The sequence below is a fragment of the Odontesthes bonariensis genome, chromosome 17 (assembly GCF_027942865.1).
Source record: "Odontesthes bonariensis isolate fOdoBon6 chromosome 17, fOdoBon6.hap1, whole genome shotgun sequence".
NCBI classification, from domain to species: domain Eukaryota; kingdom Metazoa; phylum Chordata; class Actinopteri; order Atheriniformes; family Atherinopsidae; genus Odontesthes; species Odontesthes bonariensis.
Window position 1 is genome coordinate 9,376,713 of NC_134522.1, and position 286,040 is coordinate 9,662,752.

The window sequence follows — 286,040 nt, forward strand, 5'->3', positions numbered from 1 at the left end:
GCTGGGCCCCCAGCTACTATTGCCTTCTTGTGATTTTATGTAGCTGTAAAGCACTTTGAATTACCTTGTGTACGAATTATGTTCTACAAATAAAATTGCCTTGCCTATTAATGACTTGGTTTTATATAGCGCCTTTCAAGTAACCCAAGGTCGCTTTCCAAAAAGGAGATGGGGCTAGGGAATAGAGGAAAGAAGAGGGGAGGGGGTATAAATGGGGATGGGGCCAAGGTGATTAAGGATCATTGGCCTCAGTGAATAAGTGGGATTTGATGTGCTTTTTGAACATTTCCAGTGTGGGAGCTTGGCGGATATGGAGAGGTAGACTGTTCCAATGGGTGGGGGCAGCAACACTGAAGGCTCGGTCTCCAAAGGTCCGTAGTCTGCAGCGGGGAGTGACGAGCTGGTCCTTGCCAGAGGACCTCAGGGACCTTGGTTGGGAGTGTTGCTGGATGAGATCAGAGAGGTACTTATTGCTTCTTCTAATCCAAATCCACTGACTGGACTTACTGCCTCATCTGGCACTGCCTTCACTATTTTCCTCACGCTCAGTCCACTTACACCCAGCTCCCTCAACAATGAGACAGCAGACTTTGCAACAAATCCTCTACATCCTACTTCCGCTGGACATATCCTAAATTTCCATCCTCGCTGCTCTGCTTCTGCCCCCAACTCCACACACCTAAGCTTTTTCCTTTCATATGCTTCTGCTACTAATTCCTCCCACGGAACAGTCGGCTCTATGAAATAGACTCTCATTCTACTCCTAGACCACAAGACTATATCAGGCCTTAAATTTTTAGGCTATTTCCTGGGGAACAACAAGCTTATGTCCTAAATCTACCTGCATCTCCAGAATACAAGCATCCTCTCAGCTGCCGTGCCTCCTTATTGTCTTATTAACTTTCTCCCCCTCTTGGACAAACTGAATTGCCACTCTCTTCACCTTAGACCTTCCTAAATATACCTGCCTTCGTTTTTCTTCAATACCTGCAGCTAAACTTCTTAATACTTGGTCATGTCGCCATGTATACCGGCCTTGTGACAGACTAACCTTACAACCTGACAAAATATGCTTTAGAGTTGCAGTACCTGAACATAACGAACATAACGGGTCTCCATTTACCCAGAGTTTTAGGTTCTGGGGAGTTGGCAATACATCATATGTAGCCCCTTTCAAAAATCTAATAATCCTTTCCTCCATACTCCACAGCTCTTTCCAACTAAGTTTTTTCATCTCTACACCTTCCCAATTCAACCACCGTCCCTGTTTAGAAGTAGTCTAACAGCAACATGCTATATTTATCCACTGGATGTCTTCAGTAAATTTTTGGTGAACTACTCTTTTACCACTCTGTGTTTCCCATCATCAGGAAGACACACTCTCCAGTTGGCAGCAGCTTAAAATGTGCTGTCCACATGAAATGAATCTTAATTCATGCACATTTCTGCTGTCTCTACTTTAAGTTTGAGTTTTTCAACTGGAAAAATATTTTTCATTTCTTACCTCTGTATTTTCATGTGGTCACACATACTGATAATGTTTACATTTTGACATACTTCCTTATCTTCTGCATTTAGCTCTTTGTTTTCTCACCACACTTGAATCAGCTGTCACAAGATGTAGAACTTCAAACATTAATTTTTTTATGTATTTCAATTTTTAGATGCATGTGAACACCAGATATGAACTGCAAATCTTCTCAGTCTGAATACATCCGGAAACCAAAACAAATCTGTTCATAATGACTTATTTGACGGTGTTAATTTGCATGTTTTGGTCAATTCTATTCAACTGGAAACAAAACCAAACTGTTAAGCAGACACCTGTGCTGCCTTCCCTTCCTCCTCTGAGTTTCTCTTTGTTCAAATGATTATCTGCACTGCATCGCTTCACTTCCTGAGCCTCAGACACAAACTTGACAACAGCACCACTCCAGTCATTTCTCACTTTGTAAATCCTTGATTCCTCTCCTTGCCTCCTCACATATTTGTCCTTTCCCCTCTATATTAGCAGTGGAGGAGGTGAGGAGGAGACATGTGGAGAGAGATATTTCCTTATTTTATTTTGCAGGCCTAATTGTTCAGCTGAAATCAACAAAATATGACAATTTACTGATCTTTTAGTTGCAGCTTTCTGCTGTATTGATTGATCTTTAGCAAATTGTTATTAAAGTATTAATTATTAAGCGTTCATGGCATTGTATGCACGTGTTCAACTTTAAGTGAAACATTGTGTATGATGCATTTTAGTGATGTTTCATCACACTAAGTTGTGCTTCCACATAGCCTTCCTCATCCTATGACCCCCTAATACTTTATGCAGAAGCCTATTAAGTATCATGAAGATGATTCTGGTGACTCCACATTTATTTTTTTAACAGCTTTTGCTTAAAAAGGAGCAAAGAATTTTCCACTTTTGGCTTCTCTATCCTTGCATCGCTTCACCAAGACTCTCTTTAAAGCATTTAGTTCTGTCAAGCACTTCGATTTCACTCATCGTGAGTTTTCTGGGTAACATGCAGAAAAAATAAGCTAAAATCTCCTTTTTTCTCTGGAATATTAATTATTGGTCACCTGCTCTGTTACTGCAGTTCTTGTTTCCACCTGACCAAGTCACCTGCTCTCCTTACTGCTCCTCATCAACAATTAGTAACCACTGCCGTTATCACGAGACTGTAGCTAAAGTTATTGCCAAGTTATTCTTCCCTGTCCATGATCAGCCAACCGGCCTGCCTGTTCTGAATTTCAGTCTCACAGCAATTTAACAGCGTATATGTGTGTTGACATGACACCTTTCCACAGTATGGTTGTAATAAAAAATATTGCATATAACAGGAAGAAAAAAGCTTTTCCATGAGACTGTTTGACTTGTTCAAACAGTAAAGGTGTGTTATTTTTTCCAGTGTATTTTTAGCACTGATGTATTGGCATGTTTTGGCATGTCCACTGTGAGGCAATCACTTGTATTAGCCTCCATTTGTAAAAAAAAAAACAACTATCAACTGTGCATTGCATTGTGGGTAATGTAGATCAATAATTTTGATAAGAGATCAGTTTTTAGTCCAACTAATGCAGTGTTTAATAAGTGGAATAATACTTTGCACAATGAATAAACTCCACACTTTGGGGCCTGCAAGATGAAAGTTGAAGCTGCACTGATGATATTTTGTCCACTTGGGGGCAGTAATATATGTTAAAAACACAACTGTATTAGACATTGTATCATTTCTTATTATGCAGTGTGCCATTGGTGAACATCAGCATTCATTTGGAGTTGTTTCTGACAAACAGGGCAATCAAATTCCAACTTTTCCTGTTAGTTTTGCTAAGCTTTGTTGTCTACAGAGATAATTATCTGTTCAGCTGCTACATGCCTCACAGTGGTCACTGGCTTTATTCTGTCGGTTGAGCTGTTTAGTGCTGTGCAGGTTGTGCAGAGTGGATCTATTAGCTGCTTGCTACAGCTGGGAGATGTGTGCGAGTGAGCACAGAAAGACTGAAGCAAAAGGCTGAGGGCAATAAACCCACTGCAGACATGGATTATTTCAGCTTTAAAGGGATGTGAGAATACGCCGATTTGAACCAGTCACCTCTGGTCAGGAATGTTGGCATCAGGTGATATATGAGCATCCATTTTTTTCTTTGGAAAAACTTTTAAAAGCTTTTTTTTCACTGATGATTTAAAGACTGCCTTTAGCCTCAGGCTCATTCCACATTTCTTTTTTCAGTTTTACACCTTATATACATTCTACGATAAGGCAGGCCTGGGTGCCGTCTTTGGCGCCTTGGTGATTGAGGAGGGTTAAATGAACTCAAAGCAGATCCTTGGCGCCTTTCCATAGGGGCAATTTTTTTTACACCCCTCAATACGTTCATCCAAACATCTGGTACTTGATAATGATGTCACCCCTTTGGTCTCTCACTCCAAAATTATTTGTGAGTCATTCTCCCAAGAGTTTTACTGTAACAGCATGGGGTCTTGTAATACAGTCACTGGGATTCACCTCTCTCTGAGCTTTCAATGTGGTACTGTATGCAAGATGGGGATTTCTCCTGATTTAATGCACTTGCATTCTCCATGTGGTAAAAACAATAGGAGATTGAATCATCAGAAGAGGGGAAAATAAGCCCAGCTTCAGTGGTGGTCAACACATTTCAAAAGGGTTTTGGCACCGTGAAAAATGTAAATTAAAAACAAAATCTTCAAACATGCACTTCAAACTTTTGTTTATTTAAAAATAGAACCAAAACAGCAAAGCTATACGTCAGAACAGTTTGCTCTGACAGTCTGGATAAAAGTGTCAGTTTAAGAAGTGATGAAAAAAGATCGATCTTTATTCATCCCACAAGGGGAAATTCCAAAATGCTATAGCAGCAAAATGTGTGCGAGACAGAGATTTTCAAATTTTCTTTTGATGTCAGGTTTTGTCTCAATGTAAAAACCACTGAAACCTAGCTTCTGTTGACATGAAAGCTCCAGTGGGCAGCTGGAACTTTACAAAACCATGTCAGCAAACCAAAATTCAGTAAATATGATCTTGAATAACACAAACGATATAGGTGTGAGCCTCAGTTTGGGCCTTTCTATGTGGAGTTTGCATATTCTGATGATTTAAGATTGGCTTTAGACTAAAACATCAGACTGACCTATTATTCCTTTAAGAAGGATTTTATATCTGAAAAATTCATCTTCACAAAAAGGCTGCAATAGGGACAATAAAACAATAGAGACAATGTTCTCATCCAGCAAGAAGGTCACAAAACGTTTTTTTTTGTAGGGAAGGTTTCTAGTGAAATGACCCAGAAATATCCAAGTCGAAGTCATGATAAGAGCTGGTCAAATTTTCTAAATACTAAGGAAATGAGCTTCAATGCTTCCATATTTATCTTCTACAGCATAACAGCAATAATGATGTACCATAGTTCTTTGTGGCCACAACACTTGAGCCGTCATACCAACTACCAGGGATCCATGTAAATAACAGGACAGTAGGTGGGCGGCCTGTGAGATTACAATGAGGATAATGACTCAATATATCATATTTTGATGTATAATGTTGATCATGACATAACAGTATTAACTGAGGCACCTAATGTGCTTTTTATAGAAATTTCTTTGAACTGTAAAAAAAAGTGCTTTGTTGTCTTCTAAATCCTTATGAGTTCACACAACCATATTTCCTTAGATAAAGAAAGAAAGACAGGAGACCTTTTTCTTTTTCCTATTCAACACTATTGACTACTTTAAAAAAAAAATTAAAAAAAGGGGGGAAAAGATCTGCTAATATTACTATGGCTGCTACTTTGACATTTCAGGAACTTTTCTAAGCAAAACAATTTTTTCGACATGAACCCTTTGCCACTCTCATTGCCAGCTGATGTATCCTCTTCTTCTTTTGCCTTCAGGGCAGACTACACACTCATCCTATCTAGTGGTGCAAAGTAGTATTACGATAAAATGCAGCCCGTCTGAAAGAGGCATGAGTTGAACGACTCATCTGGCTGCATTGTCAGCTGTTTTGCTTGTTTGTTTTTTTAAATCATGATTATATCATGAGAAATTTATCCAACTCTGTTAGCTTTAATTGATTTTGTTGTGTTTATAAACATTCTTCTACATAAAGTACCTTTTAAAATGATTTTAAAAAAGGAGAACAATGGTTTTTTTTCCAAAGTACCTGTGTCTCTCTGCGGTTTAAGAACACTTTTCTCAGACTTTTTCAGGATAAGATTTATTAATATTTTAGTGGGAAAGCCAAGTTCATTTATCTTGAACCGTGGCTTGATGATTTAAAAAGAGGTTACGGTTTAGTAGGGTCACTGTGGTGTTTATGTGCTCATACCTGGAACATGCATTCCTTCAGTGAATGATCTTGGCTCTCCCCATTTGTTTGCCCGTTTTAGATCTAGAGTAGAGCTGATAGGGGTCCAGGCAGCAATGGGATTATTGAGCTGGGTCAGACTGTTCCCTGCTGGTGTCCACCAAGGAATGCAGCTAAATTAACCAGCAAGCATATCAGCCAGCCAGTCAGTCGGTCATGCACTGAGTCATCCCATCTGCCAGTCAGTCACCTCCCAGTGAGACCCTCAGCCTGTCCTCAAGAAGAATAGTTACACTCATGATGTAATTATTAAAATATCTGTGCGTTCTTCTCAAGAGACTTTGCACACAGACACACTCACATGTTATATTATTGTAGGCCTACGTGCTGGATTCCACTGAAGATAACTGACCCCATCTTATCTGTTAAACTGGTTTGTTGATATTTCACCAACGGGATATGTTCTGCTCCGGCAATCAGAGTTAATGGACATGGGAAAGAAGTTTGCTACTTTCGAATGGAAAGAGAAACTCCCCTCAGTGAGAGAGCAGTCAAACGTTGCACTCTATTTGGTGCCGAGTTACAGCCGTAAATCGAATTAGAATAACGGATTCGTTGGAAGTTGGAAACCAAAAAAAATCGGAGAATTACATCAGGGACTCTGGAGGAAATATTAAGTCAAAGACAGCAAACTACACTTTCACGCAGACTCATGCACACAGTCACACACTTGGCTCAGTTGTGAGTCCCACCTCTGCCTTATTCCTCAGTTTACATCCTGGCAGGTACGCGGAGATGTTCCTTTTCTTTGGGGATTGCTTCTGAGTGGTGGTCATCTATCCCTTCAGCTAGAGCAGGGCTAGAGGACCACTGCTCCTTAATCCCTGAAAGAAGTATTATTTCTTTAAAATGGAAACAATACAGCTGTTTTTTCCAGATTTTTGGGCATTTTTTTGGATGTGGTGCAACTAAATATAAAACCAGTACCGACCATTTCAGACTTTACATTTCTAAGTCTTGTACATCAACATGTTGTCCTCTTTATGTATCCCATAAACACAAAGAAACGTGCTCAGTGTCTGTATTTGTTTGTCTTCACCTGAACCAGTCTGTGAATCAGTCCTTACTCCAGATTTTTTAAATTCATCATCTTGTCTGTCAGCTTCTAGCCAGGTGGCTCACATCATGACCCGGGACCCGCACGTTTTTCTCAGGGTCGGTTTTATGATTCATACTGCATTTCAACCACCAGTCACCACTTGTTGCGTTTCTATTCACGCCAAAGTAGATCTCAGTGTTTTTAACAAGGTTTGGTTTTGTGGCCGGGAGCATCAGAAAAACTGACAACATCTAACTGCATCTTTGCTCATATCATGTAAAATGATTGCTATCACCACTCAAAACCTCTTAGAACCTCCTTGTGACTGTACGATTATATAATATGATACGACATGATAAACGCAGGCCTGCAGCTGGACGTCATTGCTTTCTTAATCCCTGGATGTACTGTTAATCACAACAAAGACCCTGAAGCACGTGGTGCGCTTCGTTAACTTTTATGTGCACAGTCTGGATTTTAAATGTTTAAAGGCTTACTTGAAAGCATGACTTTTTACGCAGAGAATGCTTTGCTGCTTGTACGAGTCCTCAAACCCCCCCCCCCCCCCCCCACCATCATCACAGATTCCAGATTTTGGTGGGTCAAATAGTCACTTCCAGTTCTTGGTCCAAGCGGTTCTCTTCTTGGTTTGGTCTCCACTGGCTTCTAAATCTTCAACATGTTTACTGGCCCTGATCTCCCTCTATAGTGGTGTCTTTTGGCATTATGACAATGTGGACATTTTTTAGACTGACTGCCCATTGTTTTAAAGTAGTGCTGGTTTAATGGAGTTATTTGCTGTGAGCCAACACAACTTCAAGAAACCCATGAAGAGAAAGAACTTTTTACTGTCATAAAAATCAGCATTTAAAATGGACTGATGTGATTTTAATCTACTCTACTCTCCTAAAGAGGAAATCCATTAAATATATGCTTTGTCAGTGAATGAATATACATTATAGCATTGCCGCATGCAGGCTACTTGGTAATTTTGCATTCAACACCCATGTATTTTCAATGAAGTGGAAATATAAGGAGGAAATGGACAACAATTCGGGGCAGCAACGCAATCAGGAATAATCTAAATCTTAGTGACTTTGGTACCACTACAGAGAGACAGCCTGCAGGGGTATTTACTGCAAATGAGGCCAATAAGTTCTCTGCCAGGTTTGATGAGCATGATTTTTCCACTGAGCATGCAAACATTTTCATATCTCATCTCAACAAAACTACATATGTTACTTATCATCAGTCAATTTTGCCATCAGTTAAGGCAGCTTAAAAATAAATGACGTATTGAAAATACCAGTGAACCATGACGTGGTGACAAACACACACTGTATCAAACTGTAAAAAGTTTATATGTGACTGAAGAACTTCAGCACAGCTACGTCATTCCATCATTAAAGCTCACAGCTCTGTTCCCATCGCTACAATCCTCATTTTCAAAAAATTAGTCAGACCGCACTGACTAACATTCAATGCACTCAAAAAGAAAAAAGATGACAGAATACATGTAACAGCGCTCTTAAGATTCTACTTTAAGCAGATTAAATGGTGAATTAGAGAATTTAGGGTGTCAGGACTGGGTATGAAAGGATCATCCATCAAAGATACAGTCTTTCCAAGCAAGGATGGGTCAGGTCCATCAGGGAATCATCAATAAATTCCAAAAAAAAACGTCTCTTTGTGCAAGATTTAAGTCTTTTCTCAAAGGTGATTTGATCAATTATTTTAATAAAAGGTGAAATTACTCTTTTTTTTTGCTTTTGGGGAAAAAAGAAATAAGTCATATACATTTTCTGACATTATTGTGCTTTTGTCTTCACTGTTTCATTTCTAACATTTCATGTCATGCATTTTCATCATCTATGCTTTTATCATTTCATTTTTTCCCATCAAAACCTTCATTTAAAAAAAAAAAATGAAATCACTACTCTTCATTCAGCTGATTTATCTTGCAAAAGAAAAAAAATAATCTCAGACAGGACATACAATGATTTCCATTAAACAGTGAAACACTGGCTTTTTAAAACATACCTCAAAAATTTGATACAATTACCGTAATTTTCTGCTTTTTGCCTTTTTCAGGTAAGAGTTATGTAATCAACTTTTAGTTTGCATTTCTAAAACAATTTCTGGTGGTTCCAGTCAGCTGTGTACAAGCAAAATAGGAAAGATGCTGTCAGAAAGTTGGAACCTGATTAAATATTGTTTTTCATGAGTGAAGAGGTGAAGTACAAGCTGTCAGAAAAATCAGAAGAGCTGCAACAAAGTTGTAACTGTCATTTGCTTTGTCCATGCTTAGATGTTCTCCTTCTTCTTAAAAAAGGCCAAAAATGACAGAGACTTCACATTCATGTGCGTTCTGTGAAGCCAGATTTCTTTAGCTTTTGAATGAACTGTGTCACAGCTATGATTTATTTTTTACAAGATAAAACAACTGTCCATCCTTCAAGGGTGGTGATTCGGTCATTTTCAGTTTCATAGAATAAAAGGACTGTAATTCAAAATAAGTGCCACGTTATACTGCATTTGGTGATCTCCAGCAGGTAGAAAAGTCATCCTTTCAAATTGTTTCATGCAGTTTTACTACTGTTTGTGCAAAGACCTGCACAGTAGAGTCAGTGTCTTTGTGTGTAGGAGCCAAAAACCCTAGCAGGAAACCATCTCATGACATTTCTCACCTGCTGAGGTTCACAAGACATCGCTGCAATCCTTTGAATCCTGGGATGCAAAACCCATTTCCCCTCAGCAGGACTCTACTTTTCTCTCTTTCATCCAGCTCGCTTTGGAAATGAGAATGACGTTCCATTAGTGAGGGGGAAAGAATCCCCACCTCGGGAAGTGAGAGGTGCAATACCAAGAGCCAAATGCCTAAATGAAATTCCAGTATGGGATGAGTGGGAAAAGAGAGGCTTGCATGTAACCAGGGTCGTGAAAAACACAATCCTCGGCTATTTTTCCCATCTGCCCTAAGAGCTGAAACACTTAGAGAGAAATTCAGATGGCTGTTTTCAGATTTTGCCACGTTATTGATGTTCTTGTATTTGTTTTCACGTCTACAGCACTTCCTCTCCAACATCCCTTTTCTGTCTCTGTCTGAATCAAACGCACGTTATTCAAACATCAGTCTGGATCTCTGGCTGTTGTTGATAGAGGAAAGAGGAACTCTGCTCCCTTATCTGCAGCTGAGGAAGTGCATGTGTTCATGTTTTGATCTCTTTTACTCCAAGGTAGGTCCCTTGTTGTCAGGGTAATAATGTCTTTTCCTGCTAACCTAGGAGATGAAGGCCCTTTTTATCTGCGCAGTTGCTGGAAACCTCATTTCCTGGTCTAGTTTTCCTTCCAATGGCTGTGTCCAGTCATGCCCCGCAGCCAACTATGGAGAGAAGCTCAGGCCAAAGGAGAGAAGTGGATAGATGACAGAAAGTAGGAGGGTGTGGATGGGGAAGAGTGGAAGCAGACATAAAGGTGAGGGGGTTTGTCTGGTGTCAAGGTTTCAAGTAATGATCGATACTAAAAGAACTAAATCTGAACAACAAGAGGAGGGAGATGATTTGCTCTGAAACCAGTGTGACATCAATGTTTATGTCCCTAGGCTTCCCTGATGACTAATTCCCACCTTGAAAACATCCCTTCCCACAGCTGTTTTTTACGTTTGTCCATGTTTGATTTAAACCTGGTGGTAAACCATGTAGAGGACATGAAGAAGAGGCAGCACCGACTGTGAGGCGTTACTGAGACTTTCTGCACCTTAGATTAGAATTGTATTTGATAATCAGATCCATCCAATAGTAATATACTCCTACGTGTATAACAGAACATCTTGACCTGATTATAGCTCAATGGAAAAACAAGGGAAATTCAAAGTGAGATGCAGTTATCCTCTGGGGACTGAAAATGAACTTTCATGGCATGTACCCAGAAGTTACTGAAATGTTGTAATCTGGACCAAAGGGTTGGAATGAACATATGGCAAGCCCACTAACATAGCTAAAAGTAGGGAAAGCAGGACCTGGAGATGTGTTCAAGTCTATGAATCAAACATAAAATGTTAAAGCAGCTTAAAAAAAACTGTGAAAAGTAAACCATTCAATGCAATGTACTAGACTGGCTCCTCACAGTGACATGAACAAAGTGTGAATTACAACATTCGTTGCCATGAAGAGTTATTATAAGTCAAGTTTAACTGATGTCCAAAAGGCAAAAGTGAAAGATGGCACTTTGTTTCATTTTAATCTACTCTAGAAAAGTATATTTTAGATGTATATTTTTGTAAGATTGCAGTATAATGGGACAGTAGAAGTATACCTGAAATATTCTTGAGTCTGGTTCTCTATTTGCAGCAGTTCTGCTTGGGAACCACAGAACTAATAGACCCATTTTGATCGAAACAACAGTTTCCCATTACAGTCCTCTCTGTGGCAGTAATACACATGCACGCAAGTTGTAATGTCTTCTCCATATGGCTTGTTTGTTGCCAGTGGCTTTGACAAAAGCACACCTGGATATTGTCAGAAACACCTTTGGGTCCTGACGGGCATTCTGTAACACTCTTTATGGGAGGAATTTTGGTTGCAAACGAAGTTTTAATTTTGTTAAAATGCATGGAATATCAGTTGTTAAAAAACTGAATGACTCTTTGATAGAACTGCTTGTAGGATTTACAATAACCGTAGAATTCGGCACTAAAAGTTAGTAAATGTAAATCTTAAGAAGCGTGATGAATACAAGCTATTTGGAGTGATGAAGTTGCCACATCAGCTTAGCTGATTGTTTTTTTCCCCTTTAAAATCTGCAAACAAAACGAAAAAAAACGCCTCTCTTGTTGTTAGGCACAGAGGTGTCTCATCGTGCTTTGGGCTTGTGTTGCTGTTGGCGGGGTATTAAACATTCACTGGTTTAAAGAACTAAGCCAAGGGTTTTTTGGGCCTCTCAGACCACCAACTTAAAAATGTAAAATCTCTGGTTATATCTCAAAAGACCAGTGTATCCAAAACAGCTGTTATAAGAATGAGAGAGAGTGCTTACTCTGGGGGTTGGTGGAGCGAGTGGAGTGTGTGTGTATGTCTCTGTGAATAGTGGATCAAGCAGCAAATGTCTGGTGTAAACTGAAAGTGAGGCAATAAAGGCCACAGTTCCCGAAGTCACCAGCTGAATTTCGGTCGTCTGCTTCCCCACTGCTGTGTACAGTGCAGGGGGTTAACCCTGAGGCTCGCTGTGGCTTTGGCCCAGGAAAAATCCTCTCTCCTGTGTCTCCCGACCACGGCCAGAACAGATTGTAATTGGCTTGAATTGGTATTTTGAGAAGACATTTTAAAGTGATTTGGCGCTATATAGTGAAAACTGAATTAAACTTAATTGAATTGAATGTATGCGTTTTTGTGTGTACGCATGTGTATAGTGAGGCGTGAGTAAATTACAGGCTCCATGTCTACTTGTTTGCCATTCTTTGTAAATTTGTGCAGCTGCCAGAAGACTGCTTTAATCATTATTGAGCATGCATTTCAGATTGGAACCATTATTGCAGAACTTGGCATCCTATGTGCGTCATTTATGACTGAGACCCCGTGCTTTGGTCCTGGAAATTTGTCCCTCACTTATCTAACTAAACCATTCCGTGATCTACAAATAACGGAATGGTTTAGGTCCAGAATACATGAATGACATGCTAGCAGAGTATAAACCCAGCAGAGCTCTGAGATCTGCTGACTCAGGTCAGATAGTGGAGCCCAGAGCTCAAACTAGACACTGTGAAGCAGCACACAACTGGAACAAACTACCAGCAGAACTGAAATCAGCCCCAACTGTAAGCACTTTTAAATCCAGGTTAAAAACATTTCTCTTTCGCTGTGCTTATGGTTGAGTTTATATTTTTCCCCTCTTCTTTTATTGCTTTTAACTGTGTTTCAATTTTTATTCTATTTTTTTTCTCTTTAAATTGCTTGTTTTTATGCTGCTTTATGCTGTTCTTTTAAATGCCTTGTCTTTATGTAAAGCCCATTGAGTTGCCTGTGGTATGAAATGCACTATATAAATAAAGATGCCTTGCCTTGCCTTCGCTTGTGATATAAACCAAAAGTAGGTTGCCATCCAGCGGACCAAATTTCTGCAATGGACCTCTTTTTTGTCCCTTTTGTCTTGAAACTCTAAAAGATGGAAATAAAAAGTAAATTTATTTGAAATACTATTACATGCTTGGCTATTCAAAGAAAGATTGAAATAAATGTTTGATAGCCAGCATATAACAGACAAAACTGCACAGATTTCAGACAGATTTGACCTGCAATGCAAGAACTGCATCTAGTGATAAAAATGAGGATTGATGAGCTGATGATAGGTCTTATCTTCAAAGACATGATCATCTGTTTAGTTTTGAGCCACCACAAAGCACAGCGTCTGACAAAGAACAGGCACCAACATGAATGACTGTAATTCGGATGTGGCTTATTTATTATCACTGTTGAGAGGCATACATTACAGTGCAAACCAGTCTTTGGCAAAAGTACAATACAACTGTCATGATAGGCACTAGTATATCCACATTGACCACTGGGACAGTGTTGATAAAGCATGTTCAGTCTTGTAGAGCAGTGCATTCCACTGGCACTTGGCACTTTTTCAAGGGGAAATGAAAAGAGACAGAGCCATGATGGAAAAAAAAAAAAAAAATAGAGCTAATACAACAGATATATAATACTAGTGACGAAGACAGCTCACACTGTTTTGGCAGGCAAAAGCCTAGGAAAATGCATTTGCAGAAAAATACCCAACTGTAAACACACAAAACGGTCTAAAATGTTTGAACACATATGATACCAGTGTGACTGCAGTTTACTAATCCGTCTGTAATCCTCAACTGACAATGTCGCAGACTATTACTCACAGACAGATGCTTGATCAGGATGTTGCTACAAAAATGAAACAATGGACAGGAACACAAGCTGCATCTACACAATCAGGGCGAGGCAAAACAGGAAAACAAATGTTACACAAAGCGAGCCAGTGCATGAAGTACAATGAGTGGTATTTGTTTATGTACAGTACATATAGAAGATCTCGCAACTGCAATACGGTGAGACTTGTTCTACTTCTATCCCAATCAACTGCACCCTCCCCTAACGTCACCCTCGCTCCCCCTCTCATATGGCTTCCATTACAGAGGAATGAGGGTCAGAGGGCTGCTCTGCTCAATGACGTCAGTCCAGACTCAAAAATCTTCAATATGGCAAAGAAACAAGAGCAGGGCAAGCATTCCTGACATACATCAACACTAAAGACCGTCCTCATAGGGGGATATCGGAACAAAAACTGTGAAAAAGTGGGAAAAGGAAGAGTCAAAAGTGGAAAACGAGGGAATCCATGCAAGCGCGTCCTTATGTTAAGTGAAGCCTGAGAGCAGAGAAGCAGTTACAGTGGCAGCCCTTCGGTTGGGAGTAAAAAAAGAAACAGAGAGCAGGTCAGAAGGAGAATACTGCTGTGGTAAAGATAGCAGTACCACAGGCTGAATCCGGACCATTACAACATTCATATATAGTTTCATAGATAAACGTGCTATTTTTTTGCCATTTTAGAAGTTGCTAAATCATATTTTTTGGCTTTAAAAGCTGAGTTCACAACATTACAGTGGTGCAAATTAATATTCTGTCACTGCTTTCTGCAAGCAAAATGAAACTTTAAGTGGAGCACGATGGTGCAAGTTGAGTGTCCTGCAACGGAGAGAACCAAATGGCTCCGCCTCACTCAAGCCCAGAAGAGGCCAACAGACAGTAAGCCAGTTATCCATGGAGAGAGGAGCAGTAATCAGTAGACATGTTTCTTTTGCATTACATTTTTCTAGGGCTTCACATTATCTTCATATGTAAGCATTTTCATACAAAAAGGGTAAAAAGCACATTATAACAAGATATAAAGCACCAGGATTAAAAGATGCGGTAACTCTACACATGACAAGTCTTTCAGTTCGAATAGAACGATCCTCTCAGTTGTGATGCATCATTAAAGACATACTGAGTGTATATAGGTTGCTTTGCATACAAAGAATAATACTTTGAAGGTTTGTATTTAGTGAATAAATCATAATAAAATGGGGAAATAGCACCAGTTTTCGGCATCTCTAACCTGAGATCATTTTGCGAGACAACAAAGCGGCTGCCGCCTTTCCATCAACTTCCCTTTCCTGCTTGTCGACAGCGACTAGTCCTGCGTTTTCTCATCAAGTGCAGGAGAGCAAATGACGGCTGTTTTTTTTTTTTTTTTTTTACACTTCAGAAGCCTCAGTGACCGAGGAGGAGAGGTTTGTCCATCTTGTTTAGAATCCATTCATCGCTACAGACGTGAATCTGTTGAGTTCTTGTTGACTTGGAGCTGAAAGGTTTCAAACCAACCTTGGGCTGCCGGCTCAGGGAGGCTGCAACAAACTGAAATTTGCAACAAACAAAAGCGACCCCTCCCTGGAATGGAAATAAAAATTTAAAAACCAAAGATGTCTATTGAGGAAATATCGAGGTTAACTGTGGCTGCGGATCGGCACAGCTTCACGAGTCCCGTCTCCTCTCGATAGGACTGATTATGAGTGACTTTCAGACACTAGTTTGTCGGGGGGATTGTTGGGCGATCCTGAGGGTTACTCGTGGTGGGTGGCTGCGTTTTGACTCTTGTTAACATCTGCCTGCTGGAGGCACACCGGACAGCAGGCGCCTTTTAGCTTGATGGGCTGTTTGCACTCAGTTTTGGGACATGACTCCACAAAGCAGGTCACCTGGGCGTCCTGAGGGGGGAACAGAGGGAACAAAAGATCAGATCTTTTTGACAGTCGATGTGGACGGACAGCTCAGCCTGAGTGAGGAGCACCAGAACGTTATCAGTGCACGTGTTTCTGCGGTGTGGCTTATTAACTGCATTCTGGTTTGAACATACTCTGCATTCACACGTGGAGCAGGAGTCCTTTTTCCACCGCTCTCCGTCTGTCCGCTCGCGGCCCTCATTATCAGTGCAGTCAGTCTTGCTCAGACGGGCTTCAAGTCTTTTAATCTGCAGGATAAAAACAGGCGTGCAACAAATGCCAATGTTTCACTCCGAAAAAGCACACCGGATACAGCATTAAACTGTTGTTCTTTCAATAACGAGCTCTTTGAGCTTTAAGCTGTTTGAATGTGGCAAAGGTTTAGCATTATAGGGTTGGAGAGCAGTTATCTGCTACAAACATCCAAAAAAAAGTTATACTTTTATGTCTAGCATGTGGGCTAATTGTTACAGCTCACATACACAATTCACACGTTAGTTTAACTGATTTTGTCTTCCATTTAATATGTCAATCCTGTGTCATGCAGTACATTTTGTTAAGATGTGAAATGTAGTTTGGTAGTAAAGTGTTGGGCCATCGTGTGCAGCCCCAATAACTTCAGTGTACCTTAGCATTGATTCTACAACTGCATCAAACCGTCTCTCGGTGCCAACAGCTGGACAGATCGAAGCTCGTTTTTTAAGACATTACTAAATGCACAGATGCAAAACGCCATCTGTGTGTGCACACACACACACACCTGCTTCCGTAAGCTTGTGATGGTCTTCTGCATGTCGGAGACAAAATCCTGGAACTCGTTGATCGAGGGTTCAGTGCTTTTTTTGGAGGTTACAGTAACATTGGCAAGACTTTCTCTGGCTTCTTCCACTGAGCTGCAAATACAAATGGATCGATCGTCTAAATAGTGTACGCATGATATGTTTTATATGCATCATAAACCTCTATGAAACTCCTAAATCCTGCTCAATGACGGGGTTAGGGTAGGGTTATTTAAACACTTAAATAGCTGAATTGGAGTCCTACAAACAACAGCTGAAGTTTCTGCTCAGTACAGGGTAAGCTCTACATTTCTCACCACTTGATCAGAGGAAGCTTTTGATTGACTTTTTTCAAACACATTGTTTGCTTTGCTGTGTTACCTTTTCTCCTGGAGGCTGTTGGCAGGTTTCTCATCTTGGTGGCTGTGCTCAGCTGATCTGCGTCCCCGGAAGTGGTATGACAGGGCGTTGAACTGACCCTTGGTTCTGCAGTCTGATGGGCCAAACACAACACAACATGCTGCTGTTCACTAACACAGGAAAAACAAGTGCAAGAAGTGTTCGAGGTTTAAATTATCCGACAATCGGCCGCAACATTAAAACCCCCTGCCTTATATTGCACAAGTCACCAAGGCCAAAATGGTGCAAGGTGAAGCCTCTATGAACCTGATTTACAGCACATCCTCCAGATGATTAATCAAGGCAACACCATTACTCTTGAAAAACTTATTTTTTTTCTTCCATTAAGCAATTTTTGTTTGGTTCATAACTCAAGAACTGAGACGGCCAAATAAAACAGATTTAATTTTCTCCACTTTATTGAGTTTCTCGGTTTCACATTTGGTAAAACTGTGCTTTTTTATTCTTACTTTCACTGTTGTGTCTATTTTACGGAAGCCTAGAGCGGACGTGGTACGTATAAACTTTTTTCTGATGGTTTTCTCGAGATAACGAGTTAATTTACAGATGGTTTTCGAGGCCACTTTTTCTCCCCAGTCCGCCCCTGTTTATATGTGTTTATATGTATTTCTGGCAAAGGTGTACCCATTTTTACCCCCCTTTCATTGAAAACTGAATAAAGTAGCCTATGAATTAAACATGGAATGTGGAGCGTTTGTGTAACAATTCTGCTGTGAAAATGCACAAAGCAAATCCCGCTGGTACGGAAGCCGAAGCTGGTGTGACAAGAATTTGAAGAATGGAGTCAGGTTTAACACACACCAAACACCAAGTTTTCTCGAGATAATGAGTTATAAATCTCGTTATCTCGTGATAACGACATAATTAGATTTGAGATTTGTGCATGTATCTATAGTTTTATAAAAGAGCCCAATGAATACTTTACACATTTGGGGTCTTTACGTGTACACATAGTTTTAGGCATCAGGCCCCTGCTATTATGGGGAAACTCTTCCCAAGTCATCACAGAGGTGCTCGCTTCCCATTTTTCCGCCGAGAACACATCAACTTGAAAAACTGACCTCTCCTTTGCAGAGTAATATATCCCACGCTTTTGAGAGGTGCCACTGTGCTGTGACAACGTTATTACCTTTACCTGCCTGCAGTTTTAATGTTGTGGCTGGTGGCTGTATGTTTTCATTTACCACTAAAGGACAACATGCCCTAAATCTCTTGCCTTTACGCTTGAATAGGCACTAATGATGTACATGCACATCTCCAGGACATCATGAGGACACATACACTGCTGCACTGCCTGCTAACACACACACACACACACACACACACGCTCACACACACAGTAAATCTGTCTGAAAGTTATGTAAAAAAATCATTTGCATCTGTAAAATACATTAAAAATACAAAAGTGAAGGAACACACTTTTCCCAGTAATTGCAGCAGTTTGTCTGTCCATGTAACATGGGCTTGTTTATTAGAAAATAAAAACACTCCCATAGATCAACATGCAGAGTAATGTGCTGCTACATTTGCGAGTCACGCCAAAGGTTACGTGTATGTGTGGATTTTTACTGACACTGGTGGCACGGCTGCCTGTATAAACTGTGCATGAAATCATAAATATTTATGGAAAGAATGTGGAGTCGCCATCTGTTCGCTACTTTTCCTTCAAAAGCTTCTTGTGTTACTTCATCAAAGAATTCATGGAAAAAAGGTGGAGAGACTCTGGCTGCATGTTTTATTGGAAAACCAAGACGATGATGATGATATATACTGGAGCTGGTTTGAAAACAAAAAAAGATACAACTGGAGTTTAAAGGCACACTTGGCAGAATATAACTAAAGAAAACGCTCATAGAAAAGTAATTCCTCTAAATCACATCTTATTATTTTAGCAGCGGTTGATGTATTTTTCTGCAGAGACTCGCTTCTCTGTTAGCTTTTCCTTAAATTTCTTCTTTTTTTTCCTGTATTTGGGACATTTTTGGGCTATAACGTTTGCACAGTTGGTGTGAGGACTGTAAAGCTGTCAGAAGAAATTGCCGTTTCCTCCCTCTGCCATCCACTCATCTCTACTTAACATTTAAAGGCTCCGTCTGTGAAATAAAATCCAATAATACAACCCCTCCAACAGGGTATTTTGTGGGTGTGTGCAGGTGGGGCCATGCTCCATTTGTGCTTTAGAAAGATGACACACTCTGTATATAACATTATATTTCTCTGACATGCAGCAGTGTTCTGTGACTGACTAAAGTCTGCTTTCTTTTTCCTGAACACTACTGTTAGAGGAGAAGGGGCAAAGTATAAATGCTGCATTTGGATCAAATGGTCACTGAAAAGAGAAGTTTAATCAGTCAAATTCAGGATGAGCTAATAATTTTCATGAAATCGTACAATGATCTACATTTGAGATGTTTTCCATAGTTTTTCTACTGGATCGGGGTTGTATATCAGGGGGTTGCGTGTGGTGACGGCCGCTCGCCTTACCCTCACAGCAGTCCTGCCACATGCGCAGGTCAATCTTAGGGATCTCGTCGCAGCTGCCGTAGCCGTGGGGCAACTCGGCCACCCTGAACACATCGTGCTGGATGCGTGTGAGGTTGTCCCCGTTGTCGCACAGCACTCGAGTCAGAGACGCCTGCTTCAGCTGGGTCAGCTGGGCAGGAGCGAACACGCCCGGGTTTTCATACCAGAACCTGATGAGAAAATGAAATTGAACTCTCTGTGCAGCTCTCTTGCTTTCACACGATGGTGTGCAATTCAATACGGTTCCTGAAAGTAAGATCATTTTCATTTCTGCTCGGGGACAATCACATGAAAAACATTGAAAAAAAAAGCGCTGGCTTTAGATGTTAGATGTCCCAATTTGGGTGAAGTGGAGGCCTTCCTTCATGTCAGACAACATGTTTGAACTGTGAGATGAGACGTGTGGGATCCTCCTGTACCTGTCACCGTCCCGCAAGCGTTTGAATTGCATGGCGAGCACACACATGAGGGTGGGCCCCAATCTACTGCCAGGGACCAGGTCTTCAGCCATCAAGGCCGGGAACAGGTCAACGTTGAGAGGGGAGCCATAGAGCCTGTCATGCACAGAAATGTTTAATTAAACTAAAATACTCATTTTAGTTTTGTTCACGAAGTGTGCAGAGTATTGTGTAGCATCCACACAGATGGGTCTACATCCTTCCACTGATTCGTCTTGTCATGATATCCATTACAACACTTTGGATTTTCTGACACTGATGACTGAGACTGATCATCTTAAGTCAAGCACAACACATTTAGAAGTCGATCAAATATTAGCATTCTAAACACATATCTTCACCACAATGCAATGTAGATTTTTCAACATTTGGACCATTAAATATTTGATCCACTGTGGAAAGTTTGAAAGTTGCTTGACAGGAAATGGGGGCAGAGAGACGGGATAACATACAGCAAAAGGCCTAAGCCGGGACTTGAACTTGGGCTGGCTGCATCGAGGAACTTTGGCCTCAGTACAAAGGGCAGTTGAGCTATCCGGCGCTCCATGGATTTGAACTTTAACTAAAAATGATCCCTTTGGACGAGAACTCTGTGTTGAATTAAGAACTTGCGATGTAGATTCACAGCTGAGAGAACAGTTAAATATCTTTACAGTTACAGTAAACTAAAATGTAGGTTTTATCAGGAGAACCATGCTTTCACTTGGTGATGCAAAATGGATCAAGTATGTTTTTATAGCAACTGCGGATGTCTTATCAGTCTAGGCCAATATTTCAGAATATTCAAATTTACATTCTGAAAATGTCATCTTGAAATAAAAATTACCTCTGTAGTTTCTCTCTAACAACTGGGTTCTTAATCTCGTTCTTCAAGTCATCGAAGGTCTGAGCCGAGGTCAGGTTACAGAAGGTCCTGAAGTCGTTGTACGGCGGTATGCCGTGATCCCTTCCTCTCTGAATATTCATGGCAGCCAGGTCCAGAGCCACAGCATGGGCCATGGAGAACAACCTCTCCGTCAGCTCCGTGTTCAGAAGCTGTGTGGGAACGCGCATTTTACCGGCGACACCAAAGAGCCCACGAAGGAGTGGGTCAATGCCTCCCTCATTTACAATGCGGAACGGAGAGAAGAAGGCCCGGTGCAGAGAGATGTGTCCCTGGGGGATAGGCTGGAAGTTCTCATTCAACCTGTAGAGTATTGGGTTGATGAGGGTGTGTCCAAAGCGGAAAGCAGCTGTGGCAAACGCATTGAAGATACCGGAGTTGATGTTGGGGTCATAACCGGCGTATGGCCCCATCATCTTCATACCTGCCTCACCTAGAATCTGGGAGGAAAGAAAGCTGTTTAACAAAATCACATCAGAAATTCGAAAGGAGTGCACAGACTTAAGCTCGGAGGTGTTACCTTTGGCAACCAGTGACTGTAGGTGATATGTTGCATCTGGGCTCCCACTATCTTCCTGGCTTCGTGGTAGATGGTGTCCCCGTCCCAGTGGGGGTTGAGTCTCAGCAGCTCGGTCGCTATGCGGTTGTGCTCCCTGAACCAGACGGTGTGCATGGCAGTCAAGCCAAGCTGCTCGTTGGCCCGGTGGTCTCCGGCTAAGAAACACGGGATGGGACTCTCATTCTCATCCCTCATACACTCAGTGGGAGGTCCGGTGGCGAATGGCAGAAGTGGCTTTCCTGTTCGTTGTATAATGCCTTGACGCAGCAGCCCCCTTTGGCTGGCCAAATCCCGGATTTCCTCCGATTCATGTCGTGAGTTGCCGTAGACATTCGAGGCATCAATGTAAGAGGTGAGTTGATTGATTTGCTCTCTAGGATACACGCTATTCATGAGCAGGGACGTCATGCCGCTGCCGCACACAGGGCTGGATCGCACAAAGAACATGCAGCGGGCGCCACTTCGCAGCTGCCGCTGGTCGTTGGGAGGGAACTGGATGGGAAAGCACGGTGGGTCGTTTGTGCAGACCTGAGCACACAGCTGGCCATCCGAAAACCGTGACTGGCTTAGGGCAGCCACCGTTGAATCCAAGTCATGGTCCAGGAACTGACCCCACTGCATCAACATGTGAGTGTAGCGGTCATCGGGGGTGATGGTCTCTGATCCAATCATTGTAGTCGACACCAGTCTTGGCAGTGGTAACTTGTATCTGTTATGGGTCCGGTCTGTGGCGCCTCTCGGGAGGTTGAAGCCATTATCGTAGACCGATTTCAGGAGGCGTTCAAAAGCAGTGAGTGAGGCGCCCCACATAGGGTGCTGCAGGTTGTTGCAGGTACCATCGTGGCTACGGTACTTTTGGTGGAAGCAAATGTCGGAGCAGTTGTTGATGCGGCGGTGGGCCGTGCAGCCGGATAGATTGGCAATAACATCCAAAAAGTGGGGGGACACCAGGTCATTATAGCGAAATGCTGTGGAAAAGACAAAATAAATGTAACATCTTAGGAATGTCAATGTAGAATAAACAGATGAAGGTTTCATTAATATAAAAAATTAAAAATTGGGACCACTGTTCTTGTCCCAGTATACACACAAGGGAATTTTTAAGCTAAGTATATCTGACAGGGTAATGCTATAGACTGTGAGCAAACATTCAAGAGATTCAGCTTTCTTTGTGGGAGACGTTGTACATGTAAGTACAGCTGAATTCACTGCACAGTCATCGTCTTAAAGTTACTATAATGGCGATTTTGTCAGCTGATGCAGTGGTTCTAAAATTAGGATTTTATTAGAGCAGAGCGACAGTTTGAATACTAAGTGACGGCGAGTTGACACATAGTGGCTGACTTGTTTATCCGCCTCACTAAAGAGACGGACAAATATGTGAATGAGAGCAGCTTTATTGGGAATTCATCTGTGTTAATATACACTCTAATATTCACTGACTATGTTCAGTTATAAATCTGCAGCATGCTTTGCATGATTTCATCTGATATGAACTTATTTTAAAAATATTTCAGCAAACATACTACTGAGGACTCACAGGTTAAGATCCACAGCAGCAGACTATACAATAATTTATTGTCTGTTGGTATGATAAACACATGTTTAAAGTGTTATTATATATTTTAAAAAAAAGTACAGGTTCATATTTTAATTATAAAATAGTTTTGTGTGCCACAAGCCTTTTTTTTAATCCCCCACACTCCCAATGACTCAGTCTGTCTTACTGGTCAGTTTGATGGTCAAAATGTTTGAGGCATTCTGAACATTCTCTGTTGGAGGGAATAGCAAGCAAGCCACAGGGCAGACATTATGTAATGTGTTTCACAGTGATGTCATAAATTCCAGTAGGAACTATCCACAGGGCGTTTCAAGCAGATGAGCAGCAGTGCTTTATAATGGAGAACAGCGCCTTTCTGGAGTGGGTTTTGTAGCTTTGCACTTTTTACATGCACAAAAAGCTGAGACACAGTGAGACAAAACCCACAGAGAATAATGTGCCATCACTACATATTTTTTTTTGGTTAATAGTTGATGCAGTTGTTCACTGCTTCTGGGAGTTGAAAGAACCTCCTGTTTTGAGGGTGCAGGTCCCACACAGAGTAACAAAAGTGCACTGATATGTGAGTCCCCCTGTGTAAAAGCTGGGCAGCATATCAGTGTGTGTGTGTGTGTGTGTGTGTGTGTGTTTGTCTATGTGTGACAGCTCTGTGGTGTTGTGGTTGTGCTTGAGAACAAGTGTTAAGTGCGAGCGGCCTACCTCAGTGAGAATGAGGTGAGACTTCCTGTGGAAACTCTTTGACCAGCCCCCACCCACCTCACTGGTGTCGTGTGTATAAATGCCAGCGTTGTGACTTTTATGAAGAATGGGGAAACTGTGGTGTTGCCATCACAGATGAAGTGCAGATGAAAAAAAAAACCAACCCAGCACATTTGTTTCTGCTGACAGGCAGAAATCTCTCTGATGGTTTGGTTTGAGGCCAATGCAACAATGAACAATTAGTTGTTGGTATAAGTAATGAAAACACTGTCTCTACCTCTCCTACCAACACCACTACCACTACCTCCAACTTGAACTTGATTTTTCTCCATCACAAAGCAACAAATGAGACAGATTGTGTATACTGACTGATGCTGTATATAGGCAGCCTTTGACCTTTGCACTCTTAAAGTTAACCCTCCATTAGTGGAGTACTTTCATACTCCATAAAGTCCAAATAGACAGTACTCCAGTTTCCCTCCAGGACATTTTTCATACACATGTGAAAGCACACAGCACTGTGCATACATACATCCAGTTTAATTCATGCTCCTCACTCTACCCACACACATAATTGATAAAATGTGCACAACATCTTAAAATTTGTCCAGTGCTCTGGAGTGATTGGACGTCAAGTGTTGAGCAGTGTGACACGGGACTAATAAAAGTGTTTACAAGCTCCTCGTCAACTGCTCCGTGTTTACGTCTCTGTCCCCAAGGTCGTGCTGGGGAGAAAATGGCAGACAGATGGAGGGACGCAGCCATCTGTGGCTCACAGGAACAGTAATTCATACAGAGAATTGGATTATGGGCTTCACATGACTTTGCTTAAGAAACTAAATGGAAGCTTCTGGGACATTAGTGGGACAACTTTGTGTATTTTCGGATGTTTTGGAGAATTTCTGAAAATCTCAACGAGAAGCGCTCCGAGCAACCGCACTCGTCTCCATTAAGAAGAATCAAAAGGATGCCGTTCCTTTGATGGTCTTTGAAAAACTTCAGCATGAATCCATAATCATGACATCTCGATCGCGGCTGCTGAAATACATGCTAATATTCCACATGGATATTTCACCGAGGCGTAAAGCTCAGTACACACTGCCATTTTCAGTTGTCCCATGTGGGAGATGACCAACGTCAAACAATCGTGGAGATATCTCTGATTGTGGTTAAAAACGGCACCGGGCAGAGAAAAAGCTTCAAAGACCACGAGTTTGATGATCTCAAAACCAAGTCAGGTGGTCAGACAAATTATTGACAGATAGCATGGAGCACTGAAACTTCTAGAATTTAAAATAAATACATAAATCTATAAATTACCCTAAAAATAAATTAGAACATCAACAAATGTTGCTAAAATAAAGTAAAAACATCAACGTATAGAATGTGAAATAAACTGATATTTCTGTTTTAATTTCCAACTGTATTAATTCAACTAAGTGTTAACAGCCCTATAAATTTACTTTAATTATTCATAAACTGTCTTTTTTTGCATCTTCCCTCAATTTATTTCCCTAAACGTATCTATGTATGTATATTATTGTCATTTCATTTTGTATTTTATATATCAAATCACTGCACTTCTTACATCCACTGATGTAAATATCTACAATTTACCTTTTGTGTTGTCTTCTATTCATTTCCCCAAGCCTGCTTATTTCCATATTCACTTATATTTCTGTACGGATTCCTACTTTATTATGCAAATGAGCGGGGCTGCCTTTCAGAGTGGTGAAACTGATCAAACAGTAGGTGAGGAGCTGAGCCCATGAAACCAATAAAAACATGTGACCCTAGCAGAGTCATCTGAAGCAGAACTGAAAGTCGATTGAACATTTTCCGATTTTTTTGGACCAGTGTAAAAAGCGTATACTGTGCCTGACAGATCCTACAGCAACACGAACATCCACACATCTTCGCTGGGACACATAATAAAAACTGAGCCTCACCTGTACCGTTGGTGTCGACCATGAGACCCTGGTTGACGTGGTTCTGGATCAGCAGAAGAGTCTGCTCGAAGATCTCGCCAGCACGCGCCTGCCCCACCGTGTAGGGATCGCGAGGATATCGGAAAAGAGCGAGCAACTCTCCTGGGGTACGAGGCTGACTGGAGGGATGATGGGCAGGGAGGAGTGTAAGGGAGGAGAGGAGTGACGAAAGAGAGGAGAAAATAAATATGGTGCTATGAAACGAAGAGTCAAGACAACGAATGAGAGTGCAACAGAGATAAAAACAAAAACAAAAAAAAACATTTTTTTTGATTATTTTTTAGGGCAGGAAAAGCAGACAGATCTTCCTCTGACACTTTCCAGAATATTTTTCTACTGCAGTTTAACAAGTAGAAGCCAAAACCTTCCAAAACATGCGAGTCATTTCACTGAATTTGTTCCTGTGAATGACTCTCTGCCGTTCCTGCTTCAGCTCCCTCTCAAAGACCAATGGAGAGCTTTGCCTTCTCCTCAACTTGCTATTATAGGACTTACACCCAGCTAAAACTTCAAAACTCAACTGCAGGGGAACTCATGGGTGTGGTAAACCTTAGCAAACTTTTCCACGTGAGGTACAAATACAGAATCCATTGGAGCCACCACTGAAACATGTAACACTTTTATATGTCAATGGGCTTAAAATGGACGGTTGAACCTGCTTAAGTTTGGTACAAACCAACTGTTTTATGTGAACTCACGGTTAAACATACTTTCCTCCTCCAACCGACAACTACAAGAACTGGTTTTAAGCTAAAGAAGCTGCTGCCGAGACTTAATTCAAGGTGCATTTACAGAACTGTTTTCCTTTTTTTTTGAGGAAGAACATTACATTTAGCTTTGGTAATGTAAAAAACCTGTCTGCACAGATGCAGTCTGTTCCAGTCATACCCAGCTGCTACCATCAGCCACCGAACTCCACAGTCTGACAATTAGCAGCAACACAATGAATGGGAATCCCACTAACAAGTAATACCAGCTCTTCCTCTGATAAACTGCTGATCTCTGCAGGAATTCTTCATGGTTTCTGAGCGATCCGGCTGCGTCTCGTTCCGTGATGGCCATTAAATAGAACTGGAAATCCCCTTGTCTTAACTGAGACCACTATTCCGTGTGCGAGTGTGTTCGTGTATGCGTGGGTGGGCAGAGTGCGTGTGAGCACATGCCAAGAAAAGCACAACTGCTAACCACATCATTCACGAGGATGGAAACTTCTAAGAGCTTTACTGAAATCACCTCCATCTCTCACAGTGACAGACATAGCCTTAAGGTGTCTTTTATATCAGCATTCATTTCACAATTAAAGATCGAAATACAAGCAACTGTGGCCCCATCCACACGTAGCCGGGTATCTGCTAAAACGAATATATTTTTCCAAGTTTGGACCTGTCATCCACATGAAAACGCATAAAAACGCATCATAAACTAATATTTTTAAAAACTCCGGGCAAAGTGAAGATTTTTGAAAACCCCGTTTATGCAGCTGCGTGTAGACAGAGATAACCGGAGTTTTGCGTTTTCGAACGTCACAATATGCGCCAAAACAACAACAAATCTGCTTTAAAGTCTAAAGTGCGACCTTTGTTTACTGAAGAAGCATGGATGTCTTGAGAACTGTGGTGGTTATTATTGTGCAGGCGCTGTTTACTGCCTTGATTTTAGACGCCCAAGTCGTACTCCCAGAGGAATGGCGTGACAATTTCCGCATGTCCCGGTGTCCTCACTCCTGTTGCTGTCGGAATTATTACGTCCTCATATCGAGGGGCAGTCGGCTGTCATGTGATCACCTGTCAGTGTGCTCAAAAAAGTTGCGTGCACACTTTATTATTTAGCTGACGAGGGCAGATTGCGCAAAACAGCAAATGCATTTGGGTTGTCAAGACAGGTGAAAACGCAGATGTTCGGTTATGTGTGGAAGGTGTTTTTTTCGAAAACGAGGTAATGTGGATACAAATTATTTTATAAACGGAGGGGGGGAAACATTCGGTTTTAAAAATACCCGGCTACGTGTGTACATAGCCTGAGAAACAAAACAAAAGGTATAATAAGGCACACATAAATGTGCTAAAAGTACACAAGAGATGAAATAAGAACCCCAGTTTAAACAAATGGAAACAAAAGGCTAATTAAAAGTTGCCACTGAGGAGTCAAAGTATTTACTGACTAATTGCTCTTGTGGGCTAAAACACAAAATTATTGGTCATGATCTCTGAAGCATGCAGCAACATTTGCTGCCCCTCTCACTGAGTGGGCGCACGTTATGCGCCAAATAATGGGACAAACCCTCTTCTGTCTTGTGCCACATGACCATGTTGGCCCGCACAGAGTCTGTGCAGGACTGCATAAATTTAGCAGGAGAAGAAACTAAATGTTTTTGTTCTCACTTAATAATAATAATCTTCCAACAACGCACTGAATCTTTGCACGTCCGTACTGCAATGACACTCAAATAAATCAATATGTCGTGAACAAAGGAACTGTTCACAATTGGTATGAACGAGCACGGTGGGTGTCCTGACTGCAATAAATACAGGTGCAAACACACTGAGGCCGGATGGAGGATGCATTCAGGACGCTGGGTGTGTTCAGACATCCACCTGGATGTTTTCTTGTTCTCCTGATTTCCAGAAAAAATGCATTTTGTAAAGTTTAAACGTAAAAATTACATCAAACTTAGGCACAGGTGCTGGCTCATTTGAAATATTACAACAATCTGCAGGAATATAATTAACACTTGCTTAAGGGCCAAACGGTTAAACTTAACTGGCTCATCAGAGCCTTTGTCAATGGAAAAAAAAAGTTTTATTAAGGGAAATATTGATCAGTGGAAACCAGGAGGATTCAGAGATGAGTTTTAAATGATTAGCAACAATAAAATCACAAAGCAATATGTTGCATTTGTATCCACTTTGACAGCAAACCTGTGCAAAAAACAGCTGACGTTGATATCTAATGGGGTTAAAATCTTCAGCGTCTTTACAAGCACAGGTGCTGACTCTGAACTCTTCAAATCATTAGTTTTATGCTCCGTCACTTCTCTCAACCATGTCCGTTCCATAAGTGAGCTGTTTGTACAGCAGGGAGTGAACTCCTGTTACCCTCCCAAACTGCTGAGGTAATTAGTTTGTCATTCTTTACTATCCAAAACAGTAACCTCTTGGTTTACTGTGGAGCACATCCTTTCAGTCCTTCTTTCTCCGTCTTTGATGAGCGGCCCACACACACTTGCTCTACACTGGTCCTTCCCCTCCATATCGCAGACACACAGGCAGAGAGAAGGAAGAGCCTGCGCTGTGGTGGCTGCGCTCTGACGTGGATATGAAGAAATATGGATCCAATTTTACCAACTAAAACAGACTTAACCGTGGTCTCCAGAGTGAGTGCAGCAGCCTGGCAGCTGATAAGAACATTAATGCAGGACAGGGATGAAGCATTCTGTTTCTCATCTAACTGCACATACATACAAATACAGCTAAAATAGAATGTCATTAAATAATAATCAAATGTTATATTACAATCAAGATCAAATAATAAAGAAAAATAAAATTGCAATAATAATTTTTAATTTAAAGCCGTCCACCTGTGGACGGATTGTTAATGCCAAATGCAAACATGGCTTTAAATGGAGGTCTGCTTCATGCATGGGTCGTTCACTTCCCAGCCGATTCTCTGCCAGGCCCACTCCCACTGACTGACAGCTGTTCTAACACAATTCTAAGTGGCTGCATCTGTAAATGGACTGTTTTTGCCTTCTGATTCAATCATATGATGAGCCTGAAAGAGAACACCTGAGAGTCACCATGTGTGAAGGCATGGACGTTTTCACACATCTGCTGCAGCCACAGATATTGTAGAGGGGCTGCATGTGAGAACAAAACTGTCTGCGACATTTGCTCCTGGCTGCCAAGCCACAAGGCCTGGAAGACCAGTCAGTCTGTGGGAATATCTATTGAACAGTGAGTTCTTTGCTGTGAAATGCTTGAGCGAAAAGAGGAACAGGGGAGGATGTCTGGACTGAACTGTTATGTGTGAAAACAGTTTCTTTGTGTGTTTGTTGTGGGACTTTTTCATATCCTACCCATCAAAGAGACGTCTCCTCGTGGACTCGATAGCACTGTCCACGTTACGGATGGCCTGCTCTATGGATGTGCTCACGAAAGTGTCGCCCTCTCTGCTGACTGCGGGTACTGACAGAGACAGACAGAGAGAAGCCAGGGTTAAAAAAGACAAACTAAAGAGCTCAAAACATCACAACAGAGCATTTCTTTACCACTTTGAGGTGCTTTTTTCCCCTTAAGAACATCGATTGACCGTTAAATCGTAGGGTTTGCAAATAAAGCCGAGTTTAATTAGTTTTCTTGACTTTAGAACTTTAGCACTTCAGCTTCCCTTCTGACGCTGGAGTGAAGACATTTCTGGCATGCTCCTTCAGGTCAGTGTGCCATTGAAAACAGTGAGATTTGGATGTGGTGACTGAGAGAGTCCAACAAAAACTGAGCACATTGATCCAGTTTATAGTCCGCCAGCAGAGTGCTGCAGTCTGACTGCAGAAGTCTCAGCAGGAAACACCAACACACACACAGAAGAGTTGACAGGAATCTGAGAGCTCTGCAGCAGAGTGTGACTGAATTACTGAACATCAACAGAAGCCTTCTCACACTCAGTCTACAAGATATCACATCACAGCCCTGATTCTGGGGATATGACGCTCAAGCTTTTAAAGTTTCTTTTTCACCTTCTCTTCTGCCTGGGCTGTTTAAAGCTGATTGAATGGCAGCTATTTAATGACCCCTATGTTTTGCACATGGAGTAAAAATTCTTATTTTCATCACTCCCACTAAAACAATGTGGTTGACTCCTTTTTCGGGTAATGGGAACTTTTAAGTTCCAAATCAAGGAAATTACAAAAAGGTTTGAGGCTCCAAAGTGTTTCCTCCGTGAGGCGGCTGGCTCAGACTCCAGAGCTGTCGACGATGTGACACACTGCTGAGTGTTAACGTTTTTAGAACGGTGATGATGACCGCACGTTGCACACTCAAGCTGTACCCAAGCCCCAAAATGGATTTTTACAAATAGACTTCGGAGGATATATCCCTCTGTTACAACACCTGTCTCCTTTTGAGGACAAAAAGGTTGAGATCTGGCAGCTGTTTCTCACCTGTGACTGTCAGCACCATGCTAGCAACCTGGTAGCCGATGGGATTGCGGGCGATGCACTCATAGCGTCCAGCGTCAACAGTGCCCGCATCCTTCACCTCCAGGAAACCCTCTTGGCTGATGTGAAACTTGCCACTTTCTGTCACCTGTACACCATCCTGAGAGAAACAGAAAGAAAGGATCATGGACCCGGAGCAACAACGAGACGGCGACCAACTTAAATCAACTTAACATTTGAATCGTTCAGCGACTTCATTTTCATTCAGTGCATTCGTGTATTCATCCCGCTAGCACTCATCTAAACCCCGTGACTTCTGTGGGGATGCAGTAAACAGACACCTGCCGAACGGACCGGAGCTTTTGGCTCTAACCTTGTTCCAGGTGATGACGGGCGGCGGCTGGCCCTGAGCACTGCAGAGGATCCGCACATCCTGGCCAGACTCCACAGTCAGGTCCCTTGGAGCATTTGTGAAAACAGGCGTTACTGAATGAGTTAAAACATACACACACGTTAATGATTACGCACCAGAGCTCAGTGTACTACACATGAACAGTGCATTATGCAGTCAATCACAGCATATATGAAACTGTCAGGCTTAGTATTTTACTGTGAGTACTAGCACACACACACACACACGCACGCACACACACACACACGCACAACCACAAGGTGTGTTACACTTTAGCAGATGTTTTTCCCTCCTCTGTTGCTGGGTGCTGTGCAAAGCATTGATCACCCAGATGTTAGTGTGAAGCTCTAAAAGGAGAGGAAGGCTTTCAAGATTCATACATTCATGCAGTGGGGGGAAAGAAGGGTTTAAGTCTCAAGACATGTATCAAAAATCATCTGGTTCTTACTGGCTCAGATGAACAACAACAGCATATTACATTGTGTCATTATTTCACCCCCAAAAAAAAGACAAAATGCTGAAAGCGTGTAAAAAAACGCTCTTTCACATCATTGCGGACAACGTTGCTTCAGTTCATAGAGGTTCGCAGCATTGGTTTATGCACAGGTTGAGGTCTGGACTTTGACTAGAGAGAAGAGGCTTTCTCCTAAAATCCCTCCCAAAAAGCTGTACTTGTTCTGTCTTTTTCTAATTTTACTGTCATGAACTTTAACACTTAACTTGCTAATTAAGCCCCGTAGAGTCTGAGATGTAGCTCTTGGGTTTTTTGCAGTTTCTCTGAGTATTGCACGGTCCGACCTTGGGGTGACAACTGTCTTGACTGTTTTCCACTTGTAAATAATCTTTCTCTTTGTAGAATGATGGACTCCAAACAGTTTGGAAATATCCTTATAACCCTTTACCAGATTGATGGGAATCCTTGCTGATGTCTTTTCTCCTCGGCACGAATGGTTTTGATCAGTACACGTCTGTTGTTATGGAGGTGCTCACACTTGCTGATGATCATTTAATAAAATGCATTTGATTAGCAGCACCTGGCTGCTTTTTACCCTCTTCATTCCAATGGTAGTAGTAAGGGGGGATTTTTTTTTTTTGTTGAATAAATAAATCTCTTCTGATTTATAAGCAGGCAGGTAGGAATACCTTTTTTTAACACAGCAGATATATTTGTAATGACTGAACTCCAATTAACTGTCCTTAAATTAAAAGTTTATTAACTTTATAAACATACGATTCACTACAGTGGATAGTACACAGCATCTATTCAGCAAAAAAGAGTGTTGATTCAAAGAGCACAGCTGCATGTAAACTGTTAATATTACTGGGATATTAACATTTCTGTGGAACAGAGGCATGCTAGACATCCACACAGGAAAACCTCAATGTTGTGTCCCATTAATCCCTGTTTCACTTTCTCTTAGCTCTGTGCTCTTATATATATATAACAGTTGTTATACGCTGCCACCGTGGTTGTGGGCTTGCACAGTATTTTAACTGTGAGGAGCCATTCTACAACATGTACTTTAAGCCATGTTAACAGCCATTACAACATGGAAAAACATGGTGTCATTTTAGGATTACAGGCTGCCAAGCTTTCCTGTATGACACCAAGCCTGTAATTTTAGCTGCACACACACAATAAAATTATGTGCACGCAGAACAAAAAGGTACTGTTACACCTTAACTTTTCTGCTTTCTCCTAAAGAAAATGCATCTAAACACAAGATGCATTACACACAATATTATCTGGGACGTGATCAATGACTTTAGAGAACTTCAAATTAATTTCATGGAGATTAACCCCAACTTTAACCAGAAACAAGCTAAAATTATCCCTAATTTTAACCAAAGATCACCTTACCACCACCGTAAAACCTGCCTTAAGCTTAAAATGTCATGAATTGCTTTATGGTTGTTTGCGTTTCGTCTTTACGAGGAGAAAAAGTCCTCATAATGTGAAGGTGTGAACAGATTCATGACCCAGTGACATGTGGAATACCTGGACCACACACACGCTCGCACACAGATCTGCAATGTACGTCTTTCAGTGCATACTGTACATGCACAGTAAGAGTTTAACAGCATGCTGGTGAACAACAAATTAGCTGCAAATGAAGGGTCCCCTTCCTTGCACCACTCCCACCCTCCTCACATTTACCACATACTCCAGCTCTCCTCCCCCACAAACACACAGCAGACTCGGTAACTATGACAGCGGTGCTTTTAGCTTAAGAAGCTACTCTTTAATCTGTGTCAATACAGCCTGTCATAGAGCCACCAAATAAGATGGAGTGTATTAAGGCTGTTCTGTCATATCATAAATTACAACATATTTCAAACATAGATTTCAACTACAGCCTCACCTCTCTGCTCGATGCTGAGCTGCATGGCAGTACGCACTGTCCCCACAGGGCTGATAGCCTGGCACTCATACTGGCCCTCATCGTGCGCTGCCACCCGAGTGATGCGAAGCGTACCAGAGGACAGAATCACGTGTCGACGGCCCAAAGGCAGAGGACTTCCCCCTTTGGTCCAGGCGATCACCGGTTGAGGATAGCCACTGGCCTCGCAGGGGAAATCCACCGTGTGACCCTCGAGGACTGACTGGTCTTGTGGCGTGACAGTGAACTGGGGGATCGCTGCATGTGGAAGGGGAGGGAAAACAGAAAATGCATAAATTTGTTGGTGAATTTGCTATAAAGGAGCCTTCACTGTGTCAGGGTGAAGACTTAGGTGGATAAATCTGACACCACCGCTACTGGGAGCGACAGAAAACTGGTTTTGTTAAGTCTTCATGTAAAACCATGACCATGCTGCAGGAACAAATGATGCAACATTAAAAAGTCAAAAAGTTGCTCCGGTTACCTTGTACAATGATGTAAGCTGTAGCATGTATGGTATCCACATTATTGGAGGCAAAACAGGTATACTGTCCTCCATCTTCCTGGACCACGTTCTGGATATAAAGGCCTCCAGAGGGAGTGATGTTGATACGGGCATCGCTGGGCAGGGGTGTGCGGTCGCCTTTCGTCCAGGACACTCTTGGCTGCGGCTGGCCTGTGGCGCTGCACTCCAGGGTCACACTCTCTCCCACCAGGACCTCAGTGTTCTGGGGTTGGATCACAAAACTTGGCCGTGCTGGAAGAGCAGGGGGACAAGGAGGGAAAAATGTGGGAACGACGTGAGATTAATTAGATGACAGTATTTTTCCATCAGGTTTTATGGTTTGAAAAACTTCACTATATGAGGAAACAAGTATGAATGTTGGCACCTTTAAGAAGAAAAGTTTTTAAAAACACGATGGCATTTTATAAACTTCAGTTTATGCACAAAGAAATAATACACCTTTGGTTAATCCCTAGTCGTTTCCCATCTGTTTATCAAAAATGCTGCTGAGTCCTGTCCTTATTTGGTCAGTGATTACTGTGGAATCAGGAAATATGTACACAGTGAGGGATCTGTGGTTTACAGTCACACAGAGACAGGAAATGCACAACATCTGCTCTGTTGACCCTGGTGTCATCCAGAATCAACTGTGTGCATCTCCCCCAGCTTCAGACGTTTCTACTGTGATGGACGGATGAAGAAGACACAGAGGACGATACGATGGACAAAACACACTTGTATGTGAAAAAAACAACAAAAAAAAAAGTTCACATGAAAGCCAGCAGGCTTTGCTCACAGCTCAGTGGGACATCCCAGTTATTTGCCCTGCTGAACTCCGGAGCTAGACCCACAGTGCTGACACCTCGCTTACATCTTCCCTCATCACCTCAAACTGCTGTTCAAACTGTAGACCCAAACTATATGACCCAAAATAAGTCTCATGAGGACTTCTGTATGCAAAATGCAGCTTCAGCTGATTGCTGTTTGACTGTAATGAACAAAGACGGGGATTATAAGCAGCCACTTACAGGGGGCTCCAAAGTATCGCAGTGTGACCTGTGAGGTCTTGACCTCTCCGGCCACGTTTTTGGCCATGCACTGGTACACTCCCTGGTCTGTCTCCCTAGTGTCTTGAATCATCAGTGTCCCGTCTTCCAGCAGGTTCAGACGACTGTCATCACGCATATTCAAGGCATTGCTGCAAGAAAAGAAGAAATTACACTGTTAATAAAAAAAAAAAAAAAAGTCTCATCGGTGATGGCAGCATAATTATAATCATAATCTATATATACTTAATATAGGAATGAGCTGTTGCACTGGGCTTATTGGCAAGAGACATGGTGTAAACAAGAGAGTTGTCAGTGCAAACAATGGAAAGAAAAGGAAACTGAATGCAAAGATTGGAAACTCCTTCAGTGATTCATGAGGTGAATCCATATTGCACCTAATTTTTCCTAATGCTGCACAATGCTGCAGCACCTCATTATCCTCTGCCTGAAACACCCCATTTAAGCTCTGGTCATTAAGGCATTATGTGAACACATTTCATGGTGATGTAGAGAAGTTAAGGTAACTGGCCTATAAATGCACTGTTCAAGACAGATGAGGAATAGTATCTTTAGTTGGAAGAAACAACTAGTTTTGACGTGGACTGAAGAGGGGAAGATTTTTAAAGAATCATTCGCCCTCTTTAAAAATGAAACAGTTGTAATAAAAGTGTAGTTGTTTTTTTTCTACAGAAGGCAAAAACCACATCCAGTGAGTGTAAAATCTTTCTTCTATTTTTTTAAAAATTTCTATTTCTACTATAACTATTCAAAATGCATGTAAAAAAAAAACTAACACACAGCTCATGGAGTGCGAGGCCTTAAGTTATTCAACATAAAATGAGTCTCAATTTCCCTTTCATGAATTAAGCTTTGTCCTTGACTGAAAACTTATTTCAGTGGAGTGTTTCTTTAAGCCCTACAGGTAAATCCATGTCTGGGAACCTGGCTGTGGGTGCCTTACTTGTTCCTGAGCCAGATAATCTGCGGTTTGGGGTTGCCTTCGGCCCTACATGTGAAGTAGACGGTGTTTCCTGAAGTTACATCAACATCCTGGGGCTCTGAGGTGATCCTCGGTACCTCTGGAAGGAGAAGATTGGATAGCGGGAATGAAAGATAATTATGCGACTATCAACTTGCATGTATGCTGCACAAATCTGTCTGTTATCTGTTAATTCTAGTCTCTAGTGAACCTGTCTCGTATCTTCAAGCATGCTGGTGAGATAAAGAAGCTGCACATGTATTCAGAGACAATTTTCTCTGAAAGTATTTCCTAAAACTGCTAGACTAATGGTAACTATTTATTTCTGTCAACAAGCAACCATTTCCCAAAGGGTTATAAGACAAGCTCCCACACTCGCTGACCAACATGTGGCATTTTCTGTAGCTGCTGCCAAAGACACATTTCAAAAGCAGTCCTTGAAACAACTCGCTCCAAGCTGCACACACACTATCAACCCACAGGATGATTAATGTGCGTCTGCCAGCAGCTAAAGGAAGGCCCATCATCTCTTCTCATACCAATGAACTACTCTACATTTACACCGGGGGTTGAAAATCCCGGCTCAATGAGAATACCAGCTTTCATGAGACGTGTAGTTGCACAGGGATGACACTTCAGCTCCAGGAGGGTGACTGTTTTGACAGCCGCTCAAAAGAGCCATGCATTGATCCGCCAACACGCACCGAAGTTGAACGGGGGGGGGGGGGGTAAAGGTGTAGAAAGGCTTTCAACATATTTTCCAGCAGACATTCCTCCCCTGGTGTAGCTGCTGTGCAGAGATGGAGTGGAGGGGGTTACATTAGGCAGGAACAGGCATGTTGGGCCATCAAATTAGCTGCTGAGATTAAACTGTGGTTGAGTTACAGTCAGCTGCCTGGCTCAGACTGCAGGATTCAGTGAGAGCTGGAGGAAACACAGAATTAAGACAGCTGGATTTACTGCTATGAAAACTAACTGCCTGTTAGGAAATCTAACCGAAATCAGACACAGAGTTACAGCGAAATTTGGACTTTCTTTTCCATCCGCACTGTTAAAAGTATGAGCACTCTTAATTCTGTGCGAAGGTATGCTTGTTGTCTGGCTTGCAAAGCTCACAAATGACGTCCCGTTGAAAAGTTTTATGAACGAAGAAAAAGATCCACCAGAATGTTCGGAGACAAAGAAAGTTTCAACACCAATCCAAACAGATTATCGACAGTAACGACAAAGGTCGTGGACCTCTCCATCACACTCATTAAAGCTTGCATAAACACAAAGTGGTGCACATTAATTTCCTAGCAACTCACTAACTACTACTTTCCTAACATTTCCTAACAAGCTATTTCTTTTTTGGTCTAAAAGATTAAAAGGATGAACATGTTTGCGATCAGTCAGATACTGAATATGAATGCTATTAACAGGTAACTAAAAACAGCTGTTATCTAAAGTAAAAGTGCTTGTTTATGCAACTGACCGGCTCAGAATCCACGGGAACATTGTTTGTTGAATATGAAACAGGAGTGTGAGATGATAGATAGATGATGTAAAAGCACTAACGGTTAGGCCACACTTGAGTACGAAAACTTAAACAGTTTCCAAGAAAAGTGTTGAATTTTAGTGGATTCAAATCTTGTAATATACAGAAAATACACAAAACAGTTTTCCTCAACTGAGCACACCTTCTGTGCAACAATCTTAACCGAGTCCCTCTGGTAAAACCCATTTGTTCTCCCAATTTTAAAAGCATAGTGGGGGGTTTCTTTCTCGATTTGAAGAGAATACAGTCAATCATGAAAACTTCATTTGCTAGTTATCAAAGTTTTACTTTTTAAATGATGTAACTACGATGGATAAGACCACATCTCACTGATGAACTTCACATGGTTGATAATCACCTTAGCGTACCTCGTGGATCTATGTTGGACCCTGTGCTTTTCAGTTTGCAATATCAATGGCATTCCTGAAGTTTATCCACTAACTGGAAATTGTCAGCGCTCTAATACACCAAAGCGACAGAAGGAGCTGACAAAGAAAGGGAAAAACAGGTGTGTACATCTGTGTGTGGGAGTGTATTCATGAGACAAGATGATTAAACATGTGCGCAGGAAGGGGGGGCTGGATGTTTTATCTGTGTATATCAATGCTGAGCATCAGTTTAACTTTGATGGATTAAAGTAGTTCAGTGGAAAAGTTGTAACATGGAAAACGCATAAAAGTGGCTATGGATGACTCTATGAATGTTAAACCAGTTAAGGTTTTCATGAGATTCCCTCTGGTACCAAAATCAAATTCCTTTCTTAATTATGCCTTTGAGATGAAACTGTTAATGTTGCAGCAAGCTCCACAGATAATGTGATGGACTCGTTTTCACAACAGTTGGGCTCGGTGGTGAAAAGAAGTGCGAAGACAACAAAAACTGGAAACACCTTTTCAAACCCACATGCATGACAGTTCAAAGTAAAACATTATTTTAAGGAAAAAAGCAGATAATTCATGTGCCTGAACCTTCTACATATGTAAAAATCCACATTCCATTATAATGCAGAAATGTAATGCTGATTGTTTTGCTGTCAGTACCACAGTTGAGCTCCTCGGCAGTGAGTGTGGCCACTGATCGGCCCTGCAGGCGGCTGGGATAGTCGCAGGTGGCAGCAGCCTGGGCGTTGCCTGACTCGGCGTACTGCTTCAGGAGGTCAGCCAGCCACAGCAGCTCACAGTCACAGTTTAATGCATTGGAATCCAGTCGCCTGCACACACAGAGTGTCAGTTTCAGAGTCACATTATCAGCTGTATTTTGACATGTTTTTAAAGAGACAGTAATGTGCGAAAGACCTGAGCCCTTATTTCTTTAAACATGACCAGGAAAGCAGAAAATTGTGAATGTTTGTTTATTCTTCAACACAGCCTGAACCCTCTTAGATAAGCTTTCTGTCATTTCTTTAAGGAGTCTTCAGGAATAGTTCTCCAGGCTTCTTGAAGGACATCCCAAAGCTCTTCTTTGGATGTCGGCTGCCTTTTGTTCCGTTCTCTGACAGAATAAAGTTCCCAATTTGCCAAAACCACCTCCTAATGTAGCCTGAACCTGAAGCGCTCCACCTGTGATCAGACTCACTGTGTTGTGCGTGCAGCAGTGTTGTGTTGTGCAATCCCTCACTGGCAGTTTATGAAATACAATGTGTCTGGCAGTGCCAAACCCAGCTCAGCTCGGTCCAAACACTGGGACCAATCTGGAACAAGGTCTGTTCCCACTGTGGGAAACTGTCTTTCTGCTTGGCCTTGTCTTCCGGTAACTGCTCCAGCTTTCAGTTCTACTACAATGTGTCCATTGTGCAAAACTTTTCAGAAGATGGGTTAAACGGTGTGTAAAGCTCCTCTTTGGTAAACTAGTTGAAAACACACATTTTGTTGCAAACACAACAGATTTTAAGTTAGACTCTCCTTTTAAAAGCCATAATCAGAGTGAAGCCAGTGTTCATTAACTGGAGTTGCTATTAGAATCTTTTCTAAAGCACCCTGGCCTGGGATTTAACAAATACTAGAGGTTCATTTATGACTGAGAAAGTGGGGGGAAATGGGATTGGAAGAGACCAAATGGCTGATAGTTCTTCAATATGGCTGTTGGCTGGAGGAGAATGGAGTTCAATGCTGTATTAAACATAGCCGGCTGTGTGATGTATGAACACATTCTCATATTTCAGGGAAAATCAAGCATCTTTTGTGAAAAGATGTACAACAGAAATTCATATGTCCTTGCTCTTCCCATCACATTCCTGCCTGCAGAGTCCGTTCCAACCTCCACTGCATCGGACTTTAAGGCAGAGGCAGAACTATGGGAAGAACAGGGCGGTGAGGCTTGCAGCCAAAGCGTGAGAACAGTGCGGCCCGTTTGACTGATAAGCAGGCCCCAGTAGAGACTTGTGGGTTAGCTGCAGATATTGAAACACGTACATTCCCTCACACATTTTCACAGATTGTTGTGTTCTTTTCTACTTACAGTCGCTTCATGGCCTGAAGATGAGAGAAGGTTCCAGGAACCAGCTGGGAAATTCTATTGTTGTGCAAAAACCTGAGTGAAAGAAGAAAAGATTCATTTTTATATTTTTCAAAAAACATAACAAATCTTAGAAATGACATTCTTTTTTCAATTTGCTAACTTAATACAGTGGGCATTTTCGAACCGATAATGTGGATGTCCTTTTTTGCTAACGTCATTCTTATTTTCCAAATGGGACAAGTAATGTGATCATCTTCCCAGACATACCATCATGGATGACTCTGGAGACTCTGGAGACATCAAAACATTTTCCTGTTTATGTAAGTCTGCTCAAAAAGATTTCTCTATAACTAACTTTGAATTAGTTAAATATCTGATATGTGTCATCCTCTATCACTCTTTCCAGAAGGGGATCTACAGATACGCTCTTTCCATGCTTTGACTGTGTCCATGGAGATATTCCCTAACAACAACAACATAGTGTGCACCTGGGAATTCCTTCCCTCCCCTTTTCCTCTTTTTTCCCCCCACAGGTGTCCTATTTCCTCACATACTCACAAGCCTGCAAGTATAGATATAAAAAGGCAGCCCCTGGCTCATAAGGGTTTAACTCATCTGGAGCTTCTGGCATGTTGACCATGAAGCAAATATCAACCACTATGTTGAAGAAAACTGCAGCCTGAAGTTGTTTAATGTAAATAGCATAAAAATCCATAAATATGTCTACATACAGAATATATACTATATGTTGCATGCTCTTGGCTAAATCCTTCCATAACTCGCCATTTCTGTTTTTTGGCCAATCTTTGGTGGATTTGTAAGCATCATCCAGTTGAAATATCCAGTTTCAATTAAACTTTCAGACATATGGGCTCATATTCTCATCAAACACTCAATTCACAGTTGTATCTATGATTACAAGCAGTCCAGTCCCTGAGACGGCGAAGCAACCCCAAACTATGACAGTTCCACTACCGTGCTTCACAATTGGTAAGAATATAATCTCCTAAAATGATGTCTTTGTTCTGCAACAAAAACGTCAGCTAAAAAAAAAACTCTTATTCTCTTATACTCTTATTTTTCGACAGCATAGCGTTTCCTGATACGTCTGTCAGGAAGGTCACATTTGAACCTTCTCTGTGATTGTAGCAGCAGCACTTTAAAGGTGGGGTATGAGATCTTGGAAAAACGGTTTCTGCAAGCTATATTTTTTAAAATACACAACCTTGCCTCTCCCTTCAGCCCACCCCTCGAAACCACGCCTTCAAAACACATGAATGAGTCACAAGTCTGTGAACGGGCAGGGGGGAGGGGCAAAGGGGGCTGACGGTTGATTGGCATGTCATAATCCAATAGAAGTAACTCATCATTACTTCTATTGGTCAGACATTTCCTCTTGCCATACCCTCTACAATGGACTAAAATATTATTATTTTTTCCCAAACATTCTATTTTAGTGGGTGCAATGGGGTCGGGACGAGGTTTTCAGACAATATGATAAAAAATGCTCCAGAAAACATCTCATACCCCACCTTTAACACCACAAACTGCAGGATTAACCGCAGATTTCCGGGGTTGTAAAAGATGTCTTCTCATAGCAACGGCTCTCCTTTTGAATGCTTTGTATACAGGAGCAGTATATAGGACAAACTGTCACTCATTTAAAATCAAAACTGTGGAAAAAATCTAAAATTGTGGAAGTGAAATGATTTCTTTAAAACAATTAGAAGGTCTTTTTTTTTTTTTTTTAAGAGAAAGCGCTTCAGATCTTAGTACAACAACGCCACACTCCTCAATAGCATAGAGAACAGGAGGTCTTTCAGGTCAGGGGTTTAAATAAGATGGAGTCACTTTCATCAACCGTACACAAAAGGATGGATGAAGTCATCCACCTTTGTTGAGTCAACAAGTGTAAAAACACTGATTATCACTGGCCGCTGGCTCCAATAAACTCAAATAAACAGGAAACATCAAGTCTTATTAAAAAAAAAAAATGTCATGTTTTCTCAGATATTAAATCCTTAAAGATATTTTTGTCCAGTCAGCCTTTAATGTTACTTTCCAGCTCCACCCCCCCTTTGTCTAAACATGGTCACAAAAGCCAAACTTGAGGCTCTGAAACAGCTGTTAACAAAACAATGGCTGCCGTCCATCATTTATTCAATCTACTTCCAAATCTTGTAATCGCCACATAGCCACTGGCACCACATCTGGACTCGCTGATTCAAACTTTATGAATTAAAGTCAAGATAAATCTAGAAACCTCGTTTTTTTTAAGTAGCTGATCCGCATCTTCTTTATTATTGAAAGATCTCAAAGAAATGGCAAAAGAAAAATAAATAATTTGATGTAATTTGTGTGATTTTTTTGTCCTTTATTGCCCTTTTACCTTTTAAAGGCACACTTTGAAATGAACTTTTAAAAAACAATTCTTGTGACAACAGTTAGCCTCATAATTTGGGGGTAAAATGTCAGACAGATTGTGCACTTACAATCGCTCCAGCTTTGGCAGATGGGTGAATGATTCTGGTTCCAAAGACTCGATGTTGTTGAAGTGCAGGTACCTGGAGAAGAGCAAAAAGTAGACAAAGCAGAGTAAAACCTGATTACAAAACTTTTATAGTCCTCGTGAAACCTAAGAGGAGAGTCTGTAAAACCCCTCAGTCATGCTCTGTCATCCTCGTTCACAACTGGTACCATGACTAAAATAACTAATGCAGACAACATCTCACTCTGTGTGAATGAAGAGAGGCTGGAGGAACTTTCACACCAGGAATTCATTATATATATGGTTTGAAAATTTATGACCGAGGGCTTTTTAAAAGGTAATTGAGCACAGGTGAAGATTAAGTTTAACGATTATCTCTTGGAGTGCAAACATATGGTACAGTGCCCAAAATGAAAGTTTTCATTGAATGTTTCATGTTAATTTTAAAATCATTTCAATGTTCTTTTGCAATCGTTTATACTTCATTCTCCACAATGACAAAGCAAAAACAGGTATTTTGGAATGTTTGCAAATGTATTGAAAAGGCTGAAACATGTCTTTTAGACTTGTGTTCAGATGCTTCACTTGGCTCTTTATTATCCTGGGACTTTCCTTCATCATTACTCTGTTAACTCTGACGTGCCTCTCAGCCCCCGGTGCAGAAAAACATTCCCACAGAATGATGCTGCCACCACCGTGTCTGACGGCAGGGATGATGTTAATGAGGTTATGTCTGGTTTTCTCCACTTATGTCAGAATTAAAATGTACTCAAATTGTTGAAACTTTGTTTATTAGATAAGGAGACTTTTCATTTGATGGTCTGGAAGTTATTCAGGTGCCTTTTGACAAACCTCCAGCAGACAATCATCTGACCTGTCTGTCCACTCTACCATAAAGTCCTGACTGCTGGAGTGCTGCACTAATGGTTCTCCTTCTCAGAAGCACCACCATCTCCCAAATAAAACGCCGGATATCATTCACGGTGACCATTGGCTTTCTGGTTATAAGTCTAACCTTTGCCCTTTATGCATGATTACCCAGTTTGGCAGTTTCAAATTTCTTTAATTTCAGAATGATGGAGTCTGATGGGCTTTTGGTCATTTAAACGCTGTAGAAACCTTCCTGTATTCTTGCCAACATCTGTTCCATGACCAAATTCTGCTTCACAGGTGTAACAATTCTCTCAACAACAGGCAGAGTGCGGTCAGGCTGTCGAAGCATGTCTGCTCACTGGGACAGTGTACACAAGAGCTCAGTTAAACATCTCATAACAAAGGGTCTGGTTACTCCTGTAAATGGCACATTTTAGATCATTATCTTTCTAAAAACTGACAAAATGCACAGAAAACATGCTTCTGATTTGGTTTTGTGGAGACTTGTGACAGAAAAAAAAAAGAACTGAATCAATAAGATCAACATGAAATGACAAAATAAGGAAATCATAAAGAGAAACTTTCCCTTTGTAACAATTTCCTCTCAAATCCCTCTTAACATGAGAAATCATCATTTCTACCATATGCTGACAAATAAATGGCTCTGGAAGATAAATTAAAAGATGTCTGCGTGGGTAGCATAACTAAGGATTCAGATGGGTACCATAAACACAAATATTAAAAGGCACTACTGAAAATGACGGACTTCCAACATCTTAATTTTCGTGGCTGCACTGAGTCTATGCATCATTCCAACTGCTTGGAAAGCAACAGTAAATTCATTTTAGAGCCACTTAATCACCACTTTGATGGATGAAGATCCCACATTGGTTAGGCTTCAAAACTATTCATCAAGTATGGCTGTTACAACTGTAGATTACAGCCGTCTCCCTAACTCCGTTGCACTGAAAGGAATAAAGGAAACTCTTTGTATTCACGTTTCTGAAAGTCATCTACCCATGAAGCTTGCTTTCTGATGAATCCCAGGCGTAGCGATGACTCATCAACAGATAAGAAGTGTTGGGGTGTTCTCTTTATTCCCCCAACAGACGCACGAGACTCTAGGCTTTGGTATCTGTTAAAGTGTATTTACTGTCACTGAAAACTTGTTACTCAAACATAAAATGATTCATTATTGTAGAAAAATCCCAAACAAATGCTCAGCCTAGAATCTGACATCATGTTGCATATTGCCTATGTAGCTGCATTGGTTGGTCTGAGTAATTCAATGGCATATCGACATTCAATAAACATGTTTTCTGCAATCATCATTTATCACTTCAATCAACACTTACAGACACGTTTTTCTTGCAAAGCATGCATGTGTAGTAGACACCACAGACAGAGTGCTTCTTAGTGTCATGACTTACAGGAAGCAGCTGAGTTGTACTGCGCAGACTAAACACACATTATGCAGGACTGTCACAAATAAACAACAAATTACTGCAGATCAGAAGTGGGATGTCTGTAGCAGCAGGACAGATGCAGGTCAAGCTTTGCTCTATGGAAAGCAACCCCGACTCCTGCACAACAAGCTTCACAAAGGGGAGGCGCACATCTGTCGTCCCGACCATGCGACTCATGCAGAAGGGTCAAAGGGGGTCAGCACAGCACACAAGGGTGAGTGCACACATGGCATGCATGACAGCGGCAGAGAAGGGGAGAGAAGAGTGAACGCTGTGTGTTGCATCGGGGGGGCAGTTATCTATGTAAGGTCAATGAAGTCATGTCACAAGAACATGCTTTGCACTGGTGCATCTTATTGTATGAAGACCTTGCAAGGCTTCATGACTTGTAGCGGGGGGGGGGGGGTTACAAATGCAGAGAAGTAGGTGGGAGGAGGAGGAAGAATATTGCAAGAACAAGGAAAAGATGTATGAGGAAGTAGGTCACTTACAGTTGTTCAAGAGAGACAAGCCCCTTAAATGCTTGTCTGTCAATTGATTGGATTTCATTCTTGTACAAATAGCTGAAAGGAGAGATAATCAGTAAAAGATTAGTAACACACTCACAGTGGATCATCTGAATTCTCCCTGGTTATATTCAAAGAAAGAGTGGTTTAATGTTGTGGCTGATCAATGTTGAACAAAAATGCAATACAGTTCTATGTGAAAGTCCCGATCCACCCATTATTTCTTTACATTTCCCTCCAAGCAGCCAGACTTTCTTGTAATCTCTTAAAGTGGTCTTGAGCAATAGTTCTCCAGGCTTTCTGAAGGTCTTTCAAAGTTTTTCTTTGGACATTGGCTGCTTTTGCACTTATTTTCACTCCAGTTCTTGTGATCATTTTCAGAGGATTGTATTTTTTGTTTGTTTCTTAAGCCTCTTATATATCATTCAAGCAAAAACTGTACCAAACTCAAGGAATGAACCAGTGTTGTGTCTATATACAATAACAACAACAACAAATATCTTTAGGAACTTGGTAACTGGCAGTCTGTCACAAAGACACATCGTTTGTTTCCATTTCTTTACTTGCATCCATGAAAAATCCAAAAGATAACAAGTGGAAGACAAAAGAAGAAGTTACACCACAGCACTATCTACAGCAGATAAACAGTGTCTGAAAAAGACTTCCTTAAAAAAAAACCCTGAGACCTGAGACCTGAGAGATGCATCTCAACCTTCAGTTGATTCATGTTGGCCCAAGCCTCATCAGAAATGGGCTCCATCTGTCAAGAAGCCGTTCTTAAGGAAGGGAAACAGGCTGAGCTGTGCCAAATGACACAAGAAGTGGGCTGAAAATCAGTGGCAGAAGGTCTGATGGAGGGATGAATCCTCCCCAGAGCCCGGAGCTCAACATTACTGAAGCAGTGTGGGATCATGTTGGCAGAGAACGGAACAAAAGGCAGCCAACATCCAAAGAAGAGCTTTGGGATGTCCTTCAAGAAGCCTGGAGAACTATTCCTGAAGACTCCTTAAAGGAATGACAGAAAGCTCGTCTGAGAGGGTTCAGGCTGTGATGGAGAATAAAGGTGCTCAGACCAAATATTTTATTTTTTTTTGCTTTGTTGCAATTAAAGGCAAAAATTGCGGGACGGGACATTGGACTGAAGACAAGTTTCGGTGCAATGTGTTGGTTTCCTCAGCTAGGATTTTTTTTTTGAATTGGCTTTATATGAATGAATTGGATTATTTTGAAAATAATTATGACTACAATGAACTGAATTCCAATTGGCTTGAATTGGACTATACTATTTAAGAGCCTTAAGATGACATTTGTTGTAATTTGGCGCTGTCTAAATAAAATTGAATTGAATTAGAATGGTACAAACTCTTGTTTTTTTGTCTATTATTTTCATATGTTTCAATAAAGCATTGCACCTATTCCCTGTTTCACTGGAAATATACAAAGAAAGGAGAGCTAGATCAAGACTTTTACACAGTCCTGTACATTACAGGCAGTTAATAAAGAGTCCTTTAAACATATGGACTACAGTCACATTGAATAGTCAAAAATAATCAGGATGGCGGGATCATCAAATAAAGATCAGTCATCAGACACAGAAAAATATGATGTCACAAATCTTGCGTGCCAAATATTTCTCCATGTGTCTTCACTTTTCAACTCAACTTCCCACTGCAACGTCAAAGAGACTGAAGTAATCAGAGGCTCATACAGATCACACACTCACAGACAGACAGCCTTGTTGTTAGCATGTTTTCTTTCCATAACACATGTCAAAGAAACATGATACTAAAAAAGCAATGGCTTCCAGCTGTCTGCTCTTTCATCTCCCACCTCATATTTCACCCTCAACCACGGCACACATAGAGAACCATGATGAGCGATTCAGATCTCCACACAACACAAGTGCCTAAATGTATGGAAAATTAGACACCTTTTCTCAGTGTGTTTCCTTCTCAATTGGGTAACTTGTCTGAGTCAAGCTATCAGACATTTTATCAAAGAAAAAAAAGGTTCTCATTCCCCAGACCATTGTCATTTATGGGGACGCTAAATGGCTTTCACACATGTTCCATACGACTTTCTGCCAGTAAACAATGAAAATAAAAGAATATCACTATTATCACAGCGTCGTAATATTTAACTTGATAAAGAGTGAGATAACTCATTTCAGTGCCCTGATATCAACTGGTATCACTAACAATGGCTAATCTGGTCAGGAATCAAATGGAATGGAGGCGGCTCGGGTGGAATGTCGGTCCCACCTCTGACATCCACCATCGGAGGTAAACTCACCAAATATCCAAGGAATGCATTAATCATTAACTACTCCGAAAGCCTAGGAGTTCATCCAAATGTTTTTTTGTTCATTATACATGCAAGTTAACGGGGAGAAAAGATGTTGTAATAATTTACACACAGTACCTTTAGATGGTAAACTAAACAACAAAGTCATTCTAAAAAAGTTTATGGACTTTGTACAAGGTGGGATCAAAGAGTTGTGAATGATGCCTGAAATCATAAAAAGCAAAAGCCCAATTAAATATCCACGAGTGCTTCTTTCACAATTACAATTGTTTTCTGGAAGTCCTGCTGTGACCTCACAGAGGTGTACATTTGAGATTCACCACAGACTTCTGTGGATATTGATGGGTTCACAACACCTGGGTGTTCGTGCCAACAGGAATCAGCACAGATCACCTTTGCCTTTACTGAAACACACGTTTATTGACCGCGATGTGTCTAATGGAGGCTCTCAAATTGATGGGAACAACTCGTGGACAAAAAGAGTTAAGATTCATGGATATTACCTGACTGTGAGACAGCTGGCAAGCTGACTAAGTCCTGTTTTGTTGTGCTTGAAGCGGTCCAGTCAAAATGAAGAAACTCGTCATGATTACCAGAAACTGTGGTCCAACACAGCCTGTAGGATGCAGTGCAATGCCATCCCTTCATGTTGTCGTATTTACTGGCTTGTCCCCCGAGAGGCACCGATGTACTCTACCAGGGGAAACACCGTACTACTGTCATCGGGAAGGGATTTAATTGGCTAGTTTTAATGGGTGTGCCCTCACTCGTTGTTTCCGAAGTTTTTAACCAGAAATACGTCCCAGAGGGTCAGACTGTCCATTTAAGAGTTTTACTGTAACCTTTCAGACTTTGCTGGTCAGTCCACTCTAAATGAGGTAATGCTGCTCTTTGCACATCTGAATTATGCGTCATGTCCCACTAGAGCGTGTTGGGAAAGTGCAGACGCAAGCCAATTAAATTGCATGACAGATTGCAATGACAGTTCCAAATGCCAGCGATTCGGCGTTAACACATCACGTCTATGTGAACCGTGCCAAACATGTGCCAACTGAAAGCGCATTGAAAAAACGAGCACCAATTCAACTGTCATTCATTACCAAAGTGCCAAATATGGCACCCTCCAACTGAAAGTTAAGTAGAAGGCATGTCTTGTTCTGACACAGTGGATGATGCTGTTTACTTATTTTGATAAACGAAGACCTTTCCCTTCGTTTGTGCCTTTCGTTTATACACAAACGGAGTTTTTTCCTCCGAAAACGAAGATAAAAAAAAAAGCTCCGGCAAAAGTGGAGATTTTTTAAAAACTCTGTTTAGCGTTTGTGTGTAAACTGGTTGAAAGAGACAAAAACGAAGTTTTGGGAATGGAATGAGGAGTTGTCGTCATAGTACAGAGCCCCGCCCCTATGCGTGAAAACGCCATTCTCTCCGTCCATTGTTTATCTGGCAAGCATGGAGGTGCTAGCAGCATTTCTGTTGTTGAGAGCTATACTCGCTTGTGTGATTTTGAAAATTACAGTCATACAATGTATTGAACAACAAAGAGATTTTTCACGGCTTTAGCAGTTTTATAGTCCAGCGCAACGTGTAAAAGTAGCTCAGTCTCGCTATCAGTCCACACACGTGAGCCTGGCGCCATATTTTCTTCTTGAAAAGGATCCGGAAGTTCTTCCTGTCAGCGGTTCTCTTTTAGGCTTCTGATTGGCTTGTGTGGAATTCTCATTGTTCTAACACTGCCACCGTCAGGCTTGGCGTAATTTAACAGCTCTTGATAGCGTATTTATGCGGATCAATGTAGACATGTTTTTTTTTAAAACGGGGCTGTGTGGACCTAGTTTTTTTTTGCAAACGAAGGTTAGAAAATGTGCGTTTATTAAAATACCCGGGTATGTGTAAACAGTGTGGTTTGCAGATCGACTTCCAGAGATTGTGAACAAGGGGGCCACTTTGATAGGATGGCAGCCAACTTTGCTTTTTCAAACCCAGCTTCAAGGCTATTCAATCTGTGGTTTGTGTTTTTTAGGAAAATAAAGTTCAAGCTTATCCAAAAAGGAAGATATTTTCCCTCAACAGATTTTGGACTGCAGAGGCCTACAAAATGAGGAAACTTCAGTATAGGCCATGGAGTTTCTGTTTTCAGAGATTCTGTTTTAACCCTTTAGAACTTTTAACCTTAAAAGTTATTAGTATCAATACTCACAAAGATTATAGCTATAAATACTCACAATAGGATGCACTCAGGGTAATATGCATTTATGCTCTCATAAGTAAGAAAAAAAAACAAATAAACAGTGAAGGATTCCTACAGTGAGGCGTACTTATCTCTGTTCAACTTGTTTATGGAGCTAGTTGTAGGAGGGATGGAGGCACCAGGCACCCAGCCGTTAGGTTTTAAGTACATTAAAGAGGGCAAGAAATGGACTTTACAGAGGTCCAAAGGAAGTGAGGAGGTGAGATGGGGGATACAATCTAACCCCCACCTGTAACACACTGAGTCAGCAGGAAGGGGGGAGGGTGGAGGAACACCTTCACATAATCACAAAGGCTGGGGAAATGGTACAGCCTTTAGATCAGCTGTGCTTTTAAGTGAGAAGGGCTCTGTAATTAAAATAGTTACTAAACAGCTACAGGATTTAATTACAAATGGGGGGATATGCCAGGAATGTCCATGTTAGCGCTTGTATGCGAGTTCACTGAGAAAAAAAAAACAAAAAAAGCCTGTATATCACCAATCTCCACCTTTTCTTCCTTCTCTTGTGAGCTGGTCACTACAGTAAGACACTGGAGGTGATTTCCATGAAAATAACCACATAGAAAATGAGCGTTTTTAATAATTTAAGCTTAAAAAATATCAATGGATATAACATTCCTCAAGAAAAAGCAAGTCCATCCTCTTACCCAGAAGATATTCTTCTGCCCTTTAGCAGAAACGACTCATTTTTACATCATCTTGATTACATTTGATTGTATCTGAAGAAATTAACAAAACTTAATCAAAATTAAGATTTAGACCTCGACTTTAGGATTCCACAACTCCATTTTTCTTTCCCTTTTAAGCTCTTCCAATGTAGTTTTGATAGTGTACTGAGGACCATCAACCCGTCAGGTCAACGTCTGGTTTAACCGTAAGTTTCAGACTGGTAATTCCTCTCATCTTCATGCACTCTTTGACTTTATTCAGAATTCACAGGTAAATCTGTTAAGTGCCATCTGCCCTGCAGTAGTGAAACCACCCCAAACCTGAAACCAATTCTGACAGCAAACACATGAATTTGACCATGAACGATTTACTAACTATCTCTTATTAAATCACAGTAATGTCAGAGATTTCTTTTTTCATCAAACTATCTGCTCTTGGTCTGATTTTTACAAGGTTTCCAGTCCTGGAAGAACTGGCAGCTGATTAAATCTTCTTTAAATCTTGATAAAATTCTTTTCTTTAACAATCTCGGAGCAATTCATTTTAAATTAATTAGAGATCCTTTTTTAAAGCCCTTGTCAGACGCATAGGAACACTTTAGATCTTGGTATGATGAGGCTACACACCTCAATAGCAAAGGGAAATGCAGATCTGAGATGCACAAGGTTTAAATTAAGATGTTTTAAGACTCATTTTCAGTGTTTTGGAAGGCATTGTGGATGTGCTGCTGTAGAGAAAATGGAACAAAGTAATCAAATTTCTGATGTCGAAGTGATACAGTGTGAAAATCCACAAAATAGCTCTTGCTCGAATCACAATGAATCACTTCTGAGGTCTGAATTTTAGATATGCACTTTTGATGGCCATCAACTTTTGGCTTTAGCCTTCCCCTTAGGAAACCTTTTGCTTCTCCAAACTCAGGACATTCCAACTGCTTTCTGCTGCAGGTAAGATGCAGACTAATCCACTTAAAAACCACAAAATCAACCTACAACGGTAACCTAAAGCCGCCTTGTTGGATTCATCTGCTTTTATCCACCACACCAGTTTTCATTTTCCAAAATTATATAAACAGCACAACTCTTTATATTTTGATATGAGTAAAAAAAGAAAGGCTTAGAAAATGTAATCTCATGAATAAAGGGGATACAGTGTAATACATTTTTTGCGGATTTTGACCAAATACCTCTATCCAGGATTTTGGAACACTTTGGATTTCCAGTGACAGAGAGAAAATGTAGTCAGGTACAGTTTTGAAAATGTGAAAGTTATTCATGCTCTGCAATTTTTACAGCTGAAAGTTCAATTTAAAAATGACAGTTCTTAGAAAGAAAATCACAGTCGGATGTTATGGCCTTTAAAAAAAAACACATTCGATGCATCTCTCCTTATAACAGCAGGGAGTTCCCGAGGAGTTAGAAAGTTCGGAGAGCAATCTAATTTCATTCCTTATATGTCTCCTTTGTTACTTTTCACTGAAAAGCTTAAGACTTATTCAACCTGTTTTTCCTTAGCTACCTCATCTGGATCTTCTACAACAAATTGAATAGATTTGAAACGTGAAAAATGTAAAGCTGTTGTTACTTTTTCCATGTGAAGTATAGAGCCTCTGTGTGTAAGTAGTTCTTCAAAATGGATCAAATGTTTGCTTGTTCAAAGATGTTAAAATACATCATCTCGCATTGAGTGTGCAGTGTTTGTCCAAGATGTTAGCTGGTTGCATCCCAGACACAAAGACCTTTAAATAGTAACAATTGTACAGCCCACGTGTTGTACATCTTCCTTCATCAGCAATCAGAAAATGTTGCTATGCTGATGACCTTTTTTTTTGTACCTCTAATTAAACTCTCTAAAATTCTCTAAAAATCTCTCAAAACGAATATAAAATAAACCCCTGAAAATAAAATGTAAATTCATCTGAAGCTTTGTGCCAGTGTCAGAGTACTGTATGTGGGTCCTAACAGGGAATAAGTTAGCACAGACTCTATTTTCACCACAGCTGAGGTCAGCAGAACGATAAGGTAAGTGACTAACACAGTGAGCCTTCCCCGAGGCTAATCATGCCTTAAAACCACCCCTGTTCTCAATTCTGCCTTCGGGATTTGAGTTCCAGACGAATAAGAGCGGAGGATCAGACAAAGGAGGCATTTCACCGACACCATTTCCATAAACTGCACTGATTAACATTTCACAGACAGATTACAACAACAACAGCTGATAAGCAGTCAGAAAGGCATGTTTCAGCAAGTCTCCTCCTTGACTGATTGAACAAAAACACTCATGTTCCAGCGGCCTGTCTGCCTGATAAAATGCATGCCTTAAACTGCAGAGTAAACAATCCAACTTGAGGCAACTTACAGATATTTGAGGTTCTCCAGGTCTTCAAACGCTCCTCTGGGGATCCTTCGTACATGATTGTTGTTAAGGAGGCTGTAAGATAAAAAGAAGGACAAAAGAAACACAGAAAGATTGTTGCTGTCAAAAATCAAGACATAACTCTCTGCACTAAAGTAATACCGGACATAGACTGAGATTTTAGGACTTTAGGATATGTTATTGTTCAGCTGCAGCCTGAAACCAATAGGAGCTGTTCAGGAACCACAGCAAATCTGATAACAGACCTGTGGATGGCTGCATGATTGGGGAAAATAAAAAACATGCCTTTCTCCTGCCTTAAATGATTTTTCTGCACTTTAAAACTACATCTAAAGCCCCATGCCTTGCTCATATTCTTGGTCTTACAGGAAGTTTTCTGATCCTTTCAAGTATTTAGTATTTTCTATGTAACAGATTAGTCATAAAATGTATTCAAGCATTTCTTTTTTATTCTCTTCATTCCACAAAAATTAGTGCATAAAACCTTGAGAGGAAAGTAGCCTACATATCAGGTGTGAAGTCTTGTTTTTAATACTTTTATTTCTGAATTTGCACTCTGTCAAACAATTAATGCTACTTTTATTTTTATTTGAAAGGTGCTATACAAATAAAGTCTGACTGATTCACTGAAGCAAATAAATCAGAAAATAAAATACTAAGTTCACAGTTAAAGATGCTCAACTGGCTCATGCTGCGCTACTTTAGCATATAAGAAACGGGCCCGAGGATGGAAGTGAGAAAGTAAATACCTCTACGATTATGAGCTGACCCACATGTGTGAAACCAAAGGCGAACAGAGTGAGAATAATCAGGTGCGACCATCATTACTGTGTCTGAGCAGCGAGACTTACAGTGTGTTGAGGTTGTTTAATCGCCTGAAGGACCCCGGCTGCAAATCCTTGATTTTGTTGAATCTCAGGTCTCTGTAAAACAAAAGAGACTGTGTTCACATTTAGAAAAGAATATTGAACTCAGTCATTAGAATGTTTTTTATTCGTGCACAGCAGGTGACACACGCTTGCATGAGCCGTCACATAATAATCCTGGAGGATAATTGGACTGGGTACTCATCTCACAAGAATGCCTTTGTTGAGCTTCAACCACGAGGGCAGATTTAAATAACATTTGCCCCAAAGATAACAAGCACAGGGCTGCTTGAAGCAGTCAGCCGGTTTCAGAATCTGTCTCCCGTTTCTTTCTAATTTAATGAGGCTTCATAATAACAATAGAGCTCAACGTGATACTGATGACGGCTGGCTTTACAACAAATTATTCAAGATGGCATTAACCCGGCAAGCTCAGACTCTGACAATGCAAACAGCCTTGTGGGAGTGAAATCATTCTTGACCCCATGTGACATTACAGCCTGCATTATAACATGTTACACGAAATCTGAACATCCTGTTTGAACAGTGATGTTGTGTTTTAGGAAAGTAGGCTTCCAGTAATATGATCTTCAACTAAGCCATCTGTGTTTTTACAAGATACATTCCACTAGTGAAACCTGCTGTTCCTATATACATAACAGAAATCGACTGTTCCCAACATCCTCATTACACTTAATCATTTCTGATCTTTTATCGTTGCTGCTTCTTTGACGCAGCCTCGTGTCCTACCAGAGCTGGAGATGCAGGAAGAAAGAAAACATTTCCAGAAATGCTGAGCAGTTTTCTAAAATGCAACAATGATCAATACAGCCACGTGGGCTCAGGAGGAGCTTGGAAAACCATTTTCACTCAACACAGTCCACCTCTGCATCCAGAAATGTAATCTGAAACTGTATTACACAAGGAGGAAGCCACATATCAGCTCTGTGCAGAAACACGGCCGAGTTCTCTGAACTCGAGCTCATCTCAGATGGAGAGAAAGACAGTGGACGCGTGTTCTGTGGTCAGATGAGTCCACGTTTCAGCTGCTTTTTGGAAAAGCTGACATCTGGCTCTACGTGCCAAAGGTGAGAAAGACCATCCAGGCTGTTATCAGAGAAAAGTGTAAAAGCCAGCGTCTGTGATGGTCTGGGGCTCCATAGCATGGATGACTTCACATGTGTGGAGGTACCATTGATGCATATGCTATCATCAACCTGGGAGGTCCGTGGTTATGTCAGCAACACAATGCCAGACCTCGTTCTTTATGACTTCCAACAGTGTGGCTTCATAGACACAGAGTGTGTGTGCTTGACTGGCCTGCCTGCAGTCCACAGCTGTCTCCTACTGAAAACGCCCGCAGCATCATGAAGAGGAGAATCAAACAAAAACCAGAGACTGCTGAGCAGCTGAAATCTTCTATTCAAACAGAATGGACCCAGATTCCTCTGAAAAACTGCAACAATTGTATCCTCAGTTCCAAAACCAGTAACAAGTCATTAAAAGGAAGATGGTAAGCGTTAAACTTGTATGTGGTAACACAATGGTAACATATGAGCCTGTCCAGTTAAACTTCTATGTGTCTGTTGCTGGTTCAAACGGTGGGGTTCGTACAAATCATCTGACGAGAATTACATCCACCGCTCCTCCAAAAAGCTCAACTAGCTCAGCAGGAACTCAGGCTGCCTCCTTGCATTCTTGTTAGCCAATGACCTTAAAAGTAAATAATTTCAGGCTGGGTCACACAGACATAACATACTTTAACTATTATGCAAAAACTGTCAAGACATCAGGGTGATGGAGGCCTGGAGAAGTCTTTTTTTTTTCTTTAGAGAAAAGAAATGGCTACGGTTTGCTCTTTTTCCTTAAATAAGGTCCAACATATCTTTTCCCAGTATCTAATCCATCCCCAGTGTACAGATTCATCTCAATTCTGTATTTTCCCACGACCTTAGCATACATATTTATACAATGTTTCATGAATACCAGGGAAAACACAAAAGAATTACATTATTATGATAAGAAAAGAACAGAAATAAACTTTTTCAGAAGCAAATCCAAAAGCCTTTGGCTTGACTGTGTTATTAAGGAATGTATGTTCTACTAGATAAAACCTGTTTTAAGACTGCCAGCTTGTTCTCAACCCATAAGTTGAAGGAACTGGCTCCATGGGTTGCATGCATACGGTGCACTGGATGTCTGGGATTAATCCCTAAAAGACTGTTTTTGGTACATTGCAGTTCCAAGGTGGAAAAGTGAAGTCATGAAGCTGTCAGCTCACTTTGCTCATGGTATGTATTCTAGCATATACCAGCAGGCAGAGGTGTTGAGAAGGTTAAAGACTTGAGGGTCATTGCTGTCATGATAAAAGAGATAACATCTGAAAGTCTCAATAGATCCGGATTTAAGCTACTTAAGTCAATTCGACGTGCTTCCTCCAATTGTTCTAAAAGCTCTCTGACACAGATCAACTGGTGACGTGGGTTGAACACAACTTGTTCAAAATCCCATAAACAGCTTTTCGGCACCTAAGGTAACATATAAAAGCACGTACCATCCCACATAAAGTGCCGTCTTTAACTTGTTGGCCTACTTAAAATAACTGGAGCATTGCTGATCACATTAACACAACCAGTGACTAGATTTTCCCAAATCATGACACCTCCCCATCAGAAAGTGAAAATAGGACTGCTTGGGTATTCAAAGATAATAAATGACAACATTTAGAATGAACGTAGGCAAGCAGGGTCTTCCATGGAAGCACAAAACCCTTCGGAAAACCTCTCCCTGCAGGCTCGGGACGCAGAGCACACTGTCCAGACATGCTGAGGCAGGGACTGACTTCTAAACTGTTGCTAGCTCTGAGGGATGAGGAGGAGGGGTGTGCGTGTGCAGAGCTGCATGCTGGTTCAGGCAGCACCCATCTGGTGCTGTGTGAAATGCATGTATGTGGGCAAAGGTTCTGATTTCTACTGCACAGCGCTTACAATGAAAAATAGTGCCAGGAAGTTACAAAAAAAAAACACATCGTCACACATATACAGTTGTTAAGTGAACTGGTCTTAATTTCTCAAGGTTGGTATTTTAGCCCATTTACATGGCTGTGACTTTGTTGAGAAGGCTAAATAAGGTCAGGCAGAGAGTTGTCTGGTGCGTTTGAAGCATCAGCTCAGCTGTCGACTGAAGGGAAGGAAAAGCTCAGCTGACTAGAATGTCCTGGAAGTATCAGAGTTAATGACATCAGCGCCTCTGCTTCCCACAAGACCTCAGAGTGAGACTGAAAACTGGCCCCAGATCATGGAATGGCAGCACTGGCACTTTTGACTCCCGCTTGAGGGCTTGTTTTGTCTTGGGGTCTGCTAATAAAAACCTTGAGTGTGTGCCAAAACCTGAAACCACCCATCCATCATTAAAGCAAAAAAAAAAAATTTAATCCTCAACTAAGAGTAATACGATTGTTTTATGACACTAAGATAAGATATGTGCTGATGTAGATTCTATTTTTTTAAGGATGGAAGCACAAATCCTGTGTAAACACAATTAAACAGCAAGTAATGACTACACTTTGTCAAAAAAGAGCATTGCGGCCTCTAATCCCAACCTTTGTGGTTGTGTAGGAGCACAGAGAAAACTAGGTGGGGGAGGAAAAAGTCAACCCACAGAGGGTGAAACCCAGGATAAACTATGGAGGGCATTCAGTAAACGAAACACTTTAAAACCATCCAGCAAATAGTTAAACAAGTGGCCAGAGGGAGCTGCAATGTTGTTACAAAAAGTTTCCGAATATTACGCGACATGTTTTCTGGGACTTATTAAGTCTGTTAACTGCTTTTAATGTGTTTTAATGGCAGCGAGCCAGAGTGAGCTATAAAACGGCAATGCTAACAGCCCTGCAGAGGGGCTGACAGACTCCTCTTGGTTTTGCCTAAACAAAAGGCCTGGAAATGAACAGCCTCTCCACCTCAATTACCCACACAGGAAGGTAGACCCATAATTCAACATGCCAAGCTGATAAGAACACAGCCCAGAGATGCCCTCCCGCAGACCCTTTTGTACTCGACTTTCTAAGAAATTCCATGTAAGATATTCTTATAAAGTTACATTATTTACAGCATTTTGACACAATAAGCAGCAAGAACATAAAACTATTTAGACTGAGTCTGCTCGTAGTGTTTTGGGTACAGTGAGTCTGGAAACTCTGAATCCCTATAACAAACCTACATTTGTTATTGGTCAGTATAAGCATCTGAAATACCAGCAACAAGTTGAATAATCAATTCACTAAATAATTTATTCGACCAGAATAACTCAAAATGCGAGGGAACCTTTAAGCATATCTACATGACACTAGAAAGAACCCTATATAGTGTGGGATCTCTTTGAGTAGAGGGGCTTTTTTTTACACAGAATGATAATGAATGGCACAGACAACTGTGAAGTCTTCTATCATTGCGTCTCTCTCAGAGATTGGACCTGCAGATATCCAGAACCAAACATCCAGATATCCAGAACGGCTTCCGTAAAAAAGTACACCAGGAGAACAACGACGGCCAGTAGAATGTTGGGAGTTGGACTCCTTGTTTTCTAACATTCTAGCAACAGTTCAGTCAAAGAAAAAGAAAAAACCTGCAGAACTCAGTGAACCTGTAGCCAGCAGCACCACCGTAATCAGATAGCCGTGCTGCAGCAAAGTGAACTGGTGAAGTGGAAGGCCTACTTTCAACAACAAAGAGTCCATCAAATCCAGCACATAATGGTGTGATTGAGTCCAACATGGCCGAAAGGGGCAATAAAGGTGCCAGATTCAATGTGAGAACAGATTTCTGATTGACAGATGAGGACAGAAATCTGTGGAGAGTGTAGCTCTGGGTCAAAGAGCGGTGTCTGATTGTAAGGCAATTTTCATAACTGCTCAAAAATGTGTATACTTAGTCAGACTCAGAGCACCAACCACATAAAAAATAAATAAATCCAAACACAGCCACCAGTGTGCGTATTTGCAAAAGTTGGAATGGATGCTTTACTGTGCAAACAGGTTCTATAACTGTGGCAACATTTCAAAAGAGGTTTCTGTAATTTAGTTTCCAAGCGTGGTTGCTGCTCAATTCCTCCGCTACCTGAGTGCCATGCGTGCACATCGGCTCTTGTTCTCTTTTTTTTCTGGTCAGGGCACTCATTTAGCTTTGTGACACATGCCCAAATCAGCTTGCCAACTTTTCTCAGACCTACATGAGTCACTCTTAGCTAAACAAGAGCATTGCTGGCATCTCGCTAGGATGGTGGAACAATGAATCAGGACGTTTAAAAATGGCCGTGTGGTTCTCTGAGAAACATTCTGCACAGCGTGAAGGATTTCAACCGGCAATAGAGCCGATACATAAATATGAAAATGAGTGTAATCATTTAACTCAGAGACAATGGTGAGAGCAGCTGTATGTCAGTCTGAGAGTGGAAAAAAGTAAGTTAGAGAGAGGAACCAGAAGAGACCAAACGGTCACTTCAAACACTGATCTGCTGAGAAACCGTTTATCGGGCAGAAACTGGGGGCAAATGTCACGACAGGTTTAAGCTGGTTCTAACAACAGACATTCGTTGACATGTCGTTGTTTTCTATAGCAGTGCACTCCATAACAACTCAGATCTTCCATGTAGTTAGCGAGTTACTGTACATTTATGTGCAAAAATCCTGTCAGCAATGTTAGCACCAGCACTATCTTGAGTTAGTCCAACACTGCCACGTTAGCAAAGGGAAGACCAGCACATATTCTAACATTCAATTGAGGAGATACTGTAGCAGCATACGATCTGACGGTACAAAGCAAAATCTTCACCCTGGAAGATACAATAAGTTTGGTTTCAGTGCCCATAATCCTATGTGGACAATGGGCACAAACACAGAAAAATCTGTGGTTCTCAAAATACCTGTATTAGCATGTAAGCGTTCCTCCAAACTTACCAGCTGTTCAGTATCAGAGGGCACCTGAGGGGGGCTGTACAGATCCCTTCAACAACTATCTTGGGTTCAATCTCCCTCTGCAAATGAGCAAAGCTTTGGGGATTTCTGGCTTTGCATTCCATGAAGCTGCAGAGACTGAGAGCCTCACAAAAAAAAAACTGACTGCAGCAAATTCCAACAGGACAGACTCCACTTACTCTCCCTGACTCACTCCCACTGTCACTCAGGCAGAACAGGCGGCTGTTTGGGGCTCAGAGACAGAATGAAGGCTGATAAGAGCGGGATGATGGAACATTCAGAGTCACATTAAACTGTGGCACGAATCCCCACTGAAATGACTCGACAAACATTCGATTCTACTCATGATCTGGACTACAACTGCACTGAACACAATTCAATTAAGACTTGTGCACTAAGCTAAGTTGATACAAGCAAAGCAACCAGGTTATATGTATTGTTGCTAAACAGAGATTATAGAAGAACAACCATTTGTACAACTGCAGCCGATCTGCAGGAAGACATGCAGCAGTGTCACTTCAGCGTTACAGAGAGGGAATGTGATTCACTGGCTTGCCTCAAACAGACAGTCCTCAGAGACAACAGCTGAAACAAAAATGTAGGTCAGAAAGAATGGAGGAAAAGGGGGGAAACTCCATGTTTCTTGATGTCATATAGAAAAGCTGCCTGCATAAAAAAATATACCTGATTTCTACTCAGAAGAAAACGCAAAGAGGAAACGCACATCTGAATTTTGTGTCCGATTGGATTGAATCTGGAATTTGAACACGATCAACATGTAGAAATCAGCCGCCCTACTCTCTAAGGCCTCTTTCAGACAAACTTCCCTTTCCATTGATCAGAGAACAAGTGAACATGTTGGCTTTGTCTGACTGAGCAGCGTCATATTGTAATCAGAGTTGTGACGGCAACCCCACACGGCTGTTACAGTTTCCACAAGCAGATGACCGTCTACTATCAGTGGTCCTACATGTGGAAACTAGAATGTGTAAAATGTGAATTAAAAACAGAATGCAATGATATGATTACTGACCCACTGCCAATTAACCTAATTAGTTGCAAGATGTTTCTTATTAGAACCACTTACTTTTCCAGCCTTTTGTTTTCCCCAAGCTAAACTTTGTTTGAAGAAATGTTGCTGCCATCAAATCCAAAATGAGCTAATATTTTCATGAAATAGTAAAGTGTCTCAATTTCAACATTTGATAGGTTTTCCTGTTTTGTATTTTGTTTAAAATATTGGTTTGAGATTTGAAAACAGTTATATTCTTATTTATTTATGCAGCATCTCAACTTTTTGTGAACTTGGGTTGTTTAACGGGAACAAGGATGCTTCTTGTTGTTCGTTATAGTGTCCATAACTAAGTATAATCCAGCCTGTTACCAAGTTGGTATTTGCAACATTTACATTCAACAAGTCCAAACGGCATGCAGTCACACTAAGAAATAACCACACACAGTAGGAGTGGGTTAAAACGGCATCTGCTTTGAAGAAGAAGAACCCGACGGATCGCATATCAGAAATAAGTTTCCCAAAACTTTTAAGAACCATGTTTCTCCAGAACACTATAAGGTGTAGCACCAGTGTGATATTTCACAGTGAGCCAATTTAATAAGAACAAAAATGAACAAAAAAGAGCTCAGCTAAATGTTCACAATAGCATTTTGGGTCAAGAGCTGCAGACAGCAAAGAGGTGGCAGTGGGGGCATAAATCCCACGTGAAGTCAAATAACTTTTTCAAGAGATGGCATAAACTATACTTGTTACTGCAAGCGCAATAAAATGCTTACGAGTAAGAAAGCAGTCTGAGTCTTTAGAAAATACGACATATGAGACCAGGAAAAGTCAGAGTGACGCCATTCTATGAAGGCTGAGGTTAGAAATTGCAAAGTGCTCAGCCCTTAAAGGTCCTTTGTCTTAAAAGGCTTTAACAATGAGCCTCAGCTTTTGAAATATTACATTTTTATGGCTATAAATGTGACAATATAGGCTACTTAACTCATTAATGCCCTTATAAATGATCTTATTGGTGTTAAACTGAACTAAAGAAGTCCAAATTCACAGGCTGTATCATCACCAATTGTTAGATGGATGAGGAAAAAACCCTGTGCATAATGCTACAGGAGTTTCAGTGCGTCTAAGAGGGATATACAACTAAACGTGACAATAAACCGTTACAAACAAATTATGTTTGTTTGTGGTGGAATAAGTCAACCGTCTAATTCGTCCTGATTCATGTGACCCATGCCATCATTTATTCAGCAGAAAAACGAAGACAAAATGTAAGTCAGCCCAATGATTCAACCGCTTGTAGAACCACCTTTAGCAGCAATTAGAATAATACTTAGAGTAATGGTTTTCTATGTGATGTTATCAGTCTCTCACATATTTGTGGAGAAATTTTGGCCCACTCTTTTTTACAACATTGCTTCAATTCATTGAGGTTTGCAGCATCTGTTTCTGCACAGCTCTCTGAAGGTCCCACCACAGCATCTCAGTCAGGCTGAGGTCTGGACTTTGACTGGACCATTGCAACACCTTGATTCTTTTCTTTTTCATTCATTCTTTACTACTGCTGTGTTTGGGATCATTGTCCTGTTGATGAGCCAGTTTTTGATTAAATGACTGCAAGGTGCCCAGGTCCTGTGGCTGCTGAACAAGCCCAGATCATCAGCCCTCCACCACCGTGCTTGACAGTTGGTATGAGGTGTTTGTGCTGATATGCTGTGTTTGGTTTCCTCCAAACGTGCTGCTGTGCATTATGAGCAAACATCTCCACTTTGGTCTGCTCTGTCCAAAGGACATTGTTCCAGAAGTCTTGTGGTTTGTTCAGATGCAGCTTTGCAAACCTAAGCTGTGCTGCCATGTTCTCTTTAGAGAGAAGAGGCTTTCTCCTGCAGCCCTTCCAAACAAGCCATACTTGTTCAGTCTTTTTCTAACTGTGCTGTCATGAACTTTAACCTTTAACATGCTAACTGAGGCCTGTAGAGTCTGAGATGTAGCTCTTGTTTTTTTTTGGCAGTTTCTCTGAGCATTGCATGGTCTGACCTTGGGGTGAACTTGCTGGGACGTCCACTCCTGGGAAAAATTGACAGCTGTCTTACTGATTTCCTCTTGTGAAATATGTTTCCTCGCTGTAAAATGATGGGCACCAAATAGTTTGGAATTTACCTTATAAACCTTCCCAGATTGATGGGCAGCAACAGTTGGCTCTCTAAGGTCATTGCTGATGGCTTTCCTCCTTGGCATTGTGTTAACACACACCTGAAATCTCCAGACTAGCAAAGTGTCAAAGCTTCTGCTTTTATAGGAGGTGCTCACATGAACTGATGATCAATTAATCATGTGAACTTGATCATCAGCACCTGGCTGCTACTTAGGCTCTTAATCCCTGTGGAAGCAGTGAGGATGGACTTTTTCACACACTGCTTCTGCATTGTGTCTTAGTATTTGTTAAATAAATATAGCACAGTGAAATATATCATGTATTGTTGCTCATTTAAAGTTAAGGACCTTACAACTTTTTGCTATGTCCCGATAAATCAAGTTTCAATACAACACGAAACTCCTACTCACTCTGAAAAGCTCTCAGTATCTTGGCAAATACCTTTAAGCTTCAGGTTCCCTGTTGCTACATTATCGCTTCATAGCTGGCCAAACACTTAAAGAGGTCAAAACTATCAAAATTAGTTTCTCAAAACATAAATTTTGCAGCTTTCAAAAAGGCTGCCGACAGAAAAAACAAACAAAAAACTGTGTAGAGTTTGGGGGGAGACGTTCTCCTGCTGCAGATGGCTTGTTCTGTGTTGAACATTTAAAAACAGCAGACTGAAGGAAGCCGGGATAGGAAGTCACATCCTGAAATGACAGCCAAGAGATGAAAGCTCCTGGGAAACCACAGCGTGCTGTCCTGCTCTGATCAGCCCTCTAACACAGATGCCTTAAAAACAGTCCTTTCATTGCTGGGCTACAAGGTGGACTTTCATCTTTCATTTTTAGGGTATCCGAGCAGGCTCCCTCCACGGCTGTGGGCTGACCACAGCTGGGAGAGGACAGGACTGATTCTGAGCCTGCTGCTGCTGCATTGGCTGGCTGAGTTGCCCCTTTGTCCCCCTAAATGAAGCTATTTATAGGTGCATGCGGTATGGAGTGAAATGAACAAGATTTCAGTGTCTTGATTAAAGACAAAGCGTGCCACATATCTGGGAACGCTGGACTGATGTGGAGCTTTGTGCTCTGATAGCCTGTGGTCAACAGCGTCAAAAAGGAAACCGTTTTCCGGACACATTTACAAGTGCTGGTCAAGAGAGAAGAATTTCCTTCTTTTCATCTCAGAAGGAAGAAAAAGATTAAAACTCATCCAAGCTTCTTCAAACCTTTCAGAAAGTGATATTCCAGTCATTATTACTTATGTTATATATGGTCTAGTCTTGAAGTTAGAGCTTCCTTGTTAATTAGCCATGAAAAAACACTTAACAAATGAGCAGGATGAGTCTGTGGTTTGGACCAAATCTCGAGTTTCATCATCTGTAAAGAGGTTAACAGTGGCTGCTGTTGTCTCTCTCTCTCTCCTGCAGGAACTCTTTTGGGGAGCCTCCACGTTGCTCGTGGCTGACTTCACCAGCTGTGTGACCCTAAAATCCTCTTCATTAACCTCTACAGTCCACAGCTGAACCCACTGGCAGGTGGCAGAACTTTTGGAGAAAGTTTTAAAAAAAACCTCTGCTCCAACAGCAGGGATATTTCCACAGGCCTTTGTTTCAACTGGAAATCCCAACCTCAAAAAAAAAAAAAGAAAGAAAGAAAGAAAGTTTCTTTTAGGGTGATCAGCTGATTGATGCTGGCGATATCAACCACTTTGCACGACTCGGACAAACGCACAGACGTCCCTGTACGCGCGCTGCCTGCATTCCGGTGTAGCGAGCCTGTTGGTTCCCGTTAGACTGGAGGAAAAAAAGCTACTTACAGAATGGTGGTCTGAGGAGACACAGCCGGCACGGTCTCAAGGTTTAGATGCATACATCTCACGGTGGTTCGGAAACACAAGCAGCGACTCGGACAACAAAGTGCAAACTGCGGTCCGTTAGTTGAGAGCAACAAAGCCGCAGCGAGGAGACACCGAGAAAAGAGCTGGCCAGCCCGCAGCGCCATTGCTAGCAGTGAGCCGAGCAAAGCAGAGACCGCCAGCTGCCCCACACATCTCACACACACACACACACACACACACACTGTGGGTGAGGCAAACTCTCTCTCTCACACACACACACACACACACACACACACACACACACACACACACACACACACACACACACACACACACACACACCCTGATAAAGTCCAACTGTAAGCTGAGTGCAAAAACTTCAGGATTCCTGTTTAATGCACACCATTCATCAAGTTAACACTGTCCTGACCTTAGAAAGTTTTACTTTGGACTTCTGATTGAGTCATTATGGACTCGCTATAGCGCCCCCCCCCCCCATCTTAAATTGATGAATGAACAGATGCAGTAGTAATTCAGCCACTATTTAGATACCTGATGATAGAAAAGAGATGAGCACCAAATGTTAAACACTTTCTGTGGCTGATCAGATGCTGACTGAATTTCCCAGCCACTGAAAATGCTTCATTGTAGGCTACTTTTTTCTTTTTTTTTTTATTGCTCTTAAAAAACGAAATAACAGGAGTGACTACAATAATTGTGGGCTCATAGGAGTGCCAAATAAAAAAAAAGAAAAATGAGGGGAAAAGAGCAGTAAAACCTAGTTTTGTGATTATCAAGATTCTCACTGAAGTTCCCTGGCAGCAATATTTTATTTCTCTGTAAAGTCCACCTCCTCTCTTTTCCTGTGTCCATGTCTGCCCTCCTGCCACACATCTGAACCACATTTTATGTACCAAAGCTAAGCAGACACCTGCAGTGTCAGGAGCATATAAAAGGGGAGCCCTCCTCACAAGATGGAGCTTCCATCCCAACGTGTAACCCAGGATGAAGTGACTTTACCTTCTCTGAGAAAGGTAGAGGCACTGTGGAAAATAAAAATAAGGAATCTATAGCATGCAAAAGACAGTAAACAGCATGCTTATATGAACCAATTCACTAATATCTGTGGGTAAACTGTTTTAAATCAGGCCACGCTCATCTAAAATACATCCCACCTGTTCAATGTTTGATGACAAGAAAAAGAAAATGTAATTCACCTGCTTCCCTGCAACAGTAAGTAAACCATGAGTTCATAGAAGTGGTGTGTTGTCCAACCTCTGCATCTTTCTGGAGGGAAGGCTGCAACGTTCCTGTTAAACACAGAACTCCTGTAATAAGTGTGAGTTTGCTGACATCTGCTGGGAAACCTGTGAATAACAGGACATCAAAAAACTCCAAAAAACAGAGGAAACTTACAGGCGTGAAACAGTTTGGAGTTTACATTTTTGCATCAGTGTAACTGTGACAGTAGCAGCAATTAAAACAGCTCTGGCACCCATTCTGGGTCTCTGTGCAGCTCACTGTGCGCACACAGACTGATCCGTCTCAAACATGAACTCGGTGTTATCCCATATCCTGATTGCTGTATTATGTGGGTCAGCGGTAGTCGTGTGTGCTGTTGTTGGCAAGCCGCTCTGTCATTGTTGGCTTTTCCATCACAAACAATGCTATCCCGTTTGCTATTGTTAGCACTTCCATAACCTGGCAGACTGCAGGCGCCGATCCACGAGGGCTTTGTGTTCGCAGGTGATGGCTTCAAAATAAACCAAGATACACACGAGTCTCTGCTAAGGAACACATAAAGTGAGCCAACTGGTGTGCTACAAATCTTCTCTTCTCCTGTCTGAGTTGTTGGACATAACATTTAACCTGTAGCTGAATGGAAGCTGGTCTGAATGTAGGGCAGGAACTACAGACACTGTGCAAGTCTTTATCCACCCCTCAGGAAACAGGTGTAATGATTTATTGAAACGTGCAAACGGAAATGTAAACACAAGACACTGTTTCAGTAATGTTGAGGTCCGGGCTCTGGGGAGGATCCATCCCTTTCCAGTCCAGTTTTAGTGCCTTTTGGCACAGCTCAGCCTTTTCTCCCCGTTTCCCTTCCTTAAGAACGGCTTCTTCCACGGAGACCATTTCAGATGAGACTCTGGCCAGCAGTTTGGATCCACCGAAGGTCCTGTGAAAGGTCGCTGTTGGATTTTCCCTTTTTCATAAGGACATCTTTTTCAGATACTGTTAAACTCCTGTAGATATTTCTTTTAGGCCCTTCTCTTGTCCTCCACTTGTCCAGCTTACTCTTAAATGTTTTTAAGGACCGTTTTCAGTTAATAGCGCCATGTTGCACATCCTCCATGTTGGTGCTTCGTGCAGGTGCAAGGCCTTCAGAAAGCCTGGAGAACTATTTCTCAAGACCACTTTAAATTGTAACAAGATAGTCTGGCTGCTTGGAAACAAATATAAAGAAATGAGAAGGGGAATAAAACATTTGCCCAGTAATGTAGCTGCCATCCGAAACACTGCTGGAAAATGCACTTTCTGAATATGAGAAATAAAACTAAATATGAGAGCTGTGGCCACAGACGTGACGGAACTGAAAATCTGAAGGCCAATAAAAGACAAAAAACAAAGGTCTTGACATCTATATTTAGGCTATATGCTGTTCGGTTTGTCTAAACTGAAAGTTTAAACAAATAGGAATCTTTAGAGCACTTTTGAGACACAGTATAAGAGAACCACAGTCATGAGAAAACCACACACATAAACAAAATAACAGGAAAATACAGGAGCCGACAGGTTCACATACACACTATCACGCTCACAGATATTAACTGTGGGCTTCATTTGGAGTTTAGTTTTGAATGTAGATCCAGTTGTGATGGACCTCAGATCAGCAGGTTGGTTACAGATCTGGACCACAGTAACAGAGCTAATCCTGGGAACAACTAACTGAGCAAATAAGAGATGCACAGGGGGCAAACAGCTAAGTGCTTTATGGACTATAGTAAGAGGCTTTTAAAGGCGATTCTGTATTAAACTGATAGCCAGTGGAGGGACTTTATTACTGGAGTGATAAATTTCCATGTTTGTGTAAGAACCCTGGCTGCTGCATTCTGAATGAGTTGAAAATAAACTTTGATAATCTTCTTTTATTCTTTTTCTAGAACAGCATACCTGCAATGTTTTGTTCCAAGTGCAGATTTTTGTTGTTGGACACTGCACTTCCTGAACTAAGTGCCTTAATATTAATCATGGAGTACCATGAACAACGCTTTGAGCTGAGGCCACTGCAGAGTTAGTCTACTGACATCTGCTGGTTCATTGGGAAAAAACCCAACAATATTGTGACTGCTTCTTTAGAATTATTTACCGTATATAATAAAAACATGAACAAGATCATTTTACAGGCCTCTGGCAACACATTTTTCTTTATTCTGAGTAAGATGTGTCAACATCCAGCATGACAAAAATTGTACAAAGTTCACAATTTATAAATGAAATATCACAGCAACTTGTGATCTCACACATTTATAGCAAAATTAAAATGTCAACAAATCCATGCTGTGTAGTACAAAAATAAATCAAACTCCAGTTCCACAGAGAGCACAATAGTTTATACAAAATCCTGTCTTTGTTAATGGTCACTGAAATCAACCTCGAAATGAACTGGCTCAAACAAAATAATAAACTCTGATGAATTCACAATAATTTCTATGAAAATTCAGCATTCTAAATATGTGACAACCCTTTTGTGTTCCCTATAGATAGTCACAGATAACTCTTTTCAGATTTGTTATTAATGCACCAACATCAGATGAGCAGCGGGTTGTGCTTTAAAATCCCTTTTTCCGTTTTTCACCGATAATGAGAATTAATTCAAAAACTGGTACTAGCTATTACTCTACTGAAGCATTACTATATTGGCAAAAAGCTGCAGACACGATGCTGTGGAAAAAGGCAAATGCAGTCATGGATGATGGGTAGTCGAGTCCTGAAAGAGGACAGTAAAGTACAATAGATGAGATTCAGTCAGGTGAACCACAAGCACCTTTTGCATTAGCTCTCAAAAAGGCAAATTCTGAACATGATCTTTAACAACTAGAGTAACAGGATGGAGGGGTGCGTACTCTCAGGCATACAGATGTGACGCTGGATTGTATCACCCCGCAAAGGTCTCCAAGCCTTTTCCTCCTCTGCTTTTTTTTCTTTTTATCTTTTAAAACCTTGAATTGATTGACTATTTAATCCTTTGTACAGTGATTAGATATAAAGTGCTGCTGGGGGATAACTTCATCTTCCTAAAACATAGCAAAAATGAAAGAACTTTGTTAATGTTTTTACACTTGATAACAGCCTACAGTATAACTGCTATGGTTATAATCATCCTTTTGTCTGATTTCAAAGTCCCTGTTCTTTCTTTCTCTCTCTCAGTGGTCGTAAATCCACACCTGCAGAGGCTGCAAGCAGTTGGTTGCTTCAATCGTGTGCCAAAGAGGTCACCTGGGAAATTGCACGCCGCCATATGTAAGGATAATATCTTCAAGGACAAGTGCAAATAGTCTACTGGCACATAAGTGGGGACAGTGACCCTGTAAGTCCCGCCGTCATACTCTATAAATACTCTTTACAAAACCCTCGGAAACCCTCTCGTCAGGCTCTCGGGTACTGCTTGTAGTTTCTGTAAGAACATCAAAACATGGAAACGAAGGTGTCCCTGTGCAAAATCGTACAGAAAAAAAGTGGAACTAATATACTTTTGCTTCGAAAACTCAATTTCCAGGTTCCCTCCTCTTTTTTAAAAAGACTTTTTGTATTAAAAGATTTGTATAAAAATCAATATTTTACATAGGCTATATTAAAAAGATTCATGTTACCCCGCTATGCTTATAAACAAGAAATTGCATATACCCAACCTTTTTTTTTCCTTTACAGATTGCATCGCACATACCTCCTATAGACAAATGATTTTGTTACTATATTGCTGAGACATTTCGTGATCCTAGCAACACAAAATTGAGCTGATTTGATACTAGAAAGGCTAGAATGTGGCCTCTGTAGGTCATCGTCTTTACACATCTCTACCTCAGACTAATTAAGAATGAGCATGTGAACATGCATGATGTGTTCCTCTAGGAATGAATTGACTCTTCTAGATACAGGAATGGGATTTCCACCATCGGGTTTCCGTGTAATGATGTTTACAATATAACTGTTCATTCATACATTCATACATATATCAGGTCAGTTTTCCTCCCCGGATTCATTTACAGCGCCGATTAAAAATGCCCCCACCTACAGCAACACATCTTTACTCCTCATCGAAACAAAGCACAAACGTTTCTCAAGCATTTTCAGAAAATAAAACAATTTGCAAACCAGTTCTTGCTCTTGAACAATCTACACGCAATAAGAAGAAGAAGAAGAAGAAGAAGACGAAGAAAGAAAAAAAAAACATCTAAAATCGTCAAGTTCAAAATCATCCACCGAGGAGAAAGAGAAGTAGCTTCCTCCTTGCTTGTAGTGTTTTTCATTTTCATTTCGCTGTCCACTTTTTTTCGTCTAAAATGCTTCGTTGTCGAGCAATAAAAAGAACCTCCATGTTCATAAGCTTACTGTTCAGAAATATACACTAAAAATGTGCATACATGAGCAGCTAGAAACATTACATGACACGATGTCAGCTCATATGAAAACGTACAAAATGTGAATGTCCTCAAAAACTATTTTGCAGTTTACTCCTTTATGTTCTTCCTCAAAGCAAGACCCAAACAGAAAAGAGACAGAAATGATCTCGAGGTCTTCCTAAGCATAATACCTCCTTTTTTTTTTTGTGAAAGAACAGAATTTCAAATATATAACACTATATTAGTTACTGCACAGAACAGCGGAGATCAAACCGTCACTGCCCGCGTCCGTTTCTGCAGGGGGGGAGAGGGGGAGGACAAAAGCCTCCCTTTGCTGGATGGTTACACTTGGATCCCTTGAACTGCTTGCTTGATGTTTTCCAGCAGGGCCTTGTTTTCTGCAGTCTGGTACTGGTCTTGGTTTGAGTACATATCCGTTAGAGTAGTGACGTAGGCGTCAAAGTTCTGCTCGCTTAAAGACTCCTGGAGGACCAAACAACATGTAGGTTAGTACTGGAAAGAGTACTCCCTCCAGATGTGATTTGCTGTTACAATAACACTGGAAACGACACAGAGACGGTAAGTATTACAGCACAATCCGGGCTCATGGATGCTGTTTGATGTTTGTCACAAAAGGGCAAGGTAAATGAGAATGTATGGAAGCAGATACAGGCAAAAGAGATCACATCTTAAAAGCAACATCGTATCTAGGTTGAACCAAACACTCAAAGCTTAGCATTTGCATTGGAATACAAACTCCATTTCCAGAAGAGCTGAGAAGTGCAACACAATGCAACAAAACTTGTTACAGGTGTGATTTGTAAATTTGTCATTTGAACCTTTACTCAACAGGCACAAGTACAACCCCAATTCTAAAAAAAAAAAAAGAGAAGATGCCAGTGTTTGGATCATGTTCACATGTGGCTTCTTCTTTGCATGATCCTGCATTTGTGGATGGCAGAGTGAACTTTGCTCAGACAGTGATTTCTGGAAGTGTTCCTGAGCCCATGCACTGATTTCCATGACAGAATCATGTCCAAAGATCAGAAAAACAGAAATGTTTATAGACTACACAAGTTATTGAGGATTCGACAATCAGCAGATTAATGAGTGACAGGTGAGGGTGTCAGGATTGGTTATAAAAGGAGCATCCGCCAAAGGGTTAAGCCTGGTTTATAGTCGGTAACGCAAGACGCAAGACGCAAGACGCAAGACGCAACGCAAGCCCTTGCGCGGTTGCAAGCCCCCCCCTTGCGTGCTTGCGTGTGTCACCTCAATTTTCTAAACTTCACGCAAGACGCAAGCACAAGCCACTGGCTGTGGTCGAAAACACAGTGCACTTCACTCCTGCCCGAGCCGAAATCAGCCGGCCTGAAAAGCTGATTTCCCTTAAGCTATAGGCTAAACTCTGTAAATATATAACTTTAGCAACATTTGAAACATTTTCAGGCGAGAAAGTAGTCGTTTAGACCCCCCAAGGTGTTGAAAATCTGACAAAATACCGGCTATTTACAAGAAGAAGAAGAAGAATGAATCTATGGAAGAGAGACTTGCCAAAGAGCTCCTGGCGGTGAATTTCCTTTCATCGTAGTAGGCTTGTCATTGAAAAAACCTGCTACTCCACCTACTGTCCTGGCGGTGAATCGCCATGCAGCACACGCAACCGCCGACAAGCAAAATGAAGTATAAATGTCTCGAGCCAATAACATACGCGCAAGACGCAAGCGCAAGGGCAGTTAAAAGAAGTATAACTCAGCCTTTAGTCTTTCCAAGCAAGGGTGGCTCATGGCTCACCACTTTGTGCCAAAGTACATCAGAGATTTATTATTAAGTTCCAAAAGAATATTTCTCAATGCCAGATTGCAAAGAACTTTGGTCTCAACATCCACAGAGCAGAATATTGTGAATAGATTCAGTGTGTAGAGACCAGAAAGCCCTCAGGTACCACTGTATGATACACCATTATGTCACCATGATCAATACAGCCACATGGGCTCAGGAGTACCTCGGAAAACCATTTTCACTCAACACAATTTCCTGCATCCAGAAGTGCAACCTAAAACTGTGTTTACACAAGGAGGAAACCACATGTCAACTCTGTGCAGACACACGGCTGAAATCTACGGACACAGCCTAATCTCAGATGGACAGAAAGACTTTTGACAGAAGAATTTTGAGACGTATGCCAGGTGGTTACTTCAGCAGGACAATGGCAGACCTCCCTCTGCGTGACTTCCAGCAGTGTGGCTTCATAGACACAGAGAGTGTGTGCTTGACTGGCCTGCCTGTAGTCCACATCTGTCTGCTATTGAATCAGAGAACAACTACGGACTGTTGAGCAGCTGAAATCTTGTAATCAGCAAGAATGGACACAGACTCGTCGGAAAAACTGCAACAATCGGTGTCCTCACTTTCCAAACCATTAAAAAGTGAAAGCTGACAGAAAGAACACAAAGGTTGCTGTATCAAAATGGGAATTTCTTTATATTTTCTAAATACAATAAAAGACACTGAGAATTTATTTGTGTGTGTTTCAAGGTTCATATGAGTTAACAAATGACAGATTTTGTTTTTGTTGCATTTTAGAAAGCTTCCCAACTTCTCTGAGAATGAGGTTTGTATTTAAATCCTTTATGGCAGTTTTTCTGCTTTGGTTCTCAAAAAGATTCGTATTTGTCGCTGCAGAATGGTGCATGATCGCTTGAATGCAAACTCCCCACAGAGCTCATATTTCTAAAGCTTCTGAGTTTGCTTCAGCACTGTGTGATGGCCCCATCAGACACAATGCAGCAACAGCCCTGCTGTACTTAGAAATCCATTATTTCCAAAGGCTGGCTGCTTGCTGTGCAGTCTGAGCACGAGCATTAAGCCACAGTGACGCACGCTGTGACAAATATTCTCAGACCTCACTCATGCAGGTTTTAGGATGTTTTGTGTTTTCTTTCAGAAGTCAGTTACCAGAACTATAATCTCAGGGGAAAAGAATCTAAACATTGTGAACACTTAAACTGATACTAATAGATCAATGAAATAATACTATGACTGAAGTTTTTAAAGCACTGACTTGACGTCATTCACCAACTCTCTCCTTAACCTCTCAGAACACAGGAGTTGTTCATCAGTTCATTTAAAGTCTCAGTGTGACTGGTCAAAGGAAATAATGTGGTTTAAAAGAGATTTCACAGAGTTTAGAATTTGTTTTATCAGATTTGTCTTGGAATTTAGTATGATATGCAGGTATATGTGTATATGTGATATGCAGTGTTCAGTGTAAATACTTCTTCTAATGGATGGAAACATCACTGCAGCGATGTGATAAATGATGATTTTATCAGCTTTTTCCCCCACCCAGATTGATTGAGTGTGCTCATGGAGAACTACCGTCACAAACTCAGGTGTGTCAAACGTACAAGAGAAATAAGAGATTAGTTTGTACCTGAAAATATAGTCAGGTAGTGATGAGTCTGAGTGTTTTTTGTCAAGACTTCTTGATATTTTCCCCAGTACTTCCCAACACACAGCATAGAATACCAAATCCACTGCAAAAGGTTTTTAACTGCATGAGGCCAATTTAGGAGCATAAAGAAACAAAACGGGGAGTTTTGCACATCTGTTTAAGATTACAGACATTCACACAGAAATGAATGGGATGGTGGATGACTCGCATATGGAAACGGATGTATGTTGAAACAAAGAATAAGAGAATTAAATGTTCAAAATACTCCTTGAGAAATGATAGTCCAGCAATGAAATGGTTAAATACAGTCAAATGAACTGAAACATCAAGAAATGAAAAATCCAGAAACTGTAAGTAAAGTACGAACAATGCAGTGGTTAGCACTGTGGCCTCATGGTTGAAATCCTGGCCGGGGCCTTTCTGTGTTGAGTTGGACGATGCTATTCCCTAATACTGCGTAATCATTACTCATTGATACTCAAACATTTATATTTGAGGGTTTAGTTGCTTTTAAGATTCAAATTCAGATTTTGCTTCCTTTGTAGAACTTTTCGGGAACAAATGAAATAAAATGCAGCAATGCAGAAGATGAACAGAGTAGTTTAAGTGATATGAGCGAGTGGCTTACTTGCTGGTGCAGCTGTAAGCAGCTGTTACTCCTCAGAGGAGGCTCTTTGTGTGCCAGTGGTTTCTGGAGAGGGAAAGAAGGGACAGATTTCTGTAAAGTCCATCTGAGAGCGGGAGCTGTTAATTCTTACAATCAAAGACTAGATGGCAGTATCTCACATACAGCCACAAACTGTAGAAAACAAAGTAAAATATAGAAGCTAGACATCGATGAATACAGGCAGGAGAAAATGACGACTGCCGGTGGTGATGTAAGGAGGTATCACCAGTAAGAATTCATTTTGTTCCAGTGTCACTTTTTTTCCCTAATTTGAGCAACTGCAGAAATTTAAAAGCAGGTTATTATTATATATATTTTTTTTAAATGGCTTTCACACAGGAAAGGATGCTTCACTGCTGTTTGATTCATCCCTTTGTCAGTGAAAAGTCCATCATGGAAGAGGGTATAATTAAAGAATGGAAATGAAAACAGACAGAACTGTATGTGATTATGATGAAATCTTCCGCAACAAAATGAGCCAAAAGAAAGACGGAATGAAGGAGGAGCATTAAATATGTGAAGCATAAAAAAAAAGTCAGTAATTCCTTCCTTAGAAATGTCCAGAGTCTGAATTAAAATAATGATAAAAATCAAATACAACACACAAAAACTCCTTGAAGCATAGTTCCTCTCCACAGCATAGACAAAACCTCAACATATTGTTGTTTTTTTGTTTTCTTTAGTGCGGCCTCATTTCACAACTCCCCCTCATGCACAAAGAGCTGTGGTTAAATACACAAATGTTACTTTTATTTAACTATATTCTGCGACTTGCTGGCTTTCCGTTCCTGGTAGCCCTTACCATATGAGGGAGCTGGACATTAGCTAAACTGTTAATCAGTGACTGGCTGAGGTTGGCCAGCTCATGCAGGAGAGATTCATTTTGCTGTTCAATCACCTTGTTTTCCTCCTCAATGGACTTCAAGCTGGACTCCATGGTTGTGATCTGCAGAGAGGAAGGGTGTACGGCAGCGTGTTACAGTGGAGTCGTGTGTCTGTCGGCAGCTACACGAAATGCAGTGAAGGAGACAGGAGGTGACTCACCTGTGTTCGGAGTTTGATCATGTCTGCCTCCACTTGTGAATTAGATTCACTTAAATCTTTGATTTCTTCATCCAGCTGCTTGATCTCCTCCTCGTGGTCCAGCCCTGCGGACGACGAGCAGCATTAAAACCGACGCTTCAATGCAACGCCTCAGTCATGAATCAGATTAGCAGCCTTATTGCGATGACTTCAGTTATTGAAAACAAAAGAAAAACTAAATTTGAGCAAAACCCTGCAGGACATTGGGTGTGATGGTCTTCAGTGCAACAAAACAGAAGCAGGTCTTATTAGATCTTAATGAAAGTGCTGAAATTTGTGGTTAAATGTCACATTTTTCATGTCTGCTTGCTGCCAGCTGAACCCAGCCTGTTCGTCCAGATTGGAGACACTTTATCGTCTCATTATCGTCCCTGAATGGCAGATTATCTGTGATGCTGATGCACACACACACACACGTACACACACACTGTCCTAATTGGTTTATCATCTGAAGCTGGAACTCTCCTTGATGAATCATCTCACATCCATGTCCCTGATTGGCTGCATTGTGTGGGTGAGTGGTGGTTGTAGTTACCGTTGCTGGCATGTTGCTGCTTTATTGTTAGCATTTCCACTCCCGAGAGTCTGGCTTTCCTCATGGCGGAGGTGGCACGTGGACAACCTGATAGACTGCAGGCAGGAACAGAAAGCATTGTTTCAGTACATTGGGGTTTTCCACGTGAATATACAATGAGCCAGTGCGATTACAGAATTATACATTTTATTTATAAGGACATTTAAGAGAGATATTCCCTGAAAAAGGGGAGAAACAGCTTGTTATCTTGAATAAAGACTGGAAACAGCTGAACAGCTGGTAAAGTTTTGTCCTAAGGTAACAGCATCAGCCAACCAGTACCAAGTTTTACAAAGTTTAATACCAGACAGCTTGTCAAAGCAGACGTTACCTGTAAGTCTTTACAATGCTACAGATTTTATTACCACTGGATAGAGACGGACTAGCTGTTTTCCAGTTTTTGTGCAGCCAGCTCCAGGGGTATATTCAGATATACAGACATTAAGCTGCTAAATCTTTGCATCTATCTGTCAGTCCAACTCAAAATAAGTAGATTCCCCAACATGTGTAACTGTTCATGTAAAACTGAAATAGTTTAACCTTGTTTACAAGTTTTTTTCAGGTTAATGCTGTGGTTCCCAAACTTTTTTCCTTGAAGCCACTTATATGAAAAGAAAACAGATTAAAAAAATGAATGATGTTTTCCAAAAACAAGCAGTCATTCTTTTCCAAAAAAATTGATAAAATAAAACCGTTTACCACCTTGAGCTTGATTACCTTTGGCCAAGATGTCTAGATTATTGGCTTTTGTTTCTATTGCTACAAGGTTCTGAAGGCTGTTTCAGACAAGTATGTGGAGCTGAATGGGAGAATAATAGGAGACTATGTGTTTGTTGAGTTCAGTTTGAAACACTGTGTCCTTAGACAACCCAAAACGTTTTGTATGTGTTGTCCTGAAAATATTTCTTTGACCCTGAGCCAGCTTGAAGATAAACATGCTCATCATCCTCGAGGCAGGGAATGTTGAGGTCCAACTTTTATATTTCCCTTGATAAATACACCAACATCATCAGTAAAACAACACTTAACTTCTGCTTGAAGCATTTTCAGATGCCAGATAAATTCTGCATAAAGATTAACTTCAAGTGTCATGAGACCGTTAAATCTGTTGAGTCATTTTTGTGTCATTTTTCTAACTCTTGTAATACAGTTTACAAAGGAAAGAGGCTCTAATCATAAACTTACAGATCCCAGAATATTAAATAAGGAAAACAGTTTGAGTTATATGTACGCCGTTTAGGGGCAAGAAGAGATTACTTTATTGGAAAAAGTCAAAATATGAAATACCAACACGCAGTTTTTCAGAGTTGAACAATTTCCTGAGGAAATCCTTTAAATCATGTAGAAGGATGTTAAAGTGAAGCTGGTGACAGCAGACACTCTCATTAACAGTCGTTCTCTCCATCTTTATATTTAATACTCCAGCCACGTTCCCACCTTCGATGTGTCAGGAAGCTGCCGCTGACGTGCCCCGAGCCGTCGCAGCCCGGTGTCGGGCAGGACATGCCCTCTGTCTTTCCAGACTTCCATGTGAACTGAATGCCGTTTAGGTAGCCGTCCTTTTGTCTCTTGGCTGCTATGGGGCATCCTGATGCACTTCTGTGGGAGGCATACTTCCCCGTCACATGTCCCTGACCATCACAACCTGGGACTGGACACCTGTGGGAGAACAGAGTGAAACAAACTCAGCTCCTTTATCATCTTTCCAGCATTTTTTGCTATGAGGAATGACCTGTTAGTGTTAGCTGCTGCCTCTGAGTAAAACGCCAAATACTACACGGGTAAACTTTCTTTTTCTGTTTTCCTCAGTTCATTTTGGTTTGATATAAAGAAGATATGATCAATGTCATTTTAAAGCTGTCCCAGTGGCTGCCTTATCACAGTTTTAGAACGCTGGCAGTGCATCAATACCAGTGTTAGATGCAATGAGGCAGAAAATTATTCCGAATGGCACAGCTCACAAAATGGATTATGGTAAAAAGCTAGATCAGTGCTGGAAACCCCAGTTTTGTTTGCAAAAACAGGTTTTCATTCACCTCGACGAAAATGTTTAAGGTCTGTCTAAAGTCAAAGGAATTTCATCAATTAATTATTTTGTTTGTCTCGATTTACCATATTTACCATAAAAATCTCCAAGCTCACAGTTTTAATCTTTAAGTTTTTCTAAACCTTTCCGAGATGTTGCATCACTCTGTGACTGGTAACATCATGACCTTATATTTCAGTCAGTATCAAAATACCTCCATCGTACAGCATACATTGCGTTTGCTTTAATCAAAGCAGTCTTTTTTTTTTAAACACAATATTAGAAGAAAGATGTGTAATGAATTTTGCTGCCTGACTTTTAGTGAACAGTGTCCATCAAGATCCATGTAGTGCTTTCCAGTGCGCTGTCCATCATGCATCAGACTGTTAAAACACTATCGAAGGAAAACGCTGTGCTCACAGACCACACCGATCAAATTTTAACAATATTGTGATTACTTTTTTTTTCCTTAATACTAAAACTAATGGATCTTCTTTCACTTCAACACAAAGAGCACTGAGTCATGAATACAGGCGCTTGTGCCTTCGTACAGTTTGACATCACTGAGACATACGATCGATCGATTAGTGGATCTTCTCAAAACTGTTATTTAGACTAAACTAGACTTCTTATGGTATTTATGGAAATAATCAAGGGAGTTATTTTCCTTGTCTTTTATGGACAATGAATCAATAATTTGAAAATAATCAGTTTTAACAAGCTATCTCACCAAAATATGGGGAAAAACAATAGGCACTTCAGAACCTTCCCCCGTCCCCAGATAAGTGTTTGTGGCCAAATGAACAGAAACGAGATGTGGAAAGAGGAGAAGTACACCTACTGTACATGGCTATTTCACATAATGCAATGTGGTTGGGTTCTCTTTTTACAGTTGCAACTATTTTATTCACAAAGTCTTAGAAGAAAAGGGAATTAAAGAGGGAATATGGGAACAGCATCTTTAAACACAAAAGTTACATTACTTTATTACTTTAGGCCTCCCTCCTTTCCTGCAGCCCCTCATTGTTGAGGCTCTGAGCAGACATTACATTTCCAGTGACAGAAGTAAAAGTTTCAGGCTCATCGGGTCCTGAAGAGGACAGACTACTGAAGGAGGGTGCAGTGAAAGATGGAGCTGATTGTCATCCCTTTACACTCAGTCCTGCAGAACTGAAACACTCTTCTAGAAAAAAATGTTTGTTTTCATGTGCTGCATCACTTTTGATCTTATTAGATTTACAGAGCGTTATCTTAATATGAAGAGAGGATCCTGACAGGGTTTGCTGTGACAAACTGTCTTCAGAATCCAACGGAATGACAATCTTGCGAATGGACAAAGTGTGTTGTTTGTGCTCTGCACCACCAGAGAAATCAATGCAGCTGCAGGGCTGAGGCCACAGAAGCCCATTGTGGGATTTAGGTAGTCAATCAATCTCTCTCTGCCTCTATCTCTCCCTATCTGTCTTTTCCTACTTGTGTAGGACTCTGCAGGAGTTCACCAGAGACTGCAGAGCCTCCCCCCTCTAAACTGCTACAGCCTTGCACTTCTGAAGTTTCTCCCACACCTTTAGAAACTTTACACTCATGGGACATCTGTCTTGTCAGAGCTAATAGTAAATTACTCCTGCTTACAGGAATATATATAAAACATTAGGACATACACTGACTGCACAAGACATGGCGGGACTGATTAGAAATCAGTTTCATTCAGAATCATTTCAAAACAGGAAATGCAAAGTCACATGTCATTTGTCATCTGGTAAGCAGTGAGCTGCGTTGGTCGCAGGGAGGCAGTTTCAGCCTCAGGGTTTTGAAGCAGGACAGATGACTGATGATCAGTGTCTGTACTGTACCTGATAGGCTCCTGGTCCTCCTTATTTTCTTTACTGTGGATGATTTTTATCCCACTTTTCCTGGCTCGCGGACAACCTGAAAGACTGCAGATAAACGACAGAGTAACATTATCTTTATACAGATCTTTACTACAGAGAATAAGAGAAGGATGGTTAATATGTATCAGGTGATTTAAGTCGAACCTTCTGTGTGAGGCGTAGTTGCCGGTGATATGTCCCGAACCATCGCACCCTGGTGTCGGGCACCTGGGGCAGAAAACACAAAAAGGGCTCAGGGTCTAAAGAAAAGTGCAGTGTCTTGTGGATAATATACCACAGAAACTGATATTTATGGTAGTGTTTGTCTACTGTCTGCCCTTCCTAAACACTAACTTTCTTCAGAGTGTGACCCAGATACAGTATGGCACAGTCTGAGAGCTATTGATCCTTTTTTTTTTTGCTTTAGTGATATAAGGGCAGTTCAAATAAGCAGGGCAAGCAAGTAAAACATCAGATTCCTGCTAACTTTTTTTTCTTTTTTTTGTCTAACGACTTAAATGATCTTTTCAGCATTAATAAATACTATTTAAAGAGTTCACTGTATTAACAGTTACAAGTTCATAAATCATTTTGGAGGTGTACTAGAAATGAATCAAGGTGCTTTATTGTTGTAAAGAATACATTCTTTTTTTTGTAATACTGTTCATTTCTGAAGCACCTCTTCTTTTCTGAAATGCTTTGCTGTCTTTTTAAGGTCCAGATGACTTATCAGAAACATCAGTGTCAGACAGCTGCTCATTCTCAACTGTCAAACTAACCTCCAGTAAAAGAAATAAAGTCAGAACTACAAATAAGGCAGTTAAGGGCTTTTATACATCAGTCGGCCTTTGGTGAACACCCCTCTTTTTGTTTTTTCGGGATGTAACATAACAGTGTAGTTAAATTAAGATGTTAATGTAGAGTTAAATTAACTCTTTACTCAACTGATTCGGTAAATTAAATCCCCATTGTTGTCTGCTGTCATAGAAACCATAAATAACACCACTCTAGCATTAAAGTTCTCACTAACCATATCTTTCAACTACACAGAGATTTCAATAGTAAGGGAATAACAGTGGGATAATGTCTCAAACGCTGCTTTGTTTCAGTTTTTATCTTATTGTAAACAGACTATTGCCCTTTTCTGGGGTTGAGAATTCTGTCATTTTGTGCAGACTTAAATGGTACGATGTAGCTAGCAGTTGGACGTGGTCTTTGCGGTGTGTTTGACTACTATTTTGTTTGTTTAGATTCTGATGACGTGAGGAGCCTCAGCATGGGGCCTTTCCATTGCTGCTGATTCTTGATGTTGGTTTGGTTTGTAAGCGTCCTGGGTTGTCCAGACAAAGTATTTCCCATTCGGGTAAAAATAACTCCCATTTGTTCCTGGGATTCTGTGATACCTTTTAAAAGCACAAAAAGCTGTACAACACACAGAGTGAAAATGATATGCAAAATAACAATATGACCTCTCTAATTATGATCAAGACTTGCCCCCTACCAAAGACATTTAATTCTGAGTCATTCAAACATTAGTGCTGTTGATAGAATGCTTAAAGATAAGGTCATAAAACTCCTTCAAAAGACCAAAATAAAAGATGCACAGGTTGGCCTCACTACAAGTTCTCAGAGGAAAACAGAAAGGGTCGTAAAGAGGTTAAATAATCTGCAACAGATGACCTTTAGACTATTATTGGACTTTTAATCAATATATCTCGGAAGAAAGGAAACAAACCATTTACTGGAAACTATTTTCTGCTGAAGATTTTTAAACATTTTGTGCTTCAGTGAGTATTTGGGGCAGCAGGTCAGTGAAGGAGGGACAAAATAAACTACAGTGCATGCCCTCATAGAATTCACGAACCAAGTAATGCAGTGTTTTTTTTTATCAGTTTTAAGGCTACAAGTATATAAGCAGTGAGATAACAATAAATGTTGACATGATACAGTCATTGTTGGTTGATTTGCTGATGATAGAAGAAATGTAGAAGAAACTCATCTCTGTGGCCACACAAGCTTGACATGAGTCATCTTCATGTACACTAACACAAATAAAGTTGACATTAGAAGAATGAGCAAGACACACAAATCACACGTATCAGTGACTCATCTCACGCCTTACTTGAGCTCTTGTGCGTTGTTGGCCAGCATACTTCGAATGCTTTTATCTGCTAAAGGACAACCTGAGAGACTGAAAAATACATCAGCGGAATATTAGTAATGCCAAAATAATCATTAAAAAGACACTTTAACCACTCTAATACAAACAGTCAGCCTGCACTCCAAACACATGCACAAATCAAATACCAACCAGGAAATGTAAGAAAGCCATGATGCAAGTGCAGGGCGTTGATTAAAAAAATGTTAACCCTCTGAGTATCCGTAAGTATCCTAAGTACGAAAGACTGCATCTGCTCCAGATTCAAACTGGACTGATTTAAGAATTAACACGTTTTCTCTGATAACTTTGTTGGAATTGTAAAATTGTTCACGGAAAATCTGAAGTAGCCGCGTCTGACATCATTTGATCCTTGCAGACTCATCTCACACTGCAACACTCAGCAAATCTGCTTGCTCTGAATTGCAAATGCACAGTCTGCACTGCACTGAGGGAAGGGCCTGGAGGACTGAATAACATCAGCTTAAAAGGCTTTACACACGGCCCATTGAGAAATAACTTTATCCCAGGGTTTAGCTTAAAAATGAGCTTGTACCCAATATTCAATTAATTTATTCTCATTCCATGATACCTCTGCTTCTGCATGCCAATAGTCAAAGGGCTAACAGATAAAAGAGACATCCTGCCTACAGATGTTTGACAGCATAGTTGAGGTAAGCTGAAAACAATAAAGAGAAACAGACTTAGAATCCACCAGGAGAAAAGGAAGTCACACCTTCGATGTGAGGCGAAATCGCTCGTCAAGTGACCACTTCCATCACACCCCGGTGTGGGACATCTGCCACCGGAAAAATAGACAGATTTATAAGGCCAAAGAGAAGGAAAAGAAAAACGTGAAATTGCAGAAATAAAAGGCGTTGTTTCAGGGTTTTTTTCCCGTCATTGTTGGTTTTCATTGTTTCCAGTTTAGCTTCACTGTCTGTGAATGATATTTTGGTTCCTGCCATCAGCTACGCTTGACGTGGAATGATACTAACAGCTTGAAATGTCTTTGTTTAAATATGAAATATCAAAAGAGGGGAAACTCTAATGAAGGCAGGTGGAGGCTCACAGGTCTAAGATCAGAGTGGGCACATGGATAAATCATATAGCAAGCCACTGCCAGCAGCACGGGGTTGAGTGAGAGAGGTAAAGAAATGTGGTTCACTGAGGTTTATGGAGGAGATGGATGAAGATAGAAATGAGACCAAGGGGAAAAAGCAGAGCATGAGTGGGCCAAGGCAGGTGGGAGTTCTTACGTTATCAGGTCCTTCTTACTCTCCTTGCAGTGGACATACTTGGGCTTGGGGCTTGGCATGTTAACATCCGTGGTGTAGGAGCGGTCATCAAGCAGGTCGTGGAAGGGATCCAAGTCATCCGGCTTAAGTCAGGAAGAGAGGAAGAGGAAGTGAAGGAAGAAAGGGAGAAACAAAAAGGTTTTTAATTACGTTTATCCAGACATACTGCTTATGTGTTTGCATGCACTCCACAATCTGCTTTTCTTGTCCGTTCGTCTATATTTTCCACATCAAGATACAAAACTAAGCAAAAGTGTTGATCCAGCCCTCATTTCTTTATATTTTACTTCCAAGTAGCCAGACTTTCCTGTAATATTTTAAAGTGGTCTCGAGCAATAGTTCTCCAGGCTCTCCGAAGGTCTTTCAAAGTTATTTATTGGACATTGGCTGCTTTTTCACTCATTTTCAGTCCAGTCCTTGTTCCTGACCATTTATGTCAGGAACAAGGAACGAGGTACGAGGAATGTGTTTTTCTTTCTTTGTTAAGCCACTTAAAACTGATCTATGAGTCTCTCAAATATAAAATTGCACCTAACCCAGTGTTCTGTCTACACATGACAGACCATTTTGGAAAAAAAAATAATCGTATCTTTAGGCCCTTTGTTCCCAGCTGCCTGTCCCAATGACACATAGGTTGTTCCCATTCCTTTAGTGCCATGAAAAATACCAAAGATAATCCAGACATGAAATTATATTTCTGCAACAACAAGGTGATTCCCAAAGAGCTGTTCGCTTAAAACTTGGCATTTCTCAGCATGGTGTGGAGTGAGTCCTTAAAACATCTGAGGAAACTTGACAAGTGGAGGACAAAAGAAGGAGATGAACAGGATCTGAAAGTGATGTCCTGAAAAAAAAGGAAAAAAAATCCAGCAAAGACCTGACACAGGAGCTGAGAGATGCATCTGGACCTTCAGCTGATCCATCTACTGTTGGCCCAAGCCTCATCAGAAATGGGCTCCATGGAAGGGTGGCTGTCAGGAAGCCGTTCTTAAGGAAGGGAAACAGGGAGAAAAGGCTGAGCTGTGCCAAATGACACAAGAAGTGGACTGAAAATCAGTGGCAACAGGTCTGATGGAGGGATGAATCCTCCCCAGAGGCCGGACCTCAACATTACTGAAGCTGAACAAAAGGCAGCCCACATCCAAAGAAGAGCTTTGGGATGTCCTTCAAGAAGCCTGGAGAACTATTCCTGAAGACTACGTAAATAAATGACAAGAAAGCTTATCTAAGAGGGTTCAGGCTGTGGTGGAGAATAAAGGTGCTCAGACCAAATATTGACTTTCAAGCTCGATAGAATTACAAAAACTCTTTTTTTGCCTTCATATACTATTTATGTTTACACATGTTTCAGAAAATGTCTGCACTTAATTCCTGCCTTTCTGCAATATTTAAAGAAATGAGGGGCAGCTCAACACTTTTGCACAGTGCTGTACAGGACAAGCACATTCTTGTCAAATTTAATGCAAATGGGCAAGCCAGTGTGACTATTGAGCCAGTCAGTCTTTCAATCTAGCAGAGCTACAAAATGGAATACCCGAGAGCAAATAATTAGTCAGTGCTGAACGAATGATGTGTACGGCTCACTGACGGTTACATCCGCGTTCACAGTGTTTGCGTGCGCAAATATGATTTATTCAGGGAGTTGCCACTTGTAATGAGGTAGCCAACCACTAGATGGCACTGTGGTGTGGTGTCAGAGCGCTGCTGGCTGTGGGGCTGTGCTTTGTCTGCAGTGCATGCAGCCAGGGCACGACAGCAGTTGATGCAAATCCTCTTTTCTTTCTTCCACGCTTTACAGTGTATGTACAGTAATGCCCATAAATAGAGAGGTCCAGAAACAGCCCAAATTATCCAGCACTCAAAGCTGTCTCAGAGTGTGTGATGCTGCTAGAGAGCCTCTTCAATTAAGCAGCAGACAGTAAGGCGATCTACATACAGAGATGCAGAGCGAAAAGTAGGCTAGGGATTGGACTTGCATATACATGCAGACACCCTTCCAAAGAGATTTAGGCATAGACACACACTCTTATGAATATTCACACAGCAAAAGAGGCACATGTACTGCACATGCACACGCCTGTGCACGCCGACAGGCGCACCCAGCAGTGCTGCATTGATTTCCAGCGGTTCTTTGATGAGATGAGCTATTCCGATTCCCTCCCAAGGTGCTACTTTGCATAATTCATTTTGGAGAAAAGCAAAATATAAAAACAGAAAGCCAGCATGCAGAGAGCGCAGTACAAACAGAGCAGATAGCTCTGTGCATGGCAGTGCCGACATCAATTAACATGCAGATTCATTAAGTTTCCCTCAAAAATCCCTACTATGACTTTCTAATGATTCCTAATGTAACAGCAAGGCAGACAGAGAGGTAGGAAACATGGACGACAATGCAAATGTTTGACTTGGAGATACTGTGTTGAATTAATGGCTGGAGGGGGATAATCTGGGCAGAAACACAGACAGTATAACTGTATAGTCTATCAGCCACCAAGGCTGCAACTACTGCTGTATAATTATCATCAACACCATGATTGTTTGTCATTTGTAACTTCTTTTATTCTTCTATTCATCGCTTGTTACCATTGTTGCGCTTTCACAAACATTCGAAGGGAGGGTGAATTTGCGGAGGAGCATCATGAGGCAAAGAGGAGAGAGGCTTTACTGGTTCATGAACCCAAATTTGGATGAGTGGTTGAGTGAATTTTCAAAACTGTCCTTGTTATTCCCCCTTTACCTCTTTCTCGTCCTCGTCTATGTGTTTGATCTTGGTGTAGTCTACAGGCAGGTCCCAGCAGTCTGCGGCGTCCCCCATGCCATAGCAGCGGGAGCCCAGCAGGGCGGCTTGCCTCTGGGGGGACATGGGCTCTAGAGGTGTGAGCACCGAGTCCCCTGCACCGCTGCACAGACGCTTGCTCATACTCAGGTCCAACGTACCGTTCTCATCAACATCTAGACCAGGGCTCTGGAAGGTGTATGTGGATATGTTTTTTTGTGTGTGTGTGTGTATGAGGATAAAGTGGAGGAGATAGGTGTGTGAGTGGATAAGTTGCGATAAGTCAGATGATTATGAGGAAGGATAGGGGGATATGCAAAACATAAGGAGGCAGGGATGGAGAGAAGGGGATAAAAGACAGAGAGAGTTTCTGATTACATAGCAGTCAAACATAGTCATCTTGTTGGATCAGCACCGGGGAAAACAGTAACTGAGTAGATGGTGCATATTAAAGAAGTACAGGAAAAGTGCTTGAAATGTCTAATTCTTAAGTTTTTAGGTATTTTGAAAGACGGATCAAGAACACCTGCAGTTCAAATATCTGAAACAATATTCCATTCCGTTATTATTTTTTGCCCAAATTCGTCACAGAAGAAACATCAGATATGTGCAGTGTAAAGTAACAATGTACACTCATAAGAGGGTCAAAAGAAGAGGAGGTCATCAGTCCTCAAGGACGAGTGCATTCCTCTGTGAAGCCCTCCTTTCCGTCTCTCTCTGTCTTTCTCTTTCCTTCCATGCCTCTGTGGTTTGTATATTGCAGCCAAGAGTGTGTGTGTGTGTGTGTGTGTGTGTGTGTGTGTGTGTGTGTGTGTGTGAGACGAAGTGTTGGCTGTGTGTGAACCTAATGTGAACAGACATCACAGGGGGGGCAGGGGCTGAAGGTTAGGGGTGGGGTTGGGAGCAGTGATGAGCAGCAGTGGCTCGAACTAGACTGCTGCAAACCCAAAAATAGAGGCAGAACTGTAGAGTGTTCTGGAACAAAGTGGGACACTTCGACAGAACAGGCTCTTTGAGAAAGTATTCACTTCACCCTCCGAGTACATCTTTCTACCTCTTATTTATAGAGGGCTTTGCTTTCTCTGATCTATCTTTTGTCACAGAGGGCCACGGCATTAAGGTTTGTGTTCTGGTTTTCATGTACATGTTTTCATTTCCCTTTTTTGAGTAGGAAAGCCCACTTTAATGCTGATTCCAGCTGACAGTGTCCCTTGGGGTGGATTCTCCTGGTGTCTGAAGCCAAAACCTCTGAGGAACACTGGCTCCAACACACAGGGAGATAGATTTTGAGACTGCACATGACTGAATGTTTCTGAACCCAAGCCTCAACAATAATTGCAGGAAAAAAAAGGGAAAAAATACAAGAAAAACACCACTATTAGATCCTCCTTATCAATAATAAAAAAGGATTTAGAAAGTTCGAAGTCATACGAAACAAACTGATACAACTAAAAACAAAATAAGCTTCTATCTACAAAGCCAGTCAGCTGGTGTCACTTCATGATGTTTTCGGCTCGGAAAAGAGGGCGAAGGACGCAAAGGACAAGCAGAAAATGAGTAAAAAAGCAACAGTCTGTGTTGAATAAAGGTCAGGCTGCTGCAGAACAGATCCGGCGGCTCCTGCTTCATTGTGCGCGGTCATGACTCGTGGCGTTCTTGTAAATATGCTCCGCAGACCGCCCTCTCCTTGTCAGCTGTTTTACTGTGTCACTGTCCAATTAATGTGGGCCACCCCTTCACATCAAATTAAGAAATGTCATTACAGATCCCTCCTTCCTGATCTAGCCCTTCAGTAACCCTTGACCTCTGTTGTCACGGTAACGCCTACTGTAAAGAGGGCAGCCTGTTAGATGTCATTTGCTAATTCTCACTACAATACTTAACCGCAAATCAACTTCATGTCATTTTTTCCTCTGTGGCCCTTTACTCTCTTTGTTTCCCAGCCTTCACTCTCGACTCTGCTCCTCATTTCCTCCAATCTCTGTTTGCTCATCGACTTAATCATGAATAACTGCCTCTTGAAGCAGTTTGACAATACTCTGTAACTAAGACTGTCATATTTTAGCATATCGTTCCTTAGGCAAATTAAAGTTTTCGCGGTGATAAGTTTTCAACTTCTGAAGAGATGTTTGGCTCACAGGGCATACATGTACTTGAATAAGGAAAAGAATATGGAACTGAACGTTATGTGCAGCAGCAGTTTGAGATCAATACACGTACTAGTACACTCTTAAACTATTTAAATCTCAGTCAACTTTTATAGTGTGAAATCCAGATTGGTTCTGACTGGAAGGTAGAACAAACACATTTAAATTTGCATTATGGTACATAACGTGTCGAAAAATAGACTGCAACAGCAGTCTGTTCTCTGATTGGCCCATGGGCTCTTCTAATTAGCCAATGGCAGTTCACCTTCCAGTTCAACATAAACCTTCACAAAATAGTCATGAAGTTTTGCTGTTTTTCCCATTTATACAAAGCACTTCTTTCTGCACTTTGCTCCGATCACACAAAGATACGAGGGGCCATTTGTATAGGTTTTGTATACTGCTGGTAATTCAGGCTTTAGTAGTAGTGAATATGTCATGTGCCACACTGTTATTGCAAAAAAAAATGTTTTGTAGTTCATGATAACAGATATTGCTTATATTTGTAGTTTATCTAGTATTTCTTATATTGTTTTATTGAACTAAAACTGTAAATTGAGCTAGACTTATTCTGATTTTTAGACAGACACGTTTTGCAAGTGCAAGTTATGGGTATTTAGTGCCCTCTATTGGACTACAGACACACTTGCATCTGACTAATCTGGGCGTGATATTCTTGGACATCACATCTGACTTGAGTTTATAATTTCTTTCAAACCAAACTCATCCACAGTTTAAACTGATATTAAAGGTTGAAAGGGACTTCTTTTTCGTTCTTTTTATGTACGCACTGTGGCTGTAAATACATGAGAAATGTGGATGTGAAGATTCCTCTTCGACTTTACAACAGAATATACTGAAAATACAGTTTAACTTGATTAATATTTGTTTGTTTTTTGGTCTCTCAATTCCTGTTTTATGTTGACAATGTCCTTGTGCACACTTGTTATGTTTGCTTTGAACTCTGTTGTCTTCCACACCCACCTAAGTTCAATTGCAATTTCAATTTGTATTTCCAAGTGTTTTCTCTTTAGGACTGAAACTGTTGTGTTGGGTTTACAATAAACAAGAAAATTGTCAACACTTTGCAAAAGAAACACATCTACAGTATCTGTTTGTCATTGTAAATGAATGATTCTTCCTTCTGGAGTGCAATAATTGACTAAATTTAGTTGTATGAGAAGACTGGATTGTTTACTGTAGCTTCAGTCTGTCACAGTTTCCAAGTTTTATTCCCTTAATTCCGATGTATGCACAACTATTCAAAGCTCCTCTGTCAAAAATGTCGAGATTTCCACTGGTCCTTTGTCAACTTTGAGCCCAACATCCAACATGTCTCATGAATGTTTGGGAATTAAAAATGTCACGAAACACACGAGACACAAATTATTATCCACTTTCTTCTCTGACATGTTGATACCATAATTATGTTCTACTGTGATATACACTCTTAACTTCAATCTTATTGTAAATATAATCTGTTTGTGTCACATTTGGGCCTGTGTGTGTTAGTTTTTTACACTCAAAAGTCTGTGTGATGTTTTGTTTTCTCACTTATATAGTGTGAAGCGTCTCTTTGGGTTATAGGTACATAGAGTGAAGATAAAGTTGAGTCTAATTACGAGGTATCACAAATATGACAAAACGGAGCATAGTCCTTTAAGGTCTGTTTTTTGCACATTTGAGGTACACTGTGACTCCATAGTTCAGCAGTTCTCAAGCTGAAGGGTCACAACTATAGAACATGTTACAAAATAAAAACATAATAAGAACAAAACAGTGCTTACAGATGCAAAAAAAAAAATCTTCTCAACTACACATTTTTCAATTGTTGAGCATTTAATACAATAACAAATTTAACCGGAAAGGCCCAAATAAAGATTTTCAGGTTTATTTGGCCTGACCCCCTTGACCTGCAGAAACGTTGGAGGACTTGATGCAATGCATTTCAGTTTGTAATCAGCAACTAATAAATTCAACAAGCTGATTAAGGAGGTCAGAATAAATGTGTGCGTGTGAAGTTTGATTCAGACACAGAAAAAGGAACAGCGTGAGACACGAGGTAAGGTGTTGAGATGAAAGAAGAGGAAGAAGAAAAAAATCCTCTGAAGTCTCTCATCTTCCTGTTCTGTCCTGAGAGCTTCCTGCGCGTATGGTCCCGGAGCAGGAGGACAGACAATGAAATGAGGTGGAACCAGAGGAAGTCCTGACTGCCTCAGGAGCGTGTCCTGCAGTTTATTCTGTCCCACTTTTCCTTTGGAAATAAGTAGCTTTTGGCTGTTTTTCTTCCTGCTGCTCCTCCTTTTTTATTTTCATAAGTACATTTCTCCTTTTCTTTCCTGTACTGTGGCATTTGAAAAGTGCCAACCAAAACTCATCCCTTTTCTTTCCTCATTCTCAACTCTATCACCCTTGTTCTGATTTGCTTGCAGCCTCTGCTGTCAACAGCAGTATTAAACCGACATTTCCCCCTCTGCTGTGCACTCGTTCCCTGGCCTCCATTTTCCAGCTTAGCACCTGGGTGCAGATAATACAGGAGCACCGTCACCTTATCTCCTTAGAAATGACACACTGGACTCATGGCGTGTCAAACAGCGCTTCGTCCTGTTCCTATCTGATTCCCAGATGGAAAATAAAGAAACTGCCCCGCTGAGCCTTGAGTGTATGACACAGCCAAGATCTTTCACGGAATGTGTATGTATGTGTGGTATCCGCGGCTGAAATCTCCTTATCTCTGTAAGGTTTCACTGCCAGCATTAGTATAATGAAGGAAACGCAGAGATAATATGTGAGTGGATTTTTCAGTGACTACAGAAGAAGACCAAAGTCTTTAGAAGATGACATATGGCTCTGAGACTATAAGACTTTGAGTCATGTGAGGCTACGGTGTTAAATAAGGGGATGCTTCTGCCTGCACAAAAACAAACATCTGTTATACCTGCTGATCCAATTTATATTTTGGCTACTAAAGTGACAACAGAAATCTGACAATATTGTCCTCCGTGTTCTCCTACCTGTGAGCACAGGTCTTGGGGCTTCCCCGCCATGCCATGCGGCATCTCCCGGCAGCGCGTGGACAGGTTGAGAATGGCGGTTGCCGCCATATGGGCGGCCTCCATGTCGTGACTATAGTCGAAGCTGCTTTTGCTGCAGGTGCTGCTCGCGCTGCTGCCCCCTCCGCCGGCACCCCCTCCGCCAACCCCACAGCTCAGGCTGCTGTTGCTGCTGCTGGGAGCGTAGGTGCTGGTGGTGCTACTGGCTGAACTGGAGTTCTTGCAATAACGTTTGGCTGCAAGAGGCAAACAAAGTCATTAGAAAAGTAATTATCACAAGCATTGCCTGCAAGTTTTCGTGATGCATTTATGATTACATTTAGTAATTCAGCTAAAATTTCTATGCAAAAGGACTTCAGGCTAGAATACAGCATTACCCACTCCTGTTCATTTCTATTACAACCCCCCTATCGGCGACAGCTGGCAGCGCAACAATGCTATGACGTACTGCCCTGCTCTTTTTTCAAGCATTGCCAGTCCTGAAAACCCCCCATTTAAAAAAAAAAAAACAAGTACATCCAAGCTTCAATCTCTAGAAATAAAGATCTTTAAAACAGTACCATCATATCCTTTGGGGGAGGTGTCCCTTTGCCCGTGAACTTTGGGTGCAATGGCCCGCTTCCCATACACCTGGTGGTTGTTGCTGCCGTCAAACGCGCTGTAGTCGAAACTGGTCTTGGAGTACTTCTCCAGTTCCTTGGCCAGGTTTGAGCGGGGCGTGCTGGTGGAAACATTGTTCTTGTAACCATACTGTGGATAGTCCAGTTGTTTGACAAAGCACATAGGCCTGGAAAATAAATGACGAGGGGGTGGAAGTTGGACCGAGGCACTGAACATTGCCCAGGGGGAGGAGAACAAACTTGGGGTTTGGTTAAAAAAAAATGGTTGGAGGAAAAAGGGAAGGTGCAGACATGATGCTGGAAGATGGAGAGATGACAGGAGGTGCAGGGCTTCCCTTTTTCATGCCACAGCATGGGTCGTTCTCCGGCTCTTCTTTTCAAAACATCACCCAGCTTCAACTGTTTTTCAGGCGTATGCAATAAAAAACAGGCCAAATTGAATTTATGCATTTCTTTTATTACTACTGCATACTTCTGATATGTTGTTATTATTTGATATGCATTTACAGCCTCGATTTAAGACCAGCAAGAAAGTGCTGCTGATGCTCTGTTTGATATGAATATGAAATTCACAATTACTGATGACTTCTCATCACAGCCTTTCCACGAATATCAAAGAAACTCATTCACAACACGCTGGCTTTGCAATGATAAATGGGGTTCTTGTGGTTTAAATCTTATAAAACGATTTGCCTTCAATGTTGAGCAGAGAGATGAACATGCAGCCTCTTGGATAAATTCTCGGGGGACGATGAAACATAAACGTAACACAAAATGGGGAGATGCCAAGTCTCAATTAGATCATGTACGAGGAAAAAAAAAGAACAAAAATTCCAATATGACATGAGTATCTTACTGCATTTATATCAGTGTATCTTGTCGTAACACATTCCACATTTATTTAAATAAGTGTGTAGAGTACCTTAAAACTCGATCAGAGGCCTGGTTGGACTTTGGGCCGTCACAGCTCTGGTGCTTCTCCTGGGCTTTGGCCAGCTTCTCGGCTGCAGCAATGGGACATCCTGACAGACTGAAATGAGAAAAGCGACTTAAATAGTGCTGTGGAACACACATTTTGATAGGTGAAAGAGTTACACTGAGTGCTGTAAAATGTTTGGCTTGTTAGAGTGCTTGTCAGCCGATGTGCCAGGCTGAAAACAACAGCTGCACATCTGCCTGTCAGCCAGTGGAACCAGTCTGAAAGCACCTCTCTACAGTTCAGAAAGTCTGCTTAAAATGCAAATTCATTAATTTTCATCACTTTCAACACTTTGGATAACATGCAGTTTGCAACAGCTTGCATGTTTCTGGCTGAACAGCTTAAAATAATTCTCAGAATAGGTATTCCCATATGGACAAATGTGCATTTTTTTATGCGCATTCTGCAGCTCGTTTCCTTTCAAACAACGGCTGAAACATATTCCCATGTACTTGGGAGCTACATCTAATGTACATTCTTGAGCTTCCCTCTATTTCTTAAAATCTTACTTCAAAGCAGCCCTCACTTTTTCAGAATCTTTGAAAGTGGTCTTGAGCAATAGTTCTTCAGGCTCTCTGAATGTCTTTCGAAGTTTTTCTATGGACATTGGCTGCTTTTTCTCTCATTTTCAGTCCAGTGCTTGTTCCTGATTATTTTCAGAACAATGTGTTTTGTGTTCGTTAAGCCACCTAACATTGACCTATCAATCATTCAGGCATAAAAAAAAGACACACAACTCAAGTGATGAACCAGTCTTGTGTCTACGGATAACAGACAACTCAGCAAAGAACCAAGTTTAAATTGTATCTTTAGGAACTTACTGTCCTGCCATCCTGTCACAAGGACACATCGTTTCCATTTATTTTGTTGCATTTATTAAAAATGCCAAAATAACACAGTTACACAGACTTAAGAAGGTATTTTTGTTCCAACAATGTGATTCCCAAAAAGAAATTAGCTGAAAACTTATCTCATTATGGTGTTTGTATTTTACATTTTTTAGGAAATGGAACAAAAAAAGAAATGTCAGGCCTAATAAACTATCCACAGCAGGTGAATAATATCTGAAAGTGATGTCCTTAAGAAATAGGAAAAACTCAGCATTATTGAAGCAGTGTGGGATCATGTTGGCAGAGAACGGAACAAAAGGCAGCCCACATCCAAAGAAGAGCTTTGGGATGCCCTTCAAGAAGCCTGGAGAACTATTCCTGAAGACTCCTTAAAGAAAGGACAGAAAGCTGTCTGAGAGGGTTCAGGCTGTGTTGGAGGATAAAGGAGCTCAGACCATATATTTACTTCCAAGCTCATTGGAATTGTACAAACTCTGTTTTTGTATTACATATTGTATTTTCATTTATGTTTGTACATGTTTTAATCCACAAGTGCACTTATTTCTGTTTTTTCTTGTAATACATAAAGAAATGTGGGGTGGCTCAACAATGTTACACTGTATTGTATGTTTCAATAGAATTGAGGTTCCTAATGACAAATAACTGACCAAATACATCAGAAGTTCATGTTGCTGTCCTTAATTCTTATTATTCTGAATCCAGTCTCCCAACTGTAGGATGTTGGGCAGTGGTAAAAAAAAAAGTCTTTGACAATGGTTAAGAGGAAGTGGTGCTCCTGAACACTTGCCATCGCGAGCACGTGCATGGTTAGGAATGTGGAAAAGTGTGAAGTCGAACAAGGATGTTTATATCAGCTCTTTCCCGTAGAAGTGAAAGTTTACTGTGCGTGCCTGTTTGGCGCTGCAGCCGTGTCACTGAGCACAGCATGGAGCCGTTATGGTCCTCCAGGTCCGCACCTCTCCTGTCACCCTGGCTGAGTGGCAGCAAAGTGCTAATGGCTGCCGCTATGCCCGACTCCCTGAGCATCTGCTGCGGGTGACACTCCTTTTTCACTGTCACCTCGCCCCGTCTCACAGCAGCGGCAAGCAGCTATTTTAGTCCCTACCTCCAAACCTGCACCTGATAGATGCCATTTTTCGCCATGAACTGATGAATGATTTATGCTGTGGAAGGTATGAATTGCAGCATTCTAATCAGCCTCAGTTAAATTATGATTGTGAACCAGCTGAAGTGCTTTGATTATTTCCTGCAAGCCAAAATCCACACAAAAAATAATGTGTTGGCAAAGGGAAGGGGTTTAATCAGAATTAAACTGAAAAAATAACAAGAAACAAAAATAATTGAAGATGGAAAAATAAACCTTCCAAAAAAAAGGATGATCCAAAATAATCCCACATTCAAAAAATAAAGAAAACACAAGGGGTCAATATGTTTCACAAGGGCCGAGCGCTTACCTTCTGTGGGAGTTTCTGTTGCTATTGACATGGCCACGTCCTGTGCAGCCAGGCGTAGGACACTTAAGAACATTCTCATACATTGCCACAACTTCATACAGACAGGAGATAGGAGTGAAAGACAGGGAAGGTTAGGAACCCCTTACAATCACGCATGAACACTATTAGTGTGTGAGGAGCCTGGCATTATAAACATCATTAAGAAAAGAACCCAAATGACCTCTTCTTCATTTTAATGAACACTAGTTTGAAAGGGCAGGCAGGGTTTACCACCATATTGCTTCCACTTATCCAGCTCTTTCAAATTAGTATTCATGGAACAGGGACATTCATGAATAAAAAGATGTCATTTAAGTTTGACAGGGATTGAAGGAAATTTTAGGCATGCAAACAACACGCAATCATGCAAAAAACCAAGCCGTAAAATCAATGGCAGAGGCAGAGACATGGGAAGCAGCTTGATAGAGTGTGCTTTGTTATCATCCGCACTTTGTTAGGGCAGAGTGCGCAGTCCTCAATACCGTTTACCATTAAAACAGTCCATAACCGTCTCAGATCCCCTCGGCAACCAGCCAATTAGATTAATGATCTATGGATGTCCTATCTATGTCTATGGCGAGGGCGTAGGGGGAGGGTCGTCTCGATACTGGTGGCGTGCGGGGCCAAACCCCATCGGCATCAGCTTCATCATTATCACCCCCTTAAACTTTAACCCCTCATCATCCTCCTTCCCTTACATACTAATTGGTGTTTGGTGCAGGTAATTGGACAAAGCCCTCCACCTCAACATGCCACAAGCCAATACATTATGCGTATCCCAGTTTTGCTCTGCCCTCTGCTTAGGGACAGAAAGAGCAGCTCTGCTCAGGGGGCACAGGCAAGAACAGATATGAGGAAAAGCCGAATGGATGAGCAGAGGGCCTACACACCTTTCATCACAAAATCCTCCTCGGGTGATTTTCAAAACCACATTTGACATCTCAGCAGGGCATCTGCATCTGAGACATCTGTGCAATATATCATTGGGGATCGATATCCCGATGTGAGCATGCACATAGTCACATTTCAAAGAATGCAATATCATGTAGAACAAGTCAAGTCATATTTTATGATTTTTACTCTTTGATACAGACTTTAACGCAACCTGTTCTCCTTTCCCCACAATTGAGTTACAAGAGAAATATGTCTTATGAAGCATTATTTACTCAGTTCAGCATTCTTCGATACGTGGGCATTTTTAAAAATATATTCACAAAACACAGAGTTTGCTGCTGGTGAGTGACATGCGGCATCTCCATGCACACCGTAATGAGCATGGAATGCTGTAAAGGCATGATTGGTTGCAAAAAGTAACACAGCGGACTTCAGAGATGAGTCGATTGAATCAAACAAACCTCCCGACTACGACCCATAAAATGAACACGCAGCTGAATATATTCAAAGGTGCTATAGCTGGTTGACGGGTTGGATTTTGCAGGAAACATACACTCACCGGCCAATTTATTAAGTACACCTATTCAGTTGCTTGTTAACACAAATAGCTAATCAGCCAATCGCATGGCCACAACCCAATGCATAGAGGTGGTCAAGACAACTTGCTGAAGTTCAAACCGAGCATCAGAATGGGGAAGAAAGGGGATTTAAGTGACTTTGAATGTGAGCTACCACTGCAGGATGCAACCCAGCAGGACGTGCCTTCACATTTTCAGTTGCATGTGTCAGTAATGCTGTAGAGAGCTGTGTTGTGGGGACCTCATTAGCGATTACAGGAGCTATAATAACAGTCCTAAGATGCACAGAGGAGCCTTATCATCAGAGCTTGTTGTGTAAAAACTAACTATCGTAGAGTTAGAGTAAAATATATTTATGTATCATGTTTATTTTATTCAAAGTTGTACTTCGCTTCAAAATCACCCAGAGTCCCTCCAAAATAATTAATTATTTCAAGTTAATCATGTGATGAACTATTGATGTTTGATCATGTTAATAATACACACGATATATTTTGCCACAGCTGACAAAATATGGGTATTTTAGTATAACTTAGAACAGTTATGGTTAAGAAAGTTGAGTGCAACTCATTCAATGTTCAGATTCAGACTCACATAGTTTATAGTATTGTTTTATAAAATTGCTGGAGTTCTGTGTAAAAACAAAACTATTTTCTACAGAAAAGGGCATCATTGGGAAAACAGGAAGTGGAATAAATTAATTGAAATCTAATTTAATCTTAATTTTTCACATGGATGAGTTGGGCTACAGTGTTTGATTTCCTAATTACATGAAGTCATTACATTAATAATACATTGTCCATTCAGTAGAGCAAATGTGCTAATAAAGGGTGTGTGTGTGGGGGGGGGGGGGTTGAGTCATATGTGTGGTAAATATTCTTATTTACCTCTGCAGAAAAGACAGTTATGATGTCACTTTTTGTGATTCAAGTATCTTGTCCAGAATTAGTAGCATCACTTCCCCTAAAAGTCAGCCTGACACAAGTGAGGAACAGCAAGGGGAACACAGACATCATATTCCAAAATCTCCAGTGACAATCAATTCAACACCATCCCAAGTTCCATTTTAGGGCTCCTGATCCCCGACAAGGTCATCTGTTCTGAGTCGTTTTCACATTCCTGGGAGACGAGTACATCTCAGGTTATGGACCTTTTTTTGTGGGCGGCACTCCACAGAAGAAGAGTAATCTGTGGCACTGATGGTCTTTACAAGCCCACCTTTAATGGTTACTAATTTCCTTGCCATTGTTAAATACAGCTTTTATTTTGACTGCAGTTTGGGTCATGGCAGATCATAACTTGATTTTCACGCTGCAGTTAATGAAAAATGTAAACAAGCTTTTATTGAGAAGTTGGCAGAGGTGCATGAGACTAAATAGCTGGGTTAAATACTCTGAAGGGAAAATTCCCTTTTCATTCAAGGCTAATGTTCATTGCCACCTCACTTGATCTGTGAGACTGCCTTTTTATTCAATAGAATTTAATTGAGCAAGGAATACAAATAAATGAACAGGGTATATGGCGTGGATGACTGAAGCACACTCAGTGTTATCAAAGTCTGTGAGCATTTCCACCAGTTTCTTAAAAAATGAAATATTAGGACTCATTTAACATTAAAAAAGCTGTGTAAATTAAAGAACAAGAACGTATTCAATCTTTTCATTCAGTCATACATGCACTGACATACTGAGCAGAGGCATGCAACCCATACAGCATGACCCCGGCAATGACAAAACCATGAATGGGATTATCATTTTCTCCCAGTCACTTGCAGACGGTCAAGCAGTGTCATGCAGTCGAGTAAATCTATAATTAACAGCTCTGGACTATCCACCCATTGCTATATTACCCAGGCCTCATTTCCCACCTCATCACCACGGCACAATAAGCAAGCAATCAAAAAGCAAATCCATGGACTCGTGCAAAAGGTCACAAGAGCAGTGCAGCTGCAACCCATCTGACCCTTCGTTGCAGCCTCACAGCAGCGAGTACACAGCACACACATCACAGATAACATGCCAAGTCCTGAACATCAAAGAACATCAAGGACACAGTTTGGGTAAACACCAGTGTTCAGCCCGGTGTGTGACTGATGTACTCACTTTCTGGTGGCACCCTGTCTTTGTGTGGACAGCCGGACAGGCTGCGATGGTGGGGGTACAGGCCCGTCACATGACCCGTGCCATCACAGCCCGGTGTCGGACACCTGCTTTCCTTCTTGTCGGCACGTGAAGCATCTGTGAGCAGATACATACAGGTATATGAGGGCGCTGATACTTCATGATATGCTTGATCGTTGAGCTGGCGCCTCGTGTTGAGACGCTGGCATGTTGGGGCTACGCACAAAGATCGAGCTGCATTTAAGAAACACTTCAAGTAAGTAACAAGGGAATGTAAAAAAAACTCCACATCCACCATTTTAAATGCCTTTATTTTTATGACCTAGTCACACTGACTTGTAAAACACCGACATGTTTCAGCTTCCAAGCGTTCTTTGGGAAGTAAAACAGACTTAATGGAGTCCACTGTCTTTTTCTAGCAGATTTCCATCAACAGGAATCCTCCACCTGTGATGGAATTTTTCCATTTGTAGTTCTCCTGCCATAAAAAACTTTAACACTAGATGCATTAAAGAATAAAACACTTTTTTAAAAATTTGCAAAGAGAGAAAAAAAAGTGACGCACAGATATTCGAAAAGATCTCGCTGCTCTTTAGTGAAGAGAAAAGCTAATAACTGTAATGCTGTTTTTTCCCCAACACATAGATATTCTTGGATAAATATAATAACGTTATCCAAACATTTAGTATCTCTTTTTAAGCTTTGGCAGAATTTAAACAAGATTTCAATGAACAAGTAGCATGAAGTGAATCATATTCTGAATGATGTCGCTGCTCTTTAGTGGAGAGGAACATTAATTGCTGTAATACTAATGCTAAATACCCCTGAATAAATACTACAGCGTTACCCAAACATTTAGAATGTCCTCTTAAGCTAAGCCAGACTTTCAGAAAAAAAGTAATGTTTAGTGAATCATGTTCTGAAAGATGTTGCTGCTCGGTATTTAAGAGAAAAGTTAATTGCCATTATTTTAATGGTAGGTGAACGGCACCAACAGGGCAGCCCAGTTTGGAGATGCTAATTTAGACTTGGTTTTGAACAAGACAGACATGGCCACTGAGCCTTTTCCACTTACTTTGCCAAGGCTGAGAACAACTTGTGACCATGGAAACCATTCACAAGACTGGCCCTCACAGCAATAAAGTGCTTAGAATAATAAAAAATGTAAAAAAAGTGGAAAAAAAATTATCTCATTATGTTTAATCTAGTACACGTATTTATCCAAAATGACTTACAAGTGAGGACCACATTGGGGGCAATATGGGTTTTAGTATCCAGCCCATGGATATTGTCATGTAGACTGGGGAAGCTGGTAGTTGAAAGGCTATCATCTTAGCTTTTGAAATATAGCCGCAAAAAGAGAAAACTTTATCAAAAAAATTAAAATACATTAAAAAAAAACCCACTAAAAACAAAAATCAGCACCAATTGCCAAAATGTACTGTAACATAGAATTTTTTCTTTGTTTTAGGTCTAAGTTTGGGCCAAAGTATGAAATTACAGAATTGTAATAGTAATAATCACTTGGGCTGTTTCTGAATCAGCACACTTAAAACCAAATCAACTTCCTTGACTTTTAAAACAAAACACATGGGGAGATAAGTGTGCTTTTTTACAAGTACAGGCCTGTATTTATCTGAACAAACAAGTTGAAAACTGACAAGGACAAAGATGCAATAATTGCTTTAGTGACAGGCCTTTTGTTAACGGATTTGAACTTTTTGGAGGTCATTTCAACAAGCTAATGCGACTCAATTTAAAAAAAAAAAATTTGCGTAAGTGGCCTTCAACAAAAAGCAACTTATCTTCCAGTTTAGGTTTAGTTTAAATTGTATAATTTTTTGCATTTGTACCACTTCAAGCTTCACACGAAAAATTTGTTGAGCTGACAGTGAGGCTGTGAGCACACACACACCGATGTGTGTGTGTGTGCTCACAGAGATTGTCTTTCCTTCCTAAAAACATAGGTCTCCTATTTCTTCCAAACCCAGCTCAGATATGGTTACCACCAAAAAGTACCGATGCCAAACTCTGCCAACAGGCACTGTTTCTGGAAATGCAACCACACACCTTTGAAATACTTTGACCCTCATACAATGTCAAGTATTCTTACTGCTGTAAATATGAAATTACTATTGTTATCAGTTATAGCAGATAATGAGGTAGGGTGCAGAGTGTTTCAGGTAGTAGAATTAATCTGGAGCCATGTGAGTGAAGGGGCTTTTATCTCACACCACAGAAAGACAGACCACTGATTAAAGTTTCAAAGGCCTGTGAAACTCAGTAGCTCCAACTAAGGCGAACCAAATAAACCCGTCCGTTGTGTAGTAGGTGCAACGAGAAAAATAATCAAGTGAAGTGGGTGGGAAGGTTCAGAAAATACTAAATGGAGAGGTGGCACAGGGCACACCTAATCATACATTTACAAATGAGTCACCAAACGAAATTCCATGTCTCATTCATCAGAAAAAAGCACCTCATTATCCTCTGTGGCTGTCATCCATCTATGTCACATTAGGGCCTTGTGGGTTTGGTACAATATTGCTATGTCATGTCTGGCTCTTCTGTCTGGCACCAGTGCAATCAAGGCAGGGAAATTTCATGTTGATAGGGAGCTTGGTCTGCATGTAAAATGTGGCTCTTTCATAATGGCTTCTTTTGAGGCACATCATTACATTTGCTGTTAATGTTTCAACAGTATGTTGAAATAATTCTCCATTTCCGTGAGTGCACATGCACACAGACATGATGCCCATGCATTCTGCCTGCAACGCTTCTATTGTAGACAGCGGAGGCAGCCAAGTGGAAGGCATATTAGAAAGCAGGGGATATTGATTGTGGCTGGGGACGGTCTGCGCTTTGCATAGCAAATGGCCCCCATTACCATACCATCTCTGGATAATTAATGTGCAGTCAGTGGGCCTGTCGTTCGTTATCGGTCATTCTGATACTGTTCAATTTTCATCTCAACCTCAGGCTTCTCTTTGGAAGCAGGGCTCCTCTGCGGACCCCCCCTCCCCCTTGCCATGCTCTATTTTATGAATCATACAAGAACCCTGGTCAACGAGTGTTTGCTGCTATCTTGCCTGAGGAAAGATGCTATCGCCATGCAACTGTCTTGCATCCTCTCATTATTCTAACATTATCCAGACACAAAGGCCATGGAAGGCTCTTGAAATTAGCATTTGTGTGGCATTTAAGTCGCAATATAAACCTGCTGTGAGTTGTGTGGCATTTGAGGTGTAATATCACCCTGCTGTGAATTAGCATGCCCTTATTTGTTGTTTTCGTCTGATATCTTCCTTATGGGAGGAAACTATTCAACCTAGTTAAGCTTGTATATTATTGGAGTAAACGATGAGAGGAACAATAAAAAGTTAAACAAAGGAGGTTGTAATCAGACAGCAGTAAAAACCAATGGTATGGAGTCTGTATGACAATTGCTTCTGTTGCAGACATGTATTTATCTTTCTGGAGTATCAACATCAATCTGGAAAGTATAAAGCTTCTGAGCAGAATTGGTCCTTTCTAAAAGCAGAAGGCCTCTGTTCCATAGTTTCTTTTCCCAAGTGCTTGCGCAGGTTTTAAAAATAGGCAGCTTTACCCCAAGCTGCATCACAGGGATGAGATTTGTGGTCCTAACAGGCCGTGCAGATTGCCATTACTTATGCCTGACAAGCCTACCCTCTGATGTTTCCATGCTGGCCTATTTTAACAACATAAGCTGCTGCTGCCGCTCACGCTGCTACCCAGATGCGAATTTCCAAATTGGCTGAAAAAGCTTGTCCTGGGGTTATAGTGAGGTTCCCAGAATGTGGGCTGTCTAGTCTCCGGTGCAGGGCAGATGAAATGCAGAACCAAACACTGACAGACAAACATTTTACCTGAGCTTGTCAAATAAGGTAAACACGTCTACACTCGTGTGTGGATATGGTTTCCAATGGAATCTTGGTGTGCAGCTGAGCGTGTCCGTGTTTGAAAGAACCACTCACCTTTATGGAAGAAAGGCTTCTTCATTCCATCAGGAAGCCGGGCTTTACGCTCGACACCGTAGCCGTGACGTGGGCCATGGTCCTCATGAGTGTACCTCACCCCGTCTCTTCTGGCTGCCTCGGCCGCCATCTTATCCCGCATTGCCTTGGCGCGTTCCGACTCTAGTGCAATCGCCTTCTCGAGCAGGGACAGATTACCCTTTGTCATGTCAAACACTTCCTCCGATCGGTCCGATGTCACGGAGGCCGTGTCCTCATCAAAGTCCCGGTGGTTGGTGTGATATCGTTCATCCTGTGCACAACTGGAGAAAGCCTTGGAGCGTGGGCTCAACTGCTCCTCAAGCTTCATGAGATTGTCCATGTCGGAATAGTTCCTATCAAGCGACCGTCTGTCCTCTTGGCTTATATGATAGTCCCCATAGCTGTGATGTTGGGGTTGCTGATTGGGGTCCCCACATGAGAAATGATTTTGCTGGGATGGTCCGTTTCTGTCACTGGACTTTGTTTCACTCAGTTTTCGAGCCAAATCGAAGCATTGGTTCCTTAGGCACTCCAGACTGCTTAGACACACTTCCTCGTCACTGTTTTCTATTTGTCCATTACTGTTGACTTTAATTTGTCCATTACCACCATGGTGTCCATTTCCACCATTGTGGGAACAGTCAACATTGTTCCCAGCCATACCGTCCTCAAACTCCTGTCCATCTAAGCTGTCAGACAGAACTGCACCATGACCCTGTGCCAGCAGTTTAAGGGAATCCACCGTTTCCCGTACTACATCACTGTCAACGTCCAAACTCAGATCTCCCCTCTGTGTTTCACCCGCTTCACCCTCCTTATCTTCTTCTTCGTCCTCTTCTTCTTCCTCCTCCTCCTCTTCGTCCTCTTCTTCATCCTCCTCCTCCTCTTCTTCTTCTTCTTCTTCCTCCTCTTCCTCCTCCTCATCCTCCCCCTCCTCAGCACTGTTGGAGGAGTTGCTGGTCATCTCAGATTCCGTCATGGCACGGTTGGCGGCATCCTCTGCAATCTTTCCCAGGTTGAGGAGGGACTTGGCAACCAGTTCATCGTAGTTTTCATACTCATCGTTGTTATTGTCATCCTTTTCCGACGTTGGGCCAGATTTGGCGCTGCCACTTCCGCCAACTCCACTGTTCCCCTCGCCCCCCTCGCCAGTGCTCATCTGATCGTCCTCTGTTGGAAAGAAAGCACAAACGTCTTGTAATTTCATTTCTGTCATTCTATTTTATTGGTAAATCTGATTTCTGGGGTTGGTCCATCTAAATTGGATAAGGAACTCTTTGCTTCCCAGAATAATTTACTTTGAGAGTCTTAACAGTAGCTTGTGTCCTGAATTGTGGATCACCACAGGAAGTTGAATATAGTGGTTTGTGAAAGTTCCAGAGAGAGATGCTCTTTCAATTGAAAATCTAGGAAATAACGGACTACAGCACAATTAAAAAGTATTTTAGAGTAATTAATTTAAATTCTTCAGAATTCAGAGGTCTGAATAATTCCATAAATAGTTTAAAATGATTTTTAAAAAATTATTTGATTAACACTGCGAGATCAAGATATTGGAAATGAGAATGTTTTTTTGTGGCCTCTAAAATCTGTGCAATAATAAAACATTCTGTCTATAACATGATGAACCCCAGTCAGCACCTATTCATCATTTGCTTGTAAAGTTCTTCTTGCATTCAATCATCAGTATCTTTAGAATTCCTTTCAGTACCTAATTGACTCTGACAGTCTTCAAAAGGTTACTGAACCTCTTCTGTCAGTAATTTCAAGCACTCACTCCTGGAGAGCTTCCAATCTCTCCTTTCACATTTCCGCCCTGAGCCGCCACGAGCACAATGCTCACGTTGGCGTCACATTTGCCACTTACATTCCTGTGGAGAAAATGTGCCCAAAGGCCCCCTCGCATGGTTGGAACAAGCAAATGCCAACACAAAAAAATATCGATTGTTGATTAGTTATTATATCTGCTACATTAAAAGACCTATTTGTAATTACAGCAAAGACAGGAACATAAATTTGACTTATGTAAATAATTCTGTGCGGTATATTGCATACATAGACTTCTCCTTGTTTGCATACCGCACACACACATATTTACACACACTCCTTTCTAATGAGAGCAACACACTATTGCTGCCTGGCGGGTGAGGGCTTTAGAGCGGGACGAGGGAACAGTCACGAATGACCAGGCACATATTTTGACAGCGGAAGGCTTCTTACAGTAACCTCCTGCACCAGGGGTTTAATTTTTGATGGTATGAAACATGGCACAGGGAAGCAATTTGAAGAGCAATCAAGGTACACAAAGAGGAAACAGATTAAGGAGGCAACAGAGGGTACATCCTGCCCTGAACTGGTGCCGGATTAGCAACAAAAGATGTGCATGCTCCTTAGAAACACAGAAAAGCTCCAGATTTTCACCTGGAGACTGGATTCTGTCTGCCAGCTATAGAGTTGAATGGGGACTGTGGCGATGATGCATATGGAAAGATTCAGTTAAAAGTCAAATGCTGTGGTTCCAAATAAGTAAACATCATAATGACTGCAGAGCTCCACAAACATGCATGTATTTATAGAACTTACAAAAAGTACATTGTAATCGGCAGCCACCCATAGAGAGGCTATGACATGTTGAAGAGATAGTGCCAACAGTCCACAGTCTAAGTGCTGAGGGTAAAACCTTGCTGTGGGCTCTAATGAACACCAGTCTGCTGAAATGTTTTCACATATCTGCAAGAAAATAAGTGCATGGCTGCTGAGATGCCACATCAACAGTTTGGGTGGATAGAGAGCTGTGCGCCAAACAGGGTTAACACACTCTTCTCTCAGAGCTTCACTCTTAATTGGACTTGAAGGCACTGTCAGGTCCAATCACGATGCGGGGGTGCAACGCAGAATCTGCTGGAGAGAAAACCTGCCAGATCTGGTGTTGGGCACATCACAAGGGGATGACGAGAGAACATATGGGGCAAGAGTTTCTCAAATCAGAGTCCCAAAACTAGGTAGTATTTTGAATCATCTCTTCAGGCAAAGCACATTTTAACAAATGCTCTGATGGGCTGCAGCACTGACATTTCTGAAATTTGGAAATTGTCAAGAAATTTGTTGTTTTTATTCTTTTTGATGTTAAATAAGAACAGATTGTCAGCATCATTACTTTTCACTTTAAAAACTTTTAGGTATGTTGTTTTAAGTAATTCAGCCTGATTTTTTTTTGTTAGGCTTTGATGAAGGCTTTAAGGAGAAGGCAAAACCTTTTTATCCCAATAGTTTAGATGATTTGAGATAAACCACAAAAAGTTTTAATTTTTTTTTAAATTAGCTGAGCGTCCATGCTTAATTTTTTGGAGAACAAGCATTCTTTTATTATACTCAATGTAGAAGAAGCTAATGGGTTCCCTGCCTTTTTTCTGCAACCACTTTGAGCACCTCCAAATGAAGAAATATGAATGAAGAATTTGGCAAATATTTGCTCTTTTGCTCAAACAGTTTTTGGATGTAACACCACTGTCATGAAAACAAATCTCTGTTTGAGCCATTTCCATGTACAACCATACACATGCATTTGTTTTCATGTTGAAGACACCACCAAAAGCCCACAAAAAATGTCAAGCAATCAGTGTTGAGTGGAGCTGTATGTCAACCCCCGGGCACTCAAGGGCATTTTTGAGGGGGATACACTTGAACATGTGCATGGTTAATTTCCAACAGTGAATGGGGATTTCACCAAGCACTTGTTATAAGTTGTTCAATTAACTCTCTGCAGAACCACTGGCAGCACTTTTCTGGCGAAAAAAAAAAAATGAACAGGCCATATTTTCCTTTTATGCGGTTTAGACAAGCAATATTCAATGTGTACGTTGTGAGGTTTAGAGGTGCTGATGGGTGGTTTTGTTTCCTTTGCACATGCCCTCTGTTTATCATCAGGTGGGTGCTGCATTCTGCAAAGTTGTAAATTTATAAATAAGACATGATAATGGCTGTGATGGACCGGCGACCTGTCCAGTGTGTACCCTGCCTCTCGCCCAATGGCAGCTGTAATAGGCTCCAGCCCCCCCGCTAAGTTGGATTAAGCTGGTGTAGAAAATGGATGGTTGGATGGATAGATGGACATGATAATGTTCTCAGTCTTCCTATTTTAACTTTATGCCAGATAGCAAAAAAGTGAACGTCACAAACTGTAAACTTGTTCTTTTAAAATATTAAAAAGTTCTGGTGTATTTGAAGTTCAATGAGGAGACATAACTCTCACCTTGCCCTTGATTCTGCTCTCCTTCATCCTCCTCTCCTTCTTCATAGTCCACCTCCTCTACTGCTTCCTCTTCCTCCTCCTCTGCTTCCTCCACCCTCACTTCATCTCCATCCTCCTCTTCTTCTTCTTCTTCTTCTTGCTCCACCTCTACCTCCTCTTCCTCCTCTACCTCTTCTTCCCCCTCTCCATCCCTTCTGTCCTCCTCCTCCCTGTCTCCGTGCTCCATTTGTTCTACATTATAGTCCATGTAGCCTTCCACATCTTCCTCTTCCTCCTCCACTTCTCCCTCCTCTTCTACGGTTCCCTCCTCCTCTTCTTCCTCTCTGTCGTCCATCTCCTCGGTTCCATCTGTCTCGTAGCACTCCTCCATTGTGGAGTTGTCCATGTCATCAAGGTAGCTGCTCCTCTTAGGGGAGGTTTCCAGGGTTTGTCTGTCTAGACTCTTTCTCTTCTTGGCCAAAGGGCAGCCGTACACACTGCAGAGGAGAGATAAGAAGGCAGCCGTTAGCCACTAGCCACTAGCAGCATCTGCCCATTAACACTAACACTCATCTCTACAAAGGAATCTGTGTTAATGTTGTCTAGTTGATAAACTGATTCTGAAATAAATTCTATTCACACAGGTACATTCAGCAAGGAAAGTAATACCTCTGATGTTCTTCAGCTGAAAACAAAAAAGACTTTCCTGACCCAACCTTAATTAGATGTACTCATTAACTACTGAGCAGTTATGATAAGGTGCTCCATTTCTTCCAGAAAGCAGTTACAAAGGGATCAAATCTCTGTTTCAGAATGAAACAAAGCACAAGATTTTACATCAATTTGTGCTTCTGGCAGAGTAAAATCACTTCCAGACTGGTATGCGCCTGCTCTGAAGTGAACCGAGTGAAGCAAAACACAACGGCTCGTCTGGAATCGACTGTAAGGAGGAACGACTCGCAGCCTGAAAATTGAATCTTACTAAGGCACCTCGGGTTTTAATGTATTCTCTGGCTCCCCTCTGCACCAGGGGGACGGATCCTAATCTGATAATCTGATAATCTGTGTATTTGCTCGAGCTATTGATCACAGGAGCTTAATCCATTTGATTCATCAAACCTCTGAGTCCTGCACTGCTAACTGGCATGTGTGATTTGAGAATGCACCCACACGGTCAGTATTGTGAGCATTTTGACCACCAACTAAACCCCCCATCCAGGCTGGAGTGTAAGCTACACACACATTGGGCTCATTCCCTGAGCTATGAAATATCCCAGGCTATATTTTTTGTTCTGGGTGTGCACTCGTTAGAGTAGGACCTGATGTGAATGAATGGCATAATGCTGTCTGTGAGAGTAAGAAAATGGTGGTCTTTAGTCACTGAGTGCTGTTTTTGTGGTGGAACAGCTATGGGAAGAAACTCCTGATGGTCTAAGGTAACTGTTTTTGTTTCTTCTTTTTCACAGTTTTTCCATGGCACTGTGCATTCACCATCCAATATCTTATTCATCCTCTCTCTCTCACACACACACACACACACTTCCATCAGTCAGCTGGCAGGTTAAATCTCACCCAGCCAGGGATTCCTTAATGGTCTGACCCCCTGCACCACACGCAACCAGGGGCCTCATTTCATTAATCTAAGCCTACACGGAAACTCATTCCCTGCCTGACAACCTTTCCCCCAGGGCAGTGAGAGGGTCTGCGGGACAGTGAAGGAGGGGCTGTTGCGCTGCAGCATGGTGATCAATAGTGCTTGTGACCAAACATCTCAAAAGCACATTAAAATGCCACTCATCCTGGCCCCTCTGTTCCAGGGCCCTCTCCAAATAAATCAAGGGCTGGTCCCAGCAGGTTACCGGCTGCCAAGCCAGGCGAGCTGGCAGGAAAGGAGGAGAGGTGAGTGGGGGGGGGTAAACACAGGCCCTCACCCCTCCTTTCCTGCTTTGTATTCTGGACTTTCATTTTTTCCTTTATTTCAACTATAAAGTGGTCTTAAGGTGGCGTTTCCTGTCAAGCTTTGAGCTGCAGTGTAGCTCAGCGCCTGACAGCACCTGAATCACACCTTCAAAAAAATAAAAAAGGATCAATTGCTGCAGCATCAGCTAATAGATAGCAAAGAAATGTTGGTTGTGATTTTTTTCATTGTATTGTCAAAAAGAGATAAGTACACTTTTGGTCTAGATTGTAGAAATAAAGATGCCTTTTAGCAGTGTTCATCCGTTATAACCTGACTCAGCTGAAAGTTCCAGCTACAGTCAAGCAGATATTTGAATCAAAGCACCTGCTCACAGAGAGGGGATCACCTTACTGTAAATACAGTTCTGTGTAGCAGTGTTGATCCAGTTCTAATTTCTTTACATTTTTTTTTACAAACAGCCAGACCTTTTTCTAATACTTTAAAGTGGTCATGAGCAATAGTTCTTCAGGCTTTCTGAAGCTCTTTTAAAGTTTTTGTTTGACTTACACGGACTTATGATTCATTCAAATATATAAAGAGCACCTAACTCAAGGGGCGAAACAGTGTTGTGTCTACACATTACAGACAACTAAGCAAAAAAAATATATATTTTAAATTGTATCTTTAGGCACTTTGTTACCAGCAGCCTGTCACAAAGACACACCATTTGTTCACATTTGTTTGGTTGCATTTAAAAGTGCCAAATTCACAGATATAAAATTCCCAAAGAGCTATTAGCTGAAAACTTGGCATATCTCAGAATGGTATGCAGTCTGCCTAAAAAAACATCTATCGCAGGTGAATAATACTGAAAGTGATGTCCTTAAGAAAGAGGAAAAATCCAGCAAAGACCTGACACAGGAGCTGAGAGATGCATCTGGACCTTTAGTTGATCCATCTGCTGTTGGCCCAAGCCTCATCAGAAATGGGCTCCATGGAGGGGTGGCTGTCAAGAAGCCGTTCTTAAGGAAGGGAAACAGGGAGAAAAGGCTGAGCTGTGCCAAAGGACACAAGAAGTGGACTGAAAATCAGTGGCAACAGGTCTGATGGAGGGATGAATCCTCCCCAGAGCCCGGACCTCAACATAACTGAAGCAGTGTGGGATCATGTTGGCAGAGAACAGAACAAAAGGCAGCCGACATCCAAAGAAGAGCTTTGGGATGTCCTTCAAGAAGCCTGGAGAACTATTCCTGAAGACTATTTAAAGATATTACGAGAAAGCTTGTCTAACAGAGTTCAGGCTGTGTTGGAGAATAAAGGAGCTCATACCAAATATTGACTTTCACGCTTTTAGAATTGAACACACTCTGTTTTTGCCTTAAATGCTGTAATTACATTTAGGCATGTCTTGTGCTAATATTGCACCTATTTCTCATTTTTCTGCCAAACAAAAAAGGATGGCTGGCTTAAGACTTTGTAAATTAGTTTTAATTTGTAAACAAGTTGTATGCAGAACAACTTGAGTCTCAGGCGTCCTCTCGTCCCTGAGCTGTCAAGTCGCTGTGACACTGTGAAAGGTGTCTTTGCCCCAGGATGACTAAGCCACAGGAAGTCTCCTTAATTTGGCATTCCCACAATCCCTGGCTCTTCTGCTAAGTGACCTTGGCTTGAACATTTATCATAGCAGGCGCTGCATCCCACTCACTGTACTTTGCAATTAAAATAAAAATAATTGAGAGGCATTAAAATTGAAAAGAGAACACATTCTGCAGACATTGTGAAAAGAAAGGAAGGGGATGAGAAAGTACAGAACCATTCTAAATTTTCCTTTTGCGTTGTCCCCTAGCAAAATGACAAAAATCCTCCAAGAGGAGTGTGCAGTATGAGAGGTAGCAATCAAAGAAGAAAAGAGCTTCAGATCACAAAAAGACCACTTCATTTTACATGGAGTGGGCATCCTCAGCATTACAAGATGGGACAAATTCTATTACAGTGTGAACAAGAGGCCCCTTAATGCAGAATAAACCCTTCTGGAAGCACTATACTGAGAGGGATCCATTCCTGGAGCATTAAAGTGAAGCAGGGGAAAGGAGTGGCAGAGGAAGGAGAGCTCCTGTTTGGCTAATTTTGGTCGACAGCTGAGCGACTGCAGGAATGCGACAGCGTTCCACGGTGCCTTTATTAGCAGTCATATTAGCGGTTGTTCGCAGCGGGGGCAAAAGCTTTAGCCGGTCATTAGCATCACACACTATTTGTCTCCCTGACATAGGGATGAGGATGTTGATGCTGCTTCCCTTTCCTCCTCTTCCTGCCATCCAGTATCCTCATTTCATATTTTTTCCCTTTTTTTTGCAGCCATCATAACCTCACCTGCTTCTTTTCCCTCCATAAATTCACTTTCCCCACCTTCAATTTAGAGTAAATTACCCTTATTTTTATTGATCTCCACATACTCTACACTACACACACTTATGTCTCCTCACAACAGATTGGAGATGGAGGGAATGCACCACCTCTGACTGTGCTCCCCATCCAGCAGGAGGATCTATAGACACGTGTGGCAGAGCCCCGTCTCCATGGTGATACCCTCCAGAAATCCATGAGGGATTCGCCATCCTCGCAGCCAGCCAGCGAGGAAAAAAAATTGAGAGAACGGCAGGCAGGGAGAGAAAATGAGAGGTGGGGAAGGAAATTAGAGGCTATAGGAATGAGATGGGAGAATGTATGTTTTTCTACATTTCTGTATGTGTGTACAGGCACAAAACTGGGAAATACGAGGTAGAGAAGTTGAAAGGAAAAGGACAGTTTCATGTGTGTGTGTGTGTGTGAAAGAGGAGAGAGGATCATTTCAGAGCTGTCAGGCTTCTCCTGTGAGCGGAGGAGAACAAAAGGCAGTGTCTTGGTGCAGGAGGCTCAGCTCATGGCAGATGCTGCAATTTGGGGTGTTCTCTGGCGGTTCAGGCTCCAGCTTCCATATCAGCTGCTTTGGCCAATTCACACACACACACACACACACACACTCTCTCAAACGGATGACTGTCAAGACTACTCTGAAACTCATAAAAAATTACTTAATAGCTAGAATCTTGAAATAATCCGCACTGTTGGTGAAACTTATAAGATGTTTGTGTGAAAGCGAAAATGTATGTGCTGCAATTACATGTCTACTTGGATTTAACATTTAAACGTAATCTTCTCATATGTGGTTGTCAACAAAGCATTAACTTGCCAGAACCAGATTTCTCAACAGAACAATTATGTATTTTACTCGCTTTTGACAGTAAATGTTGTTATAAATCAGCTAAGTCCACGACATGCGTCCCCTGGTTCAAAAAGATCGTTTCCCTGTTTCAGCTCTAAATGTGTAGCTTGCAGTTTATAAACTGGGTTCCTACCACAGACCGTATAAAGGCCTTTTAGTGTAATACCACAGATAACCACTAGGGACTGGCTCGTAAAGACTCCTATTCATCCATCTATCCATCCATTTTCTATACTTGCTTAATCCATATCAGGGTCACAGGGGGCTGGAGAATATCCCACATACCCTGGACAGGTCGCCAGTCCATCACAGGGCCACACAGAGGCAAACGAGACAAACAGCCATGCACTCTATCATAGGGTAAGAGTTTGTCCAATAAATCATGATGGTGCCCTAATGATGTATTTTTTCATGCCCACCCTGAACCAACCACAACTGACTATGTAATCAAATATGTGAGAAATCCTTGAACAATACTGGGTCAGATGGGCCTTGTACTCCATGCAAGTACTCCATCCACTCTTTCTACCTCCTTATGAATGTTTTTGAATATGTTCTAAGTGTGCAAAATCCCTTTGTCACCGTTTCCCGTAATTCAACATGTGGGCATGTTATAATTTTAAAAGGCAGACGCAGGTAGGCTGTGTAACCATTTTAGAGCTCATTGTGTAGTAATAGTCTTTACAAGTTGTCCGGTTGAAACAACCAAATAGGAACTTTGTTCAAAACCTTAAATACGACCTATTGGAGGCGTCCAGCTCTGCTACAGGCAATAGAAGGGAAATACGACTTATGTGAACATTTCCAGATTGCAAAGTCATTCCCAAGTGTTTCCTTCAACAAGCAACAAATTCCACTTTAGGTAGAATAAGGAAAGTTGAATGGTGCCATTATAAGCTGCACGTTTAACTGTGGGACGTGAGTTAAGACACCCAGATATGATAACCATTTTCTAACTTCTGGGTTATGTTCACTACGAAAACATGACAACACTTTACTAAAACACATTTGACACTTACTGGTCTGGTTTTGGCATAAACACTACTTGTTTAGGGTAAGAGGTAAAAAAAATGCTTGGTTCGGGTCAGGTTTGAGAGATCACCATCAGCCACATCCTCTTGTTTGAATATGGTCAACACAAATAGACCCACAAGGCGAAGGCTGAATGCCAAACTCTTTAAAATGGCAGTTTATAAGCAAATGGATGCCATCCCAGCTGCTGCTGCCATGTCACATACTGTTGATTCACTCAGCTTTAGTGATATAATCCACCACTTGCACTGTCTTAATTTGTCTCTCCATGCCAACATTCTTCTGTATAGATACAGCACAGTGGTGGGAAAATGCTCTTCGTTGTGTCCAGCAACATCTTGCAACATTTATCCTCAACCTGAGTCCATCCAAAATGAAGGCTGCTCATATTTTCCTTCTTTTGTCTTGTCTGCCAAATGTCAAGCATCACGCTTGAGAGCAAAACAAGGTGTTTGTGCAGCTTACTGATAGTGTCCCTATCAAGGGGCTGGACTGCAGCTGGTGGGAGAGCACGCTTAGAACATTAAAGACAGGATGAGATGGGTCAGGGCTGCTTAGACAGTTTTTGTGGTTGCACCAGATGAGATGTCAAACGCTTCTATAGAGTCTCTTATGTGATATAAAGAAGGTAGAATATTTAGAGCTCAAAGTTATTTTGAAATCTGGAGCAGAGTGGGATTGATTAGCCAGATAGACACTCTTTTGTCTACTTATTTTCTCTCATTTTAAATCAAATATTTCTGAGTTAGTCACAGAAATCTGCCAATTACCTTTTACGCTGTCTTATGTCATCACGATCATTTATCATTCTGACATGTTGGAAACAGTTGATTAGGAAACTGTAGGATGAGTTTGTCATGGGAAAAAAAAAGAAGTCCTATTCTGTAAAATGTACCTCAATAAGCATGTGTTGCATATTAGGAAGACATATATTAATGTCATATATTCTACAGAGCCACACTACCAAGCAGTTGTTTTGATCTGGTAGAATATTGATGCATATCATATCAGCTATTTTACATCATTTCCAGTCGGAAGTCCTGAGCACAAAGAGCTCATTGGACAACTGATTCTGGAAGTGTAATGTGCCTATCTGTCATCCTGTAGCTAAAATCACTCCTGGATTAGCCAGGTAAGGAGACTCTCTCCACCAGCGTAATGACTTTAATCAATCACCTCAACTCACAGAAGCACACAGAGAGGCTAGAAAGTTAGCTGCGAGCCCATCAGCCATCTTGGGGGAGGAAATCCTTTTTTCCTGGATTTTTAATTTGCCTTTGTGAGACACAGTCGAGGTGGTCACAGCAGCTGGTTGTTTGTATAAGCTAATGGAGGAAGGAATTGTCTTAAACTCGAATACTAAATAAATAAAACATTTTTAAAATATCACTTAACAGGTTAGGGATATTACCACCTAATTAGGAGCAGAATAAACTAGGCTGAACAGTGAAGTCAGCAGGTGACAGTATGGGCTACATTAGACATGGCAGTAATAAACAGGGTAGAGGTAAATAACTGGAAGGACAATTTGTATGAAGATGTTACCAACAGTACCGGTGGGCTTGGCCATGAATGACCTTCAGATCTTCTAATAATTCTAGTAATTCTTTTCAACTGTTGGGGTTATTCTTTTATTCCGATGCGGCCATGTTTATTCTCTGAAGGCAGAAACTGTTCATTATTCATGGTAACTATATCAGAACTGATTCACAAAACGTGGTAACACAAACCAAGTCTATAGAAAAAAGGGGAAAAAAACTAAAGATTGCATAAAGTGTTTTCAAATTTTCCCAGAAAAACTTTTTCTAATGAGCTGGGTGGAAACAAGTTGACTACTAAAAGTAAATATTATGGCTGAAATTCAGATGTGTCTATGACTGTGGTGGGTGAACTTCAACAAATCAGCATAATAAAGCATATGTCCATAAAAATGGGCCAGTCACCATCTTTTCGAGGCTTCTTTCATCTATGACCCTCCAATTCTACTGCAAGGACCGGGTCACTCCATACATGCCCACTTAAATCAACTGTCACAACACAGTGCTCACTGTTAGCTACGGTGGACGAGGGATCTCCGGACTGAATGAGAAGGAAAGCTTCATGACAACAAAGCAGTTACCCTGAGGAGTAAAAGCATCATCTGTTTTGCATCAGTTAATTTTTAAAACACAAATAAACTACCCACAGCTAATAATGCAGCTGATTGATGCACACTTCCTGGTTTAACTGTCTGTGCAGACTGCTGACCAGTGCTGGGGCACACTCCAGCAAGGAGATTTATTTCACACTTCCACTGACTGAATTTGCCTAATAAACTTTATACCTTAGATCTCAAAAGATCAAGCCAAAAATAGTCTGGGGCATTTAATTTCACCTTCTGTTGAACTCAAACACAAAAATACCCACCAAGAGATGCCATTTTAGAATGCAGATTGATCCAAATATATGTTATTTTGGCTATAAAACTCCACAAGTAAAGTCTTGCCATGGGACCATAGCTCTGCTAAAGATGACAATAGAAACCTTCATTTATTTATCTGATTATTTATTTGGCAATAAAACAATATGTATCCATGAGTTAATATTTAAGAAGGAACCAGCAGACTTGTGGCTGAGTGCAGCAGAGCATGGGGATCAGACAACACGCTACAACATGGCTAGTTTCCTCTTTCCACGGGATTTATTGGTGATAAAAGCCCCCAGCTTTATCTTTTACTGTAATTCTTGCATAGAGTAACAGAATAAAGCGCCTGCCCTTTGTGCATTGTGATTCCCGCTCTGTTTCATGTTTACTAAGCCCTGTCTTCCTACCAGCGGAGGAAGACTCTTTGACATTGATGTAATTTAGTTGGCAGCTGCTGTCAGTGGAGGATTGGCCGGGGGTGCGAGGGGGAAGGAGAATCTGGGGAGGGGTTGCGTTGGGGTTCAGAGGTTAGGGGTCAGGATGTGTCCGAGCCTGGAGCTAGCCCTGAGCAGCTCCCCACCCCCTCTCACACACCCCCACCTCCTCTTTTCATGGCCAAGGTCCCCGTGGCACGCTCCGCACTCACCGCACATGATCTGTTATTCCCTTTGATGTCTCTCCTCGGGGAGGCAGTTATAAAAATAAAAAGAAGAAAAAAAGGATGAATAAAATGCATAAACACCACCTGTTTACTTGACGCCACATAATGTCAGGAAGGTAGTTTGCAGGCTTGTCATAATGAACAGGAGGTAAATAAGGGGGAGACATTACAAAGGGAAAAATAAACAAACGCGTGCATGCCACTGGAAATTTGGCAGCCCTGGTTTTAAAAGGCTTTCAAAGTGCGTTTCAAGCTGCATCAGAAGACGCGGAATATGCAGCAGGAGAGAATTACTCCTGAGTGTACAAAGAAAGAGACAATATGTTAATGTTATAATGCACTATTCTTACAGCGGTGATGGTAGTTGAACAAGACACGAACCAATCACTGTCCAGCTCTATCATACTGTTGTAATGATAACAGCTGAATCAGAGCCAAACTGAAATGAACCCCAAGGCTCCACACGCACTCTGAAGTGTACAAACTAATGACAGAGCTGACGGATCCAACCAACTCTGTTCTTTTCACCCTCAGCCCACACTGTCTCTTTTGGTGATATAAAGCTTTCCCATTAAATATGGAAATTTCTGTTTCTGTGACAGATACTTCACAGAGGGGGGTTGATGGCATACACTGTGTTTTTTTGGAAGGGGAAGTGGCAGATTTTGATTAATACCACCTTATCTGGTGCTGCACATGGAGGCAGAGGGCTTCCTGAGCTTGGTGGGGGTGGATGGATGCCTCTTCTTCTTTTTCAAGCCCTTTCCCTCCTCGATTTGAAATCACCCTGCTTCTGTCTTTACATTTTCTCCATTTTGTGGCATCTACAGAATATTTGCTTCAATGTTTTGTATTCACATTACTCTTTAACTTCCCACGGCCCTTCTTTGTTCACCTTCTTTCCCTTTTTATATCTACTACATATTACTTTTTTTAGCTACAGTCATGTGAAAAAGAAACGCACACCCTCATTCACTTTGAAGGTTTTACATATCAGGACATAGAAAAAACGAAATCACCTGGACCTTACCAGGTCTTTAAATTAGGCAAATACAACCTCAGATGAACAACAATACGTGACATACTACACTGTGTCATTCCTTATTGAACAAAAACTAAGAAAAAATGCAGAAGCAGTGTGTGAAAGTTAATCCAAAGATTCTTTAGCTTTAGCCGGGAACTCTTCTTTACAACATGGCTTAAGGTCATTGAGGTTTGCAGCATTGGTTCATGCACAACTCTCTTAAGGTCCCACCACAACATCCCAAACAGGTTGAGGTCTGGACTTTGACTGGACCATTGCAACACTTTGATTCTTTTTTTTTTTTTTTCAGACATTCTGTTGTAGATCTGCTGCTGTGTTTGGGATCATTGTCCTGTTGATGAGCCAGTTGGCTTCATATTTGACTCTGAAATACTTTGGTATACAGAGGAGCTCATGGTTGACTCAATGTCTGCAAGGTGCTCGGGTTATCTTTTTCGTCTTTAGAGTCTGAGATGTAGCTCTTGGGTTTTTTGCAGTTTCTCTGAGCATTGCACGGTCTGACATTGGGGTGAACTTGCTGGGGCGTCCACTCCTGGGAAGATTGACAGCTGTCCTGAATGTTTTCTACTTGTGAATAATCTTACTCTCTGTAGAATGATGGACTCTAAATAGTTTGGAAAATACCTTATAACCCTTCCCAGATTGATGAGAAGCAACAATTGCTTCTCACATTGATGAGCACCTCATCAATACTCATCAATGACTTTGATGTTGTCTTGCTTTCATTAGCAGCATCTGGCTTCCATTTACCCTCTTAATACCTATGGAGGCAGTAGGGTGGACTTTTTTAGTCGTCCAATTTGTGTTTTGTCTTAGTGTAATACATCATGTGCTCAATTGGAAGACATAATAAGGACCCAATTATAATCTAATTATGACCTGATACATAAAACCATAGAACTGATAGATGTGTACTTTCTTTTTAACCTAACTGTATCCCACTTGGCATTTCCATGTTTCTATTACAGCTGCTCATCTTCCTGCTGCTCCTTTCTATCCTCAATTTCTATCCCCTTTACTTATGTATCCTCTTCTCTCCTTCCAGCCAGAGAGTTGGGTTCAGTGGTTCTGCTTCCCCCTGTCGCTCCATCACCAACCTGGCCCCCTTCCAATGCTTTTAGTGAGAGCTATCTGTCAAGTTATGAATAATACAGGCTCAAGGCTGGTGTTAGCTTGCTAGCTAGCTATGTGGAATCCAAATGAGGTCTACAGCAGGAAGAGAGCACTTGACTTTTAGCTCGCTACCACGCTCTCCCTACCAAGACAGGCAATTACTCAGCCCACAGCCCCAGCTGCAGTCGTGGCAATCATAAACGCAACCCCTCACATCCCCGTCTGCACACACACGTTACAGACACACACACACACACACACACTGCGCATGTATAAGCAGGCACAAACTTCATCTCCAGATTCAAATAGCACCTAAAATCATGTATGCAGAGAGAAATAAAATACAGCTTGCTTGCCATACATGACAGAAAATCCATATCTGTTCTGGGGGTGGAGAGAAAACAGTGTACATTTAAAGTGAAGAGTGATAAATGGAACAACTCAGAACAATTTTTGCCAGTGTTTTCATGGAGAATAACAATGAAATCAGTGCACTGACTGACATGATACTCAAGTCCATCTACAAAGTAGAAAACCCTGCTGAAGAAGCCAGACTGAAATCCGTCATTTAAACTCAATGTCTGATGAAGCAAACTCTCTCTGTCATACTGGTGTTCTGTGTGGGAGCCACCGAGCTACAACGATCTATTAATCAGTGGTGGAGTTACTTCATCATGCCTTATCTGTTAATTAACAGAAGACACATTGTCCACCTTTACCGCTCTTACTCCACAGTTATGGCAGGAGTCTGAGAGGGCTATCGCGTGTATCAGGTATATGACACATGCATGCTTGCATAATTAGCTTTGCACCGAGGCATCTTTAGGTGACAGTGTTAACCCATCCATCACTGCTTCTAATCATTCGTCGGAGGAGTGTGGGATGTAATTACAGAGTGCTAGGCAACGTCAGGCTTCACAGGTAAAAATAGTCACGCAGGATGAGAGACCTATGTATGTGTTTGGCATGTGGGATGTGTGCACAAGGTGTGTGTGCATGTGGGTGGGAGAATGTGTGTGGTGTGTGTGTGTGTATGCATGCCTGCAAGTACTGAGGTAATGAGATCTAGTTAGTGATGCTCCAGAGTGTCTTATTAACAAATAATCACAGCACTCCTTTGTTTTTTACTTCTCCTCCCATCTATTATTCACACCTCACAGATTTACTCATGATTCATTTATAGAAGCATCTTGTGCAACCTAGAAACTAAATGTCACCCAAAACAACCCTGCCAGGTGTTGCTGTGTATGAGCATGTGCATTATGTTTCTCTGCATGGACTGTCCACATTAAAGATGGCATTTAAAGCAACAATCCAAGACGGCTGTAACAAGACTGTGGAAAAAGTGGGTTTTCTGTGATCTAGCTTCACTTGTATGCACAAATGAGTGCAGACGTTAGAGTGCTTTTGAAACAGATGAGTCGGATCTTGCCGGATCAGTAACGAGGGCTGCAGTGAGGCCATTCTGCCATTCAACCCCCCTGTTGTGAAATCAGCATGATGCCCTGTGTACTTTAGCTGGATTCTTTTTCCGCTGAAATTGCCAGGTTGGAAAGAGGCACTCAGCTGGGAATGCTGCTCTACATGAGAAGTAGGTTGTGTGTGTGTGAGGGGTTAGTACATGTGTGTGTGTGCTGCTTGCACATCTCCATTTGTGTCAGCGTGCATTATGAGGGCCTTCGTAAGTGTGCATGTGCTGTGTGTGTATCTGCGTGTCTTTGTCGCCTCTCTTTCTCCAGGTGGAGATTGTTCTGAGGGACCTGCTTCAGTCGAGGGCCCTTGATGTGAGGCTGGCTACACTTTAACCAGGTAGAGGTGAGCTGACAGTTCACCACATGTCTTAGCTGCTATGAGTCAGTGGACCACCAGCATGCTGCCACAAGTGGCTTGAAACGTGCAGGCAGTAACGCAACCTAAGCCTCAAAATATCTAAAAATCCGTTCACTCCTAAAAAATAAGTTCTCTTTCAATAAGTCTGCAGGGTCAGGGGAGAAAATCCCAACGAGCCAAAAGAGTTCAATTCAAGAAAACACATTTCATTTACAAAACTGTTTTTGTAAATTAATGTTTACTGTTTACAACTGTTCCGAACAACACATGTAATATTCCTGAAAAACATCAGACAGAAAAGGAAAGGGAACTCTTATCACTGTCTCATGATTTGAAAAGTATTTTCTAAGGTTTAACATTTAAAGAGTAAGTGTGGCATGGTTGCTTGCTTGTGAAAAGATTCATTAGGAAGAAGAAAAATTGTGCAATTTTTCTATTGGTTTGGTTCAATATCCTTGCGTGGGACTGTCTTCTAAATCCTGTAGTACCCGATCCAAATCCAGCCCTCTCATGCAAATCATCTTACAAAAGTACTGCAAATTACTCTCCTTGGGAATACAGCTATCAATGACCAAGCTCCATCATATCTTAAAGACCTCCTAGTTCTGCATTTTCCCAAACGGAGCTCTTTGCTCTCAGACTGTAGACTTATTTGTGGTTAAAAGAGTTTCCAACAGTAGAATGGGAGGCGGAGCCTTCAGTTATCAGGCCCCTTTCTTGTGGAACCAGCTGCCTCTTTGGGTTCAGAAAGCAGACACTCTCTACCTTTCAGATTAGGCTTAAAACCTTCCGTTTTGATAAAGCTTATAGTTAAGGATGCTTCAGGTGACTCTGAAACATCCCTTAGATATGCTGCTATAAGCCTACACTGCTGGGGGACCTCAGCATCTCCCTTCACTCTGCTCTCTTTACTCTCCATATAAATACATATGATATTATTGTTGTCATTAACTTGTGCCTCTCTTTCCATTTTCCTGTCCTCTCAACCCCCAACAGGTCGAGGCAGGTGCCGCCCTTCCTGAATCTGTTTCTGCCAGAGGTTTCGTCCTGTTAAAAGGGAGTCTTTTCTTTACTCTGCCGCTTTGTACATACTCAGGATGGGGGACTGAATCTAAGAGATGTTTTGATGCAAACTGTTGGTTTCCTTTGCTAGGCAACTGATGTTTTTTTAAGAAAAACATTGTATGAACTAGACCAATTTGGAATTAGATTAATTTTGATTTTATTGGATTATAATTTACTTAAATTTGACGGTATCTTTGAAGTGTCTTGAGACTACATTTGCTGTGATTTGGAACTATATTAAAAAAAAAATTGAATTTGATTCAAATCAACTGCTAATTATAGAAAGAAAATGCAGCAGTGATTTATGAACAGAATTAATGGTATTTGTATCATTAAACCTACTGTCACTGTGGGATAGTAGCAGAAAGCTAGAATTAGAAAGCAACATGAGTTTTGCTAGCTTTCGAAATCACATGCAAGTATCAAAAAAAAACACAATGACAGACAGACAGAAAGTTAAACAAACCTAACATATTTACTTTCATGAACTTGTGTCAAACTTAGGAAAATTATTGTAAAATCTCTAAGCGTGTAACAATAATATAACTTTCTGTTTTGCTGACTGAAAATAAAGAGTACAGCGTTACACCCTTAGTCTTTGACAGACTCACCTAGCTTTGAATTTGCTTTAATTCTGTCTATCAGCTTAATTAGTTAATTTCGACACTATGGTTTAAGCTAGCAACAGAGCTGTTGTCACTGCAGGATCCACAGTTTATTTTATGAATGTAGCATCTAAACCTCAGAGTGAATATCAATTCAAACACGAACTATTCGTGAGTGAGAGGGAAAACTGGGGGAAACATGCAGAACGGGTCTTGAACATGGAGTTGGTGGACGAGCCGCTGAATGACTATGTCATGATGTGGCAAGATGTTAAAGGACAACGTCGTCACACAGCGAAATAAAAGCTACATCTCCATCTAGAAAGAGAAGACTGAGGAAAAGAGTAATTGTGCTACTTTTGAGCCTTAATTTTGAAACTGAAATGCTATTACAAGTTCTGGGAAGAAATCCAAGTTAAGTTTGTCTCAAACCCAAACATTGTAAGAATAAGCTGAACATTTGTTAGCAGTAGTTGCTTTGCAAAAGTTAACCTAAAATAAAGAAGGCATCAGACATGTCTCTTGCCTTCCAGCACTCAGTACAATAAAACACAATACTGAATGGTGTTGGGTGTGTATGGATGAAAAAAGGGTCCATTTACAATTCAATTCAAGATGACTGACTGAATTATAGGTTTTCAAGGGATGCTTAGCAATTTTTAAATGTTGGATATATTTTTATAAAACAGAATATATTTTATAAATATTCTGAAATGCGTTTCCTAGAATGTCTGACTGAAGTTTCCACCAATGGAGACAGCCTTTACTGAAATCTGTTGGTTTTCTTAGCTAGGAAATTGTTTTTGAATTGGCTCTATATGAACGAATTGGATTATTTTATGAATTATGATTATTATTAATTAATTGAATTCCAATTGGCTTGAATTGGACTTACTATCTAAGTGCCTTGAGATGACATTTGTTGTATTTGGCGCTATATAAATAAAAATGAATTGAATTGAAAGTGACACTGGACTGAAAGGAGGTCATGGCAGTGGAAAAAACACAGACCAGTGCGAGGCAAATACAGGAGTATAGCTGGGAAATGATCTACCAACAGAAGAAATAATGGGAAAAGGGAAAAGAAATACCTGCACCAGGGGGTGCGATCATAAAAGATATGCAAAAAAAAAAAAAAAAAACGTTGACATATCCATTATTGGATCCAAAATTTTCATTATCTGCCTGATCAGACTAAGAGACAGTTCTGGAGCTCCACACAGTTCTGCAAACTGAAACAAGATCTGCAGCTTTTCAGAAGTGTAGAACATTGGACACTTGACATAAGCATGGCAAACTGTACTTTTTGGACACTGCATCAGAAAAGAGATACGCTTAACAGGTTATTTGTTGATCAGCGGTTTTTATCAGTAACACTTAATGTTTGTGCGATTGACTTTTGAAACAAAAATGTGTTTCAACAACTTTTGGAACAGAGTTTGAGTTTTTTCATTGCGTTTGTGGACAGTAATGAAAATCCAACATATTTCCAGTTCAACTTTAGGATTGATAAGAGAGCAGCTTCTGTTGAGCGACCACAGAGGATGATATACATCTTTCGCTTTACAGAGATCTGTCATTCCTCCTGTCCACATCCTGCTGCCGAACACTTAGATACCCTAAAAGACTCATTGTGCCTCTACTGGTTGCTTGCTACTCTCATATCAGAGTGCTTTCAGAGCATGACATAGTGGAGCGAGGGTAGAGATGTGTACGTGAGGGAGTAAACAGCATCCCAACTGCAGAAATGGCATTTAAGTGTCTCTCCCATTGCACTCCAACAGTACTGCAGACCCATTACTTCAGTGTGTGTCTGGCAGCTTTCGTGTGTGTCTAGCAGCTTCCGTGTGTGTGCTCGTATTGGGCTAGAAATGTGTTACCAAGCTATTCCTCCAATCATCTCCATGCTCCCACGCGACTCACCCCTCTACCTCTCTGTTCTGATCTTTTTTTCATTCATCATGCTTCTCTTCCTGTCCTCCTGCCAGAGGTCTTTGCTAAGGTGTAATTTAACTCCTGCTGTTCTCTAATTTCTGCCTTCGTCAGGAGGGGCGTGGCTGGCCACCTGACACCAGGGATGCAAACTGTCAATCATTTCCCACAGCCAGGAAATTACGTTCATAGTGAGAGTAATTATTAAGTCTGCCATATGTGGGCTGAATCTAACACCTTCTTGGTTTGAAACAGAGTGAAATATGTCTTTACAGGCAAGGCCAGGTAGATTTGTTAGGCTTTTATTGTTGCTGGGAACAAGGTGAGGGCTTTTCTCATCTCATCCTCAATTTCTTTGTCCTCGTTCTTCATTCATCATTATCAATTTCTCCTTTCTTCCGTTAAAGCGCCATCACCTTGCCCTACCCTTCTCGTGCTCTGGAACACTTACAAACCAGGGAAGAACAGACAAAGGAGAGGCATTTAAAAATGGTCCGTCTCAAATTTACTGTAAACATCTCCGATCATACAATGTAACGGCAGAGTGCTATGACTTGCAGAAGAAAAAGCATGGAAATGAAAGAAGGATGTCTTAACAAAAGCATGTTCAAGTGCAGAAGCTTTTCAAGTTTATACCTGTGAAGCCTGGATAGGCTTTAATTTTTCAGCAACATTGAGAAAAAAAACTCCATAATAACCTTGTAATAAGCATATTGTACTTAAAGTTGTAGAAAAATACATTTCTTCACCTCCACTTGGCTGTTTTCAGGCTTTAGAAAATTTACCAGAGGCAGGAAACTTTGGTCACTCACAGGTCATTTAATAGAGAAGCATAGAAGTTATCACTTCTTGACGTGACTCACTGTCCAGAGGGAGAGGAGTTTAGTCAGGAAAAGGGACTCTAGGAGGAGGGTTAGTGTTCTATGGCAAACGCTAGACTGAGCAGTGACACAGCCTGGTTCAGGGGTGGAAATTCCTGCAGGAAATAATGAAATTCCAGATAAAAAGAAAATTAATAAATCATAAAGAGAGTCAGACAGTAAATATGTTGAAACAAAGCGATGAGGACAGATAGTAGAAAGACGAGGGCTGCAGGAATGCTTTCAAAGTCAAAATTTGCCAACTCTAACTTTAAATGAGACTTATTATGATAGCAAATCGCTTTTTCTGTGCTTGGGAGCATACATTTGGATGTCCAAAATCACCACTGACTCGAACATGAACCTACTTTGTTTTCACCCAGCTAGACTGAATATTTTTCATTCAGTGAGCGGTTCAGGTTTGCACAGTCCCGGCACAGAGAAGAATTGTCCACATTTCTCATCTTCATCTCTACCCACAGCTTCACTTCACGCTGCATTTACTGTACCTTGGAAGTGGGAAGTCAAAACTCCTTTACTTTGCTGTTAAAGCAAGTTCTCAGCAGTAGTTCTATAGTTTATTTGCACATTATTAGCTGATGTACAGTTTAGTATTATAGAGGGAATGCATGTGACATCATCAGACATGTGACTGTACTCAGGTTATGTCCTCTGAGTGGCAAAAAGACAGCCGTGGTAAACACAGAAAACACAGCTAAAATGCTAAAGCTGTTGCACGACTGTTCCAACAGATTCAGACACAAGAGATTTGTCGTTTTACACACACTTCTAAAAAATAAAGAGAAGAGAGACAAATTGATTGCTGTAATCCACTGAGACAACCAGAATCCTGGCTTGGAAATGCGGCTCTGCAGTGGCCAGAATTTTAGGAAAAAATCATTTTCATACAATATTTTTGACCAAGCTTGCTAGGATATTCAACATCTCCCCATTTGTATTCCATGTAACTAAAAAGTTTTTTTTAAAACTGATGGAAAGAAATGTGCAACAACGCTCCTTTTTCCGCCTTTTGGGTTTGTGTTAGATGTCACCTCCACATGACAACCTCTGAATAACATAAAAAGGGGCATTCTGAAAACTAAAATTAATACAGAAAGTGACTTTACATTTAAAGTTTCTCCAGATATGTTCATATTAAATTTATTACCGACATTTGAATGAAAAGTTAAATCACATTCCTAACCTATCTTTGTAATCCGGATCCCCTGGTTGACAAGTCAAACGTTTTCCTAATCTTATAAATTGAGGGGGTAACATGTAATTTAAACATTCATTTAAAAAAACATATAGAAACTGTGACTACCTTTTTGAAAAACTGTTAGTATGAACTTGTCCACGTACGACCAGAAAATGTAATGTTGCACAGATCAGATACATATAAACATGCAAAGATCCCTGTTGAGACAAACAGCCTTCGATTTATATTTTATTTTGTTTCTGTTGTACTCCTAACCCCACAGCTAGCATTGGCAGCCATGTTGAATGTTTTGCCACTTAGGCGAGCGTGTATAGATAAAACAATGATGTAGGCACATACCTTCAATAAGACATCTATCCCAGCAGTGGAGACACTGGTATTGTTGTCATCTTGTGAAAGACGGATTCATACATCTGGAAATTGGAAATGTCAATTTTCCTTTGGTGACTGAATGCAGCCTCAGTAGCACTGAAACAGTGTTTATAGAGCAGATATGTGACAAAAGAATTACATTGTGGCTGTTTTGTTACTTCAGCCTTCCTATAAGTGGCACACTGCTTTAACAACCTGTTCAACACAAGACTAATGACCAGATAGTCTCTGAAAGAGGGATCAGCATCAGCTGTCCATGACTGAACTGCTGATGAGGGAAATGTGCGTTTTTGAGAATGAAACTGCCAGTTGGAGAATATTTCTATTTTGATATGTGTGGAAATGGGAGCTCTTAGGCTACTTTAACTTTTCTTGCATAGTAATAATGAGCTTCAAGGGTTATTGAGAATAATTTGTGTTCAAATGTATGTTTGCACAGAAGTTGCATGAATGATCTAAAAAATGCCCACTAAAGAGAGGGGAGGAGTCAAATAGCTCACTCCAGCATAAAACCGGCTGCTAATAACAGAGACATAGAGACAGGGCTGAAAAGGAAGCTGTAGTACTCGGTCTCTGTGGTGTTTTGACCAAAGCATGCCCCAAACATTTCATTAAAGCCTCAAGAGATCGCGCCAACTTGTGAAAAAAGGTCATAACACGTCTCCTTTAGAGTACTTCAGCAGCCAAAATCAGCCATGGAACATTGCAACAGCTCCTCTTCACTTTCCTGGTTAAATCTAATTAAAGAAACCCATTTTAAAAAACAACAACACTTGAGTCAATGATCACCTTTTTATCTTCAAGATCATCTTTCATGCCAGGAAAGACAAACTTTAGTTTTCCAGTTTATTACAGAAAACAAGAGTAAGAATCGTGTGGGCTTTGCTAATCCCGTAAAGTAAACTCAAACCACAAAGTTTAAATAGAACTGAGGACAGGAATTCCCAAAGATCCTTGTGCCAACATTTGCTTATGACTTCCCAAGCCATCTTTAATTAGCGTCAACCACAGCTGCTTGTCGTAAGCATCTTAGTCAATCACCTGTGTCAGTGTTGACTTGTCTGCAGCACACTGCCAACCAAGCCTTGTTAGAACAGCTACCGCATGGGTGACCCATTAACCTTTGTTCATGAACAGAGACGTCAGAATTAACAAGATGTCTCTCCAGCAGCTGAGTGACTTAACTTCTGACCCTGAAACCTTTACGTGCACGACAGATATTGTAATTGTGTTACTTTCACTGGCACTGGATGATAAGCCAAAATCCAACGTGCAGATTAGGAGTTGTACAATGAAAAAGGAAAAACTATTAATTTGGTGTGTTTCTGGGGGGGTCTTTTAAAAGAGACCTGCTCTCACAGAGAGGTGTGAAATAAGTTTGAAATCTCTAACAAAGCATAGCATGGTGGCAACACGTATTGGCATTTTCTGCTTTACCGTGGAAACAATTCCAACATTAGGTCAATTAGTCGATTTGTTGAGGCGGATACATTAATTATTTCAGGTCCTGATGGACGGACAAAAAGTCCCTGCTCAGTCGAGGACCAATGAAGACGATAAAAAAAACAATCCAACTTAGGAAAAGAAGTGGACAACAATGGAAGAGAATCAGTTTAAGACTTTTATCCAAGAATATAGTTCAATTGTTTTTCGGTTTAGTTCAGGTGCCTAAACTACTTGCTTCCTAACTTTTTTATGTACTACAGGTTTTGCTTTTTGCTTTTTGTGGTACCGAGATTATGTACCTCATTTACACCTCATACCATGACTAGAAGTCGTGCTTGTTAGACCAGGCCTTCCTAAATACAACAGAAAGCAGGATGTGCTGCACAGAGAGGAAATAATACACAGCAGGTGTGCAAGTCATGAGGGAGTTTTTTTTTTATTTCTATAAACTGAGAACTTGCGTAGCTCTTAGCCTGGGATGCAAAGAGAATAAGCTAATGTTTTAGCATGTAAACGCCTTTCTTATGCTTTTGCATTGTAAAAACCATTAAAATGCGCAATCTCTCCCAATGCTTCAGCATATAGACAAATACAAAGCTTGAGGGGCTCATCATGATTAGCTACTAAGATTATGTATGGAAAATATACAGTGTTTTCAGTTTTGCAACTAGATGTCATGGTGATGAATTAACCTACAAAGTAAATGAATATGCAGCAAATTCAAGACCATGAAAGTGATCGTGGTGTAAGGACTCAACACACACATGCATGGTGAATGTACTCTATCCCCTATGCGTGGATGTCTACAGTCTAATAGCATTTTCAAGACCTTAAAGGCTGAGTGTGAAGCACAGAGAGAGGTTGACGATATGGATGGTTAAAAAAATAAAAAGGAGGGGGGCTAATTAACATATTAATGACCCCACCTTCCTACAGCTTCTGTCGGATCGTCCAAATACTTTGATAAGTATGCAAATGAGAGCTGCACCATCTGAAGAGGGAATTAGCTCTGCCAGAGACAGCTGAAAGTGGAGGGAGGGGTAGAGAGAGAAGAGGAAGCAAGGGAGAAAGGAACAACGAAGGAACAGAGTGTTAGGAGGGAAAGGGGAACCTAAAAGGGGGCAGGAAGGAGAAGCGAAGAGGAATGTCAATAAGAAGAAAGAGGAGGAAGGAAGAAAGAAGAGACCAAAGGCAGAGTGAGATAGGAGGAAATCTCAGGCGTAACAGACTGATATCTTCATGTTTGTTTTAGCTGTCTTTAATTATCTGACGTGCACAGCGTGCCTGTGTGTGCGTGAGAGGAGGTGTGAAGAATTCGACAGAGTGACGGTGATGTAGAATACGTAAAAAGGATTTTCGTTCCTGCTCTCGGCAGCTCTCAGATCGATACGACAGTGTGCGTCAAGCCTGCAGCGACATGCGGAACCGGCTGCAGGGACTCAGGCCTGTCGGGTGGGAAACGTCGAGTAATGACCACGAGCAGAAAAGGCCATCTAATTATAACACATTGAGGGCATGTTCAGTCCTTTTCTTGGGGACGAGTACAATGGCTAAGCGAGTTCACATGAGGATGAGACAAAGGGATTATTGGAGGGATGCTGTGTGAATAGGCAGAGCAGGCGCTCTTGTCACGTTAAGCAACTAAATAATTTTGCTCATTTTGTGTTCGGCCAGCTCTGACGTTGACGAATAAAGTCATTGATACCTCTCAATAACAGTCTTCAACCTCATATATCAAAGCAGAAATCTGTCAGGGAAAAAACGAGGGGCTTTAGCCGTTATCCACCATACCTAACTGTTCTGAACAAAAGCTAACGCACAACAGGACTGACAATGAAATCTACATCCTCAAGGTGAAATCTTGCAAATCTGTTATCAGTTTTTTTATTAATGCAAATAATAAGTGAATGGCTAACCTCTGTCAAGCAACCTCAGGCACTAAGAACTTAGTGGTAGCTTTTACATTGTTTGTAATTTCCATGAGAATATAAAAAAAAAAAAAAAACATGCATAGAATTAACTAACATTTTTCTCCTGCTTAATGAGAGGTTCAGCTCTATTTTGGAAGTCATGCTGCAGAACTCCTCAATGCAAACAACAGCGCTAAAATATCTGCACAAATCTTGGCCTTTGTTTAAAATCAGGGGAATTCTTCACTGAGCATTAACACCATAATTAGCAAAAGCTTGTGCTGTCCTAGTTATGCAAGATGGCTCTTTTTGTCTTTTGAAATTGGATTACCACAGGAGAAACCATTTATTTTCCAGAAATAAGGGGCAAGGGCAATTTTTTATCCCAGTGCCTCCTCCATACAGTCTCTGGCACAAAGCTTTCCTTATTCAGCTCATGCCCAGTACTTATACACCCCAATAAACATATTAGCATGGCTGACTGTAAATATGCAAATGACAGAAGAGATGGAGAGGGAATGTTTATATTGTGAGCTTTCAGTGTAGCACAAACTCTCCACCCCATGCACCATACAAGAACCATGATGAGGGTTACTGATGTGGGGTCTCTGTCAGAGGCTTCTCTTTTTTTCTTTCACAAAAGATCTTCATCCACATAATTGTGGCTTTGAAAACAAAGGGCTTTTACCTTCAATGACTTTGCTGTTTTCATCTGTGTGCAGTGAAAACATCTGCAACAACCACATGCTGAGAACAAACTGCTTCTCCCCTCAAGACAATAAACATTTTCCTAAATCTGAGCTGTGTTCTGTGCGTCGCTTAATGTTCCATTATTCCACTGTACCTTAAGAATTAACTGCATTACAGTACAGCGTGTGCAATACTGTGATAAAAATGATGATTTGGTGAATCACCTTCGTGTCTTTTGGCCAGACATGAAGCCAAAAGAGTCCTCAGAGATGCATTACTGACAAATGTTTTACATAAAACATATGAAATTGCAATAAAAAAAAAAACTTAATCAGAGTCTATTAAATGTGTGGAAGGGCCCAAGTGACATACTTATGCTACCAGTATATTAAATGCAAATGCTTTTGAAAATCTCTATAATTCTGAGGTTAAGTTTCAGTCCAATGACACTCAAAAGCATTGCACCAAAGAAATTTCTTTCAATCCTTCCCTTCCCTTTTCCTTAAATCAGACTAAATTATGTTTCTCCAATTGTAATCATTTCTTGACTTCTTTCAAGAACGTAGAACATTTCTTCAAAGCTGGGTTTTTATACTGAGGTCTAAAATTAAAGGACAGAGACCAACAAGTCCTCCAATCAAAAGGAGAAAACAGGGTTCATATCCTTAAATATGACCCATAGGGCCATCTTCTACCACTGCTTTAGGAAGCAGGAGGGAAATATGACGTGTATGAGCAGGTTTCTATAAAACAGGATCCAACAAACTGGAACTGATTTCAGTGCGTATGCAAAAGCAGTAAGCTTTACCTGCATCTTCTAATACATCAGAAGTCAGATTTCTCAAGATTTAGAAAAAAAATCTTATTTTTGAAAATCAAATGACATTAATTAGGTTCAAGAGTGGGAAGAATGAGCCCCCATCATCCTTATCTTATAAATGTTTTTGGAGGTTTAAGCTTTTGGAAAAGTTTATTTATTTGGGTTAACATGAACTAATTCATGCTGAACTAAATAGGTAGCATAAATTTTACAACCACGTTCCGCATTGACCTTGATCATTTTTACCTTTAAATCCTCTCTGCATACAGTCAAGACCTTTAAATTATACATAAGTCACGGCCTATGTATGAGCATAAAAAAAACAGAGCAGTTACATGGTTTGCATTCTTTCTGTTCCTGCAGCTCACTGTGAATTGCTCTTTTTCACAACACTAACATATTTCTACGTCAATTCCTGGCCTGCATGTTAATGCACGCTTATATGGATGCTTGAAAGCAAGGAATTCACATTCAAACACGTTAAGTACCAAATGTGATCCAGCCCAGGATGCTCCATGCAAAGTCAGGCATGTTTGCCCTGAAGACTATCAGCTCTCCGGGGAGAGAAGCCATCGAGCGGCATTATCGACATTATAGACGCCCCAGCCTGGAGATAGGCTTCACATCGATCCACTGATTAATTACTATCCGCAGGCAGCAGCACAGTAAGGAGGAGAGAGCAAGACAGGCGGGAGGAAAAGTGGGAGAGGGAGGAGAGAGTGATAAGAAATGAGGAGGGGGGCAAAAGAGTGAAAATGTAGCATGATGACGGTTTGGAGAGACTGAGGAGGGAGAGTCCACTTTTTACTATCTACAAAATATTCAGCTAAAGGCTACACAGTAATCTTCCTGGTGGAATATTATTTATTGATATATAGGTAGGCTGGAATGCTTATCTGAGCTACAACCAAGCCCCCCTAACACACAGCCAAGGACAAAATGAAATTCACACATTACTGGGGTGGAAACAACTTGCAAAGACGAGTAGAGGACAATGAAAACCCTACCCTTGAATTCTCTAACAGGTTATACATATCACTTTGTAAATAACAGTGAAAATGCGAGTAAAAACATTGCATGTAAAACCTATTTGGGAGATTAATTCCAGTCTATGTGAGCATGCCTAACTTAACTACCAGAGCTGTGGACAACCAGGATGAGTGGATAGCATTAATGAACTCCAGTTAGATCCTTTGGGCTACACTCCTCATCCTCCCGAGAGACCGTGTTGCACCTTGTGTAACAAGTCAATAAGCTGTTACAACACCTGCATGAGCACGTCATTCAGACACATGCTCAAGACTGGGTGGTATGTTTGAATGGCAAGTAAAGATATTTTGGTTGAGACCATGAGGCGTCTTCAGAGTCGGGCCTTTTTTCTTTTCAGTCAAATCATTTCACATGCAAATGAAGGAAGCTGAACTGCCTCTGAACCAGATTAGATGTTGGAAGCACCTCCTCTGCTGCCAGGAAAATTGGCGTGCACTATAAACAGAACAGAAGTGAGTATTCCCCTGTACAATATCACTTAAATGTCAAACCATTCAAAACTGTATCACCGCTTGATAAGTGCATCATTCCAGAACAATATGAACAATCAAAAAGAAATAAGACCACACTCAAAATGCAGAGCCTAAATAGAAAGTCACTGCAACAAAACTACACACTGTGCTTGTGAGTCTTCATAAAGATACAAAGGAATACAGGATTGTCAGTGACAACTTGCAGCAGCAATCGGGAGGGGAACAAAGAGCCACTAATTAGAGCAGCAACGACCATCTTCCTAAAATGACACTACAGACAGGGCAGTACTTACATATTCTAGCTCTGAAAAACAGATGGGCAAGCACTTCAGGACATGCATGTCTGGAGCCTTAAAAATCTAGCAGTTTTAAAATATTTGATATTGTGCAACAGTTTCCCATCATGTAAGATGTAGGCATTTTTAGTCTTTATTGTTAAACTGCAATGGGTTGCATTGTGGGCCACTGTAGCCATTTCCCAGCGTGGTGAGACTGTTGCCAAAATACTGCGTGTCAAGTTGACTGACATTCTGGATAAGCTTGACAGTGGAGGAATATTCCTCTGTTATAATGATTCAAAGAAGGAAAAAGAACTGTGACCTGGCCAATTATGTCCACAGAGTTTTATCCAATTGAAATACTCCCTTTAGAGTATTTCGAAAACGAAAGGTGGCACAACACTTCCTCTAGCAAAGAACAGTTGACAGTAACAATAGACAGCTGAATAGTGAAGAAAAACACAGATATGGGCTCCAACACAGCTTACATATTTTGGAGGCAGCAGAGCCTTAAACAGTTACAAATGTACTCAGGTGTTCTGTTACAAAGTGTGGATGCATGAAGGGGATGCTGCTGAGACTGCTCACTGTTACAAACTCAACCTGACTTGACTCGGCTGCTGCTGAAACGAGGCTTCATACACTCGTTTCAGTGCACTTGACATTTCCTGTCCATTTCCAACTGCAGCCAAAGAATACGTAACGCACCACTCGGGAGCTTGTCAGACTCATTCATGTACCACGTTCAGAGCACTCTTACTAGCCTGTGAAAACTCTTGCTGCTACTGGATCGCTGCAGCAGTCTCATTTTGTTTAAGTATTCTAAGTGTACAAATGATAAAAGAACTTACATCTTCAAGAGTTAAATCCGATTTTTGCTACTTCTCATGAGGGAAAACGCACAGGAGTTGGTAGATTGACTTCAATGTCTTGGCATGATGAAATATATATATATCTTTCACTCAATACTGACACATCCTGTTAGTTTATTCGTAAAGCTGAGACCTGCAACTTTCTGAGACGTGACATGCAGGCTGTTAGGGTGAGGTGGCTGTCTTGCAGGTGTGCAGCCATGAATAATATACATCTCCCGTAACTGAGAACATACATAATGTAACAAACCTGAAAATAAAAATACTTCATAAGTGAGCTGCAAGCATAGCCACAGTCTAAAGTTTCTTCTCTCAGTTGACTTTTTTTGCCTTGAAAATCAAGAGAAACCAAAAGTCTTATATATCATAAATAAACTTTGTGCCAAAACATTGTCTTATTCACAAGAAGGTAATTAAAGTGCCATCTTTAAACGCGCATTTTTCGTCACATTTCATTTGTCGAAAAAGTGACAATAGCTCTTAAGAATATATACGGTGAAGAAACTTTTCCACTGACACAGAAAAGCTTCAAATTTGAAATAAAGTCGTGTTATACCTTCCACCCACTCAACCAGAACTTTAGGGCTGTGGGTGTAAGAAAGCGAGACAGAGTTTTGCTGCTTGGGTAATAAACTGATAATTGACCATTGTGCTAAAAATCAAGTACATTACACAAAACCTGAATTATTTAGTTTATTCATTTGCATCGTTAAAGGGTGAGAAATCCTGTTTAATATTTCATATTGAAGAATCGTACAAAGAAGAGGGAAATGGAATTTGGGGCTTGCTCTGTTGCCACCATGGATTGTAACACTTTAGTCCAAAAAGACGGAGGGATAAACTGGCACTATAAAGCAGGAATAAAGAGAAAGAGTGACATAATGGCTAGTAAAACAAAAACGAAAGAGGATGTTGATTTGAAGACAAACCGAGGGGTAAAAGTGGGAATATCTGAAGTCATTTATGAGGTGACTGGTACCGTGCGACTCTACCTTTGCACAGAAACAGCAACAGGCAAATTGTGTGTGTGGGTGTGTGTACAGTATTTTTAACTCTCTGGCCATTTTTCGGCAGTCTGTCTTTGAGTTTGTGTTGATGTGTGTGTGCGTGTTTGCGAGTGCCGTGCACTTTTCCAATCTCACTGACCTGAAAAGCTCTGTTAATGCAGGATCCACAGGCACTGAGAGAGAAGCAGACAAACAGAGAATCATTATGAAACAGCACTGACTTGAGCTGAATCCACAAGCTCTTTGTATAACACATAAAGGAACCTGCTGAATAGTTGATCAGTGTGACTCCTGGTCTGCGTAGGTTTGCCATGAAATAAATTACCAGGGAAGCACTTAAAGTGGGCAAAATGTGGGAATTAGTTTGTGAATGTCTCTACAGAACAACAATACATATGGATGTTCATGTTAAATTTGAAGTGCTTTTTACTTTAACCGTATACCTATTTGAATTTCAACTTTTTTGTGTTCATTTATGAACAATACAAGATAGATTATATAGAATATAATATCTTTTGTGTTCTCTAATTTTTAAAAATAGCTACAGTACAGGTTCTGACATATCTGTTTAAAATTGGATTTAATGGTTAAAAAGAAAAGCAAACAGAAAAATATGTGAATGAGAGCAGCTTTGTTGGGCATTCCACTGGATCATTACACACTTATACTTTACTGTTTTGACAGACGTATGCAAAAAGATGTAACTTCGGAGCACGAACAGCTTGTTTGAGTCTAGTTGAGCAAATAGCTGCAGCAGTGAAACAACCCTCAACTGTATTATCTGGGTGTCCTGGTCTGGTAATCAGAGCCTTGACTTTGTACGATTTTGCTTGGACAAACATACCTATATGCATCTTTAGAAATCCGATTTTTGATCAAACTAAAACAATAACTTGATTTTTTCTAGTACCATGTAAACTTGCTTGCTGAAAAACTAAGCATAGCAGGCGCGCTGTGGCCTAAATATTCAATCAGCATGCATAGTAGGCATCTACTGGTTCATATTTATAGGAAGACAGCGCTGTGACAACACTCAATAGTAACAAGATCAGTTGATTTGCTGTCTCTTTGCAACATTAACTTCGGTGTCTCATATGAAGGCAAAAGAATGGGGTTATTCCGTAAACAGTTATCCACTAACAAATCTCCGGTTTCCTCTTTAGCATACTAGCAGCTGTGGAGGACACTTGTACCCATAACAAACAGTGTCATTGTGATTATTGATTCATCACATTGCTGGCAAAGGGCACGATCCACAAGATGGGGAAACAATGGTTACACCTTTGTCCTTGTTTGGGCAAAGATGTTAGACAGAGGTGATGAAATATGAATCAAGAGGATCCTCTGATGGGCACCTCCTCTTAGATATTTTTATGCAATTTGTTTTTTTTATTTGCGGTGTATGTCACTTGTCGGTGTGGCAGATGTTTCATTTTGAACAAAGGTCTTAAAATGTGGAGTTCCGGTCCTGCTAGGCACATAAAAACAGAGATAGCAGAGGGAGAAAGCAACTCGAGTGTGACTGCGCTGGTTTTTTGTGCAGCGGTGTGTGCTCACAATATGTGTGTGTGTGTGTTGGGGGAGTGAAGGTCACCCTGAATGGCGCTGTGTGTGTTTGTGTGTGTATCAGTTTAGATACCTTTGGAGCGTGTGCGATGGCGCTTATCGTCTGCATCCACCTCCATCTGCAGAGAAGGCACAAACAAGCTGTTAAACACACAACAGACAGCCTTGCAAAATTATCTATAATTTGGAAACATGTTCTCTCAGGTTCTCAGTACTTTATCCTCGTTGTCAGACATTTTAGTTCACACACGGTGTGGTGATGATGAGGGTTTCATGTAGATGACTGGTGGGCAGCATTTGTAACTCAAAGACTAAAGAAAATATTGACTCCTGTTATCTTTAGTTGTTGCTCAATAAATGTGACCTATAAAATCTATTTTCCAGTAAGTCCACTGGCTGCAACATCTGGATTCAAAAAGCATCAATTCCTCAAATTAAAATCAATAAATTATTCCCCAAATTGATTCTGATGTCATTTGGAAGATTAAAACCCTTCTGATAAGTGTGCTGGCCATCCTTCTGGCCATCATCTATCATTCAGTAGATCTCTAAGATCTGTGTTCTGGGGAGCGACTGGCTTCACTGACATGAGCCATGAAGAACAAGGAGGTTATTTCACCTGCGAACAAAAGCAACAAGTTTGTATTTTTGGATTCAGAACAGTTTTCCTGTCGTCGTGTGTAGGAGTAGAGACCAACCGATTTGCTGCATTAATGTGTGCATCATTTGTGTAAAGTTGATCAAATCGTTTTTGATGGCCGCTGTTTCTTCTGTAGGGTATCTTGGGTTAGTTGCAGTTTTCTGCTTGTGCCACTAGATGTCCCTACACCCCACATAATAAGCCCTTTCAGGTTTCTGAAATAAGGTATCGGTTTACAGTAATTAGGGCTGCGGTTCTGCAAACACCAATATGTTGTCATCGGAGAATAAATGTGTATCATTCTTAAACTTATTTTGTCCGCTAACTATTCCAACATGTTCTATGCTAACATTACAAAACAAGACAGTACAAAAACACTTTTCTCATATGACCACCTCTGGTCACGCTTTCTATGAATGTGATCACAGGTCATTACTGCCTGCATGAACTAATGACCCATGGTAATATGAAGGAGGGCATTTTCAACAGTTTACGCATCATTCAAAATAGAAACTCCACTGACGACTACTATGACTTTTCTCAGTCTTTTGTTTCATCAATTAATCTGCAAAAATTTCCCAATGAAATGATCACAGAGAATGTTTTGAGCCTTTCTAGCTTAAATTCAGACAAGTCGAAAGCTAGAAATTGATTTAACTTTTGAGCTGCAGGCAAATTTATTCCCTTTCTCTCAACGTAAGTCTTAAAGCGAAGAGACTTGCACCGTTTGTGCTAGAAGCCTCCAAATGACGAGAATATACCCAGCTGACCTGTCGATACCACAAACACAAATGCCAAACCAATGTGTGTGCAATATTGAGGAAAATAAGCATTTAGGGACGGTTCATGTGTGTTAGGTCAAGATGACTGTTTGCTTACTTTGACATCCTCCTCTCATAGTCACTATATCAGCAGCTATGGCTCCAGCTGTCTCGTCTTTCTTAAGTACCGTCTGAAACCATGGTAACAGATGCTATGTCTCAGGACAGTATAAAACCTATTGCCCTTATCATTTCTCTAGCCTTTACTGCTTGTCAAGACTCAATGAGGTTGGAGATGTCCCCTTAAAAAGGTCTGCCCTTGAAAAACACACTAAAAGACAAGTGTTGGGTTTCCAGTCTTACTTTATTCATCTCCTCTTAAGAGTGTGCTGTCATTTCTACATCACAGGATAGCCTTGTGGCGCTCAGGATGGCAAAACTGTTTGACTACAAGTTTTTCACTGCAGTTTCACTACATATGAAAGAATCACATTCCAATTTGTGAAGTTTATTGGACTAATAGACCCTGAAATGATTCTGACATATACGTATCTTTTGTGTGCCAATGTCAGAATGTTCATCTTAGATTATTTTTTATTAAATGGGGAGATATTAAGAATTTATTATGACAGTAAAATAACTGTTCCAAATATGGTAACTTCTAGTTTCAAAAACTCCAAGATGGCAGGGAAAAGAAGTGCAAAACTCAAGGTTTTGAAAATGGTCACCCACAAACCAATGAGTGACATCACAAGAAGTGCCCATCTTTTGTATACAGCCTGTGATTAGGTGAAATCAGATTTCCAAGAAATCACTCAAAACCACCATCAATTCCACAGAGACTCATATTTTAGTTGGGATTGAAAAACTGATCAATACCGATAGATGTTTGGGAATCGACAAAAACACCTCCACTGTTATAATCATTTTGAAAGAATATTCAACTACTCGGAATGTCTTAAATGTTTACTCATTTTGAAAGAGTGACATTCATAAATGTCTGTTTTTTATCTATCTGTTCATCTTGTGCATCAATTCAGGAACTTAAACTCTCATCTATGCATTTGTATAATCCTTCCAGTAATTGGTGATTTTACCACCAATGAAACAACTCTCTTGCTTTCTTGTCACTATTCAACCTTTTCAAGCGCTTTTTATGTCAAAGTAAGCATTATTCTGCCTTGCACGTGCCTTTCATGTATGTCAGACCCCTGTAGCCCTCTGGGAGCAGTTGTATCTCCTTAACAACACATCATTAATTGTTGAGGAGCCTGAAAACTCCTGAACGTTATTTCCAGACGCCTCTAAATATTCATATTGCTAGGTTTGGACTATGACGGGGGCCGTGTTTGGATGTCTCGTTTTATTAAACATGATTTATTAACACCATACTCACTTTACTGTAGAGCCCCTCAGCCCTAATGGCGTGTTTCTTTATGAATGCCCATAAATGTTTCAACAGGAGAAAAATAAAATGATGAAAAGCAAGGATACCTTGTAAATCTTATTGGTGTAGTAAGGAAGGAGCGCCCTACAGTATTTCAATGATGGGGAAGGTTCTCTGCTGGTGTGTTTGTGTGTGGGGAAGTGGAGCAAAGACTAAAATATCCATCAATATATTACATTTTTGGTAATTTTGGTTTCCAAGGAAATGTAAAAGACATTTCTTAGAAGGGAAAAAAAATGAAAATAAATGCATGTCTTATCGGCCTTGTAATGTTCATTCCTCTTTCAGATATTTGTGGAGACTGTGTGTGCAACACTGAATGTTCCCGAAGTCATGGGAGAAAAGAGGAGCTCACCCCTCCATCTGAGGAGACTTAACACGTCTGTTTCATCAAAGCCTCTTTGGAACAATTTGTACAGTAAATGAAACATATGTAATCCACTTTAAGGTAGAAGCGAATTCATGTTGCTTACCTGGATCTTCTTACAGTGCCCTAGCTTATTTATATCTAAAAGCCAGGACGCTGACATAGTGGTGTATCATATATGTCTTTGTTCCTTCATGCAGATGCTGCAAATGATCACTTGTATCAGATATTCAAAAACATTATTTTCAAGTCACCTGTGACTTTAAACTTTAAAAAAATTTAAAAAATTGATCTCATAAAGTAAAACAAAAATTTCAACCGTTTGTTTTTGCACAAAAAATACACAAATCACTCATCGGTATTTGTCTTTGGTGCTGTTTTTCTTTGAATTTTTAGACAGTATAATATGGAAATCACTGTTCATTTTGCACACCATTTACTGTGTAAACAATATAGACATGATATCGTGTTTTAATAATTACGTTTTAAACCTGCATTTTATCTAAGAGCCAACAAAGGGCAACTTCTGTGGTTTATATGTGAAAATGACTTTACTTCTCATTTGATTTATGACCTCAGTAAATATTTACCTAATGAGATCATAGTTTTAACAGATAGTTTAATTTCTATTTAATAGAGTGCAACATTAATTTGTGAATTATGTTCCAATTCAAAGCGAAATAGATGATAAAGCAGGGTATACATAAGGGAGGGGTTACATTGTGATTGATAAGCCACCAAACAATGGGAATGAGTGAGCAGCTTTTAAAGTTCTTGTCCAGATTCATTGCTTAGAAATGGTTAAAATATTGAGGCTTTAAAAGAGAGTCCTCATACCAATGGATGACATGAAGGTCACCACACCTATCTATTTTTTAATTGTCCGTGCTTCAATAAGACATATTTTTCTTTTGTTTGAAAACACTTCTCCAGCGGAGGCTGCCTTAAACTCAGATATGCAACTGTTTTCTTAAAAATATATGGATATTGTGACTCATATCAACACTTACTTGTGTAACTGTAAAATCAGGAAAATGCCACTGATAACAACATTATATAGCAAATGTATGGAAAGAACGTTTTCAGTGAGCTGCTAGTGTGAGCTGCCAGATTTGCCAGATTCACAGCCAGAAGTTACTGGCTGTTGTTTTTAAACCCACGAAGACCTGATGCAACACGTGGGTTTTCCCAGTTCCCATGTTCAGACGGCTCCTCAGGTCTGAACAGATAAAAAAAAGAATGAAAGAGATGTGGAAAACAAGAGAAAAAGTCTGAGCCAGTAGTATTTCCCTTGTTCCAAAAAAATATCTGCTGTTTGTCGACGTACATGATGTCAACAACAAGTGAATCCAGCAGCAGGAGTAAACAACAGCAGCAAAGTCTTGTGGCCTCCGCTTCCCTCCCTCAAGCGTCCTTGTGAGAGTTGGACCCAGGAAGCGAGCACGTCTCTGCGGCTTGCCATATGTTGGAGAGCCCCTCGTATTCTATCTTTCTTTTTCTGTCTCTTAGCACCCCATGAGAAAATGCCACGGCTGTAATGAAGGTTAGCATGCTTATTGAGGATTAGGAGTAGACCCGATCCTTCTCTGTCTGTGTCTCAATTAGACCCCGGATCAATGGCATTATTATGCTCAGACGAATAACCAGAGTCATGTTGATCCCACCTCCAAGAGTTGGCAAGTTAAGAAAAAACATATTATAGTACGAATCTGAGAGAAAACTTTATGTTTCTATAAAACTAGTGAATTTAAAAAACCTTGTATCTACAAATCTGTTGAGTAATCACTCATTTATAAAATCCCACATGATTATCAAACCATTCTTGCTAAAAATGCTGGCGCTTATCTCTTTTTGCTTAGTTTATTGAATTTCAACATTCTATATCTTGTCATTTAGTTTTCACAAAACCTGGACAATGCAGGGCTTCCTAATGCCTATATGTTTTCTACTACTCATGTGAAATAATCACAATTTGCCTAATTGGTTTCTGCTTTAGTTCATCATTAAATCAGAGTTAACATAAACAATGGCAGAAAATAAGTAGTGTGTAAAATAATTATAATTAGGAGAAAAAGAGGAAGAGAAAAAATGATGAAAAACAAGGATCATCCAAAAAAGTTGACAATTTTTTTGTGACTGCACAGTCTCAATATAACACTCACCGAAGCCGGAAGTACTCAACTTGCGTTGGAATTATTCTGTTTCATTTCACACATGACTTCCACTTTGGTTATTCAAAACCGCAAACCAAGCCAATTGTTATTGGCGTAAAAACCCTGTTGAAGCTCACATTGTAATTTACTTCTAAATCTCTATGATAGAAGAGCTTAAAATGTTTTTTTGTAATTTGCATCCAGAAGAACTAATCCATGCAGCCATACTATACATTCTATACTTTGTGAGGATTACTTTCTTTCAGAAAAATACAGGTCTTGGATAAAATGGCTGCAGGAAACGAAGGATGCATCCCATAAAAAATATAAAACCAAACTGTATGATTTAGCTTTTATGGATGATTTATCATACATTACAGGAAAACCCTCAGAAACGTGTCTTGTAAATGAGAAGCGGACCAAACTTTTGATTCAGCTCACATATAAGAAACAGCAGCTGTTCAAATGCCATGTGTGTTTGTGTTTGTATTGATCAAAGAGTCTGCATCAATAGAAAATAACATGCAAATTCCCTGCCTTGGAAAATGAAAGTGGCTTTGACTGTTATGAGTGTCTCTCCATCTTCTGGAAGCAGGAATGCAATCAGGCAAACTGCTTAAAGGAAACCATTTTTTTGCTTTTTCATGGAGGAGAATCTGGATTTCACTGGCAATGAAACACGAGGAAGAATGCAGTGATTATTGCAATATGCACTGAGACACAGTAGAAGCATTCTGCGTGAAAGTGTGTGTGTGATTATCATTTCAGTGGTGGTGATTGGGTGGGGGTGCTTAGACATCTGTCACAACAATTCACATCGTTATCGGTTTCTCTTTGTTTTCACCTTGAAGTTTGGGGAGAATGCATTTCAGGCATATGGCGCCCAACTCCACCCTCAGCAACACGCACATCACACACACATGCTCCCACTCTAACATTGATATTCTGCACAATGCAGCGGTAGGGAGCCACCAAAACTGCGCTGGCATTATCTAATTTCACTGAAAAAATAGGTATTTACGCCATGCATCATGTAGTGACAGCAAACATGTGTGCCAAACTGATGCTAAGTGCATCTGAATTAGTGTGAAGGGCTGTGGCGATAGCATCTGAATGGGCGCTGAGCGGGAGGAGAGAAACAGTCAGAGTGAGAGTGATGGAGGCAGACAGGCTCAAATCTGGGAGTGATTCCTAACAAGTATGGAAAATGGCTATGGTGTGTGACAGCAGCTGTGCGGAGCTCAAAAACGGTTTGAGTGAGAAAAAGCTGTGATTTGAACACAATAAGACAATTTATCAGATGGTCAGGTGATGACAAGGAGCTGTTACAGTAAAGGATTTAAAGAGAGGTGTGACCTCAGTGATTTCGATACAGTCGAAGTGGATCTGATGCTTTCTCCTTTATAATATTTTGCTTATTTTCAGCTTTGTTTCCCCCAATTTGTTTTTATAACATTTTTATTTTAAAAAGGCATTAATTGAATATTCAGCAGAACAAATTTCAACATAAGTTAAGTAGAATATATTGCTTCCTTACACTGGCTCGTGTGAGAAGATGGCCCCACCTGTCAGCTCCTCATTTGGGCCTCTACTAAAAATAATCTAAAATTTTTAAGCAAAAATTGTATGTTTATTTGAAATCTGATTTATTTCAATGTATAATCTATTGAAATTCTACTCAAACGAAACACTTTAGATGAAAATATGTTCCATTTAAATAAACTGTTACCAGCACAGCCTTTCCCTTTAAGAAGGTGGCCTTCTGGGCAACCTTGTTGTGACGTACAGTAGTTGTTTAGGGAAATGGGACTCAGCAGAGTAGAACCTGGCTGCAGCTGGGAAATTCATGCTGACAGAGGCAAGTAGATTACTCATAAACAACTATCAAATGTCTCATGCAATGGCTAGTGAGGGGCTATATTGCTGCTATATTTAGATCAATTTCGCTGATGTATCATAAGGGTATTAGTGACCTATGAATAGTCCAACTGCATAAACCATAGGCGTGTAGATTTTTGTAACATGTAAACCTAACCGGGCACATTAATTCTAACCCCAAACGTGTACTTTTAACTCTTTCACAGGTTAGAGTGCAGTGGAAAAAGAAGGAAATGTGAGTGGGAAAGGAAAACACTGAGCAGGACGAGTGTCAATCAATCAGTTGCATGAAGGTCTTTGGATGAATGTCCTACACCAGTGCCTCCTTCCTCTGTACAAGTGACCTCATGAAGACTAATGGGACGTGGAAGGTGGATGGCATAACGTAGAGTAGGAACAGGTATGGAAACAAATGAGACTTAAAGTGAATCTGGATAGGGAACAAACTCATGAAAACATGGTAACTGCGGTGTGTGTGAACCAACATAACTGTTTCATATTCTGTCACAAGATCAGGTTCAATTTTCTGCTTGTAAGAGTGCTCAGCTCAGAAAAGCCCAGGCTGCTCTGATTGGTCCGCTACATTGTCTGATCAAGCACCCCCATTCTGTATCCGCTCTGCAGAAATTCCCAGTTTGAGAAATGTTTAATTGGATGCAAAATCATGAGCCCAAGTGCAGGATGAGTCATCAACACTTTGAAACATTTTCCCAGAATGTGCAAGCTCTGAAAGATGTTTAAAACCTACAAAGCTATTCTTTTTGTCTTTGTTGGACCAGATACTGATGTGTAGGTGTCATATTCTGCAAGACAGAATACATAAAGAGTACATTAAGACACTTGTCAAAATGTCAAATTTGAATCCATGGAGACTTTAAGTGTAGATAATAATTTCCTGAAAAGCTGAAAATGATGTATGATGTTTAGTGTCTCACAGGTAGAGATCAAAACCCTGTAATGGAATTTATTGCCTCTCTGTCTCTATTCTCATTTTTGCAGGCAATACTTTAAAACAAGTTATCTGCTAAAAGTTACAGTTCAAGTTTGACATCCTGTAACAGGTTAGGGGTCAAGACCTTATACAGGAGCAGTGCTCTGTCTCAGTGTAGTCTGTCGCATAATACCAGCACTAACAATGCTGGTGTTCGTGCCGTAGTTGACATGTATCTGATATCGTCTGCTCAGTGTTTTTTCTGCTGAGAGCTAAACTCATCAGTTCGAAGAGTGATTTCTTCTCCCTGATATGTATTACAATTGAATAACAATGCTGTGGTGCATTACCAGCTGGAATGGACTATGAAACTCACAATGTATTCATGTCCATTAACAGCACAAATTTTGCCTCAGCTTTAAGTGTCTTAATCAAAATCTTTTAAGGCTTTTTAATCCTTTAATATTCTTAATTCTAGTTTTCAACCTGAAAATTCCTTTCTGACAAATGTGTAGATTTTGTGCCACCGAATTCTTATTTTAGGGATTTTTTTTCTATATAAGTCAACTCTTGCCAACCATTTCTTTGATTGTATATCATGGCAAAGTATGTGCCACTGAACTTATTTGAATTTGTAAACTGTAATTTGAATTTGTTTAAGCAATGTGCAGTATAATTGTGACATTGATGCCAAAGTTTGCAGTGATTCTGTTTATGTTTTTATGATTAGTTTAGAGGAAACAGTATGAATTAGATGGACATCTAATTGGGACCGACTGGTCACAAAAAACGAACTGGATTTCCTGTGGAGAAAGGAACTTCTACCTGAAATATTTTGGCCTTCAGAAAGCTCTTTGGCCTGGACCTCTTCTTCCACCGTGACGTACTGATGTTCAGCTGGAGAGGAACGGCTCACCACGTCTCCTCCAAACTCATTTTCTACACAGAGGGAGGGAGAAGATGGAGAACATGCATCATTAAAATCATTTCCAGAACAATCACATTTATACACAGTCATGACAGGATCTGAGAATCCCTCCTCTTCTCAGACTTCGGGCTCATGAATAGTCATATAGCATCAGCTATGCGGCACAAACCAAATCAAATGCTGATTTCCACCATAACGATGGCCGTGTGTCGTGTGCGATAGGCTTGGCAACATGGGGTAATTAGCTAGATCTATCATCTGCTGCAGGAAGTGGGGACAAATATAGCTAATGATCCGTGCCTGCCTCCATGATTTCTCTCCTCAGCTCTCCATCCTTCGCTGAGTTTAAGGAGCAGAGCAAAGAGGAGGGAGAGTGCAGGGAGGTGGGAGAGGACTGAGGAAGGGGGTTGAGGTTCCTCTTTGTCAATAAAATGAAAATAACCTCAGATGCAAAAAGAGATAAAGAGAAAAGATGGAGGTGTGAACAATCATGTGGACCAAACACTGCCTGTTTCTTTCCATCCTCTGCTGCTAATTGAGAGAATGTATGGCAGGGAACAGATGAGGTGTTGATGGTGTATAGGGAGAATCACAAAGAAGCAGGGCGCCCACCGGGAGCCCAACAGACGGCCCTTAACAGGCGCACACACACACCAGTCATTCCCATCCTATCTCATAGCAGCTTAAATCAAAACAAAAGCTGGTCCCTCAGGACAAACAACCACAGCCTGAGCTCAACTTGTGTGTTATGTAAAAGGAGTAAATGTGCTCACATGCACACACGGACTTCACTTTCAACCATCAGGGGGTATTTTCCTACCCTTCATCACACAAACACCTCTGCTTTCCACTTTTTTGTAAACTTCCTTTGTAGTGTGTTTAATCAGCATGGAAACGGTGTGAGTGGGTTGAAAGGGGATAGCACAAACAACTTTAAAAATGGCTATTAACAGGAAACCCTAATGTGAAACAATGGGACACTCAAGCTATATTTTCATTTTACGACTGCAGCCCTGCTGTCTTTTGTTTCATGAAAAATGCATCAAAGGCTGGTTTGTATTTGATTACAGCTGTTGGAGCACCCCAGAAACATTTTCACGAAGAAGAATAAAAAGCAATAAAACAAGGTCAAAGTGAATTTGGAAACTGATCAGTGCTACACTATATACATAAAAATGTATCATTTCAGATAGAAGAAGCGACTTAAGAGGTAAACTGTATCTAACAAAATCCACTAAACAGGGAAATTTCAAAATTACAGACTCTTCCAGACTCAAATTTCCAGACTTCTAAGTGGTTTGTTCTGTCCTATTTTACATCCCAATACAAATATCTAGATGCTTAATAAATTGTTCTGAAATATGAAGGCAAACATGCATGTTAAATTCTGACAAAGTATGCTTCAATGCTACCAAATATTTGCCTCCTACTTCAAACAAATCAAATTGGAGCAAACCAGTCACCTCATTTTATTTAAACTGCAAACTTTCAAGTGATCTCTGCTCTGAGGAAGTAAACTAAGCAGTGCTCTATTCTGTTGCATCCAGCTGAATGTATACACAGCATCACATTTTGGTCTCCCCGATAATGAAAGGCCATAGACTGTATATAACAGATGATGCACCCTCCAGATCTGAAAAGTAAAGCCAATTCTCAAGCACCCTTAACCTGCAGTCTATTCAATGGCCAGTAGAGGGTCTGTTTTCCCTTGATTTGTAGTAGATCTATGGTCCTAATCACGAGGTTCAAAACCACCTAATTTAATAGATGTACATTTCGTCAACTATTCCACAATTTAAAGTATATCAATGCAGGGTATGCTTTAGCTTGGGTGAACTTGTGACTGACAAGTAGATCAAATCTTTCAGCCTTAACTGGGGTTTAAAGTGTTTCATAATGTGTTTCTCATTCTCTCATTCATACAGCTGCCATGCCAATCTTTGTGATCGGGAACAATTTGGGGTCAGTATTTTTTTCCAAAGACACACTGCAACATGCGGAGAGGCCCTGAACTGAAACAGTTGGTGGGGATCTTGTTCTTCCACTTAAGGCCCAGCCACCCATGGTGTCCATAAAGTCATATGGGGGTGGGCAAATTAAGGCCAGAACCACCAGCAAGTAACGACACAATAAAACGGCTGCCCTTTTCATTTTCTATTATATCGTCCCACACCACCGGTGGCTCACGACTATGACCCACCACTGTCATTACTTTGCAGTAGTGTCTATTTTTTTTCAAGCATCACAACTCCTGACTAATGGCATTGAAAAAAATATCATATTCGCTCTGCGCAGGTACAGTTCTTCTTTGGTGCTTTAGCACTTTTCTAAATGGTTTTCCTACCTTGCTTTTACACCCCAACGTTTCGCATCAAACATATTTGTGAAATGGATGAAGAGAGATTATTTGTGGAAGTTGAGAAATATAAAGACCCACAATCCCATCATTACGGAAAATAACTGCTGTTCAGATAGAAAATCAGGTTTAATTGATTTATATCCACATAGAAGTTTCAAGAGTCTGAATTTGGCAAAAGCCTTTGCATAGCAAAAATTTAAATGATTCGAATAATTTTTGTATTGTAAAGATAATTGTTTTTTTATAGATGAAGTTTGTGTTAAATCCCACTAAATGCTACATGTAAACTGGTACCTGCATTGTCCTTATAAAATGAAGAAATATTACTGTAAGTTTAGGCTCTTTGTGTCAGGAAAAAACTGGTATATGGTTTCCTTCCCTCTTTGAATGTTGTTATGCTGATTTCAAGACATTATATTACTGATCAAAATGTACTTTTTTCAATTTATAGATAAAAAATAGACAACTACGATAGGAAACTGCAGGTGCTATTGGTGACACCTGACACACTGTGGCAGTGCACCGCCAGTGGGTTTTTGGCTTTAAACAATAACTCAAAAACATAATGCTACATTTCAATTCAGATCTTACTCATTTAGATTTTTGCTCTCAAAATGAAAATATTACAATATTGTGTGGAAACATAATTTTTTTCATACTAATCCAGACCTGAAAAATGATGTAAAAAAAACCAACAAATCTGATACTTTTCCTTATTTTTCAAGTTTGCATAGAAACCCTGAATAAATGCTTTGTGAATGATTTCTGTCAACTTTGTGGCATAATTAAATCCCCTTCTACCCCATAAAATACAAGCACACATAAACACACATACATGCACATCCCTGGCCCCTTGGTCGTTATAATCAGAGAGTAAGTGATGGGTCTGTCCTCTGATGAAGGTCTTCATGAAGAGGCTGATGACAAATCGCAGCTCTCTGACTCTTCATCAGGACACAGCCCACATTCAAAAAAAAGGGGGCGGTGAGAAAAACAAGAAAGGCAAACAAAAAAAGGACAAATGGCAAGAGATTAAACTAGACAAAAGATATAACAGCTCACAGCACAGTGTGTACCCTGTGTGTTCATGGCATTCTAGTCCTGCTGTTCAGGTTCTCTCTAGTCTGCAAGTTTCAGCACCAAGGACAGTGACAGACAGCGCACAGTAAAGGAGGAATTGGCCTTCAAATGTAATGGGAACACACACACACAAACGGCAAACAAACACCTTACAAAGTCACTTACACAAACAGTTATAGACACATGTTTGCAAGCGTATTCTTCACCTTTGTTATAAAGGACAGTGAGACTTCTTCTCAACCCAGAATCCTACAAGTGTGTGTGTGTGTGTTTGAGTATTCCACAGAGAAAAAGAATGGACCTGGCCTTTCCTGGGCTTCTATATCTATCAAAGCCAGGGAGTCCACTTTAAATAACCCAGCAGCTCCAACAGACACATTGCAACTAAACCCTATCGTACAGTTATGTCCAACATTGCAGTATGTGAAGTGTGCTGTAACACTTTGCATAAGAATACATGCCACACATGATTGCTGTTACAGACAAACAAAAACAAACCAAAAAAGAAATCACACAGATTGTATACAGAACTAAATATATGGCATATGAGGACAAGGGGGCACACACATATAAGCACATATTATAAGCAAGGCACATGCTTTTTTCACGTGGCGTGTGTGCACACACACAGCAATCACATTCTCCCAGGCTTTGAGAGTGACTGGGGCTGCCTGACCTACATTCTAGCAGATATGTATACAGGCAGGGAGGAGATGAAATCTCTTTCTGCTGCTCTCCTTCTCTCTGTTCCATATCCTGTGTTCTTTTCTGTGCTCATCGCCTCTTGGACACACATTCATATAGGCACATACACAGAGTGGAGATGAAGAAGCAGCTGTGATTTCTTGGCCTGAATGTCCTCATGCTGCAGATCTGTCTGATCAGAACGGTCAGAGTACAGTAAAATATGTGTTTGATGGATTTCAGAGTGAGGTGAGAGTAGGGTCGATATTCTGTGTTTTCTCAGCTGCATATGAGAGATCCCTTCATCCATCCTTTGCTCTTTGTGTATGTAAATAAAATCTCCAATAATCTCTTGCAGCTCAACATCAATTCTCTGTCAATTTTGGAACAGAATTTAAAATCCTTCTAGAGTAGTTTCAATTCAACACATGTCTTGGTTAACACATGTCATGGCCATGTTATGAGAACTTCACATACGTGTAGAAGGGGTTCAGACTTGCTCTGGTGTTGACCTACAAATGTAATTTATCTGATGTATATGACCGCTTCCATGATGATACTCCGAAAGATTAATATTTTCCACAGTTAACATTAATCTAAAAAAATATGATAACACACCTCATGAAGACTTAATTTCACCAAATGGTGAAAAACTGACACTACTGTCAGCTACTGAAAGATGAAACCACACAGATCTTTATCCCAGAATCTTGCAATATCAACCACCTACTTAACTTACTGAGCCACAGAGCTTTGAATGCTATGTATGAAACTCCACATACTTATACTGCTACATCTAAAGAGAAAAAAGGTACTGATATTAATGGCTACAGCAGTGTAATTTTAAATGAATGTATATGTCTGCTCCCATTACGATATCCTGGAAGATTACAGCTAAGCAAATGGATACATATGTGCAAAAACGTCTGAAGGAAACAAATGGCAAGGTGGGAAAAGTGTTAACTTGGTGATGGTGTTAACTTGGTGATGAGACCAGAAATTAATGCATGCCTGTGTGCAAACATGTGCTTGATGGAGATGGTATCAGTCTGATAATAAAGCCAGCTGGCACCTTTTCTCTTCAAGCTGCTGCAAAGAAATCAATGCCTCATTTCAAACTTAAAGGGACTGTTTGATTCCCAATCCTTCTGCCACATAATATAGTGGGAGTTCTCCTTCTTTGCCCAGCTGCAAAGAGGACAGAAGACCCACTGCCTTAATACGTATCCACATTGAACAGTTTTTTTGTTGTTATTTTAGGAAGAAGGCTGTTTATAGGGAACTCTCCATGCTCAGACAGCATAGCAGTTAGTAATTCAGATGGTTCTCACAATAAAAAAAAGACTTGTTCCACTATATCCTAAAGCTAAACCACAAAAAGCCTCCAAATCCCAGCGAGGCCTTGCACTGACCACACTGTCAAAACTGGGATACAGCAGAACCCTACGGAGGAAATCCCACGACACTGCTTCAAGACAACTTCAATATTACAGGAGGTTTTTCTTCCACCTCTAAAAGAATAATCTGCTGGCAGGTAGAGAGACAGTAAAACATGTCTTTAACTTTTGGTTAAAAGTCTTAGTAGTAATTTCTTTCATAGTACCTTTTTCACCTCCAACCTCACTTAGCACAGCTCCAGTGGTTGGCAGCAAGTCACAACACTTTAAATCGCTTTTAAAGAACCTTGTCTTCTCTTGGCTTTCTATTTGTCCTGAGAACGTTAACATCCCTGCAATTTTAATATATCTATCTATATATATATATCATCTGTGTGTGCATATGTAGGAATAATCTATTCATGTTTCGATGTTTCTTTCTTTCTGTGCATATTTCCTTATTTTCATTCATATTCTTTTACAGATTTAATCTTTTTCATGGCGCTTCTATCTGTCCATTTAATTGCAGAGTGATTCAGTGATACACAACAATTTGTTTACTTTATTTTGTTCGAGTGTGGCTTTAAAACAGCTTAAAGACAGACTTGTACGTATATAAACACAAACCTAACACACTCCTTTTCCTGCAACCGGGGCACAAGCTGGCAAGAAGTGATACTGAGTGACGACGGAGGGCAAACTGTCTAGTGGAGGGAAGATGTGTAACTTTAAAAAACGCACTGAACTTTCAGCTTGATCAAAGATTATTGTGTCTTTAATAACAGACTACAGTGTCAAAAAGAGATTTATGCCAACTATCACAACAAATGATAAACTTTAGATAATCTAATTCTCTCAAAATTATTCAAACCTACTCACATTTCCAAATATTGATTCTTGCAAACATCAGTTCATCAGTCATCAAAGCACGGGGTTGCGAAATAACTGGAGCAGGCACACCTCATTCCATTTGTGAACACTGTCTACTGTCATCCATCCTTTGTTCTTCTGTATCCACTAATCTTATTGAGGCCACTGGGCTGCGGCCAGTTTACGATAGGCACATACTGAAGGAACGCAAACACAGAGCTAACCACAGTCGCCTGCATTAACTCACTCAGTGCATATCCCATTCTAACTGGTGAGTCTCTGGTAGGAAAAAAAATGAATCTGCTGCTCAGCTCAACTCCCTCTCAGAAAATATCTTCAGACAGAGCCGTGATGCCAGAGAGGCTGTGGTTCAAGGGTGAAAGAAGCCGTCAGGTAGTGAAGTGGACCGGCTCTGTGACTTTCCCGCTCTTATCAAAGAGGAAGAGTGAGCCGAGGTAAAAGCAGTTTTCTGACCCACTTTTCTCTTCAAGGACATGAGAGATGGAACTGACCGCGTGCATGACCTGCTGAGCTTCACTGTGCTCACAAACACAAACAGCTACACTGCGTCCACACAAGCAGTCTGGAGAAGCCTATTAAGAAATTTATGAAAAAGCCCATGCAGCGCTCTCATAAGCTTGCCTCCTGTATAAGACACACACACAAAGCTAAAAAAGTGCACCCCCCCACTTTCTCGAGGGAGGAGGCTGCTCTGCGAGTGCAGAGTGGGAGAAATAACATTGGGCGAACAGCTGCCGCAATTACCCACAGTGGGGTAATCACTAGCACAATGCACTATGGGTTGGCTGCCTGGGAGAGTGAAATACTCAGGTGTGGAAAGAAGCCAGACAGCAATCAGCCCAGCAGGAAGAGAAGGAGAGAGACAGAGACAGAGGAGAGCAAAGGGCCATTCCTTTAATTTCCAAGGGAGAGCCAGGGCCTTAATTACTTGATGAGTCTCCTTCTCTCGCCTTCTTTCTCTGCTCTGTGGCTGTAAAAAGGTGTGTGTGTGTGTGTGAGAGAGAGAAAGAAAGAGTGTGTATATGCAGCCCATTATCAGACTGGGAAGACTCCAATCACCTCTCAGCACTGATAGCAAGTGAAGAGAACAACATTGCAGTGAGGGAGGCAGAGCAGGAGGGAAGGGTGATTTACGCCTTTAGAAGTGTTAACACCATCTCTCATCCCCAGCAGCTATAGAACACCAAGGTCGTGGAGTGACACAGCCAAGACAGGAAGACACAAAGCTGAGCGCCACCTCTGCGTATAGAAAACCACACAACACACACACTGCTACACGTGATGTCATGAAGTAGTGTTCAAGATCCCAGCAGCCTATCGCTGCTAAGAATTTACAGTATTAACATTTCCTGTTTAAAAGTAAGGTACAAAACATTGGTGGTGTATAATGTAAATGTATTCAGCAATATACAGCACTGTGCAAGGTCTTTAACCATCCCTCATTTCTTTATACTTTCTTACAAGCAGCCAGATGTTCTTGTGATCTTTTAAAGTGGTCTTGAACAATAGTTCTCCAGGCTTTCTGTAGGTCTTTGAAAGTTTTTTTTTTTTCATTCATTGTTAGTCCAGCTCTTGTACCTGAGCATTTTCAGAAGAATGTGTTTTTTGTTTGTTAATAATAATAATAAAATTATGGTAAAATAATAATAATAAAACGGTAGTATATAAGCTACATGGTGATGATTCTACACAGACTTCCCAGGCTTTAGCTGTAAGGGGGAAAAAAACATCCTTCCATTGCGTTTGAATGGCCAGTGCCAGAATGTCACTATCCGGCTGTTCAGCTGCTCCGCTCGTTAACACAAACAGCTGATCGCAACTCAGTGCATTTAGGCATTTGGAAACTTTCCCAAACTATGGGAAGTAACCAGAGAAAGTAACCAGAGCAGGTTTCCTTTGATGGCATATGCGCTACCAGCACGCCTTCGGAAAGAGTTTTCAGCACCGCGGGCAGTGTGGTCACGCCAGTCCACAGCTTATTAAAGCTAGACAAGGTCAATATGTTGTTTTTTTTGGCCAGAAACATTGACGTGTGAATATGTTGGAATAGGCTGCACCCGTGTCGGCCCTCTTAACCTTTTAAGTTATTACAGTTTAGCGAGTTTCGGTACAGGCAAGTCATGCTTTATGTTTGTTTGTTTTATTATTTTTCTTGCGCTTATATTTTTATTAGTCTTTTCTTTTGGTGTTCTGCTGTGATATCATAGGCCTATAGTGAAGTGCATGACAAATTATTTTAAAGCTTTTGCAGTGAAGAAAAAAAAAAAAAAAAAAAAAAAAAAGGTAAATGCCATAGCCATTGTGTTTCGGTTTGATAAAAATAAATAAAAAAATTAAAGTGGGCGTGGCATCACGATAGTTACCATCCATCGTGATGGATGGTCATAAATGACGATGGACGATGATATCGTCCATCGGCACAACCCTATTTTGAGAAGCAAAACCCTTTATTTTTTTGACCCCAGCCAACTAGCCGGACTACCTTCGTCAACACCAAAACGAGGCTGGAACTCTGCTCACAGGACGCAGCGGGGGGTAAGTCAATGTTCAGGCACGACATTGCTAGTATGGGATGTCATACAGCTTCATGTCAAAAGAGGCGATCTATCCCTTTAAGATGCTTAAAACTGACCTATGAATCATTTAAGTATAAAAAAAGCTAACTCAAGGGATAAATCAATGTTCATTGTGTGTCAACACATAACAGTCAACTTAGCAAAGAACCAATTTTAAGTTGTACCTTCAGGCACTTTGTTGCCAGCAGCCTGTCACAAAGACACATCATTTGTTCCCATTTCTTTAGTTGCATCTATGCAAAATGTCAAAGATAACATAGTTTGACAGAATTTATGCACCAATAATGTGATTCACAGAGCTATTAGCTAAAACTTGCCATATCTTAGCATGGTTTGCAAAAATTGAGGAAACTGGAAAGATGGGAGACAAAATAATTGTCAGGATTAAAAATCGATCTACGGCAGATGAAAAGTATCTGAAAGTGATGTCCTTAAGAAAGAGGGAAAAAAATCCAGCAAAGACCTGACACAAGACCTGAGAGATGCATTTGGACCTTCAGCTGATCCATCTGCTGTTGGCCTAAGCCTCATCAGAAATGGGCTCCATGGAAGGGTGGCTGTCAAGAAGCCGTTCTTAAGGAAGGGAAACAGGGAGAAAAGACTGAGCTGTGCCAAATGACACAAGAAGTGGGCTGAAAATCAGTGGCAACAGGTCTTATGGAGGGATGAATCCTCAGAGCCCAGACCTCAACATCATTGAAGCAGTGTGGCATCATTTCGACAGGGAACGGAACAAAAGGCAGCCAACATCCAAAGAAGCCTTCAAGAAGGCTGGAGAACTATTCCTGAAGACTACAGAAATGACAAGAAAGCTTGTTAAGAGGGTTCAGGCTGTGTTGGAGAATAAAGGTGCTCAGACTAGATAGGAGATTGTTCTGTCTCAACATAATTGTTTGTGATCACTAAAATGAACCAAACAGTTACAAAAAGAGTGTAAAACGCAAGTGAAAAAGGACAGAGCAGTTCCAAACTCAGGTCTCACGGTTATAAGTCCTGTCACATTCATACTCCTCTTCCTCTCCAAATTTGCTATAAGGACCTTTTGGTGTGTTCATATGGTGAAAATCCAGAGGGACATGGTGAGTTTGCTGTCAGTCTCTGATATTGCCACAGTCGGAGCAACAGGGCATAAATGCCAAATGACACTTTAGTGTGCGTGTCAGAGACATGACAAAAACAGCTGAATTCATCGTCCCACTGCAATAGTTTTAACAATAGTATGAATTAAGCTTCTTGGATTTCGAAGTTTTTTGCCACGAAAAAAAAATCGGGTTTAAAATAACTTGAGTATGACTATGCCTCAACTATACATGCAAATCTATGAACATGCTAACCTGCCACCACCCATTTCCTATATATGTATATTCCTCACTGCACATGCTAAAAGGTCCACCCATTTTATTATTATTTTTTTAAAAGCACGTTATGTTTTAGCTTGATAAGCAATTTCTTAATACAATTTGTGTACTGTATGTTTATTGTTAAAAAATGATATTGACTATAAAATGAACCAGACTGAACTCCTCAGACAACACTTATTGCTCCACTTGTCCTCAGACATCTCAACGTAAGGAGAGCTGAGTGTTTTGCTGAGAAATGATATCAGATCCTGCGACTGATACCCCCGCATGTGGCTGTTTGTTAAGACAGAATGCTTATTTACAGAGAATTATATGATCCTTCCTCATGAGACAGACAGAGGGATCAATCCAACGAGGCAGTATGCAGGATCTACGCAGTGAAATGAATGGCGAGGCGTCTTTGAAGGTTACCCGTCTTTTATCACGAGACAGGAGTTTAACCCTAAGCTATGCTGAAGTGATGCGGTGTGATCTGCCGGCGAAACCCTTCTTTTTCTTTTGCTATTGATGGAATTTTAGTCCTTGTGGTGTTGTCTTTCTTGTTCATGTCAGATCTTTGTCGTGAATTGATAAGCCCACACCAGTATGTGTGTGTGTGTGTGTGTATATATGGCGGTCTGTGTGCATGTGCAAGCATGCTTATTAGAGTCCAGGTGTGTGTACAGTACACAAACACGCCCTGATTTTTATGGCCAAGTCTGTGTGTAGTTGTGTGTGCATGCCTGATTGCGCCCTGTTCTCGATGTACTGATGAGCTCTATTGTTCTTCTCTCTATTTTGTCTCCTCCTGCCTCTGTCTTTTTTCCTCCCTCATTCTTTCTACCCCCAACACACACTACTCTACCCTGTCTCCATCCTTCCCCTGCCAACCCACCCCCACCCACTGCTTGACTGCCAGTGTCTACCCAGAATACCAATGATGCAGGCTGCAGATAGATAGATAGGGCTGTCTGTCACATGACCCTATATGTCCCGGGGCTCTACCCCAGGATGACAGCAGGCGCACGTGCGCGCGCACACACACACACATACGCACAAAGATACCCCCAGCATGGCATGCTGTATCTCAGGCATGGGCACCGAAGCATGGCAGTAAGGCAAATACACACACACTCTCAGGCAAGCTAATGGGCATACACACACTGAACCACCGCAGGGGAGCAAGCCAGTACACACATGCTCGCTCTACCTCTTTCTGTCCTGCAGGCAAGATAGAAAAACACTGAATATCCCCCCAATTCCATCCATTTCACACATGCACATACATATCTTCCTGTGGGAAGGCACCCCACCAATGTTTCTCACACAAACACATTCGTCACTGACAAGGCTCCACACAGTCACTGAGTATCCTGTGGCACCAAAAATAGCAGCCTAATAGAACAGAACAGAAAGCCTCCTCTCATTCTTCACTTAAATAAGGTCTGGATTTTAACTCAGGGAGTCAAAGATGCCAGACAACATGAAATGGAATTTGTTTTGATTTCAATGAATCATGCGGTCATTCAGAAAAGTCCTGGGAGAACCAGGGAGGATTTCTCAGAGGCGCTCACACACATGCACACACACAAAGGTACACTACCTGCAAGAATTAAGCCAGAAAGTCAGAAGTTATTGAGCATGTCCAACAACTGTCATTTAAATTAGATGTACAGTACTTCCCTGATTTTATTATTTTAATTATCATTCAGCATCATCTCAGTCATTTCTGTTATTGCATTTTTTAAATTGATAGTTTAATAAAACAGAGTTTTATTTGGACGATAACGATGATGAAACCCTGTATGGTAAAATATTAAATAGGCACGAAAACAAATATCATCATGTTCCTGTGGATGGACACAAAATAAAACTTTCTAGTAATGTAATTCAGTTGGAGGTTTCATTTTTGTCTGCAAAGAGTTTGTGTCATTTTCAGAGGGGAACAGATGCTAATCTTTAATGCCTAAACCTAACCAGATGGTTTAGGTGCCTAAATCTAAACAGAGAGAGAAAGTGAAAGTAAACTGTGACTTAAAACAAAAAGGAAGAAAACAGGAAATAAATCCGTGTCTCCTGGCTGAGAGTCGCGTATTTAAAGCTTGTTTCGGACCTGCACTGCTTTCATCAGATGACAACTGAATGTAAAGGTGTCATCTTTGTATGACCCCCTGTTGTTTTTCCTTAACAATTTGCAGGAGTAATCTGAAAAGGTTGTAACGTACACATCACTTTCAACACAAAACAAGTGTGAGCCGCTACCGTCACTTTAGCAAACAGATATGCACAGAAGCAATTGGTTCATTTAGTTTCTGCTCAGGTGTTCAAAGAAATCTTAAAGACTGCATCAAACTCTCCCCCATGGTTTCACAACCTCTACTTTCCTCAATCTCTGAGCCAAGTAACAAAAGTATAGTGTTTGAGCTGCAGCTTCTGCTCTCTGATATCAATATATTCAACTCCTCTCAGCCGCCACTGTTCAGTTTAACAAAATGCAGCATGTTCATTGGCTTCATATGAGTTTTTATGAGAAAACAGCATATTGTTGACAGTTTTTTGTTGCTGTTACTGTAGTGCTGCAGATCCTCACAGTATAACACTGACTGTTCAATAAGCTTAAACATGTAAAAAAGTTGTATTTTTTGCTGATTCCCATCCCCACTGCTGTTTTACACAGCCACATCACACAGGGCACTCTTGTATGAATTTTTGCAAATGCCATCACTTAAACAGACAGAAAGAGCCATTAATGTTGCAAATCTCACATTTGAGAAGTGCTTTAGTTAACTAAAAACTGCCTTTGTGCCAGTTTCATGACATATGATGATGGTGTACTCCTATACACTGTTATTTCACATTAAGATGTTAAAAAAATAACTCGTCATGTCCTAGGACAATAATCAAAAGATTACATATTGAAACAAATTCCATGAACTCAACTAAAAACCTACTGTGACATCTCACATGTCGGCATCCTGTTTATAGCTTCTAGCCTCTAAATGACTACGTTCAAAAACTATCTAAACCATTTTTCTTAATTACAAGTCAATATATTATCTGTGTCTCCTATGATAAATATGTAGGTCAGCAACAGTGAAGATGCCTTCCTCCAAGACGAAATTTTAGACATTAAGGTGAAAAAAGGTGTAAAATCTTGGAACATTTTCCTATAAAGTGTCATCTGCCTGGGACCTGTTTGGCAGCTGCAGAGCTGATGATGGCTGTCTGTGGTCGGTCGATGAGAAAGAGAGCACAGCATCTATAAAGCAGCACTTATCTGGACGTTCCAGCCAGCTCACTTGTTTCTCTTTATCCCTGGAGAATATACTGATTAACCTTCGACTAGTGTCCCTAAAAAACCAAATCCTAGAAAAGACATAGATGCTTAAAGTGGCAACGAATTTGATTCCCAGATCCTGCCAGGACTCATTTCAATAATTATCAGCTTGGCACTTGTGCCAAGCACACATGCCCACGCTGAAATACAAGCTGAAAAAACAATCATCTGCAAACACAAATTGTGTGTACATGTAAACGTACATGCAGAGAGCAGTGTTGGAATGGCTGTGTGTACGTCTGTGTGCTCATCTGCTGCAGTCTTTTGTTTCCACTCGTACTTCCCTTAACGCCTGTTGTGAAATATGTATATGTGCATTTTTGGATTCTTGTTGGAAAACTTGTTATGTTGATATCACACTCTGTATTGCAGCTACATCAAGGTGACAGCTTGAGAAAAGGTGGGATGTTTTTTATGCAAATGCCTGTAAGAATGAAGATAAGCTCGAGCAGAGCTGAAACAAGGAAAACACCGCCTGTACAGGTATGCGCTGAATGTTTGAAATCTGTGGTTGTTTCTGCATGTGCCTGCGTGGATGTAAGTACGGGTGCAGTGGAGTGTGTTTGTGTAAGTGTGGGGGGCACACATGTGCATATGTGAGTGGGCTCAGGTGGGTTGTGAACTCGGCAGATGGACATTTGGAGCAGCTTTGCAGCCTGAAGCAACACACACACACACGCGAGCACAAACACATTCACACTCCCACGCATGGCTGTAACATTAACCTTGTGTAACTCTAGCCAAGTGAAAGCCATAGATAAAATAAAAAAAATCCTCAGCACCTCAAACCACCCATCGACACACTGATCCGGTACTTCTGCTATCCAAACACAGTCAAAACCCCTGTGACATTCGAACATTTCCTCCATGTCCTGAAAATACCTCTCACGGGCTTCTGAGCAACAGACTTTTCCTTTTAGCATTAAAATATTCTCAACTGGTGAGTCTGGAAATGTGACTGTGAAATATTATGTACATACCAGTAACTGCTGACTTTTGTTTAGAGAAATAAATCAAACCTTTTCAACCTTGTCTTTTAGGTTTATTTCAATCTGCACATGAAATAAAAAAGAAAGTTGCCCTATTAAATATATGAAAATACTGTGTATAGTAGCGGACAATAAAATCTAGATTATATTACAATGTGCTCCTCCTCTCCAAAAGCCTGAGGTACATATATGCTGCTGTCTTGTAAGTTTGCCCTTCAGAGAGTAGGAAGGAGCATTTTTCTGAATTCCTTCACAAAATTCAGAGTTAGATACTCTCACTCCTGTTTTCCAGCCACAGCTGGACAGCTTTTTGCCACTTTGACTCCTAATTTTGCCTTCTTTCACCTCTTTGTGCCACTGTTTGCCGAGAATCTCCCTTTCAAGGCTGGTCTTTCCACCGCAGGTGGGGGATGGAGGGAAGAAGGGCTGGGGGGATGTGGATGGAGGCTGTGTGGAGTTGTTCTGTCCCTGAGGAGTCTCTTCTGCCAACCCAGTGCCACAGATCAACAGTCAGCCAGCCAGCCGTGCACTGACCTCATCCCTCTTCCTCTCTCTCCCTCCATTTCTGTCTCTTTCTATCTCTCTCTCCTTTCCCGCCAGAGGCACTGACTGTCCCTATGTCTCCGTCCTACACCAACTGCCTGCTCGCTACCAACAGTGCATGTCTGTCTGGCATCCTCTCTGGCTGCCTGTCTCTCTTCCTCCAGTCCGACTGTCTGTGTGCATGGGTGTCTGACTGTCTGTCCATCTGCCCGTCTCCCTGCCAGCCGCTCACTCCAGCCAATATCTCTTCACCGGAAAGCCGCCAGGCTGTCAGCCGCTCTGCCAATCTGCCCGACTGCCTGCCCGTCTATTCGTCATTTGCTTGCGTCTCTATTTGTTTGTCTGCTTGTCTATCTGCCTGCTCACCTGTCTGCCTGTCCATCTGTATCTTTTCTGTTTATTAGCTTGTCTTACCGTTGAGACGCCATGTAGAAAGGTAAACATAAACCCCTGACCCCATTCTATAATACACAGGACTCACTTTAATTTCAGGCCGACTGACTGACATGACAGAGTGAAGATGGGTGTTATGACTGGAGCCCAAATCCAAATTTCGGTTTGACACTACATGATGTTTGATCATTTAATCAAAACCGACTTTATATTACCAAAATCTTGTCTAATGTGCACAGGTGGATTAACCTTTGCTCCTTCTTTCTCTGCAGTGCTTTTGTTGTGTCAACCAGTTGTAAGCATAAATGGCATGCAGAGACAAAACGCTAAGTTAAAACCTCAAGTTTACTGAGACTTAAGGTCAAACATGTTATATTTGTTTTGTAGCATTTCAATCTCTCTCAGCTGAAAGAGCCTGCGTCACCTCTGCCTCGTCACATCAAGCATTGAGAGGACCAAAGCTGTTTTTTAAGTCATCCTGTCCTTTGCCAAGCTATCAACACAACACCCTGCATCAGGGCTGTGTAGAGTTCTGACTTTATGTTTTACAACACAATTGCTGTGGAATAAATCTGGAAATGCTGTTTATTTCTCTGATTTACTGCTGTTCTGTGATTGGCTGCAGTCTAAGGCTTACTTCCTCACACTGAATTTGATGACAACTGGGAAATGATCTGCGATTAGAAAAAATTAAATGGGTTATGTTGGTAAGGAGCCTTTATTTTGGGTTCTCACTTCCCGGAGTTCTCGGAGGTACATCAAATGCAGCATTACTCGACAGTCAAAGGGAGGAAGGGCCTTGTTTGAAACGCTGCGTATATAGTTACCGCTTTGAATGCCTTTAACTAAAATGTGTGTGAAGAAGAAAGTTAAAAAAGAGAACGGTCTCAGGAGACTGGACTTGTCTACCAACTACTAACTCTTCTGTGGTGCAAATTAAACATGAGAAAAAGACCTGAAAGATGTGTTTTCCTTCAGGGAGATTCTAAGAGGGTTGAATCCACATCCATCTACAGACATGATTTTACCAATTTTAACGTGTTTGTATTTTGTATTTCAGTTTTCTTTTGTGAACCATGTCTAGGGATTTCTGAATAGCATCTCTGCTGCCAGTTTTTCTTTTATTTGTTACAAGTTAAAATTTCAAAGGACTAAGATAAAAAAAATAATAGTTGACATTCCATTTTATATCAGTAAATCATTGATCCATACAACTATTTTGTGAATGGGTGAAAGTATGCACAAAAAAAATCAAAATCAAAATCAAGCTTACAACCCACTCTGACCCATACTGTACATGTTCAAAGGTAAGTGGATAGGTCAAAGGCCGGATTCAAAGATCAAGTATGAGAATCAACAACATGGGACAAGACCTTCTTCAAAGCTTTTCTCTAATGTAACAAAACAATCTGCCAACTCAGAGGTGAGTAACGAGGAGTATAAACATACACATTACCAATCCGAATTTGGACACACCAAAACATTCATTTTTAATAGCTTGGTACGTTCAAAGGTCTGACGGACACAATGAATCCCACCTTGCCATTTCCGTATCGAGGAGCAAGCTTTCTGGGATTCAACGCTCAACACTGTTCACCCCATCTCAGAGAATGCTGCACGACAATTTGTGAGGGTTTCTTTCTTGGCAGATAATGAATTTTCATTCAACGTCTTTCCAAATGAGAAACCCCAAGCTCTCCCCAGTCTTCAGATGCTTAGTCATCATGCCAACTTCCTGCTTATGCTCTTCCTGTCTCATTCACAGTTCCTTGTGACTAGGTGTGTTGAATTAAAACACAGACTCTTCTCCCTTTTTGTAAAAGACTATTCTCCGTCTCTATCCCTCTAACTCCCCCATGTTTTCTCCTATTCTTGTCTCAACAGGAGAGCCAGAGAACGTTTGACTGGCTCCTCTCAAGCAAAGACTGCACTGCGCGCTCGCTCGGCAGTCAAGGACGACTCTAACAGAGGCAGAACAAAAGAAAAGGGGAGGGGGAGAAGGACAGAAAGGGACAGATGAAGAGAAACAAGCATGCTGTGGTGCAAGGATCTTTTAAACTGTACGTATTGTAAGATGATGATAATAGTGTGTAAATCTCATTTCAGTGGCACTGACTTTTGCCCTGCACCATCATCCACAGGTGCGGACAGAGAGGATTTTCAATCTGAATCTATTTCATGTATCACACAGCTCAATGTGCTGCTTTCAGTGAGTGAAACGCGATATTTCCTGCTGGGCTTTGAGCACATACAGAGCAGTATATTCATTAGACTCAATGCATTCTTTCTTTCCAAGCATACCACACTGCATCCATCTTTTGGTATATTGATAACTTTTTAATCTATCCTGAGTATTTCACATTCTTTTTACATTTTCCTGCATTTAATATTCCCTCGGCACAGTATCCTGTTGTTAGCATGTGTTTCAGGAGAAAATTCCCTGTATTAAATTTTAAACTGGTATATTTAAAGTAATGCTACAATATCGAATTCTCTTTGAAACACGTCTCCTCTAAAGTATTGAAATTCTATGTGACATCCCATAAGAGAAGTAAAAACAATGAAGTAAACCGTAGGTTTTTTTCCTTTCTTCTCAGTGACACCTCAGTGTTTGTGTTGACAGTCACTCCCACAGAAAGCACTGCGCTCGCTGTGAACACATTTAAATGCCTCTGCAGCTAGATAGCTAATCCCTGTTGTGGATTGGCCCAGTTAGTGGTTCCCAGCTTTTTGGAAGGGATAACTGGGGACAAGATGGGGAGGGGGATGTGGGTACCTCTTTATTTATAATGGTAAACTCGGCCCATGTTTCTGCTGTGCTGATAGATGTTATCTGTGTCAGCCTTTGTTTCTTCCTCTCTCCTCCTTCTTCTTCTTTCATGTTCCCTCTGTTACTCCTTGCACAGTTTGCCTCTTGCTTATTCCCCATCTTTCTTTGCTCCTCTCCTCCCTCCTCTCTCAATCCGGTGCCCAGATGCAGAGAAGGCAGCTGTGTTGTGATGTAAAGTGTGCCCGGTTGAAACCGCTGTGCCTGGCATCTGCTGTTGGCACAAAAAATAATAACCAACCCCCACTACAGACATCCCTCTCTGCCTTTAAACCCCCTGAAACAAGATGAAAGACAACTGCTATCCATTTAGGGAGGAAAGGGTTAACTGGCTACAGAGCTCCTTTTCCAGCAAGCTCACTAATAACCACCAATTATCGAACTGTACATCAGTGTACAAGAGTGGAAAACTAAAAAAAAAATAAAAAAAACCTTCCCTGCGTTAGTCAAGGCTCGTTAGCCCAGAGGTAAATAGCTAGCTTGCAAACTAGTTTCTCATCTAGAATAGTCCAAATGAGGTCCCTAAAGATTTGTAATTCTGCTGTTTGCAAGACGTGATATAGAAACCTCCTGATCAACCTAACAAGCTAAACATGTCGAGTGGCTGTCTGGCAGCCCATCTCATAACCGTCAGCAGACAGAATGACAATATAGACAGCTAGCTAGGGATCTCATTTGAGCCGGCTAATCAGACACTGCCGTGCTTTGTGCTAAGGTGGAGCCCTCCTGAGAGCAAAGCTTGGGAGACAAGGGGAGCGTATCATCTGACTCTGCAAGGGAAGATGCACCCAAACATGGGGGCTGAGGGAGAGGCAGGCAGGCTGTGGGAGCCGCTGCTGTAATTAGGGGCCCTGAGCTTGACGCCCACACGCCTCGAATGAGACGCCATCAATCCATCCATCCCTCCCTCCCCTCTGCAAATAAGCTCCCGGGCGCCTACACTTTCACACATAGGTACACACAAACGCACACAATCTTCAATACATCTTCACTGTATATATGATCAAACACATTAGGAATAAAAAACATTTAACTGTCCATATCACTGAGATTTCGCTCCGATGTCACAGTAAAATATGAAATTAGCATAACATCTTTAACTAAGCTTTATGCGGTGCTGATGCATAGTAGGCTGTAATGACATGTTGGCAACACAAAAACACTCTACAACAATGTCCAAATAAATGTAAGATTTTTTGATAGAACCACGTTTGTGTATTAATAACAAGCCAGTTTGGCTGCCAGTGCACTGAAACTACTTGATAAGTGGTCTGTACCCTTTTATGTCTTAGCTAAGATAAAAGCAATGAAAAAATGTTTCTTTGAGTTTATGAGTTTTGAGTTTCCTTGGGGCAAGAATAATAAGAATCAAGGATTGGTATAACATATACATACTGTTGGCTTAACATACAGTAGCCTACCAACAGCGAGAGGTAAACATGGCTCCGGCAGGTATACTACAAAAAAAACTTAAATTACAGAGAAAAGTCACAAAAAAATGGACTACCAAACAGTAAAGTAGGACTTTAAAGGGTTCAAATAAGTCAACAGTAAGTCAAGTAATGATAAAAACAGAGTTAATCATATTTGATTAATGAAGTCAAAGGGTCATTCTAAAAAAGGCACTAAATAATACATTTCTGCTTAAAGCTAGATCAACAACACTTCTTAAATCTGAGTGGATTACACTTTGTAAGAACTGCAGTTCTTGCAGCTAACTGCCAGCAGAAAGTCAATGAGGAGTTTTGTTGTGGCGTGAATATGACATTTCGTTGCTAGTGCTTCCCTCAGTTGAGGAATTTAAAAAATCCAATAAATTCCAAGTTTGGGTAAAGAGACTGAATGCAAGAATCCTACATTTTACACTTTTTATTTATTTCACCATTCTTCACTGTTTTTCAGGACATAGCAAGTTTTTGTTTGGTCTAGATTTGGTTAGGTTTAAGCTAAAAATGACTGGGTCAAATTTTGTTTTGGATGACACGATGTTACCTAAAAACAACAATAAAAGCCAATTTCTACTCTCCTCTGAATTAATGAATGTCTGTACACCTTGATAACCAAGTAGGTTGGTATGACAGACACATGAAGAGCAAGTCATTTCATACATTTCTCTGAGACCAGGCTGTCAGAGGACCACATTTATAGTCACGATGAGGGGGCCGTGTTACAGGAATGGAAGACTAGCAGGATATATCACCCAACAAAGAAGGAGCGAATAAGAATAGACATTCATATGTCATCTTTCTGATATCCTTACAAATTAGTGCTCAGCCTCAGGTGAACCTTGTAACTTGATATGATGGTACGATGACTGAGCTACACGCAACACGGTTTACTTGGTGGAGCTTTCATACAGAACAGGCACAACATAAAAAGATTTGCCAACATATTTTTCACTATAGATCAAAATAGAAACCAAAAATTCTGTTCCAAGCGCTATGGTTAAAAAAAAAAGAAAAAAAAAAAGCTTGCTATCTCAACTGCAGAGCCTGTCTCCCCATCTCCCCTGGTCCATGAGAGCAGAACACACTGGAGCGCTGGCTTTTGACCACGGAAATTTTAATCAGTCTTTTTCACACTTCATTGGGAATTCATCGCCGCCTTCCCCCTTCAAACATTGTTTGGGAGAGTTATCAGCAGCAGGCAGCATATCCGGTAATTATACATGCAAGGTAACGCTGGGAGCTGGGCTGAATATTTCAGCCAAATGCATGTGCTGCTGAGAGCGCTGGAGGGTACAGCTGCTTCATAATGCTGGGTCTACAGCGGCCATGATTGAAGAATGGTGTCTTTCTGGAGCCACATCCAGAAAGCAGTCCTGTGCTGGAAATGTTGTGAAGTGGGCTGAAACATTAAGTTCAAAGAAACTTGATTTGCAATACAATGAGAGTTGTATCAGAGAGGCAAAGGTGTTATTCGTTAATGCAAATCCATGCCATGAATTAAAGCAGATTGCTGTGTTACAGATACCAGCACATAGCAGATGGAGAGTGTGAGTGTTTCAACACAGTATATATTTGAAAGTGTTGCAGAGGCACGGTGCACACACTACTAGTGACTAGATCGCTAAAAAAATTTGATGGTTCAACGTGATTGTTTACTGTGTGAGTAAGAGGCCAGCTGTTAATATGTTCTGAACACACAGCCAAAGAAAAACACACACACGCACATATGCAGACACACAACGAAACCACCAGTCAGACACTAGTGGGTCCTCTGGGGAAGATGGCAGCGGAGGCACAACAGTGACTCATCCAAACGGTCACGGAACACACAAACACACACATCCTCCGTGGCAGCCAGGCTGTCAGATAGCATCACCACCGCGCCTATGGAGCACTGTTGACAGGTGTGGCCCGCCAGTCACGCACACACACACCAGCCAGCCACGTCCTCCAACCCCTCGCCTGACAGGAAGCCACATGTGATAATGCACCCCATTCTGAGACCGTGTGTGCGTGTTTGACAAAGTGAGAGGCTGTATATTCTGTCAAAGTGCATGCATGTGTCTGTGCTGTCTATATACATGCTTGTTTCTGTGTTTTTGTACATGCGTGTAACAGTCTGTATGTATACGGCATGTCAAGGCCAATCAGTGCAGAGTATATGGACATGCTACTGCAGCTGTGAATACAGTGCAGAGAGGCATTGAGACAGCTCAAGCATTGCAGTAAGATCAATAGAATAATTCAGACCCTGACTAATTCTCTTTCTACAGTGTGTGGGTTGTAAAGTACAGAGCCATAGGTGTCGGTTTATGTATTTTTCTTATTAGAAATGGTATTTTTGCTCTGAGAGGAGGCACCTACATTGAAGTCTGTGCATGTATAGATATATCTTTGTTGCACGTATAAAGCAGGCGTGTCTGCATTGTGATATTGTAACTTGCAGCAAAGCAGCACATACAACCCCGGGCACACAACCAGCAGACCTGTGCTATCCACACATTGTGAAAGTCTGAATGAGGTTGCTACCTGTATCACTACTTATTGCTCATCCTAATTAGAAGTCCATATGTTTGGAGTGAGCAACAATAGTGCATAAATACACACAAAGGTCTACGCAATGCATTCAAACGCATGAACAGATGGACAAAACGCACACATGCAAGCTTCCAAACACAAACAAAAGCCACCCACACCAGGGCGCTTTAAATGCACGTCAGTCAGGATACCAACACACACACACACACACACACACACACACACCCACAGACATACAACCTACTCTCTTGCCTCTAAGCAGTCTAGTCCAGTTACTACAAAGCCCACCAAGAGCTCTTTGCAGATCAAATAATCATGCCTTCCATCTGTTTCCATTTCTCTACATTAGCTCGGCAAAGGCGACATACAGACCCCGTTAAGAAGCACCGCAGCCATGGGTAAAATAATGATTCCTCTCTCAACCCCCTACTCCTCATTATCTCCAGCTGAAGATAATTCAATGACGGGGAGTAGGTATGGGCCAACTGCATATTCGGTTCTTATAGTATTCTGTAATGTCATCTTGCTGTGATATCATGAAGGGCTCACCCTGAAATAGGCTCCAAACAGCATTTGAGCATTTATTTTGAATTGGGAAATCTACTTCAGGTCATTGTACAGGCTCTGTCTCAAATATGTTTCCTGGAATCATTTAGGGACCTCTTTTATTTAAGCTTGCCCCCATCACAGTGTAAGGGTGGCAAGGTGTTTACTCCTGACTATGCAAAGACTGTATATTATTTTAATTCAGCATGTTCAGAAATGAGGAATGACTTAACAGATTAAACGCTAAAACTGTGGGACAAAAATGAGTAGGTGAAAATGATGTTTTCACCATCTTCCGCATACAATGAGGTGGGAAGCCGAGATTCAGCCTGTGAGAGTATGTGCCGTCTCGCCTTTGAGCTTAGTCGGGGGGGGAATGTTTGGTTTCTGTTATGCAAGATGGAAATGAGTTTGCCACGCTCTGCTGTAGCCAAGCTATTTTGGAACGACTAGCATCGGAAAACGCTGGGCCGAGCAGGAAAATTAGGTCACATACACGGGGCAGGGCAGTGCCTTCTTTCGGGGGCGTGAGCGGCAGTGGGGGCTAAGACTAAAGAAGTAAAACGTGTAGCACTATTTATTCAGGGCAGAGGGTACACAGATTTGAGTAAAACGAACAAGATGCTGGAGCTCACAGAAGCAAAGCAAAGAAGTGTTTCAACAGAGACCTGGCAATGACCTGAATACATTGAGGGAATAGAAGGGAGGAGAGGATCCGGCTCTGAGTGCACCGCTACAAATTTCTCCTGCATTTTGCAGCAGATCACACTAGACTAAGACTTTTTTGTCCGTATACAGAGAGCGATGCCGACACAGAGAGCCTGATTTGTTATGCATGGGACTGTGTGGCACAATTGGAGAGGGAGAATGAGAAACGATGGCATCCTGCTTGTTAACACTAAATATGTGATCCATCCCCCTCGTTAACCACTGGACTGAGATGAAGAAGAGAAGACAAAACTTGCATCGACATCCCCCTCCTGTCCTTCACAGTTATATTTGAACTAATCATCCACAAGGACAGAGAAAATCCTGTTACAGAGAGCAGGATAACAATGAAACAGAGATGCGCTGCAGTTACAGCCAGAGCGAAAGGATAGACAGGGAGAGCAGAGAGGGAGACAGAAAGGCGAAGGAGTGAGTGCGCTGGGACAGAAAAGAGAAAGACAAGCTGTGATAAAGGAAGTGACAAAGGTAGTAGAGGACGTGGCGTGTACATGAGGAGAGACGGATCAACTGTTACTGTGCGTGTTGGGTGAAGTCAGTCAGAAGATCCAGAGGTGCGTTGTCAGCACTTTCAAGGGACCCCGTCCGAGAAGGCCTGCAGGGGCAGGTGGATCTGCCCTAGTTTGAGATCTGGCACACCTCAAATTTTGATGTAGAGGAGTCATGCACACACAGCATGTAAACAGTCCCACAAGATTTGAGGTATATGCTGACCTTTTATCTTTAATGATCTTTTGAAAACAAAAAACTACTTCCATTTTTGGGAATAATAAAGTTATTCAATTTAGTTCAATCACACCTACCAGAGATAAAGTATGAACATTTAGTAGTCCTTTAGAACGCTGTTATACATGTTCACAGGGGAACTTGGAAGAAAATAATTTATTAGAAGATTAAAATTAGGCTTTTTAGGACCCTATTGTTGGACACTTTACTCATTTGAGGAAAATTAAACTGGAATGCTCCCTGAAGTTGGATTAACGACCCAGAAAAATTTGTGAAAACCTAAACTAGTCCCAATTTTACAATCCAACATGGCAGCCCTGCACAGGAGAAGCTGTGATAGCTGCAGTAATAGACCATTTCTTTGTTTTTCCATCAACCTGTATCAAACCAAATTAGTCACACATAGTAATATCAAACCTCTATTAGCAAACACAAATCCACAATGTTTGAATGTTCAAAATAAAGTGTGATGCTTTGTTATCAGCTTGTATTTCTAAAACAATTCGGTCTCATGGCAAAACGCAGAATAGTCATGGAAACTAAATATATTAATTCACGATGATCTCCGTTTGTTTTTTTATGTGCAACTTGACAAAAGAAAATAACTATACAGGAACACAGTGTCATGAAATAGTCATGAAACTACTATTGGATCACAATTAACAGGCAATGAAGTCCCCATTTAGACATTGCAGGGATCACATATTGCACCTACACGACTGTAAAACTGAATAGCAGAGTTAAGTTCCAGCTGAGCGCTGATGTTTCACTACTTGTTTATGGTTAGGAAAACATCATGGCTTGCAGTAAAGCAGACTGTAATAACGTATGAAAATGTTTTTGGCCTGGATTGCTGAGCCAAGTCTCATCCTACTGGTACACTGTAGTGTTTTGTGTTTTTGTGAATACTTCACATTTTGCCATGAGACGGAGCTGGCTTGTAAGAGCCAGTCCGGTGAGTGAGCGCAACAATAACCAAATCCTACTTTTCCTCCTAAGTCAATGCTGGAACAACTCAGGTTTGACATCATTCCCAGCTCTGACTTCAGAGGCTAAAGGAATGCAACATTGCTGTTGTTTTCATTTGAACTTTTACCTCCACTCCTGTCTCCCATATACCACCACTAAAAAAGTTAAAAACAACCATTATCTGGATGAAGCTTAATGAGACAACTACACACATATATTTTGGCACCAGGTGGATGTGCACTTGCTCCTTTTATTTTTTCTACATAGAGGACAACAGATCAGTAGATCAGCATCTACCGGGAGAAGTAAAGAAGGGGTGGCCATGGCAAAGGAAAGAGTGTTCATCCATCAGTCTGAATGTCAGCATTCAATCCCCAGCTTCCCTAGTCCAAACGTCAAAACTACCCATGGGCAAGACACTAAACACCACTTTGCCCTTGATGCGACTATAAATGTAGGAAGGCGGTGCGAGCGAACAAAAAAACAAAGTCAGTGTTGGAGTTCATGTTGTCACAACAAATGCCATCAGCTTCTGTGAAACCCGTGCACAGCCTCTGATGCAGCTCCAACTGTTTGCTGGTCCAAAGCAAAGAACTGTTTTCAGCAGAGGCTGGGGGTGGAGTTATACAAGTTTAGAGTCAAGCGTACTTAATCCAACAAAGAACAATGAAAAAACTGAGCTTTAACATGGGTGTGACATGAGCTGGGTGTTCCTCTTATTTTCCTGCTGTTTAATTTGTGAACGCTGCTCAAAACGAGTGGAATTCACAGTCATCGTTTTGGTGAGTGTCGGGTGCTTACAGATTTGATCGAAACAGCGTATAAAAATCCCAATTGCAGAGCTGTGCAAAAATACAGTGAAGCATGAGCACTCACAAGCACCAACTGTTGTTTAAAACAACTTTAATAACCAGGAGCGGTGATATTAAGACACGATTTGCTTTGATCTGTGAACTGGCTCTGGCAACAGCCTTGAACCAGCACAGAAACCACCGAAGTATAACACACTTGTAACACCACTGTCCAATATGAACAAAAAGTTGAGCTCATTAACACGATGGAACACATGACTGTCGAGCTTCAAGTGTAATTACCAGCATACACGAAAAGATGGACATGAACTCCATGTTGTCTGTATCTATAAACTCTGCATATACATCTGTACATAAGATCTAATTGGATATGGCTCTATTTTGTACAGTGTACTCATTAATTTAATAGTAATCTTTTGTTAATGTTAACTGCCTGTTAATGTAAAAGATGATATAAAAGAAGTGTCATTAATACCAATCAGCAGATTTACTGTTTTCAAGAGACTAAACTTTAAATATGTACCGTAAAAGTATACCTTCTGTTATATCTAAAATACTTCAAGTCTAACTCTGTGTCTTGTGGCAACAGAAAACTATTTTTTCTGATGACAAACACTGATTGTATTGTCTCGGCTTTATGTGATGGATTTACAGACCTGCCTCTGTGACCCCACAACAAAGCTCCAAAAAGCTGCACTCCAAAACAAAGTGATTGATTCAACTGAAATTCATACACACAAACCTTATTATCAAAACTAAAATAGCTCTTACAATTCAAAGAACAACGTTCCACCATCCTGCACAATGGAGCCAAATCAAAAGTGCTTGTTTGACACAATCCTGTTTGCCTCAGAGTTTGATTTTCTAAGCTAGTCAAAGCTAGACATAAGCACTAAGTGGGGAAAATTGAATCTAAATCATTGTTGCCCAAACAAAAGCTGTATGTTCACGAAACAAAGCTATTGATCTGGGCTGTGGAAGTCGGCGTGTGTGTCAATATTTATGCATCTATGTCTGTTCATGTTCAAACTGCTGCAAGCCTCAACTTGCATATTTGCATGAATGTGTGCAAATACGCCTGCCCCCCCATCTGCACATTTGGTGTTGCATGTGTGTGTCTGTGTGCATTCAATGCGCCATCAGTCCTAAAGAGGGGCTGTCCTGCTGTCATGCAATGACACCTCTCATTTGCTGCTGTCCCGTGAAGCGAAGCTGAAGGCAGAGGTCAGGCCACCCTCACAGAGATGCAACGACTCAGAGCACATCATGTCTTCCTGCCTCCCGACGTGGCAGCACTCGCACACACAGTCATGCATAAAACAATCACAAATTCATTAATTTGCATACACACAAGTGCATGCTTGCTCAAGCTCCACAAATCAGCCGCATTGATTTGAATTTTCAATTAACTGCACTACTTTCAGAGGAGCCATAAACACATTTAAAAAACTCAAAACTGAAAATAGTATGATCGTATCAAACTGTCTTCAGCGTTGGGTCCAGATTGAGACGATTACAGGTTAACATAATGCCCTCTTCAGTTATAGATTTACATTCATTCTGTTTTTAAAATCAAAGCCCCCACAGGGGAACCAAGCTGACAGCTGCATATGAAGAGCCCTGTAATATTCCTGCTCTATGCAACACTACATTCAATAATCAACTCCTGTCTGAACACCTTTACCCCTTCTCCCCCCAAACTCCTGCAGGCTGTCCGTTCGCTTCGACCGGTGTCACATGCCGTCATCAATTACCCATTAGACAGAGTAATATTCAGCCAATATTGCCCGCGTGTGACCGGGAGATTTTAGAGTGATCAAAACCGACAAATCTGATTTACAGCACTCGCATAAATAAAGAGACTGTGCCCTCCCTGATTGCCCTGTTGAATAATGGATGTCTGTTTGGTAATAATTTTCCAATATCACACCACTTTCATATAGACTGGCCTAGTCCTCTTTTTTAATTCCAATTTTGTCTCTTTCATTCTTTGCTTCATTACATCGTACACTGTGGCTGATCTCTGCATCTTTGACCCAAAGAATTCAGGTTCCCATTCTACTTTCAGTGATGTAGATAGCATCATTAGTGAGGAGGCGGGTGTTGTTATCACTGCTACTTTTCTGACTCATGTTATCATTCTTCACAGAAACAAAAGGTCGGAAGGTGAAGTGATGAAATTGTAAAAGTTGCTTTCGTTAGTCCAAACTCTGACTATTTAATGCTAATATCCTGGTTCCCATCACAGCATTTTAAGGAATTATAAAAGAATATCCATGGCATGTGTTTAAAAAAAAATTCTGCATGACTTTAAAATGTAATAATACTTCCCTGCTGGAGTAGGACAAAAACTATCATAAAAATGCACTGACGATTGTCATGTTAATCATGAAATTGTCAGTTTAATCGTCCATTTCTCCTTATATTATGCCACCACTATGACTGCATTAGCCTAAAAGGAGCTGTGAGGAAGAAAGTTGGATATATCTATATTTTTTAGATTTGGTATAAGCACATTTAAATACCACTTTTTGCTGCAAGTCTAATGACTGGTTAAAGATCAAAATGTATCCACAGTGGCGTTCTGGTGTCATATCACTGAATCTTTATATCAGAGAACATGTGGAAATGGCATTAACTCTATTCATTCAAACAGATTATGTGAGGGTGAATGATTACACACAAATGAGAACAGCGATTAGATGATATGCAACATCTGTGACAGTCCGAGTATAAATGGTTATACAGCATGATGAATGCTGTCTCACTAAGCAAGCAAGAATTTGAATTTTATTAATTACTTCCTCCCATTGTATACCATTTGCTTTAAGCAAATTAAATATACTACTACAACTAATTGTGATCATGTGACAACAACACAAGCAGACTCAAGTTCAGTGCTCTGATGATATCACAGCAGTACTCTGAGCAGCTCCTCCTGAGCTCTTTGTAATTTTCTTCAAGGCACAGTTGTGCCGCTAATGGGAAAAGGCCAAACCAGGTTATGGAAATCTTTATTTACAGCTAGCTGCCAGGCTGTGTGAAGTAGGTCACAGCAGCTCCTGAAATGGAACGAACCTCACTCACACCGTTTAATACATTTCTTTTGAATGAGTGCTACCTCACAATGGCTCTCTGTTTTCAGTTGGAGCATCTTGACTGTGCTGTTGAAAAATGCGTCCGCATCCTGTGGGGGAACACCTGTTTTTTACCAAACAACACAGCCTCTGTCTGGGATGCCATCTAATGTCCAACCATGAAAAGATCCAGAGCTGCAGACTTGTAATAATCAGGAAGCCGCCATACATCAAACAATCTCATTGGCCTACGGATCAGGCAGGTTAATATAAAGCTACTATAGCCTAGTCAGGCACTTTATGCTCATCATCGTACACTCAGACATTTGCAACTTACACAATATGTCAGACAGTTCAAGATAGGTGTGTAGCCAGTGAAGTCCCCTGCGGTGATGGATGCCTGTGGGAGGCTGTTATGCCACAAGGTGAAAATGTCCATTAATCAGCCCCACTTCCTCCGCTGCCTTGGCTTTCCCATTACCAGCGCACTCCAAGCAGCCTGATTGGTTTTTAATTGGCCTGCCCGCCAGGAGATAGATCACGTTTTCCCTGAGGAAAAGCATGAATGTGTCTGTGTGTGTGTATGTATGTGCGTGTGTGTGTGTGTGTGTGTGTGTGTGTGTGTGTGTGTGTGTGTGTATGTGCGTGGTGGGGGGCACCTGTGATGTCTCCGAAGGAATACCTGCAATGAAAGTCTATCTATTCTGTATTTGTTTTTGTATTTTACTGTGGGGAAAATAAACCTGTCAACTATGTTATTACTTTTTCCATACAAAAAAAGCATATTTCTTTTCTTTTTTTTTTATTGAATTTTAACTATGCTATCACATCTGCCAATTATGAGGTAATAGTACAACCACATAATTCCACAGATTAAATTTTAAAACCTGAAAACATGTAAACCCCACCCTTGATGCAAATCGACAAACACATTCCCATCTCATTGATGTTGTATGTATTTAAAGACCCTGAGAGTTCATGTTATGGCAAAGATCTAATTCTTCCCCATCAACCCATCGTTCTCAGAATCAAGGCTGTTTGCTGTTCCCACAGTTTCCAGGTTAACTGGGAGGTAGAGTTTTAAGCTTTTTTGTGAGTGCAAATTGCTGACAACCTCTCTGCTTATAAGACAAAGCTAAAGTCATACCTTTCTGAAAGCGCTTGTATCTAATCGACTGACCATTTTGAGTGTTGCTGTTTTTAAATGCCCATTCTGTGTTTTATTGACTTCTACCATTTCTATTTTTTTTACTTTTTGATTTTATTGGCATTTTAAAAATATGTACGACTAATTTCTTCATAAGATTTCTTTTTTACATAGTTGCATTCAAAACCTTGCTTTGCTCTGAAAAGCCCTTTGACTTACTTTATAAAAAGCTGAGTTGAGATTTTAAAAAAAACAAAACAACTATTTTATCTCCAGTTACTTGGCTGTGCATGAGAGGAGTTAAATTATTCATAATTTGATGGAGAGATTATTTGTGACTGTAATTTTTGTAATTATTTGATTTTAAGTTGTAAAATGCGTAATTTTTTTAAACCCTTTTCCTTTCATCTCTGTCAGAATTAAAGAAACTTAGTTGTGTAAAACAATAGTAATTTTTCAGAAGCTGCAACAAATCATGAATTTGGACTGATGGATAAAATAATAATTAATAGTGTGAAGCTAGGAGCAGTAGGAATGCTTGTGTGAAGGACACAGGAGCAGCTACATCTTACACTGAGTAGATGTCAGTATTGACAATGTGTCTGTTCAAATAGATCATTCCCCTCTGCACCCCAACCTGACCATGTCACTGAGACTGATTGGAAGATCACATTGATTCCCTTCAGTATCTTCACAAACACTCACAAAGACACAAATTCACGATGCAGCTGCAGGCTCATGCTTCTAGCTGTTGTATAAGTTAATAAAGAAAATAAAAAATATATATATTTGTGATGGCAGTTTAAGCTAAATCTATGATCTCAAATCCAGTACAGGCTGTGTTAGCTGGCTATCCTGTAAGCATTTCTTGGCCCTCACTAAAGGGATTCAGGGTCATCTGCTATGTACTCGGGGGGAGGCTGAGCAGAAAGTAGCACAACTGGGAGCCGCATCCAGTTCAACACTTATTCTGAGAGATTGGTCGTAGCTTCTTAGTGTGTTTACGGATGTTATTCCAAACTAAAACATCTTCACCTGCTGGATGGTTTACAGTTTTTGTATTACAAAAAATTTAAAAAAGGCAATGAAGTGCTTTATGTCCACATTTCTTTGTCGTGTACCCTCTCTGATATCAGTTGCTGCTACTTCCTTAAATGCAAGCACACAAATCCTGACAAAGAGGGCATTTGAGGCTCATGCTCGTCTCAGCCAATGCACTTAACCCCAGCGAAATGGATGATGTCGTGATCTCTCACTGGCTTTCCACTCGATTCTTTATTTTGTTTGAATTCATCTAGAAATGTTCAGTTAAGAACAACATCATCTATTTTTGCCTTGACAATGTCAAAAGTAATGCAAATTTAAAGAAACACATATTTGCAGTAAATATGCTTTTAAATATAAAGTAAAAGAAAAATAGCACATATTTGGATACATCATTTACATGATTGGTGACCAACACAGACTTTGTAGCATGAACACAAAATCCTGCGATATGGTACACAATCATACTATTAACATGGCATAATAATGTGGGATACAGCCATTAAACATGGAGGCTAATATTAGCACGCGGCTGCCCCTCACCTCCTGACCCACCCATCATGAAGGGGATCCCCAGGAGGCTTTTTGCGCCTCATTCATTAGACTGCCGAAGAATAAGGGACATGCAGCATCTCCCAGGCGATGCTGGATTAAAGATCCAAACCCATTCATCATCTAAACTCTGCATCTCTAAACAAGCATGATTTGGAAATAGCTGCAGTTTGATATGTTTTGTTACATTATGATACTGTATTTCAATTTAAAGAAGGTAAATCTTAACGATTTACAATAACAATTCAACACAAAGAAGATGTCTGAGCTTGGATACAGAGGGAAGCTAACCGCACATTACAGTAAACATGTACAGTGCATCTTATGACCTTACAGTCCATATTCAGCAATCCCATCAACACCCAATTTCCTCTCGCCTCCAGCTCTGACTAGACTGTTGTGATTAAGAGGGGCTGGGTCCTTCTGCTCTCGTTCCCCGGTGAGAGAGATGAGAGGAACGATGGGAGGGAGGAGGAAGAGAAAGAGGCGGGGGTTCCCACAACGTTGGTCTCAGTAAGACCCAGGTAGTGTGCTTTCCCTCTATAATTTAATCACATTCAGCCGTCTCCCTGTCCTCGGCTCGCTCAGCAAAGCACATCAAGCACCGCGGTGGCGCACACACGCACGCACACACACAGCACATCAACACAAGTCTCCTCTAACAAGCAAGACATCTCCTTCCTCTTGCAGCTTAAGGAACATCCCGGAGAACACGGCTTCTCCTCGTAGCCTACCAAGGAGCTTGTCTCAATCGCTTTGACACAGCCTCCACATACAGATGCAGGGGACTCAAGGAAACTTAAAAACAGAGTAGCCATTCTTACTGAGTGACACGAACTGTGGTGAAACAATAAAATTGGAAATGCAAAAGGACGGAAAGGCTGTTTTCACCACAGTTTAAATCTGTAAGCAGCAACTTGTGAATAAAATGGACTCTGTGTAATAAAAACTTCGCCTGCACCTACATGAGGAAGGTTAATTTAAACTGATAAGAGAAAATCTAAGATCTAATACAATACAGTTACGGTTCCTCACAGTATCCCCCAGATGTGATCAAACAATGTCTCCATCATTTGTTGACATGAGAAACATTTATTCTGACACATTCTTGGCGACGGAGAGAAGTACACTTTGTCTCTGAGCTTTGTTTTTCTTGACAGAATGAAGCATGTTGTGGTGCATCTGCCTTCTGTTGTGTGTATACCACAGTAAATGCCACCCACGGGAGCAACAAGGCACACACACAACGACATCTACTTTCTTTTTTCTTTCATGCAAAATAGAAAAATGCTTTTTGTAGAATGAAGGAAAGAGCGAAGGGACTGGTGCGCATGAGTGACCGTAAGAACGCAACTCAACCAGAGAGTTAGCGTATTTGAAGTTGAAACTCTACTCCAACTTTAAATTCTCTCTTTCCTCTCCTATAGTCTCTTCTGTTTTTATTTCCACTGCTTCTTGTTTTTCTCTTGCACAGAAAACAGAAAACCTTGCACAGAGAGACTGATTTTACCAATAATGAAAGTATAATTATAATAATAATAAAAGTACTTAGAAAAGGGCAACCTTTTAAAAATTAAACCTTGCCATTTGAGAACTTGAATGTAGATTCTTCTGTAGCTTTACAAAAGTAGGGTGATAACAATAAAGCTCAAGTTTGCAGTGCAGCATTACACACTGTAGAAGGACATAACTTCTAGAACAAACTTTTAAATGAGAACTATTAGAAAATACGAATTCATTAAAGAAGGACAAGTGTATTTCTAATTCCTAAGAAGAGAAAACATCAACTATTTTCAAAAGCAGTGCAGCATAAATGTGACATTAGCCCGCCCAGAACAACATGATTAAAACAGAAATAAACTAAGCCAGCTAATTCTTTCCAATGTCTAACAATAGAAGGACAAACACTGTGGAGAATTCAGAATCAAGTTTTGTAAATCAGTCTCAATCAGCAAAACAGCAAGGACACAGGATGCAATAAACAGGCACAAGTTACCTACCAACTGCAGTCGTCTCTTCAAACTTTCCCTCCTGCCGTCCACAATGCGCTTCCTCTCCTATTGTCAGTGTTTCAGTCTAATTTTTTCCCCAATTCCCTCACTGAGTTCACTGCAAAGTTCTGCTCTCCTCCTGCATGCAAATCATCTTTACGACTTGAGAGATGACTGAGAGAAGGAAGCAGAGCGAAGGCAGAGAGGATGACAGAGGGGTGGAGGAGCAGAGATAATGGTTAGAAGGCAGACGACCAATGGGCCGGGAGCCTAATGGAAAAAAAGAGAATCAGGACACACCAATGAGGCGCAGCCTGGAGAGAGAGAGAGAGAGAGAGGAGCAGGGATGGCGAGAGCGCAGTCAGGAGGAGACGGCGTAACGCAGACCGAGAGAGGGATGAGCAGAGGAGGAGGAGAGAGGCGAGAATCCCAGGCGAGATGGAGAGACTGCAGATCAGAGAGAACAAAAAGAAAGAAAGGCTTGCAGAAAGAGAGAGGAAGCTGACTTACCCGGGTACTGCCAGTGGCATCCTTCACACACCGCCTCGCAGACTCCACACACACACGCACGCACACAGCGATAGAGGCGCACGCCGTGCTGCTGCTGAGACTAACCAGTAGCAAAAACAACAAAGAGGAGAGGACTGCCAAAGCCGACTGGTATACCCTAAAGCAGCTGTGTGTGTGTGTGTGTGTGTGTGCGTGTCAGGGAGGAAGGATGGGAGTGTGTATGAGCATGTGTTTGTGCTGGGAGGAGAGACAGTTGAATGAAGCTGTTCTTAGTCCTACAAGCTGATCTGCTTCCCTCCTCTATCTGGCTCTGCATGTATGTCCTCCAACACTCAGTATGTTCTCCCTCCCGCCCCTGCTCTCCCTCTGCCTGCTAATGTGCCCTCCCTTCCCCATCTCCCTCTTATACATTTATTCAAGGCTGCAGACTGTCTGCTCCCAGAGTCAGATCTTCCCACGGGCCCTGGGCTGAGATGAGGGGAGGGAGGGAGAGGAAAGACAAGGAGAACAGAGGAGGGATGGAGAGGATAGCGAGCCGTGTGGAACATGTGCAGTGCATCCGTTTCAAATGGGAAAGGTACAAATTTGTGTCTTTAAAAAGGCTAAATGAGCTCCACTCGTGGTTCGGTGCACATTATTTGGCCGGGGATCATTCAGAGAGCTGAGAGGGATACAGGAAGCAAACTTAAAGGAAGTCTCAGGCTGATCGCTGGCTTCTTGTTAATTAACACTTTTCCCCATATTCCAGGTTTCGAGGCTGGCTGAGCACCAGAACTGAGAGTGGAGAAGATGAATGAGTATTGAAACAGGCTAGTTGTAGCCATGTGTTCAATGATGAGCACAGCTCGCAAACAGGAGACTGTATTTACAATATAATCACGCTCAAACCATAAAGAGGGTGACATTCATGTGCATTCTTGTGTGAATGAAAATGGGAATAACGACGTGATGATTTCCATATTTACTCAGATGTGCAAACACAGAGGATGCCAATTTGATCCCTGAGACTTCATCATAATTAGATTATAAATTAGGTCCATTTCTTACCGGACAAGAGGTGCTAATTCATTCATTTTCCCCGTGTGGGATGGAATCAGCTGAAAATGCAGCAGCCCCTCCAGGCACAAGAACATACTGAGGACTCCTCATAAAGCAGAGATAAGCAATAACATTTCCCAATAAATCAGTTTTTATATATCATATTCAGACGTGCCTTCAAAAACACAGGCATATGCTGCACCCCTCAAATTGAGAATACATGCATATGAGGCACATTTTGAAGACGTCTCATGAAACAGTAAATAAATGAAATGCCATACAGCAGTATTTTACTGAACCAACAAGCACTATTGTCTCCAACAATGCTGCCAGGCAGCTGAGGAAGGCATGATAAGTACTCTTGTGGGTTGGGACATAGATGCCCTCAGGGCGTTCAATATTACCAAATTCAAATTTTATTTGCCTATGTTAATGCCAATCAAACACAATTAATTTACTCCACGTCCTTAAATAAACAAGCAGGGGAAATGTGCACAAGGCAAGAAAGAGTGGATAATTTAAAGAATCGCAAAGCACCAAAAATACTAGACAGAACCGAGTGTCCAAGCCGTTACAAAATGAAACTCATATCAAAATAGTAAAAATAATATAGCAGCAAAGTACTAACTGTTACAATAATGAGTTCCCTCAGTTGAATGGATGCAACAATAGTGAAACTCTGGGCTGTTACAGATTTTGAAAATTTAATTTGGCTCTTCGCCGGTACCGATGGTTTTTGTCGGGAAACATATGCATCATAAAAATAACCAAATAGATTAAAAGTATGTCAGCCCTGTATCACACAATATTATAATGAGCACAGATTTAAAAAAAATAAACCTTTACTATAACTTCTCACCATTGAAATACAAATAACAGTCTCAAAAGACAATTTGTACTCAAGTACAAGTACTGTTACATTGCTTAAATTGTTCTCAATTACAAGTAAAAGTACTAGTGTTAAAAAAATACTTAAGTAAAAGTACAAATGAGTACTTTGTACTTGAGTACTCTGGTACTAGACTACAATTCACACAGGCTCACCAGAACTGGACAATAGAAGATTGGAAGAACGTTGCCTGGTCTGACGAGTCTCGATTTCAGTCGCAGTCAAATTAGTGGCGGAACGGAAAATTTCCGCTTTCCACGAACGCGTCAATTTCCGCTAACACGTAAACGGATCGGAAATTAAATTTCCGCTAGTGCCATCCGCTAGTACCGTTTTAACGCTAAATTAGCTTTATAGGTAAGATTAATGTGCGTACGCTCTATACGTTCTATAAATATAAGACAGTGAAAATACCTTGTTGATGTGAGAGGTCAGAGGAGAATGGGCAGACTGGTTCCAGATGATAGGAAGCAGCGGTGGAAAGAATACTGAAAATTTGTAGTCCTTCTAAAACTACTCAAGAGTATTAATTACTTTTTAACCACTGGACATTTGATTCTATTCACCTGTATGAAATATCCACCCCTGGTCTCGTGCTATATGTCAACAGAGAGCTGGGAACCTGAATATTAATTTGAGATGCAGCTCAGCAGTGTGCGCCAGGTTTTTTTTTTTAACCAAAAACGGCTCACCTTATACAGTGAAATTACTGCAAGTATACAAGTGTAGTTGTAAAACCTCTTCTTGCAGTGTGTTTTTTTTTTAGATTAGACGTTGAAGTCTTGTAAACTGATATCACCGTGGAGCTCAAACAAAGTTTGCACTGCATCTTGACGCTGTCTCCTCAGTCCACTCTCTGCTCCGCTGTGCAGGTGTGTTACCTCCAGAAACCTGCGCCTGCTGCAGCAGCCGAGTTGGCCTTTCCTTACATTACGTTTTAGATTAATACGCCAGGGCGCGTTCTGACGGCCAATAAGGATTTGCATTGGAAAAAAAAAATCTGACGGTTTGAATATTAATTCAAATTGTGGACGTACTCAGTAGCGACTTTTGATTTTAAAAGTAGCGAAGTAGATTACATGGTGTAAATTGTACTCAAGTATGAGTAAAATTACACTCTTGAAAAAAATACTCATAAAAGTACAAGTACCTGAAAATCTACTTAATTACAATAACGTGAGTATTTATAATTCGTTACTTCCACCCCTGGTGTTAAGATAACCCAACTAAATTTTCTTAAACCCCACAAAATAAATCTGTTATGTTTCAGGGCAAAATAAATAGAACCGGATGCACCAGAAGACTACCAGCAGTTGATGTCATCATATCTCCTGATAGGCTGATACAGATGTTCAAGCTGATCACTTTTTATCAGTGGAGATAGCACAGTTCAAGGGTTTGATGTGGGTTTTTACTGATAATTTTTTTAAAATTCGTAGTTTTCAAGAATATGAGCTAATTTTGGCAGAAAGTCAGAAATTAAAATATTTATTAACACAAATACTATAGCCAAGTACAATTTCAATATGCTTTTGTTTTGCTTGAGTTTAAACGGATTTACTTTTTATCCCAGTTGACTTACAGCTTTCGTTACTTTGTCACATTGTGTGACAATATGTCAGTGATGTAAAAACATGCAAAATATTTGACAAAATATGTTGAACTATGAGTCTTTTTTCAGACCAGGTGAATGGCAGTTTTTCCATCAACCTGTATCAAACCAAATTAGTCACACATAGTAATATCAAACCTCTATTAGCAAACACAAATCCACAATGTTTGAATGTTCAAAATAAAGTGTGATGCTTTGTTATCAGCTTGTATTTCTAAAACAATTCGGTCTCATGGCAAAACGCAGAATAGTCATGGAAACTAAATATATTAATTCACGATGATCTCCGTTTGTTTTTTTATGTGCAACTTGACAAAAGAAAATAACTATACAGGAACACAGTGTCACCGATTTCTTGAAATAGTCATGAAACAACTATTGGATCACAATTAACAGGCACTGAAGTCCCCATTTAGACATTGCAGGGATCACATATTGCACCTACACATGACTGTAAAACTGAATAGCAGAGTTAAGTTCCAGCTGAGCACTGATGTTTCACTACTTGTTTATGGTTAGGAAAACATCATGGCTTGCAGTAAAGCAGACTGTAATCACGTATGAAAATGTTTTTGGCCTGGATTGCTGAGCCAAGTCTCATCCTACTGGTACACTGTAGTGTTTTGTGTTTTTGTGAATACTTCACATTTTGCCATGAGACGGAGCTGGCTTGTAAGAGCCAGTCCGGTGAGTGAGCGCAACTTACAGCTTTCGTTACTTTGTCACATTGTGTGACAATATGTCAGTGATGTAAAAACATGCAAAATATTTGACAAAATATGTTGAACTATGAGTCTTTTTTTAGACCAGGTGAATGGCAGCTAGCTGATTTGCCTTCATGTAACAATTGCCGGAATTTAGTTGTTAACTTCAAGATAGCAACCATCTCAAATGATGTCCACCAACTACATGGCAACATCGACACAAATTGGTTGAATTACATTTGGGGAAAAACAAGCAACTTCGGCATTACTCCGAATACCTTTGCTCTTTTTGAATGATTTTCATCAGTGAAGTGTTTTTCTGCCTTTATCTATCCCAGACGACTTCGTCTCTTCATGTTTTCTCTGCTTGATGAGGTCGATTCAAACACTGGTGTCCTGCATGACCAGTTTAACTTAATGAGAGATGAGGAAGTTTTAATCTACAAGTGGACAGTTCCTGGTGCTGAAGGCATCAACATTCAAAGACCAAGAGACAGAAACAGAACAACAGAACATTTCTCAGCTGACAATTTGACTTGTCACAGTCTGTAAGCATATCAGGGAGAGTCTTTTTGTTTTTGAGCATGCAGGTTCCTTGTCATTACTTACTGGGAAACTTTAAGGAACGAAAATAATCAAGAATTCTGCCTGCGCTTTACCTGCTGTGAGAAGTCAAAATGGCTGCTGTGAAAAATGGCTGATCCTGCAAGGGGAGCGCCCGAGGTGTAGACTAGAAAAAGGTCAAAATAATCATTGCTTATAAAAATAAGCTTATTTTTTACAAGCATCTTTCTCAGCGGACATAAATAGCACTGTTGTGTATCTTCTTATATTGTAATAAGCTCTTGCCATAAAATTAAATGTATGTTCTATGCAAAAACACGCACAAAACATATTTCTGATTTGTCCCTAACTGTCAGCCTCTGAAAAATGTATCTGCACAGTTTAGCTTTTAAAGCTTTAGAATAATTCCACTGCTGACAAAGATAATTTGTTTACATGTTTCATTCCTTGTTTTGAGATGTTGCACTTTGTCTAAAAATCTCAGACTGCGGTCCTTTGCGTTGCTGCCTACTTTCCTGTCTTAACTGTCCAAGAAGAAAAATAAATAAAGTTAATAATTTGATACTTGATATTACTAATCTGATACCACACACTAACTCTCTGTGGAATGAACATTTCAATGTTCTGTATAAAAGTTCAAAAGAGTGCACAACTTCCAAACTAATGTATCAGTTTGTTTCTGTGCCATGTTTGCATCTTTGGCGTAAAAATAATCATCACTTAATCTAGATAAACCAGAAATGTGGAGAGAGGACCTCATTTAATCCAAGTGGATTTTTATGTTTGAACGTAACAAAAAAAAGTGAGTAAAAGTGGAAGTAAACGATGACGGAAAGCTAAAGTTACGTGTAAGAGGTGCAAAAAAGCCCTGGGTCAGACGGGCGGTTCCCCTAAACCTCTCCAGCTCCCCATTGAAGACTTTTCTGTTTATTAAACTCTCCTTTTGTAATAGTATCATAGAATGCCACAAGACTGTATTCCTATATAGAATTATTCTTGTGTCCCCAGAATTGACAGGAAAAATTCATGTCCCAGGTCTCGCAATCATCTCTAAGACTATGTTAGGTGACATATGCTTGCATTCACAAACACAAGTACAGCGCTCCTTTAATCCTTAATCCTTAAATTTTGCGTCAGGTTTAACTTTCAGAAGGGACAAGCAATTCTTCGTACACTCATGCTCAACAAAATGTCTCCACATGGCACGCGACAAGTTTTCTTGCTTTAACTAGTGACATGTTAATGTTTTGGTTGGCAGGGGTTTTGAGAGAGTATGTTTGGAGAAGTCAGACCTGATTAATACTAAAAGTTTAATATCGGTTTAATACCACAGACCACACACTGAGATGGTATAACGTTGAGATATATGGTCAGCCAGGCAAGAAAAGGTCTAAGAGACCTTTAAAGAAACTAAATGTTGAAAAGCAGAACCAGGGGACGGATGTGTTGCTCTGCACGTACATCTTGGTATAAAAAGGAACTGGCTTCTCTGTTCTTTGTCTCACATCTTTGGCTTCCTGTATAACCCTGTGAGCAGTATTAAATAATTATCTCCACTAAAGACAATTGCCAACAGCCCAACTGCTTTTAGCCTCCTGATTTACTTTGCTTCTTGGTACTGATGACATCAGAACATCTGCCCGAAGAAACCCTCCCAACATTTTGTGTCAGGAAGCGCTGCGCGACATGACAGGACCTATAGCCAATGAGTAGTTACCTATGTGTAGTGTGTGTTAATGAATAGTTTTCAAACCCCAACCATGTACATTTCAACATCTGAAACTCAGCATTTACATTAATTTGAACCTGTTCCATGTACTTTAAACTCCAAACACTAACATTAGCAGGTGAGAGCTAAGTTGGTGATTTAACACAAACCCCTCTTTGCCCCAGATAGGGCATTTTTTCCCACAATAAGTGGAAACATCATCAGGAGCACAACGGAAGCTGTGTCATGGTGCAGAATGAGGAAGGAAAATGTATTGTAGTATTGTACAATTGTACATATTTCTCTTTGGACCAATGTACATATTCCAGATCTGTCATGAGATTACATTGCTGCAGAAGTTCTTTTAGGTAAAATGTGTTTCGTGCACATTTCTACGGCAAATTGTATTTTTTCCCCCCTTTTATTACTTTTTTTTAAAGGGCAGCACTGTCTGTTCAGAAAACCAAATTTAAAACCTGTTCAGTAAAAAAAAAAAAAAAAAGATTGTGATATTATGATTTATGTTAATTTTAAGTGGTTAAGAAATTGCAACATGTTCTCGCAGGAAATAATTTTCTGGAAATTAGAAAGTTTTTTGTCTTTCAGAGAAAACTTGGAGTGTTTTCACACCAACTGTAGAAGTTGCTGGAGTTCAGGTGCAGTATTGATCGAGCAAACTATAGACTCAACAATTAATTCATGACCTTGGAAACTATTTTTGAAATGTGCAAACTTTTAAAATCTTCCACTGCACTGACAACAAACTTCACCTGTTGATGTGTATTTTGGTCAAAACATCCTGAAAAACGTAAAATGGGAACATAGTGTTTGCTCTGATAGTGAAACTGGCTGATGCTCTTAAAGGTATCACTAATAAGTTAACAATTATACCTGAAAATGTGTTAATCAATTAAAACATTAAGATTAGGTAGCATTTTCAGATTTGAATGTCAATAACGTCAATGTTCTTGAGTCAAACTCTTCACTGGAAATTAAAGTGCTTGGAATATTTGCAGACCATTTTTAAACCATCAGTTAACCTATGTGTCTCATTATTAAGGTCTATGAAGTGCTTATTATAAAACCCACTTACACCTTACATAGGCAAACAAATGCATTTCCAAAATTGAAAAAAAAAAGATAAAACATCCTGTCTCAACTGAAGAACGAGGGGAAGAAATGAAGGGAAAGCTGCAGAGAGGATGGGAGGAGCACTGAAGAAGGATGTTGTTGAGGTTAGAGGTGTTGGTGCTGCAGAGTGGAAGCAAGCGACTGCCAGGGAGCCAAAGGAGGAGGAGGAAGACGATCTGTGTGTTTTGGGACTTGAGATGATAGCGCTGGAGAAGGTGAGGGCTTGTTGTTCAGTGGGACTGAGGGAGGAGAGCACGTGAGGTGATGGGGAAGAGGAGGATGAGAAAGAGAAAGATGTATAAGGGAGGAGAGGTTGTATTGCTAGTGTGCTGGGAGTAAGAAAGAGCAGGAATAACAAGCCTCAGCCTACTTATGTACAGTGCGTGCATGTGTGTGTGTTAGAGACAGACACTTGGGTCTTTGGAATGGGATGACAAATGTGCCAGACATGAAAGACCAGAGCACACACAAACCCACAGGGAGCCTGCTTACCTGAACACACACATATACACACAGCAGCAGCACACAACCATGGCTTCAGGGGATAAACACACTAACACACACATACTGAGTTTGCAGTGCTATATTTGTAAGGAGTTTCAACTCTAAATCTGAAAATCATCCCTACACTCATCTCTATACTTCCCAGACTAAATCCTACCTCATTTAAGCTGTTATACTTTTGTTTCTATTGTAATGTTTAGCTCTTACAATGTTAAAATGTGTAAATCATAGTTTGAACTCATCTAGGTCTCAGCTAAGGTCAGAGAACAAAAGCTACTTTTCAAACCTAAACTTATATTTGGTCGCCACTTGGTTGATTCTGAACAGGCTGAACCAAATGCAGGACAGTGGAATTAAAAGGCCAAACAGTGTCTTATTTTACACACGTGTACGGACATTTATTTCTCAGTTCTTTTGATTACAGACAGCTGTCTAATTTCTGAAATACCTAAATAAAAATTGATTTAAGACTACTGATAGATTAGATTAGATTATATTTTATTCATCTCACAACGGGGAAATTCACTTGCCACAGCAGCAACAAATCGATTGATTTATACTGCTTATATTTATTGATGAATATGTAGTCTTATAGTGACTGAAAGATGCAACATTGAAATAAATAGTGTATTGTTTCCTAAGAAAACTTAGAATTTTGCAATATTATTTGAAAATCTAGTACTTACAAAAGAAAAATTTAAAAAAAACAAACATAAGACGAACAGATAAAAAGGCAGATTATGTATTTCATCTCAAAGGCTTCCTATTAAAAAACTAAAGATGAGATGCATCTTTAGATTGTAATCTTAATCAAATCAGAAGGAAAGATTTACAGCTCTAAGAAATTATGAAAGTATAATACACCAACAGACATACACGCTCATGCACAAAAATACTACATGCAGTCACGATGGTGCGTACTTACACAAATACGCACAGCCACATTCTCATGTAAATTCCAAATAACCCCCACTAGAACAAAGGCATGGCATAAGGGCATACATAAACATTACATGTTCAGGCATTATGCAGACACATGCACACATCCAAGCTCCGATAAACACTCAAACACACACCTACACCCCATTTACCTCATTCAGAGAGGTAAAACCACGCATCATTTCACCCTCTCATTCTCTTTCTTTCTCTCAAGTCCCCAAATCCATGGCATATGACCTTCTGTGGGACAGATAAAGAATGTGCTTATCAGTCATGCAAATGAGGCTGAATTCATTTTCCACAACAGATGGCCTCATAGATAATGATGATGGAGGAGAGAAAATTAAATGTCTCTCGCTCGGTGACCATGGCAACCGCGCCTCTGCGGCGTAATATCAATAATAAGTGTGCCGCATAATAAGGTTGTCAGTACCGTGAGTCAAAACCTCCCATGACGGGACAGGCCAAGACGACGGGAACAGGGGACCAGAACTGGGAGGGGGGTCTTGGAAAGTTTGGCTGCCACTGAGTAGGAGGTCTGCTGAAGTTGTCTCAAGCCAACTTTCACTGCCTCACTACCAATACCACACTAAATCAGTATCCATTCAGAGTTTTTAAGTATCTAATGCATTAATAAAAAATAGGAATACTTAAAGACATTATAAACAATAGTTGAGTTCCCATAATGTGAAAAAATCTGTGTTACTTCTATAAGCTGTTCCACCGCTCGCTTTATTGAAAAAATGCTTTTTAAAAAAAAAAAAAAAATTAAGGAGATGAATAAAAAATTTTAACTTGAGAAATTTCTGTTAAACTAATTTCCTTCATTTAGACTCTGAAATCAAAGCAGAGGGGTCACCTGTCTTACATCTGTAGCTCACCGAATCTGTAAGGCACTGACTATCTATATTGATGAGAAGAATTACATTAAATTATTTAAACCATAGCAAGACTAGACTAAGCTTGAGAATCTTAACGAATAAACTTGCAGGTCCTTCCTACACCCTCTCTGCTGTGCTTCAGCTCTGCCCTTCACTGCAGAAGAGGCTGTCATTCATGCACAGCTGTCAATGAAACTAATCAAATACATTAGCTATACATTAGCACATTAGCACAATACATTAGCTTCAAACCTCTTCATGCTTTCCCCAAACTTTGACTGTTTTGCATCTAGTCATAAATATTTTATCTGGTAATACATTTTCAAGTTTATGGGGTTTATTAGTTGCACTAATACAATACAAATTATTAATTATTTACAAAGAATGTTTATTTAGAAAGTTGCACAATTTGTCTTCGAGCAGAAAGTTTCATTATTCAGAATGTGGATAGAGGCAGTAGTGGTGTTTTTATAAGGCTCTGGAAAGAGGATGTGGCCAGGGTTGAAGCTCCTGCTGAATTCTGGGATTTTATAATTAAACGTAAAGATATAGATTTTTGGTATTCTTCCATCGCGGTAAATGAGTGAAATACTTTATGAATTGCTCTGATAACTGCACTTAATGGCTACACTCTGAAGAAAATTGAAAGTCAGATAAGTCAGTCAGGTCAGCTCTTACCCTTTAATGAAGATCAGATTATATTCCAGTGTTTCACAGTTCTAAGAACCACTCGTAAAAGCAGCCACGTTCACTTTGTGTGTATTTGACAGGACCAATACAACACCTATTTCCCTGTAATTCACAAAGCTGCAGCTTCTACATTCAGTCTAATGTGCTGCTATTATCTCTGCACGCCAAAGGTTTGGCATCAAGCTCGACTGTGTGTACTTCAAGAATAACATTTGAAGATTTTCTCACAGAAAGTGAGGCCATTGCAGAGAGCACTGGAGCTCCAGTCTTTTTTGCACTACAGTTTGCCTAATTACAGCGCTGATTTATTTGCCCCATTATTTTATCTCAAGGCCCAGCATCACTGGTCCTGACGAAAACAGTGATTATTGCTCAAGTATGAGCCTGAATGGGAATTTGAATTAACATTGCTCGAATAAAGGAAGGAGAGGAAATGTTTCAGGGAGTCAGATTTGCAGAATTGCTCATTTTGGGGGCCATTTTCAAAACCCTCCTTTCTCTTTATTGACTCATCACATATGTTTGTGAATCCAAGCAGTCCCCTCGCTTCAGAAAGCACCTGCTCAAAGGACAAACACCAGGGACTAGATTGGGCCTTTGTGCTCTTGATACCGCTTAAAAACAGAACACATATTAACACAATCACCAATGACCCATTTACACTCCTTTCCTTTAGGATTGCTGTAACCGGATCTCTCTAAACTGATTCTTTATGTATTTACATAAAACATCCACACCTAACAATACATTACATCTCAGTGGAGCTGTGGTGGGTTACTTTTTTTTAAGGCCGTCACATTGTAGAATAACTTCTGTAAGAGGGATTGACTGATAAAAGAAGTTAAAATCTGTTTACTGTATATAAATATGTTTAGATCTCCTGATAATAGGGTCCACTGACAGAGTGTGCACTTTTCTGATCATTAAACCAGCAGGTATAAGAAAACAACGTATTCTTTGGCACTTATGTCACCTCAAAAATACAGTTTTATGGTGTCAGCGTCAGTGATTAAATGACTCGGACTGAGGAGTTTCACAAATTCTTATGTACATGCAGAAAGCCACAGAAGGTCAGTTCCATAATTTTCCCACCATCTGTAACAGTGTTAAAGTGATAGTTCGGAGTAGATTCGCCCTAGGGTCATTTGAACCGTGACATCCAGCCAAGTAGCCCACCCGAAGTTTTTTTCGATCTTGGCTGAACATCAGCTGAGTTACTGAGTTATCCCGAATAGTTTAGTACAAGCGCTAATGGAACCTGGCAGTATCTCCAAAATTACCACACTAAAATCACATGCCATGACACCAAACGTCTACAGTAGTACAAATATGGTCTGTACTCACAAAACGATGCATTTGGAAGTTTGAAAATAGTCCAGGAGTTTATCAGTATCAACACAAGTCTAATAGCTTCTCTGCTGCTAAAGCTGCGTCGACGTCACTTCCTTGATCTGGGAGCTTCAATTTAAGATGAGGGTTGATCTACTACTGTAGACAACAAAGCAAGGCTGTTCAATTTCTCCATTGATAAAATAAATTCACAACTCTACAACATGAAAATTCAGTAAAAAAAATCATGTAGAATATAGCATATACTTTGTTGTCTATCACTTTAAGGCGTCTGAGTCTTCTGTCTCACTGCACCGGGCAACGTAAAATAAGATGTCCAAGGCCACTTTGGGTCTTTCTTTAGCCCAGCATGAAAATATATTTGATCAGAACGAGGCGGAGGTGGTAATGCAATGGTCACTGTCGTTCTCATCTTCTACCGCCACATCACTTAGTGTACTGCGTTTCCTGTAATGTCATCTGACCAGGTGTTGTGCTGCATAAAAACTGAATTTCAACTCTTCATAATGCAATTATGGTGACATAAGAAAAGCTTTGGGCATGATCCTGTTCATGAGTCCCCATGTTTTTTTTGTCTCCCTGGTATTTCACACATTAAAATCTCACCATATTTGCTGTACATTTACAGCCAGTTGGCATGTATTTAAACTCAGGCATGCTTTGAGCTAAATACCAACAGTAGTATGCTTGAAAAAAAAAAAACTGTACATTTCAACCAGTAGCAATGGGTGGTCATAGTAAAATCAGTTCAATTCAGTTCAATTAAACCACCCTTTATCAATCCTAGATGACAAATTATCCTGCTGCAGCATTAATTATTATCCATTGATGCACTTTTGTTATAGATTTTTTATATTTTTTGTTATAAATCGGCTGACAAACATGTAGAAAGTTGAAAGATGGCAGAGAGGAAAGGGGTGGTAGTAATCTTCAGAGGTCCCCATCAATAGGTTAGGGTTTTTTTCGAGCTTGGCAATCACTTACCACAGGATGTCGCACACACGATTCGGCAGGAAACACAGGTGAAATCTCTCTGTAGACAATATGGACAGGAATTCACATCCAACAGTTCAACATCTGGGGTGCAGAGACGCTCCTTCTCAGTGACATGTGTAACCAATTTAGCAATGATAAAGTGAATTACAGTATAATAACAAGTTAGACTATTTATAAGACTCTGGCCAGAATCAGAAGACACCAAATTCGCTAGGAGCTGCATCGTTTAAGGTTTAAATGTCTAAAATGCAGAATATTGCATCAAAGCTCACATAAATCTTATCAAATCTTCAGTTTTAGTTGTACAACATTCAATGTTCAAGTATATCAAATATGAGGACTAAACATTCAAGAACACACGTTTAACAGTTCATGTGAACAGTGTTTCAATAACACTTATGGTAGGTAACCATTATCATTCAAAATATAAATCATAAACATATCAAAACCATGTGCAAATACAATAATAGCACACATTGAGTTTGTTCAGAGGTATCAAAGAAGTGTGCTTGATTACTCCTACGGTCTGCTTACTTACTTACTGCGGTCTACTAATGCGAGAGAAACTGCACCAAAAATTACCCTCTGAGCTGCTTTAAACTAACAGTTGAAATTAAATAAATTCCAATTCCAATTAGTTGAAATACTACAGAATAAAATATTCTTTTACATTCATCATGACATATCAAATGACTTTCTTTTTCCCTTTAAATTGGCATTAGGAAAACAAAACAACTTCCCCTTAAATATATGTCTATATATATCGGCATAAGATAAAAGACTCAATACACACAAGTTCCAAAATATCGCACCATTAACAACCTCAGTTCACTCTCATAGACTTTTATATCACCCCAGCTTTCTTTAGCACACCGAGAAACAACAGAAAAATAGCCCCTGAAAACAGAAGCTAGCATTAGCATGGACGACGACGGTAAGCGTTAACAAGCCTTTATTTTGATAACTGACTCGTCTTACCGACGTACTTGTCCCCTTTGTGTAGCCACTCGGCTCCGGACTTCCAATCGGTATATGCTCTGACTTTCTTTCAGTGTAACTCGGGATTTTTTTCCTTTTTCTGTCCTCTTCACAAGTAACTGCGCTTCAATACTCTGGCTAAGGTCAGAAAAAGAACGGAAAAACCGCGCGCCTGCAGTTCACTTCCGAACTGAGAGGCTGAACGTAGCCTGCGTAGCCCCTGATTGGCTGTTGAGGCACTCCCCACGTGGGGTCATACGAACTGTGCGGTGCATTTAAATGCAACAGGAACATTAATCTTTGCCGATGTAACCACAAAATAAATACTCCCCCTCTTCTTTTATTGGTCTCTAATATAATCTAATGTGTGTTTTTCCACCTGGGCTACACATGTCCAGGATAATACCATATGTTCTTACCAAGGTAACTGAAATTCCTCCTTCATAGATACACCCCTGTCTGCAGTCTCTGTCTGCAGTCTCTGTCTGCAGTCTCTGTCTGCTTGTATAGTCTTAAAGCTGCACAAAGAGTTGTTCGTGCAGCCACGAGAAAGCAGACTAAAAAAAAAAGCACATGAGTGCACATGAATATAGACAAGTTCTTACAAGTGCATTCCACAAATAGATCAGAATTATTGAAGGCTTCACTGGATGACAACAGGACCTAAGTAATGTTTGTAATTTTTACAAAATTCTGACCCACAGACAACACAAGCATCTCCTGGCATCAGGACCTTGACATATCATTAGATGGGTTTCCATTGCCATTTCTGATTCTCATTTAGAAGTTGTAAAAAAGGGAAAGTGAAAAGAAAATGTAGAAATCAACTAAACTTCCACTAATGTGAAAAAAAAAAAAAGTTCATACACTCAGTTGAGATACTTTTTTTTCCTGCTTCAAAGAGGACTTGAGTAGGAGAAAAAGCCTGATAAATGCTTTCTTATCTTTTTGTCCATTTACCACAGAGTCAAATAATGAAATCTGGTGGATCAGAATTTTATTAAAATTCCTAAATACAACATCGTTCTTGGTAATGACTGCACTTGTTGCGCTTTTCTACTGACCTCCACCTACATCAGCTGCAACAGTAACATCTGCCTCAGATACTGGTGCTGTAAATAATTATGTCATAAATTATAATATACCATGCAGAAGGACAAAAACTCTAACCCTAACCCTAACTACTCTTTTTGCTTTAATTCGATATATAGCTAAAGCTATATGCTAAACTGTGGCGTCAGGGAACATTTTTTCTGCAGGGAAGTCACGACAAGCCCCCTCTTTAACTCGATTTCATATTTTTTACACTGTAATTTGATACTGTGTTTAAAAATATAGAGGTTACTGTATTGGCAAAGCATGAAACTCTAATAGACGTCGGTTTGTGGAACCAGTAATAACAATAGTGAATCTGATGCATTTCCATGTGGGCTCCTTCTTTTGTCACCCCTATGGTCTCATCGATTTTTAGTCTCAGTTCAGGAGACCTTTAACAGACCTCAACAACAATAGAAACTTACAAAAGAGACCTATGCTTGCACTATGAAGGAGGTTCTGTGATGTAGCCTACAGTGATGGCGTCTATTCTGCCTGCAGGGATCAGTGAATTTGGTAATCACAGACAACAAACTTCTCAGCTAATGATTCACTGTAGCTGCTGCCATTACACATCCATCTCCAACTTTTAGATACTAAGAGCTAGAGGCTTCTTTGTTGTCTTCCTCCAAATATAAACCCTTAGAAGGAGGGAACAGACTGGGTGAGTCATCAGGGCTTAAGGTTATGTGCCCCCTCAGCCGGTTAAATATCTTGGTGCAATGACTTCAAATATAAACCAGACTCAGTTCATGATATTATATATTAGATATATATCTCAATATCTCCTTCTGTAACTGCTGTTTGTGTTGTAGGTGCAGATCAGATGAGGGGATGTATCTAAAAAAAGGGTAACGGATTTTCCTTCAAATTCTGCCATATTGCTACACACCCAAATTTCATGTATGTTTATAACAGCAACCTCTGACGGCTGTCATACAATCCCAAATGAAAAGACAAACAAAAAAGAAGAAATTCTACATTAACACTGATTTTATTGCAGATATTTAATGTTTTGTCTCATCAGCTTAATCTAATTTGTTAATATAGATCAATTTGTGCAGCACATTCCAATAAAGCTTGGAACAGTAAAGCTTTTACCACTTTGTGATGTTTCCATTCCTTCTCATGACACTTGAGAGACGTTTTGGCATTTATGATATCAAGTGATGAGTTCAAGAGTTTCAGGTTTTGTCCCATTCTTCAAACATGTCTTAAGGTGTGCTGTGAAGTTTAAAAAGTCTCCAATATCCTCTGATGGGGACAGGTGAGGATGAAGGCAGGCCAGTACCCGTACCTTCTTCTTGCTCAGCCATATCTTTGTATTGCACGCAGAGCGGGGTTTAACAATGCCTTATTAATGCATGAATGTCCCTGGAAAACATGTGGTCTTGAAGACAGCATATGTTGCTCTAAAATCTCAGTGAACTTTTCTGCATTAATGCTGCCATCACAGAAGTGGAAATGAGCTTTGCCGAGGGCACTGATACAACCCCACACCATCACAGAGGCTGGCTTTTGGACTTGTTGCTCATAACAGTCTGGATGCTTCTTTTGATTTTTGGTCTCCACTGTGTGACGGTCCATCCCAGATGCCTCTGAGCCCTAAGAAATCAACACCAACTCTGTACAAGGTTGACATAAGCTTCTTTTTGCACAGTAAAGTTTGAAATGGCATTTGTGAATGTGACGCCGTATTGTAGTGCTTGACAAAGGTTTACCACAGTAATCCCTTGTCCATGTGGTTATATGAGCTATTGATGGATGACAATGACATTTCTCCAGAATTTTTAAACAGTTTCAATGATTGTTTTCCCTGAAGAAGGAGAAAAATGTGAATCACTTCCAATCTTTCTTATGGAAACATTGTTTTAAAACAGTTCATTATTTTTTCCTCTCACATTTTTTTTTGTTCATCTTTAATAGTCTTTCATGGGTGCTGCTTTTGTAGAAAATTCCCGAGTAGAATCACCTGTTGTCATCACATGTTGGATAAAATCTTTTTTTGATATCTTATCTTATATTATCTTTATCATACATTATCATTAATAGACCTAAATTGCCCCATCACAACTGTATGTGGAATTTGTTGCAGATCTGAAATGGAAACATTAACGTATATTAACAAAAAATAAAACTGACCAGACAAAACAAGAAATATCTTGGGTTAATACTGCGTGCAATGAAAGAAAAGTTTATGTAAGATTTACTATTTTTTTATACCGTTCCAATGTTTTCTTATTTGATGTTGTATTATTTAAGGTTTACTGCTTTATTTAACCCCCTGTCCATCTTTGTCATTGATGTGATCTGCTTCTCCATCTCCATCTCACTTTCGCTCCTTTAGCCTCATCATACGCTCTCGCCCCCTCTTTTCTACTGTGTCTACCAGCCAGACGCTCTCAATATAGCTCTGCTCATAAACACAGAGACAAAGAGACAGAGCCAGGCAGGGAAAGAGAAAGCCTCCTGTGACAGTAATAAAAAATAAAAAAAAGAGGAGCAGGCGAGAGATGGAGAATGGGATGAATGAGTGGGAGGAGAGCAGGAAGTAGGAGAGGACACACTAATGTAGTGAATCCTACAATGTGTGTGTGTGTGTGTGTGTGTGTGTGTGTGTGGATTTGTGACAGAGAAGGCAAGGAGGGACGCTGGATGAATCAAGCAAAGCAGAATGATAAGTCCATGAGCAAGACAGTGGGAGAGAGAAAGGAAAGATGATGGAGGTGGAAAAAAATGCAAGAAATGACGCAAGACAGCAGGAGAGAGGAAGCGGAGAAAATGAGAGACGGAAAGAAAAAATAGGCTGGGGGTGAAGCGGTGCAAATGAGGAGGGAGGAAAAGGCTGAGAAAGTCAGAGACAGAAGATGTCTGGGATTTTCTCTTTTTCATGCAGCAGAGCTTGAAAGTTTTAAAGCTTTTAGATTTTCTCCATCTGCATTTTAACAGAAATATGGCTATGACCTCCTGATGCAGCAGGAACAAACATTTCTACAAACTGTAAATGATGCCAATCAACTTTATTGGCCCATGTTTCTGTTCACAACCACCTCCGGTCTGTCAAGTTTTCTACAAACCGCTAGCATCACAAAAGTTGGTAGAACCACTAGTGTGCTTAAAGTAATTAGTCACTTTCTGCTTAGATTCAGGTCAGGCAGATATTCTGATATTTTTCTTCAGTGTTCACGTCTACATCTAAGAATTCACTGTTTCATCAGTGATGGAACATCATTCTGACCCAGATGGACAGAAACAGGCCCAAACAATGATACTACCACCACAGTGCTTCACCGACATGATAAGATTTTTGTCACGCCCACGGGACTTTCCCCATGTTTTTAGATTTATGTTTTATCATGTTTTAGGTTATGTTTTAGGTTTTCAGTTCATGTCCTGCATTTAGTTTTGTGTTCTAGGTTGTTTCATGGCTTGGTTTTTGAGTTCACGTTTAGTTAGGTTTTTCCATCGTTTTTTGTCACTCACTCAGTTCGTTAGCTTCACTCACTTCACCTGTGTTTTCCCCATCAGCTGCACTCATTCACTAATCACTCCCAGTTCCCTATTTAGTTTCCAGTCTCCCCTGTCATCTTGTGATTTCCTTACCTACATACCTCGACTCCTGATTTTAACCCCCTCATGCCGTGCCACAACCCCATGTATCAAGTTAAGTATTCATCCATGTCCTGTCAGGTCTTTTGTTTTGTTTTTCCATAGTCTTGTTTTTGTGTTAACCACGTATTGTTTTTGCTAAAATAAATCTCAGTTTTTGCTTAACATCTTTTGGAGTCTGCATCCGTGTCCTACCAACACCCCACCCACCCTGACAATTTTTATACTGAAATGCAGTGTTTTCCTTTTTCTAAACGTAAAGCCTCCAATCTAAAACCGCTCATTTAAATCAAAACTTTATCTATCAACAAACATCCATCCAGCAGCCTTCTGGCTCATACATGTGATCTCAATGAAATTTAAGAAGGGCAACAATTTATTTATTTGTTTATTTTTGGACAGCAGGGATTTATCTCAGCAGCCATGGCATGTACACAATTGTTGTTCAGTGTCCTTCAGATTCTTGCCTCATGAACATTAACATCAGCCAATGAGAGAAGCCTGTAGTTGCTTAGAATCTTTACTTTCCTTCATTTTCACACCATCTGTCTCACTGTGAACTGGTGGAGTCCAAACTCTTTAAAGATTGTTTCAGCTTTAAAGCACAACTGTGTATCCTTGTGTTTTCAGGGTACTCACTAAGTCATGTGAATATGTGTCTTTATTTAGCCAATCGCCTCCAACTTCCCATTAACCTTGAGCACACTGGCTTGTAAGACAGGAAGGTGTGAATGGCTGGCAGAGGGAGAGAAAAGATGGAGCATGAGAGAAGGAACACAACATTGTAATTACCGGCTACATGCTGGTTGGCAATCATAGCCTCTCTCCTCTTCACTTGTCTTTCTTCCCTTGTTCATCCCTCCATCTCCTACAGACCTCCAACATCTCTTCCGTTCTTCTGTCTCTGTCGCGCTCACAGGGGGTCTGAGCAGGCCTGTGCAAGCAGGGAGGAGCATTTTGTACGGGCACCTGCTGGGCAGCTATCGATGTAGATATACACTTTAGATATCAGACATCTACTTTCTGTTTCACACCGAAATTTGCAAAGACTGAGGACGGCAGCTTGGAATAATTACAGCCATCACTATCCCTGACTATAATGCTTAGCCCTGCTGCGGCCTTTGCGTCCTGCAGGTACATATAGTTACTGCTCTGCTAGTGGTAATGGGCCAATTAAGTCATTGTGACATCTGTGACAACAGCTGTAAAGGTTACACTTTTGTACTTTCATGATATATTTTAACATAAACCACTGCTTGTTCATTTCTAATCGCTAATTTTACGATTTTGTTTTTCACGAATTTAACTACAGGTTTTACATATCAGGATATCAGAAAAAAAAATCCCCCGGTGCTTACTAGGTCTTAAAATTAGGTAAATATAACCCCAGATTAGCAACAACACATGATATTACATATTGTCATTATTTCAACAAAAACTATCCCAAAACAAAAAACTAAGAAGTCCACCTCATGGTTCAACAGCTTGGTGAAGAACCTTTAGCAGCCATAACTTGTAATGTAATGTAACATGTAATCATTTCTGTGTGACGTTATCAATGTCTCATATCACTGTGGAAGAATTCTGGTCCACTCCTCTCTACAATGTTCATTCATTCATTCTTCACTTCATTAGTTTACAGCATTAGTTTATGCACCGCTCTCTTATGGTCCCACCACAGCATTTCAATCATTCTTTCTGAATGATGATGGAATCCAAATAGTTGGCCTTGTATCCCCTCCCACATTGACAAGTAGCAACAATTGTTTCTCTAAAATCATTGCTATCTTTAAGAGCATTATAGAATTGATCACACTTGCTGACAATCAATTAATCAACTTTGATTGATTGTCACAGCTTCATTCCTTTGGAAACAGCGAAGGTGGACTTGGTCACACACTGTTTCTGCATTTTGTCTTAGCTACACACTGTAACATGTTATGTGTTGTTCATCTGAGGATGTATTTACCTCATTTTAAAGGGATAGTTCGCCTCTTTTGACATGAAGCTACATGACATCCCATATTAGCAATATCATTTATGAACATTGATTTACCCCCCCTGCATCCTGTGAGCCGAGTTCGAGGCTCGTTTTGGTGCTGACGAAGGTAGTCCGGCTAGTTTGCTAGGGTCTCGAAAATAAAGCGTTTTGCTTCTCAAAACAATATGCGTTCAAAAGAGTAATACATTTGCATCACAAAATCCAGAAAAAGTCAGACCTCATAATCGCTTGCCGGTTTTTGCCTGCCTTCATATCAATGCGTTCAGCCACCTAGCGATAGCCGCACCTGTTACGGTGTTTACTGCTCGGAAGCAGGGGACTGCTCGGTCTGCACTTCGGTCTGCATGGTTTACACAGCAGGCAGTGATACAAAGGTAGAGAAAATAGCGCCATGCGATTATGAGGTCTGACTTTTTCTTTTGAACAATTTTGTGATGCAAATGTATTACTCTTTTGAACGCATATTGTTTTGAGAAGCAAAACGCTTTATTTTCGGGACCCTAGCAAACTAGCCGGACTACCTTCGTCAATGCCAAAACGAGGCTGGAACTCGGCTCACAGGACGCAGCAGGGGGTAAGTCAATGTTCATAAATGATATTGCTAATATGGGATGTCATACAGCTTCGTGTCAAAAGAGGCGAACTATCCCTTTAAGACCTGGTAAGGACAGGGTCTTTTTTTGTTTTTTTCTGATATGTAAAACCTTAAGAAATTGAAAGATGCGTTTTCTTTTAAATAGCTGAATCCAAATCTTTGTTAATGATTTTGAAAAGGCCAGGGACAGAGTGGGTAATTGAATTGAAGATATGCGCAACTTGCACATGAATACAATTTGATCAATGATAGGGCAATCATTTGTTTCAGGGCGTCAAATGCTGCTGCCAGTTTCTTAGGACTCTTTGGCATTTTGGAGACGAACAAGGTGTCCTTTGCTGTTGGCACCAGGTGAGGCAGACATTACAAACACAAGGCCACTCCAGGCATGCAGGAGTTAGCAGGAAGGAGTCTACCGTATAACTGAGGTTTGATCCTAGATCCACAGCCTGCCGCTGTACTGGAGGTATTCAACTATTTATGAGTGGAGGAGCCTCCTGTTCACTCTCAGTGTGCTTTGAGCTGAGACAGACGGCTGGCAGGAGGAGGGAGGGATGCTGCTGTGTTTTCTGCTGCAGAGTTTGGGGAAAGCGAAGGGCAAGTTACTCTCTGCAGCTGCAGTGGAGGTTAGAAACATCAGGTCTCTGTGTGGTGTCGGACAGAATTAGCAGCAGGAATTTCTCACAGGACAGATCAGTAGATCTACAGTACTGCATGGGCACTCAAAACAAAGTTTGATTCACCTGAGACTGTTCATGAGATTATCACATGTAACCATGTGGATCAGGGCATGTTGGGTGGGCTTTGGGACAGGCTGGAGGTCCAACTGTATGTTTATAGGGTTGTGAATTTATGCAGTCTACACTATGGTACCAGTCAAAATAAATGTTTAGTGATACATTCCCAAGACAATTATCTTGCTAATGCTGAATAAAAGGAAGAAACATTTTGAAATGTTCAATATTAAGGAGATTTAACAACTTACAACTGTTGAGCCTCTTAGGGCTGAAGTCCACTGAAGCAGGAAGAGTTACACTCTGGCTTCTTTCAAATCTTTTTCTACAACCAATTCTTTTTTTCTAGCTATGCTGCTGTCTGCAGTGTGTCTCACAGGAGGCTAAGGAGTAGTTACTGGATTGGGAAAAAAGGGGTGTTTTAAGTATGCCAGTCACTTTGCTTTGAATCAGCCGCAGAAACAGCTGAATCTGACGTAGCTGGATTCATTAAAATAAGTTAACAATTTGTCTTAAAACAAATCTGGTGTCTGACCCACAATGAATGATGACGACCTCTGATATTCTTATGACTTTTAGTTTGATGACTTTTAGTTTGGCTTCAGTTTGATGTTGGCTGTGATGAATCCTCATCAGAAAACCAAGGGAAATATATCTAATTAAAATACCTTTTCCTTCTTTTTTTTAGACACGTAATGTTTCACTCATAGGAGGAAGAATTGACTTAATTGTTTTTCAGCAACATATTTGTTTAAAAAAAAAAAGCAGGATAAAATAAGATTTCTAAAATTGGACAATGGACTAGTGACACCTAAAAACAATTCAAACCTCAAATCCACAAAAGGTGTAAGCAGTAGATGTAACCTTGGCCTTAATAGTCAACAACAATTATGTATTATTATTTATGTAAATGTTAACAATTATTTAAACAACAATTATGGTTGACAATAGTCTTTGGATTAGAAGTCTTTTGCAAGAGCAATGACTGAAAATCCCCCAAATAAGAACTGGAAGATGTTCAAATGGCCACAAAAAGCATTAACCCATCAACAGTGGGGTTACTAAGACTAGAAGAAATATGGAAGTAAAAGCACTTGCTGGCTTAAAACATGGTAAACTTCTACTTCCTTTTTAACTACCTTCTTAATCACTGATTAAACAACTTACACTTCTCTCCAGTGTCTGCAAACTCAAATCAGGACTCTGTACCTCTGACACTTAGAAAGCCTTGATACATTTTTACCATTTCGGTGTCGTCTTTATCCACCCTCCAATTAGCTCAAAATGCCTTAACAAGAACATTTTAACAAGAACCACCTCATTTCCCACATTGGCTCCTCGTTAGTTGTAGTGTTTCTGATGTTTGCATATAAATGGTTAATTTCATGCTTTCTTATCCGCAAACCTCATTCTGTCCTTTCTTCCAAACCTGTTGCCTCTTTTTTAATGCACATTCACTTCTCTTAATTTGTTTCAAACGTCTTTCTCCATCCAGGATAACTGTCTCATATCTTTATTTCAGTGTATTCCTCTTTCTTACGCCCTTTTTTCTGGATACAAAGAATTGCCTGAATTTTGAGACAACATCGCTTTGGTGGCATCCTTTTTCGGGAGGACCGCATCCTCCTATTTCCCTATTGAACAATCAATACTAGACTATTGTTCCCATCAGCACCACAAAGTTATGCTCTCTTTTACAGGTGTAGATCCTACGCCCCAGCTAGGAGTTAGACGTGGTCTTTGCAGTATGTTCAGATGCTATTTTTTTTCTCTCGACCCTGGCAACATGAGAAGACAGAAAAAATTTTTTTTTTGGTTTAAAAATTGATTTGGAATAAAAGAGCCTTTGTTTAGATAATCCACTGCTTTCGTGATACTGTTCCAATGTCTGACTTCCTGTCCAACCCATCAGCTCTGAGCAGTCTGAAGTGAGATGCATATTCTCAGGTGAACAGAGCGCAAAGTTGCTTCTGGGATCAACACAAAAAATGTCCAGAGTGGACGTGATCAACTAAGATGATCGCACTGCTGCCAGAAAGCAAAGCAGCTGCATCAGTCAAAGTGTTAGACACACGATTCACCAAATTCTTGCTTCCTTGACTTCATTCACTTGTTTCTTTTTATTTGGTTTTCACTCACCTGCTGACATTCAGCAAATATTCTTCTTTGCACATATTACAGATAATTTTGTACATGTTTGCATCTCATCCTGTATATAAGACTATCTACGGTGAAGAGTGTTTCCAATCAGCGTGCCTTAACTCTGAGTATACACACTCAGACACACACATACAAGAGGACCTAATAAAACCTACACAGACATCCGTCCTTGTCAGTGGAAGCCATGTGATGATCACACACACAGGCACACACACACACACACACACACACACACACACACACACACACACACACACAGAGCAAATTGAGAGTGAGAGTGCGTGGGCTCATATCAGTGAAGTGAGTCTGAGTCATTGCTGTGTGTGTGCATATTAATCACACTGTGTGTTTCATGTGCCCACAGCTCAAATGTGTGTCCTCCCTTATGTCTTGTGTTTCCTGCTCAGTGTGTGTGTGTGTGTGTGTGTGTGTGTGTGTTCACATGAGTGTTGTTTGTGTGTATCTGGGCCAGCAGGCAGACAGGAGAGCTGATGGGCCGACTGTCCCCAGACATCTGACGAGGCATGCTGTCAGAGCGCGCTCACGGGCTCGGGGTCACCTCATTTCCTCCACCACACGCATAGACAGGCTGACAAAATACACGCACAAGAAAAAGAACACATCTACAAATATGGACAACTGGTCAAAAAAAAGCATGTTCATACACACATGGTGGAAACATTAATCACTGTCAGAGTTAGCATTATTCAGTAGCGGGTTGCTCCTTAGTGAATTGCACAGCAAACTGAAGCTTGTTTTTATTTATATTTCACTGCTTGTCTACCTTTATCATTGATTTGCTCAGACACTGCTGACTTACGACTGAATTAATGTAATGTAAGGTTTTATCTGTTTTTCTAAGACTTTTAAAGGTTACAAACCTTTAGTAAGCAAAAGGAGAAAGAGGAAAGAGGAAAGCACTCTATTGCCCTGAGAACAGTTGCAGTTTACCAAAAGCTGGCTGTTACTTTTGGCACTTTATATAGTAGGTCAAAGTTCAACCAAAGTTTGGCAACTGAAGTAGTATTTGTTTTCCTTTCCATCCCTCTATCTTCTATACCCACATTGGGCAAATGATGGGGTACAAATGGGACAAACAACCATGCACACACTCACTTCTCGGGTCAATTTTAGACTCACCAATCAACCTAACATCCATTTCTTTGGACGATAGGAGGAAGCTGAAGTATCTGGAGGGAACCCACGCATACACAAAGGGAAAACATGCAAACTCCATGCAAAGAGAACCCAGCTCAGATTCAAACCAGGAAACCACACCACCATGCAGCCCCTGCTTTCTTTTCTAAAGTCATATTTTGACCAAGTCCTGAATCAACTCACATTCAGTAGCAAGAAGTCAAAGGTTTCTTGGCCATCATACAGCTCTATTCTCTGATCAAGTTATTTGGACAAAGAAACTACCGTCCACTTATATGGATTAAATGAAAGTGCTTAGTATGGACGAAAGAAACAAAGACAATACATCGTTTTTTTTTCTAAATTCTAACTGACAAGGATGCAGGGACATTATTCTTCAATAAATCAAAAGCGCTTGGTAACATGCTTACCTGAATTTTCCATTTAAACAGTCTGAGTTTGAGGTTCAATATACATCTGCATAAATACACTCTTTTCTCCTCAGGAATAATATATTTTAGATTTATGAAGGTTTGGGGTGGGGCTGCAAACTGTAATGCGTGGTGGGAGATGTAGTGGGTTTGAGAGTATCTAAATGTCAAGTGTGCTTGTGCAGGCACCTCTGGCATTACAGTTTATTGGAAAAGTTGTGTTTGGTAGTTATTGCTTAGTTTTGTATGTGTGCACCCATGTGGGTGGTAGCAGTGTTCTTTACAGTTTGTGGAGTTTAAGTTCATTTTTAACTTTTAGACTCCAAGAAAGAAACTTCAATTGTCTCCTTAAGAGTAGGGAGATTTTGCAAAAGTTTGTTTAATACAGCCAGTATAACTCATTGTCAGTTCTGCCAGGTGTCTTATTTTGTTACAACTGATCATCATAGTAATGTCTTATAGTCAAAGTTTCCTCATCTCAGCCATCATTGAGCTGGCGCAGATTTCAGCCTCCAGGTAGAAATCTCACCAGAGGACACTTCCTCAGCTTTCTTTCATAGTTCATCTTTCTGATAGTGTCACAAGATTGAAATGTTTACTTCCTGTCGTTGTAATTCTTAGATATTTTAGTCCTGATTGCAACACATTCACATTCCCAACTCGTCAAACTGTGATGTTTAGTCAGGAGCCTTTTGCGTCCATTTCCAACTCTGGGTACCCCTTTACCATCACTTTCTGATGCACAGGTAACTCTACAGCAGCTTATTGCCAGTTATCCTTCTGTGGTGGTGGTGGTGATGACACACCATTGCAGTTTTGCACCAATTCTTTGCTTGTCCAAAGCAAAGACCTGCTTACGTCGGGGCATAAATCTAGAGCCAGTGTTGAGTTTAGCCTGCTGAATTCAAAAGAGCAAAATAAAAAACTGAGAATAAATGAGTCTGTGAAGCTGAAGCAGCAGGGGAGGCACATGAGCTCAGTGTTCCTCTCATTTTCCGGCTCTTTAATGTTTCATATCGACATCAACGTCCAACATCCTTAAATACCATCTAGGTTTCTGCAGATGTCACATTTTCCGTCATGATCTTAACATCAACCAAATTCCTTCCTTCATTGTCTTTGTGCTCATCCTTTTCATCCTGCAAATTTCGAAGTTCTGTTTGATCTGAGTTTGCTGGTCTCCCTGTACTATACAGGTAAGTATGTGAACGATTACGCCAACAACAGAGCTCATTTCCTACATGAGCGAGCTTCTCCTGGTCTAACTCGTGTAAAATTAGTTTCAGAATCTGAAATTTAATCTAATTTGATTAAATTCCGATAATAAAGTTATTATATAAAGCATTCCTATATATCCATTTTATGTATCTGATATCATGCATGCAGTGAGCTTCTCTGCACAGTGAACTGCTCCCCCACAGGTCAGGTGACCTTTTGCATTTTGTGTCAGCTGATCAGTCTGAATGGCAAAATGTATGTGGACTCCCCCATCGAAGTGTCCCTCCTCCACAAACCATGACTCACTATTCCACATACAGATATTCATGGCGATAAACACACACTTATGTATACATATTTATATATATATATGTATATATATATATATATATATATATATATATATATATATATATATAATATATATACACACATCAGCAACGTTTAAGCATACCATTTGTCTGTGTGGGTGTGTATCTTTGACTGACAGTGAGTGTGTGGAGGCTCATCTTTCAGGCATCAGCAGAGATAGGTTGTACTGTCACTGTGGGGAAAGACGTATGTATCCACGCACACACCCACACACACATGCTTGAGCGCCAGTATCTTGGCAACAGCACCGGTCAGGTCATTGACAGGGGTGCCAGACGGCTGCAGGGACAGACGAGTCAGAAACTCACACATGCTGGTAGACACACACACACACACACACACACACACACACACACACACACACAGAGACTTGGCTGACTTTACTGGGTTCAGGTGTATACTGTCTGCATTTACAGAAAATATTAATTAGAGGAGGGAAGGTGAGGAAGGTTGTAAGAGGATGGAGATATAAATAGAGCAAATGGTCAAAGCAGTGGTAAAATTTGAGAATAGAACATTTCGACCTGGTAATGGTCCCATGAATATAAAAGTAACTGAAATAATTCTCAAAGCTTCCCAATATCTGAGACAAGAGCTGGAAATTAAAAACCTCTTGGTGGCACTTAAAAGTATTTTAGAATCCTCATCTGGGAACTATGAATGTCTGAACAAAATTTCATGCTAATCCGTTCAGAAGTCGAGATTTTTAAAGACTGTATATTATCCTCATTAATGGGTTCATAAATTCATTTTGGATGTCCACTAAAAATAGGTCAAGATGGTTTAAAGTTGAAGAAATACAGCTTTCTAATACTGTATATTGCTGATTCAGCTCTTCTCATCTTTTGTCAAAAATGCTTCATTTTTTCAGCTCAAGTTTCTTTTAGGCATCTCTTCCAAAAGGCTTGGTCTGCTCTGCCCGGTCAGCTTGTAACAAGTGGTTATGTATAAGACAGCTAATTTGATTTAATTGAGTATACAGTCTAATGATTTTTTTTGGCTTTAGAAGGTTCAAGACTGAGGAAAAAGACCCATATGCATCTGAATGACAGTCAAGAAAAGAGATGGTTAAACAATCTAAAATCTGTTTAACAATCTTTATTTACTAAAGGTAATATTTCCAACCGACAGTTCTGAGCAATCACAACTTCCACATTTCAAGCCACACTTTTTCAATCCAGTTACGCTAACTGCGATTCATGTAAATAAATATGAGGACAGGAGGGTCAGTGTGAGCAGCCTGTGACAACATCTTTTAATTTAGTTTATTTTCTTTCCTTATTTTAAATTGCCAACCTCGATAATACATTATATTTTATGTTATATATTAAAATTAAATGTTGCCTTGGTGAAACCACTTACAAGATTGTAGACAAAGTAAAAGCACTCTTTGTATAATATCTTGTGAACATTTGTAGTTTCATTGGTGAAGACAAAGAGAGGTGTAAATCTCACTAGAGTGAGCAGACTTTACAGTGGGTTTAAGTGGGTGGACAGAAAACAAACTGTGGGTCCTACAGTCTCAGTGGCCACACTTAGATATAACTTTAAGTGTTGAAATTAACAAATGAAGTTGAGTGGAGGATTAAAGCAAGACTTAACAGTAGAAGTGAAAAGCGAGGTGAGTCTGTGAGAAAGACTAAAAAAGGTTTCAGGGTTGTTTCCATCCATGTGTTATGATAGAGGGTTACACTGGGATTGGGATCCAACGAGTCCTAACACAAATCTTCAGGGAAACTAACATATACCTACCTTTCAGAAAATGGCTTTAAGAAAAATGTCCCATGCAGGGCTCTAATGCAGACCCACGTCAAACTGTCAGCCTGGTCCAATTCTCATTGTAGTGTGGCCATAATGTTCCAACAAGGAAAACAAAATGGGGGGAGCCATGTAACTCAACTGGTTGAGCAGGTTACTCTCGTATAGAGCCTGTAGTTCCCTGATGTGGCTGGCCCAGGTTTGAGTCCCAGCCTGGGAGCCTTTGCTGAATGTCTTCCCCCACTATTTCTGACGCAACAAATGGTGAGGAGGTGACAACACCAAAATAATAAAAGGAAATACTTGCATGGACACCTACTGACTTGACTTGACTCACAAAAAAATATATATCAAATCATTTCAAATTTATTTGTATAGCACATTTCATGTACAAAACAATTCAAAGTGCTTTATATGAAATAAAAGCATTGCAGCAGGGAGTGGAGGAAGCATTAAAATACATAAAAGAATATAAAGAGAAACAAATAAAATCATTTAAATTAATTTAAAAACAAGCAACAGTCCAGATAAGTTCAAAGATAGCGTGCAGAATTCATGCATAGACACATGAGAAAAGAAATGTTTTTAACCTGGATTTAAAAATGTCTCCATATGGTGAAAGTTTAATCTCCACTGGCAGTTTGTTCCACTTGTTTGCAGCATAACAGCTAAATGCTGCTTCTCCATGTTTAATAATAATAATAATAATAATAATAATAATAATAATACATAAGTTTTATATAGCGCTTTTCCAAATGCTCAAAGATGCTTAAAGTCCAGTTTAGTCTGGACTCTGGACTGGACCAGCTGACCTGAGTCCTTGGATCTAAGAGCTCTGCTGGGTTTATATTCTCTGAACATATCACAGATGTATTTTGGGCCTTAACCGTTCTGGGATTTGTAAACCATCAGCAGGCTTTTAAAATATATACCTAATAAGTAGGATTTAAATAATGTTATATAAGCTTTTAGATTAAAAAAAGGATCAATTAAGTTACAAGTGTTAAATTTGACATAAATTGTTATACTGGTAACTGAATAACCTGTTTAGAAGTAACCAAATTAATCTTCCCCAGTATTCTGCCTCCTCCTTGCAATCACAAGAAGTCAGACAGACACTATGAGGTCAGGATTATGACTCGGCCTGGTCTGCACCGTTCACAGCAGTACGGTTACTGTGACCACTTCTCAGAACACTCTGTAGTTATGTGTCATTTCATTTTATTTCCCCTCCAACTCTCCCAAACCACATCCGATCAAGTGCTCAGCGGTTTACTGGCCTTTCAGCATGGGGAACGCAGACTCCAGCAGTTTGTTTAGGGGCTTTAAGATTAGCACAATATGGCTGTGACGCAGGGAGTAACACAAAACCTGTGAGGGATTAGAGGACATTTTGAAGAATTTCACTTTCCTTCCTTTCCTCAAGAGGAAAAGTTTGAAGTATTTAGAAAATTGAAGTGGCACTTGTGAGTATATTTTTGTGTGTTTTCTAGAAGGACATTAGTGTGTGCATGCATCGTCTGCAGCGTTTCTGAATGCTGTGAACATACAAAACTTGTGATTTACAAGTTTAACTCTGGTAAACCAGAGATCACATGGACGGACAGAAACACACACACAGTTTTAAAAACCGTTCAAGAAGTCCAGATTTTGTTTCAGGCTCATTTCACAATATATCTAGTTCTTGATTTGTCTTAGTCAACATATAATTATCGACAATGACAAAGCTTAAATATGTGTTTGGGGTGTTTTGTTAGATTATTTAAAATAAAAACCCGAAACAACCTGTTTCCATAAGTATTCAAGGCAAGGCAAGGCAAGGCAAGGCAATTTTATTTATAGAGCACAATTCATACACAGGGCAATTCAAAGTGCTTTACAGCTACATAAAATCACAAGAAGGCAATAAAACCATTAAAAAGGAATAAAAAAATAAAAGAAAGAAATTAAAAAAGAAAGAAATTTAAAACCCATTAAAATAATCATTAAGTAATTAAAAAGTGAAGAGTGCAGATGAAATACTTTCAGGTGTCATATGCACAGCTAAATAGAACTGTTTTCAGCCTGGATTTAAACATTGTCAGAGTTGAGGCCTGTCTCACATCTTCTGGAAGACTGTTCCAGATTTTAGGGGCATAAAACTGAAACGCAGCCTCACCTTGTTTAGTCCTGACTCTGGGCACCAGCAGGAGACCCCTCCCTGAGGTTCTCAGAGCCCGAGTTGGTTCATATGGCTCTAACATGTCAGAGATGTACTTTGGCGCTTGACCGTGAAGAGACTTGTACACAAGCAGAGCTGTTTTAAAGTCTATTCTCTGAGCGACAGGAAGCCAGTGCAGAGACCTGAGCACTGGACTAATATGGTCGTATTTCCTGGTTCTAGTCAGGACTCGAGCAGCAGCGTTCTGGATGTACTGCAGCTGTCTTATAGCCCGTTTAGAGAGCCCAGTGAGCAGGCCGTTAGAGCAGTCTAACCTGCTGGAGACAAACGCATGGATCAGTCTCTCTAAGTCTGGTTTAGACACTATTCCTTTGATTCTGGCAATGTTTTTTAGATGGTAAAAAGCTGCTGATGTTACAGATTTAATGTGGCTGTTAAAGTTCAGGTCTGAGTCCAATATTACCCCGAGATTTCTAACCTGATTATTAGGTTTTAGAGAGAGAGTCTCAAGGTGACTGATAACACTTTCTCTTTGTTTCTGTGGGCCACAGACAATGATTTCAGTTTTGTCTGAGTTTAGCTGGAGGAAATTGTTTTGCATCCACACACTGATCTGTTCGATGCAGCGACACAGTGTATTCAGACACCTTTCAATTCAATTCAACTCAATTCAATTCAATTCAATTCATTTTTATTTATATAGCGCCAAATACAACAAATGTTATCTCAAGGCACTTAGATAATAAAGTCCAATTCAAGCCAATTGGAATTCAATTCATTGTAATCATAATTATTCAGAAAATAATCCAATTCGTTCATATAGAGCCAATTCAAAAACAATTTCCTAGCTAAGGAAACCAACAGATTGCACTGAAAACTTTTTCTTTTTCGGTCCAATCTCCCTTTCATGTAGAAAATTTCAACGAGTCTGGTTCAACACTTCCATCTGGCGGCTTTTAAAATGCGTGTTCTTCCATCTCCTCTTGTGAAAGAAAAATGCCTTAATTTTCAACTGACAGACTTAAAAGTGTATGGTTCCAAATGCAAAGAGAGCTGATTGCTCGGCATCGTCACAGTTGGTCACAGATGAGTCGAACTAAGGTTACAGATCAACTGGAAAATTTAACTGTACCATTATTTAAACATGTAAACGTATTACAGTTTACATGCATAGGACTTAAACCCAGCTGTTGATTCAAGCATGTCCAGTGCAGCCACGCTGTTGACTGTGTGTGAAAACATTCAAGGCTTCTAACCGTCTCCGTGGGTGATCATCTTACTTGTAAGTGTTGCTGAATTCAATGCTCAGACGTTGTCTGTAACTTACTTGAATGGTGAGTTTGTCAGATGATATTGCAATTATAGAATTAGGAATTTATTAGAGCAGATTGATAGTCTGGAAATACTTCAAGTGAGTGCGAGTTGACCCGTAGTCCAAGTTTCTGACATGTTTACCCGTCTGACAAAAAAAACAGGAGAATATGTGAATGAGAGCAACTTTAGTGGGAATTCAGCTGTAGTGATGTACACCGAGCCCCATTAGTTCAGTGTAGAGAAGCTTTTTTTTTGTTGGACGAACAAGGTTAAATGCATTTCGAAAGTTTGATTATGGTTAGACTAACACAATCATTCGTTTTTTCTAGTGCCATGGAAATATTTCATATTTTACGAAAAAAACTACAATGGAAAACAGGGTTAAAGCAAAGTAAATTTGAAAAACAGTCCTTTCACCAAGCACTAAAAGCACTTATTAAGAACTTAAAAACTTCAAAAACCTGTGAGTAGACCAAAAAATAAATTTAAGTAATCATTTCTAAGGAGGTCTGAAATACAAGAAAATATGGAAAACACGAGAACTCACATGCACACTGCTCTTGAAGGACAGCCAAACCAAACAGAGAGTCATCATGGTGGCAACTAGATCAGGGTTACATTCCGAGTGTACGTGTGTGTGTGAATGCACGTGGACTTGCGTGTGCCAGCAACCAAACCAGGGCAAAGCTATTTATACTTGGCTGATGCTGATGGAGCCTTATCTAGCATCGATGGCCTCAAGCCCCCTCACACACACATCCGCTACCCCACACACACATCTTGCACAGTCCCCCTGCTCAACACCATGTGAAGGTTTCACATCCAGTTATTGTTAGCATTTTCTATGTCAGCAGGTTTGGGCCATAACCAAGGATAAAAATGAGAAAGATATGAGATACTGGTGGGACACACTTCAGGCGGATAATAACAGTTTACTGTTTGCTAATTAAGTTTGAAAGCTGTGGTACAGATAAGGCTGCAGCCAATGACAGGTGGGGTTACCCTTTTTTAAAAAAAAAACGAATTTAACTGATCCTCTCACTGTGATCAAGGTTTATTTGTAGCTTGGTGAAATCACTTGAGATAGTGAAAGAAAGGTGACCACTTTCATCGTTTTGTTGTTCTTACGATGGCCATATTTTCTTTAAACAACACGAACAGCAGCTCCAACTTCAGGCACATAACAGGAGGATTAAAAAAAGTATCCAATGGGTAGCAGAAAAGGGGATATTCATCTTAATCCTTGGCTCAAAATTGCCATATCTTCCTTGATAACTAAAACCATTTTGCACAACAGCTGTCAATGAAAAGTAAAAGCTTCCTGTGTTAGGGAAATAAGGAGCCTTCCCTTACTGATTTTCTACTGGGAAACTTCTGATTATGGAAATGTTTTTTTGTGGAAAAAGGGCGTCTCCTAAGATGTTGTCGTTTTTTTAGTTGAATTTTTTGTTTTAGACATTGCTCTAAATATTCTGAATAGGTTGAGTCAGTATTATGGTATCTGTGGGAAGATGCTCAGTCCATAAAAACCTCACAGAACAACTAAAAGAACTAAAATACTGGTACCAGACCCTCCAGAACAACCTCAGATGTTCTTTGTCCACTTGGCCAGTGGTCAGTGTTATGGCTGATCACTACCTGTATATATCTTAACTTTTTAGGTTCTCAACCTGTTACTGGATATAAATATAGATTTATATACATGTGTTTTGGGGAGCAAAACATCTGCCTACCCGGTGGCATCACCTCGTCACTTTCTGTCAAAATTCTCCCAAAAAGGGCAGTCCATTCTGGTCAGTTGATCTTTAAACCATTAGAGTTAAGTTAGCACTTTAGCATACTGTTTCAAAATGTGACAACGTCTGAACTTTAGTAAATTGTTCATAAAAACACCAGTTGGGTATATTTCTAACAACCTGTTCTTGTGTGAACTCTTTTACGATAACAAGGTACTGTAACGGGTTATTAAACTAAAGGACGACTAAGGCAAACTCAGTCAGAATTATCATTCAAATCAAACCATTCTATAAATAACTACCCATCAGTAATTAAAAAAAAAATTGTATTTCAAGTGAAAATACTATTAAAAATCAGAGGAAAATTATTCAACGATCAAGACCCCCCCAACAAAACATACAATACATGCATAAAAGTACACAAACACACATAAAAAAACACGAGTGACGGCCATTCACTCTTTTCACAAGGCTTGTTTATTTTGCCACTATGGTCTTTAATGATGTAATGCTGTAATTAATACAGCACAAAATGTGTCACACACTGTTTCATATCGGTGAAAAGAAAAGTTGCGCTTGCTGTTCTCAAATCACAGCACAAAGTGGTGTTTACCTGATGGCATGCTAGCTTTACCTGGGAGAGTCTGTACTGGACCTATTGTTGCTTAATGGTGGCTGGCAGAGGGTTATTAATTCCCGCCACCTTGATAGCAGTAACTCATTAGCAGTTTAAAACAGAACAATCCCAATATCAAGACTGCTGTCACATAAACTAGTCGATTCCATATAGTTTAAACTGTTCAAAAAGTAGAAAATCACTGGCCATCCCTATCAACTTATAGAAAAATATATCCAATAGATTATACTATGTCTATGAAAAAGTGAAAACTGTTGCAGATCAGTTAATCATGAAGCTAAATTTCTTGGATGTAACTTGAATTTTTTATAGTGATCATTTTTTAATGAGCAGCTGATATTATATTTTTCTCAAAATGTTTCCACATGGTCAGATAAAATGTGCTTTTCCACAATACTGCACACGCAATCTACATTATGGCATGTCAGCTGTTAGTATTTGTGCTAATTGGTGATGACAGTTCGTCTGGGAGGCCCTGGCTCAGTGTGCGTGTCTGCTCCACACACCCCCTCCCTGCGAGGGCAGGAAGATCAGCAGAGCCCAAGGTGGCTGTGATGGATGAGCAAATGCTATGGTGTGTTTGTGTTCAATTTGCTTAAATATGAAGCTTATTCTGCTCTTATGTCAGTGCCGTCGCATGCTTGAACGTGTAGATGCTGGTGTAAATGGCAGATTTGATTCTGATAATTATAGACAGCAGGGATGAGCCCGTCTCACCTTCAGCTTCACTGTCCCACTTGGATGGTGGTGATGGTGGGCAGAGGGAGGGGGGGTTAGATAAATGGCCTCTACCTTGCTCCACTCCTCCCTGTGCTTGCTCCATCTTGCTCTGCCCATTTTGAGAAGGTCAGAGAGTCAGAGGGAGGGAGGGAGCGCTCCTCTCTTCACTGAGTTTGTCCTAAATAATTTGTCCTGCTTAAAGCACTACATATAGAGAACTACAGCAACGCTCTCTGTATGTAACATTTCCAAAGCAAACACCCCAATGAAAAAGTGGGCTTAAAAGATAATAACAGTGTTTTGTTCAACACAAATATCAGATATAACAGCAGATGATCTTCAAAATGTCAGCACATTCTTCACAGAAGAGCTGTCTTAGCTTCGGATCACCGGCAATGCTTTGTGGGTGAGGAAATCCTGTGGGGAAATACAGCCAAGAACAGCTAAATCCACCAAATGATTGCAAATCAAGAAAGGATCAAATGTGACCTCTCAACACATAACTTCCAAACAATTTGTACAATTTACATCAATTTCAGCTGCAGGTCAGAGCTTCATGACCAGTGTTCAAATCAATAAGTCAGTTTTTAAGGACGTATTAAATAATATTGTTAAATAAGAAAGATGAAGAAAGTTGAATTGTAGGTGAATGACAAGTAGTAACATTTTTCCTACTTTGGGTTTCTGGCACAATTTTGGTATACAGCATTTCTATAACCTAATGATCAAGCATCAGGTGAGTCACATAACATCTCCCTTCATTTGCATAATTAAGCAAAAATGCATACAGAAATGTAAACAGGAGATTCAGATGTTTAAGAGAAGTAAAAATGGGGAGAAAAGGCAATACTATAAAATACAGTAATAAATATACCTAAATATAAAATTAAAAAAATCAATTAAAAATGTTTGGCACGATCATTTCCAATTTTGTCCACACTGGTGGGTAACCCAAACTGCCCTCCACAAACTTTAGGAACAAGTTTTGCAGACTGGCACTCGGCCTGGATCCATAGATTTTATGACCTATTCAAACAAGCAGAGTTCAAATCTTTTGAATCTCTCAAGGAACAATATTCTTTGCCAAATAAGGATTTTTATAGATATTTGCAGATAAGGCATTATGTACAACAAGTTTACACCAGATTCATATCACTTAGAAATTTTCCTGATCAATAATAAAGAACATAAAACATTTTATTTCTAAATTTTACTCAGAAATATACTCCATCAGTATGGACAAACTTTCTTGGTAGAGGAAATCGTGGGGAGTGCTATTTAAATGTAAAATAAGTGTACAGGTTTGGGACAGAATTCTTGCTTTACCATCTAAAATCTCAATCTGCAACAAGTTTAAAGAATTGCAGTACAATATTATGCATAATGTTTACATTTCTCCAAACATTTTCAGTAAATATAATGTGGGTATGTCACCAAATTGTCAAAAATGTAAAGTTCATGTGGGTACAAGGTACCATTGCCTTTGGGAATGTGTTTACATTCAGAAATTTTGGAACAAAGTGTGCTCTGATATAAGTCAAGCAATAGGACAACAAGTGATTGAAAATCCAATGATGTGTTTGCTTGGTCACGTCCCTGTTTCAATTTAAAAAAATGAGAAGGTGGTTCAATCACTATTAATGCTAGCTAGGAAAAGTATAATGTTGAAGTGGGTGGGGGAAGACCCTCCATCTATTTCTGAATGGAAGTCCTTGATTGTCGACCTTATGACCATGCTGAAACTTGGACACTTTATTGATGGCAAAACTCAGTTATTTATAGACACTTGAAGGAAACCTCTGGAAGCAATGGGAGTTGAATGCAATAGAGACCTAAATGGGGAACCACTTTGGACCTGATCTGCTATTCTTGGACGCTGTGTTACCACTATAACAATTGTATCTCTGACCAGTCCGCACTGTTTCTGTTCTTGATGTTATTATATACGACTGTAAAAGTTTATAAATAAAATTTAAAAAAAAAGAAAAAATGTTTGGCAAATGAAGGAAGAATACAAAAAAGTAGTACAAATAAGTAAATACATGAATATAAATGTATGTTTGGAAATTTTAAAAGATTATCAAATAGAAGTAAATAAATGGGGTTTTGTCATTTTATACATTATTTGTTGCAGAAATTCATCTTTATGCTACTTCTGCAGCATTTATTGACATTAGTTTATCAAGTCATTAATCAAAAATGAATTTTAAAATATATTTTAAATCTATTTTTGATTTTGACATCTTCGGTCCTCCATACCGAGAAACTGTTAAAACCAGAGAACTGGTACTAACACACCAAACACTGGCCTGGTACAGTGCTGTGTATGACATGAAGCTCTGGTCACTTGTGTCCAGAGATCACAGTGAAGAACTGTCTGACACCGTTAAGCATGATCCCACAGGGAGGCTTTGCTTTTGCCTTCCCTGAGTAGGTTCATGTATATATCACAGTGTACCATAATGGCTCATTATAAGGCATGATGGAAAACTAGCTGAAGAATTCATCAAATATATCATTAATGGTCTCTGGCCATTACTACTGCAGGGAGCAGTAGTAAGAGGAAAAAAAGACTAATAATAATTAATAATAATAATATATCTCAAAGCAATCAAAGCAAGAAACATCTGGCATACACACATTGCATGTGAAGCTCTTGATTCGCAGTGACTGTGTGGCATTTACAACCTTGAATTATCTGCCAGCTCATTAAGAGAGACACTGCCAAGGTGACTTGTGGCAACTATTGTAAGATGGTCCTTGCTTTTTATTCAGCAAAGCGTGAAAGTGAAGTGACCTACTGAATTGTCCCTCGGTGCTGAATGGAAAATATCATGATGCACACAATCTCACCACCGAGGAATGGAAGAGGATGCTAACAAGAATATTTTGTGGACGGTGTGTGAATAGGTGACAAGCCTAACACAAAAAACAAAAAAATATATCAGCTACCTCCATGTTGAAGCTTAAATAGGAAAATATCCCTTCAGTGACAAATACACAGATTTACTGGCTACAATACGAGTCCCAAAAGGACCACCAATTGTACTAATGAAGGCTTGGTACTCAGTTAACCAATTTTCCTCTAAATGTCAGGTAAATGGCTGATGTGTCATATATATGAGTGTTCTCTTCCAAATTAGCTGATGTAATATACAGGAAAGTGCTGTAGGAAAGTGGCGTTTCTCCAGTTAGCCATTAGAAAATTTTCAAAACAACTGAAGCAGATTGGAAATGATCCTTCTACACTATTTTCCTACATATCTGCATATCAGTTGCTGTGCTTGCAGGTCAGCGTTGTCTTTGCATTCTTTCATACGGTTTGCTTATTCCCTCGTTTGTTTGCTTGTTTGTTTGTGCGTTCACTGTGCTCTGCAGCTGAGCTAACAAGGCGCCATTTTGCACAGGCTGCTGATATGGTCCAATTAAAGCGTGTGATCAGCCAGAACGCTTTAATGATGGTTGTGGAGCTGGTGTTGACCGGTTTACGCAGACACAGAGAGGTGAGACGGACAGCTTGCTGTGAGGTGGCGTCTGCAGCATAGCAGTGTTGTGGCTCAGTGCTGCACTACAGACACTAGGCAGGGTAAAATTAGCCTTTTGTCAGGAGGAAGAGAAAAGCCCAGGCAGCTGTAAGAGATGCCTGAAACCCATTGTTACAGCTAGAAGCTTCTATATTATCTCTTTATATTTTTGAATGGGAGAAACTCATTGTTCAATTAAAAACAAATCTATCTGCACTTATGGGAAAAAGAAAGCACATCCCTTTTAATTTGTACAGTTTTATGCATCAGGATATAGAGTAATTAAAAAAATCATCTGGTCTTAACAATGACTTAAATCTTGGTATGCAACCGCAGAAGAACAACAACTTGATGATACATCCTTTCATTATTTAATTAACAAAAACTAAGTAGGAATGCAGAAACAGTGAAAAAGTTTCTGAGAAACTAGGTGTACCCATGCCTTATCCATAGGCATTAAGGGGAAATTATGGAATACTGTAAATTAGGGGTGGGCGAAAAAAATCGATTCATGTACATATCACGATTTTTTTTTTGGGATGATTCTAAAAATCGATTTTTCTCCCCTGAATCGATTATATCACGTCATATCCGTGTCCAGAAAAACTTCATCAATTCATTACATTAAGTTATGTTAAAACTAGCCCACATTTGTGCTGTGTGGACATTTCAATTAATTTTGTAACTGTAAACTTTAAAAAATGCTGTACATGTTAAGTACCTCTTTTTGTTTAAATAAATGTCAGCTGCTGGACTGACTGACACAGACTGATGTGTATTGTTTATGGGAATGACATTTATTCTAGAAGTGTATGATTCATCTTATTTGTTTTTTAAGGAGGAAGAAAATTGCAATTACTGATTATATCAAATCTGATTGTATAATCGCAATTATCAAAAATCGTGATACAATCGAATCGTGACCAAAGCATATCGTCCCACCCCTACTGTAAAAGTATAAGTAGCAGCCAGGTACTGCTAAGCAAAAGCACTTGATTAATTGCTCATTGGCAAGTGTGAGCGCCTCTTGAGAAGTAGAAGTTTTAGCAGTTTGCTGGTCTTCAGCATTCAGGTGTGCGTTAACACAATGCCAAGGAGGAAAAACATCAGCAATGATTTTAGAGAAGCAACTGCTACTGCCCATCAATCTGGGAAGGGTTACAAGGTCATTTCCAACTATTTGAAGTCCATCATTTTACAGAGAGAAAGATTATTCAAAAGTAGAAAACAATCCATTCAACTCAATGATACTTTATTACCCCATATAAATTATTATTATTATTATTATAGGTAGATAAAAAAAGAAAATTCACAAAGATCAGCCAACTTTTGGAAACAAAGTGTAACAGGGGGTGTGGTTCAAATTCTCAGTGATCACCATGAATGGATTGTGATGTTGTTTTTGTAGCTTGGCAACAACTTGACTGATGAGTACAGCCACAGAATCAGCAGGTAAAACAGGTGAAAACTCTCAGTAGAAAACATGGACAGAAGGAGCAGAGACGTTGCTTCTCAGTGGCATGTCCAAGATTACATTATTTATTTTTTCTGTAATCTCTCCTTCTTCACCATTACCTCTCTGTCTGCAGTCTCTGTAGCCCTTGTAGTATTAAAGGTGAGAAGAGAGCTGTTAGACTTGTTCCTGCAACCAGTCTCTGAGAAAAAATAGTGCTTTCCTGATATTCCTGCAGCATCCTCATCAGGGCTCCAAGCTTGCCCATTTTGGTGATCTCACACTTCTCATGATGATCAAAAGAAGAAATGGTTGAAACCTCTGCCTCATTTTTCTCTTTTGTTCCTGCTCTATATTGTCGACATCTCCTCTCCAATGAATCTGGATTTAGGGTCCAATTCCAGGCATTACTTGGGCTTTGGAGAGCTCAATTAGCTACTCCCACATGCAAATAACTTTCCTGTTACCATGGTTATTTATCATAACAGATGTGAAAAAGTGCCAGTTACCAGCTTAATTATTCCAGCAGCACAGCATCCAACCAGAATATGAAAATGTTTCGTTTTTTCAGTTTCTTTTTTAAATCTGTCTTTCCACAGAAAAAAAAAACTTTAAACTTTTCGAAAATCTTAAAAAGATGTTAAGAACTATTGCTGCTGGCTGCCAATTGTGCTGTAAAAAGCCTTCAGGCAAAGATCCCCATCTTGTTTGTGGCTCGCAAAACTTCTAAGACCCCAAATAAATATAAATTGAAAGTCCAAGAAGCATGATGTGGAAGAGGCCTCTGGTTCCCTTCATTACTTTCTTTCTCCTGAACATTGGAGAACATAGTTTCCCAAGGAAACTTTTCCAACCAACTCTGGAGGGATGTACTTTTTCTTTTCAGATAGTGACACCGTGCTAACACCAACACCCCCCCCCCCTCGAAACTTAGCTTAGATGGTTGAAGGAAAATTTTAAATCCTACCAATTATTCCATTGTGCTGTGTGTTTGAGAGCCTAAATGCCAAGGAATGAGAAGAACAGCCTCCAACTGAGGCACAAGTAATGAAAACAATCACTGGTTATAGTCACTGGAGGACGGTCATCGTGACTGGGAGACAGACTTTAAACAAAGCTTCATGGACAACAAAAATATCAAAGTTTTCAAGAAGGAAGATTTGTTTGCACTTTCCCAACCGGACAAGTTCTACTTTGCCAGATACCGAGCTTAGTCACCCCAGGCAATTTTCAATGTTACCAACACTACCAATGTGACAGAGGCACCATTAATTAGGAGAATTAGAAATGTCTGGCTATTGTGGCACTAAAATGTAGAATCATAGCTGCTGAATTTTAGCAATAAGACAGAATTTAAAAGTTAACTGATTGTCTTTGCAGGTTTCAGAATACTGACGTGTTAATTGTAGCTTATTTTTCCCATTCATGTGACAGTGTGGCTCAAGGGTTCATGCTAACTTTGCATGAAATGTGGTGACCAGCAACTGCTTATTGAAGCTTCTCAAAACACTTCATTTTTATAATAATCATTTTCAAGTTGGTCCTCACGCTCAAATTAAAAGAATTACAGAAAAGAATGGACAGTTTGCCAACTAAATTCGGAACAACTTGCTTGATGATCCTAAATCAGCCAGGTCAAACAATCTGAAGTTGATCCACAAATATAAATACGTTCGCTAAGAATAAAGACTCCCGCTCAGCATTCAAACAATCAGTTAGGCGTGCCATCCCTCGATCCTCCCTTGCTGTCACTCCTCATCACATATGCACATGTATTTGGTAACACTGAATGTCTGCATTCACATACACGTGCATACATACTTTCTCCCCAAATGGTGTTATTTCTCTGCTCCTTTGCATGTCTGGTTTTCTGTGTGTGTGTCATGTTGTGTATGTGCAAATTTCTGTGTGTACAGCAACCGACCCTTGGCTCTCAGCAGATGCCAGCGTCTGTTGTGGAGCCCTCTAATGGACGCCCAGCTGGAGTTAGGCGCACACACAAGCAGCCAAGGTCATAGCCACTGCCTCTTAGGACCCCCATCATTTGGCAGAGCTCTGCAGCCTGCGGTCTGCAGACGAGCTCTGTATGTGTGCCTGCAGTGTGAGTTGTTCAGTTTCTGCCATTCCATAAGCATCCGAGTTCATGTTAGTAAACAAGTAATGTGTATTTATGAGTAAATAATATGTACTTTTGTGTATTATATTGTGCATCTTTTGAATTCATGTCTCTGGGTATGTATCTTCAAAAAAGGCAACAACAAAGGGATTTCATGGGTCAAGCATATGGTCATCTGTCACACAGAGACATTGCTGTCACTAACTGTTTCAGACCAAAGATGCTGCCTGACAAAAAAAAGACAAAACAGTCAGAGTAAAATCGTTTGGAACCACCTTTGGCTTCGACTACACCTCTTTGTCATGGGATTGTTTGGATGAGCTAAGCAAGACCATAACATCTATGATCATAACATAACAACAAGTTTCACCAAGATCTTGTACTGATGTTGGGGAGTTAAAAAACAAAACAACTCGTGCCATCACATAATTATAATAATGACTACTTGCTGCAGCGTTACAAAACTGTCAGAGAAAACAAAACAAAGCAACAGTAACGGAGGATTCTTTCATCTTTCCGTCTTTATCCACATTCCTTCTTGCCTTAGTTTGAAGTGTTATGTTAGCACATTGATTTCTGTTCTCTCCAACACCACAAGCAGAGCTCCACAGACACAGAGCAGGAGAAAGAGCACCAGCCTTGTGTGTGTTGTGGGGTCCACGGTTTTGATCAGCCATGCAGGCTGCAAGGCTCGCAGGGCGGAGCATCAAACAGAATGCTTCAGATGGTATCGGTTCCTCAACAAGAATCAAGCCAGCTTGCTTGGATGAGACTTGCTGCTGTGCGATATGTGCATAATGCTAAATTGATGCTAAATTGAAACCGCTTTTGTTTTTTTAACCTTCAAAAACAGAAGAAGCAGTTTGCTGCAACCGAAGATGTTGATATGGGACTCAAAGTTCTAAGACTTACAGGATGATTTCAAATCATTCTGGATCAACAATGCTGAACCTGTTGCATCTTATACAGCACAAGGGGAAAATATTTTCTTTTGTTGAATGCCCACAATAATATTCAATACATAAATAAATCAGTGTTTTTCAGGAGACCAGAGCAAGCTTATCACTGTCATGCTTTTTTTGTGATGCCTGGCTTGACAAATCCTGAAGCAGCAGTCAGAGATAAGGGGCATAACAGCAGTGGTTATCAGCTCTCACTGTCAAACTTTTAACTTCAGGGTCTGTGAACACCTCCATAAAAATAAGTGTTTGATGTATCATTCGATACTTCTTCCTCACACAAGAGCCAGGTTGTCCGTGGAAAACATCACTCAAGACTAACGGGTGGTTTTCTGAAGAGTTGAAAATAATGTGAAAAACAATGTTGCTGCAACTAAGGCGAGAGAGAAAAGATTGAAGATAGTTGTGAAAAGTGTAAGACGGTAAGAAGTTAATATTTTAAATGTATACTCAGTGCCTGCTGTACTACATCAGAGCAAACAGCTTTTAAACCTAATGTTGAAATCACTTCACTTTTTGGCCAAATCAAAGTGAAAATTTCATCTCTCAAAGATACTTTCTGATAAACCCTATTCAAATATTCCATTTTCTAATCTACGTTCCATTAGCTTCAGTATCGGTGTAAGAAATAAACTATATTAATGTTTTTTCTACATAACAAGCTGAACACATTTAAGTTAAGCGTATGACTCAACAGGTTTGCATGGATTTCATATCCCCTCAGCTGAGAAACTTCATCAGTGACAGAAAACATAATGAGGTCAGGGATCAGGGAGAAGGTGGCACTTTCTACTGCTGATTTTAATTGAAAACTTACCACATGACTTCTAATAAAACCCCAGAAAACAGCAAGGTCATCACAATTACAACTGAAATCACCTGCCCTTATACCCCAAAAACTGCAAAATTGATGACTTCATCTTCTGAAAAGGGACTTAACCTAACTTAACCATTTACATTGTCATCTCCATATGTAAACACTCTAAATAGTGTTCTACATTTTATTTGGACTCACACCAGTTACACATGTGGGCAGCCGAGATAAAAGTGTGGGTACAGCGAGTGGTCAGGGGCATATTTGACATTACAAAAAGATCAGTTGGCATTTTTCAGAGACCAGTGATGAACCAGTCTTTTTCAGACCGATTCTTTTGATAAGGTGACACATTCTCCCTTTACTCCTCAACAGGACCAAATGATTCAGTTAGCATGGTTACATGCACAATGCATGCATTATAGAAGTACAATTTTTGTTGAACTAACATAATCATTTGTTTTTTCCTGATGTCATGTGAACATGCTTAGTGATATCAGTGAGGTGGGAATGTTCTTATTCATCCAAGGATAATAAGTGTCAGAGTGAAACCGGTCCGCTTTAAAACAAAGTTGGGGCTCCTGGGTTGGATAACTAGTCCCACAGAAAAATTAAGAATCAGGATCAATGATGGGAACTTGGATAAGGCTTTACCCGTTTTCATGAAAATAAATAAGAACATGCCCGCGTTGTCCTTTAACAACCTTTACCAGCAGAGCAGGATGATTTGTATGCTGACTGCACAGGCTTTTGAAAGATCAATGGACAGGAACGATAGCTCCGTTATCAACCAAAGCCTCCTGTATAATGAACAGCATCAGTTTGCACCAACATGTAAACAGGGCCCTTGTATTGTATAAGTACGTTGGTGGATGTTCATCCATCCAGAATCGTGTGTCCATGCATACATTTACTGTATGTGCGTGGGTCAGAAATTTGCTTGTTTTTGCTTGTTCTGAGCGACTAAGGAGCTGACACATCTGTTCCGAATGTGCCTGAAATCCAAGTGAACATCTGTTCCTCCTCGTGCGACTGTCTGAAAGCCATCAGTATTTACATGTATATTCTTTCAGAGCGAGTGTGTGTGCGTGTGAAGGAGCGCGTGCTTGCCAGAATTTGAACAAGTCCTGTAGAAATCAATTCCTTAAAAGTGTGTAAACTAAGGATAGTAATAATTGTGAGCTTCAACCCAAAGATAAAAAAAAAATCCAGGCCAGAAGTGGGAAAAAACCCATGTTGGAAAAGGCATCAGTGTTTTGTCAAACAAATGGCATTAAAGTATCACCTGTACTTGTTTGTGAAACTGTTCAAAAAACTAAATGTCAGTTTTTGTAAAATAGACTGTGCAGAATGAGAGAAAACTGAATTTCTACACCTCACCAAGCTTCTTGTAGATTCCTGTCATATAAAAACTGCTCTCATCATGTTCAGGGATAAGAGAATTTTTTTCTTTCTTAAAAAGTAAGCCAAACAATATTACTTGAGCCCTGCTTTCGGTTGCTAGTTTTCAGGGCTTAGTTGTTCTAGTTTGTGTGTCAGTGCTGGGTTCCACAGATATCAAAGCGTCTCCCATGAAAATTGAGATGGTCGAGATATCAGACCTCTGCCAAGGCTTAATAAAAAATATCCAGTTGCTACAACCATGGATCCACATCAAAAGTCCAACTTTTCACCCAAATCCATCAATAACCTGAAGAAATCCTGCTAACAAACATACAAACAAGACCATTCAGATAGCACATGCTCTGCCAAAGCTCTACTTTGCACGTCTAACATGATCAACAAACCTCATTTCTAGAAAAGTCACAAAGTTTTTCGAACACAAAAATCTAAATGTGTAATTTATTCATTTATTTTGAAAGATAAACAAGTGCAGGGAAAATTAAAGAAATAAAAAAGTTAATTGGTTTTAGAAAATTCTAGCAAAGATAGAATTAATGCAGCGAACCACAAACATTTTAGGGGAGAGGCAAAGACAGACAGAAAAGATTATAGAATAAACAACTAACAGCGTTCTGGAAGATTCTACAATTAGCAAATTAAATGGTGAAATTTTCTTAATTTTCTGGCAACCGTCAGAAAATCATTGCTCAGTTAAAAAAAAGAGCCAAAGGAGCTAGCTGAGCAAACCAGGAGCTTGCTGCATTTCCAATAATAAAATGAATAAATTATGCTTGCATACGACCTTGTATAATTTAACATCCTCTTGAGGTTTTCTGGGAAAAATATATAGAGTTCCATTCACTGAAGGAGAAAAAAAAACAAACAAACAAAAAAGGTCACAGACAACCAATTTTAAGGCCACAATTTTTCTATTTTATTTGTAACAAAATGTTTGAAATGTACAATTTTGAGGAATATTGATCAGTTATTGTAGGCTGAGTAAGTGCTGGAGTGGGACTTTAATTGCAGAGGCCAATGGAAAACTTTAACAATATTTATTGAATTTAAAATGAATTGCACTGAACAATACATTTTTCAATCATCTACTTTAAAACTGGTTTAAACTGAATAAATCCATGAAATAAAAGTAGCACTCAGTTGTCAAACCTTGGAGAACTCCTCATCGGTACTGTGGTTTCGACATACTGTGCATGTATTGCAAATGCACAGTATGTATACCCAGTGCTTTTGTTACCTTCAGCAAGTTCCGGACCTAATTCTGTACATGTGATCCCATAGTAGTGCGAGGCTACCCTCTGGGGGGTTTTTCTGTCACTGTCAGCACTCGCTTTCATCCCGCCTCTGGGCTTTGAGGTGTTCCTCTGTTCATTTTTTGGCTTTCTGGAGGAGTGCAAAGGCACAGAGCGCAAATTCCATCGCTGGTAAGCACTGAAACAGCTCTGATCAAACAACTGTTGGCACGCAGGGTGAAAATATTGTGTGCGTGTGTATTTGTGTGTATTACTGTCCCTTTTTAACAGCTTACTCTTCTATAACGAACATTTGCATGCGCGCTGTTGACTGCGTGCTTTGCCTGTTTGCAAGTGAGTCTGTGCCTTAGGGCATCTGCACATGTAAGCTCATGTGTGTGAGCCTGCTCCCCCTGCTCATAATGTATGCATGCCATGTCTGTATATGTTTGCATGGATATGACAGCGTGCAAGCCTCTATGTGCGAAAAGTCAACATCATCTTTCAAGTCTATTTGACACTGCCCTATGCCCTCTCTGCCTCTGATCTACAAACTCGAGCAGCAAGACTGCCGGCCGTGTGAATAAATGCCAGGTTCACTCCATGTGCCCTTTAACTGCCTGTTGGGACTGTAGTGTTGAGGGCCGTGACACATACGAGTGATTCTTCCGCACACATCACCTTTGTGTACCTGAAACCTGTGAAGATATCAAATATCATTTTCATGCTTTTGAGCAGATGACACAGGAGCATATGTGCATGCATCTGTCTGTCCGTTCTTATGTGGCTGTGAGATGTGAGTAGTGAAATGTACTACTGTAAAGCTGCAGCTACAGCCCTTAAACCCCTCTTTCACACATCACTCCCTCACTGCTTTATGAATATATACCTGATCAAGACATATAGTCACAGTAGGAACACTCACACAACAGTTAACAGGTATTCTGTTACAACGTGGGTAATGATGAATGGAAATATCGATAAGCAGAAACTAAGTTGTAAGATACTTGTAAGATTCCTGAAGATTCTACAACCAGCAGACTAACTGGTGACAGGTTAAGGTGTCAGGATTGGGTATAAAAGTAGCATTTTCCAAAGGCTTAGTCTTTCAAGAAGGGATAGGTTGTGGCTCACCACTTTGTGCCAAACTACATCAGAGCATCATCAATGAAAAATATGAAGATTGCAAAGAGCAGAATACTGTGAATAGATTCAGGAAGTCTCAGGAAATCTTAGTGTGTAAACGCCTAGGACAGAAACCACTGTTGGATGCCCTCAGGCAGCTCTGCATTAGAAAACATCATGGCACCATGATCAATACAGCCACATGGGCTCAGAAGGACCAGGGAAACCATTTCAGTCCGCCTCTGCATCCTGAAATGTAACTTGAAACTATTACACAAGGAGGAAGCCGTGTATCAGCTCTGTGCAGAAACACGGCCGAGTTCTCTGAACAAGAGCTCATCTCAGATGGACAGAAAGACAGTGGACACGTGTTCTGTGGTCAGATGAGTCCATGTTTCAGCTGCTTTTTGGAAAAACTGGCATCTGCTTCTACAAAGATGAGAAGGATCATCCAGGCTGTGAAAGCCAGCATCTGTGATGGTATGGGACTGCATCAGGGGCTATAGCATGGACGACTTAACACGTGTGAAGGTACCTTTGATGCAGTGGTGGAGATTAGAATTATGGAGAGACATATGCTGCAATCAAGGCAACCCCTTTTCCCGAGAGGCCCGTGGTAATTTCAGCAGGACATTGCCAGACCTCACCCTGCACGACTTCCCACCGCACCCCTCATCTGACTCCAACTGAAAATGTATGCAGCCTCATGAAGAGGAGAATCAGACAAAAACCACAGACTGTCGAGCAGCTGAAATCTTGTGCTCGCCAAGTATGGACACATTCACCTCTGAAAAACTGCAACAATTAGTGTCCTCAGTTCTCAAACCATTAAAAAGTGTCATTAAAAGGAAGCTGAAGGAACACAACTGTAAACGTGAAACTATTTTACTGAGTGCATTTTGCATTTGTTTATATTTTCAAAACAAATGGTAATGAGACAGTGATTTTATGTTCTTCATCTAAATTATACTTAATAATAAAATGACCAAAAATAAATAATCACTGAGTTCCAGAGTGAAATTCATGAAGTTTTCCTTTCTGTATGTAACAAACTGTCCTGTTTTGAAAGGCTGAGCTCTGAGGAATCCATAGCTGACTGGCATCAGCTGTTCAAGTCATGCTTCATTAACTCATCAACTTAATCAGCTCATTCAAAGCCATGTGGCTATCAGCCGACGACTCGTATCCAGTCACATTCACAAAGCAGCGAAAAGATGTGTACATAATGATGGAACGGCTTTGTGCTTTAAGAACAGCTGCTAAACCACAACAAAAAAACAAAACTACATGTAATTTACGGCAAAACATCCCCATTATCCCTGCGATGAGTAACAGTTTATCCATAAGAGTCAGTGCAGAGGCTTCCTGCTCGTCTGTTTGGGGTTTTATGTGAATTTTTAACATTAAGGTTCAATTTAAAAATGTAAAAAAATCTGATCTGAATTAAAAACTAATCCGAAATCACCAAAAAACAAACAATAAATAAAATAAAACCAATTATGTATTCATCTTTGTGAACATCGGAATGAAGCCTGTCCCAGTTTGCTGGATTCCATCATATTTTTCTACACCCTTCTGTTGTGTGCTGCTACACAAACCATAAATGACATAAATTCCCTCCACACAGAGATCTTGATGTGACCCGTCAACTTTCTTGTCTAAAAATGTTTTCTTTGGTTCTAACCTTGATCGGCTGTCTTTGGATTTGACTCCGCCTGTCCTCTATCCCACCACTCCTCTTCACTTCCTCACTGCGGTGTGTGCTATGCTCTGGCTGAGTATTAGAATAGTAACTTGCACCGATTAACAGTATTTCACCCCACTTATATTAGTAGAAATACATGCATGCGCTCAGACGTATGTGGATGCGTGACTTATCCGCGCTCTGTGCTCAACCCAGACTCACTCGCCGTCTGACACAGACAGTTTTCCAGTGTCCCGGTGTCCTTCAGACAGCACCAGTGTAACCTGCTCCCCTCCCCTGGGCCCAGCCGGCTGGGGCTGTGAGGCAAAGACAGAGCGCCATTAAATGACAGAGTAACTATCACCACTGCTAAGCCACATTCACACACAGCAAATTTACTGACTGTGGATTAAACTGACCTAAACAGTTTTATATATTGTTTACAACCTCTGAAATCAGTTGCTTATTCTCCAGCGCAGTTTACAAACTAATCAAACGATAAACCAACGCTTATTAATTGCAGCTAAAACAGGGGCACTTGAATTTATACTATGAAGCTGCAAAAAAAGCTTCTTTATAATTGCACTTGTAATTCCAGTGTTAATCCAGTAAATATTCCCTTTTACCCCTCCACTGCCGCCTCCAATAGTTTGGATTCAATCAGAGCGATGACTGAGACTCAAGACTCTGTGCTGTTAATAAACAGTGGTACATCCTACCTTTTAATGCTGAGAGTATTAGGCTTACATATGCATTGATCTACTATTGATTACACAGTGTTCAGATCAAAACTATCTTGACTTGTAAAAGTTGAATTCTATGACGGGCTCACGACAAGGACATATGGGGAACCATCAAAATTAAATCCAAGACTGGTGCATTAATGCCCTTTGCAAAAGAACTATTCAAACATGTATTCTTTAAAAAGATTGTAAAAGCAGAGACACTTAAATATCATTTTAAACTTCTTTATCAGTCTTCAGACCAAACAAAGTTGTAGTGTTTGGATCTGAGTGCATCAGGAAGACCCTGTCTTGATATTTAGCTACTATGGTTGGCATTACCTTGGCTATCAGTACAACACTAAGGTACATTGGAGTTATTTTTGACCAGTATGTGTTCTTTGACTCACATATAAAACAGGTTTCTGGGACTGTCTTCTTTCACGTACGCAACATTGCCAAAATTAGGAAGATCCTGTCTCAGAGTGATGCTGAAAAACTGGCCCATGAATATTTTATTTCAAGACTGGACAAGCAGACTTCCTTATTATCAACCTTTCCCAAATATTCTCTGAAAAGCCTCCAGCTGTTCAAAATGTTGCAGTGAGAGTTAGCAGAGAGACATCATATTTCTCCAGTTTTTTTCTTTTCTTCATTGACAACCCATAAAATAAGTGCCAAACTCCATCATATCTTCAAGGTCTCATAGTTAGAAGAGGTTCAGTTGACTCTGAAACATCATTTTGTTATTGGCCTACAGTGCTGGGAGACCCAGCAGTTGGGTTTAACAGGATTACAATCAATTGGATTATAATTTAACTTAAACCAAATTTGTTTAGTATGTGTTCAAAGTGCTTTGAAATGATGCGTTGTGAATTGGTGCTATATAAATAAAATTAATTGAAGTGTACGTTTCTCAAGGTGATTGGTTCATGTAAACCACAGCTAATTTTGTTAGCCTTTCAAACCTTTTTAAAAAATAGAAATAATTATGGGGAAAAAAATGCGGAATAATGCAACCTTTGGGGAATTCAGGACTTATTTATCCTTTTTGCCATGGAAGAAATACAGCTGGAATTTGCCAGCCGGCTATTTTTTCTCTTCAGCTGTCCAATCGCTGATGAAATGAACTGTCTAGTGGGGTTTGTATTTTTAACCTGAATAGATTTATGGATGACAAACTTGTTGGTTCGTGATAGTTTGCCTTAGAATAGATCCTCCAACAACATTAATGGCATGTTACGCATTTCCTTTTCTTACTGGGATGACAAGTCTTGCCCCATAGGTAGAATACACAAATGTTGTGAAAGAGAAACCTTAAATTTAAATATGTTTTTTGAAAGTTCTACACTCGTCCAAATGGAAAGATTTTACTTTATCCATTGAGGTGGGTTGATGCAAGTACAATCAGAAAAATGATCCTTAAAGGTATAGAACCCATCAGCAAGTCCTCAGAAGCTTTTAATCCTAAAGTCACTGCTGTGATCTGGTTGCAAGTCTTCTTTACAAAGCACTTAATATCAAACTAAAGAATCTGGATAAAGAAGCACTTCAATCCATTTAAATTTATTTATATAGCGCCAAGTCCCAGCTAATCTCAAAGCACTTTAAAGGTATAGTCCAATTCAAGACAATTATAATCCAATTCGCTGTAATCCAAATAAATCAAATTAATTAAAAAACAAATTAGTCCAATTCATACAACGCCAGCTTCTAGCAATTTGCCAAGCTAAACAAACCAACAGATCGAGTCAAAACTTCTCTTTGATTCAATCCCTCATCCTGAGCATGCAGCACCAGAACCAGGAAGAGTGGCTATCTGCTTTGAACATTTCTCATAGTAGTTATTTGGAAAACTGGCTACTGAACACCTTTGGGCTTTTCTACATAATTTCTGGAGTAACTTAATCTAATACGTGTGGCAAAGTAATACAAATCAAGTAAATTCTGTGGATCACCTCGCATATCGTCAACAAATGAAGAAATTAAAAAATTAAAGTGAAAAAAAGGATTAATACCAACATTTCAGTTCTTCAAACGCCTGAAATGCTCAATGACAGCAACTGTTATCAAAGTTGTCATAAATTTCAATTATCTCCATAAAAACAGCTTATTCTATACAGCTGATGTTGTCAGTGACAAGTGGATTGTAAATAAACCATTTTAAAAGGAAAATGTCCAAACAGTGTCTGATAAATATCACCATTGTGTGACCTCATAGATGCTGAAAAACCTCACTTAAGCAGAGCTAACCTGCTTCTATTAGCTCCCCCAAGGCTGCTGAAGGAAGAGCTCACTTATCCAACAGGATTGACTGCATACTTGCCTTGAGCTGCAATTAAAAAAAAAAGAGCATTTGCCCCCCTGACATTTTAAGAAGGATTGGGTTGTGAGAAAGAGTGACATTTTAAAGCTGGCTAAGGTTTTTTTTTGTTTTAAATAAGGTGTTTTTCTCAGCATACAAAGACGAAAGCAATCAAATGTATTATTTTAACTGAAATGTTTAAATGTTTGGAGGAGCAGGATGTGAACTGCAGTCAGAGATTTGTTTTCTCTCAATGCAAAAAGTTTCAAACAATCAAATTGGAAGCTTTTTTTCCTGCCTTTTTTAACCACAGCCTCTAAAAACATCCAAAACATAACCTCTGAACAGACCGAGTTATATTTCAGTTTCAGTTATATTTAAAACAGTCAGTATTGGATGAGATCTGTTTCAGAAAAAAGCTGATATTATATATGGTCATGTTTGTTAATTGAAATACAAACTGCATCATTTTTAAATGTACAGGATTGAACAGAGCCATAAACTAATGAGAAAAAGGCAGCATTCAAAAAGGCTGGGGACATCAGGAGGTGTAAGAGAAATACACAGACGAAGAACACACGGGAGGAGGAGAAGACGACATGCATGGAAGAAGAGGATGACCGAGATGAAAGATGGAAAGGCGAAGAAGCCACTAATTCGACGGCCAGGCAGGCAGGCGTGGAAGAAGGGATTTGGACTGAGCTCTGGTCCAGATCCCTGCCTGTTAGACTGACACAGCAACAACCCTGCCACGGGCCTAATCCTCCAAATCACCCCTCCACCACGGGAGCAGAGACAAGCAAGGATTGGAGGGAATCAAACGGATGAGTGGCGAAGGAGAGGAAACGAAAAAGAGAGAGGGAAGAAGGCAGGGATGGACAGACAAGTAAGGCAGAATGGAAAGAAGTGCAGGAAAGAACAGAGCTGAGCGCTGAAGATGGAGTCAAATGGACAAATGATGGAGGAGAAGCTGGGGAAGCAAACACGGAAAGAATAAAGAGAGGAAGGGGAAAACAACAGAGGACCAAATTGGCTGAGAGGGATGGAGTGAAGATGGAGAGAGTGTAAAGACACGCAGGAGGGGGTGGGCTTTGAGCTGGTGTTTCAGCTCCATCCAACAGTGGGTCTGCCTGGCACTAATGAGTGTGGCTGCTCTCGGGAGTGTGTGTACAGAAACACAGATAGTGTGTGTTGATGCTGTGCGGATGGGGAGGTGATGGAGGGTGAGAAAAGCAGGGTGTTTGGCTGGCACTTCCAACTTCCCCACCACCACCACCACCACCACCCTTTTTTCTGTCTTACTGCCTCTTCTTTCATTCATCTCTCTCCATCGCTCACTCATTAGTATGACTGAATGTCTCCCTCCCTCTTCTGCCTGCTATCTGCCAGGGTCAGTGAACATGCAGAGTATCTCCAAACCCACCCCAACATCCACCCCCTCCCATCTCTCACTATCTTTCTCCCCCGCAAAACGCGCTGGAGGCTGCTCTCACTCCCAACATCCGAGGAGTTGGAGGTTGTGGCCTTAAGTAACCCACCTCGCGGTTCTTTTCAACACTTGAAAGAACTAAGGACTCACTTCTGATGGTTTCCTCACCAACTACACTCCTTCCCTTCTGTTTGCGCCTCCCTCGTTCTTCCCAAAGGCTCTCCTCCTGAAACCAGGTCCATCATTGATTGTTAAGGGTGTGAAAGGGCAATCAATGAGGCTTTACTGGCGAGCATGGAAACTATAGAGTCTATATGGAGAAACAAGCAGGTTTAAATTTGTCAGGGGGTGCTGTGTACACTGACACAATGGAAGCAGAGAATAGAAGGACTGTGGTAGAAAAGGATTCAGAACGACTCGACGCACAGTCACACACAGAGGCACGCTGCCCTTCCCACCCCCTGACGAGGGCCCTCTTTAAAAATTCATTCAGTCAATAATGACCCTTCGCCCTCCCAGTCTCTCATAGGAGCTAGCAGAGCTGCCTCCTCCCACACTGCTCTCTTTCTCCTTCCCTCTCTCAATCCCTCCATCATTCCGATATTCAGCACACACACACACACACACACACACACACGCACACACACACATCCTCTCAAATGCTCTCAGAGGCCCAAGCACATACCTCCTCTGTGTCCTCTTGGCCTTAAAGTCAGCTCTGTAGCAGCAACATTATCCCACAATGCTGAATTGTCACACTAACGGCATGCCGCAGTCACATATCTCATGCTAATTTTTGCAGCATTTTCTCCGCTGTGAGGTCTTGAAGTGGTTTTTCCTCATACGACAGAAGTAAAGAGTCACCTTGTGACTTTGCCAGTGGCTCAACAAATTAGCAGTGTGCTATCTGGTGGCGAGGATAGCAGAGATAAACGTCATGGTGCACAGTCAGCCACACTGTCTGCTCTCCTCCGAGATGGTACCCATTTATCCGATCACTCATACTGCTGTATCACAAACCCTGGACCAGAAAAAAAAACAAGATATTACAAATTTAAGGAACATTGGAGAAGACTCAAGACCTGGTTGAGAAGCAACAAATTGGATATAGTCTAAATCTGGGCTGAGAGCCAAGCTATTCCTTCACAGCAGTGAGTTATTTTGTGTTTGTGGCATTTTTTTCTCTTCATTATGTGGTTAGGAGTTTACTGGACTAAAACGGTTTATCCTGCTTTCTCACAAAGCTCAAGATAAAAAACAACTTTTAATTAGTAAAGGATGAACGTTTATAGAAACTATAAAGAAAAAAAACTGGCAAAACTCTCCCTGTGAATGTTTTTCCACAGCTTTCATTCACATCTTTTAGCATTTATCAGCAGAAAACATACAAATGATATATTTAAAAAAACAAAACACGTCAGCCTCTAAACTTTTCCAAAGGCAGGCTTCTTTACACGACGAGGGCCACATGAGAGGACAAAAACTTATTCATATCTAATGTAGGATCTGGTTTAATGAACCCTAACAATGGTGGGCTTGCTAAGTGGCATTACGATGCTGGTTCTCTGTAGACTCTGTGAGTCAACACAGCTGCTGCATCCAAAGCAGCAAAAATAGGTTGACTAAGTAAATATCTACATTCATTAGCTGATCAACATCCCCGCAACATCATTAAAGTACAAGGAGAAGAAGGATGTACGATTGTGTATTTTCTTAAATAAATATTCTGCTGGTTTTTTCCTTGGTTTTCTTAAAGCTTAAACATAATCAGTGTCTGTTTGTAGGCTACATAAGCCTTTCTTCCTGCTGACAAATCTCAAATGAAGATGCTTCTCAATGAAAGTCCAAAAGCGTAGTAGTCCGGTCTGAGTCAAGAGACTTTTTATATGTGTTATTTATCAAAAAACTTAATCTGCTCTGGAGCAGGATAGGTTTCAAGAAAAAGCTGCTATGATGACACATCCCAGTAACAAGTGATACTGAAACCCCAGTCGAACCTAAAGTTACCTAGCTAAGCCAATAATCCTGTTTCATAGTACAGGCCCCAGGAGAACTCAAACTCAGGGCTGGGGGGGGGGGCATCCATGTTTCTTATTTTCAAACGCTGTTCATTTTTCCCCTTCGCACTCTGTTTGGTTACATTTCAGTACTGAAATCATCTGATCAGGTTAACATCTGCTGCCTGCTCCAAATCTTTTTCTGGCTAACCAGCCTGAGTTCTGCACCATCTGCAAAACACAAAAGTGATGCAGACACACTCACACACACACACACACACACACACAAAAAACACATTTCTTTGAAAGTTTTGGGTGCTTTGACAAGAAAATATGCACATTTCATTTTCTGCATGGCCAGATTAATCAAGACTTTTCTTCATTTCTTTAATTTATGCGTTTCCTCTGAACTTGACTGACCTTAAACGTTCGTCTTAAAAAGTATGTTAAGTATGTAAAAATATTCCTCAATGAGTTCCATTTTGTTTGACTGTTTTCATACTAAATACTGATTAAAAAAAAGAAAATATAGAAGTCATGTTTTACAACGTACATGATACGATTAGTTTGATCATTTTGGTTATTCAGTTAGCACCATTTGATTATTATTGTCATGTTGTCGTTAATTACATAGTCAATATTTTGGAGTGTCTTATGAAGAAAACAGAAGCTGCTTCTGCCTGTTGATCTGAAAAGACTGGTCCGCTCACAAGTGGCTGGATCTTAGTCCATTTGTCACAGTTTGGATCTACTTTATTACTCTTGTTACTTTTATACTAAATCATGCGCTTCTCAATTTAGTCAGCTTTCTATTCACTTCCTGATTTACTCTGAAGACTTTTCTGGTCCCTGCCTATTTTTTCTGTTACTTTTACTTCCTAATTCTGCTCCACACTTGTTCTGTGTTAAGCTAAGTACCCCATTATTACTGACACTGAGGCTTTGATTGCTCAGGAGTGCCACCAAACCATGAATTCAGCTAAGTAGGAAACATGTTTAAAGCTGTGCACGGACCCAGACTCCAATGAGAAATGTGTTATGAAGACATATTAGAGTTGTACAATTGGAGTCAATTTTGACCAGAATTTGTCTTGCAATTCTTGTAAATTAAACCTGGGCAGGAGTCAGCGGGACAGTCCTAGAATGGTTCAGGTCCTACTTGGAGGAGCGGAGTTATTTTGTGACTATTGAAAGTAATCAATCTGATCGAGTGGCTATGACATGTGGAGTTCCTCAGGGGTCAGTTTTTGGACCCCTTCTGTTCACTCTATACGTGCTGCCTCTGGGTCAAATTCTGAAGAACTCTAAAGTCAACTACCACAGCTATGCAGATGAGACACAGATATATCTTGCACTGTCTCCAGATGACTGCAGTCCTATAGAGTCATTGTGCGACTGCTTAGAGCAAGTGAAAAAGTGGATGAACCAAAATTTCCTTCAGTTAAATCAAGAAAAAACTGAGGTCATTGTGTTTGGCAACAAAGAGAAGAGGTTTGCTGTCAGTAAACATCTTGAGTCACTGTCTCTAGAAACTAAACACCAAGTCCGGAACCTCGGCGTGCTGATAGACTCAGACCTGACCTTCAACAATCATATCAAATCAGTCACCAAATCAGACTTTTATCAACTTAAGAACATATCCAGAATTAAGGGTTTCATGTCCCAAACAGATCAGGAGAAGCTGATTCATGCTATCATCTCCAACAGACTTGACTATTGAAACGGTCTTCTGACTGGACTCCCCCAAAAGAGTCTCAAACAGCTGCAGCTCATTCAGAACACTGCAGCCCGAGTTTTAACCAGAACAAAGAGATCAGATCACATCACCCCAGTTCTCAAGTCTTTACATTGGCTCCCGGTTAGATACAGAATAGATTTTAAAGTTCTGCTACTCGTCTACAAATCACAGAATGGTTTAGGTCCAGAATACATTAGTGACATGCTAGCAGAGTATAAACCCAGTAGAGCTCTGAGATCTACTGACTCAGGTCAGATAGTGGAGCCCAGAGTTCAAACTAGACACGGTGAAGCAGCTTTTAGCTGTACACAACTGGAACAAACTACCAGCAGAACTGAAATCAGCCCCAACTGTAAGCACTTTTAAATCCAGGTTAAAAACATTTCTCTTTCGGTGTGCTTATGGTTGAGTTTATATTTTTCTTTTCCCCCTCTTCTTTGATTGCTTTTAACTGTTTTTTTAAATTTTTATTCTATTTTTTTTTCTCTCTTTAAATTGCTTGATTTTATGCTGCTTTATGCTGTTCTTTTAAATGCCTTGTCTTTATGTAAAGTACATTGAGTTGCCTGTGGTATGAAATGCGCTATATAAATAAAGATGCCTTGCCTTGCCTAAATGCATATTTAAATGCACTCTTCAGATGCGTTTTTTTTTACCTTTGGTAAAGACTGGTCCATGTATTTGTCACATCTCAGCTGGATTACTGCAATGCTATTTTAGCCAGGGGTCCAAAAAATTCCCCTGGAAATCCATCAGTTGAACCAAAATACTGCAGCCACTGACTGCTGCCGCCAAGCAGAGGCAATCGTAGACTCTAGGGGGCCCGAGGCATGGAAGACCAATATGACCTTCATTTTCCACACATAACATAAGATATTCACTCTCACAGTAAGACTTAGTACAACTTTGAATTATTGTATTGTATACATTTAAGGAAGTGGAAACTATTCCTTAAGGTTCATTACCGTAAAGCTTTCCTTATTTTCGGTAGTGACATTTTTTCAAACATGGCAAGTAACGGTGTTCACTTGTCTTCGTTGGCAAATTTTGGAGGCTCTGTATTGTTAAAAAAAGGGGGCTTGCAGTAGGTTTAACTTCTGTGTGAGTAATGATATGATGAGGAGGCAGCAGGGGGTCCCACTCATTATGATTACCTTTCACTCTCTCATTCTAGGTGGCATGCTCGTGTTCAAGTTGATGGAGCTGCTACAAGAAAAAACATTTGTGAATATACAGAAACAGAGAGAAAGATCTAACCATAAATGTAATGAGTAAGCGTAGAAGAGATATAACTTACAGTTAGTATAATCAGTTGGGACTCTGTGTAAAATACAAATAAGAATGCAATTTTTTCTTTTGCAAATATCATTCAACAATATTTTCTTTACAAAAGAACATAGAAAATATATCAATAATACAACTGTTTTGTGTATGTGTGTGTCCAAACTTTCTTAGAATTGGGATTGGAAGTCTTATAATCATATTTCTATCTTTAAAACACACATTCGTGGAATCTGTGGCATCACAGTCTCATTGACAGACTTCTGTGCCAAGTTGATACATTTGCCTTTCCTTTGGTCGGTATAAAGTAGTGAGCCCATGCGTGTTCTCTTCCTGTTACATTTATCAAGACATACAGTAATGCTGAATGTTAATTTAAGAGAATCAGGGGCAGATCTTTCTAAAATCCCTTCACAATGGACCCAACACTGTGCAAAAGGTATGAAAAGCACATATTCTTGTGATGGATGCTAACCACTTTACAAACAATATGTTCACCACAGCAGGTGCAATCAGTGCCAACATTTAAGATACAGAAATCTGCTAAATTCAACTAACTCACCCAATAAACCTCTTTATATCCCACTTTTTGATACTGCTACAATGACATTGGTGCAAATAATCCAACTCACTAAAATTTCCAGCCCAAATAAACAACATTACACCATAAATTAAGTTGCAACCTGTTTACATAATTCAAAATGAAGCCCATGTTAGATTTCGATTGACGTCTCATTAGAGCCAATAGCAGCTTCGATGTTTTGTCTAGAGGTTACAATAGAAAATCAGTCTGTACGACAAAATCTTGTTCCTGCCCCTCCCTTCCTGAGCCACTTTGCTAACGAAGTTTGTAATGATTGACAGATAACAAACCAATGAAAAATGTTTATCCTTGGTGTTGCCTTTAAATATAGCTCGTTGAATTGAATCTCCTACAATCTTGTAAAGTAAAATGCTTAAAACAAATTCAGTGCTGATAGCTGTGTGTGTGTCAAAGTTTTGTGAGTTTAAATAAGTTAATCAAAGTTTTTGAGCGTTTTGGGAATATTGTGTGTGCGTGTGTGTTTAAACATCCCCTACTCAGACACAGCTACACTTTTGGAAGCAACATGTAAAGAAACCAAAATGCAGCATTTCCTTCAAAATCAGCTCTCAGTTTAATTAAGCATTATACAGACAATTTCACCCAGAATGCTAAGGGGTTGAATCCCGTCCAAAATATTACTTTTGAATTATTCTCAAACACCTGTTGTAGAATAATAATTGAACATATTTTCCATAATTCAAAACAACATCCTGGGTGCCCTCCTGCACAACATTCTGCAAGTATTACATCAACACGAAGACAAAAAGCATAAGGGAATGCTGACCTAAAAAGAGTGCGATCACCTCTGACTCCACCTGTGTCTGCTCCCATTACCACCCATTACCCACCCATTACCACCATTCACGGTTTCAAGAAGAGGTCCCTGGTGTCTGCCTGTTCCCGGTGCGCTAAGGGGGCAACGCTTCTCCTCTCTAACACTCCCTCCCTTCATTCATCCATCATGAGCAGGCTGCTAAATGGAGCAGAGCACCTCGCTTTCTGACCCCTTTCAATGAGCCATGGGGTCTTTCGGGGGTGCAACACTCCTGTGGTCCTTAGGGGTGCAATTTGGATGAACCCGCTCACATCGGTAATGCCTTGTAGCATTCAGGGTGCATTAAGCTTCTGGAAAAAGAATAATAAAAACTTCCATGTACTGCATCCTCTTACTCTACTGCTTGTAACGTTTGGCTTGTTAGATAACAATGATGCCAACCAAACTTGATATCTGTTTCCAAGAGCAAGAAAGAAGTGCTAGGGATGATTTTACTTAATCAAAAGATACGGTGACCAGTGAAGCATAGTATCAGTTTTTCTTATTTTGATATATTCTGTATTTTAGGAACATGATCATGCAGTTAGTTTAACAATCAGCTTGGTGAACTTTTGATCTGATAGGTCAAAAAAAGTTTTAAAATGTGTTGTAACAAAAGGATAAATTAGATTTTATTTGTTCTGAATGCAAGTCACGCAAAACTCAATTTAACCTTTTACGCAGTTGCTGTCAGACCTTGTAAGACAGTTCTGCCAACCAGCAATTTACATCTGTTTGCGTCTTTGTTGCTCTTTATGCTCATACACGCTGCTTATTAAATGTCCAATAAACTGGTGAAACCAGTCTGAAATTGTGATCAAAGCAATCTCGTATTGCAGGACGGCTGGTCTGCTCCTAGAATCTTACTTTTATAAGAGTAGCATCATCTGAAACAAACACTATTTTCTTAAAGATGTCTGCAGTGATTTTGGCAATTATTACATGTACAGTGATCACCCAGAGGGAAGCTGTGAGTGGAGGAATTTGTCTGTCAGCTGCCTCGGGCGACTGCTGCTTCTTATCATTTGGCCACATGGCACACTCACAGGGGACGGGTAGATCCTGCCCTCATGGACCCGTATTGGTGCTTTTATGTAAAGCACTTTGAATTGTTTGTACATGAAACGTGCTATATAAATAAATTTGATGTGATTTGATTTTGATTTGATTTGATTTTTCCTATTTGCAGTTGCTTGATTTCAGTTGAGAAAATAAACAACTTTTAGTTCGCTTGATTTTCTGGGCTGTTAATCATGTCTGCAGATTTAAACTGGTATTAGTCCTGATCCGAGGTTGGGAACAACTGAATTAACCGACTGAATAGAATCTGGTTAAATCACTTGGCTCAAACTGGAAAACACTGTTACATTTTGATGAATCAGTGACTATAGCTTTCAAAGCAGAAGAAATACTTTCAAATTTGATCATTTAAATAGAACTAACTGGCTTTTTGCTGAAGGGGATGTTTTTACCACATCACCATCCAAAAAGTCATGAGGCTTAATCCTGCAAGGACCATGAATGTCTGTATTCAATTTCACTTCAGATAGTTTTTGAAACAAATGTCAATGTTAATTTAAACTTTTTTTATTGTTCAATATTCTACAAACACACAATTATTAGACTGTAGATCCCTATTCTTAACATTTGTATGTTTCTCCTTAGATTTCTGTTAGCCAATCTTCTTGTTAGCAATGATGACTTTTACATGTGTGTCTACCTCCCACTGTCAATGGACTGTAAAACTCAATCCTTCAGTCCATTGTTCCATTATCCATGAATCATTTGCGCATCTTTGCCTTAAACACTTCACTCAACCTGTCTACCACCTGTCATCTCATCAACAAGTCCACCTATTTTACCATTTCTCCTGTCACACATCCATTGCCGTGTCTTTCTCCATCCATCAGTGCATTTATTCCTCCTTCCATGCCTTGAGCACTTCCGCGATCCCCTCTCCATTACTTCATCCCTTCTTCCCTGTGTCCCTCAGACCCTTCAACTCCACCATCCATCTCAGCCACCTTCCTTCTATTCATCATTTTACCTGGCCATCCTTTCCTCCTGTCACTTTTTCCCTCACTTTCTTTTTGTCCAGCAGCCATATGCCACTCAGACCCCTCCAACAGTTTGCAGAAAGACTGCAAATCTCAGTTAGAGTTTCAAATAAGACATGACTTATCTTAACTGTGCTCAAACAGCCTTCGTTGGAAAGTTCCTATACATTACTATAAGAGTGTGCTTATTTCCTCTCCAAAATGGCACCATGGTTAACACACTACCATTGTCCAACAGATCCCAATGATGTAGTTTCTAAAGTTAAAGGTCACTTATGCGACCCACTTACTCGAGAGAAAACCAGACTCAGTCCCAACCAAACCCACAAAATGCGAAACTTGGAGTTCTTCAAGCAGCTCACACGGATTCCCCAGAAAACAAAAGACGTCCCTTAGATGTCCACATGATGTCTACAACATCCACTACATCAGCTACTGGCTCCCAGCACAGTCCTCTCAGCAGGACGTTAGCAGGATTTTACTGATGTCCATAACAAGTTCTGAATGAGGCATAAAGCTAACGGTATCTTTTTACATGTCCTGTGTAGGTGGACATCGGGACTTTTGGTTCACAGCCAACCAATACCAAAGTAACCTATTTGTTTTCCTTATTTCTATCTACTGTATGGAAAATAATAAACACACCCTTGACCATTTTCAAATATCTACTGTCATGGAAGAGGCAGATGTGAGTCTCAAGATCTATATGTGTTCAAATTTCTTATCAATGGTGCAGAGAACTTTTTAAGAAAGGGCAAAAAGTGTGAAGCACCCCAAACATCTGATGCATAAAATTCACACAAAATTTATTCTTGCTGGCAACTCCAAAGATGCTTCAGTCACCTCCTAGATTTCCTCTGAGTTGAAACTTCACTTTGAATGTCAAGCCGGCATTAGACTAAATGAAAAGAAAATTTTATTACTGATTCATGGCAGACTTTTTTAATAAAGGCTGCGGCATACATAGTGATTTCTGTAATATTCTATTAGGTATTTCATGTTTTTATGAATGGAAAAACATATCAGATACAAATTGTTTATCAAAGGAACGTATAATTGTATATTTTCAAATATATGTGGAGTGCTGATGGTCAAAACCTGGTACCCGCAGCCAGACGGATGAATAAATTTTTTATCACAGGGAAATTATTTCAGGAAATAACTTCCCCTACAACAACAAGTTGTCACTTCTTACATTTCTATTGATCTTTTTTTTAGGTGGTTCTCACACCTCCAGTTGTCTCTGGAGCAGGTGAAATGTATCAAAAATGTCTCAAAGAAAGGAAAGAGCCCACACACTGTTCTTGTTCAACTTCATATCAAAATTTTGGCTTCATTTTGCCTTCAATAGGAGTGATTTGCATTGTGAAATATTACAGTAAGCCCTTAATACAATTTGTCTCGAGAAAAGATTTTAATGAATGATCTGTTACGTTAATAGATTCGTGCTGATACAATTTGATATAATTTCTTATGAGGAAGATGTCGATTGCATTTTGTACATTTGGACAATGCTCAGTTGTAGATTAAACTGTGAAATTGACAAAGTCTACATGCATACCAATCCAGACATAATAATGCTGTGCAATCCTGGAGCCAAATTTAGTGTTAATAATTCTTTGTCAGAAATATCAGTCCTAGCCAAGCACACAATCAAGCTGTTTTAGATGCAGCACCTGGATTCTTCTCCAAATCACCGCGATGCATGAAGGAGTGGAAAACAAAGAGTCGGCATCATCAGCCTGCAATTGAATCCTCTATTGTAATTCCCTAGTTTTTAATCAAGACATGTAATTATCGCTTATAATATAGCATTAGTACTCATACCCTGAATTATGATTGCACAGAGAAACTGTGATTATTTCTGTGGCTCTAACCCTTTCTTTGCCAGGATCATTACGGCCATGTAGCTCTCAGCGACAGCAGGACATCTACCTTCATGTCAGGCCATTTCGTACCTTGTTCCACGGGTGTCCACGACAGTTCTTAACAAATATACCTCTGCAGCACCTCACAGAGTGAGAATAGCACCAGATGAAGGTAGCAATCAGTGCTTGGTGGGTATGAAAGAGTCATAGAGGCTGATTGCACGGTGGGAGCCACAGAGCAGTGGCTCCTCAGACTCTCTCCATGCTTGGAATAACAAGCTCCATCGCCCACAGTGTGAAACAACAGACTGCTAATTGGAATCAGCACGCCTCACCCTGAGTTTATTCTAATATCTGCCGGGTTCGGGTTATAGGTAAGGTATGGGGGTGTGCTGCTGCAGCTGTTGTCCATATCTGACGCACAGCTCTCAGTTGTGTATTTATTCGTGTGTTGTGCTGGAACAGCCCACATCCAAGATAACAATGAGAATCTAACCACAGCTTCAGTGCAGTAAATCTGACCTCAGTGTGCCTCATTATTCTACATATTCTTACCAAATTCATGAAAGCCAAAATCACCTAAGTCACTGATTGCTAATAATACTAATAAGTAATCAGGTGGCCATCTCGAACAACCCCGTGTTTATGGTTGAAAAAACCCACTACTTTATGTGACACCTCTTCATCCATCTCACCGCACACTGTGTTACTATTCATACCTCTAACTTTCACATGGCACACACCAGAATACAGAAGACATTTTCCATGAAGCCCCGAACATGACCCAGTGTTCCTGTAGAGCAACACCAGTTATCCACAGGCATAAATCTTGACAAATCAGATTTGTTATTTAATAAAACATATTTTTCTAAAATAAATAAATAGAGATTTTCAATGTGGAGCATTTCTACAGAGCAAAATAGTGATCCACTCTATGAGGCTTCTGTTTTCAGTTAATCTATTTCTATTTACATTTATTGTCCAAGTTGGCCGGGTAAGATGTTTCAATGTCACTTTTTTAAAGTTAATTTTTAATAATGGCAATTTTATTTAATTTCAGCTGTATAAAAGAGAAAATAAATTATCAAACCAACTGGTTCCAAACAAAGGCCATCACGTATTGAGATTGGTTTCTGAGTTTTTATTGTCAGACTGCAACCTTTTGTGCTGGACCAATGCAGACATTACACATCCTGTCATTAACACCAACCAACAACACCCCCTGATGTGGAATTTTTGTCTTACTCAACAGCGGCATCTGCTAACGTCACTACATCGCGGACATCAACATTGTTATATTGTGACATAAGTGGAAACAAGGAAGGAATAAATTAATTATTTTGCCATTTTAGAGACTTGTGGAAATGCTGCATATTTTTCACTGGATTAATGTACATATTTTATGATCTGTAATGAGATCTTATTGAAATGGCAATCTATGAGCGTGACAGTCATATTGTGAAAGAGTGTATTTCAGCCTTAATTATGACAAGTTTTGTAACAGTAACACAAATACATTACATGTATTCCTGTGGGAGCGATGAAGATGACAAATATTTGAGGCCACTGGCCAGTGTCACCAGTTTCAATAATTCATATGTTCCTTTGGTGCAGATTAATTGGCTAAACAAATCAATCTTTCAACTTCTTGTGCATTGCTTCAGTTACTCTCCCTCTCTGATGCAAAAATACATTTTGTTTTGTGATAGAAAGTGATGAAAAAGTTTGGCAAGTTCATGTTTAGTTATGTCATGTTAGTTAAGTACAATGCTTATTGACTAGTAACAGCACTAGTAACCCTGCCTTGTAACAGCCACTGCAACTTTCAGGCATCAAAACACAGAGACGTAGAAATCGGATGATGTTTGGATGACTGACAACATCTTCACATATTGTCAGGATTTATTCTCAGACAAATTTAGCACAAAAAAATCTTTAAAGTGATTTGATGAAAAATAAATAAATTGATAATCATAGCTGCTGCATATCAGTGTTGCGCTGCTACATGCAGCAGATGAGGATGGTAAAGTACCTGATGTGACAATAGTGGGTGTAGCCACTATCATCTACATTTCAATAGCTCAACAAGGGTTATCATGTGCATGAGTGTAGAGCATATTTGTTTTTGTTATATGTTGAATGTGTGTGTCTGAGTAACAACAGTTCAGCTGCTAAATAAGAGCAGAGATACAGATTGCAATGTTATTGATTCCTCATTAAAGCTCTTGGCTAAAAATCTAATGCTGCTGTAGAAGGTGGAGAGATGGTGTTATCCACCTGAGGAAGGAAGATGCAAACTCTGCATGTGTTTCGGGCGCACACATGCACAGCTAAAAATATAAAAACGCACACCTGGCTCAGGACTGAGTGCACATACCTGTGCGCATTCGCTGCAAACTTGATGCATGTTCACATCTCATAGAGAATCCACCCTTTGTGATACCGAGCTGATGCATCACCCTTTTGTTTTTTTTCAGTCTCCCATCTCTCTACCTCACCCCTTTTTAATTAAAGCATGCAGTAAGTGTGAAATTAACTCTCTCCTACACCAGGCCTGACAGCTCTGAGTGGGAGGAGGGAGAATCAGACGCCTTTGTCTCCACACATAATTAGAGAGAAAGAGATGGGAAGGGGGAGAAAGAAAGAGGACCGGTCGGTCCACCACAATGAGAAACCAGCAGTGAGACGAAAGAGATAAAAGAAAGACAGGAAAGAGAGAGATGGAGGGATGATGATGGAGTGGAGGGAGGAAGATAAAGTAAGATGGAGAGGAGGATTAAGGCAAGAAGTGATTCTTGGGATAAGAAGGGTTGGAGGGTTAGAGATGGGAAGAGCAAAGAAAGAAAGAAAACATGTGGGGGAATGTGGAGTGGTGCTGTAGTCATTACCACCTGTATAAAAAGCTCATGCCTGAGGATAATTTGACAATCTGCAGTCACACTGCCTCGCTCTGCAGTGAGAAGTGTGGGAGAGAAAACCACAGAGAAGAAGAACTGAGAGGAAGAAGCGAGAGGCACCACCAGGCTTGATAGATGGTACAATTTAGAAAAGGATAGAGGCAGGGACTCTTATGAGTTTAAGAATTGATGAAGACAAAATAGGCCTGGGTAGCAGGGGTAATAACTTGTGGGGCTTCATGCTGCTCCTTATGGGCCATGTCCCTGGTTCAGCCCACCTCTGATAGACAGTTTCCCTACCTTCCTCCATCCAGTTGTACCTCCCCTCTGCAGCTGATGTGAGGAAAAGGAGGAGCATCATCTTAGTTTACAGGGAAAATGGTTGGTAGTGAGTGTTTTGGCGAGGTAATCAACTGCAGCACTGAGTGCCCCTCCATCTTTGATTTGACTTCACTTTTTGATTTAGGCTTGAACCAGGTGCTGAGGCACAAACACGTACAATACTGTGCAAAAGTGTTTCACTACTCATTTCTTGATATCTTGCTTACAATCAGCCAGACTTTCTTGTAATCTTTTCAAGTGTTCTTGAGCAAAAGTTTTTCTTTGGACATCGGATGCTTTTTCACTCATTTTCAGTTCAGTCCTTGTACCTGACCGTTTACACAGGAATGTGTTTTTTTGTTTATTTTTTTCAAAGCCACTGGCCAATGAATCGTTTAAGCGTTAAAATAGGCACCTAACTCAAGGGATGTACCAGTGTTGTTTTCTACTCATAACAGACAACTTAGCAAAGAACCCATTTTCAAATTGTATCTTTAGGCACTTTGTTACCAGCAGCCTGTCACAAAGACACATCGTTTGTTCCCATTTCTTTTGTTGCTAAAAGTTGAAAAATGCCAAATATAATACAGCTTGACAGAAATAAAAAAAGTACTTTTGCAACAACAAGGTGATTTCCAAAGAGCTATTTGCTGAAAACTTATATCATACCTCAGCATTTTGCACAGTGTTTTTTTTTAGTAAACTGGACAGGTGGAGGACAAAAGAAGCAGCCCTAAAATATCTGGCAACAGGTCTTATGGAGTTATTCAAAATTCAAATTCAATTCAAAATGACTTTATTTATCCCAGAGGGAAATTAAATGTTGATGTAACTCAATTAAATCAAGGAGTTATTATAAATGCTGATGGCTGTGGGCAGGAAAGATTTCCTGTAGCGGTCCGTTTTGCATCCAAACTGAAGAAGCCTTTGACTGAAGAGACTCTGTTTTCCGTTAACAGTCTCATGGAGAGGATGTTCAGGGTTGTCCATAATTCTCTTGATTTTATGCAAAATCCTTCTTTGCATTATTGTCTCCAGAGGTTCCACAGTTGTCCCCATAACAGAACCAGCCTTCCTTATCAGGTTGTTGAGTCTTTTTAGGTCCCTGGTTCTGATGCTGCTGCCCCAACAGATGACGCAAGAGGAAATGACGCTCTCAACAACAGACTTGTGAAGATCTGCAACATCTTGTTGCAAACCTTGAAGGACCTTAGCTTCCTCAAGAAGTACAGTCTGCTCTGTCCTTTCTTGTAGATGGCTTCACTGTTGTGTCTCCAGTCCAGTCTGTTGTCCACATGAACACCAAGGTATTTATATTCCTCAACCACCTCCACTTCTTCTCCCATGATGGAAACAGGGTTTGAGCTGACCCTGTTTCTCCTGAAATCTACAATCATCTCCTTTGTTTTGTTAACATTCAAGATGAGATGATTGTTCCCACACCATGCCACAAAGCGGTCCACCAGCTCTCTGTACTCAGCTTCTTGTCCATCTCTGATACACCCGACAACTGCAGAGTCATCTGAATATTTCTGTAGATGACAGGAGTCTGACTTGTACTGGAAGTCTTAAGTGTACAGAGTGAAAAGGAATGGTGAGAGTACAGTCCCCTGTGGTGCTCCTGTGCTGCTGATCACCTGGTTAGACACACAATTCTTCAGTCTGACAAACTGTGGTCTGTTTGTCAGGTAGTCATTAATCCAGGAGATTGTTGAGGCCTCCACCTGAATCCTCTGGAGTTTAAGACGAAGCAGATCAGGCTGAATTGTGTTAAATGCACTGGAGAAATCAAAGAACATGATCCTCACAGTGCTGCCTGCTTTGTCCAGATGACAGTGGGTTTGTTGAAGCAGGTGTATGATAGCGTCTTCAACTCTAACTCCATGGCGATAAGCAAACTGCAGGGGGTCCTGATATGTGCTGGTTTGCTTACACAGGTGGGTCAACAGGAGTCTCTCCAGGACCTTCATGATGTGGGATGTCAGGGCAACAGGTTATGACCCCCAATACCAAATTTTGACTTTCAAGCTTGTTAGAATTGTACAAACTGTTTGTGCCTTATATGGTCTGCTGTATTTACATCTTAATTCATATATATTTCTATTTTCCTGCAGACATATATAAAGCTACTTGGGTTAATTCCAGCTGTGGTCCACGACTACTAGGTTCATCACCACGTCTCAAGTGCTGGAGAAAGGGATTATAACAGAATGCAGTCTCCCCCACCCTGTTCATCATGGGACTGAACCTCTTTATTACAGTAGCTGCAGCTGAGGCCAAGGGACCAGTGGCTGCGGCAGGAGGCAGGCAACCCCCAGTAAGACATTCATGGACGACCTTACTATCACAGCCACATCACGTGCACGCAAGGTGGGTCCTGAAAACTCTGGGGCTGTGGCATCATGGACAAGGATGGTGTGCAAGCCCAGGAAGTCACGGACTATGGTGATAAAGAAGGGGAGGCTGACCGATCCATGCAAGCTCCAAGTCCAAGGACAAGACATCCCAGCAATCAGAAAGAACCTTATCGAATACCTGGGAATGTGGTATGATGACTCCCTCAATGACTGGAACAACATCTCTTGCACTGAAAAACAGGCAGATGAGTGGCTGAGGAGGACTGACGGATTGGGACTGCCTGGCAAGTTCAAGTCTTGTATTTGCCAGCATGTGTTATAACCAAGGCTGATGTGGCTACTAACAGTCTATGAGTTACCAGTGACTGCAGTGGAGGAGATGGAGAGGAGAATCAACAAACATCTGAAGCAGTTGCTTGACATCCTTCCCATTTTTACAGTGGTGGGGCTCAGGACAGCTCCAGCTTCCATTCGCATCTGTGGTAGAGGAATTTAAGGTGACCAAGTGCAGGGCAGCAATGATGCGTAGGGACTCCAGAGATCAGCGATTCAACAACGCTGAGGTGACAACAATAATAGGCCGCAGGTGGGCAGCAGACACTGTAGTCAGGCAGGCCGATCATGGGACATCATTGTCAATGTCTGCACTGGGCAGCGGGGGCAAGGAACCTCCTGTTTCAACCAGTGGGGGTCACAAGTGTGGAGCAGAGGAGAGATGTGGTACAGGCAGAGGTGCGACAGCAAGCGGAAGATACACAAAGGCGAAGGCTGTTGAACTAGCAGCTCAGGGAACGTGAACCAAATGAAGCCTTACAGAAGGGAGGGTCTCATGGACCGAAATCCGGAGGTTTCCTCTTGAGGTCTATGTATGACACACTCCCATCTCCTGTCAACCTGGCGAGGGGGGGCCTGAGGGAAGACTCACTCTGCAAACTTTGTGGGAAGGGAGGCGCACTCGCTAACATCCTGGTTGGATGTCACACAGCACTGACCCAGGGGAGGTGTAGGTGGTAGCACAACCAGGTGCTCACTATGATCTCAGACATCTTGGAGCAGATCAGGAAAGACCACAAGCCTCGAACACCACCATTGAAGTTCATCAAGGCAGGGGAAAAGCCATCTTCTGCAAGGAGAACCAGTGCCAACATCGTTCAGGGGGCGCAAGGATGGTAGATGAAAGCTGACGAGAAGGAAGCTGAATTTTCCCCTGTATTGTCCAGACAACCTTGAGGCCTGACACAGTCATCTAGTCAGAGCATGTGAAGAAAGTCATCCTTGTGGAACTGACTTGTCTCATGAAACGAATGCTGTGACAAGGAAGGAACAGTCTAAAATACCAAGACCTCGTCATGGAATGCAGAGAGAAAAGGTAACAATCATGGCTTTTTTCCAGTTGAGGTGGGGTCTAAAGGGTTTCCAGTGCAGTTTGTGTGGACGGTGCTCACTGCACTTGGTACATCATGCAACAAACATAACACAGCTATATACAGGATTGAAGGATGAAGGGCTGGAGGCCTGGAGCTGATGGGCGGTGATTTGGCCACCACTGCTGACCCGTCAACTGGAGGGTGTCACGGTTAAGGGTCGAAACATCCAGAGAAGGTTGGGCACCGTCTGATGACATCAGCTCCAGGCTGAAGCCAACAGTTGTGCTGAAGAGCATCTGCATGTGTGGCATCCTCAACTTTATCGAACAAGAAAAATTGGGTGGCTTAGACATTTGCACAGAACTGTAATTCAAAATAGAACAGATCAAATAAGAATATAGCAAACAACACCAGGTCAAATTCATCTGAAAATAAACTGCCTGCCCAAAAAATGAGTAAGTGAATAAATGAATAACAGACTAACATAAAACACTACAGCACTTGTTCTTGTTTGAATACTTGGATTCAGTGTCTGATGTTTTGTCACAATACACAGTATTTCAGATACCTCTTGGCACCAGATTCGCGTTGCTCTGGGCCATTATTCAGTTCAGCTCTACCTCTCAGCCTTCTTTCTTTGCACAGGGTAAGTCATCAAATAATGGTCAACGTTAAACTAGAATGTTTACAACACACACACTTTGAATAATAATTTTAGAGTGTGCTTTCGATGGCCGTTAGTGTTTGTTGCCCCATGAGAATTCTTAGAGATACTGCGCATTCTAATAACTTTAAATCTGTGTCTGGCAAGACAACGCCTTGTTTATTTTCAGGCTTTAATTAAATGCTCAAAAGACATTGATTCTACATATAAAATCACACCCTCAACCATTATTCTGATGTCTGAGTTGAAGGCAAAAAGCAGCATGAGGGGCTTTGCACAGTCACTATTGATTACCGATCACATGACTCCCCGTCCAAAATTGGATTCCGGTGTTGTTTCTGAAGCAGTGCTGTCACCCCGAAGATACAGCATACCTGCACGTTACGCAGCAACACAATTTCTATGGCTCAGACTAAATAGAGAGACACCTTGTATTTAGTTGACACATTCACACACTGACAAAGTATTCTGCCAATCTCTCCAATACGACTGCAAGCTGCAAGCGTAAAGGATAAAAGTGGGAGGGATGGATGTCATGTGATGGCAGGGAAGGAAACAAAGAGAAAGAGAATATGTCAACAGTAATCCCAAGTGGATATCTCACCCCGAGGGCATCTTCCCCTGAGGCTAGAGAGACAGCCACAGCAAGACCTTAACACTGCTGAACCAGTGGAAGCACACAATCAACAAGCAGCTCAGCAATTCAACACAATATCTGCTGCTTAAAGCTTGGAATAAAACAGAGATGAAATCTACTGACACCAAAAAACACTACATCCCACACATAATAGACACAGATTTTTTTTTTAAATCCAGAGTAAGTCAATAAACTGAATGACAAGAAGAGTGTGATTACAGAAACATTGCTAGGCAACCCCAGAAGTTCTACAATAGAGGTGAAAAAAAGCATGTTCAAATTTTTCTTCAACTGATATGAAAAATGCAGAAATGAGACCTGTGGCAGTGAGGTTGTGCCAATGTAGAGACATATACTTTAATTTGGTTTTAATATGAATTTAACTAACTGAAACTTAAGGATTAACATTCTAAATTGGACCACTTTCTTTTTTATGAGTCACTGAATTCACATTTAAAGCTGAAAAGCTTTTAACGGATATGATATAAACTGAGTTTAACAGTGACATTTATATTCCTGAAACAGATATTCAGAAAAGATTTCTCTTGTAGGACTTTTAAGGCATAGAAGTTTGTATATAGAATGTGAATTTGACATTATGCGACGGTTTATTTAGACACCATAAAGGATTTCCACCAGCTGTAAGGCTGGTTTTTGTATGCATTGCGCAGACCCTCAATTCTAACCTCAGAAAATTTTTTAATTGTATGTATCTCTACAAGAACAAGTAGAAATGTTTGCTTTTAGTCTAAGCTGAATGAAATACTTTAGTTGGCAGCACACAGCCTGTATACTATATGTCCATATTTATAATATTTTCAATAATTAGCTAATAATAAGCAAAACATTTTTCAAATTTGTATTTCGAGTGTTGATTTGCAAGAAAATGTTCTTTTCCTGTCATGACAAAATTACTTTTGGCCCTGAATCCAGTTATGATAATCAGGGTTGACGGTAATAAAAACAATATGCAATGACTTAAGACGATAAGCTATAAAACTCATTAAGCAGCATTCATTTGATTGATTGTATCTCCTAATTTGGTGGAATTTGTTGTAACACATAATTGATCTAAGACATAATTAGACAAAAAAATCAAAGTGTGCTGTCATCTGTCTGCTTAGAGTTTAACTTTGTATACAGCTTTGTGGATGAATTATTATTAATATAATTATTATAATCATATTAAGTATTATCCTATCATTTTATTACAGGTGCTGTGTGTTCAAACATTGTTTTCACCTTTAAGAAAATAAGAGGCTGTTCAAATACGATGTGCGTCAATAGGGAAAAAAACTTTTATTAGAAATCATTTTAATGTATGTAATTACAAGCATTACACTCACAACTCGACAGCTTTATGGAGCAGTCAATGTCTGTCTGTTTATTAACTAACATTTCAACATCAGTCAGTGTTATATATTAATGGGAGCACTGATACACAGTCATATTGTGTGTTATGACAGAAACTGAGAAAACAAAAGCCCCCAAATGATTAAAGATGATAAAAAAGAAACGAAAGGAGTAATTGATACACAATGACTTTTGGCTAACTTTTCTATCCTTCCTGAATCAACCACTTAAAGTGTCTGAAGTGTGAAAGGGAACCTGTCAAAGTGTCATAAAGGAAATCAACTGGTGACTTTCTGCCCTCTCTAAAACTGATTCCAATGTCTGTCTGTCCTACTCCGCAGTGCTCTCTCTGTCATGTTTACAACATCCCAGTTTTCAGCATCACTATAATTCTGTCCAAGCCGTCCATCAAGACGCCTGCTTGGCCCCGCCCTTTTTCCCCTCCATTAGTTGCACACAAACCCCTGGTGATGGACCAGACATCCCGCCTCTGCCCTTGGCTCCGACTATTGACTGGTTCTTACGGTAATGGGCGTCTGTCTCCCTATTGTCTAATTGGGTAAGTGATGGGATTGATTCTCACATTGTTCTCTAAGTTCATTTGCTGTGGGACCAGCAAGTGGACTACATTGCATGCTCAAAGAAGCTGGGAGCTGTGGAAGACATTCACTGTAATGGCTTTGTAATTGATCAACCTCAAGCAATGTTGGGTGGGGCTGGATACATTAGGGCTGGAGGATGTTAAGAGAATGTTGATTAAGACTTATTATGGCCATATAATGTGAGATCAACTGAGGTGCACGTGTTGCGGGGCTTTATGTGTCCTTTTTGAATCAAACCTTTTTTTTTAAGTCTGCAGAATTACTGACCTTTCCGCACTTTTTACAGGTTGTAATAAAATATGCTGTGGACGAGGGCAGAGAAATTATCCAAGACCAGCTTTTTTAAACCAAGAAAACTGAAAATAGAAAAAGAAGGTACACCTTCTTTGAGTTCCTAAGTTTAAAGCATCAAGACAAAATATAAATCATCTGGTCATTATTAGCTCTTAAAATGAGATAAATAGAACTTCAGATAAATAACAACACATGATATAATACATTGTGATATAATTTATTGGGAAAAAAAACATATCATACAAAATGCAGAAGCAGAGTGTGAAAAATTGAGTCCACCCCATGATTCAGGAGCTTGTAGACCCACCTCTTGCAGCAGTAACTTTGGTCCACTCTTCCTTACAATGTTGCTTCTGTTCACTGAGGTTTACAGCATTTGTTTATGCATAGCTCTCCTAAGGTCCCAACACAGAGTTCAGTCAGGTTTTTAGTCATTTAGCGGTAGATTTGCTGCTGTGCTTGGGATCATTGTCCTGTTGATGACCCAGTTTCAGCCAAGCTTGGCCTCACATTTGACTACTTTGGTATACAGAGGAGTTCATGGTGGACTCAATGACTGCAAGGTGCCCAGGTCCTGTCCCTGTAAGACAAGCCCAAATCATCAGCCCTCCACCACCGTGCTTGACAGTTGGTATGAGGTGTTTGTGCTGATATGCTGTGTTTGGTTTCCTCCAAACGTGCTGCTGTGCATTATGAGCAAACATCTCCACTTTGGTCTGGTCTGTCCAAAGGACATTGTTCCAGAAGTCTCGGGGTGCTGCCATGTTCTTTTTGGAAGAAAACGACTTTCTCCTGCAACCCTTCCAACAAGCGATACTTGTTCAGTCTTTTTCTAATTGTCCTGTCATGAACTTTAGCTCTTGGGTTTTTGACCTTGGGGTGAACTTCCTTGAACGTCCCTTCCTGGAAAGATTGACAACTATCTTGAACGTTTTCCAATTGTGAAAAAATATTTCTCTCTGCAGAATGATGGACTCCACATAGTTTGGAAATGGCCTTATAACCCTTCTCTGATTGATGGGCAGGAACAGTTGTTTCTCTAAGATCATTGCTGATGTCTTTCCTCCTTGGCTCTGTGTTAAAACAGATCAACAAACTGAAGAGATTTTAAAGAGCTGATCACACTTGCTGATGATCAAATAATCATGAACATTTAATTAGCAGCACCTGACTGGTACGTACCCTCCTAGATGCTATGGAAGCAGTAAGGGTGGACTTTTTTAACACACTCCTTTTGCAGTTTGGTTTAGTTTTCTCCAATTAATAAAGAAAAAAAGTGTAACATGTAATGTGTTCTTGTTCATTTGAGATTGTGTTTATCTGATTTTAAGACCTGGTTAGGATCCAATGATTATTTGTTGTCTTCAATAATAAAACCGTAGAATTGAAAGAGAGAATACTTTCTTTTTCACGTGACTGTACATGGAAATCGGCTGGGTTCTTTCCTTCTGGAAACATGATGTAAAAGTCTTCCAGCGAGCTCTTTCTGAGATATTGGCAATGTCATCTATGTTAACTTCAACTGGAAATACTTTTCATCCTCTACCATGAGTGAATAAATAGAAATATCAGAATCCACCACAGCACACAGCTCTTCCTATTGCGCAGGATGATACCTCTTTCGACACTGTATTCCAGTGCTGCAAAATTCTATTAGGCTGTTAAAATGACTAGTCCTGCTGCAAGAGGTGGCGTCCATTTGCAGATTCTATCATCGACCAGGTCCTAACCTCCGTTTCACACACTTTCACAAATACCTGCACACGCGCGTGCTCTGCCCGGCCAAGGCCATAATGATGTGCAATGTTCGGATGTTACAGGAGTTTCCTCAGAGGACCAGATGGCTGTAAAGAAGCAGCCTAATGGTCCAAACACCTCATGTCCATTAAACACATAGGAACCAGCCATGGTCTGTATCACAGTAACGACTTATAGATACCGCTGCTACTCTCTTGCTGTCTGTAATTGGAGTCCTGGCTAGCAAGCGCACACATTCATACTCACGAACTGTTCTCTCTCTCAAACACATCAGGACACACTGCAGGTCGCCATTAACACTCATCACTGCGCCTTGTCTTGGGAAATCAGACATACCTACTTTTAATCAGTGCTGCAGCTATTTGTGCCGCTGTGAACAACCATTAGACTAATTTTAACCTAAACAATAACCATTACAGCGCTTTTAATCTAATTATCTTAATGTTCCAATCTCATGATGTCTTGTTCCTGCTGACCTCAGCAAAGACTTTCATGTTGTCAAAATGTGACTCATTATGAGCAAACAGTTCGGGCCCCCCACGACTTTGACAGTGTATTATAGAGGGCAATTCTGTACAGTATGAACAATGTTGCCTACAGGGTATACGCAGCATTGTGGCGATACTATCATCACCATGCAGTTTATGGGATCATATGCAGCACGTTAAATGGATTAACCTTTTTTTGCTCCTCTGTGACGACATATCCCCGTGTCTCCTATTTTGGCTTCCCCCACTCTCTCCTTTCACAACCTTCTCTTCTCGCACTCTGAACCTCTTATCTCTCTTTTCTTTTCCAACTCATATCTCTCTTCTACTCAGATATCCTCAACCTTCGGGCTGAATTTTCCAGGTGACACTTAAGTGATATACATGGTTTCACCTATCTGGTTTTGATATCCCAGCCTTTCGTCTGCAGTCCAGTTCAAAAGTCTCAAGCAGGGCCGCTGACAGGTTTGGCTGGGCCCGGGACAAAATTCTCTGAATGGGCCCCCCTCCCGTAGCAACCCACCCACACCCACCTCTACTTTCCCAGTCTCTCATTTATTGCGGATAAACCAAAAGGATTATTTACCACTTTGCCTGGATATGGATATGGACTGAGTGGAGTTATGGCTTTCAGAATCCTACCACAATAGAACTCACGCTATTTTATTCATTTAGAGCTCATAAACTGCACATTTCATCAACCATTTTTCACTTGACCAAGGGAATCATGTTAAGGGTACTTTTATTTATCGCGTGTCTGTCCGCTGAACTTTCTGAGAATGTTCGGGGAACAAGGCGGAGCCCATTCATCTGGCGAGTGTCAAGTTAAATCAGTCTAAACGAAAGTTACAGGCTACCCCAAAACGTCACATTTATAACCCATTCGTTACATTCAACTCTATCTAAATGGCAATTTTACACGTTGCCATGTCTATACTGGCTTATTTGAAACAAAATAAGGTTAAACCAGAGCCGCGTTACACTGGCTGTCATTCAGCTGACCGGGGATGATTCTCAAATCAATTCAGCATGATTGGCGTGCGTGCCTGAAACATTTGGACATATTTGCGGACTAATGCGCATATTCCTTTTTTTTTTTTTTTTTTTTTTTTTTGGGCCCCCCCCATTCCTGGGCCCAGGACAAAATACCCGTTTGTCCCCCCCTATCGGCGGCCCTGGTCTCAAGCCACCTCTCATTGCCATGAAACATGATATAGGTGCAGTGATTTATTAAAACAAGAGCAAATGTAAATTTAAATACAGTATATAAGGCAAAAAATATTGAGTTTATACAATTCTAAGCTTGAAAGTCAATATTTGGTCTGAGCACCTTTAGTTTTCAACACAGCCTGAACCCTCTTAGAGAAGCTTTCTGTCTTCAGGAATACTTCTCCAGGCTTCTTGAAGGACATCCCAAAGCTCTTCTTTGGATGTTGTCTGCCTTTTTGTTCTGTTCTCTGTCAGGATGATCCCACACTGCTTCAATAATGTTTGGGGTCCGGGCTTTGGTGTCATGGTTCTGTGTGGGAGAGGACCCAGGCGCAGGCTTCGGTGATCTTTGCCTAATTTTTTCCTACTTCTTAAAGACATCATTTTCAGATACATCTGCTGCAGATGTAAGTTTTTTATGTAAGTTTTTTAGGTCTGCCACTTCCTGCACTTGTCCAGGTTCCTCAAAGGTTTAAAGGACACTCAGTACACCATGCTAGGATATGCTAAGTTTTTCAAAAATACACTAATAAAGTGTGCTATCATTGGTATTTTTCATAGATGCAATTACAGAAATGGGAATTATGTGTTTTTGCAAACAGGCTGCTAATGAATAATTAAGTGCCTAAAGATACAACATTTTTTTTATTTGCTAAGTTGTCTGCAATGTGTACACACATTCTTATTCATCCCTTGATTTGGGTACCTTTTTTTATGCTTGAATGATTCATAGGTCAGTGTTAAGTGGCTTCACAAACAAAAAAACATACAAGGCCGAGACTAAAGATGAGCGAATAAGTAGCCAGTGTCAAAAGTAAAACTTTGAAAGACCTTCAGAAAGTCTGGAGAAGCAATGCTCAAGACCTCTTTAAAAGAATACAGCAAAGTCTGGCTGCTTGGAAGAAAATGATAAAGAAATGAGGGACAAATCAAGGTTTTTGCACAGTACTGCACAGGGAACCAGCAAGTTAGCGTGGTCCTGGGTGTTGGAGTCTTTTCGACTATGGAGAGCTTTTATCAGAATATGAAGGAAGCTCATGCAGTGAGTTTCAGATAATGTCTGTGAGTCCTAATGAGGCTGATTGAGGAGAGAGCTGAGTAAACACTCACGTACAGCTGGTGTAGATTGGATACAAGGTCCTGTATATTCACAAAAGTGTATGAATTTGTCTGTTGCAGTCACTGCGGGCCACTGCAGTACAGCAGGGCGGGGTAGGATTTTGGATTTAATTGTTTTATGGGAGAATGACACGGCATGAAAAAGCGTTCTCTACACCACATGCACTTGCACACACATAGACAGACCGCCCCCTGCTCCAACAACCCCTCCAGCGTGGTACCGAGTGACACAGTCTATTACAGAAACTGGGGAGGGCCCCAAGGTGCACATATGGGAAGAAGATAACACATAGTGGTGGCAGAGGAGGGCTGTACAAGCTGCTGGCAACTGCACATGTGTGATGATGCGGTGTTGATTCTCAGAGCGTGTGTGCACTCAGAGGTGTTAATCCTGTGTTAATCAATGACTGTATGTTGTGCGGTGCTGCTGTCTGCTGCAGTGCAGATTCATGTGCACTTCTCTCTCTCCAACTGTGTCTGCACCTCACTCTCCCCCTGCCCACTATGTGTAAGTGGAGAGACGAACAATGAGAGGAGTGTGGGAGTGAGCAAGGTGAGACTCAGATATGGAATTAAGTGTGTGTTATTACTACTGGGACGAGACTCAGGGGTTGCAGGCTGCTGGCAGTCTACACTCACTATTTTTGCTTGAGATAAAATAGAATGTGTACACTGCTGTATTCATCAAATATTTGTGTGAATCGATGATGGTGAAGTTAAAAACTCCTACAAAATAGAAAACAGCATTTTACTTAAATTTTCCTTGACCGAATTGAAGTCGTATTTGGATAACAATGCCTCAGGGTGTAAAATGTGAAATGACTTTTGCAAATCTGATGTAATTGTTTAAGATCTTTTTTTTTTTCTTTTACCATTAACCATCATGTGAAAAAGAATGTACAACCGCTTTCATTTCTAAGGTTTTACATAGTGGGACACGATTAAAAAAAATCGTTTTCAAAGTTTAAGTCCTTACCGGGTCTTAAAATGGGGTCGATACAACCTCAGATGGACAACCCTCCATTACATATTACACTGTGGCATTATTTACTGAACAAATACTATTACCAAAAGCATAAGCAGTGTTTGAAAAACTAATGGCATTGTTCCATTTACATGGTACGGTAGAGATTAGTACGGCTCACCAGTGTACGTAGTACCATGTAATGATGCTATCCGATACCTTTTTTTTGGCTTTCCCTCAGCTGAGATTTCAAGCAAGCCGAAGTGAAACTATATTGTGACATGCAGACACTGCAGAGTGCTGATTGGTCAGAGAGAATCATCACCTGTGGGCATGAACGACTCTCTGCAGCAGTTCACAGTGTATCTCCTCTGTGTAGCTGTAACTCGACACATGCTACAATGATAAACAGCTGATTATGCTCACAGTGCGGGGATACTATTTGTACTGAAAAATTTAGCATGGAAGGGCCATGCTGCTGAGTCATACTGCACCGTACTATACAGCACTGTGCAATGGTAAAATGCCATAAATTCAGCTTGACTGCTTCTACTGGAATCAAAAGTGTAAGTAAGTCGTGGCCAGGTGCTGCTAAACTAATACACTCGGTGCTCAGAGAAACTGCAAAAAACCCAAAAGCTACATCTCAGACTCCACAGGCCTCAGTTAGCATGTTAAATGTTAAAGTTCATGACAGCAAAATTAGAAAAAGACTGAACGAGTATGGCTTGCAGGAGAAAGCCTCTTCTCTGTAAAAAGAACATGGCAGCACAGCTTAGGTTTGCAAAGTTGCATCTGAACAAACCACAAGACTTCTGGAACAATGTCCTTTGGACAGACCAGACCAAAGTGGAGATGTTTGCTCATAATGCACAGTAGCACGTTTGGAGGAAACCAAACACAGCATATCAGCCAAACACCTCACACCAGCTGTCAAGCACGGTGGTGGAGGGCTGATGATTTAAGTTATTGCTGCTGATGGTGGTTTTATAAACTGCTGTATAATGTGTGGACTTACATTTCACACAACACATTTGCATTTTCTCTCGTTTTTTGTTTAACAAATGATAACGGTGTAATATGGCATGTTGTACATCTGAGGTTGTATTCACCTCATTTTAAGACCTGGTAAGGACCAGATGGTTCTTTTTATTGTGTTGTGAAACATAAAACCTTAGAACTGAGAGGAGGTGCACTTTCTTTTTCACTTGGCTATAGAACAAACTAATTGACATGACAATAAATTTCACTGCTGTTTATAACTTGTCAAGAGCCGCTGTACGAGGGCCCATGGTATGATGGCTAATTTATGACCATCTTACACTTTCAAGTCTTGCTTTTAATAAGTGAAGCTAGCAGCAATAAATAACTTCGGTTCTTTAAATCATCACCAATGAGCCACTTTTTGTGTGTTGTTAACAAAAGCTTTTCCAGGTGATGTTTATGAGCATTTGTTGGCCCTGAGAATTTTTAAGGAGGGCTTTGGAGAGTGCAGTAGATCAATAGCTATTCCATATATAAGTTCTGCACTAAATAATTTCACATTCAGAATCAGGCTCCATCTCTCTGACAGGGCTGATGATGGAAAGTTATGAGCAACAATACGGATGCAAAAATAAAAACCTTCCCTCACAGCCAAGTAATATGATCAGAAGAGAAATAAACTTCACTTTGATGTCGTTAAAAATGTTTCGCTGTAGCACAGGAGGAGAAATTGCAGTTACATATAAGGAAAATCGAGTATTGAATCTCTTTATGTTTTTGATTATCTAACTTAACCTTTAATTAACCAGATAAGTCAATTGAGAAAGCATTCTCATTTACAATGACGATCTGGCAAGAGGCAGCACAAAAACCAGCAAACAACAAAAGACATACCGTAAGTACACATCAAACAATACATTATCATGCCAATTTAAATCAGGTTGTGATATGAGTTGCTAGAGCTAAAAATAAGTACAGCAATCACAGACTGTTTCCATTACCAAATTTTTAAAAGATGAGAGTGATATCAAAGAACTGAGCTTTAGGAACTGGAAAGATAAACAACAGAAGGTAGTTCAGACTTTGGGGATAAGCAAGTTTACGAAGCTACTCGTGCGAAGAGTACAGATTATGTTATGGAAATTGGGTAACGAGCAAAGATACAACGGTGTTTTGCCAATTAAGGTTTCCAAAATGTTTCTGTCACTGCTGTTATTCCCACGGGACTCTGCCCATGTTTTAAGTTTTACGTTTTAGGTTACGTTTTGGTTTTCAGTTCATGTCTTGGTTTTGAGTTTGAGTCTTGTCATTGTTTTTCCCCTCACTCTGGTCATTAGTTCATTCACTGCACCTGTTAGTCATTGTCACCAGCTGCACTCTGTCTCCAATCACTCCCAGCCTTCTATTTAGTTTCCAGTCTCCCCTGTCAAATTTGTCAGATCCTTACTCATACCTTCATTCCTACCCGTCATCTTTTTTAAGCTAAGTATTTATTCCATTCTATGTCAAGTTATTTGTTTGTTTTTTCACAGTTTAGTTATGGAATCCGGCTCAGCCACGCCTTTTGTTTAACCACGTTTTGATTTGTGAAATAAAACCCAGTTTTCTTTTGAAAGTCCGTATCCGTGTCCTACCTCTCCACCCCACCCTGACAACTGCTTGTTGAAAGCACTGAAATCAGTCATTGAACCTGGTCAAATTAAGATTTATTAGAAGGAAGGAACGTCCCGAGGCAACTCCGCTGTTAAGTCCTTGGTTTTATTTTTTTCACATGCACCGACGCGTTTCGACTCACAGGAGTCTTTTTCAAGGTGTAAAGGTGAAAAACATCACAGGTGTGTTTTAAAAGGAAATCACATAAGGTCATGTGACCAGGACATAGATTGACTGACCAATAGGGAAGGGGAGAGTGATGGAATACCAAACAGCCTTTTGTTTTGCAAACACCCAACCTGGGGCCCGTTGCACAAAAGTAGGATAAGGGATTAAGCGGGGATATGTTGGCTATCCTGGATCAACTTATCTGTGATCCGGTTGCACAAAAGTAGGATAAGGGAAGTGGGATATGTTCAGACGTAAGTTACCATGGAGATTTATTCTGTGAAGCTAGCCTGCTCCAGACCAGGCTAAATTCCAGGATCTATTTAATCTCATTCCTTATCTCAGTCAGCGGTCGCCACATATGGAAACCAATATTTATTCCACTGCCTAGAACATATTGTTAAAACATTTAACTATACCCACTATCATTATTGAAACATTTGTGATCATTAATTGAAATCATTTTAGATAACTGATGATTTTAGATGAACCACTAGATAATTTAGTTTCCCACAGACTACACATAAAGTACATCACCATATAAATATAAATACACATTAGAGAGTACCATGATGTTCCTTTATTGAACAAGGATGAATCAAAGCAAGTAAACCATCAGCTCCTTTTAAAACTGAAGTCACACAGTGCTCTACAAGACAAAAAGCACAGAATCAAAGCATGCAGTTTGAGACAAACTGTTTGTAAAAATGGCCTATACAAATAAAATTGCCTTGCCTATACAGCACAAAAACCTAACAAAAATTCCTCTGCCATTGCAGGCCCAACTTAAATAAACATGCAATATTAATTAAAATAATTTAACACATATTGGTCTCTGACCAGCCGACCACAGTCGTCATCCGGGAAGATGGCAGGATTGTCCCAGTCTATGAGAGCTGGCACTCTGGGGGCCCTCTCCTTTCTCAGGCAGGCCACATTGTGGAGGACAGCACAGGCCACAATGATATCACATGCCCTGTCTGGGCTGACTCTCAGGTGGTTCAGACACAGAAAGCGTGCCTTCAGTAGGCCAAATGTCATTTCTATCCGGGCCCTTGTTCTGGCATGGGCATGGTTGTATGCCAGTTGTGCCTCCAGAGGGTCTGCAAATGGAGTGAGCAGAAAAGGCTGGCAGGCATACCCTCTGTCACCCAGCAATACACCCAGGAATTCACCTGTGAATACAAAATGTTACCATCACAACCTCATAAGTAGTGACATTCTTAACACAGCCATGATGTTAAAAGTGGTTATCAATAGAGGTTCTGTGGCTCACCTTGTGATGGGCGCCGATAGATCTCTGAGTTCCGAAACACTCGGGAGTCGTGGACCGAGCCGGGCCACTTTGCCACAACATTACTGATCAAATAGTCAGCAATGCAGACCATCTGAAATGATAAGATGTTAAACCAATTAATGCACATCACAGGCAATGTACAGTGTTCATTAATTAACTTTATCAAAAGTCATGTTCACCTGTACATTGATGCTGTGGAAGTTTTTCCTGTTCACAAAATCCCCCTCACGGCCACCTGAGGGGGATTTTATTTTGATGTGTGTGCAGTGCACTGCACCAATGACATTGGGGAAACCTGTAATACGATGCAATGAGTATCTTACTCTGAATGTTAACATTGTAATTGTAACTGTAATTTAAAAAAAAAAAAAAAAACCTGCAATCCTATAGAACTCCTCCTTGATGTCACAGAGTCTTCTATGCCCAGGGAAGGAGATGAAGATGCTTGCAAGTCCTTTAATTGCGTTTTTTTTTCACTGCTAAAACAGTACAGGCAATGTGTGGGCAGGCACATTCTTAATAAAAAGTTGCTGCCATGTACATTTTGGTTGCTTGCTTGCGCGGATCTCGAAAACACATGAGAAGCTATACAGAATCATACGCGGCGGACAGCACAGCTTTATGCCAATTACGCACACAGGCTCCACACCTCCACACGCATCGCGTCTGCAATCATAACTCATCAGGGGAAATCACATTTTGCCAATATTTTAGAGACCCCCCAACATTTCCCAAATCATGTTTTCGGGGGGGTCTTGTGTCAGTTTCAGGGGGTCTCGGATCCCCCGAGTCCCCCGTAGTTCGAACACTGCCTAATTGTGATAATTTCAGTGGAGTGGTGAGTGTGTATTTGTGCGCTACTTACGCATTCAGGCGGTCAGCAATGGTTTGCCACGCTTGCTCCCTTTGTTTTTTTAACTGTGGCAGTATTTCCTTTTTGTTTTATTTTCTCCGTCACCTCTTCATATGCTTCCATTAATAATTATTGCTCCGCTGGGGAGAAATACGCCGCCCTTGTTGCCATAGTGAATCAGTGAATCTATGATTGATCGTGGGGTCTATTTAAGCAAGCCGTGTGCAGCACTTATCCAGGATCGGTTTCACCTGGCTTAATGAATCCGTGTCTGCTCATCCTGGCTTGGCCTTTGTGCAACCAACTAAGCCTGGGCGCCCATGTTTTGGATTCCTTGAACTTGGCTAAGTAACTCATCCTGGATGTCTAAATCCTACTTTTGTGCAACGGGCCCCAAGTGACACACAAACAAAACAATATTGTAAAGACCATAAAGCGAGCAAAAAAATATAAATAAAACACAAAATAAACATTGCTAAATGGTCTTGCAAATGGACACACCAAGAATTTTTTCCAAATCTGTCAATCTATGTCCTGGTCACATGACCTTATGTGATTTCCTTTTAAAACACACCTGTGATGTTTTTCACCTTTACACCTTGAAAAAGACTCCTGTGAGTCGAAACGCGTCGGTGCGTGTGAAAAAATAAAACAAAGGACTTAACAGCAGAGTTGCCTCGGGACCTTCCTTCTTTTTGATGTTCAAGATGCCCCTTTTCCCTTGAAGAGCACCTGCACTACACATTTAACGGAGACCCAAGGCAGCGCTCTCCCATCTCTCTCTTTTAAGATTTATTAGAGTTAAAGCATGAATAATAATCTAACCGTGGCTGTTCACTCTTTAAAATGTAAAATACAGGGACAAGGAAGACAAGGAAGAAACATGAATGACCAAGCCTTGGCATGGGATATACTGTATGATCTGGAGGGTGTGACTGAAGTGACTGATTTCAAGAAATCCTATCAGTGGCTGGAAAAGGACTACAAAAGATCCTGATTTTGGCAGCAGAAGAAAAGACCATGAGCATCAGACCCATGAAAGCAACTGAAAAAATATGTTAATTAGAAAACTAACTTATGTGTAGATACATGGATTGGATGATAGACAAACTCTGGTCTGCTGGTTGACAGTCATGTCTTAAACAAAAATCTCCCCTCATATAGACTTATTGCCTTTTAAAATGGGCAGAGTGGAAATCAGTCCTTTGTGACAGTTTGACTTGAGAAATTATTTTTGAGTCCACGTACATATAAAAAAGAGAGAGTCATGTTTTGGAATAAGAGTTATGATTAAATTCTTTGTTTTTACTGTTTGTTCTTTGTTTTAGTTACGCTGTAAAACTGAAAGGTCTTTCATTGGCACAGGCCGGTGGGGATGGCAAAGCTTGTCCGAGTCATCCATCATCGCTGGGGAAACTTCCAACCTCTGGTGGGACAGCTGTTTGGGCAGTGACACCAGCGTACCAGTCGTGGCCCCTACATCTGCTGCCGGGTTGATGTTGACAGGGTCATCCGTGGTTTTGTGGAACATAGCAGGCAGTCAAGCGCTGTCTGCAGCAGACGGACTGAGAGGCACAAAACAGAGGGTCAGGGGGTTGGAAGCAATATTTTAGATGGAAATTAGTTTAGGATCTAAGTTGATTTTATATCAGCTTCCTGCTCTACTTCTCTGGAAGAAAATGGAGTAGCTGGCAGAACAAAAGCGACATGTAAACTGCTGCTTGTGCTTGATTGATTTTTTTTTTTTTTCTTTAGATTCTTCAAATGTGTGCCCTCTACTTAACAGCAGAAAAAAAAATTGAAGTCATAGAAAGTAAAAAAAAAAAGTTTGTTTCATCAATCCATTCCTGCATTTTTAGCCTTAAACACATTCCAAAAACAAGTCACACCGTGAAAACATGTATTGTGGTCAGACCAATCAGTGTTCAAGATCTTTGCTGGAAGATATGGACGCCCTGTGCTCAAAAATCAAAAGAAGCATCCAGACTGTTATCAGCAACAAGTTCAAAAGCCTGGCTCTGTGATGGTATCAGGGGTGTATCAGTGCTTCATTTTCACTTCTGTGATGGAAGCATTAAAGTGTTAGTTTGCCATTTTGCACATTAAGCCCTGTTTGGAGGTATTCTGGGATGAGTTAGAGATGTTCTGATCACAATTTGGACATTTGGACAACAGAGCATTTAGGTATCCACTGCTGCAGCCCCCCCACCTTTGCATTGAGTCAATGACCACTCAAGCAAACAATCATAAAACGGCATTAAACTTTCGTTTGCAGAGACATGAAACTCACCGTGTGGTCTGTGGTGGACAGCGATACGTTGGCTCGAAAATCACCGCGAAATACGCTTCCAGAGAAGTTATATTACCATTATTGTCCGTCTTCATTGATTTGTATTGGTTTGACTAGTATTACTCCGCGCGCTGTATGTCGCTGGATGTCTTGCTGCTGCTATTCAACGGTGTCCGGAAAAATAGGTCCACCAAATGCTAAAACAACTGTTAGAAGGCACATTTCGCTGCGATTTTCGGGTCAATTTATCGCTGTCCACCACTGACCACACGGTGAGTTCCATGTCTTTTCAAACGAAAGTTTAATGCCGTTTTATGATTGTTTGCTTGAGTGGTCATTGACTCAATGCAAAGGTGGGGGGGCTGCAGCAGTGGATACCTAAATGCTCCGTTCAGCACCAAATGTCCAAATTGTGATCAGAACATCTATAATTCACCCCAGACTACCTAAAAACAGGGCTTAATGTGCAAAATGGCGAACTAACCCTTTAATGCAGAAAAGTTCTCTGAGACTGTAGAGAAACATACAGGCCTTCACATCCATGCATTTTTCAACAAGACAATGTAAAAGCACATTCTGCACACATTACAAAGACATGGCTGAGTGAGAAGTGGGTACGGGTACTGGACTGCTGTGCCTGCAGTCCTGACCTGTCCACAACAGAGAAAGTTGCAGAGTTTTGAAACGATGACGACCCTGTACACTGGAAAAAATCTAAGTCTTACCAAGTATATTTGTCTCATTTCTAGTCAAAATATCTCATTACACTTAATATAAGACACAACTGCCTAACAAGTACCATTTCAGCCAGATATAGGGACTTTTTTGAAGACAATACATCTTGAATATCTTGTTAAATGAAAAAGTCTTGAAAACAAATTGTTTTGAGTCACATATCATATGAAACAAGCTTTTTTGACATTTGAAGAGGTTTTTGAGCTAATTTCAAGATCACTTTTATCTCAAAAGTCCTAAATATCACATCTTATTTCAAGAATTCTTGACTAGGTCACCCTAGCTTTGGAGTGTCCTACTTCTATGAATTGTCCTCAGGTTTTTCTTACATTTTCTTTGTAATCTACCTGTGCTGAATTGAATTTATCAGACAGAAACAAGGCGCAAACATGCTTTCTAAAGTCTTACAAATGAATGCGTAGAGTCAAAAGTCAAAGGTTTGGACACACTGAGTCTCGAGCCGCTGGCATGGGGATTAGGTCCCTATATAACAAAAATGACAAAGTAAGAGTCTGCTTCCTTGGCACAGAATAAAGCTTGTTCACAGTGCGCATTGGACTCAGCCAGAAATCCTGTTTGTAGGGTTCATGGATAAGATCTCAGGGTGAAGTAAGGGAGGGGTAGGTGGCTGGTTTGGGAACCTCAGGGTTGCATCTCAGCTTTTTGTGGGTGATGCCACTCTGTTGGCTTCTTCGAGCCATGACCTTCAGCGCGAATGGGAGCAGTGCACAGCTGACTGAATGAGTCTCAACGCCTCAAGCGGTGGAATTTAAATATCTTGGGATCTTGCTCACGAGTGATGGCTAGTTGGAGTGAAAGAAACACAGATGGATTAAGGTTTTGTGAGCAGTAATGAGAGCGCTGCATCAGTCTGTTGTTGTGAAGAGGGAACTGAGCCGAAAGGGGAAGCTTTTGATTCACTGGTCTATCTACAGTCCAACCCTCAGCTATAGTCACAAGATTTGGGTTGTGGCTAAAAGAATGAGATTGCGGCTGAAATTTGTTTCCTTCAAAGAGTGTCTGGGCTTAGCGTCAGAGATATGGTGAGAACTCACACATCCTCTGTGACCTGACCTTGGATAAGAGGAAGATAATGGATGGATGTCGTCTGGACCCAGCCAGGGTCTTCACCTAAACACAGTAGGGACCTGAAAATTGTTGTACACTGATGCGATATATCCAACCTGGTAAACATTTTTTCCTCAAAGAATGGGAGAAAATTCCAAAGGAATGAGTGTGCCATGCTTGTAGGATAACAGCAAAGAAAGTTTTATGTTTTTGTCATGCCCAAAGGTGCTTTTAAAGTGCTGAATGAAGGGTCTGTCACCGTGCCACCTATAGCAGTGGAGTATACATACTTAAATCAGTACATTGATTTCCCGCGTATGCTTGTATCATTGGACCTGGAGAGAAGTCTCATTAAATGACCCAGCTGAGTTACAACTGTAGCTCGACTTTAATATGCATGAAAACGCACTGCGCTACATGCAGTCCAAAACAAAAGGAGCCAAGAGAGGTTTGATAGATAAGACTATATAGGGGGGAAATGAATGCATTCTTGGAAATGTACTACTGAATGTTACTGGAAAAAAAAGTAAAATGACTGTCGACCGAGGTGACTATAGTAACTGAATGGGTACAAGACATTTTAATGAAAATAGGATAGACTTATGTATGCTTTAAAAAAAGTATGTTTTTAAGGTAATAGTGTAAAATATCAGACATAGACATGTTTTCATCCTGCTGTCAAGTTAAAGTGATCTTTTAGAAAAGTGTGATGTGAAATGACTGTTTTTCTTTTTCCACCGTTGGACATGGATTATTCAGACTTTCACAATCTCATAACCAATTTCACACAAATGGAAATATCACCCTTAAACAATCTATATGTTCATTTCAGTTAAAAAATAAGACATGTTCTCTCATTCATCTCTCATTCATTTAGAGGGTACAACTGGAGGTAACCTTGGCTGATGTCATCTTTAAACTGGAAGGCAACAAGAAATAAGAGAGGATCAGCAAAATCAGGTGGTCAAAGTGTGGGGAGGAAAAGGGAAATGTGATGTCATAAACACAATGAGGAGGAGGAAGGATGAAGTCATTTTGGAGATCAAACCCACAAACACGCCTGAGAAGCTGATGGGAGGCGAGGCTGCTGCTGGTGCTCCTCTCCTCAGCTGCTCCACCCAGGCAGCGAGCTTCTCCTCTCACCTTCCCTGCTGAGAAGTCTGCTTTCATGTTCTTTTCAAAGTCTCAGGTAGTATTACCCAGGGCAACCTTGACAGAGCGTGGGGCAAAGGCAGCGTGCCGCTCTGTAGCGGCACAAACCCACTCTTCAACACATGCGCGCAGTTATTCAAGCATCCATGTTCCCTCTTCTTACCCACCCACGCGCTGCTTTCACACACACACACACACTCTTTGATTGTCTCAACGCCGTGGCTGTCATTAAGACTCATTAAGGGGGATGGTTTTATTGAAGGCGGTCGTGTCGAGGCATCCGTTGAATTATTCATGCGCTCCTTCCTCTGCCTTGAACACACACACTTTCTCTCACACACACATAGACACACACATGGCTGAGATGCAGGAAGCTGGAGCAGACTAGAGAGGGAGATGCAGCCTATATAGGTCACTTCCTCCTCCACCCGCATCACTCAGAGAAGTGGAACTAGAAGGCTGGAGGGAGGGAAAGAGACAGAGAGTGAGGCTTATTATAGCAGGCACACACACACAAACATACAGAGACACACAAAGACCACAGCGGATAACAGAGCATACACCTCTGAGAATAGATTGTCACAGCTATGAATGAAGCTCTGAGCAGCTTGAATGTAATACTAATTCGTTGTTGAGGGGGCTGATGGATGGACTTGTTGTTTTGTGTGTGTGGGCACGAAGGCCAGTACCCACAGATCTAAAGGAATTGATCTGATGCCTGCCATTTCATCACATGAGCCCCCCTCTGTGCGAAACCTACAGAGTATGCATGAATTGGATACACATTTACATTTAGTTTGATCATATATTCTATCAAATATTCATAACACACAGTCAGGGTTAAATATGCACAATCATGTGGCTGCAATAGAGAGAAGAAAGGGGAGCTAAGTGTTGTGGGTAAAAGCACACTGGAGGCTAAAATAATTAAACTGTTATGTTGATTAATGTTAATGACAGTTGGATTCTTCTTTTTTGTTCTTCCAGACGTGATTTCATTAGTTAGGATGAAATTTGGTCTTTAGATTGGTAGATACAGCAACAATAGCATTAAAGGTGTGCAAACTTCTAACCTGGCATGCCCCAATAGCTATGGTTAAAAAACAGACCTCCAAAGTATCACACGCAAGAACCAAAACAACTAGTTAAATCGTCCACAAAGGCTGTTGTAAACAGCCGTCACAATTTACGGACCCACTTCTTGGCTTACCTTTAAACTGCTGTTCATGCATCGTTTTCTACTCACAGTTTCCCAGTACGACGAGCATAAGTGAAGTGGAGTGAGTAAATGGGTGTAGAGCATATCCTGATCTGGAAAGAGGATATGTTGTTTAAGTGCCTTAAAAAAGAGAGAGAGTGAAAAGCTGAGGCTGTTTGAGAGTGAGGCTGCAGACAGTCATGATACAGTCTGACATGTTTATATGGTGGGTCTGCAGGCTCACTGTAAACTTGAGATGTACACAAATATTCAAAATGTATACAAAAATTCCAGGCACTAGGTGTTGCATGATTAAATATTTCCTGAAAATAAACAAAGTGATGCAAGACGCAAAATCATCGAATCATTGTCACAAAGCATGTCATACCACGGTACGATAGGTGGCGCTGTACCCATTTCAGCTATTGCTAATAGAGCCACTTCCGGTTGACCGCTTCAGCACCAGCTATGTCCCTCTACATTTGGTTTGTGGTGAGCTGCTTGTTGCACAAACGCGATGCACAACGACGCATTCTCCATCGCGTTGTTTGTTTCTTTCTAATGGCGGCGACAACAACAGTAATATCGTCTCCTTTGACTTCCTGTTTAGGACCCCAGGAAAAAAATCTCGAGGATGCGCAGAACGCAAAGTCCAATTCACCACGTGATTAGTGTGACTTTCAGCCGAGTTATCCCGGGGTCTTAATCCGATCCGATTCAATTTCTTGTCAGATTAAGGTGTATACGTGAACGTAATTTAGCCCTTAATCTGATTTTTACAGTGCCATGTAACCCCTCTGAATGTGGCTCATGGAGATACCAAAGGCATCTCAGCTGAAGGCATCTCTTTTCTTTTTAATTTACCTGACATACCAGTAAGTTTGTTACACTAAACCATTTAGTCAGTCTGTTTGGATCCTTTTGGAAAATGAAAAACTTAGTGGGTGACTGAATGGAGCATCCATCCCCTTCATGAGAGGACTTGAATCAATCAGATCAACACAGCATGACATTGAGGGTTTGTCGGTGAAAAAAATCCACCATTATTGGCTGTTGTCAGACCTGAAATCTATTCATTGTTGCTTGGGGAGGATGCTGATTGGTGAGAATTTTTGTGTTTTGGCCACAACTGAGTCCACTCCTTTTTTTTATTTTAAGCCTGGTTTTCATTCAGTCTTCTAACAAGCTGTAAAATAGCAATGTTTAGATACGTTTCCATTGACTTGGTTTGAAGTAAATAAACTTTGTGTAGGGACTGGTGGTCAAGGCTGTGCTGCTACAGGTAAAGCAGAATGAGTAGTTTTCCTAACAGTTAGCAAACCTCAAGGAAAGAAAAAACAACTGTGGTAGACATCCACAAAGGGAAAATGGAGAGAGCTCTTCTTAAGGAATTACATTTTCTGGGAATATCTGGGATATTATTTTATATCTGGGAAGATGTCAGTTGGTCACATAATTCTATTGTTTGATGACTCAGACTGGTAAGTCACATTTTTAAAATGTTTGCAGGTCAGATGGGATTCACAGAGTAATTTTCAGTCACCCTAATGAGCATCAAGTGTTCTTCGTAACAGGCAAAAACAACCTCAAGTTAGCGTATTTTTTCAATTTTTATAGTTTAAATTAAACCTTTTCTTAGTCACATTTTCTAGATGTGAATTGCAATAATAATGGCCAGCTAGTGATGACTGTCTTTACTCCTAAACAGAGTAAACATCTGCAAGCTCACGCGAAGCCTTTGAAGATGCAAAGTTTGCTCTGCTGGACAGCGAATATGCATTCGTTTTATCAGATCAACAAGTGTATTGCTCTTGTTGGACAGTTATGTAACTTGGAGCCCCAAAGTAGAATGTTAGTGGGAAATCACTGAAAAAAATCACTCCATCAATCGGTCCAATCATTCCCTGACTGACTTCCAGCAGCAACAGAATGATTTTATACGGGCTAGGAAAAAAAGATCAGACTGGATAGACTTTAGGTAGAATAATCACTCACCGGTAGCTCTTTTGAACCTGTAATAATGAATGACAAACCAGGTCCTGAAAATTACACCCTGCAATCAATTCAAACCAGCAAATTTTTGAAAATCCATCCATTAATTCCCCACGAGTTGAGCGTACATGGTGTTCTGAGTTGTGCACCTCAAGCTAAATTGGTTTTAATGGGTTACATGGGGTTACATTTGTGGCCTGCTAATTGACAAAGACTGACTTATTCACTTTTGTTTATGCATATTCATGTTTATGCATTTGGCAGACGCTTTTATCCAAAGCTACTTATGAATGAGGATATAACATTACAGCTAATACCAAAGCTAACAATAGTAAAACCACTAGTCAGGCTCTGTCAGAGGTGACAGGGGTGACAGTGTAGAAATAGAGTGCAATTATAGAGGGAAGCACAGAAAGAGAAAGGGCAGTAGAGGGAGTAGGGAAGTTCAGGGTTCAGAACTGGGTCTTCAAGAGTTTCTGGACCATCTGCAGAGGTTTCACAGCACAGGCTGGGAGACTAGTGAGGAGGTTGTTGCAGTAATTAGGGCGGGAGAAGACCATAGCCTGGACCAGGAGCTGGGTGGCGTGTTGGGTTAGGTACGGCCTGATCTTTCTTATGTTTAGCAATGCAAAGCGACACGATCGAGCGACGGAGGCAACATGATCTCCAAAGGTCAGTTGGTCATCAATCAGGACACCCAAGTTTCTAGCTACCTTTGACGGAGCAAGAGATAGGGATTCAGTTTGGATGCAGATGCTGTTGTGTATGGTTGGTTTGGCTGGGAAGACAAGCAGTTCAGTTTTAGAGAGGTTTAGTTGGAGATGATAGGCTTTCATCCATGTTGATATGTCAGAGAGACAGTCTGAGATTCGTGCTGAGACCATGTGGTCGTCAGGTGGGAAAGACAAATAGAGCTGGGTATCGTCAGCATAGCAGTGGTATGAGAAGCCATGTGATCGGATGATCTGGCCCAGCAAGGTGGTGTATATGACAAAGAGAAGAAGTCATGCTAGAGAGTATGGACAAAAGGATGCCATGGTTGACTGTGTCAAATGCAGCCGATAAGTCGAGCAGGATAAGTACTGAGGACTTAGTTGTTGCTCTGGCTCATTTAACTGGTTCTTTATGTATGTGTGCGTCTCTAGTCAAAAGCTCAGTCTTTCAGAGTTTGAGTTGAAGGTGGTGCTCCTTCATTCATGTAGGTTCAAACAGTTTCCTGCTGGAGTTAAAGATGGGTCTGACAGCTGAAAGCACGTTTGTACATACATCTACCAAAACAACCTTCTTCCAAATAAGGCTTTGTTGGTTGAAAATACTGAGTTCAAATGTTTAAAACAGGTAATTAAAGCACATTGACATAGTATGAATCAAAAAAATGTTGTTTTTTTGAAAGCTGATTGGATTTTTGTACATATAATGATATTTTTACCAGCAGGAAAACACAAACCTCTGAGTGAGCTGCTATGATCAGACTCTGGCAGGCCTGAATAGCGACTCCATGACTGGCTTCAGCACAGACAAACGGGCACCTCTATTCTTGCTCGCTTGACAGGCTAACACAGCGTGGAGACGAGTGTATGTGTACTGTGCTCTTGGGCTCACAGGCCCAATATCATAGCAAAGGTTCACTGCTTCTCCTTGTCACCTGGGTTCCTCTGTCCTCACCTGATGTCTTGTCAGTGACCCAGATGTCAAGTGCATCTGTGCCTGAGTGTGTGTGTGTGGTCAACTGGGCAGAGGAGAAGACTGATCTGGGTCAGGCAGTTCCCACGAGTGTGTCCGAGTGCTCTGCGGTGGATGACATGTCTGATGTGAGCGAATGAGCATGGAGGAGAGGGTTAAGGAATGACAGAGCAACAGGGGCATCAGGGGTAGACACAGCCATCCCATGGATACACACTCAGGCATGTAGTTTGTGAGCTGCTTCTGGTCAAAGCAAAAATTTATTCACAGTCGCATTGAAGATTACAGTTTTTTACCATTTTACCACACAACACACAGCTGTATAACAACATTACAAGCCTGTAGACATGGGTGCAGATTCCCCGTTAATGAGGCCACGTCTCGTCTACTTTGTTCTCCTGCAAGCAGACAGATGAGAAGGGTAAAGAAACAGCCATAAACTGACCCCGCTTAACTCTTATCGGGACTTTCTTCCCTCTTTGTAAATTGATCATTTTTCAGCATGTTTGGTCCGGCTACTCTGAGGACAGCAACAGTGTGACAGCATATGGATTATGCCCCCCAGTGTTCCTCGTAAGGAATTGTTTTTTTAAATGATCATGTTCTCTTCAGCAGTGGCTGTTAGTTTTTCAGTTAAAATATTAAAAAGGTTAAAAAAGTACTTGGTATGGGTTAGAAAACTTTACATTGTTACAGTTTAATACTCATTGGTTGCAATTCCCGTCATGTGACCCCTTCACAAAACATCTTGCTACCAAAACGTCATCTCACAAATTTCAAGCCTGGATTGTGAAAACGCTACATGGATGTGTTTAAAGACGTTCCAATCTAACAATTTATGCTTTTTCAGCACCTCGTCTAATGTATACAGACTTGGTAATCTAAATTCTGAGTTTTTTCCTCGTTGGATGTTGGAAAATCCCTACTAAAATACTAAAACAAACTTTAAACCTCTGCCAAACGTCACCTATGTAGGCACCAGTTCTTTATGTTAGCTTCTTAATTCTGAAATAAAACACAGAGGAATGCCCAGGATTGATCTAGTTTTACCTCGTCTACAACCCGTCAGCCAGCGTTACCTTATTCAGCGTTCCCACTTGTGATGCAGTGTTTTGACAACCTGGGAAACTGGCCTGTTTGACACGACTCGCAATGAGATTGATCGGCATCAACTGTCGCTGTCTAAACTGTAAATGAGAGAAATGTAACAAATTTAAAACAAAATACTCAAACACTTTGCACAATTTCTTGCACACATTAAAGTGTTTAAAAACTTCAATTGTAGAAGGTTGGAGAGTTAGTAGAGGCACAAAGAGTGATTACCCAAGATTCTCTGGTATCCAATCTCCAATTCTTGATGAATCTCTGTTATATTTTTACTATATTCTTACATTATCTTCACTTGCTGCTTATTCAAATTCAGGCACAAAAATGTCTTGTTTAGTTTTAGCCATCGAAGTCGTCATTGTCCTGGGTCCCAAAGCTAAGAGTCCTGCACATCCACAAATGACACGAATTTGTGCTGAAATACAAAATTAATTGACATGCATTACTTTAAATTATGTTGTCATGAAACAAATAGGCAATCACCTAAACTGATGCAATTAGAATACATATTGCTTTGGGAGGGTTTCAGAATGAGGCAACCTCGTGTGACTACACATACATTCATTTTATTATTTTAATGTGATATTTGTACATGTGATGTTCCTCAATTCCCCAGTGACATTATTCTCTAAAGAAGATTGCAGAGCAGGTGTTGTTTGGATAAACTGGTCACATATTCAAAATCTAAATGCTTAATTTCTAACCTGAAAATTTAAGAAAACTGTAGTGATATCTGTAAGGATTCCACTAAACCAAATTTAACCCATCATTTATCCTTACATTTAGAAGGACTTGCTTTAGCTTTTTAGCATGTTTTCATTTTTTTTATATTATGAATTATGAATTAGGATGCTCTTTGAAGCTACCAACTATTTCAAATCAGATACCAAATTTTAGACCTATGAAACGTCCAAGTTATGCAAATGTTTCTTGTTTTTTGTTGGGCAGATATACGCTTCCCTGTAATCTAAACTTAAACTTAGTTGGGTAAAATAAAAAATAAAAAAATAAATAAAATCACAGAAAAGTCAGTCCATCAAACAAACCCCTTCATTTCAGTAACAGAAAGAAAGGATGTGAAAAAAAATTTAAAGAATGGAATTTTTACATCAGAAACTATGTGGAATAATCTCTCATTGAGAGCGGCTCTCACTACATAATAATGACTGACACATCAGGTCCTGGAAATAATACTCAGCGATCAACTCAAAGCACCAAAGTTTTGAAAATCCATCATTAATTCACCATGGGTTGGAGCGTTCATGGAGCTCTGAGCTGTGCAGCTCTGATTAAATTGTTTTTAATGGATTTCATGGAGTGCCGTTCGTGGGCTGTTGATTGACAAAGAGGTTTGAGAGTTGCCACAGTCCCTGCTTGTCCTCTGTCCCCGAGCTACGCACCACTGACCAAACACATACAAACTGTCAGTCTGTATTGCCAGGATGCTGGTGATGGGCTCAGCAGTCACTTCAATCATTGGGCGATCAGACTCACATCCAGAAGCAGGAGTCACGACGTGACGTGGGAGGATGATGATGCGCAAGCTTTAAATTTAACTTCAAGTAAAAAAAAAAAAGAAAGAAAGAAATCCCACGTACAACATGACAATATTGATGATGGCAACATCTATACAGAAAGATTTTGCTATATTGACCCAAAGGTCAAAGATGAACAGTGATGTCCTTAAGAAAGAGGAAAAAATCCAGCAAAGACCTGACACAGGAGCTGAGAGATGCATCTGGAGCTTCAGCTGATCCATCTGCTGTTGGCCCAAGCCTCATCAGAAATGGGCTCCATGGAAGGGTGGCTGTCAAGAAGCCGTTCTTAAGGAAGGGAAACAGGGAGAAAAGGCTGAGCTGTGCCACAAGAAGTGGACTGAAAATCAGTGGCAGCAGGTCTGATGGAGGGATGAATCCTCCCCAGAGCCCGGACCTCAACATTACTGAAGCAGTGTGGGATCATGTTGGCAGAGAACGGAACAAAAAGCAGCCGACATCCAAAGAAGAGCTTTGGGATGTCCTTCAAGAAGCCTGGAGAACTATTCCTGAAGACTCCTTAAAGAAATGACAGAAAGCTTGTCTAAGAGGGTTCAGGCTGTGTTGGAGAATAAAGGTGCTCAGACCAAACATCGACTTTAGAATTCTTCAATTGCCTTATACACTGTATTTACATTAATTCCATTTATGTTTGCATGTTTTAGAACAAAAATCACTGGACTTATTTCATCTTTTCAGGAAATTATACAAAGAAATGAGGGGTGGCTCAAGACTTTCACACAGTCCACAGTAACCTGATGTCTTTCTGAGGCAATTGGCTCTCCACTGAGAGACTGTGAGGGCATGGGGGTGGGTGTCTGCACTGGACATGAGAAATGAGCACAATTACAGCTTTTGAGAGGTAATTATATGTGTGTGTTATGGTAGCAAGGATTCATAAATTATGCTGATCCACTCCGTGTGCTTGTTTGGTAATTAAAGAACAATGAGGAGGGAGAAAAGGAGCTGGACACATGGTGATAGTACCTCGTCCACTGAGCTCTCCTTTCACCCTGGAAGAAAGAAGGCTGGTAAGCTGGACAAAGGTGAATGATATCAAGGTTACAAGGAGAGAAAAAAAAAGAGCAGGGGGGAGACTGAAAGAAAGAGCTTCAAAGCCTAGCTGGTTTAGAGATCTCAACTTGTGGCTCAATTAGAGCTTTGAAAAGGGCTATACTGGACTGTGAAGGTTTCCTGGAAAACACAATCCAAATACAGACAAAGGCTCCTGCTCCTCAAATTTCAGTGATCGCTGCATAGTCTCTGCTCACCCCTTCCCAAGCAGTTTATCTTCTCCAGAAGCGATAGGATGGTAAATAAGTAGCTTACGGCACACAGGAGCTTTTCCCCGACTACAGTCTGCTTATCAGTGTTAAGTAGTTATCCTTGCACGCTCTGAGCTAACATCAAAAGTGATGGGACCGCGTTTCATCGGGGCTTCTGCTGTTACAAAGCTAAGAGCCTGAGAACGCACTAACAAAGAGTGCGCTCCAGCTCGGGTGCCTATAGGTTGATATTTAACAGATTTTCTGCCAGGCCTTTTTGCTTGTACAGTATGTCTGTTTCTAATAGTCTGTTTATTTTTAGTTCTCTACAGGCTTTTTTTTTTTTACCCTTGAAAAATCTCATCTCTTTATATTTCTATTCACACTGCAAATCATTATGAAGACCCACTCACCAAAGATTGAACACATAAATTCTGTATCTGCATGAGTCTGAAAGTCATTAGACTCACCATTAACCCCAGTGAGGACCATACACACTCATCCCACCTCTTCAGCTCACACAATCCTAACATCCATGTCTTGCTCCTCTCCTCCCATGGGTGCCTTCTCCTACTATCAGTCAATGTTTCTCCTCTTTGTCTTCTCTTCCTGCAGAGAGCAACGTCTTTGCGAGTAATTTTAATTTCAAGGGGTCATATAAATTCTCCTCCATGTGAATGAGTAAAACTCTCAAAGGTAATAATCACCTGAATACCCTCACTCGCGCACACAAACACGCAGACAACCCAGGTGGCTCCATATTGGTTTGCTGACATGAATAAATAATTAAATGAAATCTAATTTTTTCTTATTTCATTTCCACAGCAGTCGAGTCCAATTCCGCCTCCACCCTTTGAAGACGACACTCAGGTGACCCTCTGGTACAATTACCTCCACTTAAGATGTTACACGAACACTCATGTTTTAGTATTGCGTCATATTTCGTGTGTAAGGTATGATGTCCCAGAGTGGATTGGAACTATTTACAGAGATACAGTGAGCAGAAGTAAATTAAGAATACTGCAGACCTCTGGAATCGTCAGATGCAAATGCTCCCCATAACTTCGGTCCAGAAATATAAGAAAATGTCCCAGCAACATAAATATTTCAGTCATGTTTCCTGTCTCAACAAGGTTCTCTCCAAGGTGAGTGCACAAATGCACCTGAAGCTGCCTGCAGCCATTACATCTTCATCTTTTGTGACGTGCAAAGAAGATCAGAACCTGAGGGAACCTGGGCCCAGCCACCTTTTTTTTTTTCATGAGTACTCCAGGAGGACACTGGCTTTTTTCAGCTCAATTCACACCCTGCCCTGTATTTTTTTTATATATTAAAGTATACAGTATGTGTACAATAATCTATAATGGTCAGGTTTCCATTCACTACTTGAAGCAAATCTGAAATCTTTAAAAATCTTTTAAAAAGCTGCAAAAATACAAAAATACTAGCTACACTGCTTGTGGATGTGATTCGGTAAAAGAAATAGTCATCTAAATAGGAAACGTGGACATCCACAAGAGGAAATCTGAAAGATATCTTCTTCAGGAATTACTTTAATCTCTGGTAATAGGTGGGATACTATGTCATAACTTAAAGATGCCGTCCAGTCACATTAATTTATAATTTGTTGGTTGATACCAGAAACAGGTGAGTCATTCTGTATGCAGGACAGCTGAGATTTATAAGATTGTTTCCATACCTCCCGATGCATCAAGTTTTCAACAAAATAGGGACAAACCACTTTTTTATACATTAGTGGAAATTTTTCCAAATTTCACTTTTTCTGTTTGATGGAAACCTGGCTAACAGTCGCTTAAAAGAGTGGTTCTCAACCTTTTTTAGTCACCATCCCCCAGAATAAGCATCAAAATCAATAACTGTGACGCCGAAAAAACACCAAAAAAACTGAATGAAATCTAGTCCAATACAAATGATACCACAAGCGATGTACTGTAGAAACCATGTGTTATTTTTAATCGTGTGTTAATATATTTTTATCTCCATCTTACTTTGAGTTTTATTGTAAGTAAATTATAGACGACCCAAAACAAGTCCGTCCATCCATTTTCTATACCCACTGAATCTGTTGGTCGGGTTGCGGGGGGGCTGGAGCCTATCCCAGCAAACCAGTCTATAAAGTGTTAAAGCTAATTGTTGTATATATATTTCAGCATTGTTTACATATGTTCATGGATTATTCAATAACTTTGTATTTTGTAAATGTGTATTTAAATCCTACTTTTGTCACAAATGTGTAGAATAAATCTAAAAACAGATAATAGTAAAAATGACTCATTTAAAGGTCAACTGCAGATTTAGTTGGGCTTTAGTTTTCAGTTGACTCCATATGTTCTTGGCCTGAAAAATACTGCAGCAGAATATACCATTCATTTATTTTCTATATGTGCTTCATCCAACTCGGTATAGACACGGGGAGAATCTGCAAACTCCCCATAAAAAGGCCTCAGGCAGGATTCGAACCAGGAACCTTCTTCTTTTTTGAGGTGACAGTGCTAACCCCCACTCCACCATGGAGCCCCATACTGGATATTCTTACTAACAAATCTCCGTTATGACAATCAGTGCATCGTAGTTACTATAATTTGTCACACTAAAAAGGCGCCTTCATAGATTTATGCAAATACTTTGCTTTTATTAAGACGGTTTGATGATTGGTCACAAAGCTGTGCTCACATCAGCTGCTGGATATTCTGTACGGAGAAGGGAAAATATCCACCTCTGCTTCTTTTTTTTTTTTATTGAAACATTCATACGTGTATGAACACATGCTGCTTACCCGCAGATGTCTTCACACACTGGGAGAGGAGAGAACAAATATGACTATAAGTGCCACACGTGTACGTCTGCATTACAAGTTTCCAGATGGGAAAGATTCAGAGATTACCTGCATCTCCTCACAGATGCCTCATGCAGTAATTGACTGCAGGGTAAAAGAGGTTCTCTATGTGTGTGTGTGTGTGTGTGTGAGCAGGTTCTGTTATTAGACAAATTCATTCTGTATTCAGCCACAGTACTGCCTGCTCCGACTGGCATAGCTAATGAAGTGTCCATGCCCCTCCCTCATATTGTGCGTGTGTGAGAGCATGTGAACATGTGATCCATGAAGTCAAGCTGCAATTAAAAGACCTGTCAATGGTGTCTGCCATAACAGAGACTCGGACTGTCACTATCGACCAGCCTCAGCGCACACGGTGTACATATTCAGAGGAGGAGGGCATGTGGATGACAGGAGGAGAAACGGGTGAAGAGTGAGGGATGCAGAAGCAGTAAGATGATGAAAATAAACACCAGATAGTTCATCTGTTATTGCATTTGGTCAACTATCATTGAGTGTTTGGATAAATGTGAAGAATTGTAAAAATCGTAAAAGAATAAACAAAAAAAGAGGGACTTTTGTGCCAGCTGCTCAGTGATGTATATTACAGACACATAGTGGTTTGTTTCACTTTGCTTACGCCTTTAAATCTGTTTCGGATGGAAGCGGTTCCAGTCCAATCAATAAAACCACTGGACAGTTAATTCATAATTAACAGACAGAAAATCAACACAATTTTGATGTCCGAGTAAAACTTTAAACTATTGTGCTGTGAAGCCTCCTGCACTGGTTACAGAAACACAACAAAATGTAATTTATCAAAGGATGCAAAGCATGACACATCCACTAAAAACAGCGTCTGGTGTTGTGATGACTAAAATGAACCTATTTGTTGTGCATCTGAAAATCTTTCAGAAATCAGTGTCACTGACTCATTGTCATAACGCTGTTATTTACTCTCCAATTTGCAGTTTTGATTAGGCAGAAGTGGGAATGTCGAGTCTGACTCTGGCTTGGTGATAAGAGGAGCTAGGATGCACGTTTTTTTTCCATCGCAGCCGGGCTTTCTTTGTGATAGCTGCTCGACAAACCTAATCCTCCGCTCAGAGATAATGTGTAAAACGACGGTGGTTCTGATCTTTCTTTGTTAACAAGGCTCTTTTCTACAGGCTCTGTGCATGCTTACATAAAGAGGGATGCTTCATGCGTCATTTGATGCTTTTTCTAACAATACACGACCCCCTGGACACCTTATTTCTAATGCAGGTTTCACGACTGGATAGGTGTGAAGAAAAAACATTATGGAGGCAACAATGTTGCTGTAATTAGGACAAAAGAGGACTGCCATCAAGAAATTCTCGATATAGCCGAACAAATTAGTGAATTAAAGGGGGACATATGGGACATTGCTTTGTGTGCGTGCGTTTCAGAGCATATTTGGATGTCTGAAGTCACGACCAGCTCCAAACTCAACTGTGACATTTTGTTTTGGACCCCATAAAATGTGACATTCAGAGAGCGGTTCAGATTTCTCATGTGAAACTCAACGTCACTCTACAAGGTTATCCAGCCTTCTCCTTCTGTATGTCAATATAATTTCAACGTCAAATCCTGTATTCGCTGTGCCTCGGACGTTTAAAGTCTTTTGCTCTCACTTTGCTATTAACATCAGTCCTCCTCATAAGCTATAATGTTCACTTAACTGGAGAAATAAATGAGCTAATGATTCTCTACCAGAACTTGTATTATTTTATATCCTGACGAGGAAATGTGACTCCTTAATTGGGGTTCTTTAGAGCAGCAGCAGCTGTAAATAAAAACAAACATCTGTTAAATTTTGCTCACATAAGACGGTTCTTAATGTTAGCTGCTAAAAACTGAAAGAAAACACAGAGGAATGGAATGAAAGTGAAGTCCAGTTTACTGAGGACATTTGTGACTGAAGGATTGTGGTGTTAATACCTGGCCATCAACCATTAGGTTATTTCTCAGGTTATTTACTGTATGCTCTCTCACACTGTACTAACAAGCTCAAAGTGTTCTTGAGTACTACTAAATTTGAACTTTATACTTAAGAGGTGCATTTAGGTCTGCCACTTTCCCATAACAGTATGGATCTCAGACCAAATCAAAGGAATTCATTTTAATGATTCAATTCTCAGTATATAGAGTAATTTTCTAATCTGTGTTACTGTAGATCGAATATAATCTGTGTAGAACAGACTTGTCAGCAATTTGGGACCAGATGTAAAAACTAGGGCTGGGCAACGATTCAAATTTTTAATCTAATTAATCACATGATTTCCCTGATTAATCACCATTAATCGCATTTGTACGCAAAATCCAAACATTTATTCAAAAGTAGTGTATAGCTTTTAGCATTTAGTTTTATTTTAAATGTGCTGCCATATGAATGAAAGTGCCATAACATTTGCTGTGCAAACATACTTTTAACATCAGCATCTTTCTGTAGTTTTTATGTAGAAGCCTCGCTCCACTGTCTGTTTCCTTGAATGACTTGCTGCTATCAGTTGTGTGTTTTGCCTTTAAGTGATATTTTAGACTGGAACTATTACGGTGAGAAGACAATTCAACTTGGCAGTGTTTACAGATGACTTTGGTTCTGTCGACTCCGCCGTCTGGAAGAACTTTAAAATGAAAATGGCCGAGTAAAAGTTCCGTACCCTTCTCCATGTTTGGTGGATCCGCCGATTACTTTCTTTTCCGGTTCCACAGCAGACAGCAACAGACTTTTACAAAATAAAAGCCTGTGAGCAACAGACTTTTACAATAATAAAATAAATAATAAAACCTGCGTTAATGCGCGATAAAATATTTATCGGCGTTAAATAATTAACGAGTTAACGCGATAATAACGAGTTAACTCGCCCAGGCCTAGTAAAAACATATAGAGCCCATTCTGATTCTCCAACTGAACCCTTACCATGACAATGAGACATGTTATTAATGTTTTTGCAGTTACACTAAAGCAAAGCTTAAATGATGACAAGATGTCATGAAGTTTGTTCAAATCCAGCTGCGTTGAAGGGTTTTTTGCTAAGATGCAAAAGGCCTTCTTAGGAGCCCCCACATGGAGGAGGAC

The 286,040-nt window shown here is 40.5% G+C and overlaps 2 protein-coding genes and 1 long non-coding RNA gene across 9 annotated transcripts; all 3 read right to left on the minus strand.

Moving 5' to 3' along the window:
* Window positions 1-13,350: 13,350 nt before the first annotated feature.
* On the minus strand, window positions 13,351-64,989 carry pxdn (peroxidasin). Its single transcript, XM_075447871.1, has 23 exons — window positions 64,792-64,989; window positions 53,836-53,907; window positions 52,967-53,038; window positions 45,370-45,441; window positions 42,544-42,615; window positions 40,052-40,123; window positions 38,635-38,804; window positions 36,040-36,157; window positions 35,058-35,227; window positions 34,009-34,281; window positions 33,507-33,782; window positions 31,105-31,217; window positions 30,735-30,891; window positions 29,655-29,763; window positions 25,541-25,698; window positions 21,293-22,299; window positions 20,716-21,212; window positions 19,851-19,985; window positions 19,393-19,601; window positions 16,870-16,981; window positions 16,470-16,602; window positions 15,844-15,957; window positions 13,351-15,694 (listed from the first exon to the last, which is right to left on the minus strand). The coding sequence occupies exons 1-23, from the start codon at window positions 64,974-64,976 to the stop codon at window positions 15,551-15,553; spliced, it is 4,440 nt and encodes a 1,479-aa protein (XP_075303986.1). The 5' UTR covers window positions 64,977-64,989; the 3' UTR covers window positions 13,351-15,550.
* A 3,262-nt stretch (window positions 64,990-68,251) lies between these two features.
* Window positions 68,252-180,604, minus strand: myt1lb (myelin transcription factor 1-like, b). Of its 7 annotated transcripts, none has more exons than XM_075448146.1 (23): window positions 179,823-180,305; window positions 145,740-145,853; window positions 136,811-136,856; window positions 135,311-135,344; window positions 107,347-107,822; window positions 103,074-104,264; window positions 99,064-99,198; window positions 95,451-95,541; window positions 93,089-93,196; window positions 92,107-92,267; window positions 91,508-91,782; window positions 86,308-86,535; window positions 83,532-83,653; window positions 83,009-83,071; window positions 82,237-82,305; window positions 80,280-80,342; window positions 80,097-80,180; window positions 77,655-77,876; window positions 76,179-76,273; window positions 75,605-75,708; window positions 75,459-75,506; window positions 74,522-74,584; window positions 68,252-70,919 (listed from the first exon to the last, which is right to left on the minus strand). In XM_075448146.1, the coding sequence occupies exons 3-23, from the start codon at window positions 136,854-136,856 to the stop codon at window positions 70,779-70,781; spliced, it is 3,819 nt and encodes a 1,272-aa protein (XP_075304261.1). In that variant the 5' UTR covers window positions 145,740-145,853; window positions 179,823-180,305; the 3' UTR covers window positions 68,252-70,778. The 7 variants fall into 7 exon arrangements, with proteins under 7 accessions (XP_075304261.1, XP_075304260.1, XP_075304259.1 ...); XM_075448145.1 differs by having other exon boundaries at window positions 92,107-92,333; XM_075448144.1 differs by lacking the exons at window positions 83,009-83,071; window positions 179,823-180,305 and adding an exon at window positions 180,324-180,604 and having other exon boundaries at window positions 75,363-75,506; window positions 92,107-92,333.
* Window positions 180,605-265,453: 84,849 nt separating this feature from the next.
* On the minus strand, window positions 265,454-266,240 carry LOC142366243 (uncharacterized). The gene is made up of 3 exons (XR_012766761.1): window positions 266,089-266,240; window positions 265,600-265,702; window positions 265,454-265,518 (listed from the first exon to the last, which is right to left on the minus strand). It is a non-coding gene; the product is annotated as an uncharacterized LOC142366243 (long non-coding RNA).
* Window positions 266,241-286,040: the final 19,800 nt, after the last annotated feature.

Bases quoted from the DNA above. Each gene is read 5' to 3' on its own strand.
- pxdn (XM_075447871.1), bottom strand. From the start codon at position 64,976: ATGGCGCTGCGGGCTGGCCAGCTCTTTTCTCGGTGTCTCCTCGCTGCG. The intron at 36,158-38,634 runs GTACTGACAGCA...TTCTCCTTCCAG, and splicing joins TGCCGAGGAGCTCAACTGTG to AGGTACCGAGGATCACCTCA. The intron at 34,282-35,057 runs GTAAGTGGCTGC...CTGCTCTTCCAG, and splicing joins GCGATACTTTGGAGCCCCCT to CACGGCCAAGTTTTGTGATC.
- myt1lb (XM_075448144.1), bottom strand. From the start codon at position 136,856: ATGGAGGTGGATGCAGACGATAAGCGCCATCGCACACGCTCCAAAG. The intron at 92,334-93,088 runs GTACTCTACACA...TTTATTTTCCAG, and splicing joins GCCTCTGATCGAGTTTTAAG to GCCTATGTGCTTTGTCAAAC. The intron at 77,877-80,096 runs GTACAGTACAGA...GTTCTCCCACAG, and splicing joins GAGGACCAGGAGCCTATCAG to GTGTCCAGTCCCAGGTTGTG.